Here is a 288,358-nt window from a genome sequence, read left to right as displayed (position 1 = left end):
TTGTTTTCTTTAGGATTATTAGGGCCCAAGCGAATTAACGTGCAGGGCCCTCTTGTTCTTCTAAGGATTATTAGGGCCCAAGCGAAAATTCGCGCAGGGCCCTCTTGTTCTTCTAAGGATTATTTTTTTTTTTTTTTTTTTTTCGTCTTCCGGGGCTTTTTGGGGGCATTAACATGCTCAAAAACTCTTGAAAATTGGCACACACATTGGAATCCGCGGCCATTAGGACACCGCAGAGGGTGGTACCCGGGCGTGGCAGGGGGGCTCGACAGCGCCCCCTTGAAAAAAGTCTGAAAATTTGGTCCATATATTAAACACGCTTGCACGTATTAGTATGAAACTCGGTACACATATAGACCTCATCGGGCCGAACAACTTTCGTACTCTAAGTTAAACGCCACGCCAACAGGAAGTCAGATATTAAGGGTTGTTTGAAAAACGCATGCTCTGGAATTTGATATACTCCTCCTAGACGATTAATCCGATTGCCACTAAACTCGGTCAGCATGAAGTCAAGACACTGATGATTAAAAATTGCCAGGGGATTTTTGATATCTCGAACGGTTTGTTATAACGTCTGCATACATATATTGATCTTTATGAAACTTCACGAGTGTGTTGGTTGTAGTAGTCTGATCACATGGATGTGACTATTGTGAGTCAAAGTTATAGCGCCACCAACTGGCAGCAGGAAGTGTATCACTTTTTGAAATGCTTTGAGATCACCCTCTTATTTTTACCTGATTTGCTTCAAACTTCATCAGTGTAATGTCAATATACAGCAGATGTAGACCTATGACAGGATTTTTGATATTTGAAATATTGTTGCCATGGCAACAGGTCAAACTGTAATAATATTCTTGAGTGTTTTTGAGGCTCTTAACATGCTTCAAATTGCATGAAACTCGACACACACATCAATATTGTCAACCAGTAGACATGGACAAAGCCATAGAAATGGGCGTGGTGGAGGGGCTCAGTAGCGCCACCTTTTGACAAAAGTGGGGGGGTTAGTTTTTCCTACAGTCACCAAACTCGGTACACATATTGATCTCATCAAGCCGGACAATTTTCTAATTTACATTCATTAGCTCCGACCAACAGGAAGTCGGCTATTTTTGTTTGAATGTTAATTTTTTGAAAAAACAGGCTATGAATTTTATACTACTACTCCTACAGGGTTTATCCAATTTACACCAAGCTTTTTTTAACTTGTTGCTAACACACTGAAGTTGTTTAATTGCAAATGGATTTTGAATATCTCAAACGGTTTGGCCGTGTCGAGGCAACGAATTTATGGCAAGAAAAGGGAAACAAAGTATTATAACTTCTGCATACATTAATTGATTTTGATTAAACTTCGGCTTAGTCTTCGTTGTACAAGGCTGATCACATGGATGTGACTATTGTGATTCAAAGCCATAGCGCCACCAACTGGAAGCAGAAAATGTGTCACTTTCAGCATGCTTTTGAGATCAACATCTTATTTTTACCCGATTTTCTTCAAACTTCTTTTGTATAATGTCAAAACATAGCAGATGTAGACCTTTGAAAAGAATTGTGATATCTCAAACACAATTACCTTGGCAACGCATCAAACTTTAATATTCATTTTGGACGCTTTTGAGACTCTTAGCATGCTTCAAATTGTTTGAAACTCCATACACAAATCAGGATTCTTAGCCAGTAGACATGGGCAAAGCCTTAGAAACAGACAGGAAGGAGGGGCTTAATAGCACCACCTTATAGTGCAGTAAATGTAGAGTGAATTTGACATAGTCCTTCGATGTTTAACCTTTTTAACTGCCTATTGCCCGCCATGCACAGTTGCCCTGAAGCCACCGGGGTGGCGGTGCCACCGGGCTTGGGCCCGCCATCGCTGCTCGCAGCTATATTTATTATTAGGGCCCAAGCGAAAATTCGCGCAGGGCCCTCTTGTTCTTCTAAGGATTATTATTATTATTATTATTATTTTTTTTTTTTTTTTTTCCGTCTTCCGGGGCTTTTTGGGGGCCTTAACATGCTCAAAAACTCTTGAAAATTGGCACACACATTGGAATCCGCGGCCATTAGGACGCCGGAGAGGGCTGGTACCCGGGCGTGGCAGGGGGGCTCGACAGCGCCCCCTTGAAAAAAGTCTGAAAATTTGGTCCATATATTAAACACGCTTGCACGTATTAGTATGAAACTCGGTACACATATAGACCTCATCGGGCCGAACAACTTTCGTGCTCTAAGTTAAACGCCACGCCAACAGGAAGTCAGATATTAAGGGTTGTTTGAAAAACGCATGCTCTGGAATTTGATATACTCCTCCTAGACGATTAATCCGATTGCCACTAAACTCGGTCAGCATGAAGTCAAGACACTGATGATTAAAAATTGCCAGGGGATTTTTGATATCTCGAACGGTTTGTTATAACGTCTGCATACATATATTGATCTTTATGAAACTTCACGAGTGTGTTGGTTGTAGTAGTCTGATCACATGGATGTGACTATTGTGAGTCAAAGTTATAGCGCCACCAACTGGCAGCAGGAAGTGTATCACTTTTTGAAATGCTTTGAGATCACCCTCTTATTTTTACCTGATTTGCTTCAAACTTCATCAGTGTAATGTCAATATACAGCAGATGTAGACCTATGACAGGATTTTTGATATTTGAAATATTGTTGCCATGGCAACAGGTCAAACTGTAATAATATTCTTGAGTGTTTTTGAGGCTCTTAACATGCTTCAAATTGCATGAAACTCGACACACACATCAATATTGTCAACCAGTAGACATGGACAAAGCCATAGAAATGGGCGTGGTGGAGGGGCTCAGTAGCGCCACCTTTTGACAAAAGTGGGGGGGTTAGTTTTTCCTACAGTCACCAAACTCGGTACACATATTGATCTCATCAAGCCGGACAATTTTCTAATTTACATTCATTAGCTCCGACCAACAGGAAGTCGGCTATTTTTGTTTGAATGTTAATTTTTTGAAAAAACAGGCTATGAATTTTATACTACTACTCCTACAGGGTTTATCCAATTTACACCAAGCTTTTTTTAACTTGTTGCTAACACACTGAAGTTGTTTAATTGCAAATGGATTTTGAATATCTCAAACGGTTTGGCCGTGTCGAGGCAACGAATTTATGGCAAGAAAAGGGAAACAAAGTATTATAACTTCTGCATACATTAATTGATTTTGATTAAACTTCGGCTTAGTCTTCGTTGTACAAGGCTGATCACATGGATGTGACTATTGTGATTCAAAGCCATAGCGCCACCAACTGGAAGCAGAAAATGTGTCACTTTCAGCATGCTTTTGAGATCAACATCTTATTTTTACCCGATTTTCTTCAAACTTCTTTTGTATAATGTCAAAACATAGCAGATGTAGACCTTTGAAAAGAATTGTGATATCTCAAACACAATTACCTTGGCAACGCATCAAACTTTAATATTCATTTTGGACGCTTTTGAGACTCTTAGCATGCTTCAAATTGTTTGAAACTCCATACACAAATCAGGATTCTTAGCCAGTAGACATGGGCAAAGCCTTAGAAACAGACAGGAAGGAGGGGCTTAATAGCACCACCTTATAGTGCAGTAAATGTAGAGTGAATTTGACATAGTCCTTCGATGTTTAACCTTTTTAACTGCCTATTGCCCGCCATGCACAGTTGCCCTGAAGCCACCGGGGTGGCGGTGCCACCGGGCTTGGGCCCGCCATCGCTGCTCGCAGCTATATTTATTATTAGGGCCCAAGCGAAAATTCGCGCAGGGCCCTCTTGTTCTTCTAAGGATTATTAGGGCCCAAGCGAAAATTCGCGCAGGGCCCTCTTGTTTTTCTAAGGATTATTAGGGCCCAAGCGAAAATTCGCGCAGGGCCCTCTTGTTCTTCTAAGGATTATTATTATTTTTTTTTTTTTTTTTTTTTTTTTTTTTTTTTCCGTCTTCCGGGGCTTTTTGGGGCCTTAACATGCTCAAAAACTCTTGAAAATTGGCACACACATTGGAATCCGCGGCCATTAGGACGCCGGAGAGGCTGGTACCCGGGCGTGGCAGGGGGGCTCGACAGCGCCCCCTTGAAAAAAGTCTGAAAATTTGGTCCATATATTAAACACGCTTGCACGTATTAGTATGAAACTCAGTACACATATAGACCTCATCGGGCCGAACAACTTTCGTGCTCTAAGTTAAACACCACGCCAACAGGAAGTCAGCTATTAAGGGTTGTTTGAAAAACGCATGCTCTGGAATTTGATATACTCCTCCTAGACGATTAATCCGATCACCACCAAACTCGGTCAGCATGAAGTCAAGACACTGATGATTAAAAATTGCCAGGGGATTTTTGATATCTCGAACGGTTTGGCCGTGGCGAGGCAACGAATTTATGGCGAGAAAAAGGAAACAGGAAATGTGTTATAACGTCTGCATACATATATTGATCTTTATGAAACTTCACGAGTGTGTTCGTTATAGGAGTCTGATCACATGGATGTGACTATTGTGAGTCAAAGTTATAGCGCCACCAACTGGCAGCAGGAAGTGTATCACTTTTTGAAATGTTTTGAGATCACCCTCTTATTTTTACCTGATTTGCTTCAAACTTCATCAGTGTAATGTCAATACACAGCAGATGTAGACCTATGACAGGATTTTTGATATTTGAAATATTGTTGCCATGGCAACAGGTCAAACTGTAATAATATTCTTGAGTGTTTTTGAGGCTCTTAACATGCTTCAAATTGCATGAAACTCGACACACACATCAATATTGTCAACCAGTAGACATGGACAAAGCCATAGAAATGGGCGTGGTGGAGGGGCTCAGTAGCGCCACCTTTTGACAAAAGTGGGGGGGTTAGTTTTTCCTACAGTCACCAAACTCGGTACACATATTGTTCTCATCAAGCCGGACAATTTTCTAATTTACATTCATTAGCTCCGACCAACAGGAAGTCAGCTATTTTGGTTTGAATGTTAATTTTTTGAAAAAACAGGCTATGAATTTTATACTACTGCTCCTACAGAGTTTATCCAATTTACACCAAACTTTTTTTAACTTGTTGCTAACACATTGAAGTTGTTTAATTGCAAACGGATTTTGGATATCTCAAACGGTTTGGCCGTGGCGAGGCAACGAATTTATGGCAAGAAAAGGGAAACAAAGTGTTATAACTTCTGCATACATTAATTGATTTTGATGAAACTTCGGCTTAGTCTTCGTTGTACAAGGCTGATCACATGGATGTGACTATTGTGATTCAAAGTAATAGCGCCACCAACTGGAAGCAGAAAATGTGTCACTTTTCAGCATACATTGAGATCACCCTCTTATTTTTACCTGATTTGCTTCAAAATTCATCAGAATAATGTTAAAACTTGGCACATGTAATCCTTTGAAAATGGGCAGGGAGGAGGGGCTCTATAGTGGCACCTTGTAGTGCAGTAAATGTGGAGTGAATTTGACATAGTCCTTTGATGTTTAACCGTTTTAAGTGCCTATTGCCCGCTGTGCACAGTTGCCCTGAAGCCACCGGGGTGGCGGTGCCACCGGGCTTGGCCATCGCCCGCAGCATAGGGCCCGCGAAAATTCGCGCAGGGCTTGTTTTTCTAAGGATTATTAGGGCAGCGAAAATTCGCGCAGGGCCCTCTTGTTCTTCTAAGGATTATTATTATTTTTTTTTTTTTTTTTTTTTTTTTTTTTCCGTCTTCCGGGGCTTTTTGGGGGCCTTAACATGCTCAAAAACTCTTGAAAATTGGCACACACATTGGAATCCGCGGCCATTAGGACGCCGGAGAGGCTGGTACCCGGGCGTGGCAGGGGGGCTCGACAGCGCCCCCTTGAAAAAAGTCTGAAAATTTGGTCCATATATTAAACACGCTTGCACGTATTAGTATGAAACTCAGTACACATATAGACCTCATCGGGCCGAACAACTTTCGTGCTCTAAGTTAAACACCACGCCAACAGGAAGTCAGCTATTAAGGGTTGTTTGAAAAACGCATGCTCTGGAATTTGATATACTCCTCCTAGACGATTAATCCGATCGCCACCAAACTCGGTCAGCATGAAGTCAAGACACTGATGATTAAAAATTGCCAGGGGATTTTTGATATCTCGAACGGTTTGGCCGTGGCGAGGCAACGAATTTATGGCGAGAAAAAGGAAACAGGAAATGTGTTATAACGTCTGCATACATATATTGATCTTTATGAAACTTCACGAGTGTGTTCGTTATAGGAGTCTGATCACATGGATGTGACTATTGTGAGTCAAAGTTATAGCGCCACCAACTGGCAGCAGGAAGTGTATCACTTTTTGAAATGTTTTGAGATCACCCTCTTATTTTTACCTGATTTGCTTCAAACTTCATCAGTGTAATGTCAATACACAGCAGATGTAGACCTATGACAGGATTTTTGATATTTGAAATATTGTTGCCATGGCAACAGGTCAAACTGTAATAATATTCTTGAGTGTTTTTGAGGCTCTTAACATGCTTCAAATTGCATGAAACTCGACACACACATCAATATTGTCAACCAGTAGACATGGACAAAGCCATAGAAATGGGCGTGGTGGAGGGGCTCAGTAGCGCCACCTTTTGACAAAAGTGGGGGGGTTAGTTTTTCCTACAATCACCAAACTCGGTACACATATTGTTCTCATCAAGCCGGACAATTTTCTAATTTACATTCATTAGCTCCGACCAACAGGAAGTCAGCTATTTTGGTTTGAATGTTAATTTTTTGAAAAAACAGGCTATGAATTTTATACTACTACTCCTACAGGGTTTATCCAATTTACACCAAGCTTTTTTTAACTTGTTGCTAACACATTGAAGTTGTTTAATTGCAAACGGATTTTGGATATCTCAAACGGTTTGGCCGTGGCGAGGCAACGAATTTATGGCAAGAAAAGGGAAACAAAGTGTTATAACTTCTGCATACATTAATTGATTTTGATGAAACTTCGGCTTAGTCTTCGTTGTACAAGGCTGATCACATGGATGTGACTATTGTGATTCAAAGTAATAGCGCCACCAACTGGAAGCAGAAAATGTGTCACTTTCAGCATACATTGAGATCACCCTCTTATTTTTACCTGATTTGCTTCAAAATTCATCAGAATAATGTTAAAACTTGGCACATGTAATCCTTTGAAAATGGGCAGGGAGGAGGGGCTCTATAGTGGCACCTTGTAGTGCAGTAAATGTGGAGTGAATTTGACATAGTCCTTTGATGTTTAACCGTTTTAAGTGCCTATTGCCCGCTGTGCACAGTTGCCCTGAAGCCACCGGGGTGGCGGTGCCACCGGGCTTGGGCCCGCCATCGCTGCTCGCAGCTATATTTATTATTATTATTTTTTTTTTTTTTTTTTTTTTTCCGTCTTCCGGGGCTTTTTGGGGGCCTTAACATGCTCAAAAACTCTTGAAAATTGGCACACACATTGGAATCCGCGGCCATTAGGACGCCGGAGAGGCTGGTACCCGGGCGTGGCAGGGGGGCTCGACAGCGCCCCCTTGAAAAAAGTCTGAAAATTTGGTCCATATATTAAACACGCTTGCACGTATTAGTATGAAACTCAGTACACATATAGACCTCATCGGGCCGAACAACTTTCGTGCTCTAAGTTAAACACCACGCCAACAGGAAGTCAGCTATTAAGGGTTGTTTGAAAAACGCATGCTCTGGAATTTGATATACTCCTCCTAGACGATTAATCCGATCGCCACCAAACTCGGTCAGCATGAAGTCAAGACACTGATGATTAAAAATTGCCAGGGGATTTTTGATATCTCGAACGGTTTGGCCGTGGCGAGGCAACGAATTTATGGCGAGAAAAAGGAAACAGGAAATGTGTTATAACGTCTGCATACATATATTGATCTTTATGAAACTTCACGAGTGTGTTCGTTATAGGAGTCTGATCACATGGATGTGACTATTGTGAGTCAAAGTTATAGCGCCACCAACTGGCAGCAGGAAGTGTATCACTTTTTGAAATGTTTTGAGATCACCCTCTTATTTTTACCTGATTTGCTTCAAACTTCATCAGTGTAATGTCAATACACAGCAGATGTAGACCTATGACAGGATTTTTGATATTTGAAATATTGTTGCCATGGCAACAGGTCAAACTGTAATAATATTCTTGAGTGTTTTTGAGGCTCTTAACATGCTTCAAATTGCATGAAACTCGACACACACATCAATATTGTCAACCAGTAGACATGGACAAAGCCATAGAAATGGGCGTGGTGGAGGGGCTCAGTAGCGCCACCTTTTGACAAAAGTGGGGGGGTTAGTTTTTCCTACAGTCACCAAACTCGGTACACATATTGTTCTCATCAAGCCGGACAATTTTCTAATTTACATTCATTAGCTCCGACCAACAGGAAGTCAGCTATTTTGGTTTGAATGTTAATTTTTTGAAAAACAGGCTATGAATTTTATACTACTGCTCCTACAGGGTTTATCCAATTTACACCAAACTTTTTTTAACTTGTTGCTAACACATTGAAGTTGTTTAATTGCAAACGGATTTTGGATATCTCAAATGGTTTGGCCGTGGCGAGGCAACGAATTTATGGCAAGAAAAGGGAAACAAAGTGTTATAACTCCTGCATACATTAATTGATTTTGATGAAACTTCGGCTTAGTCTTCGTTGTACAAGGCTGATCACATGGATGTGACTATTGTGATTCAAAGTCATAGCGCCACCAACTGGAAGCAGAAAATGTGTCACTTTCAGCATACATTGAGATCACCCTCTTATTTTTACCTGATTTGCTTCAAAATTCATCAGAATAATGTTAAAACTTGGCACATGTAATCCTTTGAAAATGGGCAGGGAGGAGGGGCTCTATAGTGGCACCTTGTAGTGCAGTAAATGTGGAGTGAATTTGACATAGTCCTTTGATGTTTAACCGTTTTAAGTGCCTATTGCCCGCTGTGCACAGTTGCCCTGAAGCCACCGGGGTGGCGGTGCCACCGGGCTTGGGCCCGCCATCGCTGCTCGCAGCTATATTTATTTATTATTTTTATTTTTTTTTATTTTTTTTTTCCGTCTTCCGGGGCTTTTTGGGGGCCTTAACATGCTCAAAAACTCTTGAAAATTGGCACACACATTGGAATCCGCGGCCATTAGGACACCGCAGAGGCTGGTACCCGGGCGTGGCAGAGGGACTCGACAGCGCCCCCTTGAAAAAAGTCTGAAAATTTGGTCCATATATTAAACACGCTTGCACGTATTAGTATGAAACTCAGTACACATATAGACCTCATCGGGCCGAACAACTTTCGTGCTCTAAGTTAAACACCACGCCAACAGGAAGTCAGCTATTAAGGGTTGTTTGAAAAACGCATGCTCTGGAATTTGATATACTCCTCCTAGACGATTAATCCGATCGCCACCAAACTCGGTCAGCATGAAGTCAAGACACTGATGATGAAAAATTGCCAGGGGATTTTTGATATCTCGAACGGTTTGGCCGTGGCGAGGCAACGAATTTATGGCGAGAAAAAGGAAACAGGAAATGTGTTATAACGTCTGCATACATATATTGATCTTTATGAAACTTCACGAGTGTGTTCGTTATAGGAGTCTGATCACATGGATGTGACTATTGTGAGTCAAAGTTATAGCGCCACCAACTGGCAGCAGGAAGTGTATCACTTTTTGAAATGTTTTGAGATCACCCTCTTATTTTTACCTGATTTGCTTCAAACTTCATCAGTGTAATGTCAATACACAGCAGATGTAGACCTATGACAGGATTTTTGATATTTGAAATATTGTTGCCATGGCAACAGGTCAAACTGTAATAATATTCTTGAGTGTTTTTGAGGCTCTTAACATGCTTCAAATTGCATGAAACTCGACACACACATCAATATTGTCAACCAGTAGACATGGACAAAGCCATAGAAATGGGCGTGGTGGAGGGGCTCAGTAGCGCCACCTTTTGACAAAAGTGGGGGGGTTAGTTTTTCCTACAGTCACCAAACTCGGTACACATATTGTTCTCATCAAGCCGGACAATTTTCTAATTTACATTCATTAGCTCCGACCAACAGGAAGTCAGCTATTTTGGTTTGAATGTTAATTTTTTGAAAAAAACAGGCTATGAATTTTATACTACTACTCCTACAGGGTTTATCCAATTTACACCAAGCTTTTTTTAACTTGTTGCTAACACATTGAAGTTGTTTAATTGCAAACGGATTTTGGATATCTCAAATGGTTTGGCCGTGGCGAGGCAACGAATTTATGGCAAGAAAAGGGAAACAAAGTGTTATAACTCCTGCATACATTAATTGATTTTGATGAAACTTCGGCTTAGTCTTCGTTGTACAAGGCTGATCACATGGATGTGACTATTGTGATTCAAAGTCATAGCGCCACCAACTGGAAGCAGAAAATGTGTCACTTTCAGCATACATTGAGATCACCCTCTTATTTTTACCTGATTTGCTTCAAAATTCATCAGAATAATGTTAAAACTTGGCACATGTAATCCTTTGAAAATGGGCAGGGAGGAGGGGCTCTATAGTGGCACCTTGTAGTGCAGTAAATGTGGAGTGAATTTGACATAGTCCTTTGATGTTTAACCGTTTTAAGTGCCTATTGCCCGCTGTGCACAGTTGCCCTGAAGCCACCGGGGTGGCGGTGCCACCGGGCTTGGGCCCGCCATCGCTGCTCGCAGCTATATTTATTATTTTTTTTTTTTTTTTTTTCCGTCTTCCGGGGCTTTTTGGGGCCTTAACATGCTCAAAAACTCTTGAAAATTGCACACACATTGGAATCCGCGGCCATTAGGACACCGCAGAGGCTGGTACCCGGGCGTGGCAGAGGGACTCGACAGCGCCCCCTTGAAAAAAGTCTGAAAATTTGGTCCATATATTAAACACGCTTGCACGTATTAGTATGAAACTCGGTACACATATAGACCTCATCGGGCTGAACAACTTTCGTGCTCTAAGTTAAACGCCACGCCAACAGGAAGTCAGCTATTAAGGGTTGTTTGAAAAACGCATGCTCTGGAATTTGATATACTCCTCCTAGACGATTAATCCGATCACCACCAAACTCGGTCAGCATGAAGTCAAGACACTGATGATGAAAAATTGCCAGGGGATTTTTGATATCTCGAACGGTTTGGCCGTGGCGAGGCAACGAATTTATGGCGAGAAAAGGGAAACAGGAAGTGTGTTATAACTTCTGCATACATTGAATGATGTTTATGAAACTTCAGCGGTGTGTTCGTTATAGGAGTCTGATCACATGGATGTGATTATTGTGAGTCAAAGTTATAGCGCCACCAACTGGCAGCAAGAAGTGTGTCTCTTTCAAAATGCATTGAGTTCACTCTGTTATGTTTACCTGATTTGCTTCAAACTTCATCAGTGTAATGTCAATACAGAGCAGATGTAGACCTGTGACAGGATTCTTGATATTTTAAATATTGTTGCCATGGCAACACTTAAAACTTTAATAATATTCTTGAGTGTTTTTGAGGCTCTTAACATCCTTCAAATTGCATGAAACTCGATACACACATCAATATTGTCAACCAGTAGACATGGACAAAGCCATAGAAATGGGCGTGGTGGAGGGGCTCAGTAGCGCCACCTTTTGACAAAAGTGGGGGGGTTAGTTTTTCCTACAGTCACCAAACTCGGTACACATATTGTTCTCTACAAGCCGGACAATTTTCTAATTTACATTCATTAGCGCCAACCAACAGGAAGTCAGCTATTTTGGTTTGAATGTTAATTTTTTGAAAAAACAGGCTTTGAATTTAATACTACTACTCCAACAGGGTTTATACAATTTACACCAAACTTTTTTTACTTGGTGCTAATACATTGAAGTTTTTTAATTGCAAACGGATTTTGGATATCTCAAATGGTTTGGCCGTAGCGAGGCAACGAATTAATAGCAAGAAAAGGTAAACAAAGTGTTATAACTTCTGCATACATTAATTGATTTTGATGAATCTTCGGCTATGTCTTCGTTCTACAAGGCTGATCACATAGATGTGACTATTGTGAGTCAAAGTTATAGCACCACCAACTGGCAGCAGGAAATGTGTTACTTTCAGCATGCTTTGAGATCACCATCTTATGTTTACCCTATTTGCTTCAAACTTCATTTAAATAATGTCAAAACATGTCAGATGTAGACCTTTGAAAAGAATTGTGATATCTCAAACACAGTTGCCTTGGCAACGCATCAAACTTTTATATTGGTTTTGAATGCTTTTGAGACTCTTAGCATGCTTCAAATTGTTTGAAACTCCACACACACATCAGAATTGTTAGCCAGTAGACATGGGCAAAGCCTTAGAAACAGGCAGGGAGGAGGGGCTCTATAGCGCTACCTTGTAGTGCAGTAAATGTGGAGTGAATTTGACAGTCCTTTTATGCTTAACTGTTTTAAATGCCCATTGCCCGCTGTGCACAGTTGCCCTGAAGCCACAGGGGTGGCGGTGCCACCGGGCTTTGGCCCGTCATCGCTGCTCGCAGCTATATTTATTTATTTTTATTTTTTTCAGACTATTCTGGCATTTTTGGGGCCCTTACCATGCTCAAAAACTCATGAAACTTTGCACATACATTGGAACCCGCGGCCAACAGGTCCGGACAGAAGCTGGTATCCGGGCGTGGCAGGAGGGCTTGACAGCGCCCCCTTGAACAGGGTCCGAAATTTTGGTCTATATATCAAACACGCTTGCAGTATAAAACTCAGTATACATATAGACATCATCGGGCCAAACAACTTTCGTACTCTAAGTTATACGTCACCTCAACAGGAAGTAAGCTATTACGGGTTGTTTGAAAAACACATGCTCTGGAATTTGATATACTCCTCCTAGGCGATTAATCCGATCACCACCAAACTCGGTCAGCATGAAGTCAAGACATTGATGATGAAAAATTGCCAGCGGATTTTTGATATCTCGAACGGTTTGGCTGTGGCGAGGCAACGAATTTATGGCAAGAAAAGGGAAACAGGAAATGTGTCATAACTTCTGCATACATTGATTGATCTTTATGAAACTTCACGAGTGTGTTGGTTGTAATAGTCCGATCACATGGATGTGACTATTGTGAGTCAAAGTTATACTGCCACCAACTGGCAGCAGGAAGTGTGTCACTTTCAAAATGCTTTGAGATCATCTTATTTTTATCCGATTTGCTTCAAACTTCACCACAATAATGTCAAAACATGGCAGATGTAGACTTTTGAAAAGAATTGTGATATCTCAAACATAGTTGCCTTGGCAACACGTCAAACTTTTATAATATTCTTGGGCATTTTTGAAGCCATTAACATGCTTCAAATTGGATGAAACTCGACACACATATCATTATTGTCATACAGTAGATATGGACAAAGCCTTAGAAATGGGCGGGGAGCAGGGGCTCTACAGCGCAAACTTTTGACAAAAGTGGGGGGTTTAGTTTAACCTACAGTCACCAAACTCGGTACACTTAATTGTTCTCATTAAACTGGACAACTTTCTCATTTACAGTCATTAGCTCTGACCAACAGGAAATCAGATATTTTGGTTTAAATGTGGATTTTTCAAACATTCTTTCGCACACACTTAAGCTCTCTTAGACGTAGGGTCTCAGTCCCCCTTCCCCCTCCCTCTCTGTGTGTGTGTGTGTGTGTGTGTGTGTGTGTGAGAGTGAAAGTGAGAGACAGAGAGAGTTTTACAGCCTTGATCAGTTATTTAACCCTTTTATTGCAGACTCACTGTGCTTAAGAGTTTATTCCCAACCCTTACTCAAACACATCTGAAGCAGCTAATCAGGCCAGTTCATTTGTAGGCCACTGACAACATATTATTACATTATTAGTTTGATAATTAGGGTTAATTCAAATATAAAAACACACTGCAAAAGCATGCTTTTGGTGCATAAGATTGGGGCACAAACAACAGCTCAGGGAGGTCAAAAACATGAAGTGTGAGGATTATTGACTAGCCTTATTCCTGACTAGCCTACTGCGTTTCAAATTACGGGTTCCACTTCCAGTTTGGTGAACTTCCATTAAAAAAAAACTGAAACTTATCGTTTCAAATCATATGGTTGCCCTACAATTAAAGCTTATCTGTAAGCTTGACTGAATCAGCTGTCAATTTCTTTCATGTTTTATTTTCAGACATCATAAGAATGACATAACGTTTGGTACTGTAATATGTTATAACAAAAATATCTATGGCAAGAGCTCTTTTCAGCAGCTGCTTTTTTTCCTCCAGAATATTTTATTTCGTCTCTTTGCATACTGCTGTAATAGAATGAAAAAGGACAGCATATACTGTACATTTGTGGTCTGTTCTCTCTATATAATTTACAATACATCCCATTAATAATTCACTGGAATGCACAAAGAATCTCCTCAAAGCCTCACGTCTCTTTCCAGGTTTGTTTCACAGGTAAATACAATTTATTAAAATGGAAATCACTTTGAAATAGTATCACACAATGCTGAAGTTCATGACCTTTTTTATTAAGGCAATGTATTACATAATGCATATATATATATATCACTATAGCATATGTTCAACCCATCCGTTATTGCTGTGGAAAAAATCACACCTTTACATGGCTTGTTGAAATTACGTTGTTGATGCTTTCACACTTTTAAATGTCCATTTATTGTTCATTGGTTGAAGGGTGAGTAGAATAATGTCATCTTATTGTACTCAGTTTAAAAAGATCATAGTGTCTATCACTGACTGTTTACAGTTTAACAGAAATTACTCCCATAATTCGTGCAAAGCGTCGTGGGGCGTTGGAATAAGGTGGATACAACATCAGCAATCACAGACATTCGCATTAAGGCTAAATTAGATTTCTCAGAGCACGGTGGAGTTTGCACAAATAACAGTATGTAATTTGCTCTAGAATTTTATTAGGGTTTGTCTGAGAAAAAACACAGACATGGCAGATTAGGATGATATTTTGTACTCATTGTTTGATTTAAATTAAATTACGATTGTATGTTTAGTAATTGAACCTGGATGAACTCAAAATGAAGGTACTATACTTCAGATCAGTAAAAAGATAAGAAAACTGTTAGTCTTTGTTTTTTTTTTTAAGTTCGAATGACAAAATAGCTGTGTTAGGCACTGATTAAAGTGGATTGATTCTATGTTTTCATTGTATGAGTTTTAATGAACTTTAAAACTTGGAAAATAAAACTGCATTGTTTAGGGTACAATGCAATATTTTGTGTGTAGTTATTTATTTGTAAATATTATGATATAATCAATGTTAAAATAATAGTTTGGTATAACACAACATTTACTTATAGTGCACAGCCTTAATATGGTTTGAAAGAAATATGTGTATAAATTTAATAAGGTAGTAGCAGTAGGAGTAAAAAAAAAAATCATGTATTTGTCATCTTAAAGGAGGCAAGCTGACAGGGAAATATATGTACGAAAATATTTGTTATTCTAAAACTTGATCTATAGTGGACAATTGTAGTGTAATAGCAGTCTTCTGGTAGTTGAAATGGTTAAAAGTTAATAATATGCTGTTTGGACCAAAAACACTAAAAAATGGCTGAAGTTTGAAGTAAAAGCTGCTGCAGTAAATGTGGTGTGATATTGACATAGTACTTTTATGTTTAACCGTTTTAAATGCCCATTGCCCGCAGTGCACAGTTGACCTGAAGCCACCGGGGTGGCGGTGCCACCGGGCTTTGGCCCGTCATCGCTGCTCGCAGCTATATTTATTATTAATTTTTTTTCCGTCTTCCGGGGCTTTTTGAGGGCCTTAACATGCTCAAAAACTCTTGAAAATTGGCACATACATTGGAATCCGCGGCCATCAGGGCCGGGCAGCAGCTGGTACCCGGGCGTGGCAGGGGGGCTCGACAGCGCCCCCCTTGAAAAAAGTCCGAAAACTTGGTCCATATATTAAACACGCCTGCACGTATTAGTATGAAACTCGTTACACGTATAGACCTCATCGGGCCGAACAACTTTCATGCTCCAAGTTAAACGCCACCCCCACAGGAAGTCAGCTATTATGGGTTGTTTGAAAAACGCATGCTCTGGAATTTGATATACTCCTCCTAGGCGATTATTCCGATCACCACCACACTCGGTCAGCATGAAGTCAAGACACTGATGATGAAAACTTGCCAGCGGATTTTTGATATCTCAAATGGTTTGGCCGTGGCGAGGCAATGAATTTATGGCGAGAAAAGGGAAACAGGAAATGTGTTATAATGTCTGCATACATTGATTGATGTTTATGAAACTTCAGCTGTGTGTTCGATATAGGAGTCTGATCACATGGATGTGACTAATGTGAGTCAAAGTTATAGCGCCACCAACTGGCAGCAAGAAGTGTGTCACTTTCAAAATGCATTGAGTTCACTCTGTTATTTTTACCTGATTTTCTTCAAACTTCATCAGTGTAATGTCAATACACAGCAGATGTAGACCTGTGACAGGATTTTTGATATTTTTAATATTGTTGCCATGGCAACACGTCAAACTTTAATAATATTCTTGAGTGTTTTTGAAGCTTTTAACATGCTTCAAATTGCATGAAACTCGACACACACATCAATATTGTCAATCAGTAGACATGGACAAAGCCATAGAAATGGGCGTGGTGGAGGGGCTCAGTAGTGCCACCTTTTGACAAAAGTTGGGGGGTTAGTTTTTCCTACAGTCACCAAACTCGGTACACATATTGTTCTCATCAAGCCGGACAATTTTCTAATTTACACTTGTTAGCTCCGACCAACAGGAAGTCAGCTATTTTGGTTTGAATGTTAATTTTTTGAAAAAACAAGCTATGAATTTTATACTACTACTCCTAAAGGGTTTATAGAATTTACACCAAAGATTTTTAACTTGGTGCTAATACATTGAAGTTGTTTAATTGTAAACAGATTTTGGATGTCTCAAACCGTTTGGCCGTTGCGAGGCAACGAATTTATGGTGAGAAAAGGGGAAACAAAGTGTTATAACTTCTGCATACATTAATTGATTTTGATTAATCTTTGGCTGTGTGTTCTTTGTACAAGGCTGATCAAATGGATGTGTCTATTGTGAGTCAAAGTTATAGCGCCACCAACTGGCAGCAGGAAATGTGTTACTTTCAGCATGCTTTGAGATCACCATCTTATTTTTACCCGATTTGCTTCAAATTTCATTTGAATAATGTCAAAACATGGCACAGAATCGTGATATCTCAAACACAGTTGTCCTGGCAAAGCATTAAAATTTAATATTCATTTTAGATGCTTTTGAGACTCTTTGCATGCTTCATGCATTACGAAATTCGGTACATATATGTACCGTCCCATTACCTACAAAAATGACTCTTGGGACCTAAGTCCTAAACGCAACAGGAAGTCAGCTATTTTGAATTTCCTGTGCAAATTATTATTCACGTCGGCACAAATGATGTTCGACTTCGCCAGTCGGAGATCACTAAAATTAACATTAAAGAGGTGTGTGAACTTGCAAGTACAATGTCAGGAGAATTAATTTATGATGAGATAGTTAGTAGATTACCATCACTCAATGGCTGGCTGTCTAAGTGGTGTCCGCAGAATAATATAGGTTTCATAGATAATTGGAAAAGTTTTTGGGGCAGACATGACCTGTTGAAAAGAGATGGTATTCATCCTTCCCGGGATGGTGCTGCTCTTCTCTCTAGTAATATGGCACATAGTCTTAGAGCTGAAACATGACAAACTACGGCCCAGGTCAGGAAGCAGACAGACTGGCTAAACCGACCGTCTGCTAGCTGCCTCACGTTACAGAAGTCAGATAAATCCCAACACATAGAAACTCTTACACCTAGATATTATCACATAGAGACTGTGTCTGTACCCCGAATTAATAAAAACAAAAAACTTCCAAACTCATTTAATGGAAAAAATTTAATTGATGTTCAACAAATAAAAAAATCGAGATAATAATGATAAACAAATGATAAAGCTTGGATTGTTAAATATTAGATCACTTTCTTCAAAAGCACTTATTGTAAATTATATTATCACAGACAATAATCTAGATTTGCTGTGTTTGACAGAAACCTGGCTAAAACCGTACAATTACACTACTTTAAATGAGTCCAGCACTCAAGGTTATGATTATCGACACAATCCTCGACAGAAAGGCAAAGGGGGAGGTGTTGCTGTAATTTATAGTAATATTTACAGTATTAATCAAAAGTCTTTCAAATATAATTCCTTCGAAGTGATGGTGCTTTACGTAACATTATGTAAGCTGACATTTGTGCTGGCTACTGTATACAGGCCACCAGGACACCATACAGACTTTATTAAAGAATTTGCTGATTTTCTATCAGAGTTAGTACTAGCTGCAGATAAAGTCCTTGTTGTTGGTGATTTTAATATCCATGTAGATAATAAAAAAGACTCATTGGGATTGGCATTTACAGACATTCTAAACTCTATTGGTGTTAGACAACACGTGTCGGGACCCACTCATTGTCGTAATCATACTTTAGATCTAATATTGTCACATGGAATCGATATTGATGCCGTTGAAATTCTGCAGCAGAGTGACGACATCTCAGATCATTATCTAGTCTCGTGTATATTACATTTGGTGAAAGCGGCTAAACTGCCTCCCCGCCATAAATATGGTAGAACCATCACTTCTACCACTAAAGATCGCTTTATAAATAATCTTCCTGATCAGTTTCATCGCCTTAGTATGCCAGACAGCTTAGAAGACCTCGATGTTGCAACAGAAACTATTGCCTCTGTCTTTTCCAGCACATTAGATTCAGTTGCTCCTTTGCGTTTAAAAAAGATTAAGGAAATTAATCCAATGCCATGGTACAGTGAGCAGACTCGGGCCCTAAAAACTGCAGCCAGAAAAATGGAGCGTAGCTGGAAGAAAACAAAACTAGTAGTATTTCGCATTTCATGGAGAGAGAAAATGATTGAGTACAGAAAGGCCTTAAAAACTGCTAGATCTGCCTATTTCTCAAAACTCTTAGAAGAAAATAAACACAACCCTAGGTATTTGTTTGATACAGTGGCTAAATTAACAAGAAATAAAGCTTCAACTTCTGATGTTTCCAAAGAGCACAACAGTAATGACTTTATGAACTTCTTTACTTGCAAGATTGATAATATTAGAGAGAAAATTATAACCATGCAACCGTCTACTACAGTATCGTGTCAGACCTTGCATTGTAGTGTCCCTGAGGAAAAATTCATTTCATTTACTGCTTTAGGAGAGGAAGAATTGTCTAAACTTGTTAAATCATCAAAATCAACAACATGTATGTTAGACCCTATACCAACTAAGCTATTGAAAGAGATGCTTCCAGAAGTCATAGATCCACTTCTTAATATTGTTAATTCACTGTTGTCATTAGGATACGTACCAAAAACTTTTAAGCTGGCTATTATTAAACCTATTATTAAAAAAACACAACTAGATCCTAAAGAATTAGTCAATTATAGGCCAATCTCAAATCTTACTTTTCTGTCAAAAATACTAGAAAAGGCAGTTTCATCGCAACTATGTTCCTTTTTAGAAAGAAATAATATCTGTGAGGATTTCCAGTCAGGATTTAGACCGTACCATAGTACTGAGACTGCTCTCGTCAGAGTTACTAATGACTTGCTCTTATCATCAGATCGTGGTTGTATCTCTCTATTAGTGTTACTGGATCTTAGTGCTGCATTTGACACTATTGATCACAATATTCTCTTAAATAGACATGAAAACTATGTTGGCATTACTGGAATTGCATTGGCGTGGTTCAAATCATACTTATCTGACCGTTATCAGTCTGTAGTAGTAAATGATGAGATGTCATATCAAGTTAAATATGGAGTACCGCAAGGCTCAGTACTAGGACTGTTGCTTTTCACTCTGTACATGCTACCCTTGGGAGATATCATTAGGAAGCATGGCGTTAGTTTTCACTGTTACGCTGATGATACTCAGCTCTATATTTCTTCGCGCCCTGACGAAACTTACCAATTCACAAAATTAACAGAATGTATAGCTGATATAAAAAACTGGATGACCAGTAATTTCCTACTACTAAATTCAGAAAAAACAGAGATTCTAATTTTTGGACCGAAAACTTCTTCACGTAATAACCTAGAATACTGTATAACACTTGATGGCTGCTCTGTTAAGTCTTCGTCGTCAGCTAGGAACCTGGGTGTGCTCCTTGATACCAATCTTTCATTTGAAGGCCATGTTAGTAGCATCTGTAAAAACGCATTCTTCCATCTTAAAAATATATCTAAACTACGACATATGCTCTCAATGAAGAATGCAGAACAGTTAGTTCATGCGTTCATGACCTCGAGGTTACATTACTGTAACGCTCTACTGGGTGGTTGTTCAGCTCGCTTGATAAATAAACTACAGCTCGTACAAAATGCAGCAGCTAGAGTTCTTACTAGAACTAGGAAGTATGACCATATTAGCCCAGTTCTGTCGTCACTGCATTGGCTTCCCGTTAAACATTGTATAGATTTTAAAATCTTGTTAATTACTTACAAAGCACTAAATGGTTTAGCCCCCCAGTACCTAAGCGAGCTCTTAATGCATTATAGTCCTTCACGTTTATTGCGATCTCAGAATTCAGGCCAGCTGATAATACCTAGAATATCAAAGTCAACCGCAGGTGGTAGATCCTTCTCCTATTTGGCACCTAAACTCTGGAACAATCATTGTTCGGGATGCAGACACACTCTGTCAGTTTAAATCTAGACTAAAAACACATCTCTTTAACCTGGCATACACATAACACATTATAAATTTATATTTTCAAATCCGTTAAAGGATTATTAGGCTGCATAAATTAGTTCAGCCGGAACCGTGAACACTTCCTATAACACCAGATGTACTCATTACATCAGAAAAAGAATGACATCAGAAAAAGAATGGCATCTACGCTAATATTAGTCTTTCTGTTTATCCCGAGGTTTACCGTAGTCAACCGGATTCGGGCCGTATCCAGATGAGACCGAGGACCGGCGCCTTGATACGACCACAACGCAGCCCTGAAGTATCAGCCGAGATCGAGTCGACTAGATCATCCATTGTGAAGGCCTCATCGACACGACAGCCAGTGCCACAGTTTCCTCAAAATTATAATCACGATTATTAACCCTCTGGAGTCTGAGGCTGATTTGGGGCCTGGAGAAGTTTTGACATGCTCTGACATTTGTGCTTTTTTCAGTTGTTCATAAACATATGTAGCGAAAATTAACTCAAAGGGGAAATATTAATAATTATTCATAACTCATTATGATTATTAATTATGATTAATTAGGAATATGCAAATCCGTTAATCAGATTAACTGGACGTAGCTACATTAAAATTAACATTACAATCAGTTAACCTGTTCGTCCAGTGAACGCTCAGTGTTGATTGTTTATTAATTCTAAGAAATGTCAATTTCCAAGTTATGGAAAAATAATATTTCTTATTGTACTGTACTACTCACGTAGTCCGGATCTATCACTTAAGAGGCAATTCATTAGCAGACGGAGTCAGAACCAAACGTGTATTGTGCACAATCTTTATTACCTAACTCACAAACACATAACTAAACTAACAAACACATAACATAACATACATAAAGGGTCACACACACACACACACACACGCAAGTCAGAATGAGTAATGATAGTGTTGAACCGGAAGAGATGCTGTTACTAGAGCTACATGAAATGTCAAAGGCAATCTGGAAAGGAATCATCAGTTTCTTCAGCAATAGCAAGGTAAGTCTTACAAATTAATACTAACTTGCTGTTTAGTGTTAAAATGTACGATACTTGCAAAATGCCCTTAGGCTGAGGAGCATCGGCTCTGCCATCTGAGGAGAGATCTTGGGTGATTCAGTCCGAAGTTGTTGCCAGTCTTTTCCATGTGGGATGAGGAGCACATGGCTCGTTTGTAGGCCGAGGCCTACAGGCCTTGCAGGCCTGGCCTAGGCCGGCCGCAAGGAGATCGATTCGGTCGTTCAGAAGCAAGGAGAAAAAGAAGAGGGAGTGGCACTGTTCGCTGGTTTTTAACCTCTGGTCAAAGTCACACCTCTCAGTTGTTGACCGGACCAATGAAGATGTTGTAATTCTGGGTGGCAACACCCCTCCTGTCAGGGCTTTTACAACCCAGAAAGGTTAACAAGCTGAGTTCTTGAATCAGAACTATTAAATATTCTTTTAATACCGATGTGTTGCACAGGTATGGATGTACCGCATACACAAACATTTAAATCTTCCCGCTACGAACGTATAGACACTAAACATGGCATGATTGAAGTTACCGTGCAGGTCATAACATTTAACAATCATCAAACATGTAAATACAATGAGTACAATACAACATCAGTAATAATGGATACCATTTCCTGAGAAGGAATCATTTATAGCACAGTCTGTCTATACATTAATGCCACAGAGTCTGTGTTCTGTGTGGAAAATGCAGGGAAGATGCAGATTTTCTGTGTCTCTACTCTGTTCTCCATGCGGCAACCACATTCCTCAGCGCAATAAACTTGTAACTGAAAACTTCCCGGGGATGGGGACAGACTCCAGAGTGAGCTTAAAACTATTGGTTAACTAACCAATAATTGTGTCTGATTTGCCTCAGTCATTACACATATAAATGACAAAAGTATCATTACACTGTATTCAGCACAAACTAGGCTACAATAATATGTGAGGAACATGTATGTACATGTTTGTGTTTTTGAAGGAATAATGTTTATGCGTGGTTACTGAAAAAAACAAAAAACTTAAGTCACTGAAATAAGGCCAAAATAAGTATATTAAATCTGTGTTCACAAGACTTTTGGGTATTGGAGGTTGTAGACTAGAGTTTTTGCTTCAAAATTATGTAAAACTTATGCTGCCTACTCCTTCATATAAAACAATATATTGATTTAGTTTTTGTAAGACACTTTTTGCCAAGAAACACAGTATGCATGGAGGCGTGAATCACCACTGAAAAATGGGCCATTCTCACCTGAGAAGACAAAAGAATTGGATAGTAATGAGCTGAAATGACTTGCATATTAATGAGGCATTTCAGTCAGGTAGGCTGTGAAAAAAACCTTCTGTGATGTCTCAAGCTCATCATGATATATGAAACATACAGAAAAATATTATTACAATATAAAGTAATGGTTTTATATTATACTTTAAAATATAATGTATTTCTGTGATGCAAAGAGTCTGAATATAGGCTTTTAGTTTAAAAGCATGCACATTTGGAGAAATATTGGATTCTCATATGCTTGTCAATTTTCTATACAGAGAAGTTATATTTATTTAATATTCATTGTCATTACTATGAGCGCTGGTGTTTTCAATTCATCCTTGAAGTCAGAGGGCGCTCTCTGTGCATTTTTAGTCCACAAATTCATCTAAAAGAAGAAGAGGCTATTCCATGAATGGAGTTTCCAATTCATACTGCAGCCGGAGGGCGCTAAAGAAACAAAAACTCATCTAAAATTCATCCGTAGAAGAAAAGAAAACAGGAACTAACTGCATGTCTTCTAGAGCTCCCTAACCATGACTTTTACATCCAGATAAACACTTTTCAAGACAATAAATACACGATTGAGACGATGAATGCATGTATTGCCTCTGAATTTGCGTCTGAATAGCGCTGGCTCCATGGGCGTGGCCGCATTAGCAGATAATGAGCTGAATCACGGACTTCTGACATGGCTCTCTTTTCATACAGATTACATAAACACAGAAGGTTTGTTTTCGATTTGACTTAAATGATTTAAAACCTGACATCTTAACGTTTTTTTAGACATAAGTTTAACTTTTCTGTGATTAGTATTCACTAAGTTACAGTTCATTTTCTGAGAACTATCAGATTGGACTTCGTTCAGAGGGAGAGGAGAAATCACGCATCATGTTAGTTTTCTTTATTTTACAAAAAGCACAACATTGTGTTTTTACTCTGAGTGTATACAAATAAAAGAAGACATTCTATAGTTTCAATTGATATATTACTTATGTCTCTATGACAAAAAATGACGGAGTATTTTAAGTCTGTTTTGCTGCAATGTGAAAAAAAACCTGCAAAACGCGCCGGCGCGTTTTCAGACCTCAGAGTGTTAATTACGTTTATTCTATCAAAAAGAGTAATGTAATTATGGCTATTTTGCAAGTTCTTTACCAACCTACAATTCACCCAAAAGGCCTGTAGGTGGCACAACGACTTAATTTAACCAACTATGATAACTTCGTTAGATGGTAAATCAATACAAAACATGGTTTTGGAGAGCGCTTTGTAATATGAATTCACATTAGATTTTAAAGCAACAAAATTCGTTTGCAATAAGACAAACCAGATTCAAATTGCCCGGCAAATTTGTAAAGCAAAGAACAATCATTTCTAGCTGATCAACATTATGAAAACTGGTAAAACCTTTAGGAACTTCAAAAGATAAAACAGCGAAACTCCTAATATTACTTCCAATATTTCCAAATTATGTTCATTTTCATAGAGTGGGCCAATATCGTGACGATTATTTAAAATCAATCGGGAGAAGCAGATATCGTTATCGTAATTAAAATACGATTAATCGTGCAGCCCTAATTTAATTTAATTTGACTTGACATTTGATATTCAACAGTATTCTTGACATTTATTCAACAGTGCTTTTGATCTGCCTGCATTGACACTATTCTTTAAAAGGAAAATTATATACCAATTATCAATGTAAAGCTGCTTGAAAATTGGCACACACATTGACACAATCTGCATTGTAAAAAGCGCATATAGACCTCATCGGGCCGAACAACTTTCGTGCTCTAAGTTAAACACCACGCCAACAGGAAGTCAGCTATTAAGGGTTGTTTGAAAAACGCATGCTCTGGAATTTGATATACTCCTCCTAGACGATTAATCCGATCGCCACCAAACTCGGTCAGCATGAAGTCAAGACACTGATGATGAAAAATTGCCAGGGGATTTTTGATATCTCGAACGGTTTGGCCGTGGCGAGGCAACGAATTTATGGCGAGAAAAAGGAAACAGGAAATGTGTTATAACGTCTGCATACATATATTGATCTTTATGAAACTTCACGAGTGTGTTCGTTATAGGAGTCTGATCACATGGATTGACTTGACAAAGTTATAGCGCCACCAACTGACAGGAAGTGTTCTTTTTGAAATGTTTTGAGAAATTGTTTGAAACTCAGTGTAATGTCACACACAGATGTAGACCTATCATTTTTGATATTTGAAATATTGTTAGCCAGTAGACATGGACAAAGCCTTAGAAACGGGCAGGGGGAGGAGGGGCTCAATAGCGCCACCTTATATTGCAGTAAATGTAGAGTGAATTTGACAGTCCTTTGATGTTTAACCATTTTAACTGCCTATTGCCCGCTGTGCACAGTTGCCCTGAAGCCACCGGGGTGGCGGTGCCACCGGCTTGGGCCCGCCATCGCTGCTCGCAGCTATATTTATTATTATTCTTTTCCAAACATATGGCATTTTTGAGGGCCTAAACATGCTCGAAAACTCACGAAACTTTGCACACGCGTCAGGACTGTCGAAAATCGACATCTGATATAGGTTTCAGAAATGGGTGGGTCAAAATTGCTCGATAGCGACACCTTTAAAACTTCAACGGTGTGCCTTGGGCTACATTCGATGTACATGTACGAAATTCAGTACATATATGTACCGTCCCATTACCTACAAAACTGACTCTTGGGACCTAAGTTCTAAACGCAACAGGAAGTCAGCTATTTTGAATTTCCTGTGCAATTTTTGTGCAGTTTTTGCCATTTTCAGGCCTCGTACTTTAACGAACTCCTCCTACAGTTTTAATCCGATCATCTTCAAATTTGGTTTGTATAATCATAAGGCTTGTGCGACGCTAAATTGCGAAGATCTTGCGTTTTCGTAAAAGGGCGTGTCCCTGCTAGAAACATTCTAAATCATGCTAGCAATACCTAGCTGCCTGCTAAAGCATGCTATTATCGTCATGAGACAGGAAGTTGTTGTAACTCAGGCATACAGTGTCTGATCTGCCCCAAACTTCACATGTGTGATAAGTGTCCTGGCCTAAAGATATCTAAATGCCAATATTCAGTTAGCCTTAGCACCACCTGCTGGCAACAGGAGATGGCATGCTTTACATTGTAATTCACTTCCTGAAACACATTTTAATATGCCAAGACGTGCCAAACATACTAGAAACTTGTTAAATCATGCAGCACTTGGCTGAGTGCTAATGTATGCGATTAACGTCACGAAACAGGAAGTTGTTGTAACTCAGGCATACAATTTCCGATCTGCTCCAAACTTCACATGTTCGATAATAGTTCTGACCTGAAGACATCAACATGGCAATATTCAGTTACGGTCAAAGCGCCACCTGTTGGCAGCAGGAAGTCTGGCACTTTGAAATGACTTTGCCATAATTATGCTGTATTTACTCGCTTACATGCATGTCGCCCACTGTTCACTGGTTTCCTGAGGCCAATGGGTGGCGGTGAGCCTGGGTGCGAGGGCCCTTTCATCGCTACTTGCAGCTTTAATTATTATTATTATTATTATTATTATTATTATTATTATTTTCATCTTATACCACACATATTGAAATTAAATGAAAGCATGCTTTTGGTGCATAAGATTGGTGCACAAACAACAGCTCAGGGAGGTCAAAAAACACGAAGAGAAGTGTTAGGATTATACAACATCAGCAATCACAGATATATGCATTAGACTGGATTAGATTTCTCAGATCACTGTGGAGTTTGCACAAATAACAGTATGTAATTTACTCTAGAATTTTTATAGAGGTTGTCTGAGAAAAAACAGACAGCTTGCAGCTTTTTTTTTTTTTTTTAAATATAGGCCTATACGCATTTATAACGTTTTAGATATTTATAAAAAAAGACTCATTTATAACATTAAATAGAACATTTTGACAGAACCTCAAGTAACTTACATGCTACTTTGAGTCTCTTTCACACTGGTGAGAAAAAAAGCTAGGTGGTATCGCCGGCACAACCACTGACTCCAGAGTGTTAAATAAACTACAAACAAAAAAATTATATATTTCTTTTGTCAGTGCATTCTTTCTTAGTTCACTCAGTCACATTCATGACTGAATGGCTCATTATACGGCTCATTAGGGGCAGGGTCTTGCTTCCTTCCTCAATCTTCTCAGGTGTGAATCACAGCATTATTCATGAAGATTCACACCTCTGAGCATACACCCTTCCTAAACAAAAAGTGACTAAAAGCAAAAACTCTAGACTACAACATACAGTTCCCAAGTCTTGTGAAAAAATACATGTTTGTGTTTTTGAAGGAATACTGTTTATACGTGGTTATTGAAAAAACAAAAAACTTAAGTCGCTGAAATAAGGCCAAAAAAAAAAAATATTCAATCTGTGTTCACAAGACTTCTGGGTATTGGAGGTTGTAGACTAGAGTTTTTGCTTCAAAATTCTGTAAATATTATCCTACCTACTCGTTCATATAAAACAATAGAGAGATTTAAATTTTCTAAGACACATTTTGTCAAGAAACAGTATGCGTGAAGGCGTGAATCATCATGAATAATGCTGTAATTCACACCTGAGAAGACAGAAGATACGCATAAGGACCTGTAATGACCTGCATAATAATGAGCTCTTTCAGTCAGGTAGGCTGTGAAAAAACCCTCTGTGATCATGCTGATAACAGGATTAATGTCCACTCTTGACAAAGACAAAAAAACAAAACAAAAAAACATGATTTTTGTGATCTCATGCATGCACGTATTATTGCACATGATGTGAAGAAAATTTTGTATAGGCCTATGTTAAATTACAGTACCAGTCAAAAGACTGGATGCATTTTTTTAAAAGAAGTCAAGTCTCTAACCAAATAATGGTTTTCTATTTTAATATACTTTAAAATATAATGTATTTCTGTGATGCAAAGCGTCTGAACATTCCTACCTCTATGGCATTTCATATAGGCTAATATATTTGTTATATTATATAGCCTAAATATTAATGTGCAGTTGACAAACTATACATCATTAAAAAGATCTAAGACTCAAGCTTCACATTTTGACTCTTAAAATCTTATATTGACCATAATTTCTTAATATGCTTAAAAGCATGCACATATGGAGAAATATTGATGGATTCTCGTATGTTTATATCAATTTTCTATACAGAGGAGTAATATTTATTCAACATTTATTGTCATCACTGTGAACGCTGGATACTGTGTTTTCAATTCATACTTGCAGACGGAGGGTGCTCTGTGCACCTTTAGTCCACAAGTATATCTCAGTAAAAGAAGAGGCATATCATGTGACCAGGAACGAACACAACACCAGTTTCACCAAGTAGAATAGGGAAGACGTAGGACATACAGCGTAAGCGTTTTGAAGAATGCGGAAAGCGGAAGTACTTTCAAGGCGATATTTTGTGTTTATAAAGCATATACAGTTTTATTTTTTTTCAAAAATGACTGATCGTTTCGCTAGATAAGACCCTTATTCCTCGTCTGGTATCGTTTAAAGCCCTTTGAAGCTGCACTGAAACTGTAATTTTGACCTTCAACCGTCTGGAGGCCATTGAAGTCCACTATAAGGAGAATAATCCTGGAATGTTTTGAATGTTTCAACTGACGAAAGAAAGACATGAATATCTTGGATGGCATGGGGGTGAGTAAATTATCAGGAAAAGTTTATTTAAAAGTGGACTAATCCTTTAAGAGTTGTCAGTGGTTCATAAGATCATTTAGGAAGTGTAAGTAAATGATTAATAAAATATTTAAATGTACATTTATGCATCTTATTATTTAGACATATAGTATTAGTTAGTATTAGTTACTTTAAATGCTTTATTAACACATATTCCTAGTGTCAAAACTACCTCAGTACTAACTTTAAAACATAAGAGAACAGCAGTGCAGATGATCACTAAACCTTTAAATCTCATTTATAAAGGCTTTACAAAGCATAAATAGTCCTCACTTTAGATGAGCTCACAAAAATATGTATAAATGAATGTTTAAATAGTTTATTAATCATTTACTTACACTTCCTAAATCCTATGAACCACTGACAACTCCTAAATAACTGGTTTGTAAATAATGTAATACTTAATTTAGAAATGATAAATTGATTATTAATAAATTATGAAAATACAATTATTAAACACATTATAGATATGCTTATAAATCAAGAGTAAAGCATTTATAGCTGTATTTTTTAAACTACTTACTAATGTCTATTAATGCTTTATAAGTGATGAATCAACTATTTCCTAATGCTTAACTAATGCTTCATAGCGTGCAGTTATTATAAAGTGTTACCCAGTTCTTTTTGGTTCTCGAATCATCTGATTGGCTGAGAGGTCTTTCCAGCCATGCAATATTCTACCAGTATTGCCATGGGAACTGCTTTACCGAATCACTCTGCTTTCAGCATTCTCACAGCAAGTGTCACGGCGAACGAGCAAACCCAACATATTTTTATAAATACTACTGTTATTTTGCAACGGAATGTAGTTTTAAGGTTTTTTTTTTTTTTTTAGGCAAGAATGTAGTTGTTTAGACCTGAAATATGGGAAATATTTAATCATAGCACCTATTTTACAATTTGTTTAGATGTTTTCGGAGATGCGAGCTCCAGGCTATCGGCGGCCATTCAGTGCTTGTGTAGCTGCCGAGAACAGCTTAATCTCGGCCAGTGCTTCGGGGATTTGCTGCTGACTCTTAAAGTGGTTAAACATGAGATAATTCATTTTGGGTACCTAAAACTGTCAATCTTTGGTCTTATTAATCTATTACTTGTTCCTGAGCAAATCGAATTGGGCCATGTTAAATTTAATAATTTAATATTAAGGCTATATTTAACTTGCATCCTGCAGAGCAGTGGCTATCAAACTTTTTAGAGTGTCATACCCCCTAAGGCATTTAACATCCTTCTGCGTAACCCTCCCTTTTCTATTACAAGGGACAACATGGACAATATTTGCCCCCTTAAATCGATTTGTCCAGTGCATTTTTTACCTTTATAAATACCTTTATAAAATAAATAATGTTTTTATGAGTGCATCATTGAGTCATTCATTCATTCAGTAATAAATCAAGTGGCTGTGTTTATGAACAGGTCATAGAATCATTGTCTCTCACGGTTCATTAACTCTCTGAGGTCTGAAAACGCGCCGGCGCGTTTTGCAGGTTTTTTTTTTCACCTTGCAGCAAAACAAACTTAAAATACTCCGTCATTTTTTGTCATAGAGACATAAGTAATATATCAATTGAAACTATAGAATATCTTCTTTTATTTGTATACACTCAGAGTAAAAACAAAATGTTGTGCTTTTTGTAAAATAAAGAAAACTAACATGATGCGTGATTTCTCCTCTCCCTCTGAACGAAGTCCAATCTGATAGTTCTCAGAAAATGAACTGTAACTTAGTGAATACTAATCACAGAAAAATTAAAACCTTCTGTGTTTATGTAATCTGTATGAAAAGAGAGCCATATCAGAAGTCCGTGATTCAGCTCATTATCCGCTAATGCGGCCACGCCCACGGAGCCAGCGCTATTCAGACGCACATTCAGAGGCAATACATGCATTCATCGTCTCAATCGTGTATTTATTGTCTAGAAAAGTGTTTATCTGGATGTAAAAGTCATGGTTAGCGAGCTCTAGAAGACATGCAGTTAGTTCCTGTTTTCTTTTCTTCTATAGATGAATTTTAGATGAGTTTTTGTTTCTTTAGCGCCCTCCGGCTGCAGTATGAATTGGAAACTCCATTCATGGAATAGCCTCTTCTTTTAGATGAATTTGTGGACTAAAAATGCACAGAGAGTGCCCTCTGACTTCAAGTATGAATTGAAAACACCAGCGCTCATAGTAATGACAATGAATATTAAATAAATATAACTCCTCTGTATAGAAAATTGACACAAGCATATGAGAATCCAATATTTCTCCAAATGTGCATGCTTTTAAACTAAAAGCTTATATTCAGACTCTTTGCATCACAGAAATACATTATATTTTAAAGTATAATATAAAACCATTACTTTATATTGTAATAATATTTTTCTGAATGTTTCATATATCATGATGAGCTTGAGACATCACAGAAGGTTTTTTTCACAGCCTACCTGACTGAAATGCCTCATTAATATGCAAGTCATTTCAGCTCATTACTATGCAATTCTTTTGTCTTCTCAGGTGAGAATGGCCCATTATTCAGTGGTGATTCACGCCTCCACGCATACTGTGTTTCTTGGCAAAAAGTGTCTTACAAAAACTAAATCAATATATTGTTTTATATGAAGGAGTAGGCAGCATAATTTTTACATAATTTTGAAGCAAAAACTCTAGTCTACAACCTCCAATACCCTAAAGTATTGTAAACACAGATTTACTATACTTTTTTTGGCCTTATTTCAGTGACTTAATTTTTTTGTTTTTTCAATAACCACGCATAAATGTTATTCCTTCAAAAACACAAACATGTACATACATGTTCCTCACATATAATTGTAGCCTAGTTTGTGCTGAATACAGTGTAATGACACTTTTCCATTAATATGTTTATGAACAACTGAAAAAAGCCGAAACTTCCCCAAATCAGCCTCAGACTCCAGAGGGTTAAAGCCACAGATTTGTTTGCGAAACACTGCCGTGTGCTGCAGTTCTGCTATAGCATTGCAAAATAGAGCAAAAATACTGACAATACTGTTTAAAATAAACATCACTCAATATTACCTTTTCGTTTTTTGAACTGTTGTATAAAATAAATGTCACATTTGCAATCGTGTGGATATTCGGGAAACATTGCATTCTTGCTTGTATAATAAATTATCAACATTAAAAACAAGAGCTCGCACAGGGTATTTTTTTCTATCGAAGAGAGTTTGAATCTTAAATCGATCACTATGTGTATATTTGTTCTTCATGCTACTAAGTGCTAAATCCGCACTTTCACAAAGGCACATTGTCGAAAATGGCAGCAATGTGGCACGATTTGTTAAGGCAGCAGACTCTGCACATAATCTGTTATAAGCACGCTGCTTGTAGGCTATGGATGTAGTCAGCTTGACCACAAAAGATGAGGTAATCTGAATGGATGTCATGTATATATGGCATTTTCCCTGCTAGAAATATATGCTCAGATTTAAGGTTATTTTAAGGTGGGGTAAAATTAAATGAACGGCATTTTGTTCATGTACCCCCCCCTGTCACCTTGCACCTTTGTACAGCATTGCTTTTGTTTAAGAACAGCTTTTCAAAGACAATTTTCAACAGGGTTCCTAAAACCACCAAGTTTTTTCTATGGTCAGTATAATGTGACAAGCTTTGCACACCTGGGTAAGGGGATTTTCTGCCATTCTTCTCTGCAAATTCTCTCAAGCTTTGTCAGGTTGGATGGGGATCTAAGGGCTCTGGCTCTATTTTTTCTTTTTTCTTTTTCATAAAGAATATTTCTGTATTTTTTGTAGTTGGTATTGCAAGTGATGAACAGTGCCTATTTTCCTCCAGGCTAAACATTCAAACCTTTGTTTCACCAGACCAGAGAATTTAGTTCTCACAATCTGACAATCCTTTAGGGGCTTTCGGGTGTCTTGCACTAAAATAAGGTTTCCATCTGACCACTAAGCCATAAAGCTCAGATCAGTGGAACCAGAGCTGCTACAGCTGCATGAGTAGCAGTGGCTGCCCATCATTTGGACTACATTATGGGTAGGACTACCAGCATTAGTGGTCACAATATGTCAAAACTACACTGTAATAGAGCATAGCTGCATTCACCTTTGGCTTTGGTATGATGAAATTCTGGTTAAAATCTGGTTACGATGACTTTCTCTGACAATCTAAGCTTTCAAAGGCAGACAAAATATATACGAGTTAACCTAGGGTGCAATGAATAAAAACAATCCAGATGTTTAATGTCCAGATGTTTGAATGTTTTATGTTTCCTCCCTCATGGAATGTGATAAAAGACTAAGCTATTCATTCCCAATTCAGCTCAGACAACACTGCAAGGTCAGTTAAGATTATATAATTGAAGTAGGGTGGATCCAAAACTTCTTGCCAATCCCTTTCATTCCTCTAGTAATATTCATGAAAGGTCTGACATGCAGCTTAGACAATAGTTTCCATTTGATTACTCAGAGTCCAGTGGCATTTTTCCCACATGCTATTTCTGACACAAGGTACATGTGGATCTCCTTGTGGTCTGACCACAACCCCCACTGGAAGAAGTGATATTGTGTTATATAATATTATGTAAGCTGTATTATAGTTAGTTCATAATAATAATATGCCTGCTGAAGAGGTGGATAGCAGAGATCAATGATGATTATGTTTTAGAGGTGAACAGCATAACACTCCCTTGATTACATGACACAGGAAATGAATTGTGAGGATCAGTTTACTGGATTACATATAGATAAATCATTTATGATAAATACTGCAATATTTCATAAAAAAAAAAAAAAAAAAAAAAAAAAAAAAAGATTTTGATTTCATGGTCATTTTCATTTATTTTCATTGTCTAGACTTAAGACTAGACTTGGGCATACACAAGCACAAGCCAGGCATACAACTTTAAAACATAGATGCCTGAATCAAAAACACTTACACTTACTTAGTGACATATAGTTAATGGCAATTGCGGCTATATATAGTTCTAGATCCATTCTATGCAGTTGTCCGATTTGATTCGGCCCTAAAACTTGCTCTGTGTAACGTTACTCCACTGAAGACAAGTCAGATTTGCGAACCCATGTGCACTTTATATACAAAAAATAAATCATAGTCATATCATAATCATAGTCATAGAATGCATTGTTTGTTATATTTATGAGAGTATAAATAGACACAAACTGCCAGCTTACTCCCCTCATGCAAATGAGTGCACTTTCAAACAAAGTAACCTTCCCACCTGAGAATTACACCTTTCTCATTGGTCAAGCCAAAACTCAAAGGTGTGACCTTTGTGGATCTTAAAACCCAACACAAGTTCCCTCCTCACTGGTAGTTGTTCTTCCTCATTCTACTGATTGCGGTTCACGTGAGACCTCAGGCCTCATTCACTTCAAGCCATGTGCAACTTCCTGGACCACAACAGGGTCAAATTAACAGCACAAGTTTGTCGTCATTTCTTCATTCAAGACAGAAGATATTGATTACAACTTCAACACCCTCAGACCGAACCATCAAGAATTTCTCCTGAGACTGCATATCTGGACGCTCTTCAACAGCTAAGGCAAGTATAATACATTTGAACAATAAACAGCGATTTAGTATTAAGTTATGAACCCCTTTGTTAACAAAGGTGCTTCATAGTGAGAAACTGATGGCTCTTGCAGCTTGTTAAATGTCTCTTTTCATAGCTCCATTCCCGTTATGCTACGGTTTAGCATCTGGTGATGTAAATATTGCTTACAGATGGCAAACTATGGTAAATATTGCTTACAGATGACAATTTCACCACCACACAGTGATACAGGAGGTGAGGACAGTCTCCACCATTTATCTGTAGAAGGATGTGAGGGCTGAAATGCCAAGGCCAGCATGCATCAATTTTCTCAAGAATAATAAAGCGTTGATGGGACTTCTTTATCTGTATTGTTACTCCAAGCGAGCTCATTACTAATATGCACTCCCAAGTAGCTGAAGACCACCTCAACTGCTACTCCTCCAATATCTAGAGGAGCAGGGATGTTGCCACCTTTCCTAAAGTCCACAATAATCCCTCTTTTGTTTTCTTCACATTAATGCAGAGGATTGTGTATATTACAGCTAATATACATTTTACTTGACAAGCAATAAAATACAAATATATTATACACTGTTTTGTTAGCTCACAATACAATACACAAAACACATTAAAAATATTCTGTCATTTAACTCTCTAACAGATGTTGTTTGTGTTGCAGTGACTGTCAAAGCAAGTTTCAAACATGCCCCAGTTAACTCCCTCGGGTCGGCGGTCACACCGGCGATACCACCGCGTTTTTTTTTTTTTACCAGTGTGAAAGAGACTCAAAATACTCCGTCAATGTTGCACATACAATTAAGAGCTATACACCATTTTAATCTGTGGAATATCTTCTTTTATTTGTGTTCACTCAGTGTAAAAACAAAATGTTGTGCTTTTTGCAAAATAAAGAAAACTAACATGATGCGTGATCTCTCGTCTCCCTCTGAACGAAGTCCAATCTGATAGTTCTCAGAAAATGAACTGTAACTTAGTGAATACTAATCACAAAAAAAAATGAGACTTATGTCTAAAAAAATGTTGTAATGTCAGGTTTTAAATTGTGTAAGTCAAATTGAAAACAAAAATTCTGTTTATGTAATCTGTATGAATGTCAGAAGTCCGTGATTCAGCTCATTATCCGCTTATGCGGCCACGCCCACGGAACGAGCGCTATTCTGAGGCAATACTTGTATGCATCGTCTCAATCGTGTATTTATTGTCTTGAAAAATGTTTATCTGGATGTTAAAGTCATGGTTAGCAACCTCTAGAAGACATGCCGTTAGTTCCTGGTTCCTGTTCTTCTTTAGATGAATTTGTGGACTAAAAATGCACAGAGCGCCCTCCGGCTGCAAGTATGAATTGAAAACACAGTATCCAGCGCTCACAGTGATGAATAATATTACTCCTCTGTACAGAAAATTGACATAAACATATGAGAATCCATCAATATTTCTCCAAATGTGCATGCTTTTAAGCTAAAAGCCTATATGAAATGCCATAGAGGTAACATAATTGTTCAGACACTTTGCATCATAGAAATACATTATATTTTAAAGTATATAATAGAATACCATTATTTTAAATTGTAATATTTCACAGTATTGCAGTTTTTTCTGTATGTTTAATATATACCATGATGAGCTTGAGACATGACCACAGAGGGTTTTTTCACAGCCTAATTGACTGAAAGGCCTCATTATTTATGCAGGTCATTAGAGCTCTTTATGCGATTCTTTTGTCTTCTCAGGTGTGAATCACCCATTATTCATGATGATTCACACCTCCACGCATACTGTGTTTCTTGACCAAAGATGTTTTAGATAATTTAAATCTCTCTATTGTTTTATATGAACAAGCAGGCAGCATAATTTTTACCTCATTTTGAAGCAAAAATTCTAGTCTACAACCTCTAATACCCAGAACTCTTGTGAACACAAATTTAATATATATTTTTTGGCTTTATTTCAGTGACTTAAGTTTTTTGTTTTTTCAATAACCACGCATAAACATTATTTCTTCAAAAACACAAACATGTACATACATGTTCTTCACATATTATTGTAGCCTAGTTTGTGCTGAATACAGTGTAATGACACTTTTTCCATTAATATGTTTATGAACAACTGAAAAAAGCACAAATGTCAGGGCATGTCAAAACTTCTCCAGGGCCTCAAAAATCCTCAGACCCCTGAGGGTTAACCTCCACATAAATCTAGAAACTTCATGTAACAAATGTAATGTGCCATCATTAAGAATTATAAGAAAAAAACCTTCTCATAAGATACTTTATTTGGCAATACCTCTTCATATGTAGCTTTAGAAACAAAATTACAACATCTGTTGACTCTTCTATATTGGTTTGCGCATCATATGTTTGACCACTGACAGGCTGTAGCACCTCGCATAGTTACTCTGTTAGAGAGTATTTAGTCAAGAGTAGGAGCTAAAATAGTTCAACAAAACAACAAACATAAACTTAGTTCCTCAAACTGCCCCTGACATGAGAATTAATTTCTGAAGTGGAAAATTGGAAAATGTAAGTAATCAGAAATGGTCACAGAAGACACCAGGTGTAAACCAGTGTAAACAGTCTCAGCTAACTACTTGTGACTAGATCACACACAACGTATTTCATCACTAGGCGTAAACAGTATCTTAAAGTTTATTGTGGTGTGAAGTGATGAAGTGACCAACAAATAAAAAAATAAATAAAATAAAATTAAAAAAAAAAGTTGCACCAACCTCAATGTGGTTTCAACAAAAAAATATGACATTTGAGAATTGGCATAAGCCTCACCCGTAGGGTCAGTATACAAACATATATGACAGTGAAATGCTGAGGGTCAGCCTGCACATGTCTGGCTGAGGATGTGAAGATAATAATCTTGATTCATTTCATGGTAAAATACTCACAGATGTGCTGACTCTGAAAATAAATTGTTGCATGATGTTTGGAAATAAATAAGCAAGACACAGTGACAGGCAATATGATGTCAACGCCTCCAGAGTGTTTATGCCATTCATTTGGTAATAAATGCGAGGTGTTAAGAGAATCTCTAGCGCCATCTGTTCCACTGGGAATGGTGATGTGAACAGTTACAGAATCTGCTTTCCTGAGTTTTGATTAGTTAAGCCGGGTGCAAACTGTGCGATTTATAATAGTCCTTTACAATTGTTGCTTGTCAGACTATACGAACATGATCCTCATGTCACACTGTGGGATCTCAGCTGTCATTTATGTGCAACAGTCAAGACGCATTAAAAACTTGTCCTGAGATTTACATCATAAATACATACACATTCGGTGACTGTGAGCTGCATTACACAATAGACTGAAATGGTTGCTAACAAAGAAATCTCTGGTGTTAATTTTTATCATGGCTTCTCTTGAAGCTCTGTCAAAAGAAACTTTCATGTCAGCTTCAGAGGCAGACAGTCGGATAGCTTTGGGACTTGAAAGATAAAAATGTAGCTCTTCAACCTGAGTACATTTCAGCAGTACTAAAGAACGTTAATTAGCAGACACTTGGGGTCTCACAACAGTCTGAAGCTCACCAAAGCTGCTGGGAAAACATCTGGATGCCTGGCTGTGGCCTATGGCAATCAGACAACATCCTCACAGACTTCAGCTGTGCTAATAGTACCTTTGAGTTGGGAGCACATTCCTGAATAATATATTTTCTGCAATAATATATATTCAAAAACAAATCTGCTTTACTCTTTTAAAAAACGTACACTAGTATGCAAATATCAATGAAATTGGTAATACTGTTATGTACTCATTGTGTGTATATAAATATAGCTCATTGTGAGACAGGTGAAAAATAAAACAATAAACTATAAAACTTCTGAACAATAAAAAAGAAAAAATGGCTGCAAAAAAAAAAAAAAAAATGCATGCAAAGACCCTGTCTAAGATGTTTTGCCACTTGCCTCTTTTCCATACTTTCACCAGACACTTGCAGACTCACACAGCAGTTGACATCGTAAACAGCTTTTTAACACCCTCTCAAGAGTATCATTACTGCTACAAGAGCATGTCTTGTCTGTAAGTGTTTTTTTTTTTTTTTTTTTTTTTTTGGAGTCAGCTCCCTGACATCTGTTTTCTTTTGTTGTCTGAACGAGAGGAAACATAAACCTGTGATCAGTGTTGTCACGATACCGAAATTTCAGTAGTCTGTACCAATACCAGTAAAATTTCACGATATTCAAAATTTCATCTGTAATGGTACCATAGCATTTTTTTTAACAGGTTAAAATAAATAAATTTATGTTTATTATTAACATTAATAGTACATTAATTTAGCTGCATGGAAAATATTTATTAAACAAAACAATCCATTCTATCCTAACTCTCCAAACTAATCCATGACCGTTACATTGGTATAAACAAAAACTCAAGGATATTTCCAGATGCAGACCCTTTATGTAATGCTGTGGACTTGCACCGACATCATTAGTTCATATGTTTTGGAGCTGCCCAAAGCTATCAATATACTGAAACAGTGTTTTTTTTTTTTAATTTTTTTATCAAGAATACTGCATAGGCTTATTGATTTAGATCCCTTGATGGTGGTTCTAGGAATTGTAGAGTCAAACATAGTTAACAGTGCAAAACATAGTATTTCTCAATCTACTAACATGAAGATTAATGTTATTAAATTTGAAACAAAAAGATGCACCAACACATAAATCTGATAAGGAATAATGAAATATTTGGTGCTAGGGAAAATTAGCTTCTCCATGAAAAAAGAGAAATATTACAAAATATTCAAAATTACAAATGTTTCATATGTTAATTATATTAATTTTAATGGTAAAGGTTAAATTGGTCACATTAGTACAAGTAATAAGTAAACTAAGAAAAGGAATAAATGAATACATAGAGTGTTGAGGTATCCATGAACTCATCATTTTATGAAAAAGGGTGTCCAGGGTCTTGCCTTAATAATATACGTGTCAATAACTTTTTAGTCAGTGTGCTAAGTGTTAGCTAATTTAGTCTGAAGTACTGCTCTAGTTCATTATATTGAAATCTCTATAAATATATTAAAGAGATAGTTCACTCAAACATGAAAATTCTGTCATTACTCACCGTCATGTTGTTCCAAACCTCCAAGACCTTCGTTCATCTTCAGAACACAAATTAAGGTCTTTTTGATGAAATCTGAGCGCTTTCTGTCCCTTCATAGACAATCAATCATGTCTATACAGAAAATTTGGACTAAACCTCCCAATATGGATTAGTTTTACAATATATTAATTAACTTTTTGATGTGTCAAAGTGTCAGTTGCGTAGCTGTCTATGTAGGGACAGAAAGCTCATTTTTGGGTGAACTATCCCTTTAAGATACAGCAAACATTAACATCATGATTGTCTGTAATGCTCTTTTGAAACAATGTGTGAAAAGCCCTATACAAATAAAATCAATTTGGCTGTACAACGGATGTCATTTGGGGAGCCCAAATGTTTGTGGTATACCACTTGAAAAAAGTTTGAGAACCACTCTTTTAAATCTAGTCAAATCTAATAGCATCTCACATGGTTATCTAGCACTTACTCCAATTATTACAAACTGGTTCTGAGAAATTAAAAAAATGGAAAGAAAGCACAGCTTCCTCTCTTGAGTCTTCCTCTTTGATTAGAGGATGTCACACAGAAAACTACTTTTCTGAAGAAAAGATCAGAATTTAAGACAGTGAATGACCTTCACAGAACAAAGAGCCTTCATGCAATCTTCTGTTTATAAACAAATTCCGCTTGTGCAGAATGGAAGCATTGTGAGGTGCATTGCACATGTTTTGACGGGTGGGACTAGACAAAAGGCAGAGGAAAATTTTTTGCAAGGGGGAGAGGGTGAGGAGGGCCGAGTGGTGGTAGGTGGTGGGGGGGTCAATGACTGTGGGCCTGACCAAAAGGGGAGGGCACAGCACACGTGAAAAAATATTTAAGGCCCTCTGTGTGAGCAGACATCTGATTCTGAACAGCAGAGAAGAGAGACCAGCCCAGAAAATTTTCTACACTTTATTCTAAAGAGTTCTTACATTTTTCTTGTGCCACTGTCATCTGACAAACATTCGACAGAGCAACACAGCCAAGCTTGATCAGCATCTCCCTCAAAGCAAGATTACTCAATCTTTCTCCGCACATAAGAATAACGAAAAGCATGAAGATAATGGCTACAGCATTGGCTCTTTTACTTGTAGTCCTGGGTCACACAATGGCTCAGAGTGGCCTCAAGAAGAACTTGGCAACACCCAAACAGGCAAAACCAGCACAATGCTGTGATGAGGTGCGCTCCTTGAAGGTCCAGGTGGCCAATTTGACCAGCATGTTGGAAGAAATTAACAAGAAGCAGGAGTCTGATCTTATGAAGATCGTGCGGCAGATGATGGAGCTGGAAAAGCTTAACCAGCAGCAAGAGGCCCGTGTCACAGAGGCTGAGAGCAAGTATTCAGAAATCTACAATCAGATTGAAATCATGCAGCTGCAGGCAGCCCAGTCTGCCCCACAGCAGAGCACTTCAGGTGAGTCTTGACACAGATAACTCAACATTTGCTTGAAAGCTTTTTTCAAGCACACACCATGTGTTATTCTACTCTCCGCAGGGTCACAGGTCACATATGCTGGCTGTTGACATACCTCAGAGCGTCAGTGATTGTCCACTAAAGTCATGGGATAATGTAGCCCACCTAGTTAGAAAGAGTTTAACAATGTTAAAGAAAGACTGATGTTAATAGGGCTTGGACAATTATTCTATTTATAAGTATGGTACCCTGTATGTTCGTTTCCCAGGCATTATTCATCATAAAAATAAACGTCTTTCCTAGCCTGTTTCCTAGACTGTTGTTGTACTATTCTCTTCGTTTAGACCAGCATTTAATTTAAATTACATTGGCAGCTATTCACAACTCTCCAACTCTTTGATCTCCACACTTTTGGGGAACGGAGGGTGATTTCTGAAATCTTTCTCTGAATGAATTCGCAGTCTTTCCTGTGAAACTGCATTTCCAAATTCTACTTTGGAAACAGACCTCTACTTTGGAATGAAGAATAACAGCTCAATTATCACGGTACACCATCCAGTAAGCATAAAGATTACAGAAAAGTGCAGTGTACTGTAATGTGAGACAAGAAAATCAGAGAGGAGAATAAAAACAAAGGTTTCTGTAGTTTCATCCAGACAGAATGCTCTAATGCGTTTACATGGAATTCTTTAGACACATATTTTTTCATTTGGAGAAACTTTTACATGGTTGTACCCAAAGAGCTCTGAAATGTCTGGACAGCAGTTGGAGGTAATTAGTAGATAATAATACAGGTTACCTTGTGCAGGAATGTCTGGGTTTACAACAGTAGCCAAGTCACAGCAGGTAATATGTGCTTTCTTACTTTGAACCCACAAGAACGAAGGAGCATTTTTTCCCTCAAAACAATTAGACTATTCATCTTTCAAACCAGAAAGAGATGTTAAATGAAGCATGTTGCAAAGCTGTAGTTTAATACCCAATTAGTTATTTGTCAGGCTGTGTTTCCTTTTCTTAGCAGCAACCGTGCACACAGTGAAGCTTTGTTAGGAATGTGCTAGTTTCACAGACCCACATAGTCTAAAGTCAGCAGGAGTGCACACTAATTTAAGTTTCTTCATTTGGTTTGAAGGTGGATCCTGATGGATCCCATTAGGTTTAAATAATTTGTTTTTCAAAAGCACCTGGTTTTTGATACCCTAAATCAAGTAATTTTCTCTCTCTTAGATGCAATCTACGATTGCGCATCTCTATACAACAAAAACTACAAAATTTCTGGAGAGTATAAATTACCAAAAGATGAATTCCTTGGAACACCTGAACTAAATGTAAGTCTGAACCTTAGTCTTCATACAAGCAGCAACTTCAGTTTAAAAGAAGATTTGTCATTAATCCCCAGATTGTTTCTTCAGGTATATTGTGACATGGAAAACAATGGTGGTGGCTGGACTGTCATTCAGAGACGCAAGATTGGTCTGACAAGCTTCAACCGTGACTGGAAGCAGTACAAGAATGGTTTTGGTACAATCCGTGGTGACTTCTGGCTCGGCAACGAACACATCTTCCGTCTGACCAGACAGCCCACAGTGATGAGAATAGAGATGGAGGCAAGTATGCACCAAGCACAACATTAGAATTAATGTGGAATAACACAAAGTAACACTTCATCATCTTTAAAGGTGATCCTCATTTAGGAATATTAATCCATGAATAATGCTTAAAGCATGACATTATATGACACATTCTGCAATTTTTTTTCATTTATATTCTGCTAGGACTGGGAGGGTGAGATACGCTACGCTGAATATGGCTTCTTCACACTGAGCAATGAGATGAACAGCTACAAGCTTTTAATCGCCAACTACAGCGGGAACGCTGGCGACTCTCTGCGTTACCACAATAATACCAACTTCAGCACTAAGAATAAAGACAATGACAAGTGTGTGGACAACTGCGCACAACTTCGCCAAGGTAAAAAGAAACACCACCAGACATGTTTCTGCTGTGCTAATGAAATTTATGACTTAACCTTAAAAGCTTTATTTCACAGGTGGATACTGGTACAACTGCTGCACTGACTCCAATCTTAATGGTGTGTTTCACCGCTATGGGTCACATACCAAGAATCCAGATGGCATCTCTTGGTATGGATGGCATGGACCAAACTACTCACTGAAACGGGTAGAAATGAAGATCCGTCCCCAGAGCTTTGTACCTTAAAGACTTGCCAAAACCAAACTTATGTTCCTGCTCACCACTAAACCTTGGATCAACATATTCTACAGCTTAAGCTGGCCAAACATTTCAGGAGGAATGCAAGTGTTTTAAGATATATGTGATAAACGATGTTTGACTGTAAATTGCATTTTATACAAGGTATTTATCTCTTAAATATTTTATTTTCTTTAGCCTTTTCTAGATGATTTTATGCACATGATTATTGAGTACAGCAAGACTAAGCAACAAGCTGATGTAAGCCATTCACAAAATATGTTCAATTTTGTAAAATTACAAACAATTTGACAGTTCAGAGAAATTATGGTAAGTTCACTGGTAGAGTAAAATGAACTCTGTAAAAAGTAAAATATTGGATGATTAATAAATTGTATTTAAAAAAAAAAAAAAAAAAAAATTCTTTACCTAAATTATGTGTCTGCATTGGCGCAAAATGAACTAAAACAGTCAAAATGGGTATGTGACAAACATGAAAGAAAAAAAAAAATGAAATACACAAAAACATTACGAAACAGCAGTGAGATTTCCTCCAACTAGGAATACTAAAAGTACTTGAATGGCCACCCTATACATGTGACTTTGTCAAGATCAGGTCACACAACTATAGTAGTCAACATTTGAAGTGGATCAAAAAAGTTAATCAAAGTTGTCCCAAGAACTATGTTGTCCTAAGAAGAAGGTTTTAGGACAACTTTGATGAAAGGTTTTGATCCACTTCAAATGTTGACTACTGTATTTCAGGGAAAATAAAATAGTGAGAGCACTTTAGTTATGCAGATAGCATGGCCATAAACCTTCAAAAGGCAAACACAAAAATAAATAAAGATAACATGCAAAAAGCTAATAAAGAGCAACTAGCAAAGGTAAATGGTCAAAAACCCATCAAAAAAACAAACACAGATATTAAACTAAAAACATAAATCTATTGATTCCTTGCAAAAATACCCAAAACCTGGGTCAACATGAGCACATTACGCATGATCATTTTAACTGGTGCAGAATCTCTGGGCATTTTGTGAGGTCCAGCTGAGGTTACACTTCCAGGAACTGCATGAACTTACATGACCTTTCAATGCATTGGAGAACTCCCTGTGCCCAACTGTTTGACACACTTCATTTCTCTAAGCCATTCTTCATGTCATATAAGACCTGGCAGGAAACCATGGCTTAACTTTTTAAATTGACTACATTAATTGAGTTCTTAATAAAACATTGATCTGTACTCTGTATATAATCTAGTTTTTTTTTTTTTTTTTTTTTTTTAAACAATTCTTTAAAGTTTTACATCTAAGGTGTTTGCCACTCAAGAGCCCCTTTAAGAAGCAGCCAAGCAGAAACTATGTGCTTGTAAAAAATGCATTTTGTTTAACAGAGAGCACCATTTAACACTTAAATGCAAAGCAAAATTGATCATCATCATGCACAGAAAAAAATGAAATGTATCAGAGCAATAAGTAAAAGGGCACTGACACTTATATAAAAATGATTTAATGGCACAAAAGTTAAAAAGGAACCATTAACTATTTGATTACCCTCATGTCATTGCAGACCCTTATGATGTATTTATTAATCTTGCAGGTATATTTATTAGGCAATAAAACACAGAAGTAATTTTCCAAAGACAATGTTGTGATTTATTCTACTATAATCACATTGTTTTCATTTGACAAGCAAAAAAACAAACAAACAAACAAAAACAAGACAGATCACAAGTCACAGAAAACAAATTAGACTTTTTCCTCTAATGTCCTCAGCATTGCTCAGCATCTTTGTTCTTTACCACACAAAAGAATATTATACTGACAAAACACAAACAAGTCCAAACAATACCAAGGACCCAAGAGACAGAACTCAATCAGCACCAGGACTGAGGACTGGCTCAATCTTCAAAGAGTATTTGAAATTCCATGAGAAACGCCTTATTACCAATTCAGAGATGCATTATTTTGACAAAGGTGGACTAAATTAAGTAAAAACATCAACAAACACTGGCATAAACAGAAATGACCATTCCTAATAACATCAGTTATAGCACTTATAAACACTACTCTATTAGGCATTATTGGTTAGACCTTTGATTAACCAATTTTTCAATGTAGATGGTACTCAACCAGAATGTTTTTTTGTCACCGCGGGTACCGTCGCAGTTTGCAGCGGGAAATTCATTTCTGCTCGACCGCTAAGTGGTGCTATAACCATAGATTTTCACATGTTATGGAGTGTACGTATCACAGCTCATTTTCGCAAGTAGCAGTCAACTGCGCAATGTGGCGATTAAAAAAAATACTATCAATAAGATTTGTAAAAATCACATTCACATAACCACATTTGGTAAATGTAAGCATTCGTTTAAGCATTTGCTGTTTAGAATGAATTCAAACAGTACTGTCGAAATTGTGTTTACTTTTTCATGGACTGCGTTTTTAAAATATTTCTTTATAGGCCTATGTATTATGTTATTTTCTTCCTGTAATGAAATAAAAAATAGAAACATGAATTATATAGACTACAAATAATACATCTTTGGGTATTAAGAGTGATAGTGTAGCTTTCCCTAATAGGCTACATGAATGAGTAGGCTTTGCATGCGAGTTTTAACAGTAGTGAAAATAAGCTGGTAGACAACGTTACACTTGCTGCAACTGTGCTTTAAGAGATCCGAGTTCGAGACCTGGCTCGAGATAGCCTTTTAAGCCAGTATATTTCGTTTGAAATGCACATTTACTGATCCGAAAATTATCTTTGTTATTAATTTTCTGTCATTTTTATTAGTATAAGGATGTCTTTATTTTTAATTGATACTTAATGATGACAACATTGTAAATATTTGCTCTTCATCGATGTCGGATGACAGTCTGTGTTTGACTGTTCTTGATGCTTAAGAAACAGCAGATTGGTCAAGGGTTTGGTTTTGCCAATGATTCATGAAACTGAGATGACTGACAATGATAACCAACAGATAAATGATAAAGCAATGAAAGAAAAACAACAAATTTCAACCAAAATCAGTGTTGGTTGAATATGTTTAGGCTGAATATGTTTAGGCTATTACATTTTTGTTGACTAAATTATTAAAAACAGTGCACAGTGGGAAATATGCATTTATAGAGGGTAAATGCAAAAGAACTATATCAAAGTTGTTTGAATATGCCACATTTACTGCAGCCACCTGGTACCACTATGACTGTGAACCACAACAGCCACATCCATGAGATCATTTAAATTTCGATAAATTTCATGTCATAGGATATCATAGGTCACTCTGAAACCCGCACAGAGAGAGAGAGAGAGTGAGAGGCAGAGTGAGATAAAATGCTTAGGAGACTGTTTTATCAGTAAGTCAAAGAAGTTGAAGATTCAACAACATTTTAAATAAAAAATAAAAATCTTTGCTGTGACAGAAATTAGTCTTTGATAATGTCTAAATATATGCATCCAAATAGAATACCCACTAAATGTAATTATACCTAAAATGGTGTTCTCAACAAACAAGTGTTGTCAACAACACAGTGTCAGGCCTGTATGGTAGAGTGGCCAGACAGAAGCCACTCCTCAGTAAAAGGCACATGACAGCCTGCCTGGAGAACTCTCAGACCACGAGAAACAAAATTCTCTGGTCTGACGAAACCAATATTGAACTCTTTGGCCTGAACAGCCAGCGTCATGTCTGGAGGAAACCAGGCACCGCTCATCACCTGGCCAATACCATCACTACAGTGAAGCATGGTGATGGCAGCATCATGCTGTGGGGATGTTTTTCAGCGCCAGGAACTGGGAGACTAATCAGGATCAAGGGAAAGATGAATGCAGCAATGTACAGAGTAATCCTTGATGAAAACCTGCTCCAGAGCTCCAGAGCTCCAGAGACTGTGGCAAAGTTTCATCTTCCAACAGGACAACGACCCTAAGCACACAGCCAAGATAACAAAGGAGTGGCTATGGGACAACAATGTCTTTGAGTGGCCCAGCAGAGCCTATACTTGAACTCAACTGAATATCTCTGAAGTAATCTGAAAATGGCTGTGCACCGATGCTCCCCATCCAACCTGATGGAACTTGAGAGTTCCTGCAAAGAATGGGAGAAACTGCCCAAAAAATAGGTGTGCCAAGCTTGTAGCATTATACTCAAAAAGACTTGAGGCTGTAATTGGTGACAAAGGTGCTTCAACAAAATATAGAGCAAAGGCTGTGAATGCTTATGTACATGTGATTTTTTTTTTTTTTTTTTGCTAAGATTTCAAACAAACTTCTTTCACATTGTCATTATGGGGTATTGTTTGAAGAATTTTGAAGAAATTATTGAATTTAATCCCTTCTGGAATAAGGCTGTAACATAACATAAAATTTAGAAAAAGTGAAGCACTATGAATACTTTCCGGATGCACTGTAATGTTCAGATTTGGATAATAATGTAGGAAGCAACATGTAAAGTACTTATAAAGGACAAAGCCATCTGAATGACTAGTCAGTTACAGTACCTCTTCTAACCAAATAAGCAGATGTTTTCAGTAATAATTTAACATACTGTTTATGTTTTGCTGCAATCAGGCTAATGTAGATCATAGCTTCTCAAAAAGATTAATCAAGTAAAAGAAAGGCATTGCTCTGAAATGAGCAAGGAAGGTGAACTAAGACATTGAGTGCAATCAGACTAAAGAAATCTCTGACCAGTGATCATCAAAAAGGAATCCACCATCATTAGAGAGTGAACTGTGCTGAAGAGGAATCAATGAGAGGTAGGAAGCAGCTGGGATGCATTGAAATTATCTGTGAGCACTGTGAGCCCTCTTAAATTAAAAGCAGCTCCATGAGAGGGAAAGACCAGATATAAAAAAAAAAAATAGATTTTGAAATAGATGAAAAAAGGAAGGAGCCCAATTGTAAGGCTAAAAAACAGATCTATGACTCTGTAATGTTGCAGTGTAAGGCTACGTCCACACGAAGCCGGAGCTTACCCTAAACCGATCTTTTTTTTTCCTCGTCTCAAAAAATATCTGTGTCCACACGAAACCATTGAAAGACTCAAAATGATGTAGTATACATGCCAGACCATTATGTGGCGCTGTAATTCTGCCGCAGAAATGCACTTAAAGCAGCAAAGAAGACTTGGAGCATGCGCATAAACCTTGCGCGCTGAATACAAACTTTAGCAAATCTTAGAAATAACACTTTATTTTGGTTCAGTAGCTTCTGCAGCAAGAACGTAAGCATGTAGAGTCTGCTATTGCTGTTTTTGGTGCTGTTTTGTGGTGTTAGCACGTCTGACTAGGGTCGACACGTGGGGTGATGACATCATCGTTTCAGAAAATATACGGATTGCCCCGTCCACACGATAACGTCAAGACGGCGTTTTCAAATTTTTCCACCCTGGGACCCGGTTTCAAAAAATACTGGTTTCACCTTTCGAAAACGCCGGATCTGTGTGGACGAAACGCCTATCCGATAAAATATTTGTGCGGTTTCACTGAAACACGTCTCCGTGTGGACGGGGCCTAAAATAAACATATAGGTGGAAACAATGATCTGTGTTATTAAACAGACATTGCTATGACACTAGGATGAGCTCAAAATAAACTGAAAATTAAGATAAAATTCTAATTAAGCAAAAAAGTACGAGAGACTGCTTTACTGGGAACACGGTCACCACTGCCAGACTTACCATTAGGCTGGACTGGGCTTCAACCTGTTTACATTCATTTGATTTGTTCACTTACATGCCAGTTAGAAGTTTAAAATTGCCCCAGTAAAGAGTTCTTGTTTTTATATTTATAGCATATGATAGTTTTCCATATTTTAAAAACTCTGTACGAACCCTGTTAAAGGTGAATTTTGCAGAAATTTTCAGTTACTCTTTGTAAACACAACATTCAAATTTGGCACCAACTTACAGGTGGAACACCAACAGAAGTGCACGCCCCAGCCCCTGACATGATATCAGTTGCCAGAAAACACATCACATAGATAGTGAGTCAAGAGTATATCAAATAATGTGTTTATCATGCAAAAATAGCTTCTTTTTTTTTATATAAATGAACAGTTACGCTAATAGTTAGTTGCTGATTTTTCAGTGAGTTTAACCATCTTCAGTCTAGCTTGCTAATAAACAATAATTGTATATTATTTACTACTAGCCTATATATTACTAGCTTGCTAATAAATAATAATTACCTGTCATCATAAAAACATAAAATCTGTTGAGTAACAGAGCAGTCAATAAAGCAAATTGTTTTGTTTTTTGAACCAAACTAACTGAAATGAAGCCTTCTAGGCATCTAGACTATCCTCAGATTTCAAGAGTGTCTGTTTCCTACCTGATTAGAGATTCTAAAATGAGCGGTGAAGGGCCTTTTTGAAACTCAAGTTCCTTGTAGTGCAGGGCCTTGGCATAAGCCCGACATTTAGCAGCTCTCTCCCCCAGCAGAACAATCCCATTGTCATCTCTCAAAGGAAGTGGGCCCTAACAAAATACAGAAAAGAAAGATTTTAGATATAGAAGAGAAGAACTGAATGGAGTAGCATATTAAACAGTCCAGAACAGAGCAGCTGGCCCCGAAAATGTTTATATAACAGACCCTCAATGAGTAAACTCTTCATTTCACAGCTCTCAAACTTTACTGCCCATTTGCTATGTCACCACTGAAGGGTGTGAGCTGTATTTGTTGTGCTGGAATAAAACTGAACAAATGTACCATTCATTCGGACTTCAACACAATGAGATCATTCTAAATATGGAAAGAAATGTAATTGTCCAAATGCGCAGGAGAAGAGCGCTCCTTTCAGACTTAATTGTGCTGTCAAAAAGAAATTATGTACTTTTATTAACATGAATGACCTCTCTGGATGCAGACACAGAACTGGAAAAAAAATTCAGTATATCTTGCATTTAGTTTCAAATTTCTTTTTTTTTTTCTTTTTGGAATGAATGAATGAAGAGTGAATGCATGTTCTTTTCAGGACAGAAGTGTCCAAACTTAGAGAGTTAGTTCACTCAAAAATGAAAATTATGTCATTTATTACTCACCCTCATGTCATTCTACACCCGTTAAGACCTTCGTTCATCTTCGGAACACAAATTAAGATATTTTTTGATGAAATTCGATGGCTCAGTGAGGCCTCTATTGCCAGCAAGTTAATTTACACTATCAGTGCCCAGAAGGGTACTAAAAACATATTTAAAACATTAATGTAAGTACAGTGGTTCTACCTTAATATTATAAAGCGACAAGAATACTTTTTGTAGTGATGGGCATTTCAAAACACTGCTTCGAATCTTTTGCTTCGAATCAGCAGTTCGGAGCGCCAAAGTCACGTGATTTCAGCAGTTTGGCAGTTTGACATGCGATTCGAACCACCGATTCGAAACAAAAGATTAGTTTTTTGAAAAGTCATTATTTTGTTTTTTTGGTGCACAAAAGTATTCTCGTTGCTTTATAACATTAAGGTAGAACCACTGTACTCACATGAACTGTTTTAAATATGTTTTTAGTACCTTTCTGGGCACTGAAAGTGTAAATTAACTTGCTGGCAACAGAGACCTCACTGAGCCATCGATTTCATCAAAAATATCTTAATTTGTGTTCCGAAGATAGAACGACATGAAGAACGACATGTAGAACAACATGAGCGTGAGTAATAAATGACATTATTTTCATTTTTGGGTAAACTAACCCTTTAAATGCTGTATTTATGCCTTATTTTCGGATGTTTTTAAAAGCCTTTACTCTCCTGGCTTGCAGGGTTAGTTATTAGATCAAACATACGATGTGGATCTGACATTATGCCTGCTGTCAAATGTCTAGAGACTATAGACTTATAGACTGACCTTATCGCTGTGCTCCATGAATTCTGCAAGATTGAGCAGTGTCTGTGTGACTTCAGCAATATCCTGAGAAGTCAGAGCAAGCTCAATACTGCGTATCAGTTCATCCTGCTGATCTTCACTGAGCTCTGACCAGCAAGATAAGAATGCAGCATTAAAAAGATCCCTACAGAGAGACAACATACACACAGGCTTTGATAATTGTGCAGTGTTATGTCCATACAATAGTTTGCGCATATTACTTCTGACCACAAAATCTATGTAGGGTTTTCCTGTGGTATTGTCCAAACAACATTTAGCAAAGATGATTGTGCTACTATTTGAATGAGATGGCACTTTGCTGTCACGTTGTCAGCCTATCACTGCAGGTATGATTACGGATTTAACTGGCCGTGTGTCATTTCACATGTTAGCCAGATAGCCCATTCCTGTTCCTGCCGAGAGAGATAATACTCCCAAAATTAAGGCTACTGAAAATGTTGACAATCACAGAAAAATTCTACAAAAATTATGAGTTTCTCAAATTGCACTTTAACAGAAAAACAGAGACTGAGGAGATAAGGTTTACCTAGCGAGTGGTATGTATGTTTGCGCCAGAGACCAGCAGGAGCGCAGTGCAGGTGAAGATGATTCTTTTAGCAAGACCACACTGAGACGTCTCAACCACTCCAGCCAGTCATCTTTGGACACCTTTCTGGCTGCACCCCAAGCCTGAACATAGCAGAAACAGGACTAATAAACAGACAAAAGAACCATGTGAGCTCTGTTCTAGTTAGCTGCATCAAAGCGTACTACATAGGGAGTTGCCTTCTGGAACTGCACATGTGACCGATTTGAAATGCTCTATATAGACAACAACTTCACCACATAAATAGTGGTACTCACAAAGTGCAGGGGAGATTTGCCCCATAAATAATTACAATAGTTTGATGTTAGCATGTTGTTAAGGTAATAGTACACAATTAAGATTTAAAATACACAGAACATACATACACCCACACCCACACACATTATATATATATATACAGTATATCTCTTCATACTTCATACCACAGTATAGCTCTTCATACTACACACACACACACACACACACACACACACGTATGTGTGTGTGTGTGTGTGTGTGTGTGTGTGTGTGCGTGTGTGTATATATATTTTGATTGGTTTGTTCAGGGCTGTTACATAGGCCGTAATAAGCTTGCTATGGTTGCAGTCAGTTGCCCCAGCTTCACCCCAATCTGGCGCTTTATCGCTGCAAATGTCTCCATTTACAACGTGATATTGCAGCATTGAGTACTGTAGCCAAGCACAGTCATTACTGTTGAAAATAATGGCCAAACAGAGGTTTTTAAGTTACTGGTTGGTTATGAGACTTAGTTCAATATTCCTCAAAACACTGAAAAAGTTGCTGTTTAGAGCCAGTTTAAGTCCTATGTTTAAGTCCTATGCTCACAAATCCTCTCATTAAAAAAATCATAGCGTAGCTGACATTTTACTAAAAGATTTATTGTGCACTTTAGTCAGATTTATTGATTAAAATGGGAGTTTTCGCAAGTGTGCCGACCTACAGCTTCAGTGATTAAGGAAGCGCTTGTTAATTGCTTACTTTGTGTAATTCATTCATAATTTGAAGAAAAGTTATTTTTCTTCATGAGATTTTGTGACTTTTCCTACTTCAGTACATAAAGTGCTGAACTTTGACAACTGATTTTTAAACCTGGTGATTTTATAATGTCTAGTCTAATTATAAATTCAAAAGTAAAACTGGTTTGAGAGTGGATATGGGTAATATGAGCCAATAAGTGCTCATCTGCAGCCATCTACTGGTTATAGTGGTATTTTTTTATTTTTAAATAAAAGTGTTTGTTTTTCATCAAATGTTGGATTTCCTACATCTTGAAACTATCAGTTTAAATGGGGAAAGTCTCTGAAGGATAACTAATTAATGTTTTTTGTCATCATATTAAAAATAATACATTTTAAGTACTGGAATGTCCAATTACATTTACAATTATATTGTGTTTCTTATTGAAATGTTCTCATTATGTTCAAGTCTGAACTGCAATAAATAAGACTGGTTCATTGGCAAATTAGGTAATTGTAAAAACTGCATTCAAATATAAACACTGCATTTACTTTGTTTTAGTGTTCATGAAAGGGTACCTTATTGATATGGTTGTGGGGGTACTTGAGGCTAAATATGTTGGGATCCACTGGTTTAGATTATTTAATTTGAGGCTAAAAAGGTTGGGATCCACTGGTTTAGATTATTTAATCTGTAAGTACTAAATAAGACCAAAAAAAAAAAAAAAAAAGGAATAAAATCAAATTTATGCTGGGTAAATAAACAAACCAAACCAAAATATCACATGTATGCGAATGTATGTGTGTGAGAGAAACATATGTATGTGGAAGGAACACACATACACTCTAAGACTCAAGAGTTTTAGATCGGTACGATTTTTTAAAAATGTTTTTAAAAAGTCTCTCACCCAGGCTGCATTTATTTTATCCAAAATACAGAAAAACAGTTATATTGTGAATTATTTTTACAATTTAAAAAAAAAAAAAAAAAAAAAAAATTAAAAATTCTATTTGAATATGTTTTAAAATGCTATTTATTCCTGTGTTGGCAAAGCTGAATTTTCAGCATCATTACTCCAGTCTTCAGTGTCACATGATCCTTCAGAAATCATTCTAATATGGTGATTTGCTGCACAAGAAATATTTATTATTATTATCAATGTTAAAAAAACAGTTATGTACTTTTTTTTCTTCTCAGTATTCTTTGATGAATAGAAAGTTCAAAAGAACATAATTTTATCTGAAATGGAAAGTTTTTTGTAACATTATACAGTACCGTTCAAAAGTTTGGGGTCAGCAACAATTATTTTTTCTCTGGAAATAAAGAAATAAGTACTTTTATTCAGAAAGGATGCATTACATCGATCAAAACTGACAGCAATGAAATTTAAAAGGTTATTTTAAATTGTAAAAATATTTCACAATATTACTGCTTTTGCTGTATTTTGGATCAAATAAATGCAGTCGAGTCCATCCATGGGTGAATGTTCAATATTTAGGCAACAGAAAACTAAATAATGAAGACAGTGGAAAGACCACTCAGGCAACACATGTAAATGATTATGACGTGTTCATGAATCACAGAGAACAGACAATCCCTTCAACCGTGCACCCCGAAAGACACATGAACAATCGCTGTCTGAAAAGGATGATCAAGTGTGGTGTTGAAGACATATGCACCTATGGTTCAAATAATACAAAATACAAAAAAGGAGCTCAGGGAATATATTGGGCATGACTTTAAGGGGACCCATTTACTCCTAGTGTAAACAGTTTCCCATTCTTCACAAACTTAGGAACAAGCTGAATTTACTTTATGAAAGATAGTGTGATTAAATTTCATTTCAAAATGTGATAAATGAGCGCTCATTTAACAAATACACCACACACAATATAATTATGTTTAAAAAAACAAAAATGTTGGGGATGAGGACATTAAAAACTAGATATTATATTCAGATTTCCAACACTAGAGATTTCCAAAGCTGATTTTATTGGGATCGGGATGTTGGACATTAAAAGACTGGTCTGCTTCAGTATCTACATACTTTTGTGAACGTTCCTGTAATACTAATCTATTATTGGCACAATGCAAATGTTAACCAAAAACACTCCAATATGTGAGTGTGAAGTTTCGAAGGCTACACCTCATTCTACATACCTTCTGCAGAGCAGTTGTGCTGACGTGCAGTTTCTTCATTGGTCCTGATTCAACCGGGCCACTAACCAGAGTGTCACTTTGATTACCACGTAATTGTCTATGCTGAAATATTAAAGGGTCCTCTTCCTCTTCCGCCAAAGTATAGCCCTGAGAAAGAGACACACAGGTTAGCAAAGCCAACTCAAATACACAAACACACACACACACACACACACACACACACACACACAAATCTACATTTGTGCTCAGCTTGAAAAAACCTAAATGCCTAAAACTATCCACAGACAGATGTTTTTTTTTAACAAAAGGTCTACTGTATGTAGTGTAGACCACTGATTTATGTGATCATTTACTAGAAGCATACATAAAAATAAATAAAAAAACTACATAAAAAATACATACATCCAAATTCCCTCATTCAAAAAAGTTCATAATCAAAAAAATATTTTCTACGACAAACTAAACATCCAAACAAACATTTTCGAGTTATACTGATTTTACACATCAAACATTTGAAACATATTAATAGCATCAAATCAGCATCTCTAATATCACATTTGTGCCTTTATGCTAGGGCTGGGCGATATATCGCATGCGATTGTCACGCGCATTTCGTCAGTAAAGCCGGTTCCCTGTTTACCGCTAAATCGCCATCACCTGCTTTCAAATGGAGCGGCATTTAATAAACAGAGCCGTAGTTCACTGATAAGCTACGCAATATCGCGTTCATTATCGAAGGCGATTCATCTGCGATAATGAACGCGATATTGCGTAGCTTATCAGTGATCTACGGCTCTGTCTATTAAATGCCGCTCCATTTAAAAGCAGGTGATGGCGATTTCGCGGTAATCAGGGAACCGGCTTTACTGACGAAATGCGTGTGACAATTGCATGCGATATATCGCCCAGCCCTACTTTATGCTTTAAAAAAATAACGGGACAACAACTATTTAGGTTTTGTTGGCAAAAGCAAGGAGAATTAATTATAATACAAGGCTGTTTAATGCTTGACTCTGATTGGCTGACGAAGATTCAATTATTTTCTTTGAAAGTAGAATAATTGCTTTTCCAAATAAAAGTAGTTCCAGGCAGATCCATATTAGAGTTCCATATCAGTTTGCCAAATTATTTCAGGTATTTCAAAAATCCTTGCAGCCTACAGCAGCAAAAGAATCAAAACCCAATCAAAGCAAATAAATATGAATCTGAACAATGTCTTAAAGTGTGGTAGCCATAGTATAAGCTGAATAATTGACTCCGTGCCATAGAATTATTATAAAATAATGCACATCTGAGGCATTTCCACCTCATGTGTGTATTATTTTTTTTAATAATTTAATGGCCTTTCTTCAATTATTCCTTACATAAAAAACTTCTTGAAAGAGGGGCAAGAACCTTTCTTTAACACCAGCATTATGTGCTGGTAATTCTATGTCGGTAGAAAATATCATGCATGTCAAAGACAAAGACAAGATTAGATATGGATGCCAAGAGGCCATGTGCTAGAACAGGAAGTCTGGGTTCACTAGCAAAGAATGAGTGGTGGTTTACACAGGGGGCCAAATTCAGGAAACAGAGCAGGCTTCTCCACCAGAACACAAGAGGTGGTTTGTTTCAGAAAAATCTCCCTAACAAGAACAGTCATCAGAGATCTAGTTTATGTAGAAAAAAAATGTGTAAGAAACATTATGTCTGCAGACATGGAGAGGGTAGGATACTGACCTTGACAATTCGACAGATGAGCACATCGTAGCGCTGGTGATTGATGCGATGTTTCAACATCACTTTATTTACCATAGGAATGAAGATCTGGTACTGTAAAAGAAATATGCAGACAAACTATTTTTCATACTAATACTAATTTTCACGTCAACAGCAAAAAAATAGTATGCTATTAAACACTACTTTATTTAAAAGTTAAATATTAATATAAATATTAACAAATGAAATTAAAACAATTACAAACCCTTCAAGTATTTCTCAATTAAGTAAACACTGCTTCATGTTTTTAAAGAAATTATTCAAGACAAGTAAACAGCCAGTAACAAAATTAAAAACAAAGGAAAAAAAAAAACAGGTACTACATGTGTAACAAATTAAGTCACTGTACTCAGTACCAGCATTGTAGAAAGATTTGTATTGTTACTTCTTTTTATTTTAGCATCAACTTGGTAGCAGTACTTCTCACATGAAGAGGAAGAAAAGCATACTGGAATTATTTTGATTACATACGGTATAAAAAATGCTTTTGAGTGTTGGAAGTGAATGAGCGCACATGTGTGTACATGTGACTAAAACCCATCAACTAGTAAGTACACAAATAAAGTGTTGTTCCTCTAACACAGGAAACTGAGGATTGTGGCCTGCAGTGATCAAAGGATTCAGAACTTGTGTCTGGTACTCATGATGGCCACATGTTGACTGGTAATTTTAAGAGCATTTTAAGAGGAACGGTTAAAACAATGACCTCATTCCTCTCTCTGATTGGAAACCTCTACGTGCATTAGTGAGATACTGGGAAATAATTAGAAAGCTACTTCAGAACATCAGTTATTGACATAAAACTATGAGAAATATGGCAAAAAAAGTTTTTTATTTACAAACGATGAGGACAGCATTACAGATCCACTCCCCAGACTTGAACTAGGCTTTGAGATTATACCTTTTTGCCAAGCTGAAAGACTAGTGAGGACAGCGTGTCCATGGAGGTGTTCCGCAGCTCTGGAGTAACGTCAAGAGTGCGTACAATGGGGTGAATAATTCTGGAGGCATAATCCGTGAAGTCCAAAGACTCAGTCAAGCGATCTAAAGTCTCCAAGGCAACCCTACACACCAAAAATAAAACAACCAAATGTACTGTAAACAAAAACATTTATTGACATTTAATCACATTGTGTTAATAAATTGTAAAATAACAAATGATAGACTGATATATCAGCCAGTATTTTGACATTTTAAAAATACTGGTGCCAGAAACCATGTTGTCGAAAGGGTTGATTAAAAATTTTACAGACAACCTTGTTCAACATTATTTTCATTAAAAAATAAAAAATAAAAAATAAAGTCAAATGACAAATGTATTGTACATTTTTTTCATTCATATTTTATTGAAGCAAATATGTACATCTCATTTACTTTTGTAAATTATATTATATGGCATTGGCATCTTAGTAGTTTTTAAAAAAACATTTGTATCAGTAAAGGAGACACAATCCAGTTAATTGTTTGAGGTTTTAAAAATGAGTTTCCAAATACAAAGATATAGAAAGCCCTAGCAACACACCCGCACTGTGGTACAGCCAACAAAATCAAGCACATTAATAAAATACAATACCTTTCTCTTCAAAATTCTTAAACTCAGCCCAGCACTTTGTCAGTAAAACAATATTGATCAAATGCAGATTCTTGTCTGTAAAAAATGTTTCACTGAGAGTAATGGCAGAGTAAAAGCTGGCCAAAGCCACTGTATTAATGTGATCCTGTATCCACATAGATTCTAGGGCTACCTGATTCGCATCCGTCCTTACCACTGCTGCAAAAACTCTCACTACCTCAAATGACCTATGCTCACTTTTCAAGTCAACATGAAATCAAAATTAAACCCATTTACTTTAATATATGTTCTTGATTTCATTGTTTATCAGTGCACATTATTTTCCAAAGAAGAAGAAAAAAATCTCTGAAACAAATTTTCTTTTTCAGCTGCTAATGTACACAAACAGCAAATTAACTATTTTTAATTCAAATATTTAATTCAGTTGTGGCTCCATTCTGGTAAGAAAGAGCTTTTTTTCTTTTTTTCTAACCATTGTGATGGCTGAACCTGTGGCCACACATGATATGGGTAAATCCACACTCATTCATTCACAATGTATACATTTCCCCTCGCTAACATTTCCTTATAAATTCATTCACATATTTATTGAGTAATTTTTCTCACTCTTCATCTATCTTTCAAGTTTATAATATAGTATTTAAGGTTTATGTTACATGTAATAAAAACACTACACAGATTTTGTTTGACACTTTTTTAATGCTTTATTAATTTTAGCACTTCATTTGTTGGATTGAAATTCACGCTTACTAGCTTGTGTATGCTATTCTTGTTTTCTTATATTAGTTTCTATTGAGTTTAAAGGTGCAATGTGTAAAATTTGGGAGGATCTATTGACAGAAATGCAATATAATATACATAATTATGTTTTCAGTGGTGCATTAAGACTTTACATAATTAACCGTTGTGTTTTTATTACCTTAGAATGAGCCATTTCTATCTCATACACCACGGGTCCCCCCTCTCCATGTCAAGTTGCCATTATGTGACGGCATGCCGCAGCGATCTTGACTGGCAAAAGGCAAAGGCTCGTGCAGCAGTACAGATTTATGGACTGAGGGTACTGCTCGCCGATATTGTAAATTTATTTGTTGATTTATAAAATTTTGCTTGCATGTTCTCCCGTCTTGTTTAAGTGAGCTCACCATTTGTCTTAAATACCTGTCTGCTGTCTCAGTTAAGAGGTCAGTTTGTTCTGTTCAATTCTCCTTAGTTTCTCTTGTATTGACTTAGAGTTTGTTTTGTTGACCTCAGTTATTCTAGTCTAGCTAGATTATTTGTCAGATCAAGTTGACTTATTTTTGTATTCTTTATTTGTGATTTTTCTTATTTTTTTGGGTAACATAAAAACCCTTTTTGATGGAAATCCCGTGTTTCTTTCGGGCTTTCTCATATATGGTGGCAGCAGTGGGATAAGCCAGTAGAGGACACAGTTTTTTTTTTTTTTCTTCTTCCCCTTACTTCTCCTGTTTAATTATATTTTTGAGGAGCCATAATTCGACCACCAAAGAAAGGAGCCTCTAAGATAGTTCCAGCTGAGCGAGAAGAAGAACAAGGTGAGGAGAGGCCTTTGGAGGAAGAAGCTCTTGATGGGGATAAGGAGATTGCAAGTTGGGAACCATCATTTTCTGATTTGACTATCCTGTTTCAAGCCCATATGGCGAAAATGTATGCCCGGGAGGCAGCAAGGAAGCAGGAGTATGGAGAGCAAGAGCGACGATTCAGAGCTCTTCAACATAAATTCAATTTACTACAGATGGAAGTTCAGGCTTGCACATCACTTACTCCTGAGCCACGTCTTACGAACTAAGACTCTTTCGACGGGCGGGGTGGAGATGCAGACCCTGAGACTTGACTTTCTCCTCCCCAGTTTACCTCCCACACAAGAGATGCTGACCCCACTGGAGATTATTCAGGACCATTATGGCATTGTGAACATCGACTAGAAAAGTTAACAGACTCTGATGATATAGAGCACTTTTTGATCTTTTGAGCGGATTGCCACAGCTTGCCGCTGGCCCAAAACTGACTGGACTTTTCATTTAATTCTGTCATTAACTGTCAAAGCAAGGGCTGCCTATGTCAGTATGGACTTGGATGATTGTATAGAGTATGATAAGGTCAAGGCAGCCATCCTCATGAAATACGTTATCAGCGCAGAGATATATAGACAGATTTTTTGCTCCTTAGATATCCATCCCTCTGAGAGTCCAAAAGAACTGTATATAAGACTTAAGGGACTCCAAGGCAAGTGGATCAGACCCAGGGAAAAAACTGTTGAGGAGGTGGGTGAGATGATAATTTTAGAAAAATCTTCGCATGCTCTCTCCTGAACTCCAGGTCTGGGTCCGGGAATGGGAGCCTAGGACGGCAGCAGAAGCTTCATCATTGGCTGATGCCTTTGTGGCTGCAAGAAGGAAGAATCAACCTTGGGGCTGGAATAGTGGAAGCGAGACCCGACGGGCACAGTTCCCTCAGTTCCATCAGAAACCGGTGGCTGGATCAGGTAAGTCTTCCAAGGGAAATTCTCTAGAAATTAAATCGCATAAAATTATAAGAGGATCAGTTGTTTGTTTCCAGTGCAGAAGGCCAGTCTGTCCACAAAATGCAGCTAAACTTACTAATTTATGCTATGTTCCTAGTTGCAGGGCAGCAAATGTGAACAAGCCAAATGTACTGCTACAGACAATGACAGTGACTGTAAATGGTAAAGAACTGAAGGCCCTAATCAATACTGGGAGTGACCAGACCCTGGTGAACAGGAAGCTTGTGGCTCCATCTTTAGGTAGGTCCTTTAATATGTTATCCATCTGCTGCATTCATGGGGAGGAAAAAATGGTGCTCAGTGCAGACCTATACATTGGGGTAGAAGGTCAAACCTACCTGTTAGAGGTAGCAGATAATATTCCTTATCCCATAGTTCTGGGTCATAATTTACCAGTACTCCTAGATCTAGTCCAGCACTCGCAACAGTGCAATGTGGTGGTAACAAGAGTAATGGCAAAGCAGCCAGAGGAACTGATATAGACTCTTTCGATATTGCATTTTATGAAGTAGACTTGGAGATAGGCACCCCAAAACCAAAAAAACTCGACGCCAAAAGAGACAAACAAAGCTTGAATATAATGCCTCCCGTTTGTCTGTAGAGAGTGTATGCAATCTAACTCCACAGGTCCAGCTGCCTACCAACATAATTCAATTGCAACAAAAAGATGCCAGTCTTGCTGTATGCTTGGAGAAATCAAACCACGAAAAAATCCAGGAGAGGAACTCACTAATGACAATGGTGAGCATTATTTATTTGAACAGAACATACTCTGCCACCAGATCGGCTTGGTGAAACAACTGGTGGCCCCGTAGGATACTTGGGAGGTTGTCCTTCACCTGAGCCATTTAATTCCCTGGGCTGGCCAACTAGGGAAAAAGAAAACCACAGCACAAATCAAAAGACACTTTTACTAGACTGGCCTGCAAGCGGATGTTGCCCAGTACTGTAAAAGCTGCCCTGATTATCAAGTTTGCATCAAGAGTGCCCCTCCAGCATCTTCCTGTAATCAGTACACCATTCGAAAGGCTGGGCATGGATATCGTTGGCCCGGTGGAAAGGAGCCATGCAGGTAACCGATTTCTACTGGAGAAAATGAGGGCATTGGCCCAAACTCACCTGACCCAGACAAGACAAGACCCAGAGGGAGCAAAAGGCATGGTATGACCAAAAAGCGCTTGTGATGCTGCAGAGCCAGGAGAATAAGCTGTTGGCCAAGTGCAAGGGCCTTTTTAAGATCAAGAACCAAATAGGCCCCACCACGTAGGAAGTGGCCATTCCAGGGCAAGATCAAGCTAGTCGAATACTTCACGTAAATCTTTTAAAAAAGTGGGTATCCCAACCTGAACAAGAGCACAAGTTATGATGATATGTAACATGAAGGAGTAAGAGGAATGGGAAGACCCAAACTTGCCTCAACCAATATCTAGGGGTATCAATCTGGAGCATCTGCCTGAAGATTAGCAATCCCAGGTGAGAGTTTGAACATTCTTTGAATATCCTGGTTTAACATTTTGATACAACATGATATGGTTTAAAACCTGATGCAGCTGTTAGACGTTTTTTTAAAGTTACAGAATACCTGAGACACGCCAAAAGGTCCTAAAAGAGGAGGTGAACTTGGTTCAATAATTCCTTATCTCAGTATCCTCTAAAAGCAAGTGGTGTCAGCCGGTGGTCCTATTACCGAAAAAGGATAGGAGTATCTGACTTTGTATTGACTTCCAGTACTTGAACTCTGTATCACAGTTTGACTCATATCCTACTCCCTGTATAGATGCCTTAATTGATCAACTGGGCAAAGCAAAATACCTGACAACCATTGATCTGTTTAAAGGGTACTGGCAGATACCACTGACCCCGCAGGCCCACCCTTTAACAGCATTCAGGACACCATGGGGGTATTCCATTTCTGGGTTTTACCCTTTGGCCTGCATGGGCCACCTTTCAAAGGCTTATCGATCAGGTATTATGTGGATTAACTTTTACTGCAGCTTAATTAGATGACTGTGTCATCTATAGTAACATCTAGGAAGAACATGTTCAACATTTTCATGAGGTTCTGCAGCGTCTACAAAAAGCAGGCCTCACAGTGAACCCTGCCAAGTGTGCCGTGGCCAGGAAGGAAACTGAATACCTGAGCTTTGTCATCAGCAACGGGGTAGTGCGACCTCAAGTCAAAAAGGGCCACCCCTTTGACAGATATGGTTGGAGTCCGATGTCCAAATCAGTGCCAGGGGTCAGAGGAAAGGATGGCAGCTTTCTGAGATATCCAAACTGCATTAAGAAAAAATGCTGAGCTGTACAGTCCCGATATTGCTCAAGAATTTATTGTCCAGGCAGATGCCTCTGAGAGGGGCATAGAGGCTGTGCTGCTACAAGGACCTCCAGGTGAGCGACAGCCAGTGGCTTTCATCAGCCGCAAACTTTTTCCATGTGAAGTTCGTTATTCTACAGTCGAGAAAGAATGTTTGGCAGTTAAGCAGAGTCTACCTTGAGATATTACCTACTGGGTAGGAAGTTTAAATTAGAAACGGACCATAAACCTCTCCAGTGGTTGGAAAGGATGAAAGATGGCAACGGGAGAATCACATGGTGGTATGTGACTATGCAGCCTTTCCGGTTTACAGTCCAGCATGTTCCCGGGAAGTACAATTTGACTGCCGACTACTTATCTCATTGTACCAAATGAGATTCCTGAAGGGAGGGGGTGTGTGATGGCTGAACCAGTGGCCACACATTAATAAGGGTAACTCCACATTCACAATGCATACATTTCTCCTCGTTTACATTTCCTTATACATTCCTTCACATATTTATCATGTCATTTTTAATACTCTTTATCTACCCTTCAAAGGTGCAATGTGTAAAATTTGTGAGGATCTATTTACAGAAATGCAATATACATAAATAACTACAGTTGCAGGAAAAAGTATGTGAACCAGTTGCAGATCTGTGAATAATGTGAACAATTTGAATAATTTTAATCTGAATAATTTTAACAAAATAAGAGAGATCATTCAAAATGCATGTTATTTTTTATTTAGTACTGTCCTGAGTAAGATATTTTACATAAAAGATGTTTATAAATAGTTCACAAGACAAAAAAAAATAGCTGAATTTATTAAAATAACCCCGTTCATAAGTATGTGAACCACTGATTCTTAATACTGTGTGTGGTTACCTGGATGATCTACGACTGCTTTTTTTTTTTGTGATTGTTGTTCATGAGTGACTTGTTTGTTTTGAACAGTTAAACTGAGCTCTGTTCTTCAGAAAAATCCTCAAGGTCCTGCAGATTCTTCAGTTTACAAGCATTTTTTGCATATTTGAACCCATTACAGCAGTGACTGAATGATTTTGAGATCCGTCTTTTCACACTGAGGACAATTGAGGGACTCGAACACAACTATTAAAAAAGGTTTAAACATTCACTGATGCTGCAGAAGGAAACACGATGCATTAAAGGTGCCATCGAATTGAAAACTGAATTTACCTCGGCATAGTTGAATAACAAGAGTTCAGTACATGGAAATGACATACAGTGAGTCTCAAACTCCATTGTTTCCTCCTCCTTATATAAATCTCATTTGTTTAAAAGACCTCCGAAGAACAGGTGAATCTTAACATAACTCCGACTGTTACGTAACAGTCGGGGTGTACGCCCCCAATATTTGCATATGCTAGCCCATGTTCCCAACATTATGAAAGGCATTACACAAGGGCAGCCAGTATTGCCAGTCTGGATGTGCACAGCCGAATCATCAGACTAGGTAAGTGAGCAATTAAAGGGGCAGCAGCCCTGAATCTGCGCATTTCTAATTATGCCCCAAAGTAGGCAGTTAAAAAAATTATTTAAAAAAATCTATGGGGTATTTTGAGCTGCAACTTCACAGACACATTCAGGGGACACCTTAGACTTATATTACATCTTGTAAAAAAACATTCAATGGCACATTTAAGAGATGGGGGGGTGAAAAAATTTGGAATTTGAAGATTAAGGTAAATTGTTTTTAATCTTTCTTCCGGGAAACATGCAAGTATCTTTTGTTGCTTCTGAAGGGCAGTACTAAATGAAAAACAATGATATTTAAACGAAATAAGAAAAATTTGGACATCTTCATCCTGTTCAAAAGTTTTCACCCCCCGGCTCTTAATGAATTGTGTTTCCTTCTGGAGCATCAGTGAATGTTTGAACCTTTTTTAATAGTTGTATTTGAGTCCCTCAATTGTCCTCAGTGTGAAAAGACAAATCTCAAAATCATTCAGTCACTGCTGGAAAGGATTCATATATGCAAAAGATGCTGGAAAACTGAAAAATGTTTGGGACCTGGAGAATTTTTCTGAAGAACAGAGCTCAGTTTAACTGTTCAGGACAAACAAGGGACTCATGAACAACCATCACAAAACATAAAAACAGTCATAGATCATCCAGGTGACCACACACAGTACTAGGTCATTTTAATAAATTCAGTTTTTTTGTCTTATGGATTATATGTAAATATATTTTATGTAAAATATCTTACTCAGGACAGTAGTAAATAAAAAATAACATGCATTTTGTATGATCTCTCTTATTTAGTTAAAATTTTTCACATTTTCAAAGATTCTGCAAGTGGTTCACATACTTTTTCTTGCAACTGTATAACGTGCTAAGTATACCAAGTATTTCAGCAACACACAGCTAATGTTTCATACCAAGTATTTCAGCAACACACAGCTAATGTTTACTTTCACTACTCCACTGGTTTAACGCATGTTTTAAAAGAAAAGTAATTTCTTATGAAGCTTGAAATGAGCAGAAGATTTTCATACTGACTTGCGGGCCTGCAGGGGGACATCAGGGGCATCGAACAGTTTAACTACAGGAGGCAGCAGTAGGTGGAGGTAGTCATCCAGGTTAGCTCCAAACAGCTGGATGGCCATGAGCAGCTAGGAGACATGAGAAAGAAGACTGCCTGACAACTGTGTAACTGGTGCATCAAGAAAAACAGTACATCTCTGGAAAAGAACTGTTAAATACATCAATGCCGTATATAGCAGTTGGCACACAGTAAACCATGATACAGTTGGTACTCAACCAGAATGTGTTTGTCACCGCGGGTACTGTCGCGGTTTGATGCAGGTAATTCATTTCTGCTCTTGATCACTAAGTGGTAGTATAACCATAGATTTTCACGTTATGGATTGTGCATAACTGCACCATGTGGAGATTAAAAAAAAAAAAAACTATCAATAAGATTAAAAAAAAAAAAAAATACATTCTTTTTAAAAATATTTCTTAATAGGCCTATGTATTATATGTTATTTTCTTATTGTAATAAATAATAAAAAAAAGTAAATTATCAACAAAATTATAGGCTACACATAATAAACGTATTAAAGGTGCAATATATAAGATTTTTGTAGTAAAATATCCAAAAACCACTAGGCCAGTGGGTCCGTGTACTTTTGCGTCCATTCGTTTTTCCTTTTTTTAAACCAGAAATGAAATATGGAAAATGCAGTTTCTTTGTTTTTTATTTTAACACTGATGAATAGAATTAGCAGATACAAGCTAATTTTGCAAGATTATTGCAAGATTATTATTTTGTGAAAAATAATATAAATGATACACAACTTGTTTTTTAATATGTAAAAATGCTAAATTTAATTTCCAGTGTTTTGCGTCATACACACAGACGCTAAAGTGCCCTCTAGTGCGTTTCACTCTGGCGTCAATAGAATGACTTACTTCAAGAGCCTGCCTAAATGAAAATGATTAATTTTCATTCGTTAAATTACTATTATTATTATTATTACATATATATTTTAACCTAAACATTAAATTTCTAACCCTTATAGCCTCTTGTTTAGTGCTCTAACATTATCGAGTTCCCGCTTGTGGTCTCAATCCCGTCGTTTTGTTTTTTACTCTGTTTTATATGAATACAGGCCAAAACGACATTTAAATTACTGTGACTTTTTCGTCTGCCTCTGTTAGGTGTTTTATATTGTTTTATATTGAGAAATTGTTTGGGATTAGGAGTCGCTTTATAGCTATATGCTCTTCAAATTAAAAAAATAGGCCTACCAACATATGTTATGATGACAAAATTATACCCCAATATGTGATTTTCATGAAGACAATATTCCCATGCCCTTTGCCTCAGTGGAGGTTTGACATGAAATATTTCTCAATTCTCATTGAAAGCAATGCGTTACGGCTGCGTCGCTGGACATTAACGCTTTATGTGTCTTAATCCTACTAAAACAACAACCAGGGAAAAACTGTTTTCTCACACATTTTTTTTGTAATTAACAACATTTGCTAAGAAAGTAAACAAAGTGGAAGGAAAATATTTTTACGTTAAGCGTTTATAATGGTTTTCTATAAGTGGAAAACGCTGAACGCTGAAAGCGCGTTGCTTTCATATTCGGCCTGACGTGCTTGTCTGCATATCTTTATTGGTCATTTAATATCAGTGTCTTAATGCATTAAGCGTTTTCTTCATAACTGTGTTTTATTTTCTAGAAAAATGTGTTATTAATTGTGTTCATAGTGGGCTGCTACGATGTAGTGAATTTGCTCCTCCAATATCACCTACATTAAGCCACATTAAGCACTTATTTTTCATGTTAAACACTTAGAATGTTCCGCTTCGCTGGACGTGTTTGCCGCCAGTATAGCATCTCTTGGACATGCGGCTGTATCGTACCCCTCGTGAGTGAGAATGGGGTGGAAATCAAGTCAAGTATTATCATGTTTCAGAGACATGGCTCTTGAAAGTGTGGGAGAAACAACAATTTTACAAAAGAAAACTTGTAAATTGACATTTCTTCGACTTTAATTTGTCCTTTTTTAATTTTGGTTTATAAAGATGCTAACGTCATAAACAAAAATCTGAAAAGAAGTCAATATTTATTTTATGCATTAGGGGTGTCCTCGACGGGTTTACATAGTCGAATCCGATTCGAATCAGATTGCCTATATTCGACTGATAGTCGAATCATAAATTGGGGGGGGGGGGGGGGGGGACTTTGAAAGGAAAGTTCAGCGCACGGCGCAGGGTTCGCACACTGAACTGTGCACGAGATGGAGCGGGACATGGAAAATGAAGTAAGGCCTGGCTATAGTCTACCCGCGGCTTAAGACAACTTTTATTTTCTTTCACACACAGCACGGAGAAGCATCTTTCTACTAAACCGACCAAACTGCCTGTCAAGTGATAGACGAAACTGACAATGATTTTATCTTTTTTAAACAAATGAAAGGCAATGTGGATAAACATTCACAGCCACAATGTATAGAAAACTCTCAAGGATATAGAAGAAAATGAATAAAAACATCTTGGATCAATAAACTTTAAAATATATATATATTAATAACTGCAGAAAGGCCACACTGCAGATAGATTTACATTTCATATGTCGGCAAATCAAATTACATCGGCTAAATTGTCTGTGTGAGCAAGCTTTAACTCTACAGCACAACATTGATGCACCACAAAAAAAATAAAATAATAATAATAATTAATTTAATTTTAAAAAAATACATTTTTTTTTATCAAACATTAATTTACAGAATTGAATTAAAACAGAATATACCGTTCTAATAAAAGAAAATAGCCTATTTAAAAAAATGAAATATGATCAAGACAAACTGCAAAATGCCTGAAGTGCAGGGGAACATATATTCAAAACACAAGCCAGAAATAGTTAAATTAGGTAACCCAGAGTGATCAATAAATAAATTAAAATTAAAGAAATTATTAAAATAACGAAAGTATAGCTAGAATTGTCAACTTGTCTTTTTAACTGCAGAGACAATAAATGCTAAACTGGAGTGGCAGTCTTTTTAGCTAAACATTAACAGAATCCAAAAATCAAATTACAAGCGGCTGAAGTAGTTTGAAATCACTTGTAGCTACCCTTCCTGATTGAGAGACAAAAATCCAGTCTTTCACGCGATCTGCCTGTGTCCGTTTGAGTCTTTTCAAACAGCACGCTATAGTCAGCTCATTGGCCGGCAGAAGCGCGCCGCAGTGTTTGACGTTGTTGAGTTCTAGGACATGAGCTGTTGGCACAACTTGCATCATACGTTTTTTGGATCATCTTTTACCATTTCAAAGGTCATCCAATTGTACACTTTATCCCAGGCATTGTTGAAGATTTAATCCCTGCCGTAAAGATGCTTATCTGCTGGTCATTTCATATTTATGTTTTAATTCCACTGTAGTTAAATTAAATTGTGGCTACCCTTTAGCCTGTTTTTTGTTTGTTTGTTTCTTCATTTTTTTTTTTTTTTTAATCATAAGAATTAATTAATAGCGTACAATAGTGTTGTCAAAAGTACCGGTACTTCGGTACCAAGTCGGTACTGAAATTTTGAAAATGTGACGATACCAGCATTTCTGTAGTACCGGTAGTACCGAGAATCAGGGTATATTCGGTACCCACTGATGGGGCTGTGCCAGTATTTACTTGAATATGACACGAGTGAAGCACAAAGCTTTGTTTACAGAAGAAATAATAGGTTAGCAATTACATTTTCTGTAAAGCTGCTTTGAAATGATATGTATCGTGAAAAGCGCTATACAAATAAATTTGAATTGAATTGAATTGAAATGTGACATCGCAGCCATGGAAACATTTTGGTTAATGCCGAATAAGAGAGGTGCGTGAGTCCATACATTTAGGCTTTGTATTCTGTTTTCCGAATCGCGATCTGGTCACCTGATTATCAGAGAATTTAACAATATTCCATTAGTTATTCCACTGAACATGGAATCTGTTTCTTTTCCCAAATCTTCACTCACGCAGGGGATTATAACGTTTCTTTCGTTCGCATTTAGGCCTATTATAGGCTATTCGCATTATTTACTGTGGTAAAGTAGAAAAACACCGTAGGACAGAAACCTTTTTGCTTGCACGTCAGTTTCTATTTAACAGAGTTTGTGCTTGTTATTAGACTTTATAAGGCGCGTCAAGTTTATTTGTATATATCGCGTTTCATACGCTGGTGATTTTTACTTTCGTTTTCTCTGGCAGCGCTATATCAAACATAGCCTGAATGTCTTGCCCCTGCGGAGGATAAAACTCGCTCTTCAGACCTTTTACAACAAGTGTCAGTTGTTTGTAACATCAGGAGATAACAAAGATATTATTAAAGAGAAATGGTCTCATTCCTGCTCGTGTCCCACATCCCTCTCAAAGCGCAAAGCGGCTATATCAAAGTAATAACGGGACTTTGGCTATATGACGCGTCTTTGTGTGGAAATAAAAAACGAATGCTTTTTGAAATAATATTTAACTTTCTTATTATTTAGGTTACAATTATTTACCGATATTTATTTCATAGTTTTACAGGCTGTAGTGTGTTGTTTCTCTGACGGAATAGCTAAAATAAACACGCACGTCTGTTACCCCTGTTGAAAAAACGAGCATATGCTGGTAAAGTAGGTTTTGAAGCTGGAATGCTGGTTTGAGCTGGTTTATGCTGGTCCAGGACCAGTTTAGGACTAGTATGGACCAGCAGGACCAGTTTAGGACCAGTTTAGGACCAGCATTGGACCAGCATACAGCTTCAAAACCTTACCAGCATATGCTGGTTTTTTCAACAGTACACAATGGATGTTTGAGCATTTAATTATTATTTTTTTTATTTTTATATATATTTCAAATTTATTTAATTGAGGTAGCCTATATATATATACACACACAAACATACACACACTCCAAATCATATTAAATGTTTTTAAAATAGGCTATATAAAATAGTAAAATAGTTCCAATAGATTTTACTGTGGTACCGAAATTGGTACCGAGAACCGTAAAATTTTCATGGTATCAGTACCGACTACTGGAATTTTGGTACCGTGACAACACTAGCGTACAATGTTCTGACCTTTTAAGTAGGCTACAAAGAAACATTTGAATAAAAAGTGATCAACAGGTTCTTAATTAATTTACAAAGGAACAATTTAATAAAAAAGTGATAATCGATTTCTTAATTTACAGAAAAGGTTTAATAAACAAATATGATCAATAATTTCTTAATTTATGGACATTTTTCTGCATGTTTTGCGCAGAGCTCTGTGTTGTATGGGAATAAATGTTTCAATGTGCATGCCTGACCTGTAAATAGTGAATTATTAAATGTAGTTTCAAGCACAAGAAGAATAGCTGGAACATTAAGCACTTATATGATAAATAATTAGCCGAGATTAAATATTATTATTATTATTATTATTATTATTACTACCAGTAATTTATTTCGTTATTTTATCTTCATTTAAAAATACAAATGTCACAGCAGCCTTACACAATGTTGCAAACCGTCCCTTTGTGCCACCTGGTGGTGATTTCACAACAAATGTCACTGAGTTGCATTTAATGCTGCAGCCTCGCAGAGGTGTTCCACACAGCGGTAATAGGCATTTTGGTTAACTACATACTGTATATAAATATATTATAGAAATTTGTATTAAATAAGTTACTGAAAAGTTTTTTTTTTTTTTTTTTTTTTTTTTTCACATTTTCGAAGAGTCAACTACATAGCAATGAACACAAAGAATTTGTTTAACCATGTAGTAAACCACTAATCTTAAATTTCTTTGTCTTTTATCCACGAATGAGGAATACAAGAAAGCAAACAAGTGGGTAAGTTCTACATCATGGACGTCACACAACTTGTTATAAGCTTGCCTCATTTTATCCTTCTCAGGAAATGTATAAAGTGACTGGACGTTACAAACCAGTACTTAAAAACAGCCTTAATTTACACATAAAATTTTTATAATTTTTTTCATATTGATATGAAATGTGACTCAAGAATACTTTTCTGATTGCAATCAATAAAACAAAACTGCAAATAGGTTTTACAAAAAAAGAGAAATTTCTGAGTAGCCCATCTTTAGAATAAACCATTTTTTTAGATCAAAATCTTGTCCCACACAAGGTCAAAATATTGACAGCGCAGCTCACATAACAACTGGTAGGCAGTTTAAGAGCTCCTTTAGGGTGACCTCAATGCTCCCAGTGACGCAGACGGTGGTTATGGGCTCTCCAGGCATGCAGAGAGACTCGTGGATGTTGGAATTACTGAATTACTAGAGTGGGATATGTGGGTTTGGCCTGGAGCTACACACATCTGTCAGGGGCTGAAGACTGGCAGAGAAAATGTCTCATGATTAAGGAGCTCTGGGAAGCTTTGATATTCCTGACTATTTTGAAGTGTGAAAGGGGATTAAGAATAACTATAGTCACCCGGTCATTATTAATGACAACTTATTGAATTAATGTTGATTTGAAATTAATTTTATTATGCAAGAAGAAAAAAATGTTGTCATAAAACTAGATGATGTACAGCACTAGGAAATCAGTTTTGTGCCCTTTATACTAAAATGTTTATGCATACAATGCCTCAGACTCAAGTATTCCAGAAAGACATGTAATATATATTCTCTGACAAATCATTTACATTATGTGTACATCTATATATATAAACTGTTAAAATAACTGTTTTCTATTTGAATATATTTTACAAAGTAATTTATTCCTGTGTTGGCAAAGCTGAATTTTCAGCATCATTAGTCCAGTCTTCAGTGTCACATGATCTTTCAGAAATCATTCTAATATGCCTAATTGCTGCTCAAGAAACATTTCTTATTATTAACAATGTTGAAAACAGTTGTGTACTTTTTTTTTTAGGATTTCTTGATGAATAGAAAGTTCAAAAGAACAGCATTTATTTGAAATAAAGCTTTTCTAACATTATACACTACTGTTCAAAAGTTTGGGGTCAGTAAGAATTTTTTTTTTTTTTTTGGAAAAGAAATTAAAGAAATTAATACTTTTCATCAAAAGTGACAGTAAAGACATTTATAATGTTACAAAAGATTATATTTCAAATAAACGCTGTTCTTTTGAACTTTCTATTCATCAAAGAATCCTGAAAAAAAAAATTGCACACATATTTTGTACAATTGTACATAATAAATGTTTCTTGAGCAGCAAATCAGCGTATTAGAATGATTTCTGAAGGATGTGACACTGAAGACTGGAATAATGATGCTGAAAATTCAGCTTTGCCAACACAAGAATAAATTAAATTTTTAAATATTTTCAAATAGAAAAGTTATTTTAAATTGTAATAATGTTTCACACTGTTACTGTTTTTACTGTATTTTTAATTAAATAAATGCAGCCTTGGCGAGCAGATGAAGCTTCTTTTAAAACCATTAAAAATCTTACCGATCCCAAACACCCACTGACATCCACTAAAAAGTCATTCAGTGTAACAATCTTGTCAGGGATATTTACAACAAACATGTATTTATGCCATATTAAAGATTAATTACTTTTACCACAAATGCTAATTACTTGTAATTTTACGTTTTTGAACTTTGCCACTATCCTATGTTTTGCCCATTTTAAGAATTTGATACTGATGTAAAATGCAATAAAATTTAGTATGCTCACCTATTTTATATATTTTAATACGCACAGGTCAGAATAAGTATGTTGTTTTAATTTTTACACAAATGTTACACTGAATGACAATGGAACATTATTTCACCCACATTTTGACATGTTATTTTTCAAAAACTTATTTGAAACCTTAAAAATAGACATTTTACTTGCATTTAATGTGCTTTCTATGTATATAAAATCACTTTTGAATTTCTATTGATGCGGACATCTAAATGTCTTTGACCCATATATTTTTATACTTCTTGATTCTGTAATTTTATTATATTATTTTTTCACAAAAAAATAAACAATTAAAAACATTAATTAAAAAAGTATGTTGTAACTAACAGACTATGCGGTAATCATATTTTCTAAAAATAAATAAATAAATAATTGCGCAAACAGTACACAGTGAATGAATATGACAGTGGAAAATTGGATATAGCACAACATAGTTTGAAATCAAGGTTTTAAAGTTTGACACTTGTGCATGTCCACTAACAGCAGAACTCACCTGTCCACATTGAATTCACATGAATAGACTGTCACACACAGATTACACACACTTTTGTACAATATGCACACTTCAAAGAATCTAACAGCTGGATTAGTTGAAGTTTGCATTAGTTGAAGTTTGAAATAAATGCATATTTACATAATGCCGATGGTATATGAGAAAGATATTATTAATAACAAAGGCAAACACTATACTATTTTTTTAATATACCGTTTAGTCTATGAATATTCACCAGTCTGTGAAAGCAAAAAGGACACATCCTAAACATTTCTGCAATACAGGTTATCAGATGACCTAAATACAGAATGGAACAGTACATTCAGGGAAGGTTTGTTGGTCGTCAGAGGAGCGCATAACAAGGTTTAGATGAGATCATCTGACACCCGAAGGCGAACTCAGCACATATTTAAATAATGTGAAACAGGTGCCACAGACAGCAGACATAAGGTGCTTTCACACATTAAATTAACAAATTACCATAAAATTACTGGATTGACTTTTCCGGTAAATACACAAATATATGGGGTAACACTTTACAATAAGGTTCATTAGTTAAACATTAGTTAATGTATTAACTAACATGAACTACCCATGAGCAATACATTTGTTACTGGATGTACTAATCTTTGTTAACGTCAGTTAATGAAAATACAGTTGTTTATTGTTTGCTCATGTTACTTCACAGTGCATTAACTAATGTTAACAAGATTTTAATAATGTATTAGTAAATATTGAAATTAACATTAACAAAGATTAAATATAGCTGCAAGCAGTAATTACGGGGCCAAGCACAAAAACGGCACAAGAAGCCAGCCAACATGGCCGTGAGCATCAGACCAACAGCAGCAGTGAGCAATTAGAAAAAAAAGTTATTAGCATTTTTGTCAAGTTTGTTATAACTTTTGAGCACGAGGTGGCGCTGGTCCGAAACTTCTCAGGCTGCTTCAGGGCATTGTCCTGATGACCCATACCAAATTAATGAATTTTGGTCAAACCCATCAGAAGTTATAAGCAAAAATAGCCATTTTTCATATCTCCACTCCAGTAGGTGGCGCTGCGCCGAAACACTGTATGATGCCTCAGGTCATGCTTGTGATGACACGTACCAAGTTTGGTCTGAATATGTCAAAGCATTGTAGAGATACAGCTTCAAGAGTAATTTTTGCATCATCTCTCAAATTCTTTGCTCCGGTATACGAAAACGGTTTGACTTATCAACTTGAAATCCATAACTTTTGGTCGGCATGGTCTGAAGATGATACGGTTCAATTTTGGTGAAAATCGGAGCAAAGGTCTAGGAGGAGTTTGAAAAAGTAGGTTTTTAAAGAAAAACAATATGGTGGACAGGAAGTTCAGCTGAATATGGCAAATTTGATATCTGTGTTCTCAGCATGACCCAAGGAATCTATTGAGACCAGTTTCATTACAATCGGTAGATATAATCAAAAGTTATTAGCATTTTTGTCAATTTTGTTATAACTTTTGACCACAAGGTGGTGCTGGTCCGAAACTTCTCAGGCTCCTTCAGGGCATTGTCCTGATGAACCATACCAAATTTATGAATTTTGGTCAAACCCATCAGAAGTTATAAGCAAAAACAGCCATTTTTCATATCTCCACTCCAGTAGGTGGCGCTGTGCTGAAACATTGTATGATGCCTCAGGTCATGCTTGTGATGACACGTACCAAGTTTGATCTGAATATGATAAAGCATTGCAGAGATACAGCTTCAAGAGTCATTTTTGCATCATGCCTCAAATTCATTGCTCTGGTATACGAAAACGGTTTGACTTATCGACTTGAAATCCATAACTTTTTGTCAGCATGGTCTGAAGATGATACGGTTCGATTTTGGTGAAAATCGGAGCAACGGTCTAGGAGGAGTTCGAAAAAGTAGGTTTTTAAAGAAAAACAATATGGCGGACAGGAAGTTCAGCCAACTATGGCAAATTTGATATCTATGTTCTTGGCATGACCCAACGAATCAACTGAGACCAGTTTCATTACAATGAGTTAAAATAGTCAAAAGTTATTAGCATTTTTGTAAATTTTGTTATAACTTTTGACCACAAGGTGGCGCTGTTCCGAAACTTCTTAGGCTCCTTCAGGACATTGTGCTGATGACCCATACCAAGTTTCATAATGATACGCTACTGCGTTCATAAAATACAGCATTTTAGCACAAAATTCAAAATGGCCGACAGCCAAAATGTCCGAAATGGGAAAATTGGATATTATTCGATTCGGCATGATGCCCCAAATCGAACAAGACCAAATTCATGATTTTTGGCCAAACCCATCAGAAGTTATAAGCAAAAACATAAATTTTGCGGAGATACAGCCTTATGTCTATTTTTACAAGCACTACGTACAATTCGTTCGCTTGTTTTACGAAAACTGTTTGAGTAATCAACTTGAATTCCATAACTTTTTGTCAGCATGGTCTGAAGATGATCTGGTTCAATTTTCATGAAAATCGGAGTAACGGCCTAGGAGGAGTTCGAAAAAGTAGGTTTTTCAGAAAATTCAAAATGGCGGAAAAATTTTCATGACGGAAAATGACGTCATATGGTGCAGTCGAATCAGCTTGAACCAAGGAATCAGAGGAAAAAAGAATTTTGTCTCTAGCCCTTATGGTTCAAAAGTTATTAGCATAAACATAAGTGCTACTTTGGACAGCTGGTGGCGCTAGAGGGATTGAGTTAGAGACTCCAAATTTGCTATGGACAAAGGTCATTCTGTCCTCTAACTGTGTGCCAAATTTCACAACTTTCCCGCAAGTGGTTCTATGGGCTGCCATAGACTTCAAGAGCGGAAGAAGAAGAAGAAGAAGAAGAATAAGCGTACGGAACGCCAACAATAACAATAGGTGCCTAAGCACCTTCGGTGCTTGGCCCCTAATAAATGCTGTATAAGTGCAGTTCATTATTAGTTCATGATAACTAATGTAGGTTAACTAATGAACCTTATTGTTAAGTGTTACCCAGTCATTTGTGATACGCTGATAAAGCAAGCTAGCACATTTACATAGAAAAACTATTTAAATTATTACTGTAAATGGTAATCTCGTTAGCTCCAGCAGAACTATTACTGACCCAAAGCAGATTTCTTACAAGACTTCTTTAGGCACAGCTTACTACACAGACACTCAGAGAGATGTTTGCTGTTTGATTACTGGGAAAGAAGAGCTTATAGATTTAGCTCTTAAACACATAAGAAATTAATCAATAAACAGTAAAGTAGCAATTAAGAATTCCTTTTGCTGTCAAACTGACATCACCATGACAAATGACAATTCTAAGATCTTAAGGCTTTAACATTTAATTCAATTTTAATATATCAACTTTAATAGTGCCAATGACATGTATGTTAACAGTCTATCACAGAGCTTGACAAGTTTATCTATGCTGGCTTACTGCAGCAAACCTGACAATTCCAAACTAACCAGGGCCAGTTAGAACTAGGAGTGGGAATCTTTCAGTACATCAGAACCTTCAGTTGATCTTACAATAGTGATCATTTAACCAGGCAACCGTTTTTAATGTCAATCAAACAAAATGGCATCAGGAGTCAGCTCGCTCACTGATGTACCAGATGATTTTTAAATAAAATGCAGTTAAACTTCAACTTCAAATTTTACCATGGATTAATAATAGGCTAATAATAATAATAATAATCATCATCATCATCGTAAGTGCCAAATTATTTTTCTACCGGTGGGTGCACACATTCCATACAATTAATTATACTTGGTATTAATTTTTCAAGAGTAGGCTACTGTCTTTTTCTGTGCGATGGTGCGCTTGATGACTTCATTACACAGAAGTTACGTGTGTCTCGTGAAGAGAGACACATGGACAGCAAATACATTAGCAACTAAACAAAAACACATATTTCCATGTTGTTCCATGTTCCAAAATGTAATTTATTGTTTGTATTATGACACGCCAGGACCTGATGTGAGATCAACCAATCAGACAGGTTCCTGAATCTCAAACAACTCAATCGACTTTTTGATTGGTTATAATGGAGAATATCTCGTGTTTTACCGCGAGTGCTCAGCCATTTCCAGAAATGAAAGTGCTATTAATGATTATTAATAATGATTATTATGCATTACGCACATAATTCTTAATAAATCGTTGTCTTTTTCACCCCGTGGCCAAATAATAGCCAAGAACCATGCAGTTAAGTTACATTCAACTTAATTATACACAAAACAATATAAAGAAAGAATCGTTAACAGAACTGGGAATTTGTTTCAGTGTCGGTAGACCAGATTTCTAAAATGAAGGATGCAGCACAAATCCGTGAGAACAGTTTACAAAACTGTGGGATCAGATTGCGAATTTGTGGGTATGGACTGAAAAATCGTAGATATGGTTTACAAATCTGAGCACACAGATTGGAAATTCATGGGTACGGTTTATTAATCCGTGGGAACGATTTGTTACACTGAGGGAATCTTTAAGAATCTGTGAGCATAGTTTATAAACTGAGGGGACTGATTTCAAAACTGTGGCGACAGATTTGTGGGGGGGGGGGCTCTGCCAGGCTCTGCAGGTTTTTATGTTGAAACACTAAATACAATGATAGAAGATGAGTAAATTGTGAAATTGAGTAAATTGTGAAATCTGCAAATCAAAATGTGCAACGGATGCTTTATGCAGATGCAAATGGGTAAATTATGTACACAATTTTTCTTTAAGTTAACCTTGGTTGCATTAATATTTATATTTATTGGACAAATTCTGTTAAATTTTAATGAAACTTTTTGATTTTATGAAAACTCAATCAAAACATCAATAATGCAATTCATAATTAATTTTCATGCTGTGTGCCATTAATTAGCGACAGCATCGAAATAGCACAAGAAGAGAAGAAACAGAGTAAAACACAAACTGTCATAACACTGGGCTGCTCAAGACAATTAAGACATTTTTTTTCACAGAGATATAACTTGTGTAATGCTGCCTTCACATGCTATCAGAATGATCCTAATATGAATTTCATAGTTGGAAATTGGACATGAACGCCCTCTCAAGTTTTATTTACTACTGGGAATCTCAGAGATAATTTTGACAACTGGGTTTCATGAACTTTATGTCATAAACTTTAAACATGGTGTAGGGGAGAACAATTGCTGCTCTGATGGGTATTCTTTACTAATTTTTCCAAAACGGCTACATCACCTTGTTTTGTCGTTAAAGAAGTACATATTTACGTTCATGAATTACCATTTATAGCATATTGTACTGTATGTTTTTTTTTTTTTTTTACCGAAAATAACATGTATTTGACGGAAAATCCAGAATTTCAAAACACGAATGGAGCGCTACATTCAAAATTTAATATCTTCAATACATTCCGTATTTTATGTCATATAATAAAACATGATAGTATCTTGAGCTTGTGCTAACCACAGACCTTATTTTAGCCATTTAACCAAAAACCCATTCAAAAAACCCATTTACTTCGGGACAGGTTTCCCTGTTTTGGCTTACTCTATACCCTACACACAAAAATGTCAAAATGGCAAGTATCCTCGTGAACAGTTGGTTACTGACTGACTGTTTCAACTCTAAAACTGTGATGCAAAGTGTGCATCACTTTGCTATATGACAAAACAATTGCTCCCATGAAAGTTAAAAATGAAAACTGTGCATAAATATGTATTAATGATAGAAAACTTATAAAATGTAATATATAATATGTAAAAATCATGTAGGCTTATATGCAGTTGTAACAATATGTGTATCAATCTAGAATCTTTTGAGAAAGAATTTCAATGCATTGGTGAATCGATTATTTCCCAAACCTAGTTTAAAGCATTGCTACTATTAACAATCATATGAGTGTATGCATTTACCTTAATGGTGACACTACGTCCAGTGCTGTTGTCATGCATGAAGACTCGCAGCATATGTGGGATGAGCTGTGGCAGGTAGAGTTTGAATTCTCCACCTAGAGCCACCACAATCTGCTCAATCAACAAAATAATGGTGTTCTGCATGGGGTTGTTTGGAGTCCAGTATTCCTATAGAAGAGAAAACACCATATCCCAGTGTTCCCTACATGAGTTTGTTTTTGCAGTGGGTGGCAACATCTTCCCCAATTTTTTTTGTTACGAAATATGTTTTTGTTTTTTAATAATAAAATACTATTTATACAAACAAATAAAACTCTAAAACTGTATTACTCAGTACAGACAGTATACACAGCACTGATTCTTGGTTATTTGCGGTTTAAAAAGCAAGTTCTTTATCTGAGTTATCGGAGTCAATTTAGCCAGTCCGTGATTCAAACTGATGACTCTGCTTTGATTCTGCCTCCAATCAGTTAAACTGGTTCATTAGAAAAATAATCAATTCACACATTGAGCTATATGTTAATTTTAACATTAATTTAACAAAGGCAACTTAATAGAAATTTGTGTTGACTGTCAATATATTACAGCATACAGTCAAACCAAAAATTATTCAGACACTAGATATAATTTTTTATATTTAATTTTTTTTTAAAAATTTGAAACCAAAAATGATTCAGACACTTTGACCTGACCATGTTTTGCTTAAGTGTTATCTGACATAATTAAGATTCATTTTTTCTGACACAGTTTAACTGAGATCTTGTCATATTTTATTACCATTTTTTTAAACTATAGTGAATAAACTATAATAATGAATGAAATGTTCAAGGTGTCTGAATAAATTTTGGTTTGACTGTATATTAATATTTATTATAATGTTATTTTGCATTACACACAATTAACAAATTCACAAACTAATTAAAATAAATAAATTACCAAATAACAGTAACAAATAAATTATTTTTGCGATGTGGCACTGCAAGTTCAACAGCGATGCTGAATAGCAGTGAAAAAAATGTGGAATTGGGAGTTATAATGATGTGAGTGGAAAGAGTGAATCAAGTACTTCACATAAGGCATCCAATATTCTCTACTTGTTGAGTACTAAGACAGGCACAAAAGGAAAAAGTGTCAAAGACTTTAGGGGCCTATTGACACTTAATGTGTTTTTACTGATCAGATAGCCATCCGCTAAAATGGTTTCATTTACAATTTTCCACATAAATGTGTCTTCACAAAAAGAATACAAATCTGATCTTCAATTCACATGACATATGCAAATTCAAGAGTTTTTAGTTTTAATACAACTGACACGTGTGTTGAGTGAGTGATCAGCAAATCAAGCACATGCAACAGAACTGCTCGCTCTCTCTCTGTCCTTACCAGCATGTAACATTAGTGATAGGTGCATCGCTTTATTTCTTTGCTACTGGCATATAGCAAAGACCGAACAACAAACTTTCCAGTGATGTCTGTGAGAAAGGTATGTGTCGACAGACTCGACACACTCGCATCTATGCCGCTGTGTGCTCAATCCACTTAGCATCCTTCACTTTTCAGCATGTACACAGCAGCTATACAGGTGTAAATATTGAATTTATTCTTCATATCTCTGTTTGTTCTGTTGTCTGTGTTTCTTTGTCTGGACACAACACTGTACTGTACACATGCTGTGTGGTATCGGTTTTTGGTATTGGAGCATTTACAAGAGCATAGTATCTGGCCTGATACCGATGGTGTCAGTGCATCCCTAGTATTAAGTGCATATTTCTGAGGCCTAATAGTTTGTTTCAGCGGGAAGATGTGTGAATGAATCTCTCACCCGGATTAGCGTGAAGATATCATCCATGTATGGCCGGATGTGGATCTTGACGAAGCACACAACCATCCCCATCTGCTGAAAAAGGAACTGAAGAAAAAAAAAAAATCAGAGATTAAAATTAGAGAAAGATGCACAGAGAAAAACATAACAGGATAGGTACAACCAAAACTTAATTGCTAAAAAATTCCAAAATCAGAAGTAGGCTACTGTACATGTTGATTTAATGTCAAGTTCAAGTTAAAGAAATATTCCAGGTGTGGATTTTTTTTCCTAAAAAAATTCAAATTAAATCAAATGATCAAATAATAAACACTTAAATTCTCAAAATCACAGCTCAAATTATAAATAAAATGTTAAATGCAATTTAATTTCCTCATTTAATTAAGCATCAACTATATGTTTTATCAAATAAAATGAAATACATTGTGTATGATATTTCATTATCGATCTATAACCCTGTCATAATTAAATAATACAAATATATATGATAAATCAAATGCTTAAATCGACATCCCAAATTGCAAATCAAAAGCTAAAACTGACAATGCAAATGATAAATTAAATTAAAATAAGATGTTCCCCTGAAATGTCAGTCAAGGGCTATGGGGCAAGCTTGGCAACATGACCAGTGCAATGAATTTTCAAAGTTATTTATTTGTCCTGTCCCAAGTTAGGAAGACCAACTCAAAATATTCCCACACAGACCATCGAGGCATACTTAATGAATCCTGTCAAAGCTGCAGAAATGTCGAAGTTGTTCTCTATAAATATAAAGTTACTAGTATCTTAATCTTGTTACTTATACCATTTAGCATATGCTCGCCGTCTATATGTCACGACAGACAGCACTCACTGTATGGACCTTAATGCCATTGGTGCTAGACACAAAGAGTCCATTGGGGCTAGACATAAAATCCACAGTTTGAGCATTTTTGCTGTCCCGATTTTTTAAAGACCCTAGAACTTCATGTATTGCATTAAACTAATGACCCTGTATGCTTTTGGGATGGGCAACCAAGGTAATTTCAGGGGTAGCCTAAGCTCATGAATCACGATTCATCAGATGGCAAATTCACCGTGTGCCACATGGAACATTTATCAGCTCAGCTCAAAACACACTGCAGAAAGAGCTTAGAGCGAATGCATTTACTCACTGACCAACTCAATCACACGACCACTAAAGAGCGCTGTGAGATCCAGTGAGAAGTGCTCGAGTTTGGTGCAGAGTTCTCCCATACAATCCACAAATCCAATGCCTCGTGATTTAAACTAGTTTAAAGCCAGATGAAACAGAGCTGACATTCTCAACAACAGTCACATGGAAAACAGAAGAAACATTAGGCCACTATACAGTTCACTATACAGTTAGAAAGCTTTTCCATCCACAAGTCACCAACATTTACCATGATTTATTGTAGTAACACTAACTGAAACCATGGGATTGTTGCAGAAATGTGGAATTTTCATATAGAATTTTATTCTGCTTCACATGCGAGAACAAACCTTTTCTGGAAGCTCAAACATGCTGCGTTTCATATGCATTCGTTTTTTATGAAGTCTTTATGAAGTTTTTGAAGCATCAAAGCGGTAGTTGCAAAGGCAGTCTATGGAAGGAAATCTGACAGCATTCTGTCATCAAAAATATCTTAATTTGTGTTCTGAAGATGAACAAAAGTCTTACGTGTTTGGAACAATATGAGGTAATATAAGTAATTAATGACAGAATTTTCATTTTGGGGTGAACTAACCCTTTAAAATCCTCTTCAGTTGAAGGAAACAGTCTGTAAGTGTGTTCATTTCAGGCTTAAAATGTTTCAGCTAGTTGTTAAGTGTGTCCCCAGCTTTAGCAGACAATACACCACAGTAACAGAAGAACACGTGTTGCAATGCACTGGCAAAGCATCAACGTGTTTTTGTACTTCTGTGTGATGCATTTCTGGATTTCATCTGATTTATGCTTTAACATTCAATTCTTTTTTTTTTTTTTTTTAAATAGAAAACACTACCTCATAAACAAAAGAAAGCTCAAAAGTGTCCAGAAAGCTCAACAGAAACTCAATGCACTGAAAAAGTTTAGCAATTTTCATTTACAGAATTGTACCTCTCTGATGCTGGCATCACACACTCTGATGACGTTGAGAAAGGTGGGCATAACTTGAGGCAGGAACTGCACACATTTCAGGCCAAGCGATTTGAAAATGAAGGTGACGGCCTGCACCACCATGGTGTGGTGATTGGACAGCGATGGGTCACGTAGGATACGCATCAAAGTCACTATGGCAACTGCTGGGTAAAACTCATCTAGTGGCAGGTTGCCCATGTTGACCAACATCTCACTGGTACTGTAGTCAGCTGTTGAGAATAACAATATCCAAAATGTTAGATGTGAAAGTCAGGGTGGTGGCTGCAGGGGGGTATGGGTTAGTGACAAAGGCCATTATATTTTGCATGAAGAATATTAAAGGTGCCCTAGAATTGAAAATTGAATTTACCTTGGCATAGTTGAATAACAAGAGTTCAGTACATGGAAATGACATACAGGGAGTCTCAAACACCATTGTTTCCTCCTTCTTATCTAAATCTCATTTGTTTAAAAGACCTCCGAAGAACAGGCAAATCTCAACATAACAGCGACTGTTACATAACAGTCGGGATCATTAATATGTACGCCTCCAATATTTGCATATGCCAGCCCATGTTCAAGGCATTAGACAAGGGCATGCAGTATTAACGTCTGGATCTGCGCACAGCTGAATCATCAGACTAGGTAAGCAAGCAAGGACAATAGCGAAAAATGGCAGATGGAGCAATAATAACTGACATGATCCATGATATGATATTTTTAGTAATATTTGTAAATTGTCTTTCTAAATATTTTGTTAGCATGTAGCTAATGTACTGTTAAATGTGGTTAAAGTTACTATCGTTTATTACTATATTCACGGAGCAGTCGCTATTTTCATTTTTAAACACTTGCAGTCTGTATAATGCACAAACACATCTTCATTTTTTATAAATCTCTCCAACAGTGTGTAATGTTAGCTTTAGCCACGGAGCACAGCCTCAAACTCAGAATCAAATGTAAACATCCAAATAAATACTATACTCACATGAACCGATGCATGCATGCAGCATGCATGACGAACATTTTGTAAAGATCCATTTGAGGGTTATATTAGCTGTGTGAACTTTATGCACTATTTTATAGTCGCGAGCTCGGGGGTGGGGAGAGTGAGGATTTAAAGGGGCCTCAGTCTGAATCGGCGCATATTTAATGATGCCCCAAAATAGGCAGTTAAAAAAATTAATAAAAAAAAATCTATGGGGTATTTTGAGCTGAAACTTCACAGACACATTCAAGGGACACCTTAGACTTATATTATATCTTGTGAAAAAACATTCTAGGGCACCTTTAAGCGTTTCATGTGTATAATAAAATATAAAATGTTTTGTGACAAATATAATATTAGTAATGAAAGTCTTCTACATAAGCTACTGACAAAAATTATTCAAGATCCTGACAGCCGTGTATAAACTTTCTTCCTGCCACCATTCACTGAGCTCACCTTCCTATTGCTCTGTTATTACAATAAGAAGGTCAGCAGGCAGTTCTCTGCCTATGAGAATATTTTTCTTGAAGTGAAACTGGAGAAAAAGTACAGACCCAGACAGAGCTGCCCCAGACGGTGACCTTTACTTTATTCTAATGCATCACTCGAGAGATATCCACACTTCCTGCTGCATGCTTCTTTATGAGGCCCTGCTGTTAAAACTATTTATTCTCTCTGCACAACAGGAGATGAAAGTCTGAGTTGGTGGACTGATACTAGGAGAACAACTAATGAGGCCAAACATTTGCCATGTGGAGCTGTAATACTAACAGCCCACTCAAATCTTCAATCTTTGCTCATGGAACCACAGAACATTTTTAAGCCAATCAGTCTCAAATGTCATGTGACTAGTACAGCTAAATGTATGTGACTCTAGAGCCAAAGTAAAATAGCATCAGAATGATGGAGAGAAACAAGCTGAAGAGAATTACTAAATTATTTTTGGCACATTATGCCAGAAATGCTGTTATAACTTGTATTGAGGGAATATTCCATTAAGGTTCTGGAATTGAGAAATAGTAAACATGTCATACACTGTGTTCAGAGAGAGAAGAAACGTCTTTATCTGATAGCTGAGAACTGTTTGTTCTGGTTTTTGGGCACATGCATATGAAATGAGGAAAAGAATGATATGAGTGGAAAACAACTTGTAATTTGATATATTTTAATCAGACCTTTAAAAGACTTTATTGTACTCAGAATTGCCACAAAAAAAAAAAAAAAAAATCTACAAAGACAGTCATCAATATAAGGATGAAATGTCCATACAAATCTGTGAGCACACTACCCAGCAATACTGGCTGTGTTTCTTGAAAGATAAATCTGTGTATGCAGAAATGCTCTGTTCGCTCTGGAGAATGTGTGTGCTGGATGGATGGCCTCTTCTATGCATCTGTGATTAATTGTGTTGATGTGAACTTGATGTGAACATTAGCGTGCTTAGAGCCCACTGTGTCTAGACGTGCATGCTCAAACAAGCTATGGGTGCATCTGATCACCTGAATCCTGGCTGGACTTGGACTCTGAGAGGCTAACAGCCGAAGCATCGCGAGACTGGTCAATCATACCGATATTCACCTTGTGTTTGTAGGGATCCAGAGCTCCAAGCAGACCTAACACACGTATAGCCTAACAAAAGGGAAAGCAGCACAACTTCAACTTAAAAATGGAAATGGCTTAATATTCTAGGGTACAAGTTAAAGCAAATTCCATGTTCTCTGGAAAGAAAACTGTTAAATATGTAAGAAAAAAAATATTATCTAACATAAATATAACAGATGACAAGTAGCTATTTTCAAGCACATCAAATTAAAGGTGCAATATGTAAGAATTCTGCAGTAAAATATCCAAAATCCATACCCGCGTTACCCTCGGTTTCCGGTTTTATATTGTAGAAACCATGGAAACACCAAAGACGATTTAATATTTACATGTTTTAATAGACAAAGGAACAACTGTTTTGATATATTTATAGACAGAAAACTAATTATTGTTATATTGCTCAACATGTTTAGTCTTATTGTTCAAATCTAATTTTCTTGATTTTTTGCGAGTACCATGCTTTACCATGCCCCAGAGAAAAACACTATTTTGTCAAGTAGCAAACATAGCAGATGCAGCTTTATTTTTAGTAACAGTAATACAGAATTTTCTCCATCATACAATGTGTTTTAAAATTAATTGCATGCCATTTATCAACAAGCCATCCAGCATTTAATGATATTCTAAAATCTAAAAATTTCTAGCTTTCTGCAGTGTGCAACAAGTGTCTCACAGCAGCCACCGAGCGAATGCACAGAGTAATGTTATAACATAATTTTTAACACACTCAAATGTATCTAATATGTTAAACAGAGCTGTGTTACCTCATACGCTTGACCCTAAAAACGGAAGCAGAAGCGGCAACTGTGGCAAATTGAAAGTTCCGCTGCTCGTGAGGTGTGTGTTGCGCAATCGCTCCAGCGGCCTCGTTCAGCTCCAACAACACTCGGTCCTGCTCTGCTTCATACTACAGTAACATTAATAATCGCATCCATGAACATGATTTCTTCCCGAGTCCTATCCCAATTGTTTTCCACCAGCTATGAGGTGAAGACCACATGTCCCAAGATTCCATGCTCAAACTTGGCGTCATCAAGCTTTTTGAAGAGGCCTCTAGGGACCTCTAGCGGACAGAAAATATTACATATTGCACCTTTAATGTATACTCTTGTATTACACAATTATCAATTATCACACAACAGTGTCATAATTCAAGATCTTTTCTAATCCAATTTATAGTAACAAATTAATGATTTACCAAAATTAATTTTTAGCTGTGCCCCATATTTTGCATACATCCCTGTTAAAGCATAAATACCCTCATTAAAAAAGTAAAGAGTCTAATTCAATTTTCTTAATTTTTATACAAACTATGTTGACTGCATTCATCAAGCTAAAAAAAATATTAATGGAAAAACATCAGTTTATCAAAAACTACAAATCAACATTTTGTCCCAAACTATCTAGCCCTAATGAGTAATTGTTTAATTTATGCTAAATGTGTAACCCTGTTATCCTTTCTTATTTGTTTTAGTTTTAATTTATTAAACAAATTTTCTTCCTTTTTATTTTAGTTTTCTTTCTTTTTTTAGCAATGATCAATGAATAGATCATTGCTAAAAAAAAAAAAAAAAAAAAAGAAAAAAAAAAAACTAAAATAACTAAACCTTGACCTGAGGTGGAATTTCCTACGTTGTACCTAAATTCATTGAACATTGCATTCAATGACAGGAATAGAAATCACTACCTCTCTCCTAATCCCCTGGTTCTGTTCTGTCTTCAGAAAGTTGAGTAGCACCTCTAGTAGAGATGGGTACTTCCTGTATGGCTCCACCACATACCCAGTACTGGCTACTTGTTGACCCAAAGTCCAAAGTGCCACCTGGTGGGACAGAAGACAATATTGTGTTATTATTCATTTTATTTATGATTACCAAATATCCATGATAGGTGTTTGGCTATATAGAATAAAGCAACTTCATCAATGATACGTCCAGTGGATGTATTTGTAATATGTGTGTGACTTGGGGAGAGTGATAGTATTTGTTGAGCATGTTATGTGTTGTGTACGTGCTCTCTCTCGCTCTCTCTCTCTCTCTCGCTCTCTCTCCCTCTCCCCTCTCCCTCCCTCTCCCCTCTCCCTCCCTCTCCCTCTCCCTCTCCCTCCCTCTCCCTCTCCCCTCTCCTCTCCCCTCTCCCTCCCTCTCCCTCTCCCTCCCCTCTCCCTCTCCCCTCCCTCCCTCCCTCTCCCCTCTCTCCCCTCTCCCTCTCCCCCTCTCCCTCTCTTTCTCAACAATTTTAGAACAAATGCATAAATATCAAGATAATAAATATCATCAAAAGAACTAAAAATATCCAAATATTTTTTAGTTACATTGGTCAGCTCTGTGTAGCAATATTAAAAGTGCACTCAATCTGTGTGTCCAAATATGTCTACTTCCCTACTACACAGTAGGTGAAAAGCAGTACGTATGTCTGGAATGAGTAGTATGTCCAAATTAATGAATTATTTATAAAACAGTGGGGGGAAAAGTACCAGAATAGCCTAATACTTTCGTCAAGATTCCTAAGTGCGCATCCAATAGACACTTTAATATCCCATGAGGGAACTGACACTGTAGATCACATGACAAAGCCACATGTTGGATGTAATACATCTTGATTTCATTCAACATTCATACTATATAGAACATTTAAGCTTGCAAAGCTTGGTCTTCGTCAAATGTAGTAGCTACTCAGACAGTATGGGATTTCGGATGCCGCAACAATTGTTTTGGGTTCACTAATATTGAGGTAATTTTGGACTTATGCTGACACGTAGTGGTGCGTATGCAACCATCCAAATCTTCCATCCAAAGCTGCGGATGTAAATTATGCACAAAATTAGAATATCACATTAAACATTTGCAAATAAAGCACCATTTCTATCCCATTTGTTCAAGAGAACAAAATCGTCACTTCCTGGGAAAATGGTGCAAAATATCTGCAATAAAAATTTTTAGTTGCTGCAATCAGTGAAGCCACTGTGGCTTTTTTCACCCACTACATCATAAATTACTTGTGCCTCAGAGTATATAGTTGAAACGCAATAAATGCTATCATGTTATCTTGCATTTAGATGCCTAGTGTTGGGAATGTAATCATGTGAGACACTTTTGGGAGGGAATTACACCAAATCATTTTGATGACAGACTTTTGCTCAGGCATTTCAGAATGATCAAACCAACATTTGAGATGTTGTGCAAGTCTTTAATGCACATTTTTCGAATTCTTGGTGTTCCATGCAGCATTTTTTTAATAAAATAGCTCAAAATGCACATAAAAATAGGTGAAAGAAAACAACTATTGTTAGATCGGTTATTGAGATGAAGTGAGCTGTATACAGCTGATCATCTGATCTCAATAAGCTTGTCTTCATGAGGTTACCTGCTACTTGCAAATTAAAACTTTTTTATTAATCTACTGGCAGGACTTTATCATGTGGGTATACATGATTTTAAACCTACTGAAACAAAAGCACTATACATTTCTTTCTTTTTTTTTTCAATATGGATATATTACTGAGTGCACTTTTAAACTGTTTTATTGATAAAACTATTTTTTAATATTGATCTAAAAAGACAAATTAAGCCCCAGACACAGTCAAAGAAGGTAAAGTATTTAGTTACATGAGCTTCTGTGAACCTTGAGCAACCTAAAACTAACCTAAATCATCCAAACTCTACAACACTCCTGATTGCTAAAGCAGAATCTCACAGCGTCACACCAAGAATGAAAGCCTTGTGTAAAGTTTTGTAAACGTTGAAGACATCTGACCGCACCTCATAACAGGACTATAAAACGTTTCAGACTCAAAGCGTCACTCTATACTGCCTCCAAATATTATTGAAGTATGCAAGTATGCCAGAATGTTTCCATTGTTGTTATGGAGAAGGGAAAGTGCCTTTAATTACCCACAATGCTTTGCAAAGGACAAAAACCAAACTGCTTCAGAGGCAAGAAAATAGATGTGCATTAACAGAAAATACTTTTTTTCTGTTAAGAACAGCATAAGCTTACCCCCAGATTGAGACAAAAAGCAAAGGATATTAAAGCTACACTGTAAACATCTTCTGTTCAAACCATGTCTTTACCCAAACACACTTTGATCAACCTATAATATCGTTTTACATTTTAGAGCTGTGAGGACGGATTTAGCTGTAAATTCCGTACATTTGTTTTTCATTACAACTGGCTGTCCTCCAAGCACCAGGCAACTATAGGTAGCACTGTTGCTCTTCTGTATGGACCAGGTTTTTAAGAAAACTGAGCAGGTATATAAATGTTGGTGGTCATATGTTAATGACCTAAAGGTTGTGACATTTAAACCATGATGACTCCTGGGTCATTTTTGCAGGTTAGCTTCAATAAATGGACAATAAATCCTTGACATACAGTATAACATTCCAAACATACAAAATCTATTTGCTGAATTTGGTCCAATCTCACTGAGGTTAATGAAACTGCCAAATCTTGGATCACACTACCAAATGAAAAAAGAAAATGCATAACAATGGGCTTTAAGTTTAACATGGGAATTAGCAAACCTGTCGCTTGGCTAATGAAGAGGAGTCCTGCAGCATGTCCATAATGATGGGGAACAGCTCATCCATCCATTTCCTCATCTCCAGTCCACTCACCTGGTACATATTTTTTTAAAAATATGGACAAGCTTAACATCATTTCAACTGAACAAAATAAATGAGCTTTCAGGGTTAAAAGACTATACAGTGGGTACGGAAAGTATTCAGAACCCCTTAAATTTTTCACTCTGTTATATTGCAGCCATTTGCTAAAATCATTTAAGTTATTTTTGTACACACAGCATCCCATATTGACAGAAAAACACAGAATTGTTAACATTTTTACAGATTTATTAAAAAAGAAAAACTGAAATATCACATGGTCCTAGGTATTCAGACCCTTTGCTGTGACACTCATATATTTAACTCAGGTGCTGTCCATTTCTTCTGATCATCCTTGAGATGGTTCTACACCTTCATTTGAGTCCAGCTATGTTTGATTATACTGATTGGACTTGATTAGGAAAGCCACACACCTGTCTATATAAGACCTTACAGCTCACAGTGCATGTCAGAGCAAATGAGAATCATGAGGTCAAAGGAACTGCCTGAAGAGTTCAGAGACAGAATTGTGGCATGGCACAGATCTGGCCAAGGTTACAAAAAAAATTCTGCTGCAATTAAGGCTCCTAAGAGCACAGTGACCTCCATAATCCTTAAATGGAAGATGTTTGGGATGACCAGAACTCTTCCTAGAGCTGGCCGTCCGGCCAAACTGAGCTATTGGGGGAGAAGGTACTTCGTGAGAGAGGTAAAGGAGAACCCAAAGATCACTGTGGCTGAGCTCCAGAGATGCAGTCGGGAGATGGGAGAAAGTTGTAGAAAGTCAACCATCACTGCAGCCCTCCACCAGTCGGGGCTTTATGGCAGAGTGGCCCGATGGAAGCCTCTCCTCGGTGCAAGACACATGAAAGCCGCATGGAGTTTGCCAAGATGGTGAGAAATAAGATTCTCTGGTCTGATGAGACCAAGATAGAACTTTTTGGCTTTAATTCTAAGCAGTATGTGTGGAGAAAACCAGGCACTGCTCATCACCTGTCCAATACAGTCCCAACAGTGAAGCATGGTGGTGGCAGCATCATGCTGTGGGGGTGTTTTTCAGCTGCAGGGACAGGACGACTGGTTGCAATCGAGGGAAAGATGAATGCAGAAAAGTACAGGGATATCCTGGACGAAAACCTTCTCCAGAGTGCTCAGGACCTCAGACTGGGCCGAAGGTTTACCTTCCAACAAGACAATGACCCTAAGCACACAGCTAAAATAATGAAGGAGTGGCTTCACAACAACTCCGTGACTGTTCTTGAATGGCCCAGCCCAGGCACGTGCACAGGTAGGGCTCAACCTGTGCAGAGCACATGCCCTTTTTGTCCTTACACTCCGAAGTGCCCTTTTTTTTTGGAGGTGTTTTATTTTATTTATTTTCTTGAATAAATCAATGAATTTTCTTGAAAAAAATCAATAAATTTACAAATATATTTAGCCTAATAAAGGTATTAAAAAGAGCTTGTGACAAAATCGTTTTGGTTCCGCTCAAACTGTCAGTCAAACCTCTTAACTCCGCCCCCTGAGTGCAGCGAACTGAAGTTCCACAGCAGAGCAGCTGAACGTCTTGCTACAGTAAATAAATATCTTGTTGTTTGAATAAGTAGGCTACAACGTTGTCTTTATGAAAGAAACATTAGTATGTCTATAAAGTTTCATATTTTATGCATTTGAGGCCTGAGACCGGCGGCGAAGAGAGAGAGAGGGGGCTAGCATTTGCCTTCTAAGTCATAGCCAATACCAATAGCCTACAAATAGCCTTAAATAGCCTGTGCATACAGTACAGTAGTATTACATCTTTTATAAATTGAGATTGTGGCCAAACGTATTTTACGACAGGAAAAATTGAGCGCTCATAACCTATTGATGACGACGTAACACGTAGCCTAATGTGATGCCATCGTTTTAAATGACGGACAAATTGCACATTTGCACATATTCGCTGGTCAAAAACCCGGCGTAACTGCATTTGAATTTGACAAAAAAGCGACTGAGTGATCCCCGTCGTCAGCTAGGTAAAATATATTTCTAAGGAATTTCTTCTTTGATTTATGATGGCTATCTGCATACACTTAATTCATTAACATTTAATCGTATTATATATGGTCACACAGTATGGTTAATGTTTACGATGTTAATATGTATTTGCTCGCTAGATAATGTTTTTAATCTAGTATTGTATACTCCCCGCTCTTCACATGTATAAACATAGTAAAACATGGTTTTACCTCAGTAATGTTGTAGGAACTAAAAAACATTACAGAATCATCAGGTCACTGTGCTTCTTTATATTTTATAATGCAGAATGTAATGTGTGTATATTAATGTGTTGAGAGGGACATCTCTGGATCACAGTGAAGTCAAACATCTTCAAACACATGGCTCACAGAAGATTGCTGTTGTAATTATTTTTAAAGAAGCCCTGAAACCCTGTGTGTGTGTGTGTGTGTGTGTGTGTGTGTGTGTGTGTGTGTGTGTGTGTGTGTGTGTGTGTGTGTGTGTGTGTGTGTGTGTATATATGTATATATATATATATATATATATATATATATATATGTATATGTATATATATATATCGTGCCCTTTTTTTTCAGTTTTAGCACATGCCCCTCAAAAGGTCTGTGCACGGCCCTGGCCCAGCCAGAGCCCTGACTTAAACCCAACTGAGCATCTCTGGAGAGACCTGACAGAACTGGAGAGGATCTACAAGGAGGAATGGCAGAGGATCCCCAAATCCAAGCAGTTTTTCTTTTTTAATAAATCTGCAAAAATGTCAACAATTCTGTGTTTTTCTGTCAATACTGGGTGCTGTGTGTACATTAATGAGGAAAAAAATGAACTTAAATGATTTTAACAAATGGCTGCAATATAACAAAGAGTGAAAAATTTAAGGGGGTCTGAATACTTTCCGTACCCACTGTATTTTGAGCATAATGAAATTTTGAATGTGAATCATCCAGGTGGCTCTAGTTCATTGTTTAACACCAACTGTAGTAATCACATCTAACATCACCATGTATATGTTTTTGAAAAAACGATTCTTTTACACTTATCCCGTTTCTCCAACCTCAGCTACTTCTTCTTACTCAGTGTCCACAAGCATTCGGTCTGTATGTTTGTCTTCTCAACTTCCTCTCCTTCACAGAGCTACAATGTCCATTCTCCTGAATGTTTCCTAAATATTGTTCAGCACTGAGTAGGAAGTAGACCTGTTTTTTTTTTGTTTTTTTTTTTGTTTTTTTTTAAAGTTACTTTAGATGATGTCAAAAGATCATGCTAGAAAATGTAATGATCCATTACCTGGTAGGGGTTGAATGACTTACGTGAATAAAGTCGAATAGACGTCGACTACTCACTGATGACATCATCAATAAACAAATAAGCCTGAACCTCAAGCTGAGACTGGAACGCGAGTTGCCTTGTGCACAGCTATGACACAGCGCTCCTACATTGCTCCTACATAACAGCTTATTTTTATCAGCTCTTTTGTATTTGGGTCATTTTATTTCTCACAGATTAAGTATTTATGACACTTTTTAAAGCGCAATCAGAGTTACACTTTCGGTCAAGCTCACATTTGCATTCGCAAACCTTTTGCAGATGAAAGTTGTAATAGCTACATCTGATTAATCAACTATAGGATGTGTTGGGTCGGGATATCAACATTTATTAAGATGCTGAATGCGCTGCATATCAGTGTTTAGTTTCATGCTCAAATGCAATGCCCGATATTGACTTATTGACTTGAGTTATTTGAGACAGTCATATTGCTTTTAGATGTTTCTTTTAAAAAATAAAAATACTGATGTTATAATAATGCAGCAGTGCTTTTTTCGTCATATTAATTCAATGGCATAATTCACATTGCTTCGAAAACGCACAGGCAATTTATGAGATCACTTAATAATGTGATTAAAATAACACACAGATCTGCCATAACATGGCATTATAATAATAACTTTATAGAAATCTACAGTAAATTCTGTCCTTGCCCGTGTTTCAGCATGCTGTTGTGAAAGTGCATCACAGCGCGAGCTCTCTCTTACTCTTACTCTTCCTCTCTCTCACTCTCGCTATAGCGCGTAACTTAAAGTTCACTGGCATTTGCATCCTTTTGTGCTAATACAAGTTGTAATGTTACGTATATATTATGTATCTAAGTTATCTGATTAATATCATAGGATGTGTCATAGAACGGGCTTCAGTTTATTGGCATAAAGTCACTCTTCACCTCAGGCAGCTATTCATTTTAGATGCTTCCTTATTAATAATATTGTTACATCATAATCAATCTAACACTGTTCTAATCACGTTTTCATGTTTTCATAGACAGGTTTTCATGTCATATTTTTATTTTTAACATTCATTTTCCTAACAGTCTTCAGATATTTTCATTATCTCCATGAATGCCCTACATGGCAGAGCATTAAAGTCGAGTAGTCTGTGTAACCTTATTACCTGGGCAAGTTCTCCAATGGTAGCTAATACACTGATAACGACTGCAGGGTTTGGATCAGGATCTTTCAGCTTCAAGATGAGGGCCTGTGTGAAGCACAAAATTGGAAAAATGCATTACAAACATTTAGTCACACTTCAAGAACATCACAATCTACATCTAGAAAAGAGACTGGCAAGATATTAGATATGGGAATCAAAATGAATTTAAAATTCACCTCAATAATTACGCTCAAGTTAATTGTAAATAAAAATGCTAAAATAAAAAAAAACATTATTTTAGCTACATATATATAAATATTTTTTTTTATTAAAGTACTATTAATAGCAACAAAACTGTTAGAAAAAAAAATCTTTAACTACACATTGTCACATGAACATGTCAGTAATTAATCCTTTACTAAGTCCCACTTCACAAAACATTACTGCCCAATCCTACATTATATGCCCACCATATTAAACACGTTTTTCTCTTGAAAAGTCTGGGTGAAAAAAAAAAAAAAAAAAAAACACAGGAAACACAGTGTGTTTATCTAGTTTTACAAATGTTTTAAAAACAAGTTAAAACATTATTTATAGGGCACTTTAAGAAAATAAATATTGATTCTTAAATTCACGCAGTGGATTAAACAGTGAAAGTCCTCATTCTGAAATGAACATGATTAAAATTAGGAACACTAACATTCCTCAAATCACAACTGTACAAATTATTATGGATATTTTCCATGTACAAACATATAAACTTCCTGTTACAAAAGTTTACAACACATTTGACACCAACCCGAAAAAACACATGCAGAGGACAAAAGGATGAGACTGTACCTTGAGAATGGGCTCCATGTATGGGCGGATGAGTCTAGGGGCATTAGACACCAAGTGACCCAACATTCGGGCACTTTGCTCTTTGTTTCGGCCCACACCGCTATGTTCCAGCTCGGTCAGGATCTGGACAGAGTTTTATTGCATTGGACAGTACCCAGTTTGACATTATTCAATTGTGTAACTACTGTATAGACACATTCATAACAGATGTGTGACAAAACAACAATTAATATTTGATCTAAACAAAGACTGTATTATATTATAATAAAAACAAATAAAACAAGAACTCTTCTAATGAGAGGGCAGTAATTGTAGCACAGTTAACATTAAAGGTTTTCAAGCAATAAAACATCTGTATAGGTTGCTAGTCAACAGTTAAGTGAATTTGTTGAGATGCCAGGGAAAACAGAGTCAGATAAGGCTGACTAGAGCTATGGTGCCACAAAACAGCTGCTATTTCAGCAGAAAAACATTTAATGACTGCCATCTGTTGGTAACTGAGATGAAGTAAAGTCAAAGCAAAGAATGGCTACAACTCTTCTTATCAATTCTGCAGTGTATAGCATGAGTACGTATACTGGGCACAGTATTAAGTTTATTATAACCTACTACATTTGGCCAAAAATGCAATATACAAAAGAACACTGTGTGAAGTACTGGATCCCATAATCTTTAACATCTCTATTTTAACTCTTTTTATTGTACTGCCACGACTGAAGACATTTTTACACAAAATTTAGATACAGTACTGCAGAAGTGTCTGTACTGAAGTACCTATAAACCCAAAGCTTACCCTACTAGGGTAAGCCTGGGATACTAGGATACCTCTGTGTTTAAGAAACAAAATGATATTAATTTGTATTTGTATTGTATATTTATATTAACATGTCTATGTTGTGGAAAACCCCTGAGCCATTACTTCTATGTTGATTAAAGAAGTATCTTCCGATGCGAACCATTCCATCTGAATCTGATCACGTGGATTCAAAATCCACCAGATAGCTCATGGTACTCTGGTTCTCAACTCTGGCCATCGAGGCCTGCTGTAGCTCAACACACAGCAGCTAGGCCATATCAGACTGCTCTTGGCCACTTCAAGTCTTAAATCAATTTTTAAATGTGCCTTGGTTTATATTTTACATTACATATAATGTATAATATATAATAATATGTATAATATACATTATATATAACTATTTAACATAGAATTAACAGTTTATACTCCATGTTTAATGTCATTATTTTGAGAAAACAATATAGTCTATTCACAACATAATATGAATAAAAAATAATAATTGACAAATATTTAATAAAAGGATTTGGAAAATCTATTAACTCCAATTCCATGCACTTTCTGCAGGTGTACATAAATATTACTCAATTGAGCAAGTTGAAAATGTAACTCAATTACAAAAACATGAGTAATGCAACTATTGTCTTATTTCATGCATATTTTCATCCAGTCTACAATCACAGATATGCAAGTACAAATTTGAACTAAACATTGTCTTTTCAAGTGAGTTATATTTAAATAACATTAAATTACAATTACAAATATCAGAGCATCAGATAATTGCTAATCAGTGCGATATCTAGAAAAAAAAAATTGAAAGATGACAACCCTTTAAATTGTGAGAAATAACATTGCAATTGTGGGAGGAAAAAAAGAAAACCACAACGGGGGTGGGTAAAACTGGCAAAACTTATCAAAGTATCCAAAAAAATGTTTGGATGTGCACACTTATTTTGAAATAAAAACAGACCTTTGGCATTCTGAAAATTATGATTTGGAAGGTCATGTTGAGTACATTGTAGGATACAGTATTCTGTCTGGTACGCTCTGCTGTATGCTTTGGCAAATGTAGATGGTCATCAGGGTATCCCATGTGTGCGGAAAACTTGCTTACAATGCACATTATTCATACTAAATACTCAGAACTGCAGAATTTAACTAAATGTTCACATTTTGCGACCCTTTATAATGTCGGTGTGACTCGAGATATCAAACCACTGTCCAGTTTAAAAAACCCTAAATGATTACTACAAATGAGTACAACCATATAAATGCAGCATTTAATGAAGATTGCATCATTGATCATTATTTTCCTGTTTATTACTGTGAAGAAACATAATGCTATATAAATAAAGGTGACTTGACAAATCCTTGCAGTGGCTGGTTGCAAAATCTGCTAAGCAACAAGCAGGCAAACTGTGAAAGTACAGCCATACTTGCAAAGGTAAAGTGTCACTCCTCTTTTTGACCCAATTATTAATCCAAATAAAGTAAAATAAAAAAATAAAACCTTTCAAAAACATTCAGCTATGTGATTATTTTATTCAGTCACAAGCATTCAATGTAAAATCTGATATTTACAATTCCTAAGCACAAGGGAACTGCTTAAACCTACACAACTGAATTTTAGTGTCCATTTGGGTTTTCAAACAGCAATAACCTGTTTTGAGGGCAGAGCCTACCTGGTGGCAGGAAATCTGTTATGGGAGATCTGAGTTTGAGTTATGTGGTTTTTGCACAGATAAACTGTAATTTTGTCAACTCCACGCTGACAAAAATGACAGTTCTGCACTGGCAGTCTATAAAAGCCACGCAAATAAAAGAATAAAAAAGGTCATTTTGAGTTCATATCTCACAATTCTGACTTTTTTTCTTGCAATTACAAGTTAATAATTCTAATTCTAGAAAAGAATTTTAGAAAAGAATTCTAAAATCAGAATTGCGAGATTTAAATTCCATATTCTGCCTATTCTACATCCCACAATTCAGTCTTATTTATAAAGTCCAAATTTAGAGATATGAAATCACAACTGTGATGAAAAAATGTCAGAATTGTGAGATAAAAAAAAAAGAAAAAAAAGAGGTTTAAATGTTTTCTATGTAAAAAGTTATAGGTAGGGATGCACCGATACCACTTTCTCCAGAATGTGTCTGATATTGATATTTTCTTTGTATTTCGATATTTTCTCTGATACTTGCCGATATGGAATGCAGATACCTGTATTTTCATTACATTTGTAATTTTTCGAATATAATTTAAATATATTTAAATATAATTATTTAAATAATTAATAAAATAATTAGAGAAACTAAAAGAATGAATCATGTTAGTTGGCTTAATTTATCAAAAAGATATTTCATTTAGTTATTTGCATGCTTAATTTGCCTGTTAAAATGTGTTGTACGAGCTACTGTTACTGTTCTGTTCATTCTATTGCTCTATCATATTTTATCTACAGCGCACTTTTAGAGCCGCTCTGTGCAGCGGCACAGTAATCTAATGTTTTCCTGTAATAATGTAGGGAACCACATGTTACACATAAATCATGTAACAGTTTGTGTTTTTCTGGTGGCTACTTATAAGATTTAGTTTTCCAACTGCCGTGTGTGCTGAGTGAGTGATCAGCAATCAAGCGTATGCAAAAGAAGTCTCTCTCTCCTTACTGTCAAGTAATGTTAGTAATAGGTGCATTTTTTTTTTACTTTCTTTGCTATTGACATATTTGACCAAACTACAAACTTTTCAGCGATGTCTGTGATAAAGGCATGTGTGCTCAACATGCTAGCGCTTCTACGCCACTGTACACTCAGTCCACTTTGCGTGCTTCACTTATCAGCTTGTGCACAGAAGCTATACAGTTGTAAATATTGAATTTATGCTTAATATTCTGTTAATTAGATACATTTACTGCATAGAGTCTAGACATCTTTAATCTCTGATATCTCCATATGTGTTTGTTCTGTTTCTTTGTCTGGACACAAACACTGCACTGTGCACACACTGCGTGCTAGCGGTTTTTGCTATTAGAGCATTTTAATGAGTACAAGAAAAAGCACACAAGCGCATCCCTAGTTATAGGTTTAAATATTACTTCATGCTGTAACTGTAAGGCTAATACATTATTGCCCAATATTATGGGTGTGACGAGATCTCGTCGAGGCGAAAAGTAGTCTTGTGATGTTGCTTATTTGCACTTTGAATATTGAGAGAGTGTGATTATGGTTGCACTTATTGTAAAGTGTTACCACAAAAATGAATAACAGTTTTCTCTTAATCTTATTAAGAACAAACAATAAGGTTTAATTTGTTAACATTAGTTAATGCACTGTGCACTATCATGAACTAACAACAACTGACTATTTTTATTAACTAACATAAACAAAGATTAATAAATACTGTAGCAAATATATTGCTCATTGTTAGTTGATGTTGGTTAATACATTAATGTTAATAAATGAGACCTTATTGTAAAGCGTTACCATTTTTACTTATACTGTTTTTATTTCTATGATCAGTTTGTGGAAAGGAGTTCAGTTAGGAGGTCAAAAGTTGTAGAAGCTCATAAATCATGTACAGTAAGGCCTAAAGAGACTGAAATCATACAGAAGAGAAGCCCATCAGTTGAGTTAGTGGCAAAACCTTTTACAGTACTTGAGTATTGTTGTCTTTTACTGCATATGATAATTCATACTCAGAAAGTAGAACTGAAATGACATTCATTAAGATGATTAGTTAAAACATTTCAAATGCACCTGCAGAATATTTTTTCTAGTCATGCATTTCACCATTGAGGATTTCTTAAAAATAGTGTGTAAAAATCTTGTCGTCTCGTTCTCGTGAACTCAATCTCGAGTCCCGTCTCGTGAGCTACCTGTCTCGTCACACCCCTACCCCCTATGACCTGCATATGCGAATATTATGCAGATCTACTGTTTATTTATGCTTTAACAGTGGAGTTATCATCACAGGTTTCATCAGTACAGTCTATCCATTTCATGGCTTGCAATCATAAACGTCTGCGTTTAGCTTCAAAGGGCATCTTTGATGACAGTATTCTTTAAAAATTATTTTTTTCCATTTCAATTCTGACATCCAAAGGCACAAGACCTTTGTCTCTTATTCTATGGATTTTGCCCGTTTTCCTCTATTTGTTACTATTGTTTTTCTGCCACCACAATGTGTGCACAACTGCAGTGACATAACTGTGATGTCTGCTATTCTGTCTGCTATATGACGGAATCAGTGGTTTACTTTTGAATGTGAAATGAGACAAAATAAGACATTTTATTGTTAACTTCACTTGTAATACACTGTGTAATACAATATTAACAATATCACTATTATTATTAGTAGTTATATCTTTAATTTTTTAATGCTGATGTTAACAAATCAGCTGTTGTTCCTACCATCTGTACAACTTAGTGGTTGCACCAGCACCAACACAACCATATGTTAGTCAGGAGCACTGAAATGTGTAAATATATAAGAGTAGCATGAGTAGTATGGTAGGATACCATTTCAAATAAAGCCATGTGCTGTGAAAACTGTAAATACCTGAATGAGCATCTTGCGAAGGAAGGGCATGACAAAGGCCGGGTTCATACTGCTAAGACGGCCGATAGTGCAGATCGCCAGTTCACGAATCTCAAACACTTCATCATTAAGGGCCACAAACAGAGCCTGGAGGTTCTCTGCTTGTGCCAAGTGGGCATCAAAGCGTTCGTCCAGAGAGGCCAGCACACAGTATCGAATATCAGGGTCTGAGAGAAAGCCACATATACAGTGCACAGTGTAAATGAGTACACCCCCTTTGAACTCACAATTCAGCAATTTCTCTTCATATAGACAAATTAAAAATCTGGTTGATCAATTACCAAATAAAGCATGTCAATATTAATCAGGAAAATAAGAGTTTCTTATTAAAAGGAATAAAACATATTGGAAAAATGACTACACCCTCTTTAAGTTATTAAAACTAAATTAAACACTTCTGGTGCAAAGGAATTTTTTTTTGATCAACTAGTGAGTATGTTGAAGTAAAAATTTAAAGCTGCAGTCCACGATTTTTCCTCTTTGTCGCCTGCAATTGCAGTCATATGCAGAATAGTTATCAGTGTGTGCGTTGTGCCTCGGCACAGCTCGTCAGTGCGGATGAATCTAATGTTTCTGTCAGTCACCGCACCGGTGTGGATACTGCACTTCAGAATCAAAGATTCTACGTCTTGAAAGTATGACCAATATAAGAATTTTCACTGGAAAATATCATCTGAACAAGTAAGTAACATGTCTGCCACTTTTGTTCTGACCAACCGAGGAAAAAAGCATTAGGCCTACAATAAAAATGATTAAATTTAAATTTAAATTTCTGTAGCCACTCCACAGTCCAAAGACTTTTGCTTTTTGACTATGGGTGAATCTCCAGTTGTCACTGATGATTGTCATTTGGACCTTTCTGGGTTACAATCCGCCATCAAAATTATAAGTTTAATTATTTCAGCTGCTGTGAGAAAAGGCTATAAATGATCCGCTACAAGTAGCATCCTGACATGATAAAACCGACTAGCCTGGACGGGACTCCTTCCTTTCTGTTTACAGACGTGACGATGCATAGACGAACTTCTGCATGCTTGAATTTCCCGCGGAAATCCACCAGGTCGCTCTTATTTTAAAACATTATTACAAGCTTACCGTTGTGAATCAAGCTAAGATAATGCGATTACTGAACACTGGCTGGTTATGTACTTGCTCAAAAATTGATTTTGAATAATTTTTAACCAAAAAAAGTCACGGACTGCAGCTTTAAGTAGGAGTCCTTTCTTCATTACATATAGCTGACAAAATCATTCTCAGATTCATGAATTGTAATAGTGATCATTAAGAAATAAGTATATCTTTATTTTTGGGGGGTTTACTATAAACAGAACAAAATATTCTATGCATTAAACTATACTCGCTAAAACTTATGTAATTCTATCTCTGAAGTAGAATCTCCACTATGCAAAACTTTTTAATTCAATTTATGGATGTATACAATTCCATTTGTATGAGAATAAACTTACTTGCACACAGAAATGTGTATATACATAATCTATAAGCTAACATACATTTAAACAGCTGTGTCTCCCACCTGGGTCAGTGATGCCAACCACCAGTAACTTGCTGAGAACATCAGCCACCACCTGCACAGCGGTTTGACTGACCACGTGTCCGTGGCCACTAATCAGGTGAATGGAGGGGGTGAGCAGACGTGAGCAGGTACGCGCTGCCTCCATGCGAATCTCCTTGTGCTCGCTGTTCAGGAAGTGGTCAGCACAGTGGCGCACAAACTGTGTCAAGGAGTGACCTAAAAATGAACCAAAGAGGAAAGAAAAAAAAACTGATATTTCCTAAAGAAAATGTAAGTGATACTAGCTTATGCAAAGCTAGTTGCAAAGCATTGCTATGCAGATGCTAAGGTATTCTGGGTAGGCTGGGCAATATATCAGTGATGATACTGCAATAATTTTGGGAATATTAGTGACTATGTCTAGATTATTTAACTTAATTTTGCAGTAAAGAATTTGTATACAATTTACAGCAATAACTGTTCTATCCAGATCATCAAATCATCATATTACATTTTTGAGATCAAATGCAAAAATATCAAGATATACTGTATATCAAACATTGTCAAAATTTGGAAAAATACTGATAAATATTTTTTTTAATAGCTATAAAAATTATAAAAAAAAAAAAAAATAAATAAAAAAAAGTGTGCACATTTGACAGGCAACAAAAAACTCAATGAGGGTGCTCAACTACTGCAAATAATAAAAATAAAGAAAAAGTTGGCAAGCCCCAGCTCCAAAAGTATAAAAGACTTATTTCATGTTCTCACAAATATGTGACGTTTCGATACATATGGTTCTTCATCAGAAACGTCACATATTTGTGAGAACATTAAATAAAAAGTCTTTTATACTTTTGTAGCTGGGGTGTGCCAACTTTTTCTTTATTTTTATAGCTATATCGCCCATCAATCATTCTGGGTGGTTACTTACAGGCTTGAATTAAAACAGCTCACCCTCAAGTCTCTGTGAGGCTGTGTCTGTTCCCCAAATTAGTAAATACAAAAAACTCCCAAACCCATTTAAGGTTAAAAATTCAAATGATGTTCAACAAATCTGATTACAGATCATAACCTAGATACGATGTGTTTGACAGAAACCTGGCTAACACCAGATGATTACATTACTTTAAATGAGTCAACCCCCCAAGATTACAGTTATAAACATGAGTCTAAACTGAAAGGCACAGGGGGAGATGCTGCAATAAATTTATAGTAATACTTTCAGTATTATTCAGAGGTCTAATTTCAAGTATAATTCTAGTATAATTTGAAGTGATGGTGTTTTACACAATCGAGCACAAACGAACTGCATCAGTCTGCAGTGATTTGAACAACATGGGGTGGAGAATGACGTCACGACCAAAAAAATAATGCTCAATATCTCTAACACCAAATCAGCACAAACGTTCATTTTTGCGGCACAAATCACAGATCATAAATCACAGATTGTGCTTCATGCAATAGTATAAGTGATAAATCCTGTTTGACATTTGTACCGGCTAAAATCAGATTTTACTGTATAAAAGCCACATTTCGAGTTTCTCAAAGTTGAAATATGCTCATTATTTCACTTTATTTGAGCATAAAGATAAAAACCTTTTAGTCAAATATAAGCTGTGTCTTTCTGGTTCGAAGATCATATCTACTGCGATAAACAGCAACTCCAATCTGTTGAAGAACCTCCAGAAACGTTATTCATTTAAGCCGTTAGTTGACTAATCACATTTATATTAATTTAATATCTTAAATACTGGAGTGAATAAATCATAATAAATATAGGCTATAGCGCACGCATAAAGCTTGCCAGAGAGAACCGGCAAAATGAATGATTATGAATGTGACCAAAACAGCAAGGAGACATTTTAATTGTTTATTAATAAAGTAATGTTTTCTGAATCAGTGTCGGCTGCAAAGATGAAGTTGACATTGCTGACTCTCATCATCTCCGCATAGCCTACTGGACCCGCTTAGAGAGAAAATGCACATTTCATTCGGATTTAGGCTACGTAATCAGAGTAGCCCATTTCTTTTCGTTTTTAGATATTTCAAGCTTTCTATAGATATATTTCTCATGTATGTGAGGCAAGCAGCCGCTGAGTTTCGGTTCATTTAGCCTATAAGTCGCGCTCCAGTTCACGCGCCAGTGATCCCGCACCTGCCATGATTATATTGTCTGCTATATTTGCTTCTTATTTATTAAATCCGGGCAATTGGTTGATGAAACATTGATTAAAATTAAGATACAATTTTTACAAAACTAAATTCACTTTAAAGAAAGGCTTTCTAGAAACAAAACTTAATGAAGTGTTTAAAATCATGTATGACCCACTCCATGACTCCCGATATATTGCGCATCTTATGATGCATCTTACTCATGCTGTTCACTTTTCATAATCAAGTAAATGAATTTAAAACATAACATAGGACTATTTAAACATATTCATGAAACTACATTTTCTTTATTGGCTACCAACACGTATTGTACAGTATACAGAGAAATTTCATAAGCAAGAGCGGATCATGAGTCACGAGTCGGATCAAAAATAATTTATTCTTAGACTTATATTTAATATTGAGGGCATTCAAGTTATTTGACATTTTTTTTTTTTTTTTTTAAAGTAACGCAATAGTTACTTTTCCTGGTAATTAGTACTTTTCTAATGATGTAACTTAGTTACTAACTCTGTTACTATTTGTGAGAAGTAACTAGTAACTATAATTAATTACTTTTTTAAAGTAACGTGCCCAACACTGCTCTCCACCCCACTTGGTCTAAATCACACGAAACCCGCGTCGTTGGTTTGTGCTCGATTTGTGCCAGTTTGTGCCGTTAAAATGAACACAGTATCTATTTCCCTCTTTAGTAATAACAAATATATTTCGGGAGCTGTGACGTCACTCTCCACCCTATGCCTATTGCTCCAAACGGGTGCCATTTGTTTGTGCTTGATTTGTGTCGTAAAAACAAACATTGTAACTAAGACCTTAAATTTAACTACAAAATGTTTTATGAATAGTTGTGTAACTCTCCACCCCATGTCGTTCAAATCTCTCCAGACCGGTGTCATTCATTTGTGCTGGTTTGTGCCATTAAAAGAAACTTTGTAAATGATTACCTTTTTAAAAAAAATAATGAAAAAACCCAATCTATATAATCTAAATCGCTCCAAAACTGGCACCGTACGTTTGTGCTTGATTTGTGCAAGTTTGTGTCATTAAAAGAATAACTTAAAATAATAATAATAATTATAATAATAATAATAATAATAATAATAATAATAATAATAATAATAATAGGCCTAATAAAAAAATAACAGGAAAAAAATAAATAAAAAAATCAAACATTTCCACCCCACGTCTTCTTAAATCGTTCCAAAATGGTGCTGTTCATTTGTGCTCAATTTGTGCTGTTAAAAAAAGACCCCTTCTTAAATGGACTTACAAATTTGTGCCAGATATTGTCACAACCACGTAGGCCTATGTTACCTGCCTACTTCTGTAACCAGTACTAGTGTGCTGTGCTGTGCTATTGGGACAGATATTTGATCAAATAATAATAATAATAAAATACTATATAATTGCATGGTAAATTTTCAAATATATTAAACAGCTAGTTTAACATGTTTCTGCGCCCCTCAAAAACATTAAACAATGCATAGTAGGAAAGTCTGCCTATATGCGGAAAAGATCTGCTGAGACTAAATAAAAAAGCATGTGTGCAGGACAATATACAGGTTAATTAAAAATTTGGTAGATACATCAGAGAAGTGAATTTTTATTAATTATTGTGCAATCAAGAAACTCACAGGAGCTGTCCAAGTGTCCATGTAAAGTAGCCTATAGTCAAAGGATAATTTCTTAAAATAACAATAATAATTATAATAATAATAATAAAACATGCACTGTACAAACTGAATTGCAATTGTTACATTAAATAGAACGAGTTAACAAATAAAATTAGTTTTGTTTATAAATGAATTCATATTCATATTTGATATTCATATTGATATTTTGAGTCCTTGTTTTTTCCCTTCTAGACTGAAACCAGTTAATTAGGCCAAGATGTTTAGATTACTTGATGTTTAGATTGACTGTTTTATTTTGATAATAATCAGCCTGCGAAGCCAAGTTTGCAATGCTATGAATATTATGAGTGGGTGTGCGTGAGGCGCCAACGTGATCGAATAGTGTTAAATAGCCAACTCCATCATTTTTGATCACACAGATAAAATTAAGACAATATTCGCAGCCACAAAGTGTTTACTTTTATTTGTGTGCGCTCACAATGAAAGCAGAACGTAAATAAAACTACAGGATGCGCTTTCTCATCTCGGTTTCCTGACTTGTGTAGCGCCGCACCTCACAACAAAAATAAACTCAGCAGCACAAACTTGTCGCACTGTGTTTTCTTTCATTTTGTTCATCTGTAAATTATTTAAGTCAAACAAATTTTGCGCATTTTTATTACTTTGATGGCTTGCCTGCATTACTGTCCCAGAGACTTGACCATAGGACTGATGTTTCTAAATCAAGCACAAAAGGGCACCGCTTTTAAGCAATTTGAATGTAAAAACCTTTTTCGTCAGGCCTACTCTATATATAAAATGTCATTGTTGCTTTTTTTTTTTTTACGGCACAAATTGAGCACAAACGGACAGCACCATCTTGAAACGATTTAAGACGACGTGGGGTGGATTATTTTTTTTTTTTTTAAGTCACCATTTAGGGATTCTTTTAACGGCACAAATCTGCACAAACGAATGATGCCAGTTTGAAGCGATTTAGATTACATGGGTTGGAGATTGGGCTTTCATTATTTTGTAGGTAATCACTTACAGAGTTTCTTTTAATGGCACAAACCGGCACAAATCGAGCACAAACGAACAATACCAGTTTGGAGCAATTTGGACGGCATGGGGTGGAGAGTGACGTCACAACTCCTGAATTATATTTGTTATTTCTATGGAGGGCGAATAAATAGAATGTTCATTTTAACGGCGTTCATGGTGATGTGAACGACATGGGGTGGAGAGTTACATAACTGTTCATAAAACATTTTGTTATTATATTTAAGAATATTATATTATAGAAAGAATATTATTATATTTATATTTTAGTTACAATGTTTGTGTTAACGGCACAAATCGAGCACAAACAAATGTCACAGGTTTAGAGAAATTTGCACTGCATGGGGTGGAGAGTGACGTAACAGCTCCCAAAAATATATCTATTACTAAAGAGGGGAAATAGATTGTGTTCATTTTAACGGCACAAATCGAGCACAAACCATAGACGCGGGTTTCGTGCGATTTAGACGAAGTGGGGTGGAGAGTGAGGTCACAGCTCCCGAATTATATTTGTTATATCTGTGGAAGGAAAACAGTTACAAAAACAGTGTTTGTTTTAACGGCACAAACCAGCACAAATCGAGCATAAACGAATGGCATCGGTGTACTGTCCTCAACATGTTTTTAGTGTTTTGACAGTCAGATAAACTCCCTTCCCTCACATGACTCTGAAGACAAGAAGTTTGTTTGCCCACAGGTTTAATGGTCTTGGGTATGGAGTGAAACTACAAATAAACAAATAAACATATTTCAATAATAATGTCCAGGAATTACCAACAACTACAGCATCATATCAACATCCACAATAATGTGTGCAAATAAACATAACATTTTGTAATGTAAATAATGAATACAGCGATATGACACTAAAGCACAATGTGGCTAATGCAATAGCCGGATGGAAAATGATTAATAATTATCTTAAACCCAACAATTCACATTTATATGCAAGTATAATGAACATCCATGTAAATCAAATAAATACTTACAAGCGATGCTGTTGCAAGGATAAAGATTACAAAGATATATGGCGATTAAAGAGAGCCATCGTAGTAAGGAGAAGGATTATCTTAGTGATAGGCCGTATGAAGACCTTTGGGCCTTCCTTTTTAAAGACTTTGACTTCCACCTTACGGACTTTTTTGTCCTTGCTTGGGAAGACTTGAGTAACAACTCCCATAGGCCATTCATTCATTTTTTGTTGTTCATCCTTCAAGAGCACAATGCTTCCTAGTTCAATGTCAAGCTTACTAGAGAGCCACTTTCTTTTTGGTTGCAAAAGAGTCAGGTACTGCTTTTTCCATTTATCCCAGAAGGTTTGTGCCAAGTGTTGTACCCGGCGCCACTGCCGGTTATGAAGGTCTTTGACCCAATCACCAGCTGGGGCAGGAGCAATTGTGACCTTTTGAGTTAGGAGTGCATTGGGTGTGAGTATGAATGGATCATCAGGGTCATTTGACACTGGCACAAGAGGTCGGGCATTGATTATAGCAGCAACTTCTGCCATTAGAGTGGAGAGTGCCTCATGTGTGAGTGCTGAAGGTCCAAGCTGTTGGAACATTGCATCTAGTATCCTTCTAGCAAGCCCAATCATCCTCTCCCCGGACCCACCCATATGAGATGCATGAGGTGGGTTAAACTGCCAGATACAGCCTTGATCCACGAGAAGTTTTTTGACAGAGGTATTGTCAAGATTCTAAGAAATATTAAGCTCCTTGCAAGCACCTACGATATTTGTTCCTCTGTCAGAGCGGATGAGCTTCACAGGGCCTCGAATGGCAATAAAACGCTGCAGGGCATTTATGAAGCTAGATGTATCTAAAGACTCAATAAGCTCAATGTGCACAGCTCTCACACTCATGCAGGTGAATATTACTGCTCTGTGCATGACCACCTCTGGTACGTCGTGCTGCCACACTCTATGGGCCGAAAACATCTAGTTAGGCCTGGGCGAAAAATCGATTGAATGAATTAATTCGAATTTTTTGTTGCGGGTGATTTAAAAAATAAGTAAATTGAGTTTTTGTGTAATAGCGCATTTTTGGCTCCCCGGAGCTTCCGTAGCGTTAGTTTCACATAGCAGTATGGCAAGCGACAACAACAACATCATAGCACACACGAAACAGCAACAGAAAGCGACAACATAGCTACCGGTGAGAGTGGGAAGTTTGTTCCCAAGAAAGGAATAAAATCATCTGTTGTTTGGAACTGGTATGGGTCTGCTGCGACAGACGTGGAGCAAGAGACCCCACGCTGCAACATTTGCCTAAAGCCCATCGCAGTCAAAGGCAGCAGCACCACAAACCTATTCCAACACCTGAAACAGAGACATCCAGCCGAATATGAAAAATGCCAGTCTCACCGAGACGAACAAAACCGCAGTGACCAACAAACCTTAGCTAAAAAACAGCTAACTGTAGCCGAATCCTTTGCACAAGGCACCGCATATGACAGGAAAGGGGCACGGTGGAGAACAATCACCGAAGCGGTCACTTTGCACATAGCCAAAGACATGGTACCCATATATACCGTGGAGAAGACGGGGTTTATTAATTTGATTAAAACCTTAGACCCTAGATATGAGCTACCCAGCCACAAGTACTTCAGTGAAGTCACCTTGCCCCAGCTGTACAACAACACAAGAGAGAAAGTCAGCAGAGAACTGGAGGAGCTGTCCTTTTATTCGGCAACAACCGACATGTGGTCCAGTCGGACTATGCAACCTTATATGAGTTTAACGGTGCATTTCATTAACAATGCGTGGGATTTGCGGAGTATTTCCCTCCAAACGTCATACTTTCCCGAGGACCACACAGGTGAACTTGTTGCCAAGGGACTGAGAGACGCTCTCGACTGCTGGAACCTGTCTGAGAATCGTCTATGCTGCATGACAACTGACAGCAGCACCAACATGATTAAAGCCCTGAGAGTGAACGGATGGCCAAACCTCCAGTGCTTTGGACACAAACTACACAACGCTATTGGTAAGTCTAACAATAAGTAAAATAAAATATAAAATTTTGACAGAGCACATATTATCCTCATCCAAACTGCAGTCAAGCTAGATGACGCTCGTCTTTTCGTAATACTACTACTACTACTACTGTAATTTAGCAGACGCTTTTTTCCAAAGCGACTTACATCTGAGAACAACACAAGCAAGAAATCAAATAGGAGGGTCCAGCATGGATAAGTGCTGGTTAGATTGCTGTGAGGAGTTTTTTTTTTCTTTCTTCTTCTTTTTTTTTTTTCAGTCAGCCAACCCTACATTTAGTCACGCTGACTCGACTACGAAAAGACGAGTGTCTGACTACTTGACTGCGGTTCATCCACCGTTTAAAAAGTTTAAAATATTTTTTTTTTAGTTAGGCCTAGCCAAAAAAAAAAAAAAAAAAAAACTCGGCAAAAACGTTTCAATATGGCATGTCCATTTGACCTGTATTTGATTCATAAAGACAGTCGAATGGATTATTTTATAAAATGGATTCAAATTTCTCCACAAACTGCACATATGCCTATAGTAAACAAAATTCTATTTGTGTATCTGCAGTGTCTGAGTTTTGGAATGACAAAGTTTTGAAATACAGAAGAAAAGAAATAATTTTTAGATGGATGTAGACTGATATTTATTAAAGTCCCCAATAGTGATGTATGTCTTTGTGTTTTATTCTTTATCATACAGAGAATGGTGTTAAGGATCCCCGCATAGATCGTGCCATTGGAGTTTGCAAGAAGATAGTCGCTGCTTTTTCCTACAGCTGGAAGAAAAGAAGAGAGCTGGGTGTAGCTCAGTCAGAGCTTGGCCTTCCCCCTCATCAGCTAACAACAGAATCCCCAACCAGATGGGGCTCCCGCCAAAAGATGATCGAGCGATTCCTGGAACAGGAGAAGGCTATAGCCCGTGTCCTGGGGTCTGATGTTAAAAGCCGCCATCTTGTGCCGTCTTGGCAAGACATCGAGGATTTGGAGTCAGTAAACAAGGCGGTTAAAGCACTCCAAGACTTTACAGATGCGCTATCAGGGAAAATGTATGTCAGTGTCTCATACATCAAGCCTGTTATCCATCTGTTCAAAACCAGTCTTTTGCAGCCTGAGGACAACGAGCTTACCAAAACAATAAAAAGGAACATACTGGGATACCTTGTTGACAAATACAGTGATCCTGTCAAGGATGAGCTCTTGGATATGGCCTCTCTGATGGATCCAAGGTTCCGGACATCCTACATCGACCCAGACAAAGTGGAGAACGTCAAAAGAAGAGCTGTCAGTGAACTTCTGTCTTTCCCCACTGACAAAAGCACACCACAGCCTGGTCCAGTTGTGCAGGTGGACCAGGAAGAGGCAAGGCCTCAGCCAGACCCCAAGAGGAAAAAGACCTTGGCAACCTTCTTCAAGAAGAGTGTTGTTGTGCCAACCTCTGACCAGTCGGAAGAAGCTAAAATAGAGACTGAACTGGCAACCTATCTGCTCTTGCCAGAGGCAGACCCTGACACTGATCCACTGCAGTGGTGGAAGAGCAAAAAATCCAACTTCTCAAGGCTCAGTCACCTGGCCAAGAAATACCTCAGTATCCCTGCAACAAGTGCCCCATCTGAGAGGCTTTTCAGTGTGGGGGGAGGAGTTGTCACATGCAGCAGAGCTTGCCTCAAGCCAGAGGCAGTGGACAGGCTGATTTTCCTTGCCAAAAATGTTTAAATGTTATTGACAGCAACTTAAGCACATATCTCATGTTCTGCACCTCAACCAAAATGTGATTTTTCTTTCCTGTTCATACATTCAGGGACACAAAGGGCACGGTTTATTTTTTTAAAGCAAAGTTTGCACTTTATCGATTTCAGTTAGAGTTGATGTATTATTTATTTTGCACATTTTGTACTCTGCTAAATTTTTGTTTACATTAGTATTTTACCCTAGTCTGGCTATCACCAGACCAAGCTTAATTTAAAATTGAACATTGGTCTGGGGAGTTTGCTATGTATTTCCTACTGCACAAGAGGCGTGATCAATGAGCATTATTCACGCAATTGGATAGTCCTTCAACCAATCAGATCAACGATCCGGGTGACGTACTTTGCAGAGCGATGCGAAAACTCCAGACAGGTTTACCGTGTGTCTCAATCAGCTCCCTAGTTCAGTAGTCAGGGCACTGATCAGGGAATCAGCCACATTCACTTTCATGATATACTGATTCACGACCTAGGGAAATAGGGAGCTGATTGAGACGCAGGGTTAGTTTGTTTTGTTTTGTAGCATTGATCCGCAGTTTGCAGAAGCAACAATGGCATCGAGCGATTTTTGCAGGTTGTGCAAAAAAACATGAAAATGATCGGTATTTACACCCACTCGAGCAATTTGTTTGCTAACTAAAGAAGTCATTCAGCATCGTCGAGAGTTTAAAAGGCGACTCTGATACTGTTCTGGTTCAGTGTAAATGAACGCGGAATATAGCCGCTCTAAACTACGTCATTGTCATGACAACCAAAAAGAATTCCAGTCAGCTCAGGCGGCGCGAGATTCAAGAAGCAGGGAGACGAAATATATAGAGCAAATAATAAAAATATTGTCTACCATCAAGGGGCATTGAAGTAAAAGAGTCCTGTACTCACATCGTGAAGCAAACCACCAAAATAACAGCAGAGAATCATTGTGTGTCATCAATCACCGTTTGTAATCTTCCTATGAAGAGACTGTCGGATCAACGCTCTGCTACATTTCTCTCAGATAAAGTAAATGCTTAACACAATTGGCGTCACTGTGATTGTGCATTGTTATTTTGGAGTGACGGTCGTGCGAGAGACTGGTAGATCAGATAGAGTTTGAAAGCTGCTTGCCGTCGCTTCTCTATCGTCATCGTGTTATACCCGCCAATAGCGAGCAAGGTGGATAAGCCAGTCTGTGATTGGTTCCCGCAAAAGTGTAACAGAAGCAATAGAAATGAATGCACGGGTTTCCAGACTGAGTTGCCGAGCGAAATCAAATCGCTGGCAGATCAGGCTGGGTTTACCCAGACTAATTTTACCCAAGACAGAGGTGTTGCCTCTTTGTGTTGTTATTTAAAATTCTATGCAAAGTGCAATTAAAGACAGAGTATTTTTTCTGTTTTTGGTTTGAAAAATGTAATTCTGCTAAGAGTAAGATGCAGTGCATGTTCATGCCATGTAGCCCTGTATGTTGTTGCATTGTTTGGGCTAGATACAATGGAAAATGTCACTGTTTAGTTTTCCTCAGATTTGAATGTATTGTTAATGCTTTAGAAAATGGTGCTACTCTCAAGGTAAATGTTTGTCTCCTTTTAGTCTAGACTACAAAGTGTGACTTAAAACACAGCTGGGACTTTGATTCCAAGAGGGTGTTCATTTATTTATTATTCATCCCAGAAATGGGGGTTACATTTGTCTTGCTTTTGATTAAATAAAAGCAAAATTTGCTTTAAGTTGTTTGCCGTTTGTATTGTTTATTGCTTTCCTTAATAAGTAGGGGGGAAAAAATCGGAAAAAAATCGTAAATCGAATAAAAAAAAATAAAATCTGAGATTTTATTTTTAGGCCATATCACCCAGCCCTACATCTAGTCCCACGTTTGTAAATGGGGGATCAGGGGATCTGTGGATACACGATCTGCTGGAAGGTCAGCCATTTTTTGAGTCTGTGGTTCCCTTCGTAGTCTTCGGCAAGTGACACATTCATGAATGACACTGCAAACACGTTTCTTCCCACCAACTATCCAATATCCAGCAGCACGCACTGCACCCTCTGTGTAATGTCGTCCCTGGTGTCGCAATTTCTCATGATGATGTTTAACTAAAAGTGTTGCAATGTGATGTTTTCCAGGGATGATAAGGGGCTTTTTTGCATCAAGCTCAATCTGTGCTTCTATTAATCGTTCTCCTACTCTTAGCAGGCCGTCTGCATCTATGAATGGGTCTAAGCCTTTAAGGAGGCTTTTTTTGGAGAGCTTGTCCCCTGTTTCCAAGCTCTTATACTCTTGGGCATATGTTTCCTGTTGGACTGCTTTGATGATCGTTTTTTCAGCACATAAGAGTTCTTCAACTGTTGGAGCACTGGAACAGTAATGCCAGCCCTTGCAGCTTGACGTTTCTGTTGTAGAACCTTTATGAAACTGACGAGATATATGAAGAAGACGTACAATGGCATGAGTGATAGACTTCCAAGTGGAAAATTTGGAGAAGCGTTGTGTTCCAAGACTCTTACTCATGTGGTCTTCAATGTGGAGACTTGGGGACGTACCTCTGTATCTGAAGAAGGATCCACAAGCTCATATGTGTTCTCTTCAGGTAGAGTCTGAGGGTTGTTTTTCAGAAATTTTGGTCCATGAAGCCAATTGGTGTCTTGGAGATGAGCAGCAGTGACAGACCTTGTTGCAATGTCTGCTGGGTTCTTATCTGTGTGCACATGCTTCCATTGATTTGGATGTGAAGACTTGCGAATCCGGAGGACACGATTACTGACATATACATAGAAGCGCCTGGTCTCATTACATATGTAGCCCAGCACTACTTTACTATCTGTAAAGTAAGTAGTGTCATCCAAAGGTATGTCAATTTCTGAAGTTATGAACTCTGCCAGTTCTACTGCCAGAACCGCAGCACACAACTCAAGACGGGGAACTGTTTGCTCTGGGCTGAGTTTTGCTTTACCCATGATGAAGCCGACATGGTTGATTCCACATGAATCTGTCACTCTGAGGTAGGCCACTGCAGCTATTGCTTTTATTGAAGCATCAGAGAAGACAAACAACTGCCTTCGTGTAGCTGTAGAAGGTGATATGTTTGTGTAGCATCTTGGAATCTGGAGCTTACTTAAATCCTTAAGTGAAAGTCGCCACATTTCCCATTTTTCTTCCATTTCTTTGGGAAGAGGAGAGTCCCAGTCATCATTCTGGTTATTAAGCTCTCTCATGATGAATTTGCCCTGGATCGTGACTGGAGCAACAAAGCCAAGGGGATCAAAGATGCTATTAATGGTGGATAGGACACCTCGACGAGTAAAGGGCTTTGAGTCAGTAGCTATTTCGAAAGTAAAGGTGTCATATTTCAGACTCCAAGTTCAATCCAAGAATAAATAACTGGCATTATCCTGAGGTGGAAAGGCCTTTAGAACCTCTTTACTGTTAGAAGCTATCTTGTGAAGTCGTAAGTTGGAACCAGCTAAAGTCCTTTGTTTGTTTTTGAGCAGGTCCACTGCTTCCTTGACTGTAGGAAGAGACTTCAAACCATCATCAACATAGAAGTCATGGTTCACAAAGTTCTTGACCTCAGGGTCACCATCTTTGATGGACTGCCGGAGACAATAGATGGCCACAGCAGGAGATGGACTGTTGCCAAACACATGAACCCGCATGTGATGTCTTCAGATGGGTCATTATTATGGAACCACAGGAACCTTAGGAAATTGCAGTCACCCTCTCTCACTAGGAAACAGTAGAACATTTGTTCAATGTCAGCTGTTATGGCCACAGCTTCCTTGCGAAATCGCATGAGCACCCCAAGAAGGGTGTTGTTCAGGTCTGGTCCAGTTAAAAGAACATCATTCAGCGAGACATTCTCATGACGGGCACTGGAATCAAAGACAACTCTTATATTCCCGGGTTTTTTAGGGTGATATACCCAAAGAGAGGCAAATACCAGCACTCTTCTCCTTCCATGAGAGGGGGATCTTCTTCAGCATGGTTGTTACTAAAAACTTTTCCCATAAAAGTAAAGAAGTGCTGTTTCATCTCTGGGTTTCTCTCAAGATTACGTCTCAAGGTTGACAACCTTTTCATGGCTTGACATCTGTTGTTAGGGAGTCTGCACCTTGGAGCTTTGAAAGGCAATGGCGCTACCCAGCTATTGCTTTCGTCTTTCTCCAGCTCTTGTTCCATAATGTAAAGAAACGACAGGTCATGGATAGATGGGCCCATTTTGTTATCACAGGTAACCTTAAACACTTCTTGACCAAACTGACCAACTTTGTGATTGTAAACAAGTTGCTACATAGAACACATTCCATTGTAATTTTTCCAAACATTACTGTTTCTCTCTTTCACATGAAAAACATTTGGACAGGGATCAAAGATGGATGGACGTTGTTCCTTTGTGTTAGTGAAGAATGTACTCACAGTATTAGACTTGTGAATGCCGTTCAGACAAACATTGCCAGCTATCACCCATCCTAGGTCAAGCTTTTGTGCATAAGGAGCGTTGTGAGGACCGTTTACCTGTCTGCGAACCTTATGGACTCTTATAATGTCACGACCCAGAAGAATCATGATAGGAGCATCTGGGTCCAACTCTGGTATGAATGGAGCTATAGGCTTCAGGTGAGAGTGATAGAGAGCAGCACTGGGTGTGGGAATCTCTGCACTGTTATCAGGAATGCTGTTACACTCTAGCAAACTTGGTAGGGAGAGGATTACCTTTCCATCTACAGACTCGATTTGGTAGCCAGATGCTTTTTGACCAATGGTCTCTGTCACTCCAGAACAAGTTCTAAGGGTATATGAAGAAGCTGGAGCGTTTTCTTTGAAGGCATCAAAGAATTCAGAAAGAGCTAACGACCTATTACTCTGCTCGTCAAGGATCACATAGACTTTCAGTGCTTTCTCAGGACGGTCTTTGGGGTAGACTTTCACCAAGCTGATTTTTGAACATGACTTATTGCTAAAGTCACCTTTGCAAACTTCAGTGCAATGAGCTTCCACTTCAGTCGGTGCCGTGGAAACTTCCTCCCCGCCATGCTGTGATGAGGCGGCTACTTCTTGAGCTTTTAGAGCTTTTAGAGCTGGGCCTGGATGCAGTGCAGAAATGTGTTTCTCACTTCCACACTCTGAACATTTAGTCACAAATCTGCAGTTCTTAGCTGTGTGTGTAGTGGCTAAGCAACACTTAAAACAGATTCTCTTTTCTTTCAAAAATGCAAAACGTTCCTCCAAAGGCTTCTCACGGAAGGAACGGCATTTCCTCAGTAAGTGAGGTCTTTTGTGAATAGGGCAAAGTCTCTCAGCATCCTCAGCTTTCCGTTCATCTTTATCTGTGTCAAAATGAACAAGGGAAGATACACTTATCTTGTTAACTGAGACTTCTCTTGATTTGCTTGGCTTCCAACCAGCCTTGTCTGGTTTATGAAGTGAATCTGTTTGAATAGAAAAGTTGAACCCTGGGTCATTCCTTATTCTAGCTTGCTGACTTATAAAGTCAACCAAGACCTCGAAGGGGGGAAATGTAACACCATACCTCTCTTTGTAACCAGAGCCATGTGACAGCCATTTTTCTTGTAGATTAAATGGCAGCTTTTGAACTATGGGATTGATACCCCTGGCTGTGTCCAGATATGACAGGCCTGGAAGGTAACCTTCAGCTTTGGCTGACTCTATCTCCATAAGATCACTCAACTCATGAAGCATTGAGTAGTCTTGGCTTGAAATTCTTGGAAAAGTTTCAATACACTTGAAAAGTGCTCTTTCGATAACCTCTGGAGCACCATAACACTCTTCCAATCTAGTCCATATCATGTCAAGACCCTTCAATGGCTGATTAATGTGTACGGACCTCATGCGTTTAGCATGCTCAGCTGATTCTTTTCCCAACCATTTGACTAACAAGTCAATTTCTTCACTAGGCGTCAAGTTCAAACCACTTACAGCATTTTGAAAGGACCGCTGCCAGGCTCTGAAGCTTTCTGGTTGGTCAATGAACTGTATTAAACCAGTGTTAACAAGTTCATGGCGAGCAAAATATCTGACAAAGTCTGAAATGTCTGTCTTGTCTTGTTGAGAAGGTTGAAGTGTTGGACTTGCCATTTGGAAAGGAGGTGTGCTGCTTTGGGCTAAACGTGTGTGCCTTCTGCGCTGGTTATCATCTTGAGTGTTACCAGAAGGATGATTCATGGCTGGTGAGAATTGTGATGGTTGAGCAGAATCTTTCCTTGGTTGCATATGATAAAATTCAGCATCGTCCGAGCAACTCTCTGCCTTGAAACATGTAGCAGGAATGGAATTTCTGACAGGTAACTCTGTGTGAGGCTGTATGGTTTCATCTGGAGGGAGAGGCTCTGCTTTTGATGCCGATTCTGTGACTGCATGTAGATTCATCTGTTCAACGTATTCACATGTCCACTGCATAACTGCAACAGGAGCCGTTACCAGTGGAGGATCATGTTTACTATGGACGCTGATGTCAACAGCTGCTTCTAGAGCTTCTGCCTCGGTTACGGCTGCAGCGGTTTCTCTCTTTAACACCATTTTATCCATTTTTGCCTCCAATTTGGCTTTCTCCACCTTTATTCTTTCCTCTTCATCTGCATACATTAAACGTGCTTTGGCTGCTTCAGCTTTTGCTCTGGCCATTGCAGCTGCAGCATTTGTAGAGGAGCTGCCTGATCGTGAACATGACAAATATGATCTGGTTTTGAGTGAAGGTGTGGACTCCATTGAGCACACAATACTCGTTCAATTTACTTGAAACTTCCCAAACTGCTGCTGTAACTTTTCCTGCAGCTGCTTTTTCACTGTACTGTCCTCAACATGTTTTTAGTGTTTTGACAGTCAGATAAACTCCCTTCCCTCACATGACTCTGAAGACAAGAAGTTTGTTTGCCCACAGGTTTAATGGTCTTGGGTATGGAGTGAAACTACAAATAAACAAATAAACATATTTCAATAATAATGTCCAGGAATTACCAACAACTACAGCATCATATCAACATCCACAATAATGTGTGCAAATAAACATATCATTTTGTAATGTAAATAATGAATACAGCAATATGACACTAAAGCACAATGTGGCTAATGCAATAGCTGGATGGAAAATTATTAATAATTATCTTAAACCCAACAATTCACATTAATATGCAAGTATAATGAACATCCATGTAAATCAAATAAATACTTACAAGCGATGCTGTTGCAAGGATAAAGATTACAAAGATATATGGCGATTAAAGAGAGCCATCGTTACCGCTGCCTGCATGGAGCATTCACTACTTCCTGATTCACGTGAAAACCAGAAAATCACAGAATTAAAGCAACGTCAAACTTGCGACTAGATGGAGCTCTAAACCATAAATGAGGTGAACAGGAAAATAAGTGCCATGGATAACATTAAGGAGTTGCAGACATTAAACAATTAAGTGTTATCAAATTAAACAAAATATGAAATCTGTAACATCAAACTTGTTCCAGCACAATCGGTTTGGATCGATATGAATGACATGGGGTGGAGAATGACGTCACACGACCAAAAAAAATAATGCTCAATATCTCAAACACCAAACCAGCACAAACATTCGTTTTTGCGGCACAAATCAGCACAAATGTAGCACAAACGAATGGCATAGTTTTGGGGATTATCCTGTTTTATGGGGTGCCAACTTCACAGAGGTTGATTAGACTGCACCGACACTTTTGGATGAGAACTGGACTGAGCCAGATGATGACATCACTGTTTTCTGCATAAGTGCTTTATAGATGAAATGAACAAATATAATAATTGATTATCTTTACAACAGAACTGAATCAACACTGAACTGACTTCAGCTGAATAATGACACTATTTTCTTTCAGAGCTGCTTTACAACCTAAACGAACTCTGTTTGCATCACTGAATAATTTTCCTATCACTGTAAAGCTGACTTGAAACAATATGTAATGTATAAAGTGCAATATAAATAAAGGTGACTTGACTATGATAGGTGATAGCCCAGGTTACTAGAAGCTTCCATGCCCTTGACCAATAGGTGCATTTTAAGACACTATTCATAAAAGTACATAATTAATAGTAGCTCTTTGCAAACCAGTATTTCTAAAACTAGTCAAATTAATTCATGAATAAACTAAAATAATGGCATTTTAACCGTCATCATCTAAAGTGTCTTGTACCTTCAAATTCAAAGCTGCCGAGAGTACGCAGTGCCAGGGTGATGCTGCCCACATCGCTAGCCTCAGGGATGTTGGTCAGGCTGGGTGATGCCAACTGGTATGCCAGGCCCTTGGGCATACCTGGGTGACGCAGTGGCTTATGCATGAGCACAAGTGAAAGCATCTTTAGCAGACCATCCTGAATGTCCTTCTTCAGCAGTGGGATCTGTCTGCTCAGGTCATACAGCACTGCAGTCAGTGCAGGACTAAAGAGAAGAGAGAAATGATGTCTGAATCTTCTGGCATGTACGATACAAGCAAAAGTTTTGTGCACAATTAACTGCATTTGTGTTTAATAAGTTTTATTAGTTATTGTCATTAGTTATCATTAGTTAATAATAACTGAGAAAAACTGAGAATAAAACACTATCTCAAAGTAGCTTGACTGGTACAGTACCTGAGACCAACAGCTAACATGGGCTCCAGAAGTTCTTTGACATCCTGTTGGATGCTAGGCCCCATAGCTCTGGACAGCATACTTATACAAGTGAATACAGTAGCATCCACCTGCATGGTCTTCTGCCTCCTAAAAGATTACAACACAGGACAGAGGGAGAAAAACAAAAGAAAATCAAATTCATAACACTCTAAACTCTTCATGTTTAGTGAAACAGTAACAAAACTAGTACACTAGGAGAGTTTTAAAATCTGATTGTGTATGTCACATTCAAAGTCATGAATTAACATATGAGCTGAATTTCATGTTGAACTCTAGTCATGTTGCCTTGCACTAATAAACATTGGACAGCAAACTTACTAACTTATTACTAAAATTTGTACTACTAGCAAACACACACGTTCGGCAAAAACACATTCTCCCCTCCTTCTCTATACTCTCGGAGGAAGAAGTTTCCGAACTCTTCTTTTCCAATCACCCTACTTCCAAGCTAGGATAACCCCACTGCTTAAGAAACCCACTCTAAATCCAGCACTTTTAGAAAACATTTAGAAAACAGACCGGTATCCCTTCTTCCATTCATTGCAAAAACACTTGAGAGAGTTGTGTTCAACCAACTGTCTACTAATCTCACACAGAACATCCTCCTGGACAACAACCAGTCTGGCTTCACGAGTGGCCACTCAACAGACTGCTCTGCTCTTAGTTACTGAAGCCCTGAGACTGGCACGAGCAGCTTCCAAATCATCAGTACTCATCTTGCTGGATCTGTCTGCTGCTTTTGACAAAGTTAACCATTAGATCCTCCTGTCAACCCTCATGACAAAGGGTATCACGGGAACCACACTCTAGTGGTTCAAATCTTACCTCTCAGGTAGATCCTTCAGGGTATCTTGGAGGGGTGAGGTGTCTATCCATGTCAACACTAGGATCTGTCACTCAGTAACACTTACTTTTTTCCTATTTGTCTTTCTCTGTTTATTTTTAAAAAATCCTTGCAATGTGCACTTTGCTGGAATAACTGGGACTTGACACGACACGCATACTGTTGCACTCATGTTGATTTGATTGATTCTATTGTTCTCATTTGTAAATCGCTTTGGAGAAAACTGTCTGCTAAATGATTAAATGGCTGAATGAGATTCTGTAAATTATAAATACACCCTGCAGCTGAACATAGTAAATGATGATAGCAAATTAGCAACAAAAAAAAAAAAAGCAAATAATAAATCAGAAGTGTCTTACTCATGGTTGTACGAACAGTTGTATTTAAACAAATAGTGGCTTCGTTACTTTTGTCTATGGTACAAGTTGTCAAGTGAAAATACATAAACACAAGAAAGAAACTATTCAATGGCCATTTTCATGGTATCAACAGACGCTATTATAAAAGTTAATAGTAATAATTTATTTAACATGGATCATAATCATACTCTTTAAACAATAAATACTAGAAGCTATATGGTTTGTCTGCTTAAAAATCACTGTATGCCCTCTCGTGGATTATTGCTTTAATTTTTAGGCCTCTGGATAGCATTTGGATCTGAGCTGTGCACTGTGAGTTTGGATCTGAACTGTGCATGAAAGTTTGGATTTGGATGGTTTCAGGTTCTTACTTGTGTGCAAAGTCTTTAGGTGGCAGTGCAGCTTTGATAATCTCCAGGATCTTGGTGAGGTAGGGCTGAATTTCGGTCCTTACAGCCACTACCAGCAGACCCAATGCTTGAAATGCTGCTGTTCGTTCCTTTTCTTTTTTCAGACAGCCCAGCAGGTGACCCATAGTGTCCTGTAAATACTGATCTGAGGGTTGAATTTAAAAAAAAGGGGGGGGGGGGGGATTGTATATATTATATATAATTATACACACATATATATATATATATATATATACACACACACACACACACACACACACACACATATTTATTTATTTTTTTTTTTTTTTTTTTTTTTTTTTTTTTTTAAAAGAGGACAATGCACATTAATTAACACAAGAAACAAGTCTCTTATGTAAATGTGCCAGATTTAGCCATTCTGGCTAATTTTCATCTGCAGTCCCTGGCAGGTTGATGGTAAACACACACACAAAAGCAAAAAAATACATACAAGACCAAAAAACAAACAAAGAACCACTATTTATGAATACATATTTGATTATCCAATAACCACCCTTTTATCATTTTAGAGAAAGAAGAAAGATATGTAATATTTCTTAGTTCTATGGGTATAGTATTCCAAGTATGTACTGCTCTATAAGAAAATACTGACTGCCCAAAAGCACTTCTTCTATGAGGTATTATACAGTCCCCTCTAGTAGTGGCTCTAGTAGATAAGTTAAAATTTTGTTTAATAAATTCATTAAGTGGAGGTGGGGCCATACCATGCAAAATTTTATACACAAGTAGGATATCTGCAAATTTAATCATATTTTCCCAACTTAAAAACCCATATTTAGTTAAAATTTTACAATGGTGATATGAATTAGACCTTTTGTCCAATATTTTCAAAGCCTGCTTATAGAGTCTTTCTAATGATTGCAGAGTAGTCCCACTTGTTTGTGTCCAACTGGTCAAACAGTAATTCATGTGTGATAAAATCATAACATTAATATATAACTTTGAAGCCTCAGTGGTTAAATTATTCCTAATATGTCTAAAATTTACCAAATTGAATTTAATTCTATTTCCAACTTTTTTAACTTGTTTTTTAAATGTGAGTTGTGAATCAAGTACTATACCTAAATATTTATACTCATGAACCACTGATAACCTTCTACCTGCTACTGTAACATCAGGGTCCGGATCTCTATTTGCAGACTTCGAAAAAAACATACATACAGTTTTACTAACATTTAGATGTAAACAAGAGTTATTTAACCATTTAGTAATTTTATCCATTTCTGCTGATAATTCTTCTGCAGCTTGCTTCTTACTTTTAGCATGCAAATATATGATTGTATCATCAGCATACATCTGGCAGTTTACAGTAGGTGAACAAACATCAGGCAAGTCATTAATGTACAAACTGAATAGCAAAGGACCTAATATGGAACCTTGAGGTACACCAACTGAATTAGTAAGCAATTGTGAAATTGTATTATCTACTCGAACACACTGTTGTCTATCGGTTAAATATGATCTTATCCATTTAATTACTTTTATTGAAAAATTATAATTTAATAATTTATTAATTAAAATCTCATGATTTACTGTGTCAAATGCATATATATACATACATAAAAATATATATACAGTCAATAAAAAAAAAAAGTGAAGCCAAACTAAATTATTATTGTAATATGCACAGTGGTGCACACAATGTATTTTAAATCTTAAGCTTTGATAAAATTTGTTATATACAGTCAAACCAAAAATTATTCTGACATTTTTGATATTTTACTAGTGGGTGCAGGACACTACAGTTCATTTATGTAAGTGAAGATAGCAAAATAAAGTAAACCGTGACATTTTATACCCAAAAATTCTTCATACAGTGGACTAACAGTAAAATTGTTAAAAATCTGGAACCAAAAATTATTCAGACACTTTGACCTGACCAAGTGTTATCTGACATAATTAAGATTGTTTTTTTCTGACACAGTTTAACTCTGAGATCTTGTCAAATTTTATTACAATTTTTTTAAACTATAGTGAATAAACTGTATTAATGAATGAAATGTTCAAGGTATCTGAACAAATTTTGGTTTGACTGTATATCACTTAATTAGAAAGACATTTAATTATTGAAATAAAAAACAAAACAGTTTTAGAAGATGATCACAAGTAGGAGGGTTACCAGTGAAAGTATGAGGCTGGAAGGCAGCGAGTCGAGGCAGAAGGTTTAGAATAGTCATCTGGATTAGTGGATTCTTACTGGTCCTGTATTTCAGCACCCAGCGGCACACCTGATTCAACAGCAAAGCCATAATGTCATGAATTTTGTGCATTCTTCCCCTATGGTTTTGAGGGATTTTTTTTTTTTTTCATCATGGTTTAGTTCACAAGCTCTAGTTCACAAGCTCACTACCAGTTTTGGATATCCTAGACAAATTTAGCCAACTATCTGGCTATGATGAATTTACAAAAAAGTTAACTTTTTTTTTTAACTATGAAGCTAAAAAACTTCCCCGATCTCTCTTACCCTTCAAGATTGCCTCTGATGGTTTCAGATATCTGGGCGTCTTTTTTACAAGTTAATATAAAAAAGGGGTGGGCCTCTCGTCTGTTTTATCCCTTGTAGGTCACATTAACTTGGTCAAAATGGTTATTCTGCCTAAATTTCTATACCTCTTTCAACACATACCTATTTGCATTAATAAATCTTTCTTTACTGACTTCGACAGTCTTTTGCGTTCATTTCTATGGGGGATTTCTTGCCTCAAGAAATCAATTCCACAACTTCCTAAAGCTAAGGGAGGCCTTGCACTTCCCAACTTTCAGCAGTATTACTGGGCCTGTAATATCAATAAGCTTCTCTTTTGGAACAGGGATATCTACTCTGATAATTGTCCTCCTTGGGTGCAAACGGAAACGTATGACAGGTAGATACAGGACATTTTCTACTGTACTGAGCTTGAAAAGTTAAGATGCTCACTCTCTGGTTCACTTAAATCTTTCTACAAGACCTGGGACCCCTTCTTAAATTACATTAAGGGTTTACCTTGGGCACCTGTAACTGGCAATGATACATTAGGATAGGATTTTTATTTTTCTCATTTTTTCTTCCTCTTCTTTTTTTTGGGGTGGGGTGGGGGGTGGGCTGGGTCATGTAAGGGATATATAATGGACGATGTCTTATAGTCTAATTTTTTTTATGATGTCCTATTCTGCACTGTCACTGAAAGCCAATAAAAAGATTGAGTATAAAATTTGGGCATTCTTTTTATTCATAATACTATTCAGAAATATAATTGCACCATAAAAATCTATTCTCAACTCAGCAACTGAAACAGATGTTATGGACCATTTAGACAATATGGGTCATTCCTGAATCATGTTAGCTTAAATGTGACAAATCAAAACATTTTTGAATACGTTTTAATTGGGGGAATATTTAAATACATGCCAATTTCCAAGTGAACTGGACAATCATCCTAAGAAAGGTTTGAAAAATATGTTTTTATGAAAATTCAGAAAATCTATATGACCATTTGATTTGAGGGTACTGACTCTAGCCCATACATTTCAGCAATTATTGGCTGTTAAGACCCTAAGATATCTTGTCTGTTTTTCATCTATCATTGTCTGTGTATACTGTCTTTCTCTGTGTATAGTCATGTTTGTGTTCCAGGTGGGCGTGGTTTCCATTTACTGTTCGGGAAACACTGATTGGTCCAGCTAAGCACCTGACCTGTACTTAAGGACTGGCCCAAATGCTCAGCCTTTGCCTCGTGCCTCGTTGACTTTGTGCCATCGCCATCGTTCTTCGCTTCCATTGACTTTTGATAATACTGTTCGTTTCGTCATCGTTTGTTTGAGTGTCGTGCCAGAGACTGTGAGTGTATAAGGGGATTATTTTTTGTTTATTGTTTTGGCTGTGTCTGCCCCTGACGTTGAAACCCTTTTTTTTTTATTGTAAATAAACTTTGTATTGATTTTGATATCTCTCTGGTATTGAGACTCGCTTCCTTTGTGTTACAGCTGACCCCTAGCGGTCGTAACATGGCACACATGTAAATTTGATTATTATAGAGCCACCTAGACTCAGCACATTCTTGCAGTCTCTTGCACTCATTATATAATTGGGTTTTTGTGTTTGCGCTCTGGAGAACGCCAGAGTTTTTGTTCAGTGCTGAGTTCTGCACACTCGCGAATCCTCTCATTAACAAAGACACAATGTAAGAGATTCATAAAGCAGTGTAGACAACTTTATTGATTTTAATAGAACTTTGTGAGATTGCGAGCCGAGATGAGTGACATCTATTTAGTGATTGTAAAGGGAGCCATCTTTGCACACTTTTTGAGGCTATAATTGATTGGTTAAAAGTTTTTTTTTTTTATGCTGCTAAGAGGACCGATGGCCAATTACACACTGCAAAAATTTCGGAATTGACATCTACATATAAATATGGGATTCACTCTTGAAATTGCAATTGACATAGTAATAACTAGCATGGTACAAAAATATGGCATGTGAAAATAGATATGCACAATGTCAATGCAGACTAATAGATTAATAGAAAAATATTTGCATCAATATATTTTATATTCTATTCCAATTTGTAAAAGTAATGACTTAAAACAATCTTACATTTCTTACTGTACATTGTTATTCTTGTTGTGGTGGAGCTGTTGCTTACACATTACATCTGCACTATACTAGAGCACCCTCACTAATTTCAGATGTGCAGATTCTTAATTGTCCATCACACTGTAAAATTAAAATGTGAAGTTGTAGAAAACTTTACACTAAAGCTTAAGTAAATGATCAATTGTCTACCTGACAGTATAATTATTATTAAAATGTGAATTTTTAATAAACTTGAATCTTAAGTAGGGCTGGGTATCGAATTCGATACTCTTTAGGTACGACCGAATTGCCTCGATACTATCGTATCGAGTATTGAAAACGGTCTTGTCATTCGGTACCAAATTTCGATACCTCCGAATGGAGCCAAGGAGAGGGGGCGGAGAAATGCTGTCGCTGTCTCGTTGAGCAATGCAATAATGATTCACTGCATTGTTATTCATATCTAAATATATAAAACTATGTGCGCGAGAGAGACCCTATATGCGAGAGAGCGAGTGAATGAAAAGGATGGGTGAGAGCAGGGTGCGATTTGTGAAAAAATCAGAGGAGGGGATGTTTTGAAATGTTTTTTTTTTTTTTTTTATGAAAATTTGTTAAAAACCACAGTGGAGCTATATACTATTTTTGGCAGCTGTTACAGAAACATTTTTACAAAAAAAAAAACAGATTTAACCTTGAGATTTGAAGTATTAGATAGCTTAGATATTTGCAACACTACAATGACACTAATAATTCTTAATTTCTGATAGAAATGCAAAATCAATCGGTAGTTATTAATAGAATAACAACATACAAACCTTTATATTCAATCGCGTTTGGTCCCATTTATATTTTGATCACAGTGCAGAAACTTTAGTCCAAAAGTGCGCACATTTGGAGAAATACACATTTACATTTACCATATTTCATTAGATAGAATAAACCGTGTCGTACGCAGGGATTCATAATTACGAGGTCAGAAAATGTTGTTTGCTAGTGGGGTACGGGGGCATGCTCCCCCAAGAAAATTTAGATTTCCCTGCTGTACATATGTGCATTTTTAAGACGTTTTAAGGCCAACAATAGCTTTAAAACCATGTCAACAAATACATGCATGCACAAATTTGAGGCAGCTTTAATCGCATGTGTAGTAATTTCATGACTTAACAGAACAACGATGGTCATTGCTCATAGTTTGTTTTGCTTTTTACTTGGCGATGTTTTAAAAAAAGATTTTTAGTTTTGGTATTTTATATGCTCTGTTGGTGGTTTGTGGAGTAGCATCACCCGGGGGGGATATTTTTTTATTCCCACCGGGGATAAAAATTATTCAGCAGAGGCAGGGATACATAAACCAGAAGGGGGGAAATCCCCCCTTGATTTTTTTTGTAACCTTGGCCAGATATGTGCCTTGCCACAATTCTGTCTCTGAGCTCTTCAGGCAGTTCCTTTGACCTCATGATTCTCATTTGCTCTGACATGCACTGTGAGCTGTAAGGTCTTATATAGACAGGTGTGTGGCTTTCCTAATCAAGTCCAATCAGTATAATCAAACACAGCTGGACTAAAATGAAGGTGTAGAACCATCTCAAGGATGATCAGAAGAAATGGACAGCACCTGAGTTAAATATATGAGTGTCACAGCAAAGGGTCTGTATACTTAGGACCATGTGATACTTAAGTTTTTCTTTTTTAATAAATCTATACAGGACATTTTCAACTGCTGTCTCCTTAAAAAGCAGACATGCTACATATATATAGGGTTGGGTATCGAAGTCAAGGTATCGGTATTGGTATCGGTATCGATATCGAACATTTTTGAACGATACCCAGCCCTAATCTTAAGTTCAGGAAATGTTTAATTGTCCATCTGAGTAGTAAAATTAGAATGTATGACTTTAAATCAAGATCATTTACAACAACTGTGAACAACTAATAAATTATGATTTTTGTTGCAAAACGTAAGATTTTCACGATGCATTAATCTCAATTTTAACAATGAAAAATAATATACAGACAACGATGCATGTGCAACAACAATAACATGCACAGTTGTAATCTACTGTCTTAACATAATATAACTATCATAATATGGTTGGTTTGGTTTCTATTAATATTGAAGGCTATATGCTTAATGTGTATCTCTGTTTGACACATTTTGTATTGGGGGGTCCCTACTTCATGTCTCTATTGCCTAAGGGGTCCTTGCCCTGAAAAACTTTGAGGACCCCTGCCTTCAAAGATAAATCTGTCAGGACTCATCCTTGACCGAGATCCTGTATTGCACTGTTATCACTGACTGATCTCTGGCTCTGATCTGCTCACCTTTTTGACCTCCTCTCTCTCACTGACAACTTGGACTTGGTCATTGATTCAGTTCGGAACATTACTTATGAAATAAAGTCTAAATGTCTTATTAAATAAAAACAAAAATAAGTTTTTTTCTGTTAGAAAAAATATATATTATCTTCAATGCATATGCAAATGTAGACTAAATTGTAGACTGACCCAAAATAAAGAAAACAAATAAAAAAGGCTGCAGTTTCTTCCTCTTCACGACAGTAATAAATACAATCACCTGGTCAAAACGCTCCTCCATCAGTTCTCTGCAGTACCGGCTCTCCACAAGCGTGCTTTTAGAGGGAACAGGTGCAGCTCCAAAACTTAGGAAGCCCTGTGGTGTGCTATATCCCAGCAGCCCCAGCAGAGCATTGGACTGCTGTGGCTGCACTGACTGAAAGCTGGTGAAGGGTGTGATATGCCGTGGTTTAGTGCTGAAACCCATCAACTCCTTACAGTACTTATCATGAACCATCTGCTGCTGCGTGATCTCCTCCATCTCTTCTCTCATACGCTTCAGGAATGAAAGAACAAAAAAATAAATACAATCAAATAGTAAAATAAAAGCACTGAAGCAACAAATGATGCCAACATGAGTAAAAGATCAAACAAATGAAAGATACAAAGAAACAAAAATAAAGCAAGCAAAAAAGTATTGAAAAAAAAAAAAAAAAGTTGAACAAACAGGCAAGAAACGAACATGCAAAAAAAGAAAAAAATGGAAATGGAAAATGGAAAAAAAGATCAACCAAATGAACAACCGAAAATGACAAAAGATAACAAAGATGACAAAAGATAACAAATTTAACAAAAGAGCACAAAAAAAGAACAAGTAAAAACAAGCTAAACAAGAGAAATAACAAACGAAAGAACCAAAATAACAAAGAAAAATAAAAACAAACAGGAAAAATATTTACTATAAACGGGCAAAACAATAAGAAAAAGAACAAAAGAACCAACAGAACAGAAAAAAGAAAAGAAAAGAAAAGAAAAGAAAAGAAAAGAAAAGAAAAGAAAAGAAAAGAAAAGAAAAGAAACAGTAACCAAGCTTCACTAAGGCAGTGTAATGTGAGGTAATCATGCATCATGCAGCCCATAGCATGTGCAGTTTCATACCTCTCCCTCCATACTGCTTATTCGCACTAGTTCATTGAGAATGAGTAGAGCTCCATGCACACGGTCATCCTTATTCATGCCTTTCTCTTTAGCCAGAGTTTCATCAAAACCCTTCTCGGCTTCCTCAAATGTTTGCTGTTAAGGACAACAAAATACACAGAATGTGAGAGTGCCCATATACCCATAACATAAATGCAAACACATTTGAGAACAGTTGAAGGTGTTGATTCTGACCTTGTACCACTGTGGCTTCTGCATCTCTTTGGTCTCTCTCTGGGTGGTGAGGATCAGACAGGCTCTGAGCGCAGATACTGCACCCTCACGAATGGCCTGTTTGGAGTCCCACACAGCATAGAAAATGTTATCAAAGAACGGTTGCACCTGCTGGAAAAAGAATGTAGGTGCGCTAACAGCGAGCTCTCGCAAAACCAGCACCTGAAACAAAAACACAGTGCCAAGTGTGGTCAGTTCACTGAGAAGAGCAACGCGATCACACAGACTGAAGTATTGTTCAATAACTTTAGAGAGATTATGATATAAAGTTTTTATAGCAGCATATCCGATACATTAATTAAAATAATCCTAGGAAAAATGCTACTTTTAGTCTCCTGTATCATATTTGATACAGCAATTTCTATGGCCTCTAAATTATCAACATGATCAAAACTACTGAAAAAGTGTTGTACACAATCTGCTACATGCCTTCTATTGTCTCTTCACAATACTGGACTGAAGCAACTTAAGTTTACCCGAGTATCTATAAAAGACTAAAATCATATTAAAAAAATAAGTATCAATTATGATACTTCTAAGGAATGTTTATTTGTACATCTCTAAATAAGCATTGTATTGCATTACCTTATATGTTTTGCCCCCCACAATAAAAACTACATAGCTTTGATAATAAAACTAAGCCTTTAAGTGTCATCTTACTAAGACATTATTGGGAGACATAGAGTGACAGCTGATATTCATGTAAGTAAACAATTTATGTAAGTGGTCTGCTATACTATTATTAAGATCTAATTGATTTATATTACAATCAGAATTCAATCTTACTTTTGGCAATATAAGTATATGTAACCACACCAAATCTCCAATTTTTGCTCAGTTTGGACCTCTGAAATAAAACTGAGGATTTTTTTTTTCTTCCTTGAGTGTGAGCTTTAACACTTTTTTGTTTGTTTTGTTTTATCTACAGGTTCAATAAACTGTTCCATTAAAAAAATAGATTTCTGGAAATTATTGTCAAGGTCTACAGTGCTACAGAGTTTCAAATAGTTTGTCTGCAATTCACAGTGACTATATAATATGATGCAGTTAAGTTTTTCTACGCACCGCTGCATGCCGTCTTCCTTCATTCCTGTCTGCTCCCAGCCATTCGAGAGCTCTCTTCACCTCAAACTCCACATACTCTGCAGTGAAGGTGTCTCCCGCCATGGACAGGTGACCCATGGCCTTAGAGGCCATCTCCATGACCACTGAGTCACTGGAGGGAAGCAGGTTGCGTAGGTAGTTTGCAAATCGGCTGATACGGGTGGCATTTCCCCCCTCCACACCAATCAAACTCACTGTAGAGACAGCCATTACACAATAACAACACTTCAAACCAAGCAATGAAATGATGACAAGTCACTCTCAAAGCAAAATTTGTTTTATCTGGCATAATGGAAACATAAGGTTACATATATTTACATGTTCCATTATTTTATTAAAAATAAAAATATAAAAGGAGACAGTGATTGTCATTTGATTCATACTCACCTATGGCAAGGATACCACCTTTTTTCTCATTCACATCTGAGCTGGAAACCAACTCAAATATGTGGTGGTTCAGCTCGTCATAGAAAGTGGTGGCTTCATCTTGGCTCAGCTTGAGTAAGAAGCAAAAAGATAGGACACTAAACATGACTTTTGCCAATATTTGTATACTTTAAAGGACATACTCACATTTGGCACAGTTACGTTTTACAGTGCCCAAGCACAATTGTACCCCCTTCCCCACATGCCTGCACTCACATTGCACTTAATGATCCGGGCCTGAGCATGCATACATCATTAAGATGAAACTTCATGTTTTGAAGAAAACAGGAAGTAGCTGCTGTTCCATGCTCTAGCAGTTAGTTAGCCATCACACTACACACGTACAGTGCCTCAGCCCACCTCTTCAAGCAGGCCAGGGCACGGTTCAGCATATTGCACTCAGGACCAGTATATCACACGAGTGATCACACTAGTCAAACAAACTGAACCTTGGGTGTGCTCGGGCACAGCTCAGATCACCTAGTGTGAGTACACCCTAAGCACACCTTAAATTTTTTCGTACACGATGTGCTCAATCAAATAACTGTATGATAATATTTACTAATAAAAGGCCACACATTAAGACAATTCAAAAACATTATATTACTGTCACAGAAAAAGCACTGAACAGGCATTTAAAAAGTTGGCTTTCACTATATTGTTTGTTGTATTTACATATCACTAGTCTACAGTACACAGAAAATGAGCTCATCATTTTATTTTATTTTTTATATAATTTGTAGTTCAAAGTAGCCAAAACTCTCATATTCTGTTGCACTCTGTCCAGCCGTTTTTGAATGCAAGAACTAGGGGAGGCAATCTTTTGGAATCTCACGATTCAATTAAAAATCCATTTTTGGGGTCACGATTCGATTAAAAAACGATTTTCAATTTTGAATCTAATTTCAATTCAATATATGCATAGATTTGATTTTAGATTTTATCCCAAACTTGTTTTTGAATTTTATTTAAATTTATGGTCCTTGAAGCCCTCATTATAAGAAAACCTGTGCCCCCAATTGATTGATATTAAATACAACTCATGGGTGTAATTAAAGTTTTGTTGAATTATTATTTTTCAATCTCATGTTATTGTGTTACTTCAATCATTTTATAATATCTAAATATTATAAATTATTTTATTTCCTGCCTTTTAATTTTGTTAGATATTGGTATATTGGTACTAGTTATATTGTTTATATTTGTTCCCCTGGTACAGTTTTGCCATGTCTGTTTATTATTCCATTGTTTTAAGGGGCTTGTCTTGCTTTTTTGGGATATCTGACAACCATTCACCTGGAGCTTGAATGAAGATAGGGAAAGAGTGAGTAGGAGAACAACAGTATGCAAACTGAACAGCAGCTACTGTTAGTAGAGTTATTTAATAAAGTAGTTTAGATTATAATAACTTGTAACCGCATTATTATTTTACTCTAGCCCAGCGGCTCAGCCATTCATCTTTTGCATCATTAAAATGGTTTATGTGAGGTGAGCATGAAGTTGAGAGACGTATAGAATCAAATGAAGTGATTATCAGCTGGTCGATCCAATCAGTGGTCAATCACTTAGAGTTAGAAAAATATAATATGTGCCATTACATTCTCATTATTTAGTTACTTAGCCTTTAGATTTAGATACACATTATGTGTGGTATCTGTCAGGACTTAGTAAGCAATAAAGCAAACAAGACAGGAGTAGTGACAAACACATCCACACTTCATATCCAGAACAGCACATGAGATCAATAACATAGTCCTTCAGCCACTTGGCTTACAGAAATCACATGATTTAGGCCTAACAGTATGAGTGTATATGTGTAGTTTGCAGTGTTCTCAGCCAGAGTTGTTGGTGTGCAAGGAAATGCAATGAGACAGGAAGCATTCCATGTCTTTCCATCACTAAGAATGTATGTACCCAGTTTTTTGGTAAATGTGAGAGGATCAATAAACTTTCTCTATCCCTTACGAACATGCAAGGGGTTCCGTACCCTCACTTTATCCCCCTCTTGGAAACAAGGAGTGCAAGCTCCCCACTTAGCATCAGTGTACTTTTACATTTTGTGTTGCAGCCAAAACATAATCCTTCAGCGCAAAGTCATGTCCGTTGACGGGTACACAGGAGAAAATGGCAAAATAAACAGCCTTGTGTGCATTTGCCTGCCATTGAAGAGCTGCATGTGGAGTGGCATGATATACCTGCAAGAAGTCAGTTACCACAGGTTTTCATGGCTGATGTTGCTGGATGGCCATTTGGACCATGTATTTGAGCACAGAGTTGAACCTCTTTACAGCATTAGGTGACGGGTAGTAGAGAGAGGAATGATGGTGATGAATGTTCCTTTCTTTCAGAAAAACAGAGAAAGCAGCAGACGTATCAGTAACTATAGTCAATGGACTGCCATGGTGGCTGAAGACTGAAGACAGAAACATAACCACAGAATCCGTGAGAGAATCATTCAAACTACAAGAGGATCTGCATACTGTAAGTGTTTTTGTGTTGTTTGTAGTTTGATTTTAGTGCTGTGTAGTTGCTAGAAAGTTTGTTTACTGTGTTCGCGTGGCAAATCGCATTTGTTCTCGTTTCGCTCTGAGTCAGTAAGGCGTGGCCAAAGCCAGCTTTAGTATTTAACCCTCTGGAGTCTGAGGCTGATTTGGGGCCTGGAGAAGTTTTGACATGCCCTGACATTTGTGCTTTTTTCAGTTGTTCATAAACATATAAATGACAAAAGTGTCATTACACTGTATTCAGCACAAACTAGGCTACACTAATATATGAGGAACATGCATGTACATGTTTGTGTTTTTGAAGGAATAATGTTTATGCGTGGTTACTGAAAAAACAAAAAACTTAAGTCACTGAAATAAGGCCAAAAAATGTATAGTAAATCTGTGTTTACAATACTTTAGGGTATTGGAGGTTGTAAACTAGATTTTTAGCTTCAAGATTATGTAAAAATGATGCTCCTTCATATAAAACAATATATTGATTTAGTTTTTGTAAGACACTTTTTGCCAAGAAACACAGTATGCGTGGAGGCGTGAATCACCACTGAATAATGGGCCATTCTCACCTGAGAAGACAAAAGAATTGGATAGTAATGAGCTGAAATGACTTGCATATTAATGAGGCATTTCAGTCAGGTAGGCTGTGAAAAAAACCTTCTGTGATGTCTCAAGCTCATCATGATATATGAAACATACAGAAAAATATTATTACAATATAAAGTAATGGTTTTATATTATACTTTAAAATATAATGTATTTCTGTGATGCAAAGAGTCTGAATATAGGCTTTCAGTTTAAAAGCATGCACATTTGGAGAAATATTGGATTCTCATATGCTTATGTCAATTTTCTATACAGAGGAGTTATATTTATTTAATATTCATTGTCATTACTATGAGCGCTGGTGTTTTCAATTCATCCTTGAAGTCGGAGGGCGCTCTCTGTGCAATTTTAGTCCACAAATTCATCTAAAAGAAGAAGAGGCTATTCCATGAATGGAGTTTCCAATTCATACTGCAGCCGGAGGGTGCTAAAGAAACAAAAACTCATCTAAAATTCATCTATAGAAGAAAAGAAAACAGGAACTAACTGCATGTCTTCTAGAGCTCGCTAACCATGACTTTTACATCCAGATAAACACTTTTTAAGACAATAAATACACGATTGAGACGATGAATGCATGTATTGCCTCTAAATTTGCGTCTGAATAGCGCTCCCTCCGTGGGCGTGGCCGCATTAGCGGATAATGAGCTGAATCATGGACTTCTGACATGGCTCTCTTTTCATACAGATTACATAAACACAGAAGGTTAGTTTTTAATTTGACTTACATGATTTAAAACCTGACATCTTAACGTTTTTTTAGACATAAGTTTAATTTTTCTGTGATTAGTATTCACTAAGTTACAGTTCATTTTCTGAGAACTATCAGATTGGACTTCGTTCAGAGGGAGAGGAGAAATCATGCATCATGTTAGTTTTCTTTATTTTACAAAAAGCACAACATTGTGTTTCTGAGTGTATACAAATAAAAGAAGATATTCTATAGTTTCAATTGATATATTACTTATGTCTCTATGACAAAAAATGACAGAGTATTTTAAGTCTGTTTTGCTGCAATGTGAAAAAAAAACCCTGCAAAACGCACCGGCGCGTTTTCAGACCTCAGAGTGTTAACACTCTGAGGTATCGCCGGCGATACCACCGCAGTTTTTTCTTACCAGTGTGAAAGAGACTCAAAATACTCCGTCAATTGTGTACACTCAGAGTAAAAACAAAATGTTGTGCTTTTTGTAAAATAAAGAAAACATGATGCGTGATCTCTCGTCTCCCTCTGAAGGAAGTCCAATCTGATAGTTCTCAGAAAATGAACTGTAACTTAGTGAATACTAATGACAAAAAATTAGACTTATGTCTAAAGAAACGTTGAAATGTCAGGTTTTAAATCGTGTAAGTCAAATCGAAAACAAAAATTCTCTGTTTATGTAATCTGTATGAAAAGAGAGCCATGTTAGAAGTCCGTGATTCAGCTCATTATCCGCTAATGCGGCCACTATGGAGATAGGATTGTAGCAATATTCCAAATAAATAGATTATGATCCACAAATAAATGTAAATGTATTCACAAAAAATAATCATATACACAAATGAATAAAATGAGATCCACAAATATTATGTTAGGAGTTTCAAAAAAATTAATTTAAATCACAAATAAATAAAATGAGATTTGCTAATAAAAAACATATTCACAAATATGTTTTTATGTCACAAGCACAACACTGCCTGCATTTATTTGTGAATCACCACCTGTGCATTTGTGAATTGCTTTCTGTGCATTTGTGGATCACCGCACGCATTTGTGGATCTCTTCCTGCGCATTTGTGAATCACCTCACGCATTTGTGGATTCTGAAACAATTCTAGCGTCAGGATCTCAGACAAATCCACAAATAGGTCGACTCCACCCACCGACTACTCAAGCCAATCAGATAACGGCCACGTGGCGCTGACCAATCGCAGCACACTCTCGCTACAACCAGTCACGTTTTGCTTTACAATCGGGGGCGGGAACAGACTCTGAAAGGAGCTCCTTGCTGCTAATGCTATTCCACCATGGGTGTTTCATTCGAATTGACCTGAAGTGCTGTTTGTGTGATTAATCTTTTAATTTGTTTTGTACATATTTTTGTGGGTGTAATTATATATAAGGTCTGCATTATTCGTTTTACAAAAAGAGTGCTCTTATTTTGACGGGTATTATGGTCTGAGTGTTACTGATCACTGCATTAATGAACAAGTGTGTTGTGCATATTACGGTTCATCAGAGTTTTCTTACGGATAGAAAGTTTAACAGTTTGTTAAGCAACCCTTAAGCTCTTACAGTGATTATGTGGAGTTAAAAACGGACATTTCAAGGTAGCTAATGTACAATAAAACTTCATGAAACTCATCAGTAAAGTTTCAGCCATCATTCAGATGGGGATGATTTTTGGAGATTATTATATTGCCATCAGGATCAGTGAATCGGGATAGAGGCTATGTACGAATAATGATCATTCACAGATCCCCAGCTACACCTCTACCTGACGCGAGCGACGCGGCACGGTGCGATGCAGTAGAAGGCATTAATCATTACATTACATAATTACTGTTCATGTAAATGCAGCTATACTGTCTACAAGCAGCATGGTGAGAAACGACAAGTCAGTGGCAGTAAACGCATGTCCCGCTCTATAATACCACACTTGCACAATATCATATTATACCAAATATGAATCAGCGATGTACCAGTACGGGCATCACTGCAGCTATGGTTTTGGATAAAACGAGATTGTAATGCTGAAAATTAAATTTTATGTATTTATTTTGGATGTTGTAGGCTAAATAACTTTTGCAATAAAAAACTATCATCAAGTCTGATTCATCTGAAATTTTTGGGCAATCAAGTGTTTGACTGCTGGACATTCATTCAGTAACCTGTCACATTTAAAAAAAGTTTTCTCTACAAACAATGGTAATGGTAAAACGTTTAATTAATGTTTAAAATATTATTTAAGGGCCTGTTCATGTTTAATAGCTGGTTTGCTGCTCGTCAATGTTTGATAAACTGAAATGCTGTTGCTATGTGACGACAGTTTAATCTATTTTGCAAACTCGCATGTTTATCACAAGGTTAAATCCAGTTAGATAAGTTAATAGAGCTATTCACTTAATTATAATTAAGTTATTATTATTGAGGCTTTCTGTTCAATCTTGAATAACATGATGATTTATAACACATTTGTGGATTTGTCTGAGATCCTGATGCTAGAACTGTTTCAGAATCCACAAATGCGTGAGGTGATTCACAAATGCACAGGAAGAGATCCACAAATGCGCAGAAAGCAATTCACAAATGCACAGGTGGTGATTCACAAATAAATGCAGGCAGAGTTGTGCTTGTGATATAAAAACATATTTGTGAATATGTTTTTTATTAGCAAATCTCATTTTATTTATTTGTGAATTAAATTCATTTTTTTGAAACTCCTAACATAATATTTGTGGATCTCATTCTATTCATTTGTGTATATGATTATTTTTTTGTGAATATCTTTACATTTATTTGTGGATCATAATCTATTTATTTGGAATATTGCTACAATCCTATCTCCATAGGCCGGAGAGAGCGCTATTCAGAGGCAAATACTGAGGCAATGCATGCATACATCATCTCAATCGTGCATTTATTGTCTTGAAAAGTGTTTTGAATAGCCATAGTTAGCGATCTCTGGCCTCTGTTAGTTCCTGGATGGTCACATGGTGTCTGTTCTTCTTTAGGAGGTATTTGTGAACTAAGGTGCACAGAGCGCCCTCCGGCTGCAAGTATGAATTGAAAACACAGTATCCAGCGCTCATAGTGATGACAGTAAATATTGAATAAATATTACTCCTCTGTATAGAAAATTGATATAAACATATCAGAATCCATCAATATTTATCCAAATGTGCATGCTTTTAAGCATATTAAGAAATTACGGTCAATATAAGAGTTTAAGAGTCAAAATGTGAAGCTTGAGTTTGTCAACTGCACATTAACATTTAGGCTATATGATATAACAAATATATTAGCCTATATGAAATGCCACAGAGGTAGGAATGTTCAGACGCTTTGCATCACAGAAATACATTATATTTTAAAGTATATTAAAATAGAAAACCATTATTTGGTTAGAGAATTGACTTCTTTTAAAAACATTATAATGGCAATGTGTTCAATATTTTGACTGGTACTGTAAAAGCATAGGCCTATACAAAATTTTCTTCACATGATGTGCAATAATGCGTGCATGCATGAGATCACAAAAATCACGTTTTTTTGTTAAAGAACACAGATTTAATATATATATTTTTTGGCTTTATTTCAGTGACTTAAGTTTTTGGTTTTTTCAATAACCACGCATAAACGTTATTCCTTCAAAAACACAAACATGTACATACATGTTCCTCACATATTATGGTAGCCTAGTTTGTGCTGAATACAGTGTAATGACACTTTTGTCATTAATATGTTTATGAACAACTGAAAAAAGCTTCTCCAGGGCCCCAAAAATCCTCAGACCCCTGAGGGTTAAACAGTTGTAATTTAGCATTCATTAGAGAGAATCATTCAAGCTACAAGAGGATCTGCATACTGTAAGTGTTTTTGTGTTGTTTCTAGTTTGATTTTAGTGCTGTGTATTTGCTATGAAGTTTGTTTACTGGCAAGTTTGGCAGCCCTTGTGTGAAGCCCTCCTCGTGTGAAGATCGAAGAGTGTAAAGACCAGCGACTCTACCTGTGCGACTCTACCTGTGCGACTCTACCTGTGCGACTCTACCTGTGCGACTCTACCTGTGCGACTCTACCTGTGCGACTCTACCTGTGCGACTCTACCTGTGCGACTCTACCTGTGCGACTCTACCTGTGCGACTCTACCTGTGCGACTCTACCGAGCAAGGACACCGACTAGGCACTTGAGTATTGCTCTTTTCTTTTTCCTTCTTTGCTTCCTCTTTATACAGTGTGTTCTTGTCTGTCTGTCTTTTGACCCGTTTTAGATATGTGCTTCCAAATTCCCACTATTACTAACACTCGTAAATCGCGTGCTACACGTTGGAGGCAGTACAACCATAACAACCTTTGTATTTTACCCATGTCATCTAGTTCATTATTTTCTATTTCTATTGGGCTCTGGAATTGTCAAAGCAGACTTCATTACAGCTATTGCTACTTATTCAGGTCTCCATCTCATGGCTCTGACTGAGACATGGATCAAAACCAGAGGACACTGCCACACCAGCAGCCCTCTCCACTAATTTCACTTTCTCTCACACCTCACGCCAGATTGGGAGGGGTGGTGGTAATGGTTTGCTTATGTCCAGTGAATGGAAGTTCAATCCTTTACCATCTCTCTGTGACAATGGCTCATTTGAATCACATGCAATTACCAACACCTACCCTACTAAAATCCATGTTGTAGTTGTTTATCGTCTCCCAGGTCAGCTAGGTAACTTCTTGAAGGAGTTGGATGTGTTACTCTCATCCTTCCCTGAGGATGGTACTCCTCTGCTAGTACTTGGAGATTTCAACATCCATCTAGACAAACCTCAGGCTGCTGACTTCCACACTCTGCTTGCCTCATTTGATCTCAAGCGAGTGGCTACCTCACCTACCCACAAATCAGGTAACCAATTGGACCTCATCTACACACACTGTGGCTCCACCGACAATACACTGGTTACTCCACTACACACCTCAGACCACTTTCTCATCACTTTTAATCTCAACCTGACCCCTAACTCAACACACACTCCATCACATGTTACTTTTCGGCGAAACCTACGCTCCCTCTCACCATCCCACCTATCCTCTTTGGTCTCCTCCACACTTCCTCCCCCTAACCAGTTCTCATCACTGGACACTAACAATGCTACTGACACTCTTTGCACCACTCTAACATCTTGCTTAGATGACTTCTGCCCCCTTTTAACCAGACCAGCCAGCGCCACCCCCTCTGCCCCCTGGCTCTCTGATGCTCTCTGTGAGCATCGGTCTAGACTCAGGGCTGCAGAGAGGAAGTGGCGCAAATCTAAAGATCCTACTGCCCTTAGCTTATATCAGTCACTCCTTTCTTCTTTCTCTACTAATGTCTCCAATGCTAAAACCACATTCTATCACACTAAAATTAACAATTCAACTGATTCCCGCACACTTTTCAAAACCTTCTCTTCTTTGCCCTCCTCCTCTCCCTCCCACGTCAGCTCTTACAGCTGATGACTTTGCCACATTTTTCAAACATAAAATAACAACCATCAGAGACCAATTCTCCACACTACACACTGACAATGACATCTTAACGGAAAACACGCAAATTCTCCCCTCCTTCCCCATGCTCTCTGAGGCAGATGTTTCAAAACTCATCCTTTCCAATCACCCTACTACCTGTCCACTAGACCCTATCCCCACTCATCTTCTTCAGGCCATCACCTCCTCAATTGTACCTGCACTCAATCATATTATCAATTCTTCCCTTTACACCGAAACATTTCCCACAGCTTTTAAGCAGGCTAGGACTACCCCACTGCTTAAAAAACCCACTCTGAATCCAGCACTTTTAGAAAACTACAGACCAGTATCCCTTCTTCCTTTCATTGCTAAGACACTTGAGAGAGTTGTGTTCAACATTGGCTAGCATTGGCTTCCTGTTAAACATCGTATAGATTTTAAAATCTTGCTAATTACTTACAAAGCACTAAATGGTTTAGCCCCCCAGTACCTAAGTGAGCTCTTAATACATTATAGTCCTTCACGTTTATTGCGATCTCAGAATTCAGGCCAGCTGATAATACCTAGAATATCAAAATCAACTGCAGGCGGTAGATCCTTCTCCTATTTGGCACCTAAACTCTGGAACAATCTTCCTAGCATTGTTTGGGATGCAGACACACTCTGTCAGTTTAAATCTAGACTAAAAACACATCTCTTTAACCTGGCATACACATAACACATTATCAATTTATATTTTCAAATCCGTTAAAGGATTATTAGGCTGCATAAATTAGGTCAGCCGGAACCGGGAACACTTCCTATAACACCAGATGTACTCGTTACATCTGAAAAAGAATGGCATCTATGCTAATATTAGTCTTTCTGTTTATCCTGAGGTTTACCGTAGACAACCGGATCTGGGCCGTATCCAGCTGAGACCAAGGATCTGCGCCTTGACACGACCACAACGCAGCCCTGAAGTATCAGCAGAGATCGAGTCAACTGGATCATCCATTGTGAAGGCCTCATCGACACGACAGCCAGTAGCACAGTTCCTCAACAGACCGTCCGTACCGGCGTGATGAATACGATCCTCAACTGGACACGACCACAACGCAGCCCTGAAGTATCAGCAGAGATCGAGTCAACTAGATCATCCATTGTGAAGGCCTCATCGACACGACAGCCAGTAGCACAGTTCCTCAACAAACCGCCCATACCGGCGTGATGAATACGATCCTCAACTGGATGGAACTGAAATAAATACTTTGATTGTTGCGATCCTATCAGATTTATGATAGCAACCTGATTGTAACAAAGCACTGTTCGCCAGAGGAGAACTGGCCCCCCGACTAAGCCTGGTTTCTCCCAAGGTTTTTTTTTTTCTCCATTTTAACACCTATTTGCCACTTGTTTGCCACCTGATGGAGTTTGGGTTCCTTGCCGCTATTGCCTTTGGCTTGCTTAGTTGGGGACACTCGACATTTGATATTCAATAGTATTCTTGACATTTATTCAACAGTGCTTCTGATCTGCCTGCATTGACACTATTATTTAAGAGCTGCTGTGCAGCCAAATTATGTACCAGCTATCAATGTAAAGCTGCTTTGACACAATCTGCATTGTAAAAAGCGCTATATAAATAAAGGTGACTTGACTTGACTTCAACCAACTGTCTACTTTCCTCACACAGAACAACCTCCTTGACAACCACCAGTCTGGTTTCAAGAGTGGCCACTCAACTGAGACTGCCTTGCTCTCAGTCACTGAAGCCCTGAGACTGGCATGAGCGACTTCAAAATCATCAGTACTCATCTTGATGGATATGTCTGCTGCTTTTGACACAGTTAACCACCAGATCCTCCTGTCAACACTCATGTCAAAGGGCATCTCGGGAACCGCACTCCAGTGGTTCGAGTCTTACCTCTCAGGTAGGTCCTTCAGGCTATCTTGGAGAGGTGAGGTGTCCAAGTCACATCATCTTGCTACTGGGGTACCTCAGGGCTCCGTGCTTGGACCACTTCTCTTCTCCATCTACATGTCATCAGTAAGTTCTGTCATTCAGAGGATCATGGTTTTTCCTATCACTGTTATGCTGATGACGCACAACTCTACCTCTCATTCCAGCCAGATGATCCGACGGTTGCTGGTCGCATCGCAGTCTGCCTGACAGCCATTTCTGCCTGGATGAAGGACCAGGCAGAAATGGCTGGTCCTTCATCTCAACCTTGCAAAAACAGAACTGCTTGTGGTCGGTGCCAACCCAACACTTCATCATAACCTTTCAATTCAACGCACGTCACTCCTCTCTTCATCAGTCTGCAATGGCTGCCAGTAGCTGCTCGCATCCAATTCAAGGCTCTGATGTTTGCCTACAGAATGACTGCTGGCTCTGCACCGCCATACCTTAACTCACTACTTCAGACTTATGCTTAAAGGCGCCTTGTAGTGCCATCACAAAGGGGCACAAAATCGCTCTCACAGACCTTCTCCGGGTCTGTTCCTGGATGGTGGAATGACCTGCCAAGCTCTATCCGAGCAGCTGAATCTTTAGCTATTTTCAAAAAAATGCTGAAGACGTATCTTTTTCGTAGGCACTTGACTCAGTAATAGTAGCACTTACCTTGATTTCTATTCTATTTCCATCTATTTGTGTATTTATAAAAAAAAAAATTCCTTGCTACAAGCACTTTCCTGACATAACTGTGACTTCACAGCACTTACATACTGTTGTTCTCATGTTGATTTGATTGATTCTACTATTCTCAAGTTTGTAAGTCGCTTTGGATAAAAGCGTCTGCTAAATGACTAAATGTAAATGTAATGAACGTGTGAGTAAAGGAGACCTCAGGCCATTTACTGCAATAGTCAGTTAAGGTTATAGCAAACGTGTAGTCGGATGCAGCAGTATCAAATGGCCTGACTATATCCACAGTCACTTTCTGCCATGGTCCATCCGGCAGTAGCACCGGCAGGAGAGGAGCAGGGTGTGACTGTGACTTACAGTAACAGTTTTGTCATTATGCTGACACACATACAGGGAACTGACAATATCATGAGCACCTCTCCCTGATGTCCTTTGTGTGCTATGGATACCAGCACAGATAAAAGAGCCGCCAGTGCAATCAGCCATGAGCCCCGAAAGACAAAGTTGTCCTTAACAGACAGTTGCCAGTGCAGTTTAAAGAATGGCAACAACTCATCATCCAGTCCCTTGGGTGAAGGAGGCCAACCATAAGAAATCTGTGTATGAAGTTTGGTTAGAGCAGAGAAGAAGCATATGCAGCACTAATATCAGCAGCAACAAACAAGCAACAAACTCCTCATCAACATCAACAGGAGCTGGAGCAACAGCATTATCTGCAGGAGAAGCAGGTAAGGGCAAACATGATAATCAGTAGGGGCATTTTGAATCGCCTGTACATGTGATTCATCAGGAACACTCTCCACTGAAACAGTATGACCTAAGAACAACAGACTTGTTTGCCGGAACCGACACTTGTATTTATTGAGCTACAAGCCAGCAGCTTCTAGTCATTGTAAGACCACTTGAAGTGCTTTGTCATGCATAGACATGTCATCGATGGATGATAATGTCGTCCAGGTCATTTTCAACCCCTAACAAGCCAGTCAGGATGATGGTGTCATCTTCTTAAATGCTGCAGGTGCTAAAGCCAATTCGTAAGGAACACAACAAAAACTGAACAGTCTGTCATGAGTAATAAAGGCTGTCAGGTCACGACTGTCCTAATGCAGCAACACGTGGTAGTAAGCATTAGTCAGGTTGATGGTAGAGAAAACATTATAACTTTTTAAGAGCAGAGAGTACAAAAAGTCTACAATCAAGGCTTTATTTGGATCTCTTATGTCAAGGCACGTCCTATTTTTACCTGACTTTTTCTGTGTAACAACAGTTGGTGACACCCACGCAGAGGCATTGATGCGTTCTATTACCCCAGCTGCTTGCAAGTAATTTAATTCCTCTGACACAGCACTAAACAGACAGGTGGCAGACAGCAAAGTTTTTGGTGCACAGGTGTGATGGTTTCATCCAGCTTTACACTGTGTGTATAGAGATTTTAGCACATCCAAACTCAGTTGACTCAGTAACAGTGCACTGAAAGACTGGCACAGCTGAAGCAAGCACAAGAAGGGCATTAGGAGGCAGAATCCTCACATGCAGTGCAGATACTATCCCTCCCCATGAGTGGTGTCCCTTTGTCCACAATGAAGAACCTAGCAGGAACAGAGAGGTCATTCACTGACAAATATCCAACCACCAAAATTAGGGCTTTTGTATGTCACCAGCCTGGCTGTGGATTGCGCTAGGGATTGAAATGGCATGCATAAGTGCTATAGGGCAGGATAGATACGGAAGACCCACTATCAACCACTAAGTCCACCGCATAAGACTGTGAGCCAGAAGTAGATAGAGTCACTGTGTTTGAAATGCTGGAAGAATGAGCTGAATATTTGGTGTACAGTACAGTAACTTCTGGTAATTCAATTTCACAGACCTCACTTGTATTTGATAGCGCTGTTCGGCACAGTTTAGCATAATATCCAATCTTGTTACTCTTCCTGCATGTTGCAGTTGCAGCCGGGCAGTTTGCAGCATTAGTTAAGTGTGGCCCCGATCCAATTCACAGCGAAAGCATGACTTCCCCACCTGAGCAGAAATAAGTGGTTCTTGTGATGGTTTCCCCATTGTTCTGCATTTTACTGTGTGCTGCACCATTTGTATGGGACGGGAAATTGAAATGGATTTAGCCTGATTGGCAGCAGATTCAATCGGCGTAACAGTTCTGTCCAGTTCTGTTCAACTCACATGAAACAACAAGCTTACGCAAAGCAACAAACTGGTCTCATGAGGCACCTGACAGTGATTACAGAAGGTGTGGCGCTCAGCTACTATGCTTTCAATGCATCCTCTGCATCCTTATACATTGTACCTGTGTTAGGAAATGAGTAGAAAATTCACTGTCAATCTGTGCCAAAGCAGTGAAGCAGTGAAGCAGTGAAGCAGTGAAGCAGTACAGCTCTCCATCTTTCGTCAGGTCAGACATCCCCTGTAGCATCAATAACCCATAGATAATTTTCACAAATACCGCAGCCATGTGCTGAACAGCATAACAGGCTCACTAGGGCAAGGCAGGAAAAAACTCGGGCAAGGCACATTAGCAACAGCCATCTTCATGACAAATGAAAAAAAACCTAATCCTCAACACCAATTTATGGTATGTGTCAGGAGTTAGTAAGCAATGAAGCACACGAGACTGGAGTAGCAAACTTCATCCATCTTGTTCACTCTATTACTTCTGTTCTCACACACGTTACATCATTACACACCAGTTCAGACTTGCTTTTTTACCACATTCTGCTTGTACAAAGATAACAAACAACAACAACAAACACATCTCTTAATCCAAAACTAGTGCCAGAGAAAGTACGTTACAACATTGTGTCAACATTTTTATATTCACAAGCAAACTTGCAGAATCAGATACTAGTAAAGGTTCCGGGGATATTCCCTATCACATAGCACATATATTGTCTTGAAAGAGCTCTCAAGTGCCCGCAGCAAGGCATTTTTAGCTGGCTAAAAACGCTTTGGTGAACACACAACCTTACTGCTCTTGAAGAGGAGTGGACTATGATAAAAAAGTGGAACTGGACTTTCTGGCACAGAGCGGCCCACAGTACAAGGGTAGGGTTGCCCGAGCCATAATCACATTAGAAAGGTCACATGTGATGTAGGCGGAAGTACCACAGTAGGGCGAAAAACTCCATCTCATTTTCTCCTCCAACTTCAAAATTATTCGACATCGTTGTTTTACCTTTTTTTTGTTATGGCCGTTTGACTTAGTCTTTGCACATTCACTCTGTAAACACTTGATCGGTACGTATATATATATATATATATATATATATATATATATATATATATATATATATATGTGTGTGTGTGACCCGTCACGGAAACCAGGGACACAAGTCGGCAGCACAACTCTCGAGCAAAATGAGAAAGAAGCATTTTTTTTTCAAAATTGGTGATTTTCGTTTTTTTGCAGAATCTGTTAGTTGAGATCATGAAGAAGCCTTTCCGTGTTTGAGATAGCAGTATTGGTATATTTAAAAGCGTACATTTTGAGGTTGAAATCAGCTTGTTTTTCGGAGATTCTAGCATGCAGTAGGGGCATGTCATTGTCTGTTTGTATTTCCATACTGGGAAGCGTGGCTACTTATTATGCAGCGCTCTGGCCGGCTCTAGCTGATATCAAAATTCAATGAAGAACCGTGGCCGTTACACCGAAAATGTTTTGAAGTACTTCTTCGACAAGCCGGATGCTTATGAACAAGCGCTCACTGATTCTGAAGACGATGAAAGCGGCATAATAAAGACATTATCTCTCTGGAGTCGGGTAACGCGCCGGCGCATTTTGCAGGATTTTTTTTTCACATTGCAGCAAAACAGACTTAAGATACTCTGTAATATATCAATTGAAACTATAGAATGTCTTCTTTTATTTGTGTACACTCAGAGTAAAAACAAAATGTTGCGCTTTTTGAAAAATAAAGAAAACTAACATGATGCGTGATCTCTTGTCTCCCTCTGAACGAAGTCCAATCTGATAGTTCTCAGAAAATGAACTGTAACTTAGTGAATACTAATCACAAAAAAATTATACTTATGTCTGAAAAAACATTGAAATGTCAAGTTTTAAATCGTGTAAGTCAAATCGAAAACAAACCTTCTGTGTTTATGTAATCTGCATGAAAAGAGAGCCATGTCAGACGCCCGTGATTCAGCTCATTATCCGCTAATGCGGCCACGCCCACGGAGGAGCGCTATTCAGACGCAAATTCAGTCAATACATGCAGACATCATCTCAATCGTGCATTTATTGTCTTGAAAAGTGTTTTGAATAGCCATAGTTAGCGATCTCTGGCCTCTGTTAGTTCGGTTAGTTCCTGGATTGCCTATTCTTCTTTAGCAGGCATTTGTGGACAAAAGCTGTACAGAGCGCCCTCCGGCTGATGGGCAGATTTTAAAGGAGTGTCTTGCAACATGTTATCTACAATGCACAAATTCAAATACAGTTTTGACAAAAGAAGTTTTATAAAAAGATAAAACTCACATATTTCAGCCTCTAAATCATTTTTTATAAAAGTCAAAAAAGATAATTTACTGACATTTACAATGCACATTATCCTTTATTATTAATTGTATGAGGTCCATGCAGCTTTACAGAGGGTATGGCTTATCTAAATGAGATGTAAATGAGCCCTATTGTTACTCCCAGCATGTGAGAACAGGTGAGAACTGCAACTTTAGAGGCGTTTTTCTCCCTATAGAGCTTTCTTGAGTGCCTACCTTCAAATGCCACAACTTCTCCAAATATTATCAGATTTCCATGTGTTACACGTCGTTGGAAAGCTTGGAGACTACACTTTCAGAATCTGTGAATAACTCAAAATGCCCCAGAACCGACTTGTGTTCCTACTTTCCGTTACTGGTCACACATTTTATATATATATATATATATATATATATATATATATATATATATATATATATATATATATATATATATATATATATATATATATTTTTTTTTTTTTTTTTTTTTTTTTTTTTTTATGACATCATTTCGCTAGATAAGAACCTTATTCCTCGTCTGGGATTGTGTAGAGCCCTTTGAAGCTGCATTGAAAGTGCAATTTGGAACTTCAACCCGTTAACTGTTGAAGTCCACTATATGGAAAAAAATCCTGGAATGTTTTCCTCAAAAACCTTAATTTCTTTTCGACTGAAGAAAGGAGGACATAAACATCTTGGATGACATGGGGGTGTGTAAATTATCAGGAAATTTGTGAAGTGAACTAATCCTTTAACACAGACTGTTTACAAATGCATAAAAAGGTAACAAGATTGTTTAAAAAAAAAAGTGAATATAGAAAAAAAAATTAAATTCTACTTTAAATATGAAACTAAAACCACCAATAGATGGCAACAAGGCTTAATGAACGAGTCATTGATTCATTCAGTCATTAATTTAACCAATTTGTTCAAAACAGCTGATTCAGAAACGAAGTGACTATCTTGAAAGGATAACTGAATCATTGACTCAGGCGATTTATTTAAAAAAAAAAAAAAACACTCAATATTGACAATATTATGTTTAAAATGTAGGCTTCATCACTTAATATTAGCTTAAACTTATCTGACGTTTTAATTTATTAATTCATTATTTGTTATTTATATACCATTGGATAAAGTACAAAATAGTGATGATCTTAAAAGGAGGACAAATGAGCATACGGCTCAAGGCTGTGCCGAACATGGTATTTTAAAATCAGACCACCTTATTTAACATTTTTATCTTAAACAGTTGGCAGATATTGCTGTATTCAGCCTCGTCATGTACATCTCTTTACATCTTACCTCACATTCTTAGAGCACTAAAAAGTGCCGCGCTGGAATTACTGCTTGGGCTCGACTTCTGTGAACAGTAAACCCCGCCTTCTTTGATGTGATTGGCCATCTCAAACATTTTGACATTGATGTGCGCTGTTGGGCTGCTGCACTGAGCAAGAGCACGCTAAATAGGTTAGTCCAGTGGTTCCCAACCTGTGGCAAAGAATATTGAACCCAAGAGGCGACACTCTGATACTTTTTGGACAACATCCACTAGATGGCGCTCCGGTAGCACGGCCGCCATTATGGGGCGAAAATACTAACTGGACCATAGAATCCTTCACATCTTGCGCACCCAAAATCAGTGAATTTCACTGCCAAATTAGAAGCGTAAAAGAACATTTTTCAAATGAAATCATCAGTAAATTTTATGGCACCTGCAGTGAATGTTGTATTGTCTTATATATGTTTTATTTTACCAGTTGTGGAATCCAACCATTCAACCATCTGAGGTAATGCAGTTAGCCTACTTTATTGAGAATTTCCATTTTATGCAACTTTACACATTTATTAATAGCAAATTAATAATGAATAAATTTAAGATCATCATGTTTGCAGCGAACAATATATTTCAGACCTAGTGGAGTAATAGTAATAATAATATCACTCCATAGGTCTGAATTGAAATATATATATATATATTGTACGTTTTAATGGATCACGCTACAAACATAACTTTCTTATAATACATGATGCATTGTTGTGTCAGTTATCCCATAATTCCCACTTTTGGACATTTTTGCTTTAACAGACATTAGACAACACTGCAAAATCAAGCTGTTATATTCATATATTTATTGTTCAACAGTTCCAATTTTTCTGGTGCATGTCCTTAATTTAATTCCATATGTTGGTATTAATTCAGTGTTTATAAGCCTAATGCTAATACTAGATCTTTTAAAGAATTGTAACCCAAACTGACTTTCTAGAGAGCAAAAAGGTTTTGTGAAAAAAGTGGAAGGCTTACACAAAGTCTGTAAAATAAACTGTAAAATAAAAGATCTGATGATTGTAGTGACACAATTAGCCATTTTGTCACTTGAGGTGTTGTAGGGTGGTTTCTGATGCATGAGATCCAAACAAGATAAATCGTCCTCCAAATACTGCTTTATCAGATTTATTCATCACACAGTTCATACAGGTCATTTTCTCTCACAGTTCCTCTGCCCAGTGCATATAAAATACCATCGGATGCCATCACAAATTTACCTCCAGACACGGTCAAAAAATGTTGTACTTCCCTCTAATTACTAGGGGTGTGACGAGATTTCTCGTCGAGGCGAAAAGTAGTCTCGTGATGTTGCCATGACAGAGTGTTAGGATGATTAGGAAAGAATATGCCACCGCTGCGTTTACATTACGCCTCCACTGTCCTTTTGCTTTGTGTTTAAATAAAAAAAAACATTTAATTAGGTTGGATAACGGTCGCCGCCGCTCCATATTTAAAAAGTACGCGCGATCGCTGAAAGTGAAAGTAAACGCGCGCGCATTCAAACGCGATTTCAATAGACCCCTTAATCGCCTACGTCACTGTGACGTCACCGCTCTAGCTGGAGGCAAAACATAAATAAGAACCATAGCGTGTGTCTCAATCAGCTCCCTAGTTCAGTAGTTAGGGCACTGATAAGGGAGTCGGCCACATTCATTTACACAGTATACTGATACACGATCTAGGAAGCTAGGGAGCTGATTGAGACGCAGGGATAGACTGTAAAAAAAAATATGGACGTAGTGTCCCTGACGTCACCCATAGAGTTCTGAACAGCAGTTTTGATGCGTAAATGAGGCCGCGGCCATCTCAGCTGCACGTGACCGCACATCACTCACGGATAACTGAAAATGGGCAAAGAGGCGGGACGAAGTTGGAGCCCATGCGACTTGTTGCTGAAACCACGCCCGCCCTAGCTATCTATCTTAGATACTATCTAAAATATTATTAAAGATAGCAATATCATTAGAAAGTACTAAAGGATTACTGTCAATCTACTGTGATTTTTTTACGATAACGTTATAGATGCTCCAACACCAATAGGCTAATTAATTTGTGTGGGGTGTGCAAATAACACAAATCAAATGGGATTTCATACCTTTATAATGAAATAGAGATCGCGAGATGAATCCAATCCGTGGCACTTGGGTATATATATATATATATATATATATATATATATATATATATATATATATATATATATATATATATATATATATATATACCAGATGTATATCTCTCAAATGTTCTCTCAAACTAATGAGCACGTATCCAAAGTATAATTTTTCAAAATAGTGCAGCAGTTTTAGTTATATCCAAGCAGTGCTGTCGGAGTTGTATATCCTCCTGGTATTGTCATTGTAGTAAATCTCAGGAACAAAACTTTTAGCCAATGCCACGACGATCCAACAACGTGTGTTCCGCATGCGAGCACATGTACACAGACTGACATCTGTCTTGAGTATGCAGCAAGCCATATATTGTATAAAATAATACAGAAAAAAGCACAAATACGACTGAGATGCCAAATTCAGCGGCTGAAATGAGCTGCTGAGGTAACATGACGGCTCACAGACAGCAGCGGCATACCTGTCACTCAAGTGACCACGCCCTAATTATGCAGAACTTTAAGGCTTAATGTAATTTAAACAGATGAGCTATAAAAAAACTCACCCCCCTCAGAGTTGTCATGAAGGGTAAAATTCGCAGTATAGACCAAAACCACAATATGAACCAGACTGTAAACATGTTTTTTTCTGCTGTAAACTTGGCTAATTTAACATGATGGTCAATGAGATTCTGCTCACTTCTGCAGCCTGTCCCTAACGGCCAGTCGATGAATTGCAGTTTAATTCACTTCCGTATTGGCTCCGTATTGGAGAAACAGGGGGAGGTTGCCGCTTGACTTTAAAATGTCGTCCTGTTGTGTTTTTGGCTGCCAGAATAGAAGGAACAGGACTTTTGGTTCAAAACTAAAGTTTTACCAGATCCCGGCTGACACTCATAGAAATCAAAAAGATAATTGTGGTTGAATGCAATACGGCATACAGACTGGACGGAGACGATCATAAATAATACTCGTGTTTGCAGTGCACACTTCATATCAGGTAAAATAATCGATGCATATGTAATGGTGTGTTGGTTTTATCTAGTACAAATCAGCAAGTTTCTGTTTTATAGGTGAAAAGTCGCCATCTTGATCAGCGCGCTAGTTTAAATGTTAAACAAACATACAGCCATAGATGTGTGTACCATCCTTTGAATGGTCTCTTAAAATAATTCACATTGCTAGCCATAATCATAGTTAGCCCAGCGTTAGGTTACCTTAGAGTCTAGACAATAAGCCTTGACAAAATTCCCTGAACCACCCGAAAGTAATTCATATGTTGTCTAGGAAATATCCAAAACTTAAGTTAATTTACAAAAATAGCTGTCACGGTCCCGCAGAGTCAGTGACTGTACATATTCGGACAGTTCTGAACCTTCTTCTGCATCTATGTTTAATAAATCCCTCCTAAAACATGCAAGCTTACGCTTGTCAACATTGAGTCCAGCGTCTCTTTTTGCCTCCAGCTAAGCCCCGCCCACCAGGAAACGTTGCAATGTTTACAAACTTTTAAAGGGTCTATACCCCGCATTTTGAAAGTGGCTCCCTGATGAATGGAAATATCTTCAAATATGAAAGCTATTTTAGGCTGGGCAGTGTAGTTGTAACCATCTCTTAGCTCTGTATCAAAGAAAAAGTTGGTCTTATTTGCACTTTGAATATTGAGAGAGTGCGATTATGGTTTCAACTTGTAAAGGGTTACCATAAAAATGAATAACAGTTTTCTCTTAATCTTATTAAGCACAAACAGTAAGGTTTCATTTGTTAACATTAGTTAATGCACTGTGAACTATCATGAACTAACAATGAATGACTATTTTTATTAGGCCTAACTAACATAAACAAAGATTAATAAATACTGTAGCAAATATATTGCTCATTGTTAGTTGATGTAGGTTAATATGTTAATGTTAATAAATGAGACCTTATTGTAAAGTGTTACCATTTTTATTTTTTATTTCTATGATCAGTTTGTGGAAAGGAGTTCGGTTAGGAGGTCAAAAGTTGCTCATAAATCATGTACAGTAAGGTCTGAAGAGACTGAAATCATACAGGAGGCTTCAATGTACTGTGAGTGTTTTATAGCGGATGCTCTCCAAACAAGCATGTTTTGGAGAAGTTTGAGAGGATTAGTGGTGTCCTCGTGTCGTAACGGAACATCCAAAGGGAGGGCCGGAGGGGGTTCTGGAGGTGGTCGAGTTGATGGTGATGGAGTGGTGAAGGGATGACGTTGGCTATTGTGCAGCGTTGGTGGTGGACAACCGATGGCACAGACCCAGAGCTCCCCAGAACCGACAGTCCACGTTAGAGTCGAAGGTGGGAGGAGCCCAGATGGTGTTTGGTGGACTGACGACATCTGGGGGACGACCGACGGAGGCTCGGCAGGTGGATTCCAGGGTGCAGACAGAGAGACGGCGGGCTCCCGTGACGTCGCTGGCTTGGGAAGCCTCGGCGACGTCGCGGCAATGACTGAAGGAGGTGGAACAGGAGATCCCGAAGGCTGAGGTGACGCCAGTGCGATGGAGGACAGAGGCGACCTTGAGGGGAAGGAGGAACCCCCTGTAGCTGAAGGGGTGGAGGGACAGAGAGGAACGGACGGCCCGCAAGTCCGCAGCGGAAGAGAAGGGACGACTGACCAAGGGGGAGCCGTCAGTCAGAGGGTCTCCGGTGGAACCGTAGGTGGGAGGAGCCTGGACGGAGCCGGCAGGTCGACGGGCCGAGATGGAGCAAAGAGGTTGAAGGTGGGAGGCGAAGCCACAGGATCCTCTTGCCTGGGCACTGCTGATGGATGTACGACCTGCGGCTCGATGTCACAGGGATTCCCCGGAGACGGCGCAGGGCTATGGACATCCATCAGTGATGGGACTGGAGGACTGGCTGAGCACAGTGGTGACGGCAGCGTGGGCAGAGAAACGGTAAGGAAGACAGAGTTCATAATATAGTCCATAGAAAAAAACGATGATGATGATGATACCGGGTGGGATAGGGTGGGAGTCAGATGTCGTGGGCTCATGCCCCTGGTCAGACGTCAGATGGAGTTCCACTTCCGGGGCGATGGTCACCTCTGTCCTCGTGGTTTCGGGATCTGGCTGACGCATTGTGGCCAGTGGAAACTCGAAACACGAGTACTTCGCGGTCCATGGAGGAGATATGGGTCTGGCTGTGCTCTGGACCAGGGATGGACACTCTCCAGACACCTGATGATGGCCTCTTTCCAGTTGAGTCCGGAGGTGTCTGGGAGGTCCATGGGATGATGGTAGTTCGCCCCGATCCAGAACAACGACTTCAGGGTCTCGTCGTCATAGGGGCAGGTGAGTGCAAGATGAAAAAAGTTTTGTGTGAACAAGCAAAAATCGTGGCTCTCCTGAGCCACATGCGCAATCTTATTTGCGCAATCCATTCTTTAGTCCGGTATTCTGTAACACGTGTGCTCCAAGGAAGACAAAGGCAGAAGATTCAAGTAACACAACAAAGTTGAATCTCAAAGACTGGCAGAATGGGCGACAGCAAACACATGTAATGTTAACAATACCAGACACTGAACAGAACACAGGCAGGAACTTAAATACACAATGAAAATGACAAAAAAAGCTGTGATGCTGGTTAGTGTCCATGGTGTTGGGTAACGTAGAACAAGGAAGCACATGACAACCAAAACAAACGAGACAAGACGGTGACTGTGACAGTACCATCTCACATTGCCGAGCGGCTCACCGGAAAAACTACCGGTGCTCCAGATGGCCAGTCTTCCCCTGCTCTTGACTAAATAAGTATTGTAGCTTTAATAAGAATTAATATATATTTAACTTATGCAGTGAATACTATGCAAGACTATGCTTTTATTTTACAATTGATTACTTTTTTTAATTTCTGTAGTATATCTTTCCAGAATGCTACTCTTGGACCTGCCTAAAAAGCTGGGGGGGGGGGGGGGTTCACTTGTGTCTCTATTCTATTGTAATTACTTGTGCTTAGGGATGCAAAAGGGCAGAACATTTCCAGTAATTCTGGAAATTATCTGGAAACATTTGGAAAATTATAAATACCAGAAATTCTCCACCACTTTGCATCCCTACTTGTGCTATTGCTTGTGATTCATTATTTATTTATAACTAGAGGTGTAACAGTACACAAAACTGACGGTTCGTTACACACCTCGGTTTTGAAGTCACAGTTTGGTACTGGTTCAGTACAGCATGGGAATAAAACTAAAGATAAAATTGCTTTCTTTTTTTATTATTATACTGTGCTTTTTTAACAAATGTGCCGCTGTGTTAATTCAATTATAATTAAAATTTTCTTAAGGAAAAAAAAAAAACTATCTTAGCTAATGCTGTAAACTATATAGGGAGCCCTTTCTTACACATACTTACTTCAAGTGAACCAACATGCTGTAGACACTACTAAATGCCTGAGGTATATGTATTGCTACATGAGATATTATTCTCAAGCTGTTTTATTGATATCTTTAAGCAGTTGAAACACTGGTTGAGAGATACATTTAAATATACAGATCATCGTCTCTTCTTTTTTTTTTCTTCTGCTCATTTTACTGGTAGCCAACAGCGTTGCATTACCATGCTCCCCCTTCTGGATTGGAGTGTAGATTGCAGAGTACATACAGTTCGGTTCAGAACGAACACATGTACCTTTACACCCCAATTTATTACCGATTGTTTTTAATAATGTTTGAACTTTACATTATTTAGGTTGCTGTTGGTTTTAGCTGTGTTACTGAAATTAGAATTGTGTAATTTCACTGGTATCTAAAATGTTGGTGTCGTATCTACAATTATTTATTAGAATATGAATGGGTCAAATACAATGAAAACAACTTTTTTTTCGGTGGGGCCAGTGAAAATTTAGGAAGGTAAAAAGTAAAAGTGTAAGCTGTAAAATCTAAATCATCCTACATAAGTTATGCTACTTTTCTGGGTGGATGAACTTCTCATTATTTGTTATTGGCAGTATTCCTGTTAGCGGATCTTGCAGTACATCCACAAAGGCATGTGGTCATGCACATGCAGTTATGCTTCCATTATACGTGTATTTACTGTAAACATGTTTCCTTTCTTGTTTGTTTAAACGCTGAAGGACAAGTTAAAATAATTATTTTATTACAGTCACAGATGTGGTACCTAGACATTAAATTTAGAAAAAGAAATACAGAATATTTCTTTGACTGTAGTAAAATCTAGGCTTTTGACTCTGCTGATGAAGTTTAATTATGTAAATACTTGGAGTGATCAAAGTAGTACAGTGTACCTCTCTTAGTTCTGTAGTGACATAGTGCTGGAGGTCTTTAGCAGCTTTGGCACGCGTGTCTTCATTGCGACTCTTAAGACCACTCACAAACTGCTGCAGAACTGTGGCAGTGCCAGACATGCTGGCAGCTAGGATGCAGATCTCCGTAGACTTGCCTGTAATTAAAACATGTCATATCAGAAACAGTTGTGTTACTATTACATATGTGCAGCACTGTAACATATATACACATATAAATATTTATTACTTAATAATTCAACACTATGACTCATACCTCAATGCTGCTATACTTTGTGTAAATTGCCTTATTTGTATTATTTAATTGTGCGTCTTACTCTGTATACCTTGATACTCAGTATACTCTGAGTATACCCTGTATACTCAGCACCATACCCATTTAATGAATAAATAGACAAATAGCTTACAATTAGAAGTTATTCAGACCCCCAAATTAAGTGTCCTGCTCAAGAATTGAACCTACAATATTACACTTCGGTAAAGTTGGTTTTATATTCACACATTCGGACTTCTGATAAATTCAGACTTTCCAATAAATGTGCAATAAATTAATGTTTGCGAATTTTAAGCAGCGACATGATATTGACAACCAACGATTGTCAACTTACATTTTTCACAGTCGATCACAATAGGCAAGTATTGTTTTAATGGCATATTTACTTGTGAATGTCCACTGAATGTCCAATGTAGTGTGATTAACAAGGCTATTGAATATGGATGTCCGAATGTGCGAATATAAAACCAACTTTACCCAAGTCAATATTACAGCTCCCAGCCCAGATGTTTAACCACAAAGACTACACAATCTCGACTGTATAACACGTCATATCATCATCATCATTAAAACATGTTCAGCATGAAAATAAGAGATATGCATGTAGAATAATATGTGATAATAGAAGAACACAATAAAAGGAGGCATAGCGTTTAGCCAGGTGCTAACCTACAATCATCGCTCAGCACCAGAGACTGTTAACCGTTTAAGCAATATCAAAAAACACATTAAAAAGTATTACATGTATTTAAAAATGCTATATTTCTTACTCGTGTAAAGGTTTTTCCACTAGATGTGTTGCACTCGTGAAACTGCAAAGACAGAAGGCGGGCACAAAAACTGAGTGACGTTGCTTCCGCCATGTCCAGTTGGTTTAATCAACCATTCGCTCAAACGGAAACAGGAAAAGTCATACAGGATGAATTTCAATTCACATACATGCACTACGTAGTAAAATTGCGTAAGATATTGGTAATGGCGTAAAAAAGCGATAAGGTAGTAAGACGGAACGCCAGTGTTTTGTAATAAAAGCAGTTCAAAACTGCGGTCAGGCCAGCCTCCACTTTGAAAAAATGTAATTCTAGCCCCACCGTTGTTTTGTGGTATGCGCATATACTAGGCATTACGGTAGCGTGTAAAAACTCGTCAAAAATAAAAACGATCTTTTTGGACGTGATTTCGCACACTTTTATTGTCAGTCTGTCTGTCAATAAATAATGCATTAATGAATAAATAACGTCATAAAACAAATAAATATAAAATAATACAAATACTAAATATAATGCCTGATAACATAAAAATAACTCTGAATGTTAAATAATATTAAATTTCAAAATGACTGTCTGATGTTGAATTACAAAATAAAAGCCCTCCAAAAACTTGTGTCTATCAATGCAGAAATGTATGAAAAGGAAACTTATATTCAAACAACAATTGTGCAATGCACACATTATTTTAAAATCATTCTGGTCTACTGACATTTGTCATGACAATCACTTCAAACATTACAATGCTCATGATGATAACTCTCTTTAAGTCTACAATAAGTAAATTCACTTCATTAGTTACTCTTTGATAGTGATGCCAAAGAAATATACAGAGCTGCAAAAACGGAAGTTCAAAGACAAAATTCTAAAGATGGCTGCGCGCTTGTTTCTCTGGCACATAACATAGTTCTATAATGAAACTCATTTAAAAATAAGTTTTAACATGCTACTATAATGCCTAGTACATGCATGCAGGTACCACAAAACAAAATTTCTGCTAATTCTTTTTTTGCGAATTGGAATGTGTGCAAAGAATTGTGAATGATTTGAGGACGCGAAGGAAACAAAACAGGTTGAATGAAGGACGCAAAACGAAGGCTGCCTTCAATGGATCATTTTAAATTGAGGCTCCCTTTGATGGAGCTTGAGATATCAGCTTAGATATGCAGCCTTACTATGACACAGCCTTCCAATTGACTTTTTTCCCTGCGGTTTTAAGATTTAACATATTGCATAAATTCTAATTGACTTAAAAACATGTATTGAAATATTTCATGTTCTACCAATGATAAAACAGTACTGGTGATTTTCAAGTAAGCAACATGCATAAACAGGAAAATACTCAAATAATTCTTTAAGAGAATACAAATACAACATCATCATAAACAAGATTGAACAAAGACCTAAGGAAGTAAGGGCTTAAACACACAAGGGAGCAATCAAGGGAAAACAGACATGGTGTGGTACTAATTAAAAAATTATAGAAACTAATGACCAGGAACACTTGAAAAATGGGAACAGGGAAAACGTAACCAAAACACAATGAATGAACTGTATTTTATGTATGGGAGTTTAAATAAGTTTCATAAGAAGTGCGTTTAAAGATACGTTAGGTAAATGTGAGTATGCAGGGTCCAAAGAGGAGATGGCAAGTTTAAAAGTTGAGAGCAAAGAGGAAACACACACACACACACACATAACGCATTTTTATAAACGTATATTTTTGCAACAATTATATTAACAGCAATAATAAGAAATTCCTGTTGTAAGAACAGCTAATGAGGTGGTGGATGCCGTGCTTCATTCCCGGTGAAGATAATGAGTAAATTACGTTGTCTTTCATTGCTCCCTTTGCCAAATGCATTCCAAATGGCTAAATTATGACATGTAAGAGTCCTGCTCCCTCCAAAGTCTCCATGCTCACTTCTGAGAATTCGCCTAGTTTAATGGAGATTGCAGGGACATTTAGTAATAACCTATTTTTATTAAGACAAGTAACACTTTTACTTGTTTTGAAAAAGGCGGTTGCTAATAATGGGACTACAGAGGTTGTCTGAGACTTTAAACGTATGTCATGACAACAGGAAATTCATCTACTCACTGTCAGAATAGGGGTGTGGGGGACAGAGTGGGGCACATTTAATTAGCTCCTCTGGTGGCCATTGTTGACTGCCCCTATGGTCACGGCACAAAGATAGAAATAAAACTGAATTTTGTATAAAAAAATAAATAAAAAAAACTTAGTTTTTATTATTAATTTTCTATATCTGTGGTGTCCATTGGCTTACATTATTGGAAGTTTAGTGTTGTGATTAATTTACATCAAAACAAAAGGTAACATGTATGCCTTCATCTCCGAAAACATTATTTTTATTTTATACTTCATAATAAACTCCTACTTATCAGATACTGGTTCTTATTGAATAGATACTAGTTCTTATTCATTAGATAGGCCTACAAGTACATATTTCCATGAGTAATAACTATTCTGTTGTTGCTTTCTTTTGTAACACATTTCACATTTTTGCCATTAAATTCTATGGGGATCTGTCATTCAGTAGGCATATCTAATGAAGTACCTACGAGAATATATAGGCCTACTAGTAGTTAAAATAAATAGCCTACTAGTAGCATGAAATTAGATTCTAGGCTTTAAGGATTAAATGCTAAAACGACTTCCCATAGAAAGACATCCAAAACATTACTCATAAGGAAATCACATGAGGTAAAACATTTTATAATTTGTTCAGTGTCTAATATTGTTCATTTAATATTTTATATTCGTTGTAATTGTCAGAAATGATTTGAGAATACACAAAGCTTGTCATGCCAATAGAGAGAGAGAGCGAGAGAGAGATAAGCCCATTTCTCGCGAGAGTTTTCTGTAAAGACGGTTAGTATAAACTCGATCGCGAAGTTTAGCTCTTTTGTTGAGATTAGCTGCTAAAAATGACACTGTTAAAGTGTCAGCATTGTATTGGAGAAGATAAAGCAGCAGAGGACACAGATCACGTGGAGGTTTGGTGTTATTCATATTATCATCAGCAGCTGTTTTACCTTAAAAGAGAGAGGTCTGAGTTTATGTGAGCTAACGTTAGCTGGCTAACGTTAGCACAGCTGACACGATTCATGTCTACTATTTACCCTTATCGTTAAAACATTAACGTTACATTAACATTATATAGCTCTTCTTTAGCCTGTTAAAGTAATGTTTTAATGAAAGAAAGTTTGCTTACCATAATGAATCTTTATCATAGTTATAGAACAGTTATAAAATTGTATAATAACCGTAGTTATTACCTTTAGGTAAAACCATGAGGCTCTTCAGTGTGATTGTATTTTCTACAAAACTTTTTATGTTATGAAAAATAAACGTCTAAAGATATAAACACATCAACAACCAATCACCATTGCTGCCATAGTCAAAATGTGACACATTATATAATGCTATAAATCTTGCTGCCAAAACACAATAATTACTAAAGCTATCGTCACTATACTAAATCCTTTTTTTTAAAGAGAAAACAAAAACATTAATTGGCATTGATTTCATTGTGAAAGGATTTTAAGAACATTTTCCCTCAAATGATCGTAATGTGGAAAAAACACCATAAAACACTACACATACACTACCGGTCAAAAGTTTTTGAACGGTAAGATTTGATTAAATGTTTTTTTTTAAATATAATATTTAGTATAAAGCTTTTGCAACATTATAAATGTCTATATGTGACTTTTGATCGATTTAATGCATCCTTGCTTAATAAAAGTATTAATTTCTTTAAACAAAAAAAAAAAACAAAAAAACTCTTAGGACCCCAAACTTTTGAACGGTAGTGATAATGTTACAAAAGCTTTCTATTTTAGATAAGTGCTGTTCTTTTGAACTTTTTATTCATCAAATAATCCTGAAAAAAATGTACACAACTGTTTTCAACATCGATAATAATTTGTTGTACTGCAGCAATTCTTTTAAAACATGCTATTTTAAAAGAATGAGAATCTAATTTTAATCTTAATTAAGAACAATGACAAAAACCTTTAAACGTAAATGCAGTAATTAAACCTTAGGCAATAAATGTGTTTAAAGGTGCCCTAGAATCAAAAATTGAATTTACCTTGGCATAGTTGAATAACAAGAGTTCAGTACATGGAAAAGACATACATTGAGTTAAAAACTCCATTGCTTCCTCCTTCTTATGTAAATCTCATTTGTTTAAAATACCTCCGAAAAACAGGCAAATCTCAACATAACAATGACTGTTACGTAACAGTCGGGATCATTAATATGTACGCCCCCAATATTTGCATATGCCAGCCCATGTTCAAGGCATTAGACAAGGGCAGCCAGTATTAACGTCTGGATCTGCACAGCTGAATCATCAGACTAGGTAAGCAAGCAAGAACAATAGTGAAAAATGGCAGATGGAGTGATAATAACTGACATGATCCATGATTACATGATATTTTTAGTGATATTTGTGAATTGTCTTTCTAAATGTTTCGTTAGCATGTTGCTAATGTACTGTTAAATGTGGTTAAAGTTACCATCGTTTCTTACTGTATTCACGGAAACAAGAGAGCCGTCGCTATTTTGATTTTTAAACACTTGCAGTCTGTATAATGCACAAACACAACTTCATCCTTTATAAATCTCTCCAACAGTGTGTAACGTTAGCCCGTTAGCCACGGAGCACCATCAAACTCATTCAGAATCAAATGTAAACATCCAAATAAATACTATGTGCGATTTAAAGGGGCCACGCGCTGAATCAGTGAATAGTTGATGATGCCCCAAAATAGGCAGTTAAAAAAATTAAAAAAATCTATGGGGTATTTTAAGCTGAAACTTCACAGACACATTCAGGGGACACCTTAGACTTATATTACATCTTGTAAAACCTGGTTCTAGGGCACCTTTAATTGGTGTGAATATTTCACAAAACAATAAAAATTGAAAGTGACAGAACAATAAAATCTTGATCTGGACATGTTCTTGTGAAATTAATTCAATGTGTTTTATTACCTGACACTTTGCATGCCAGAAAATCTTGCCACCGGGGTACATTCACCTACTGTGTCACCATGAACTGCTGGAAATGTCCGGGGATGTTGAAAACTTTCGAGCGGCTCTTAAATTGCAGCTGATTACTGAGGAGCAGGTCCAAAGGTGGCTGGAGGACTTCCAAAAGACCTCAGCTTTAACATGGAGGAAATCCAGGACATACCCTGATTCTGGACGCTACAACAAATACAGAGTAGGAACATCCTGTTATGTGACAGAGAAACGCTTTCAAGGCAACCTGATATAAAAATTGAGTCTGTTTACTTTCTTTAGACATTGTTATTGAATGGGATTCATCAGTGCAATAACTTTCTCTAAAATGAGTAACGTAAATGTAATAATGGTTACAGGAATAATAGCAAAGAAGGTTTGAAAAAAAAAACTGATTTCATGTTCAGTTGTAAAATTCAATGTAAGGTCATTCTCATAAAACTGCCTAAGTACTGTATTTTGTGTATACCAGGTGGATCTGAGATGCCAACACAAAACGTACAGTTCATCATCCAAGACGTCCAAAAATACCAACTGCCCTGCTACCATGTTTCTGATTCTCAAGAGATATATGTATGAAAGAAAGTCTAGGTGAGATAAAAATTAGACCAAGGTTTGTTATTTAGTCATTAGAAATTTAATTCTCAGTAGGTCATACAAACTATTTTGAAACTGCATTAAAACAAAATCCTTTATCTATCCTTCCACAGATCAGGAGATCCGCACATAGAAGAGGGCTATTTCCTTCATGTGAACTTGAGGAATGAACATAATCATAGACTGAACACTGCAGAGGTTATGAGGTGGAGAGATGTGTCTAATGACACCATTGAAAAGCTACAACAGCTCTACAAAAGTGGTCACTCTCCTTCATCTGCACTCAAAACCATCAAATACAACCTGCAGGAGGAGGAAGGTGATAACTACATTTATGCTATTGCAGATCGATCCATTTGCCCGGACCTTCAGTTCTGCTACAGGTCTGTCATTCAAGGGTGTTTGTTAAACTATATTAAAATCTATATTTAAATTGTTATGTAATGTTATTGTAGTGGAGTGAAGCTGTTTATGAGTTAGTAACAACCAATAATTTTCATTAAAATATCTTTAAAACTCTAGTTAAAAACGTGTTCCATAATCTTTGTAATATTTGCATTCATGTTTATTTCACACATTTTTGGAAAAAGTTTTACACAAAGTTTTGTTAATGACTCTAAAAATGTTGTGGTAAATAAAAAATAAAAAAAAATTATTTAAAATCCTAAATATTGTGATTTTTCTATAAGATTTTAACATTTGACAAACTTAATTATGTGATATTTTTAAGAAACTTGACATTGACACAGTCATGACAGCCTACAGATATCCTCCCTGTGATGCCATTTCCTCTTTTATGTCTTCATACATGTTGGTCACATCACACTGACTTTAATTTGGTGGACTAAATTTTCAATATATTAATTCATTTTTTTTTTATATATATATTTGGTAACACTTCACAACAAGGTCTCATTTGTTAACGTATTAATTAACGTAAACTAACAATGATCAATACATTTATTACAGTATTTATTAATCTTTGTTAATGTTAGTTAATAAAAATACTGATCATTGTTTGTTCATTAATTATTAATTAATGTAAACAAATACAAATATCGATTTTAATAATGTATTAGTAAATGTTAAAATGAACATTAACTAAGATTATATGCTGTAGAAGTATTGTTCATTCTTAGTTCATGTTAACTAAAGTAGTTAATGTTAACTAATGAAACCTTATTGTAAAGTGTTACCAAAAATTTTAATAAAACTTTTGTCAAACACCACTTTGACATTTATTTTATTCCCCCGCAAATTCAGCCATACTGAGCCATTCTTATTATTATATTTCACTACAGATTATACTACAAGCTTTTTCAAAAGTCATATGCTGAACCTGCAGGTAAGACGATTCTCTCTTTTATTAAAGTATTTTATTTTTGTTAAAAATTATAAAACAAATAGTTGCAGTCCCAGATACAAATCCAACTGTGCTAAAATACACTATATAGAAACAGTTGTTACAAGGGTGCATGCTGGGACTGATGTTGAACTCAAGTGTGAGGTTTTATTTACAAGAGATAAATAGGAAATAAACATAAAGACAATTCGGGATACAAGGTGGTAACGTTACAATATAGCAATAAGGTATAAGGCTGTATTGTGAATATATTCTTGTGATGGGTAACTGCCTTTAGCAATGACTACATTCACAATATAGCATGGCCTCTTATACCTTATTGCCTGATTGTAACATTTTTACAATATGTGTATAAATAGGATGGATACTTTAATTTGAAAAGTGCTACAAATATATTCAACATTTAAGCCTTTTTATTCAAATCGAATGATATTAAATCACATGCAGTTGCAGAAGATTTGTTAATAGCATTATTATTTAATTCCAACATTTTCCTTGTGAAATATGGGTGTCTGTTCAGAGAAGGACATTTCAGAAGAGCTTTTCAAACCATTAGAATTGGAACAGTCATGGGAGACAACAACAGTGACAGGTGAGTATGTACCTGTTGAAATGATACATAATGATGTAATGGTGCATAATGATGTACATAATGATTGAAATGATACTGTCTATAAAGATATATTATAGAAATGATTAACATTATTTTGCCCTTTCTTTAAAACAGGACAAACCACGTGCATTGAAGATGGAGTGTCTGTTGCTACTCTACCAGTCATCACTGCAGGTGAAGCAACTCATCTTTTGTCCCTTTGTTTACACAGTTCACATGTGTAGATATGAAACAGGTCAGCAATGTAAGAATCCATTTCTTAATCTGTCCATCATGTAATGTTAAATAACTCCATTGCTAGAGCAAGAAATTGTGGCAAAAAGTTATTTTTTGTCAGGTTTTCTGGAAGGAAGGACCCAAGAGCAAACAGATGCGTAGTCAACTTTACTGAGAAAGTTCAAACTAATAAAACAGCGTGAGCCTCCTGGCAAGAGTCAAAACAGGAGTCTGTGCGATTAGTCATCAAATTCAAATCGTGAGCAAGAGGGCAAGTCAGACAGTTGAGCAAGTCAGAAACGGAGATTAAACTGGAATAACTGGACAAACCAAACCGGTCGAGGCTGAGCGCAGGCGAGCTGAACCAATCCAATCTCCAGAACCAGGGGCATAACAAAGGTCAGCATCAGCATGGGCAGTCCGAGACCGCTGTGCTCTGGAGGAGACAGGCAAACACAGATCTAACTGGGCAGAGGAGAGCAAGACTGAAAACTGGTCTAATAGACTAGATCGACTGACAAGACTAACAGGCAGATACGTAAACACAGAACACACTGGCAAAGAAACACAGAAAAGGAAGGAAAATATAAAGCAGAGAAATCAAGAGACAAGTGAGAGCGGGTGAGAGATAACAAGCAGCCACGCTGATTACAGAAAACCATCAGTTGAGCATCATCGTGACCGCCATGTGGAAAAAGTGAAAAAAAAACAACAACAAAAAAAAAAAAACAGTCCTGACAATTTTGGACCCTTGCTGTAAAAATGAAAAGATTTGTTTAAATCACCGTACATTAAAGGCAATGCAACAAAAAAAAACTACCATGATGTATAAAATAGAGTTATGAGAATGTGGAGGTCAAAGGGCCTGTTTACACCTGGTCACCAGGTCTAAATACCCTCTGAAACACATTCGAGATGGATTTAAATCCAGTCCCTCAAACCACTTTAGGAGGTGGTCTGGGACGCATTCCAGTCAAAACTGAACAAGTCTAAATGCATCTGGTTGTTATGATATGATAGCGCTACTGCATCACGCATCACTGCAGATGAGCAGCTGAGAATTTCTTGAGCAAGCCGACGCACAAACTGCCGCATGTGAAACTGAAAGTAAGTTGCAGATGCTCAAAACACAATCATGTTCATTAAAAGTAATGAGACTACATGATCTTACCAGTGCTGATGTGCCAGTGCAGCTCTTATTTCTTACTTTCGGTGACGTCAAATCCATTAAATCTGCATATAGCAAGGGAATTGAAGATCGGATTTATAATATCCATTTTGCTGAGACGCATTTATGTGGCCAAGTGTAAATGGAATCGTTTGGATAAAACAGCTATCTGATCTGTAAAAACGCATGAAGTGACCAGGTGTAAACAGGCCAAAAATGTGCTTAGTGTGGTGTTATGACTCATTATGTGAGCTGTCTCAATATTTTCTGAGATCAAGATTTAATATGGAAGCAGATGTTTTCTTATTTGTATGTCTTTCTATTTAGAAGGAGAACATTTTACAGAAGACAATGAGCCAGGCCCAAGTAAGTTATTTTTAAAGCAGTTTACATTAATAAGACTAATCCCGTTAACAGACAACAAAGTCATTATCATTGTATCTATCTGTCAAGGCGCAGCTGAAGAGGTTGTTGGGTCTTTGGACGGACAGCTCGAGGATATTTTTAGGATGCTAAAAAAGAAGCTAAATGAGGATCCAAGTTATACACCACCTATAAGAGCTTTTGTGTCCAATTTCTTTCAAATAAAGACTGACAGTGCTCTGCAGTCATCACTTTTTTGTTTTGGTAAGGCCACTCAGACAATCAATCAGATCACTATACAACCAGCTGCAGGTCCACGGAGGAGAGGGGCTTTGGCTGGACGTAGAGCTGTTGGCAGACCCCCAAAGAGCTCAAGAAGAGAGCACCCGTACTGCAACAGCAAATCCAACAACATTCCCCAAACTCTCACATTCTGTTTGCAGGAAAATAACACCCTTGAGAAGACAGATTAACTGCCTGTCCCTGACACACTACCACCAGCTTTTGGTGTGTCTGGACATCCAAATACTGCGTAGAGGCTATTAAATAAATAAGCCTTATGAAGCTGGGCTTTACAGTGAACATCATGAAATCAAAATGTACGCCATTTACTTTATATTTTTGGTCTTCTTGTGCACAATTCAACAGTGCATGTTGTTTGTGTTTGTACATTTAATTACAATGTAATGACTTCTAATGTGTGGGTATGAAACACCCACTTTTCACCATGCAGGTTATTCACTATGGATAAAATCAAGTTCCACCCTACATTTTTTCCCTCATTGAATGTTGCACTCTGCAGTGTCATATTATGGAAGTAAATTGGGCTGCCAAAGCTGTTTCATGTCGACTTTACATTTATGCATTTGGCAGACACTTTTATCCAAAGCGACTTATTATGACTGCCATATTTTTAAAGGAGTCAAGACATCTAATGTTACTGTTACCTCTTATTTTAACAACCATATACAAAAAGAAAATGTGTTCCTGATATCTTCATTGACCAGACCAATGCAAATTGAATGATCATTATTGCTTTTATGTGTATACATGACCCAAGTTTTATTTTGATCCAGTACCGCATCAGTGTGTGGCCATTTAAATGTAGTTTTATTTTGGCAAAACATGACAAATGGTCCAATCTCATCACTTCCTCTTTATGCACATGGACAAAAATTAGTGTGCATAGTTTTGTCATTTCTAAATAATTTTATTTTGACAAAATATCACTTGTCAGTTATTTGTAAATTTATGGATTTTCCATCCCATGAATGGTATGGTTTATTAGCATAACTGTGATTTGTAGACAATGTACAAATGGCTTGTTATTATCCCTGCAAGGCACTACAAAAAGTGTAGTTATAGGTTTAATGCTAGCCTTTGTAAAGTACACAACAATAAACCTGTAAAATCACGATTAATACCAATATATCTGTGATTAAAATCCTTTAGATTGTTAAATTGCATTGCTGCATTAAATGTAGTCATCACAACAAAAGAATATTTTTGAAAATTCACCGAAGGTAGGACACCCTCTTGGGAACCTTTAACATTGTATGAATTGGAATGCACTAACCCTAATCTGGTGTTCTTTCTAAGGATATTGTTACAATTCACCAATAGAAAATTAAATGGATTTGTTGGTTGTCCACAAAAAAAGCTTGATTATCCAAGAGAGGTTATTTCAAATATAAATACATTTACACTGTTATAAACTGTTCCAACAATGCATTTTTTCTATTCACTGGAATTAATCTCACAAATCCCATAAAACACATCGTTGTCAAAGATGTATTTGCATCAAATACATTTATGTACATTTACACGAGTCAAAATCTTTAATGAAATATTTTATTTCATAGATGACAAACCCCAGCAGAATGAATAGGTTGTACAAAATAGCTTAGCACCTGAGAGTTAAAAAAAAACTTTTCATAGTATAGATGGAATACTAGAACACATTGAATTCCCCGGATTATTTTAAATGGTATATTTAAAACTGCTTTGCGATGCATGGTTGATGTCAAAATACAACTTCTCAGCCCAATCATATCTTTCCTGGGTCCTCCTTGAGGGTAACAGTCCTGTTGAACACCAGCTGAGGAGGAAGACGTGACAGATGAGGCAGTGTTTTTTTCTAGTGTATGTTAATCTCTTTGACAATTGAATGTTTCTGGAAATACCTTTTCTGATGTGCTGTCAGGGTCCACAGAGAAATAACCCACTCTCTCAAACTGAAACTTATCAAACACTTTGGCCTTGCCCACGGAACGATCCACTAAGGCACTTTCAATCACTGTTAAGGAATTCTAGTAATGACAAAATAAACAACTTTAAACTTCTTCTTCTTTTTTTTTTTTTTTTTTTTTAAAGGAAAAAAAAAATATCTGTAACGTACTAAGAAGCGTTACATGTACTTGCTATTGTAATAACTGTAAATTATGCCTAATAAGTATCGAATCCTTACCCAAACCCTATAGTAAATACATGTTAATTAATAATGTAACCAAAATGTCAATATTATTGTATTCATTTTCTGCAGTTCCAAGCTTTGCATTAATAAATCATTTGTTCAAAATCCCTAAATTGAAGTATTGCACTTTGGTGCATAGTTAATTTTAGTTTGTTGATGATAATGGTATTACTTTTCTAAGTGATCAAACTTTCTTTAAAACTTCTAGTTTATCCTACATAATGTATTGCCTTACAGGGTTAATGTCACTCAGGAATCCAACAGGAACTTCAGCTGGGTCCTCTGGATGTTTATGGAGAAACCTACAGACAGAAACATGAGAGTGAGGGTAAAACATTAAAAGTCTGTTTGTCAAAAAGACATGTGTGACAAAATAATAATAAAATGGTAACACTTTACAATAAGACTAATTTTAGTTAACATTAGTTAACATTAACTAATAATGTACTACTAATAATAAATAACTAATAATTTATTAATCTTTGTTAAATGTTAATTTCAACATTTACTAATACATTATTAAAATCAAGAGTTGTATTTGTTAACATTAATGAACAAACTATGAACAGCTGTATTTTTATTAACTAACGTTAACAAGTACAGTAACAAATGTATTGCTCATGGTTAGTTCATGTTAGTTAATACATTAACTAATGTTAACAAATTAACCTTATTGTAAAGTGCTAAAAATAAAAATCCTCTGGTTTGTCCATACACAAAGACACTTACAGGCTTTCATACAGGCGCACTTCACACTGCAGTGGCTCGCTCACCCAATGAATGAATGCTTTGGGTTTCTCTACAGAGTCTGAGCTGGTACACGTCACCTCTAGCTCACACACTTTACCACAGTTATCCTGACAAGAGAAAAGACATTTAACCCTAGAAAGCCTACTGTATCATATTTTAAATGCAAATATCTAAGGCCTTTAAATTATCAACATGATCAAAACTTTGCAGAGAAGCCTGTTGTATACAAACTTCTATATGCCTTTTGATCAACCAGTTTATTCTTTTTAGCAACTAAAAGATTCTTAACAAAAACATATGCAAACTTTAAGAAAAGTTTTAAAGGCCTCTGTAATGCGAACTGGATCATGCGAGCTAGTTGAGTGGTGTTTCACCTTAATGACACGCTGTACAGATATGACGTATCCTGCATGTCTCAAGCCTACCGGCTGATCTGGTGTCAGGCGCTTATAGCCCTTCTCCATCACCTACAGCAAACACACAAAACAGTGTCACCTCTGCTTATATGGGATGCTGGTTCAATTCCAAACAGATCCACATATGAAATCTTAAAAGCACCTCTCTAAAGTCACTCTGCTCAATAAAGATGGTCTTTGAGAAGGGAACCACATGTCTGCCCTTGGCTTCATTGGCTGGGAAGTCTGGGACTTGAAGCTCCTTCTGAATAGGGAAAAAAAAAACAGAAGTGATCCACTGCAGTTATGAGAGTACACTTGGACATCCATCTACATGTATATCATTAAACTTCATCATCACATGGCTCTCTGGAGTACTTGACTTTGATTGGTTAATCGCAGCATTAAGCAGTAAATATATTTTTTGGTTAACCTAAACTATAATTGATTGTTGTCCATAGCAACATGTCGGTATAACCTTTATGTTTCTCATATCACTCCGCAGTCTTTGCATCTGAAGACAACTAGAAACTATAGTAAATGTGATCTTAAAGGACTTGAGAAGTATTTTTATTAGAGCATAAAACTGTAAGAGACACAAAGAGCCGGATGACAGTAAAAAAAATAAAAATAAAAAACATTACGCATTGATGCTAAATATGTCAGCTAACTAGATCATAAAGTCATTTTTTTAACAAATATTTTAACATTGCAGTGTTTTTATTTGCAAGAGAGACTTTCTCTTTTGTAATGGATTTTTTTTTTTTTTTTTTACACAAGCTTTTAGCTAGTGTTTTAACATCTGTTTATTTATTATTTGGTTTATTTGGTAAGAAGCCACATAATAATCAGGATAATGTACCATTAGCCAGTCATCACTGCTAAATAACCCTCTTCAGTTTGCTCAAACTGTTTATTTTTATTGTGTGATAATGACAGACTGTATGAAAGTAGACTAATGCCATATGTTTTTGAAATAAAAAGCTTGTTGAATTGCACTACTTGAAAAAAATATGCATTGTATTAACCGTGCTTGTATTTTAATGCATTGTATTTTTTGGACTTGCAATATTATGGGCTGAAATTCAACATGGTTGAATATTTAAGCTGTGAATATTTCAATTTCACACACATTTCACACACATTTTCATTGTTAAAAAATGCAATAATCCATATTCACCTTTCAGAGTTCACTTCCAAAATATTCATATATTTGTTTAAAATACAGCCTATAATATTCAGCAGGCAATTTTCTGTACATTTTATTTCGTGTCCACAAATTCAGTGGTTCAAATTTCAACATTTCACATCCGGGAACTGCAGGAATAGCAGTATAATACCAAGCATAATCTCCATCTGCTGTTAGTCAACCTCAAGTGCGTGTTGATGAAGAGCAGAGCAACAGATAGAGCAAGAAATTCATTTAATTCATTAAAAAGGATTTACATTAACGGAGCAAGTGGTAAGTGTATGTGTGATGATTATCAGGGACAGTATATATTCAGAAAAGCTGATAAAGACACAAAAGTTGTGTTCACTGTCTTCACTGTTACTTTGCCTGTGTAGCCTACATGTAAGCAGCTTTCTCTACAGTGAACGAGATTATAACGTTATTCCCCGATGCTGATGTACAGCTCATACGTTAAATCTGAGGTAGACATATAACTCATTATATTGCGGATGTGCTGTAGTACTGAGGTTTCCCTTAATACGTCATACTCCAGGATTCCCCTGCCGTTGGGACATAGAGAATGCTTAATTTATCTTTATAGACTAAATACAGTGAAAGACCATCAAACACGCACATTGAGAATGTAGGCTTTGATGCTAAGCGTTTCCCAGTGAAATACTGGCTAAAAGTTGGCTTGACATTGGACGGTCCATATTCGCAAATTTAGGGACAGTCTCTAAAGTTACACATGACATTTCAATAGCTTATGAGGAGAATGACTTACAGTCATGAAACCAACTGTAAAGTGTTCATGTGGGTTTCAGGTATGATGCACACCTTTTAAAATCTTGATATTGAATAAAATAAACTAAATATGTAAATATCGTTAGGCTATATATTTCACAAAGCCTACTGTATGCTCAAATCACAATATACCATAATTTAAAGCTCTATAGTATTTGAAGAGAATGAACTACAGTCTGTAAAGAGTGCATGTAGAAAGTTGTGTAAAGTTGTGCATGCACACCTTTTAGACTGTTGATAATAAATATGAACTCATGCTGTAGTGAAAAATAGTATTACACATGATTTGACAAAAATCTACCATATAACAATTTAGATTGTTGATATTAAAATAAATATAAGCTCATGCAGTAGTAAAAAAACTTTTGTTTATTTTATTAAATCTAAAAAAATCTTAAAAGGTGTGCATCATGCTTGACACCTACACGAGCACATTACAGTTTATGACTGTTAGTCATTATGGTAGCACTTTATTTTACAGTACGTGTACTTTCCTGGTACATATGTAGTTATACTAGTAATAATAGTGATACCGTCATTATCTTCAAATGATACTGAAGATAGAAATGTGTACACCAATGTGGTATGTAACTTTAGAGACGGTCCATAAATTTGCAAATATGGACTGGGAAACGCTTAGCGTCAAACTTTACACGTTACGTCCATAGCCAACCTCCTTTGTTGTAGTATACTATATATTATAGTATAGGTGCGAGTTCGGTGGACTTTTATATCACTGTATTTAGTCTATAAAGATAAATTAAGCGTTCTATATGTCTCGACGACATTGTAATCCTGGAGTATGACATATTGCGGGAAACCCCAGTACTGCAGCACAGCCGCGATATAAAGTTAAAGAAAGTTATATGTCTACCATAGATTTAATGTTTAAACTGTACATCAGCATCAGGGAATAATGTTATAATCTTGTTCACTGTAGAGAAAGCTGCTTACATCTAGGCTACACAGGGAAAGTAACAGTAAATACTAGAGTTGTGACGTTCGCGAACGAACCGATTCTTTTGAACGGCTCATAAACATGAACGATGGGAGCCGAGTCGCGGCTGGAGGGGAGCCGTTCTTTCTGTCGTTCTTTTTTCCTATGCGTGTTTCACACAGATGCACACAAATGAGCTCCTCCGCGAGACAGAACAGTTATAGGGGGAGGGGCGCACCCAGCGCAGGCCAACCCTTAAGAAAAAGCCATAAAGTAAGGAACTGCTTTGTATTTATTTACATTGCATTTTGTGTTCATTTAAAACTTGTTCTTTTAAAAACATTAAAAATGTTCTTTTGTGATACTGTTCTTGTATTGAACTTTTTCACTAAAAGCTGTTTTGCACAGACATTCATTGCAGCCCACTTTGTTATTGTTCATTGACTTGAAGGGGCTGATGTCCTATTTGCAAAGTTTACAGTAGTAATAGTATGTAGTATGTAGACATTTCCATTTTATTTATTCTAATTTTATCTACTTTAAATATTTTTTGTTTTCTATCAAAATGTTGTGTGATAATGTTCTTGTGTGGAAATGTTTGTAGTAAAAGCTGTTTTGCACAGAAATTCATTGCAGCCAGCTTTGTTTTTGATGTTTATTTGTGAGTAGGTATTGTATGAATAACATAAGTCAACGTAGCTTTACACACACACACACACACAGACTTTGTACTAAAGGTAAATCCAAAATAGTGATGTCACTGTCTAAGCAGAGGGATTTGTGCAACCCTATGGAATATAGTCCACACATGACAAATGAGGTAATAATCAATATTTCAGAATAATTCAAACTCAGATATTGGTGTGTGATATCCGAGTTTTAATTATTTGACTACAAATCTCACCTCATCATTCCTCCCAGTGATTATTTCCAGGATAAACTGAGATGCCCCCAAGCTGGCTTCTTAAAACTGACTAAATATTTAAAAAGAGCCAAAAGAGCCGTTCTTTTGAACGGCTCTTTGAAAGGAACGGATCGCGAAGATCCGGATCCCCTCAAAGAGCCATAAATCCCATCACTAGTAAATACATTGAATTAAATGTAAACAACAAGCGCTTGCACCACCTGCTGGTGAGGTCGACTAACAGCAGATGGAGATTATGCTTTGTTCTCTACTGCTATTCCTGCAGTTCCCGGATGTGAAATGTTGAAATTTCAACCACTGAATTTGTGGACGTGAAATAAAATGGACCGAAAATTGCCTGCTGAATATTATAGGTTGTATTTTTAAACAGAATTAATATTTTGGAAGTGAAATCTGAAAGGTGAATATGGATTATTGCATTTTTAACAATGAAAATATGTGTGAAATGTTTTGAATTGAAATATTCACTGCTTAAATATACAACCATGTTGAATTTTAGCCCATAAAAATGCAAGCCATAAAAATACAATGCATTAAAATACAAGCACAGTTAATGCAATGCATTTTTTTTTTTTTCACGCAGTACAAATCAAGATGCTTTTTGTTTCAAAAACATATGGCATTATTTTACTTACATACGACTGGCTGTAATTAGCGAGAAAAGCTTGTGCGCCAGCTTGTCATTATTGCAAAATAAACTTAAGGGCACTTAACTTACAGGTTTTTTTTTTTTTTTGTAATAATGACTGGCTAGCTGTATATTATGCCTTATATGTAATGAACATTCATGCACTTATGCATGTGTGTACCTGTGCATTGCTTGGTAAATTGGTGATGGTAATTTTCAGTGGCTCAAGTATGGCCATGGCACGAGGGGCAATGTCATTAAGCACCTCCCTCACACACGCCTCCAACAGGTGTGGCTCCATGGTGGTCTGGGCAACAGTCACACCCACCTAAAACAAAACAACAGATGTCAACAGCAGGGTACAGTATCTATAGTGGTTAACCAATATATATCAGCAACAGATAAAAGGGCCAACAGCTGGCATTTTTTAATTATCAAAATTGGCTGATTATTTTTCAGTTTGGTCTTAGGTTAGATGCAAGACTTATTTGGAATTCCACAATGAAGCACAGACTCACACAACTAGAAGATTCTATATCAACTCTATAACAATTGTCATATTCCATCGATGTTTAGCAAACAAGCAGCAATGTCATTTAAACAAGTCTTTGAATACCCAATAAAGACTTAATTACACGGACCTTGCAAACATGTAAATTCAGATCAGTGGTTCTCAACCTTTTTAACTCTAAGGTTCCCCACAGTCCAAGACAATATTCAAAGGCCTTCCATATTTCTGGTATTTTTGCTGTAATGATTAAAGATGCTTTTTTCAGATATTTTTTTATTTACATAAACTAGGATACACTGGCAATACACTGATCAGCTACAACATTAAAACCACTGACAGGTGAAGTGAAAAACATTGACTATATCATTACAATGGCACCTGTTCAAGTGGTAGAATATATATATATATATATATATTAGGCAGCAGGTGAACAGTCAGTTCTTACATTTTATGTGGTGGAAGCAAAAATATGCAAGCAAAAAGATCTGAATGATTTTGACAAGGGCCAAATAGTGGTAGCTAGATGACTGGGTCAGAGCACTTCAAAACGGCAAGTCTTGTGGAGTGCTGTTTTATTTACAATGTGCATGTGTTGTCTACTATCATTAAATTATGTGATGGGATATACCAAATAAACTGCTTTGTGATACTATCGGTTAGCTGTAAAAACCAGTGAAGATAGTTTGCGGAAGTTTTAATTAATCTGTGATCCTCTGTGGAAAACTGTGAGAATTCTTTAGCACTTTTAATAACTTTAATATTAAACACATCGATACATGATACAAATTTACGATACATGATGTATTACGTAAGATGATTTTACTGATTTGCACATTATGTTTGGGTTTTTAATGAGGAGCAAAAGTGCACCACTGTAAAGGAAAGGAACAGAATGATACAATAATTTACACAAACACGTGACACATGCGCAAGAATAGCCCGTTTTCTCTTTTATAGTTTTCCAAATGTTTCTCCATTCTTATAACAAAAGTTTTATCAAGTGGTTACGTGCAAAGGGAACGTAAGAGCAAGGTCAAATATATACAGGTGCAAAGACGCGAGCACAGTATAATGTTCATTTAAAAAGACATGGCGTTTATTTTATTTCCCTTTTATGTCCCTTTTCTATCTCTCCATTTCGTGTATAATATATATATATATATACACACACACACACACACATATATATACATACATATTTTATAAACACACACATACATGTGTGTGTGTGCATTTTTGTGACATATCAGGACAAATTTGTATAATGACATGGGTATGCCATAGGTATTACAAGGAGAGGGTGGCTTATGAGGACATTACCCCATGTCCCCATTTTTCAAAAGGCTTATAAATCATACAAAATGAGTTTTTGTTTTTGAGAAAGTAAAAATGTGCACCGTTTTCTGTGATGGGTAGGTTTAGGGGTAGGGGTAGTGTAGGGCGATAGAAAATACGGTTTGTACAGTATAAAAACCATTACGCCTATGGAATGTCCCCACAATTCACAAAAACAAACGTGTGTGTGTGTGTGTGTGTGTGTGTGTGTGTGTGTGTGTGTGTGTGTGTGTCTCAATAGTGATAAAGCTTACCTATTCTATGCATTTTAAAAAATTGTATTACAAAATATTCTTTTGGTTCAGTCATTGTTAATGTTCTATTAAAGTTTAGCACTATTTTACACTAAATGAAAAGTTTTGTTCATATTACGCATTTTTAAAACTATTGGCAATTATCAGTAATTTTTTCCCAATTTTGTTATTGGTATCTGCAAAATCCACTATCGGTCAATATCTATTAGTGATCATTAGCTCCTGCTACCATTAAATCTTTCACATATCTTGATTTGAACTACTTATGATATAATACAATGCTGCCTCGTTTTTCTCTCACCCGGGCACAGAAATTGTTGATAGCTTGTGGAGGGAACCCACGTCTCCTGAGAGCTGTGAGGGTGAAAAGTCGTGGATCATCCCAATCTCTGAAATATACAACACAGGACACAATCATAATACAATAACTTCAAATTCAGAAATAAGTGACAAAAAAAATTGTATGTGTGTGTTACCTAACAACTCCTGTTTCCACCAGTTTGATGATCTTCCTCTTGGAAACAACAGTATATGTAAGGTTGAGGCGGCCATATTCCCACTGCACCGGGCAGTATAAATCCAGAGCATTACACAACCAGTAATATGATGATCGTCTGAGAGAGACACAAACCATCATGTAGTACATATTATGTACTGTACTGTAGTGTAGCCTCAGACATATGTTATGTTTTATAACTGTGTTATAATTCTGAGCGTGATTTCAACTTCTTAAAAAAAAAGTTGTGCCTAATTGCAAATTTATAAGGATAGTTGGAGCAATGAATGCTGATTCGTTAATACAGTGTTACAGTGTACTAAACTACATAATGTGGTAACAGCCATATTGTGAAAGCTATTTACTAGCTACTCTGTATATCACTGCATAACACGTCATGAGAGAGAGACTAGACAATAAATGTTTGCATGTAGAAACCAGATTCCAAAAAAGTTGGGACACAGTACAAATTGTGGATAAAAAAAGGAATGCAATAATTTACAAATCTCATAAACTTATATTTTATTCACAATTGAATATAGATAACATATCAAATGTTGAAAGTGAGACATTTTGAAATGTCATGCCAAATATTGACTCATTTTGGATTTCATGAGAGCTACACATTCCAAAAAAGTTGGGACAGGTAGCAATAAGAGGCCGGAAAAGTTAAATGTACATATAAGGAACAGCTGGAGGACCAATTTGCAATTTATTAGGTCAATCGGCAACATGACTGGGTATAAAAAGAGCCTCTCAGAGTGGCAGTGTTAGGTAAGAACGATGGAAGACCAGGGCGGGATGCAGTTAACAGTCTTTAATGAGTAAAGTAAATAGTCCTCACTGAGTAATTAGAACACAAATCACAGGCAAAAAACAGAGCCAGAACAGAAACAGCCAGACGACTGGATCAAAGAAAATCTGCATAAACTTCCACGAGGACAGAGGCAGGGACCCGAGATGCATTCAGCCAGTCAGAAATAGTGAAGACAGCAGTCAGGGTGAACAGCCAAGGACGAGCGCAGAACAAGTACTCTGCAAACAGGCACAGCTGGATAACACACAGTCCAATGGCAGTATAACTCACAGCAGAAATAATGACTTCACTTTCCACAGATAAGACAGGACAGGACAGGAGAACAGACGTTTCTCACGACAGGTCATTGAATAATCCGACAACAAGACAGGGCTAGGAAGAGGGAATAAGAAGCAAAGACAATCAAGAGGAAAAAGGGGACAGGTGAGGAGAAGGGAACGAAAGGGGAACCAGCTGAAAGAGATAATGAGTGGAGAAGTGGAAGTGTGTGCGTGAGTGTGTGACCAAAAGAGGGAGACAGAGAAAGAGGAGAAGAAGCCAGGATCATGACAGTACCCCTCTCTCAACGAGCGCCCCCTGGCGCTCCTGAGGCCAACTGGCGAGACCGGAGGAAATCATGGATGAGTGAAGGATCCAGGACGTCCCGGGAGGGAACCCAGCTTCTCTCCTCAGGACCATACCCCTCCCAGTCGACAAGATACTGACGGCCGCGTCCCCGACGGCGCATGTCGAGAATCCGGCGAACCCTGTAGATAGGGGTATCATCGACAAGACTAGGGACGCGGACCGGGCGAGAAGGGGGACGGATGACTGGTTTGATGCAAGAGACATGAAACACGGGATGAACCCGGCGTAAATTAGGCAGAAGGGGAAGCTTTACTGCGACAGGATTTATGACCTTTACAATGCGGAATGGTCCAACAAAGCGGGGAGACAATTTACGTGATACGGACTGGAGAGGTAAATTTGAAGTGGATAACCACACTCTCTGACCGCAAACGTAGCGAGAACTTCTAATTCTGCGCCTATTGGCCGTAACTGTCATGCGTCTTCTAGCTCGCCAGAGAGCAGATCGCACTCTCCTCCAGGTGCGTTTGCAACAGCTAATAAAAGCTTGCACTGACGGAACATTAGATTCAGAGTCTTGGGACTCAAATAACAGAGGTTGATAGCCGAGACAGCAATGGAAGGGCGAAAGACCGGTAGCAGAGGAGGGAAGCGAATTATGGGCGTATTCGGCCCAGGATAGCTGCTGTGACCAGGACGCGGGATTCTGATGGGTGAGACTGCGAAGCATACGGGCGACAATCTGATTTGTCCGTTCTGCTTGACCGTTCGTTTGGGGATGAAACCCGGACGAAAGGCTAACGGATGCCCCAATGAGGCGACTCCTTCCAGAATTGAGAAGAAAATTGAGGGCCTCTATCAGACACAATATCAGTTGGTAAACCATGTAGCTTAAAAACATGATCAACCATGATCTGGGCGGTCTCCTTGGCAGAGGGGAGTTTAGCGAGTGGAATAAAATGGGCCGACTAACGGTGTTACCCTCCAAGAGAGGAAGTCCGGTGATAAAGTCGAGAGCTAAGTGAGACCACGGTCGTGTAGGAACCGGTAACGGACGAAGTAGACCGGCCGGAGGGGAATTGCCAGCCTTAGTCTGCGCGCACGTATCGCAGGAGGCAATAAACCGTTGCATGTCTCGTTCCAAAGAAGACCACCAAAAGCGCTGACGGATAAAAGCGAGGGTGCCCCGGACACCGGGATGGGCAGTCAATTTAGAGGTGTGTCCCCATTGAAGGACAGCTCGACGCGCGGATACAGGAACAAAAAGGAGCCCCTTAGGACAGTTGCGCGGGACTATGACTCGAGAAAGAGAACGCTTAACCAGCTTCTCTATTCCCCAGACGGTCGTGCCAACAATATGACCCGGGGGAATAATCTCCTCGGGCTCAGAAGAAAAGTCAAAAAGACGAGATAGCGCGTCAGGCTTGACGTTTTTGGTACCCGGGCGATACGAGATGGAAAAATCGAAACAGGTAAAGAATAGAGCCCAGCGGGCTTGACGAGCGTTTAGTCTCTTGGCCTTGCGGATATATTCTAGATTTCGGTGATCTGTCCAGACAATAAAAGGAACGGGAGTTCCCTCAAGCCACTGTCGCCATTCGCCTAACGCTAGACGGATGGCGAGCAGTTCGCGGTTGCCCACGTCGTAATTGCGCTCAGCAGGAGAAAGACGGTGAGAGAAAAAAGCGCAGGGGTGTATCCTTCCGTCAGCGGCGGACCACTGGGAAAGAACAGCCCCGACCCCCACTTCAGAGGCATCGACCTCGACTATAAATTGTTTAGTGAAGTCAGGAGTAAGAAGGATAGGCGCGGTAGTAAAAAGAGACTTGAGAACGTCAAACGCTGTCTGATTCTGACCACCTAAACTGGAACTGGGCGTTTACCAATCCGAAAGGAAGAACCCGGTATTCAAAGTGCCCTAGGGGCGTGTTAAACGCGGTCTTCCATTCATCCCCCTCCTTTATGCGCACTAGGTGGTAGGCGTTGCGTAAATCGAGCTTTGTGAAAATCTTAGCTCCCTGCAAGACTTCGAAGGCAGATGACATCAGTGGTAAAGGATAACAATTCTTGACAGTGATATCATTTAAACCCCGATAGTCTATGCAGGGACAAAGAAAAAAGGTATCTCTCGAGCGCCTCCCGTTCGGGAGCGGATAACGAGTATAGTCTTCCCCGGGGGGGGCGTTGTACCTGGGAGAAGATCTATACTGCAGTCATATGAGCGATGAGGGGGGAGAGAAGTGGCCCGGGAACGGCTGAAGACCTCCCGCAAATCGTGATACTCCTCCGGAACTCCAGACAAATCACCTGGCTCTTCCTGAAAAACAGTTCCGGACGAGACAGGGGGCACAGAAGAAGACAGACAATCAACATGACAAGACACTTTCCAAGATAGAATAGAGCCCTCCGCCCAGTTAATCTGGGGGTTGTGGAGAACTAACCACGGGTGGCCTAAAACCACTGGAGAAAAAGGGGAATGAAAAATAAAAAAAAGAAATAGTCTCTCTATGATTTCCTGAAACAGTGAGAGTCAATGGAGAAGTCCTTCTCTGTACCCTAGGAAGGGAACTGCCATCTAGGGCGAACAGGGGGGTGGAGTCTTGTAAATCTAAGAGGGGAATACCTTGTTCCAAAGCCCAAGTCTCGTCAACGAAGTTCCCCTCCGCCCCCGAATCAAGCAATGTAGAGCAGGAAACTGACGATCCCGGCCAGCGGAGGTGTACGGGAAGGGAAGTGCAGGACTTAGACGGAGAGACCCATGATGTAGCGCTCACCAGCAACCCTCCGCCTACTGACGAGCGCTGGCTTTTACTGGGCACCTAGAGACAAAATTATCAGCGGCAGCACAGTACATGCAAAGGCGATTCATAATCCTGCGTTGGCGTTCCTGTGTGGATATACGAAGCCCCCCTAGCTGCATCGGCTCGGGATCAGCAGCAGATGACAGAGGTGGCTGGGTCGCCGTGGAAGCGGGAAGTAATGAAGCCTCCATTCTGCGAGCCCTTCGTCGCATGTCAAAGCGTCTTTCGATGCGGAGAGCCAGCTCGACAAGGGAATCGAAACTGTCAGGAACCTCTCGGACAAAGACCTCATCCTTAATCTCGGAGTTCAGGCCCTCGAGAAAGCGGGCGATGAGTGCCGGATCATTCCATCCACTCGTTGTGGCCAGGGTTCGGAACTCAATTGAAAAATCAGTGACTGACCTCTTTCCCTGGCGCAAGGTGGACAGGGCTAGGAAGAGGGAATAAGAAGCAAAGACAATCAAGAGGAAAAAGGGGACAGGTGAGGAGAAGGGAACGAAAGGGGAACAAGCTGAAAGAGATAATGAGCGGAGAAGTGGAAGTGTGTGCGTGAGTGTGTGACCACAAGAGGGAGACAGAGAAAGAGGAGAAGAAGCCAGGATCATGACAGGCAGTGTCTCTCAGAAGTCAAGATGGGCAAAGGGTCACCAATTCCCCCAATGCTGCAGCGAAAAATAGTGGAACAATATCAGAAAGGAGTTTCTCAGAGAAAAATTGCAAAGAGTTTGAAGTTATCACATACAGTGAGTGCATAATATCATCCAAAGATTCAGAGAATCTGAAACAATCTCTGTGCGTAAGGGTCAAGTCCGGAAAACCATACTGGATGCCTGTGATCTTTGGGCCCTTAGACGGCACTGCATCACATACAGGAATGCTACTGTAATGGAAATCACAACATGGGCTCAGAAACTTCCAGAAAACATTGTCGGTGAACACAATCCACCGTGCCATTCGCCGTTGCAGGCTAAAACTCCATAGGTCAAAAAAGAAGCCATATCTAAACATGATCCAGAAGCGCAGGCGTTTTCTCTGGGTCAAGGCTCATTTAAAATGGACTGTGGCAAAGTGGAAAACTGTTCTGTGGTCAGACGAATCAAAATTTGAAGTTCTTTTTGGAAAACTGGGACGCCATGTCATCCGGACTAAAGAGGACAAGGACAACCCAAGTTGTTATCAGCGCTCAGTTCAGAAGCCTGCATCTCTGATGGTATGGGGTTGCATGAGTGCGTGTGGCATGGGCAGCTTACACATCTGGAAAGGCACCATCAATGCTGAAAAGTATATCCAAGTTCTAGAACAACATATGCTCCCAACCAGACGTGGTCTCTTTCAGGGAAGACCTTGCATTTTCCAACATGACCACATACTGCATCAATTACAACATCATGGCTGCATAGAAGGATCCGGGTACTGAAATGGCCAGCCTGCAGTCGAGATCTTTCACCCATAGAAAACATTTGGCGCATCATAAAGAGGAAGATGCGACAAAGAAGACCTAAGACAGTTGAGCAACTAGAAGCCTGTATTAGACAAGAATGGGACAACATTCCTATTCCTAAACTTGAGCAACTTGTCTCCTCAGTCCCCAGACATTTGCAGACTGTTATGAAAAGAAGAGGGGATGCCACACAGTGGTAAACATGGCCTTGTCCCAACTTTTTTGAGATGTGTTGATGCCATGAAATTTAAAATCAACTTATTTTTCCCTTAAAATGATACATTTTCTCAGTTTAAACATTTGATATGTCATCTCTGTTGTAATCTGAATAAAATATTGAAATTTGAAACTTCCACATTATAGCATTCTGTTTTTATTCACAATTTGTACAGTGTCCCAACTTTTTTGGAATCGGGTTTGTACAAAATATCATAGAAATTGAGGCAAGCAGAATAATGAGACTGCACAATACATCTTATTCTTATGAAGCCCAACTCACATAATTACCACAACAACTTTCCACAAGTAACTTTGTTTAAAAAGGGGTGTCCAATCCTGCTCCTGGAGGACTAGGATTAAGGAGGATTAAACTCCAAAACCTGACTTGAATTAACCTAACAAATGAGATGGGGCTAAAACGGTTTCATAAAAGGTAATTGAAGTTCAGGCAGTCCCGCTAATTCGATACAGGTTTATCTAGTCAAGATAATTTCGTGTGCACTTTTTTTAAGCAGCCCTAGAGGTCGATCATGGATCAAATTGATCCACCATAGGAAACGGCATACATTTTGAGCTATTTTATGCGTTTGAGACATGGTGTTTTCCTCAGTGCATAACTTACTTTTCACAAGTTTATTCTCCATCTGTAAATGTTAGAAAGTCATGCAAATATTTCCATTTTGCTGCTAAACTTCACAGTGAACGAGCGCTGCTGCGCGCATGCGCGCTAAACATACAGAACGCAATAGAAGCGCAATCATTCTAAAATATAATTCCTTATGTATGATTTTAAACCTACAAGTAATTATTTTTATGATAGTAACTGTAAATGGACTATTGTAATGGGGTAAATCAATATACTGTAGGCCATTTACTGAGTTTAGATTCATCTTACCAATAAAAATTTAGTCTGTGCATATTTATTTTAATTGTTAATTTATTAATTTAATTTCTGCTCTTCTAATAACCATAAAGGTACTACAGCTGCCAAACAAGACCATAGAGAAATGTATTCATATATTTTAAAACAATCTAATTAAATATTGGGCACAAAACATTTAGCCAGTAAGAAAAGAAAACCTGTAGGTTACACACACACATTTTATATATATATATATATATATATATATATATATATATATATATATATATATATATATATATATATATATATATATATATATATATATATATATATAAAAGACCAGAGTATAGATTAAATATGGGCCTTGGAAAAGGCTAGCTGACTTTATTGTGCTTTGACTACAGTGGGTAGTTCCAGTGAGAACAACAACCACACACGTCACTTCTGCAGGCTGCATCTTACTCGGTCACTCTTTTCATAGCCTTTGCTGGCTGAAACACTTGCTTGGTATTTCTCCTGCTCTTTGTCTAGCAAAAAAAAAAAAAAAAAACACTCATTACTAAAGGAAAGCTTAAATATGAAGATCTGATCATTTCAGGGGCCTTGTCACAGGTCTATTGATTTTTAATTGAATTATAGTTACTTTTGCTATATTTTCACACTTAAAACAATGATTTGGTAATCCTCATGTACCACTGTCCTCTTTTGTGCTAAGACTTAAGTCTCCTGACAGTTCTCTCCCAAGTGGTTCCATTGTTGTCAGTATTAAGTCTGAGAATGATTCAGTGGGCTATATAACACTTAATTTTTAAGAAATTACTTCTCTTTAAATGTTTGGGGTGATCATACTTACCTTTTAATTAAAAAAAATGTTTAAAGTTAAAATGTTAATAAAGTCAAATAATTGTATGTGAGAAAGCTGTAATATCATTGCGTTCCTATTGGTCAGTGTTAGAAGAGCTCAGCTTAGCCTGACAGTAAGCCTGGCCCGGACCAGGCTAGTTTCTCAGCATAAGTTGTCAGAGTAACTGAGTTTGAACTAATTTAAGTTTGTTTTATGAAACAGAATTTTATGACAACAAGTCTGACTAACTAAAATAAACCTGGCTTGTTTGCCAATCTTGTTTTATGCACTTGCAGACCTGCCAACCTTGTAAAAAAATTTTGAGTACCAGTGTGACGGGATGGGAGACGTTTTTTTTGTTTTGTTTTTTTTTTCTTGGGGGGGGGGGGGGGGTCATTACACAAAGCACACACACACCCATCTTCTTTAATCTAATTTTGAATATTAAAAGTTTTTTTAATTTGACAATTAAAAATTTCACTACACCTGCTCAAAAACATTTGTTTTTTTAAATTCATGATTAATATTGCATTGCATAATGTGTGCTTGTACAAACTGACAACCACAAGTGAATCGCATTCATATATTTAATATGGACTAAAAAATTTTGTTTGCAATTTCAAGTAGGCTTAATTTACATACAACTAACCTGACAGTCGATTTGTTTATACAGGTTTTGTAATGAAAACTAGTCTAAAATTAAGAAACCCTTAGAAAACAGTAAACATTGAGTTTACATGTGATTCATTTAAAATACTTTATTATTACAATATCCAAATATGATACTAAATCCCACAGAAAAAAGGGTTTCTATTTGTAACATGCTGTCTTTGAATTATAAACAAGACAAACATTCGCTGAATAAAGGTTAGCCAATACAAACATATTTCTAGAAAACAAAAGAACAAATTTTAAACCAAGCACGGCAATTTTCATTTTACAATGATCTTCCCTCTCTGTGCGCACGCACGTTTGTGTTTATGAGAGAGCTCGCGCAGCTCCGAGACAACGGTACTTTTAATGCTAGTTTTCATAAAATAAGTAGGCTATGTAACATAATTAGGTACTTTAGTTATTATTAACACAATAACGCAACACATGTAGGCTACGTTTCTCAACACTGAGAATAAATAAATAAACGCCTGTTTCTCCAGACTCGCGCTTGTCAGTCAGTCACACATCACAAAATTTTCATAATCACTAAGCCATATAGCGATTTAAATTTTATTTAGATTTGTTGTTCAACATTACTTGAGCATTTTATACCCATTTACCTTAAGGAGTTAGAAGTACCATGACTAGTACTGTCTTCGCTTGAGAGTTCAGTCATTGAGACGGCGGGAGTGGAAGGAGGATCGAGCGGGATTTTGTGTTGCTGTCTCTTTTTATTGATAGGCCGTACGCATTTGTCAATCATCCCCTCTTGCTATTTGGGAAATGAGCCCAGCGCTCAGATTGGTCGAACTCTTTCTTTTGCTGGACTTGAGTACTTCGCGTGCAGAGGACTCACCGGGTTTTTTGCGTAGTATAGACAAATCCGGCGAAACACGGAAGTAAAGCAGCGCCGCCATTACTGCGTGCCTTGCTGCTAAGGAAGTAGCAGAAGTAGCGTGTTGGTCCCGTAGGCGGCTGTAGCAGATGTTAGCTATATAGTTTTTTTAGTACGTATGCTGTCCAGTGATGCCGGGCAGAGCGTGTTGTGTGGTTGGTTGTTTTAACAACAGCACAAAACTACAGGCCTGGAATAAAACCGTTTGTGTAATCCACGAAGCTTTGTTGCACATTGACTGCCCATGTTTACGGCCATACGGATTGCACAGAGTTCCTGGTCGAGCGGAGGACCAAGATGTGCGTCAAAAGTGGATGAAACACATAACCGAGATGGCTCATCGCATGCCAGATGATTAATAAAATAATCTTGAATACCTATAAGAACATGTATTTTATTGCTACAACTGGTCGTGGCTAAGGCCATCCTTAAAAATATTTTGGTTTGCCATAACAGCCAAAAAAAAAAAAAAAATGTCCGGTAGGTCGTAAAAAATGTAAAAAAAAAAAAAAAACTTTTTTATTGCATCACATTAAGTGTATTGTGATTGTCAAAACATTTTAGTAACTAAGCTGAATTTTATTAGGTTTAGTGACATGTTACAATGTTTACATGGTAGGCTACAATTTCTGGTAAGCTACACTTTTTTTTATTTTTTTTTATTCAATTATTATTATTTAATTATTATTGTGATTTGATTTAATATTGACTCATTTGGATAAATATTAGCTAGGCTACACAAGGTAGGCATTAATTTTTCTCAAGAAAAAAACAACTCACCTAACTTAATGCTGTAAACATACAGAGAGCCCTATCAGCTGGCAGTATTATTTAAAAATAACAATTTAAATATAATGCATTTTTTATTATAATAACAACTTTATTTAATGATATAAGTAAAAATATAATAAAGATGTAATACAGTGCACATATCAGCCAAAACAGGTTCTGTGTGAGGGGCTGCTAGCTGACAGCGTTCGGTCATTTCTGAGAGATTTACCTCAGACAAAGGTAAGTGTGAATACATAAATCCATTTTGAAAAACATGTTTACAAGAACATAACATTATACGTCGTTTGATGTTGTAATATTTTTTAATCTGTATTTCTAGCATGTCACATTTACAAGCACCAAAACGGTATTTATTGTTTGAATTTCGTAATAAAATTGACAGAATCTGAGAGCTGAGATTTTTTTCTATCATAAGTAACCTGCTCTGTCTAGTCTGTCGGTCTGTGTCCTCTTTACTTCGCGATTTTTCTGTGCGTGAGAAAATGGATGTGTGGCGTGAGAGCGTGTGAAAAGCGTCAATTGCGTGTGTCTCACATTTTATTGCATTTGTATTAGCTGTTTGAACAGTAAAAAAAAATCCGTGGGTCTTAACGCAATTACAATAGGCAAGTCGGTCGGACTAAAAGGGGAAAAAATAATGAATTGGGTCGGTCCTAAATTGACAGGGTCGGTCGGGTTTGGCAAACAAGAATATTTTTAAGGATGGCCTAATAATTATTTGAAACTGTGAAGCTTGTGAACATATTAGCAACACAGCTAGTAATGACAGCGTTCGGTTTTATTGTTGTCATCAATACACATCTTAATTACATTACATTACATTTTTACATTATTGCATTATGTTGTCAATAAATTACCTTTATCGGTAAGTTTTGGCCACTGCCTGACATCATCTACCCATGTTCCCTTTCACCAGACATTTTCGAGCAGGATGCGCTTTAATTGAAATGTCATTAGAGGGCACCGGCAAGTGTCACACCGTCACACTTCGCAGGCACGCAGTAATGGCGGCAGGCAAGATGGCGGCGCCCATAGAGTTCGCGGCGGATTTGTGTATAGAGTGACAAATCGTACCAGCGTACTTTAAGGTCAAAATGTGTACACGCTACACAAAATGCGTACATGTTGGCAGGTCTGCACTTGTTATATTGTTGAATGCAAAGGAATAGCCTGTTGTTTTATTTGTTTTCCAGTCCATGTCACCAACCACATATAAATTTATATATATATATATATATATATATATATATATAGGTCCTTTACAACTATATATTAAAGTTTATTGAAGGGTTAGTTCACCCAAAAATGACTCCGTAAGATCTTCTTTACTACTAGTTATAGCACAAAATAAATGTGAATGAACTTCAGAAGGTATGTTGGAAAAAAAAAAAAAAAAAAAAAGTACAACTTGCTGAAATAAATCATGTCTCATGTAATTGCTCAATCAAACTGTGAAAAAAACATCAGTAAAACAGTTTGTATACAAGGTCACGCAATGCTACATTTACCTCAGGAGAGCTATTTAATGTCCATAAACTTGTTAGTCAATTAGAAAAAATAACTAGAGAAGAGAATTTATGTATAAATATATTTAAAAATATATTCACTATTACATCTCATTGTATTTTTATTTTTATCTGTTAGTGATTAGTCTTAATGCATGTTTGAATAAAACCAACAAGTTATTTGTCATGACAGCGAATGTTTAGATATTTATATTTCAACAATTAATTGGAGTAGAAACAACTACATTAAATATAAAAACGGTCTTATGTGCAATTAAAATTTTTGTATATGTGGGAGCGGAGCGAGGCCGGTGAAGAGATTTTTAATGAACAACACCCGAAGGAGACAGTGGTCTCGAGTCTCACGGAGGAGCTCTGGAAGGATAAAAATGACAGTGGAAGGCGAGATATGACTAAGCCTGGAACACTTATGTTGTTGTTTTATTATGTTTGTATGCGACAGTCGGCCATGAGGCAGCTGTAGCTTGTTTTTGTTTTGTTGCTTACAGTTTATTTTCACATTAGAAGTATGTTACCATTTGCTGGTTCTCGCTGCCGCCTTCCCTGAACTATGAACTTTGCTACAGTATACAATTATTTGTTTGCTGATTATTACATTATTATACAAGTGTTGCTGAATCCCTCTTCATTGTTGCTTTTGTTGATACTGAATCAAATTAAAATCATAATCAAAGAGAAATTAAGTGTTTGTGAATTGGAAAAAAAAAAACAAATCATGAAATTTGTATTAATACACAGCCCTACCTGATACTCTGATAAAATGCATTAATGTTGAGTGACATACCTGGCCTGAAACTCTTTGGTGCACAGTGAGTGTGTGATGTGCTCAATGGAGTCACATAGACAGTGTGTGTAATCATACGTGGGGTATATGCACCTGTACACAAGATACAAGAAGAGAGTGGCATAAAAATAAGAAACAAAAACAACACCATGTGAGTGAAACAAAGAGTTTTACCATGCGTCTCCTGTCCTGTGATGTGGCGTGTATTTGATCCGGTATGCCACAGGGTCCATTTTGCCATCTTCCATAACCATCTTCATTCTGAGAGTGGCTTCCCCTTCTGCAAACATGCCCTTCCTCATCCTGTCAAACAAAACCAAAGACTCGCCCACAGGTCGCTCTCTCCAGGGGGAGGGAGGGATGTTGTGACCCTTGAGCTCCTCTCCATGCTGGTGGCACACATACGCATGACCCCTTACACACAAACAAACAAAAAGGAATAAATAGTCAATAATATAGACCGCATTCAGATCACACACACACACACACACACACACACACACACATATAAACACCACTGTGTTCTTCGATAATTATATATATTTTTTAAAAGGGTCATATTTTGAGGGGTCATATACTGAAGAATACAGTCTTTTAAAGTGTAAATTAGGATAGTTTATTTTACTATCAAAACCTAGATGCATTTCAGAGTAAGGCATGGCACCGTGTTCATTTGCACACAAGGTGGTCATGATCCGGTGTTTTCAGTGTCTCAGAGTAATAATAAATTTGGTTTATCAAAAAGTAATCCTAATCTCACAATATGTTCCAGAATTTTGTCATTATTTCTAAGCTTTGCTTTCTTATGTCTACTTGCTTTCTTATGTCACATTAACATTCTGGACTTCAACTGTGCTCCTAATTTTTCTTCTTTAATTAGGTGCAAAAGTTCTACAAGCATAGAGCCCTGAGACTTCAGGTTTGTAATCTCACCTGCGAATGAGATCAACAGCAAGATCGTAGAGAAGCTGGAAGTGATCAGAGGCGTGCGTGACATTGTATGGTCTGTATCCTGAATAGAGAAGAACATACATACATACATACATACATACATACATATGTACGTAAGTGAAAAACTCTCTTCAATCAAAAATCTGAATGTACCATTACATCTGAAACATTTTTGTAATATTTGCCACATAACACAAAGCCCTTTACTTAAAAAAATTTTTCTTTTAATTTAAATCATGCTCTGAAATGTGTTTAAATGCAATTCATAATGCATTGCAAGCACACTGCAGCAAAGTGTGTCAGCTTTCTCTTTTGAAGTAACTACTGTGACAGAGCAACCATTTGAAAAGAAAACAACATACACCACAAGTGAGATAAGGTACTTAACTTTCAAAAAAAAAAAATTCTTTTGGATCAGCCAAGTCAGATCTTAATACTCACCAAGCCACTCCACCATGTCTTTGATGGCAGTAAAGTACTTCTCCTCCTCTTTCTCTGGGTTTGTGTCATCATACCGCAGGAAACAGATGCCATTATTAGCCTTCACAGACACACAAAGTCAGACAGGAATTTCTTATACAGAGTTGTTCAAGTGTGTAATTGTGTTTAAGTGTATGTAAGTGTGTAAGTGTGTACCTTGGCATAACCAAAATTGAAATTGATTGCTTTGGCATGACCAATATGCAGAATACCATTAGGCTCAGGGGGGAAACGGGTACGGACCTACAACGAGGTGGAGTATAAGCGAGAATTTGATTCAGAGAGAAAATATTTAGGCAATATGAATTAACTAATTTAGTTCCTTGTCTTCTTATGCACACTTCAGTGGCACTAATTCAAAAGACAAAATGTGTTTATTTTCTTAATCCTTCATCAAAATGTAATAACCTGTGCAACCTCTGATGAGACCTAGACCACACAGGCTACTGGATGAAGTTAACCAATAGCTATTTAGTCATAGTTTTAACAAACTTGCATTCAGGTCATACCTGTCCTCCAGTGACTTCCAGGTGCTTCTTCAGCAAATTCATGGTGTTGGGAGTTACAACATAACCCTCCGTCTTGTAATTCTCCCCTAGAGAGAGAACAATAAGTCACATGATTCACTTTTAGCCATTAAAAAAAAAAAAAAATCCCCTGATGGTACTTTGGATTAAGTTTTGCATATTTAGGCTCTGTACAGAGTCTAAGGGTGCTTCTCAATATTCATATGGATGCTTCCTCTTTCCTCCATCCTCTAGCCTGTGACCAGGAAAACGATCAAAGTTAGCCATCTTGAAGGACATCTCAATTCTCTAATTGCACTGTAAAGAGATGAAGAACGAGGAGTGAGGAAGCTTCCAGAGGAGCTATGAGCGAGGATGCACAGATGTATCCTATACGGAAGGCAAAAACCTGACACACGTATAAATTCTCCTCCCCCTTCACTTCTGTCACAATTTTCATTTATGTTTTATCTTTGCAGTTTAAATAAACCATACATCTCAAGTATTTCAAAAGGGCTTTTTGATTCATAATTATTAGGAGTGTAATGATACATTTGTTATAGTGAGATATAAAAATGCGACAATATATATATCGCTGATGTAAACGATATGATTCGAGATACAGAGGTAGATTTATCCAAGACTCAGCTTACTGTATTTATAAGGTATAATTCACCCAAAAATGTAAATTCTGTCATCATGTATTCACCCTCATGTCCTTTTAAACCTATAAGATTTTCATTCAACTTTCAAACACAAATTAGGATCTTTTCCTGAGAGATTTCTGTTCCTCCATTTAAAGTCCATTCCTCTAAAATTTAAATGATCCAAAAAATATAATAATGTCAAAATCATTACTACATTAAAAATAATCAATTTAGTGGTCTAATCCAAATCCAAGTCTTCAGAAGAGACACTATGGCTTTATATGATGAACAGATTTACAACACGCATATACTGAAAATACGGACATTCAAATGCTTGCTTGACATGCAAAAGCATGTGAGTAAATGCAAAATGTACATTTTTGGATAAACTAACCATTTACAGTTTGGGAATAGTCATTTTGACATGCTTTCTTGCAATTAGAAATGATAATCTGAAGCGCATACAAACTGGAACGGTAGTCCTCAAAGTGAAAGCGCAAACATCATTTAAATCACCATATCACTTTTTAGGCTAATTTTAGTAGTATGATTATTCAAAGCATTTTAGATAGTTTATTCTTATATGTATAATGTATTAATAGCGGGAGATGCAGGACATAGCAAGCAATGGTCTGTGCATGCCAGGCTTGTCTGTGTAAGAGATCCAATGAATGCCTGCATTGAAAGCGCGAGTAAGCGCACAAAAAGAAAGTTTACTGAGTTTCAGTGACATTACTACATTATACAACTATATACAATGTTGAATATAATGTATAATAATGCAATGGGGGAATATTTGTGGATCCTGATAATAATAAAACAATAATAATAATAATAATAAAGAATCTATATTTTGGCTAAAAATATTGTGATAGTATCATGAGTTCGGTATCATGATTTGTATCGAATCGAGTGTATCATTATGTTTGTTTGTTTGTTTATGATTTAATGCCATGCGAGCTACCTTGGCTATATTCATCGTGAGAATGAGATTTATTTTTATTTATTTTTTAAAGAAAAAAATAAATAAATTAGGTTTTTAAAATTGATCTTAGATAAAAATTCTAAAACTAAAATCAGGCCTTACTTCATTAAAAATCTTTTCATAAAAGTCAACAGAAAAATAAAGAGTTCTAACAGATTTCAAACTTTCACAATCCATCAAAATATGCTTAAGTGATAGGATCTTCACCCATTAACAGAAACACATGGGATAGTTTGGAATGCCCTATTCGACAGCATGTGTAGATAATATGATCCCCGCGATTTTCAAAGTGGACACAATGTTTTGCACCAACTAGAGCAGTGGTTCTCAAACTTTTTAGCGTGGAGTACCCCCCTGAAGAGATTCCCATCCTTCTGCGTACCCCCTCTCTTCCACTTCGACTGCAGTCACACCTTTTCCATTAAGGGACAATATTTGCCCCCTAAATTGATTTTCCAGTGCATATTTTTACGTTTATGAATAACGTTTGTAATTTTTATATAATGTTTTAAATAAAAAATGTTTAATAGAGAAATATGCAATGATGGTAAAACGAAGTGATACTTTTAAATATTAAACTAAAACTGCCAGTAGGTGGCAGCAAGTCACTATTTTTATGAGTGAGTCATCGAGTCATTCATTCAGTAACGAAGCAAGTGGCTGTGAATGAATCATTGAATCATTGACTCTCACGATACGTTCAAAGCCGCATTCGTGTGTTGTAGTTCTGCTCTGGTTTTCGTTAGAATATTTTTTCGTTGCAAAATAGAGTAAATACTGACAGCACTGTGTTTAAAATGTACGTTTTGTTTTTTGACTTTTTGTATAATAATGCACGTTTGCAGTCATGTGTATATTTGGGTACAATTGCATTCTTCCTTGTTATCAACATTAAATAGGCCTACAAGAACTCACACAAGGTATGTTTTTGTATCGAAGAAAGTTTGAGTCTTAAATTGATATAAATCCACTATCTGTGTCTATATTTGTTCTTCATGCAAGTGCTAAATCCCCACTTTTACAAAGGTGCATTGTCGAGAACGGCAGTAATTTAGTGCGATTTAAGGCAGCAGATTCGGCACGCAATCTATCATATGCATGCTGCTTGTGTGGATGCAGTCATTTTAGACTGCAAAACATGAGGTAATTTGATTAAATGTAATTGATTTACGGCATTTTGCCAGTTAGAAATACATGCTCGGTTTAAATATTATTTTAAGGTATGGTAGAGTTAAATTAACTACTCCGCATTTTGTTCGCGTACCCCCTTTTGTCACCTCACGTACCCCCAGGGGTACGCGTACCCCAGTTTGAGAAACACTGAACTAGAGGATCGATTTTGTAAAGTTTGTTTGTTGTACATTTATCCCATTCAGCTTGCCATTTCTTACAAATGTAAATACTTATAATAGTTCTGAGGTCTGACAGTGGAACTGGGCATTTTTTTGTGCTCTGAAGATAAAGCTTCCTTAGCCGCCGCATCAGCTTATTCATTCCCTGTAATACCACAATGCCCTGGTACCGAACAAAAAATGACTTTAAAATTCTGTGCCTCCAAGGACTGCAAACTATTTAAAATTTCCACAGATGCTGGGTGTTCAGATTTGGAAGATGCCAGAGTCTGAAGACAAGATTTTGAGTCTGTCATTAATAGGAAATTTCGCTGCCGAGAAGTTGAGTGTATCATTACACACCTAATATTTATTATGAATTTCTTAAATAACCAAATTTCAACAGCATATGGGCAGATCCTTTGTGTGCAGCTGATTATGCTTTGAAGTAATGCTTGAGTGATCAAGAAAATACAAATAAGCTTTCCTTGGATTTCTTGTCCTCATTTTCTTTCCTTGCATCCTAAGAGGGATGGAGTTAGAAAGCAAGAAAAAGAAGTGAGGAAAGAATGCGAGGATGTACAAATAAGGAATGAGAAGCACCCTATGTAGCTGCCTGGACACAGACATGTCAACACTCTCACCTGGCTTATGAAACTTCAGCGCTTCTCCTCTCAGCTGCTCCATCAATGATTTCCTCTCCGTTTCTCCTTCACCTACAGAGAAAGACGGAAATATAAAATAGGCATTCAGGCATTATCCCTCCTTTAAAGGGATAGTTCATTCAAAAATGAAAAACAAAGAAAGAAAAAAAAAAAAAGGAAAAAAAAAAGATATTCTAAGAAATCATTTTGTTGTCCATACAATGCAGTCTATGGTCACCAAAACTTTGGTTACAGAAGAAAAGATTGTGCAGGTTTGGAATGATATGAGGGTAAATAAATTATTCAATTTTCATTTTTGGGTGAACTATCTCTTTAATGCAAGTTCATGTGATTATTTTTGTGCTGTTTTCAGGCAAATAAGAAAACAGCACAAATCAACAAGGCACATAACTGGAGGTATCTTTTTTGTCCATAGCACAAATGGATTACCAAAGCTTAAAAATTGAAGTTAGATGAATCAGTTGAATCAGTATAATTTGAATAAACCATACTATATGAAAAAAAGTGAGCATACTTTGACAAAAAGTTCTAGTTGAGCTAATTTTTTTCTCTAGATTTCTTCAGTACTTTAGTAACATTAAATTTTTTTTCAGGTACAGTAGATCTATTGGCCCTACTTTATATTAAGTGGCCTTAACTATGTACTTACATTTAAATGAATCATTTGATACAATGCACTTATTGTGTACATACATGTTTTTACATTGTACTTATTGTACTGCATGTAATTACATCTGTAATTAATTTCTGTAATTACATTTATAATTACACTGTTGACCCATCCCTTACACCTTACCCCTACCCTTAAACCAACCCATACCACCAAAGCTTTCCCTAACCTTACTCGTATCCCACCTCAATAGCAGTAAAAGTGTTTTGTAATTCAATATGAACCCAATAAGTACATTGTACTTTTTTTTTTTTTTAAGTACATAGTAGTTAAGGCCACCTAATATAAAGTGGGACTGGTCTATTTAATAGTACCACTAAAATACTGCAGTCTTCACTGTATGAATTAAATATACATTGATTCTTATGAAAGCTACTAAAGTTATTTAGTCAAGAGCAGCAAGTGATTTTCTATTTGTCTTTTGATGTTTGAGTAACATTATCAGCATAGACAGAAGAGTTATATTAGACACTGACATGACACTGCTGACATTGTGACATAACACATGGATCTAATATCCACTTTAAATTAAGCAAGCTATTTCCTGTGACTATGTGAAACCTACTAGCCACATTAGCCACTATAATAGGCAAGTAAATAGAAAAACAACAAGCAAAAATGAGAATACTATTTGTATTACAACCCAGTTTGTATGCTTACGATAGTAAATTAAAATATATATTACTGTGCAAACATTCATTTTGCTAGTCTGGGTAAACCCAGCCTGATCTGCCAGCGATTTGATTTCGCTCGGCAACTCAGTCTGGAAACCCGTGCATTCATTTCTATTGCTTCTGTTACACTTTTGCGGGAACCAATCACAGACTGGCTTATCCACCTTGCTCGCTATTGGCGGGTATAACACGATGACGATAGAGAAGCGACGGCAAGCAGCTTTCAAACTCTATCTGATCTACCAGTCTCCCGCACGACCGTCACTCCAAAATAACAATGCACAATCACAGTGACGCCGATTGTGTTAAGCATTTACCTTATCCGAGAGAAACGTAGTAGAGCGTTGATCCAACAGTCTCTTCATAGGAAGATTACAAACGGCGATCGATGACACACAATGATTCTCTGCTGTTATTTTGGTGGTTTGCTTCACGATGTGAGTACAGGACTCTTTTAGTTCAATGCCCCTTGATGGTAGACAATATTTTTATTATTTGCTCTATACATTTCGTCTCCCTGCTTCTTGAATCTCGCGCCACCTGAGCTGACTGGAATTCTTTTTGGTTGTCATGACAATGACGTAGTTTAGAGCGGCTATATTCCGCGTTCATTTACACTGAACCAGAACAGTATCAGAGTCGCCTTTTAAACTCTCGACGATGCTGAATGACTTCTTTAGTTAGCAAACAAATTGCTCGAGTGGGTGTAAATACCGATCACTTTCATGTTTTTTTGCACAACCTGCAAAAATCGCTCGATGCCATTGCTGCTTCTGCAAACCGCGGATCAATGCTACAAAACAAAACAAACTAACCCTGCGTCTCAATCAGCTCCCTATTTCCCTAGGTCGTGAATCAGTATATCATGAAAGTGAATGTGGCTGATTCCCTGATCAGTGCCCTGACTACTGAACTAGGGAGCTGATTGAGACACATGGTAAACCTGTCTGGAGTTTTCGCATCGCTCTGCAAAGTATGTCACCCGGATCGTTGATCTGATTGGTTGAAGGACTATCCAACTGCGTGAATAATGCTCATTGATCTAGTTTGATTTAGTTTGTCTCAGTTTCATCTGTTTCTTCATGTAATCACAGATGGATTCGATGATGGTGAGATCAGATCACTGTGTGGAGCACCGGCTGTTGTCAGACTCCTTGTGTATTCAAAAATCTCACTGGATTATTACAATTAATGGCAAAATGAATGTTGGAAATGTCAACGGATATTTCCTATTGACACACTACAGCAAAAGATATAAATAACTGGCTTAAAACCTTTTTTGGGGGGTGAAAATACTGACATGCCTAAGACTTTTGCACAGACTTTTGTACTCTGTGTGTGTGTGTATGTAAATATAGTAATATAGTAATGTAATTATATTTATTTATTTATTTATTTATTTATTTTTATATTTTTATATACAACAGTTCTGTCTGGTTCTCGAATCTGATTGGCTGATAGCCGTGCGATATTTCAGTGATAACAGCACTCCTACCTTTTCACCGTCATGGCGGCCGATCGTGGTACAACTACTTGTACAACTGTTGTTTTAATAGTTTTTTAGACGAGAATGTAGTTGTTTAGACCTGAAATACGTGACTCATATCTAATAATAGCGCCTATTTTACAATTTGTTTTGACGTTTTCGGAGATGCGAGCTCCAGGGTGTCAGTGGCCGTTCAGTGCTTCTGTAAGCGCCGAGAACAGCTTCATCTCGGCCAGTGCTTCGGGGATTTACCGCTGGCTCTTATAGTGGTTAAACATGAGACATAATTCAATTTGAGTACATTAAACGGGCAATCTGTGGTCTTATTAATCTATTATTTGTTCCAGAGCAAGTCGAATTGTGCCATGTTAAATTTGATAATAATTAACTTACATCCTTTATATAGCATAGCATATTGGCTACAACTAGACGGGACATATCAGACGAAGACTCTTCTCCGCTCTTCAAATACGTAAAACATTAAACTTTATAGACAGTGTTTTTTGAGTAAAGAAAACGCTTTACATGTTTTTTTTTTTACTAATATATATCTATATATCTATATCTCTATCTATATCTCTCTCTCTCTATTATATATATATATATATATATATATATATATATACCAGTTTGCATTATCAAGCAGTTGTTTTAGTTCAAACTGTTGTTGTACAGCTAAAATAACTAGAAGTGACTGATACTGGAAGCACATTCAAGCTGTGCAATCCTTCCCCTCCAACAACCTGCCACTTATGAGATCACAGCAATTAGCAAACATTTCACTCAGATATACATCACAACAGACAAGAAAAAATTAGGGATGCACAGAAATGAAAATTCTGGGCCAAAAAAACGAGGATTCTGGATGCATTTGGCCGAACAGTGGAACCGAAAATGACTTTTTTTAATTATTCATTTCTAGTTTTAATTTTTTTTTTTTTGTTTGTTTGTATAATTGTATTAATACTAGACTATTTAATTAAATTCAATAATTTTATTGAATCTGAATAAAAAAAAAAAATAAAAAAAATACAAGCCAACAAAATAATAGGCCTAACATTTTATTTAAAGTAAAACACCAAAAATTGGACAGAATATATATTAAAATAATATTAAATATTAATATATTATTCTTCATTCAGTTCTATGCAACAGAATAAGGTTTAACAGATTTATTTTATGACCAATAACCAAAATAAAGCATAGTCCTACAAAGCTATTATTAGCAGAGCATGTGAGCAGATCATAGCTTAGAGTAAATCAGTGAACGAGAGGGTAGCATTATTTAACCAGTGTTGCCCAGCACGGCTGTACCACACCATATTACAGCACATTATAGGGCTATTGCAAACAGAAACAAGTCTACTACAGAGAAATTTCATGTTGACACATTGTTTGAGCAGACTTTTCCAGTGAGCGTGAGCAGTACACAAGTGGAACGTTCTCTTGGCCCATGAACAACTGTGCAGGGAGTGGAACATCGAGCAGAGCAAACTGACTTACCTGCTTGGCCAGAGTCACTTCGCGACTCTTCGTTGTGCATCTTTGGAAGCGGTGCCGCTCACAAAATTGCAAAAAAAATGCTGTGCGAGAGTGAAACCTGAGTGCTGAAAACTGAGGGACGGTGTGCCATATATATTTGGCTCATATATCTTTTTTTTTTTTTTTTTTTTTTTTGGCAACTGAAATTTCGGTGCATCCCTAAAAAAAACTATAACAATTTCCGTTTCATGGTGACTTTAAGCAGTTTACATACCGCAAAATACACGATTATATCAAAATCGCTATCAATAGAAACTTCATATCATCAAGTGCATGAGAAAAATGTCTGATAGCTTTCTGCGTCCTACCGTTTACTTCAGAAACCTGCTCAATCTTCACATCTTTCTCTGCAGCTTTGGTTTTGGCTGCCTGTGATGAAAGAAAAGAGACGGCAACACATTTCACAGCTGCATAGTTGACATAACTACAGAATTATCTGTAATGCGTTTTACACCAACATAGTGCCAGTGCTGGTGTCAGAGATTGTGCCAAATATTGCTTGTTCTGTGCGTTTCCACAGAAGAAAAGGCTGTTAAAGCCGTTTGTCTCGTACAAAAACAACAATGAAACATATTATAATTATACATATTATAATTAATGGAGTTATCTACAAAGGAAGCACCTGATTAGATGCAATATGATGCAACACACATTCAGCTGGCAGACACCAATTCCTATTTTTGTCATTTTGCCTATTTTTGTCATTTTTGTGATGTAGTAATTTTGGACTGCTGCAATATAACCTGCCCACATAAATACAGTAACATAATTGTGGAAAATGTTATGAGAGAGAACCCTCTGCTGTGCACCAGATCCTCACAGCACTGTTTCAGTGGAAAAGGGGTGCCACAAAAAAACAGAGACCATAAAAAAAAATATACCTTGGGCTTTTTCTCCAGATCTGCCTCTGTTTTTGGACCCAGAAGGTGCAGTACCTAAGAAACCAACAGAAATATTCAGTGGATGTAAATTAACAATGATTTGGACAGATTAAAGCAAGGTAGTAAAACTGTCACACTTGCACAAACCTGCATATCTACTTCATTCTTGACAATCTTTCCATCAGCCCATTTGAGAGTGGCTCTAGCCTCACCTAAAGAGCACAAACAGAACCTATTCCTCACCAGCACAACACATGACTGTACTCATATGACATATGACATGCTGCCTCACCCATGATTATTCCCATGTTGAAGCGGTATCTCTCTGCCAGCAGCTGATCTTTGTGTTTCTTGATAATCAATTCCACCTGTGGAAGAGTTAATAGGTCAATGGCAGATAAGGATTCTTAAAGATCTAACTGAAAACTATGAAATCTAGCATAATTTTAGCATTTTTTTAAAAAAAGTGTTGTACTCAACTTTAATAAAAGGTAATATAAAACTTGCTTAAATAAAAAAAAAAAGAAATCACATATACTTTAGATGTACCACATACATTTTACATTAAAAACAGTTTAATATGCTAAACAAGAAAAAAATACAGATGGACAGAAGAAGAAAGCATCCTTTCATTAACCCTGGCAACAGCCAGTCTGACAGAATCATAAAGTAAAATAATATGCCATGAAATGCTGGGCATTATTGATTTTATTTACAGATTAAAGCCAGAACAAAAGTTTAAAACACTGTTTAAAAGCATCTCAGGTGTCACCTCATGAAGGAGAGAATAAGAGACTAAAAAATGAGTAAAGCTGAAATCTAGATATAAGACACCAACTTTGAAGAGGATAATAATTTTTAGATTTTTTTGGTCACTGTAATACACAGTTCCCATAATTACTTTTACTTTCAATTTATACTACTATTACTATTATTCCAAAATAGTAATCACAATTGAGTAGATGTGTCCAAACATTTGATTACCATTTTTGACCTCCTCCTATAATATCTAATCTATACTCACACCACAGAAAAACTTTTGTGAATATTTGTAAAGTGTCCTTACTGCATCCTCTATCTGCTCAGGTGTGATCACCACTCCCACCCCACAGGCAGTCTCAAACTCACGCCGATCTACATGATCCTGAGGGTGACTTTTCACAAAGTCCAACGCCGCTGAGCAAAATTATCAGCAAAAAATGTAAATAAGTGGTGTACAGCAAATTTGTGAACAGGCCTTGTTTATGAGAACTAATATCAATTACACTGATATACATATTCTTACTAAAGACAGAACATTATAGACACAGAAAAACAATAAGTGAGTTTTGACAGAACAATAAAGATATCAGATACCTGACAACTGCAGTTCCGTGGTTATTTTTCGTTCAATGATGTACTCTGTGAGGAAAGAAATTCGATTCGTGTCTTTAAGTCGTGTCACCATACTGTACAACAGAGTGCCTGTAGTCTTATCAATGCCAGCGGACCCCAGCATCCCTTGAGCCTGAGAAACAAAAACACAACAGTAACATAAGCAATATTACAAAACTTTTTCAAGCACTCCTCGTAAATATAATGAGTAAAAAATTGTCAGGTAAGTTCTCAAGAGGCTAATGACTTTGACAGCGCACAACAGCAATTATTAATTATACGTATTAATTAATTACGTACCAGTTCGATGGCCTTCTTGAGTGATGATGAAAGCGTTTCATTTTTCAATGTTTCCTTAGCTTTCTGCTCACTAAGGCCAATTGACATGAAAATAGACACCGCGTCCGCCATTTCCCTTCCTGCACACACGCCGGTTTACACTTCCTCCAGTGCTGGAGAAGGCGTTGCACGAACCTTGATTTCTCCAATCAGATTTGCTTTCGCGCATCCTTCCACCAATCATCGATGCGCCTTAGTTGCATCAGTCGAGCATTGCCGTGTGAAGTGCAACATATTATTAATGATTTATTTAAACGATGTAAATGTTCTGATCTAAGCCATATAAAGGACATCGGAATCTGTTTAGTATTCTATATATCTCACTTTCAGGGGAAATGTTTTTGTTTGTTCGACTGAAAATTATTGGAAGCTCGGTGGTGACGTTGAAGTTGAGCGACCCTTTTTTCTGCCGATTGTCCCTGCGTTCCATTCGGAAGGGCTCATCCCTATGCTCTAATCCCTTCAAAGGGTTTACCCTCTGGAGTGAGAGCTTCGAAGGGATGAAGGGTGTAGGGGTCAAAAATACTCCTTTTTTGGAACGCACTTCTGCGTCATCTTAACGAGACAATCAAGGAGGAGTAGATTGTGCAAGCTGCGCCCTTTGTTTAACGTTAGTTTATATATTTAGTTATTTTTGGTTTATCGCACCATAATGTGTATTGTGTCTATGTATTTTAAACATTTAAGTATGGACTGTTAAAGGGAGCTGTAAAGTATATTTGTTGAAGTACTATGTCGTTTTGACCATAAATGTACTAAATCTAACTCGTATAAATATTACAGTAGTATAGAAAAATACTATACATACATTTATAGTTAAAAGCGAACTCTGAGCCTCCTGTACCCATTCTGTGACGACAAACAACTTCCCTGTTTAAAGGATCATGGGGGCCCGAAGTGTCCATCAGTTGTACCCTTCGAAATCCTTCATTCCGAAGGGCCCTTTGAAGTGGCCGTTTTGAGCACTTCGGTTTGGAACGACCCTTCAATATGGCGGCAATGATTGTTTTCACTCCGAAGTGCCCTTCGGAGGGCGATATATCCTGTTTGGAACGCACCGAAAATCTAGGCAGGATTCATAAAAGTTGAGTTCATTTGTGTTGATCACTTCTGATTCACTTCTGTTGATAACAGAGCCTCTTTTCTTTTTTGCGATGATTCAAAAGCCCATGAAAAAAAAATTATATTGGGTTTTTGTCGTGGGAACCAGTGTGATGCTAACTTCCTCAACATCCAGGCAGGATTGTATGAAATTCTACAAAATCTTTACAGAATAGAAGTGAATATTTCCTTTCTATGGGTTCTAGCAAATGTGGGTAATGAGAAGGTAATGAGGAGGTAGATCATTTGGCAAAGAGATCTCTAAAACATCCAGAGATAGATGTGTAACACTGAGTAAAACTGAAGTGAAAGGAATAATAAAATCTGTTCTAAACAGGATGTGGCAAGAGAAATGCTTTCCTGTAGCTCAGTGGTTAGAGCATAGCACTAGCAATGCCAAGGTCATGGGTTCGATCCCAGGGGATTGTACATACTCAGATACAAAAAAAAATGTATAGTATAATGCAACGTAAGTCGCTTTGGATAAAAGTGTCTGCCAAATGCATAAATGTAAATGTAAGAGAAATGAGACTATGAGACAAAAGGCAGGCATCTATACAATATTCAAAATAAAGCCGGGGTAGAGAGAAACAGCTATGGAAGTGGAAAGGATGGCTCTAATATCATGTCTTTGAGTCTTTGAAAAGACACACATCCCTTAATTGATCACTGTTCATCATATAGGGAAAAGAGAATCTGAAAACTGAGCACAGTGTGGCCTGCCAGAAACATTTGAACATGTGTTGATTCATTGTACCAAATATGACAGAGAAAGAATTCAATTTATAGAATCATTAAGCCATGTAGGAATTAATGACCTGCCAGTAAGTATATTTGAAAAAAACACAAAAGGAGTCAAAGGTTTATAATATTTTAATGTGGTATAGAAATGTTTAATTAGGATAAGTTCCACAGTAGTTTATCCAGAGATAACTCCATGGAAGTTAGTTTGACCTGATTTAGACTGGTTTGTTTTAGAGGAAAAAAGGAAGGCAAATGAGGATATTCATTTGGAAAGAGTGTTCAATAATCGAATTGTGGAAAAATATGAGTATATCCAGATTTATACGGATGATGCTAAGAAACCAGAGTCAGAAGTAACAGGATTGGGGGTGGTGGTACCAGATAAAGGAATAGGAATCAATAGAAGAACGTCTAATAAGTTAGGGGCATATACTGTGGAAATGCTGGCAGTGTTAATTGCCTTACGATGGGTGGAAAAGATAGAACAGGGCCAAGTTTTGATATGCTCAGATTCGTCTTGTAGCGTCTGGACCAATCAGCCACACAATTATTCATTGTATTTAATGAATTACCCATAAACTCACTCTCACTAATCAAAGTTCTCTGAACTCATCCCCCTAAAACTGCAACCAGCATCCCAAATGTGGCCCACACAGGCCAACCTAGGTGTCCTGTTACAGATATATGGTACTTTTATGATCCGGAAGAATGCTGTAGAGACTAGTGACTCATTCTTCCTGAGAAGGACAATTAAACTCTCTTAATCCTATATATTCTCTATATAACCACTTGGGAAATGTATAAACACGTATCCAATTTTCCCATCTCATGACTTTCCTTTTATAGGCTTTATTCTATATATTAATTCTCTCTTTTGAACTATTTTGGTATTAATGTTCCATAGTTGCAAATGTATAGTTAACTGAGATCACATTGGCAGCATGTTTGGTATCTACGGACTCCAACTTTCATTTCCTATTTGGTAATTTATGTTACATGTTACTAACTCTGTGACATGTTAGTATTATAAGAATCTAGAAGTTTATTCTCTCATTCATCCAATCCAGTGTCTTATGCTAATATCTTGCTACAGAACAAAGACTCGTAAAACTTCCCTCTGAAAGGGAAACTCCTTATTGGCTCAAACACCTCAAGAGGGTGTGACATCTTCACCCCTTATATTCACTGATCACAAGATCAAACCCCCTTTCTCTTCCTGCTCTTCCTCCTCTTCTTCTCTTTTACTGACAAATGCTGATGTCAAGATGACGCTGTAAGAAGCTAGACGCTTCTAAGGAACCCCAAGCTTGTGCCAGGCTTCGGCCTAGACCTTCCATTCACCAAAGATCCTCTGAATCCAACTGGTTCTCTTTCATCAAGACAATATCAGAAAAGATTCAACGGGAGCCTCCACAAATTGCATCAGGACAGTTTTAATTCAACTTGGAGAGACATGCAAGTATCAAACTTAGTCTCATTATCGGATACATTGAGTATCCTTACCCCTTTTAAAGAAGGGCCTGTTAAAACTAAACTGATGGTTTGCTCAAGGCTGTTGATCTGCTGAATGTCCAACAATGCTGTAACTCCTTGCTTCCTGCTTTAGCTCTCTCTCTCTTTTGGTAAACTGTATGCATGTATGTGTGTGAATGTTAGAGTAGTTTAAGTGTTTAGTCTAGTTAATAAAGTCTTGTTCATGTCACATGTAAAGTTGTCTGTGTTTTGTGCTCATATACTGGAGTCCCTATTCATATCGACCCCGACTACAGGCTTTTAGTAGTACTTTACAATAAGATTGTTATTTCCCATAACCTGGAAATGAACATTTCTTAGAATTACTAAACAATTAACACTGTGTGTTCATTGGACAACGGGTTAATTGATGGTAATATTAATTTTATTACATTAAGTTAATTTTATTAACTGATCCAAATATTAATAATTAATTATAACTAGTTATGATTAATTATTCATATTTATTTTGAGCTAATTTGCTACAGTCTTCAGCTTTAACAACTATAAGGTCATTCTGTTCAAAAAGTCATCAAGATATTTTGTTTGAAATACAGTCAGTGACAAGAATAGTAAATCAAGGAAGACAAAGATAGGAAACATAGACATGCAATTTAAGTATTAGCAAAACAAAAAGTGTGATATGGGAGAAAATAAAGCAAAATTGGCAAGAAATGTGAGATAGAGAGGGGAAAGGGAGGCACTTATATCAAATCCAAAGGCATGTTAAAGAGACTGCGCGTGCTCGCCGAGTCTACAAGTCCGTAGGCCGTCCCATTCAGCATTTTAACGCTCTGAAGTGTGCTCAGCAGCGCCCCCTTTGTACACTTGAAGCGGTCTTCCGCGAAGCCCGCATAGATGCAGGCTCCGCACACTTTAACTACCCAGGAATCCTTGCGAAATGCCAATCAGACAACGGATGGGAGGAGATTTCGCTCAAGAGCAATTGATTACATGAAAAGAAAATATTTAAGTGTAGGTATCATTACAGTTTTTATGACCTAGGTGTACATTTTACCAGTTGTTACCTACAGTTTATACAAACATTATGGTCATCGACCAGTGGTTGATATCTCAAACATAATAATAGCACGTTGAATAATATGATCGTATTATGATTCATTAAATAAATAGAACCGAATGTCAGGGCTTTACTGAGTCATATGTAAAACTAGTATTTATATTTAAACCTGTAAATTCATCTGAAACTCACGCACATGTTTATCATGTGTTAAAATTGTAATCTTAGTTCAAATGGAACATTATGTATTATTACAACTGTATACATTATTTAAATAAGCATGTATATACTGTATTGTCTAATGCCCAGGTGGCATAAGCAAAAGCAGGCTGTGTAGTTGACATGGAGATAATATTTTGCAAAAGAAAAGAAACCAGTTCTCGATGCTAAATATTATCCCCGAACCTGCAGCTCCTGTCAAAAAAACAACCAGACCATTATTTCCAGCGTGTCGATCGAGTAAATACCTCTCCAATACCCCAAAAATAGTCACAATACTGGAATTTCTAACTTTGATATGATAAAAAACAATGTATATACTGTCATATAGATATTTTTAATATTTTTTTATTTATTATTAGTCAAAAATTTCTCCTGAAGATCACTTTATATGATAAAGCTTTTAAGCTTTTCTCATAAATAAACGTTGATCAGTTACCATTACAATTATCTCACAAATATTTGCTAACTCAATGTATTTGTTTTTACAATGGGGTAATTTTGTTGCAATATATTACACACAGCACAAGGAAGCTTGATTTCAAATGGTAAATTGAATTTAAAAAAGACAAGTAAACAGTAATAAAATAATAACAAATTAACAAATTACTAACTATAGCACAAATACAATAATACAATAAAGATAGAAATTAAATAGACTGCTTTCTATTTTCAGGTAGGTCTAACTGTAGTAATCAGGTAAGAAACTGAAAAAAAAAAAAACACAAAGTAGGCTAATCAAATGTAAAATAACATTGGATAATCTTCATTATAAAAATTAAATACAGATTAATCAATTAAAGTTACAGAAGTTAATCAGTCAAGAGCAGTAAGTGATTTTCTCTTTGTCTTTTGATTAACAATAACATAGAGAGCAGCACGTTTATTCGGCTACTGTCCCTTTAAGACCTGACGAACGCACAGACACATCCTTCCTGAACTGTTTTACATCAATACTCACCAAGATGGGCATTGTGATATTGTTTCTGAGTGTATTTGACCATTAATAAACCGCGAAAAGGAGGTTATTTTGGCACTTGTATGTCAAAATTATGTTTCTGCGCTTCGTGTGAATGAGAGGAGGCGCGTGCGTCTCAACTCGCTGTCAGAGAGGAGAGCATGGACGCGCAGCTGGTATCGGTGTATCGATACTGCAGAAAGGAGTACTGGTATCCTTTCTGATATTTCAGTATCGGTACATATCGAAATATCAATATTTTGACAACACTAAGCTATGTACACGGCTTTTTAAAAATGGCGGGTCCTGGTGTTTCCCATCAGCGTACACCTAACGTTACGTCACTGGTAGCTCCTAAATGCTGGGTTAGACCTTTTACATTCTGAAGTAGTCCAGGGGGGTATTCCAGAAAGCAGGTTATGTGACATACCTGGGTATGTTTAAGAGTAAGTAAGCGGATAACCTCAACTTTCGGTTCCAAAAACGGAGGTAACTTTTAGAGTATGTAAGTAACCATAGCAACTTGCTCTCTGAACATAACCTGCTCCGGAGCAGGTTATGTTCAAGGGTTAGTTAGCTTAAGAGGAATTTAGATGTGTGTTATATTATCAATATGGTTATATTAATGTATCTAAATTTGTTATATAGTTACAGTTATATACACAATGTTATATTATACAATATATAAATGTTTATTCAATTCTAATATATGAATTTTATTGTCATAGCACACATGGATCTACTTCTTAATCTTTATAACAGGACATTTTCTATGCTATAATTTCTATAATAAAATACATATCATATATGTGATATTTTATTAAATAATTAGCATCAAACAAACAATATTAAGATTAAAAATTATTGCACAACCACCCAATAGGTGGTGATGTGCACCAAGTAGGTTATGTAAATCGCCATTAAACAAAAGAAGAAGAATGAAGTAGAATGGCGCGCTTTTTCTTAGCGTCTGTTTCCATGGTGAATCATCGATTCGTCGCTCTGTTGAGAATGTCTTGTGTGTTAACCGGGAACATACTCTGGGTTGGCTGAACTTATTCCCGGATGCATTTTTGGAACCAGCATACCTCGAGTAAGCAAGGTTTGGGTTAATCAACCGAGAGTTCAGGGTATATGTGACAGTAAGTTAACCCTGCTTTCTGGAATACACCCCTGATTCGCCTCTCACAACATAACATGCTCAAAACACCCATGCACCAAAACAGCCCTACGTGTGGCACCTCTCAGCCTATCATGTAATAGCAGTGATGTCAGTCACAACGTTCCCTAGTCTGCCTTCTCTTAAAAAAATACATTTTTATCAAGCTAAAATCTACATATTACGGAGCCCCTAAAGGGACCTTTGCAAAAATAAAAAAATGACGGAGTTTCGCGTGCTCACGAGATACTTTCGCTCACGATACTTTGCTGCGCACGAGATACTTTCGCGTGCGCACGAGAAATGTATTGCGTGCGCACGAGATACTTTCGCGTGCGCACGAGAAACTTATGTCGTGCGCACGCGTTACAATTTCTGGTTTGTGTATACTATAACCTACTTCATTTGTGCGTCACTGCCTATGAAGAATGCCAGAGTATGGATGCACATAAACTAATAAAGATCATGCACTCAAAAAAATGATTCTTGCCACTATTTGAAATTAAGCAAAAAAATCTAATAAAACATATTTAAAAACTAATAAAAATACCTATTATTACTCCAAATTACTTTTATACAACATGAATGAAATGGATACAAGACCAACCTGATCAAATTACATAAACTATACTTAATGGACTATATGCACGGAGCGTTCTTTAGAACTTCCGCATTAATATAAGCCAGCTCGATAACTTCCGGTGAGATGTCATTTGCTGGTGTGTTGAGCATCAGTAGTGTAATACTTAGTTTATAATCAGAATATAGTCACTTAAAAAGTCAGGCATAGCATTAATTTAGTTATTCAAACGTAAGACAGCTTAGAAAATAAATAAATAAAGACGTACCTCAGTGTTCCTCCTCGGCTAAATTCAATTCGACCATTAGTTTTCACACTTTTATGTGAAAAAAAAAGCTTCAAAAATTAAATATTTATTGTGCACTTTAGTTAGATTAATTGAATAAAATGTGTGTTTTCACAAGTGTGCTGAAATCATTGATCTTGCGCTGCTCTGACTGACATCTGCTGTGCTCGCTTTCTGTGTAATTAATTCACAATAAAAGTTATTGTTTTTCATAAGATTTTGTGAGTATTTCATACTTCACATTGACAAAATGTTTTTTCAAACCTAGTTATTTTATAATGTTTAATATTTAGTCAAAAACGAAGTGAAAAACGTTTAGAGGAAATGGCTGATATGTACGCAAATAAATGCTACTTTGCCGCCACCTGCTGGTTAAAGTGCTAATTACTGTCTTTTTTATTTTTAAATAAGTGTTTTTTATCAAATGTTAAATTTCCTACATTTTTAAACGTTCGGTTTTACAATGCGGGACAATCTCAGAAGGATGAACAAATTATGTTATATTTTAACATAACGTTATTTATTGCTTCGTATTTATTGCAATCAATAAAACTGGTTTATTGGCAAATTAGGTAAATGTAATAACTGCATTAAAATATAAATACAACATTAAAAAGTCAACCATAGATGGTTTTGTGTCGATGTACAAGGACTTCAGAATGAACAGCTAACAGTTCACCGGAAGTGCCCGAGCTGGCTTAACGACAACCAGGAAGTAACCCGTGCATATAGTCCATTTGTTGCCATAAGGCGCAAATGCAAGTGTTGCGCATGCTCACTGAAGTCTGAGTTCAAAAAACAACATCTGAAGGCGCAATGGCGATCTACTGTCTGACTCAGCGAAAAGGAGGATTTGGATGAATAGATGTGGATGTTTTACAAGGTAAGATATGTTTATTAACGATTTAAACTTAAACAATAACCATTTTTATGTTTATTCTATCTTGTTTTCTTAGTTTTAGCGTGAAGGCGCATTTTTGCTAACGCGAATTGACCGTTATTAACTTTTATTTTAGGTCTTCTCATCTGTAAAAGGAGTAATATATGTAACTGTGATCATTTTAAGATAACGTTATGCTGTCGACTTGACGGTGCACCGTGCATCATATTCGCATTTAGATGGATTACGAGTTGTTATTATTATAATTATAGATTCGTCATTTCAGCGTTCTTTGCTAACGTTTTGCTTTGCAAATAAGCCAAAACGTTGCTCAAACACACTTCATTATTGTAACTTATACGTTATCTACGTTAATGAATACGTTATCTATATATTATATTGTCTTACAAGTATTTGTAAATTTGATCATTTCGAGATATGTATTCAACTGACTGTGTACTTTTACAAGTGTATATATATATATATAAATACCTGCTTTGTCATCTCGATGTGCATTTTACTTTGCTTGAAATATAGTTTTGAAATATACCAAAACATTGACAGAGTGTGTTTGTCATTCAACTGTATATAAACTAAAAAAAAAAAAAATCCTGTTAAAAGTCGTGTCCATGAAAGGGAACATGAATTCTTTTCAAGTCGTAATTTCATAAAAAATATATAAATAATAATAATAAAGTGTATGTCATCTTTACTATTTCAGAAACCTCATCAGTGGGACAATAACTCAATTATGGTATGTGTAATATTTTTCATATTTCTTGTATTAAAACTAAAATTTACTCGTTTCATTTCTTTGTAAAATTGTTGATGTCGATTTTCTGTTTTTTGACTTTCAGATATGTGAGTTTTGTGGAAACGTAAAGTGTGTGGAAGAAGCATCACAGAACTATCCAGTATGTTTAAGTAATTGAAACATTCTAAGATTAAATTTGGACATTTTGAGGAGAGATTCAGTCAACCTGTTCACAGTAAATTAAGTAAGTGTTTTTGTTATTTACATTTACATTAGATTTTTTTTGTAAATTACTATAGTTTCCTCTACAGTAGGCCTCCATCTCTTCCTTCTTCCTTTTTACTCTCAGATAAAAGCGGAATTAATGCGGATAACGACTGTGCCACTTCTGTCAATGTTCATAGCAGCTGGACAGATACACTGACAAAAGATATCACACACATTGCAGTTGCAGACAAGGTGTGGTAAATTGCGTTACCGTTCTTTGGAACTAATTACAAAGATTGAACTATAATCATTCACTGTTTTTAATATTGTGTCATATGTTTCAGTGCGAAGATATACACTTCAAATGAGACTGTGTCATAAAGAGTCTGTGTGTGTATCTCAATGGGGACATTACAACACTTCCAGTTCTCCAGAATTCTTCCAGAATTCCAGGTTTGTACTGTATATATTTTTCTGTAATGACCTACACATACAGTATATTGCTGTGTGCTGCCAATATTTCAGTGAAACTAAACAAGGTGTTATATATTTATTCATTTGTTCATTTACTTGCTTAGGACTGCAATCCTGAAGGAACTGAGGGAGGAATTTTGAGACCACTCTGGGCCCTTTTGTGACCCTTAAAGAAAGCGCTGAGGATGAGCCAGTGGATGTTGGCGTAGCAACAGAGGGTTTAAAACTACTACAACACTTAGGAGTTTTTCCTTTGGATGCTGTTTGCTGTTTGGATTGATCTACACAATCAAGCTATGCTCCGAGTCTCAAATTCACTTTTGAATTCTTCCAGAAGGTACTGATGAATTTAGATTTTAGGACATCACACAGATGTTTCGATCCACTGGAAGGACTTAGAAACTTTGAAACCTAAGAAACATTGAATTGAAGACTATGATCAATGACACTATGAACCAATGACACTAACTCAAATCAAGAGACTACATCTAATGCACCTTATGGCTTCCTCAAACTCTGATATTTTTAAAGGGTTAGTTCACCTAAAAATGAAATTTCTGTCATTAATTACTCACCCTCATGTCGTTCCACACCTGTAAGACCTTTGTTCATCTTTGGAACACAAATTAGGTTATTTTTGATTAAATCCGTGAGCTATCTGACCTCAGATAGACTGCAACACAACTACCACTTTCAAGGCCCAGAAAGGTAGTAAAGACATTGTTAAAATAGTCAATGTGACTGCAGTGGTTCAACCTTAATGTTATGAAGTGACAAGAATACTATTTGAGCGCAAAAAACAAAACAAAAAAACGACTTTCTTCCCTTTTATGTCATGCTCCTACGCAGCTGAGGTTGTACACAAATAATATCTTAATTTGTGTTCTGAAGATTAATGAACGTCTTAGGGGTTTGGAGCAAAATTAGGGTGAGTAATTAATGAAAGAAATTAAATTTTTGGGTGAACTAACCCTTTAACAGAGATGTTAGCCCTTGTGCTATTCCTTGTCCAGGAAGTTAACTTGTGAGTAGGACACTTGGGCTGCTGAATGTCTAAATGCTGAAATGTGACAGATAACAGAAAACCTGTTATATGTAAAGTCAAATATAATCCCTCAAATTGCTTTTCTTTTTTCCCCAAGTGTCCCAAGCAAAAGCACAAACTGACTACCATACTATGCAGAGAGATCCCAATGTTACCTTGAATATATGAAAATAATGCTTGATGTTGAAATTTGGTTCCTTGTTGATCTATGAACTTTTTGGCACACAGACTTAAACTAAAAAGTCAAACAAGGAGCCATAACCATTGTGTTAGTTTCGGAGAAAGCACAAAACTGCTGTAAACAGTTGTCTTAACTTGTGAAATACTGCATTATGTTCTATTTTTTGTCAGATTGGATGTTTCTTATTATTCCTGCAGCAATTGAGACAATAAATTTTTATGAATGTAACATGTGTTTGACCATTTATTTAATATAAATAAATTAATTTAAGGTAGTTATATAAAGCAAGTAAGAATAAGTTATATTAAAAGAATAAGTTTTATGTATTACACAAGCTTAAATTGCAGTTTATTAGTTAACATAACCTTTATTTAATTAATTCAAGTCAACCGAACATGATGGGGAAGCTTAAGTAAAAGTTAACTTTTTTACATTGGATTTATGTGATTAAAATGGATGGAAATTTTATATGCAATTGAATTACATAAGTTTTAATTTTTGGGGTTAAATATTTTTTTGAGTGTGAAAATTAAAGAGAAAATGAGAGTGGATGCACATGAACTAATACAGCTGTGTTTGCTCAAAATCTGGCTTTCTTAGACCAGATCGTCTAGGATGAATCCAGCTAATTATTCGTTTTAATTAAACACGTGCCTTCCTTATATCTAAAGTGCTTTATGTCAGTGGCTCTGCTCGCAATAAGCGCTGTTAGAATTGAATGGAGAAAATAAGCATGTCTCTGCCACCTGTAAGGATGCGTTAAATCCGACAAAGTGGTTTAATAAAGGGCCGTTTGATCTTGTGAAATGAAATTTTAGTACGCCTACATTTTACAGTTCCAGTACTTTTACATGGGAAAATATAAATATGGCCTACTGCCCTAACGAAATATAAAGTTCCATCATTTTTACTGTACCAATGTTTTTTCACGAACCATTAAACGTGGCATTATGACAGTGCTCACTGAGCCCATTTCCCAGCGCGATTCTTGGAAAGTCCTTGAAAAAATGACGCACTTCCCTAACGAAAGCCACATTTTGAGCACTTTTTATTGTATCAGCCTTATTTATTTATTTTTTTAACTTGGCAAAAAGAACAATGCACACAACTATTCATATCCTGGCCGTCACAGAGAATGCTTTAAAGCAGACAGACATAAGACCGTGATATAAACTGCCCTACGAAAGCCACATTTCAGCAAATAGATCGTTATTAATTTATGCACATCCATACTCGCATTTTCTGCATAATTTGAGCAAATAGATCTTTATTAATTCATACTCGCATTTTCTTTATAATTTTGAGCAAATAGATCTTTATTAGTTTATGCATATCCATACTCGCATTTTCTGCATATTTTTGAGCAAATAGATCGTTAATAATTCATGCGCGTCCATACCATCTTCTTCTTTATAATTTTGAGCAAATAGATCTATATTTAGCCTATTCATGCATACTCGCATTTTCTGCATAATTTTGAGCAAATAGATCGTTATTAATTTATGCACATCCATAGTCGCATTTTCTTCATAATTTTGAGCAAATAGATCATTATTAATTCATTCATAGGCTACTCGCATTTTCAATTTTGAGCAAATATATTTTTATTAATGTATGCATATCCATTCTAGCATTTTCTGCATAATTTTGAGCAAATAGATCTTTAATAATTCATGCGCATCCATACTATCTTCTTCTTTATAATTTTGAGCAAATAGATCATTATTAAAGAAGAAAATAGTATGGACACGCATTAGTTATTAAAGATCCATTTGCTCAAAAATATGCAGAAAATGCGAGTATGGATGTGCATAAATTAATAACGATCTATTTGCTGAAATGTGGCTTTCATAGGGCAGTTTATATCACGGCCTTATGTCTGTCTGCTTTAAAGCATTCTCTGTGACGGCCGGGATATGAATAGTTGTGTGCATTGTTCTTTTTGCCAAGTTAAAAAAAAAATAAATAAATAAGGCTGATACAGTAAAAAGTGCTCAAAATGTGGCTTTCGTTAGGGAAGTGCGTCATTTTTCAAGGACTTTCCAAGAATCGCGCTGGGAAATGGGCTCAGTGAGCACTGTCATAATGCCACGTTTAATGGTTCATGAAAAAACATTGGTACAGTAAAAATGATGAACCTTTATATTTCGTTAGGGCAGTAGGCCATATTTATATTTTCCCATGTAAAAGTACTGGAACTGTAAAATGTAGGCGTACTAAAATTTCATATTTCACAAGATCAAACGGCCCTTTATTAAACCACTTTGTCGGATTTAACGCATCCTTACAGGTGGCAGAGACATGCTTATTTTCTCCATTCAATTAACAGCGCTTATTGCGAGCAAGCCACTGCATAAAGCACTTATAAGGAAGGCACGTGTTTAATTAAAACGAATAATTAGCTGGATTCATCCAGAGATCTGGTCTAAGAAAGCCAGATTTTGAGCAAATACAGCTGTATTAGTTCATGTGCACTTTAGATATAAGGCATTCTTCAAGGCAGTGACGCACAAATGAAGTAGGTTATATTACACAAACCGGAAATTGTAACGCGTGCGCACGAAGTTTCTCGTGCGCACGCGAAAATCTCGTAGCAATACATTTCTCGTGCACACGCGGATCTCGTGAGCACGCATCTCGTAGCACGCGAAAGATCTCGTGCGCACGCGAAAGTTTCTCGTATTTTTTATTTTTGAAAGGTCCCTTTAGGGGCTCCATAACATATAGTTCCAACGAAAGTATTGTTTAGTGTAAAACATTCTGAAGATTGGCAACAGGCTGTCCATTAATTAAATGATTAGCTATTTCCCCACAAAAGGTGTTTAATGCATAGCAGCCTCTCATCCATTGACTTATATTCAAAAAACAGCCTCCGGTCTCCTTCCCTGCGTACCGCGGGGGGCGGAGCGTTAGCTTTAGCCGTTACGCTTTTTTGGCTAAAGGTTGCATGCTTGCCTTCCAGTGGCTTTGGCCAGACCCTCCCTCCTCCTCCTCCTCCCTCTCCCCCCCGTGCTTCCTGAAACAGTCATGAACGCGCATTTAAAATCATTCTTGTCGGTTATTGGCTGGGGGCACTGTTTATTGTTTCGTGGTCCAGGCTGCACCCATAGGCGTAATTTGCGGGTGGGACGGGTGGGACATGTCCCCACCACTTTTTGAAAGGGTCAATATTGTCCCCACCACTTTTTGAAACATCTCGCGGATATCTAATACAAAAGAAACACCTCTAGTTGATTATCAATTTGAGTTAATAATAGGCGATCTGGCGCTGGGATGTGTTGTTTTTGAAATCATGTTGAGTGCTTGTTGTCGCTGTTATCAGAGGCGCAACAGTGTTCTCTTGGCGCTCGTGCACATTGCGCAGTGTTCACACGGACAAGCGCTTCAATTTATCGCTTAACTGTTGCAGAGACTCTCTATTCGTTACGTTGAATCACAAAACAAAACACAAATAAATGTGTCCCTGCTCTTGATATACAATCACTGACGAACATCTTTGGTTTTAATGAGAGAAAAAAAAAAAAATCATACATGGTTGGATTCGAACCCAGAATCTCTTGCATCCCAGATAGCAACAGACTCCGGGGCGGATCCGCCTTCAAGTCGCCAGCTCCGCTGTACGCTCAGATTCAATTCGGCAACGCGCACAGGATATGCCCCGCCTCCGCACAGCGCACTGTCAGCTACAGACTCGTTACAGATGCTGGGCGGATTCACTGACCGGACGCGCCTTTTTTTCAACTGTCGTCGTCACTGAATCCTTCTCCTCACCGTGGAAAAGCTGGAGCCGGCAGGTCGGTGAAGACTAAACACGGTAAGAAAAGTTAAAATATGCTTTATTTGTTCAGCTGTATCCAGTAACATTACCGTTCATTGCTTTGTTTGATGTTTTTAAAAATGACTGTGGCCAAGTTAGCTCTTAGTGTCATTAGCGTTACTTAGATTTGAGTAAAAAATTAATTTGGCTAATAACCTTTTGAGTAAAACGCTATTTGGACAGAATTTCTTTATCTTTCTGGGAGGTGGGGTGATTTAATAAGCTGTCCGGGTTTAAGTCCAATCCTAAACGCAAATTTTCACTCCTTTCCAGTAAAATAGCAAGCGAGATAAGCTAATGTTAGGCCTAACGTTACCTGTTCTTTTCACTGAACTTCTAGTTGTTTGAGTCTATTTTTTTGTTTACATGAGGTGGAGAATACATGTAAAGTTGTTTCAGATAATTATTTCATATCCTATTAATTCATGATTAATAAATTGCCGTGTGTGTGTGTGTGTGTGTGTGTGTGTGTGTGTGTGTGTGTGTTCTGTTGCAGCTTACAGCTCATTCAAGTGCCGCCAGTGTGTTTTTGGAGTATTTCTTCTTTCTATTTCATCTTTCATCTGAGGAAAGTAAGATTAAAAACTGTTTTAAACTTGATTTAGCTAGTTCTTTTGTCAAATACTGATAATGGTCCACAACTACAGCTTTTAACATGTAATAAATGTGCCGTTTTAAAAGCTTTATACCTATAATTGATGGGTTAAAGTTTAAAAACCCACTTGTATCAGTAAACTTTAGTTGTAGTATACTAGTTTGAGTCTATTTTTGTTTACATTTGACAATTCTCCACCTCATGTAATGTTGTTTCAGATCACTATTTCATATATTAATTAATAATTAATAAGTTACAGTGTGTGTGTGTGTGTGTGTGTGTGTGTGTGTGTGTGTGTGTGTTCTGTTGCAGCTTACAGCTCATTCAAGTGCCTCCAGTGTGTTTTTGGAGTATTCTTCTTTCTATTTCATCTTTACCAAACGTCTGAGGAAAGTAAGATTAAAAACTGTTTTAAACTTGATTTAGTCAGCTATTTTGTCAAATACTGATAATGGTGCACAACTACAGCTTTTAACATGTAATAATTGTGCCATTTGAGAAAATTCATACCTATAATTGATGGGTTAAAGTTTAAAAACCCACTTGTATCAGTAAACTTTAGTTCTAGTATACTAGTTTGAGTCTATTTTTGTTTACATTTGACAATTCTCCACCTCATGTAATGTTGTTTCAGATCATTATTTCATATCATAGAGAGGAAATGTCATTGCTCCCTACGTAGGCCTCACCGAGCCATGAGATTCAATCAAAATATCTTAATTTGTGTTCTGAAGATGAACGAAGGCATTACGGGTGTAGAACGACATGAGGGTAAGTAATAAATGACATTATTTTCATTTTTGGGTGAACTAACCCTTCAACTATAAGAAATTGACAAGATTTTTGTTACATTTTCTATTTTATCCCATGCAACTGTTGGGGGCCATGACACAAAATGTGTCACAAGGAACATCCTTTCCCGCATTCAACCAGATGGAGTCCAAGAAGTTCCTCCTGTGTAAGTAAATGTAATAAGTATTGCCTGGCTAAAAAATTTAAGCACATTTATTTTTTTGCCAACACATAACTTTTTTTGTTGTTGTTCAAAATGTATGTAACGAACGAGTTCATATTGGGACTATTTTAGACTGGTTCTGGTCGGCAGCACTGTGGAGTAGCGCAGTATCTGTGTGACTCGTCATAGACATAAACAGAGAGAAGTAGCTCCGGCTATAATGTTCTTCCGCAAGATGCATGTAGTTCTGTTTATTAACCGCTAGAGCACCAAAAGTTACATAGTGTACCTATAAATGTCAGATAGTACACTTTTGTTTTTAAAGCAGTGGTTATGTGTATCCTTTTTAAAAAAAAACAAAAAAACAAAAAACTGGTAGCTTCAATGTGAATTAATTTTTTAAATGAAAATCTGCTTGTGTATTACAGGTGCTGTGAGAAAGAACCATGTATCACGTACCGCCACTGATGAAGACATTACAAAACACAATACGATGGTTCAGCCTGGCAGCTGATAGGGGAAGCTCCAGGAACCGTCCCACTGTGAGCACCCAACAGTAGAGTTTCAGAGTATCATTGGCTACGTTTACATGCACCGATTTTCATCAATCTGAATTAATTGAATCTGATTGCAGATCTGTTTACATTGTAATCTGATTCAAATATCCGCTTATATTTGTTTTATATACATTCCGATTAAAACTTTGACGTCATATCAATCACACTTGCGGTAAACCAGGTTGCGTCAACAGAGTCAGAGATATTGTCAAATGCAGCAAATCTTGGCAATATTAAGAGGATTTGGTATTTCCAATTAATGTAGGCCTGTTACATACTTCTAGTCTATTATTATTACTATTAGGTTAGGCTTCTTTCTTTTATTATTAAATTAATATTATAATAAATTTGCCCCACAATTTCATAGCGCATCGCCGCATAACTGACGTGCTCTGAGGATAATATAACTTATAAGATTAGGCTATTAGCTATCTTTGAAAATGATTTAAACTTTTTTTAGGTCTTATACAATGAATTATAGGCCTATAATTAAAGTTATTAAGAATGTCAATGAAAATTAAGCGCAGCTTTACTTCAAGCACTGACTTTAAAAAACAAACCACCTGTTTAACACGAAATACTATTATTCTCATTTGTTTCACTAGCCTATATGTACGGCCACAAGTGAAATAATGGAATAAATTTAGACAGTTACATAGGCTACCGTTATCAGCATTTTATGTTGAAATTTGTCTCTGAGAATATGCTGTGTTAATGCAGCGTCAGACAGCTCTGTCACTTTTTACTTTCACTTTTTGTGGTGAATACTGACCGAGTTTGAGGCTTTTTCATCAGCATAACTCTTGCGCAAAGTTTGGACGTTGCTTCTTGTGTGATATCCACTGGCTCCCCGTCTTGTCTTAAAACGGAAGATTTCCAATATTGTGACGAAGGGATACATACGCCACTGCCTGTTGACATACATCTTTACAACTAAAGACGTGAACGTTAACTTTAAATGCGTGTCAGCATTGCACTGTTGTGCCCCAGAGGCTTCTGAATACTATTGAGAAAGTAGTCGGATTCAAGTGTTTACATGGTTATTTTTTGCTGTTTGATCGGATTAGAAAAGGAATAAACCACCCCTTCCAATCCGATCGAAATTTCATTCAGATCGATTGAGGTGTTTACATGAACGTTTTTCAATCCGATTGAGCAGTCAATCCGATTACAAATGGATTATTTGGGTGCATGTAAACGTAGCCAATGTTAACTTCAGTATTTTGAAGTGTTCATTTAAAATCGCAACAGTTACAATAAAATAAAGAAGGTTCAAGTTTATTTTTAAATAAATGTTTTAATTGTTTTTATTTCTATTCAAAGAATCTAAAAAAAAAAAAAAATCCAGTTTCTACAAAAAAATGAAGCAGTACAACTGTTTACAACATTAATAACAAAAATGTTGCTCGAATATTTACTCTTAAGTGTTATTTTTCATTAAATAAATGTTTTTGGTACAATTTATGGTTGCATTTCATTTACTGTAATTCTATTCAATACCTATTAATGTACATAAATAATAAAACTATAAAAATAGTAATAGTAATTACATACTGTAAATATATTTACAAACTATTTTTATAGTTTTATTGTAACTGGCTAAAGTTTTGAATGATTTCATCATGTTTTATTAATATTAATAAAGGTAAACATTAAATATTCAAGCTTTTATAGAGCAATCCAGTCTGTCTGATGTTGGTCCATTAGATTTTAAATATTTCTGTGTAGCCAGTTTTGGCCAGAATACTATTTCGAGAGTGATCTGAAAGGTATCCAGACCAAATGAACCACAAAAACGGGTCCAGATCGGATCCGCGGCGGATCACCTGCTTCATAAACGGGTCCGTATTGGATCCGCGGCGGATCAGCTGCTTCATAAACGGGTCCAGATCGGATCCGCGGCGGATCAGCTGCTTCATAAACGGGTCCGTACTGGATCCGCGGCGGATCAGCTGCTTCATAAACGGGTCCAGATCGGATCCGCGGCGGATGAACTACTTTATCGGCGGACACGGGGCGGGTCTGTTCCGGATCTGAACTGGATCCGCAATCCTTATCTGTTCCGGATCCGCTGCGCTGTGCAAGTGGACTCCGTTCCGGACCCGTTTTGCGGATCCGTTCCGGAGCTTGTGATACCTCCGGGGCGGATCCGTTGCGGAGTCAGTTTGCTATCTGGGATGCTAAACGAAAATATTGCCTTCAGTCCATCAGGACAATCTGTTATCAATAGCGGATCCACGTATTTATTAACTAATATACATACTCTCGAGACATTGTATTATAGCAGATGTAAGGAAGAAACTATCATATTAATTTTAATATCATATTATTATTATTGTAATAATACAATTACAATAACCCCCCACCCCCCACATACACATTCCTGTCCCACCCACTTTTTAAAACAAAGTTACACCACTGCACCAGTTTGTTTTTATTGCCGTTTTCTGAGCTTATGGCGACTACAGAGACCGCGTTTTTTTACAGTGTGTTCAGGGGACAGGCAGCTAGCGGATAGTGAGGAGATGTTTGCTGTATGTGACAAAAAATGTTTTGGCCTAAAAACGCATGACATCACTTAGAGCACCTTTAAGATAATAGGGAAACATGATACTGGTCAGTGTGAAGTTTGTCAAGAAGAGGAGTCAGTAGAGCATAGTCTTGAGATGCAGGTATGAAGCACAAAGAGAGGTGATGAGGAACAAGCTGAGGGAGACGGGTTCAGAAAATCACATTAATATTGAGCACAAAACATAGGGCACAGACTAGAATTCTTATGAATTTCTTTAGAGAAACAGGGATTTTTGATAGGATATGAAGAATTATAGGGGCATTAAGGAAGGTTAATAGCATTATTTTTAGTATTATTATTATTAGCATGTTAGATAAAATAATTTGGAGATCGAGTATTTTGAGAAAATCTTTTCAGGTTGAGCGATCTAGCACAGAAAAGCAGGTATACCTGGGTACCAATGACTAGACAGACACATAAAGTGCAGTTCAATCATGGCACACAGTTTATTGTTCGGGGTACATTATATAATTAGAAAATAAGAAGTGAAACTAACAGTTCAGTAACTGAAGTACATAAAAGGACTATAAGTTCACTTATAACTATGACGTGAGGCCTGAATCCTTTTAGGGTGTACAGAGAAAGATCACATGATGAAAAGAGACAGAGCACAAGATGTTTCTAGAATCTCACAATGGCCACTTTAAGACAGAATGTCTTACCTATGGAACATCATTGTGCACATAAGATCTGATTATTGTAGAAATACACACACATATCCTTTTTAAACACATCCGTACTTTGTTGTGAAAAACATGATTTTGTTTAAATATGGTCCCTCAAAAATGATCTCTTCCAATCTTGGTTCTTCCTCTAGGGAGCGCTTAGCTAATTGAACAATATGTGCTGCAACAGCTTCTGCAACTGAACACTGTGTAAAACCCTAGAGGTGGTATATCCATTAATAAAAATTTGGCCCTTAGTGCATACAGGGGTGTGTAAGGAGTTAACACTGTTTGGCTCAATGGGCCATCTATCTTCTGGCTTTGGATAACCCCTCCCTCACTATTAGAGGTAGTTCCTTCCTCAGCTTAATCAGTATTTTGCTCCTCCCTGTTATTCAGTAAGGTGAATCCCCATTTGAGATTCTATTCTGAATTGGAGCTTGCCTGCTCTCCTGGAGGACAGTGCTTTCTTCTCGAAGCGTGTATCCACTGTGGTTGGTAATATGTCAGAACTCCTGTCCTCGTTTCGGCGATCACCGTAGCTGGTCCAAGATACTTCGGTTCTCCCACCTTTGTCAGTTTCAGGCTTTTGATCAGCATACTCTGTCCTGGAACAAAGGGGTAAGTAGGCTTTTCTAAGGGGAGAGGAAGACACAGAAAAGCATCAGCATATACAAAATTCAGTTTCTCGATGAGGGAAGTTACGTAGTCCTCCTGTATCAGCTCCAGATCGCTTCGCCTTTGACCCATGGGGTCAGGAAAGGCCTACCCATTAGTATTTCAAACAGCGATAATTTAGTAGTGGAAGATGGAGTCATTCTTATTTCTGTCAATACCATGGGTAGCAAATCTAGCCATTTCTTTCCGGTATCTATGAAGGCTTTTGTGAGGCTTCTCTTGAGGGTTTTGGTTAAGTTGTTCCACATTAGACAATGACTGACAATGTGGAAGGGTCTGTTGAAATGCCAATCAATCGACAATGCTTTGGCCAAGAGCTGTGATACAATTCAATGATACAATCATGATACCTTTACTATGGCCCTGGAAGAACAGGAGGAAGTCAATTCAATGATACAATCATGATCTGTCGCATTATCTACCATGTCAGCCATACTTAGAATGCCTAATAGCGCAGGGTTGATGGATGCTGTTGGCTTAATAGTGAGGTTTTTGGTAGCCAGCAGGATTGCCTCATAGCCTGAGCGTCGTTGCGCTGTCATATGCTGTGTTTGCATATTGTGTAAAATAGCTCCTACCTGATGAGAGATATAAAGGATCAGCGAATGCGACAAAACCATTCTTTCTGCCATCTGTACAACCAGAGCAGCCGCAGCTACATCACGAAGACATGCTGGCTGTCAGGGTTCTGCCCTGACAGCCTTGTCTGTTTTGTGTTTGTTTAATGTGTCCTTGTTTATGTTGTGTCTGAGCACATGGCTTTGTCTGTGTTTGTGTTTGCCATGTGCTCCTCTGTTCCCTCCTCCTTGTTTGTCACCACGCCCCCTGGTCTAGTCATTGTTTAGTGTTTTCACCTGTTCCCTATCCTCCCTGCTCCCTTTCTTGTTGAGTCCTCGTTTGTCTAAGTGTTGTCACCTGTTCCTCGTGTTCTTTGCCTCCTTTATATTGTGCACTCTTTCCCTCATGTCTTTGCCAGTTCGTTAAGCTTCGTGCCTGTATTCTAGTCTTTTGTTCACCTAAGCTCATAGCGTTTTGTGTAGAAGATTCTCGTGTCCATTTTGTCATCGTAGTCTTTCTTGTTTCAGACCATCTAACCACCTGTCTCGTCTAGCCCTGGTAGTGTCTCTGGTCTCCCCCTGTCCTGTCCAACACTCACTGAGGATCCCTGTGGCTGCTATATCTCTCCGCCAAGCAGCCAGACTGGTTCTGTGCCTGATCGTATCTGATGGTTCAAGCTACTTATGCTGGTTGATCCTGTCCGGCTCCCGCTACTGCTTTGGGCCTCATACTGCGTTCTTGCCAATGTTCACCGGCCTGCTTACTACCTGGGCTGTTCTCAGTGGCTGTTCCCTCAGCGTGCTCGTCTTTGTGTCTCACCCCCTTCCTACCGTTAGGACTGTGTTCACCTCCTCACCCTCTATATATTCCAAGTCTGTCAATAAACCTGTAAAACTCATCCTGCGTTTGAGTCCTCCCTCACAGATCCCTGACACTGGCATACCTGAAACTGTATTATCTAGTTTCTTAGATAGGTATGCTAATGGTCTATACGTGGAGCCATGCTATTGCAACAGGACGCCAAGAGCCACCCTTTCCGCCTCGCGGACATGCAAGTGGAAATCTCAGGAATAATCGGGAAGGCCCAACACGGGTGCCGTAGTTTCAAGCTTGTTTCAAGGCATTGAAATGTAGCTCTGCCTCTTCTGTCCATTTTAAAATAATACTTGGGGGAGCTTTGTGGTCAATCAGGTTTTGTAGATGCCTATCATGTATGGCACAATCAGGTATCCAGGATCTACAGTAGTTCACTAACCCCAGAAAGCTTTGAAGCTGCTGTACAGTTCGAGGGGACTTCATTTTTCTGATCATCTGGACCCTATCATATGAGATCGCTCTCAAACCTGGCATTATGATGTGTCCCAAGTATGTCACTTTAGACTGGACCCACTGAAGCTTGTCTCTCAAGGCCTTCAATCCAGATGGGCGAGCACATTGCAGATGATGATGGAGGCCTTTTCACAGTCCTCTTTTGTCTCCCTGGAAACCAGGATGTCATCTGTGTATTGAAGCACACAGACTGTAGAAGGTAAATCAGTCATTTTTAGTCATTATGTTCTTTGCACTGCTGCCGAGAAAACGGCAGGCGGATCAATGAAGCCCTGAGCAAGGCATGTCCACGTCAGCTGTTTACTCTGAAACGTAAAAGCTAAAATGGGCTGAGTATCTGGATGTACAGGTACGGAGAAGAATGCTGCGCAAAGATCAATAACCGTGAAATAATTGTGCATACACGGAATAGAGTTAACAGTTGGAACGTCAGGGACGATTGGTGCCAACGGTGTAATCAATTGATTTATAGCCCTTAAATCCTGGGTCAATTGCCATGTTTTTCCATCAGCCTTGACCACTGGATTCACAGGCGTGTTGTATGGTGAATGCATTGGTACGAGGACACCCTGCTGGACGAAATTATCAATTAATGGTTTGATACCAAGTTCCTTATCTTTAGACAAAGGATATTGTTTAATATAGACCGGTTTGTTAATCTTCAGTTTAGCTTTATAAGGTTCCATGTCTATGAAACCTGTGTCGTCCTTGTATTGTGACCACAATGATTGGTTAATCTTGTGATGTACCATCTGAGGTGTGTCAGGCTGTGGTGAGACAGGCTGTGGTTCACTGGGCTTCTCCCATGTAGGCAAAGGATTCACTGAGACCTGCAAACTGGACTGGAAGGAAAACACAACTTGTTTATCAGTAAATTTAATATCCATGTTCAATTTATGCATATCATACCCCAATAAATTAATTAGAGTTCCTGTTATAACTGTAAATTTATGAAAAAATGGTTTAAATCCAGGAGCTCTTACTTCTACAAGAGGTGTTACGGGACATGCAATGTCAGTTCCTGATATACCCACAGAGTTAACTACTTGATTAGAGATTGGACCCTCATAATGTGCGGAGGTCATTGATGTCACATCTGCTCCAGAATCCAAAAGGAACGTTTGTGGCTGACCATGCACCATCAATGTAATATAAGGTAAATCTTCACTATGATTTGAAAAAGTTAGGGTCATCATTGATAAGTCGGAACTGACTCTGGCTGGGGAACTCTGGCTCCCCTATTGTTGGTTATTATGCTCGGTAGTGGGATACGTGGCTACTGGTGGTTTATTTCTCTGTTGCTGTGGCTTCACCCATTGCTTCCTCCTTTGGTGACCTTTTAATTTCCTACAATCACGGCGTATATGACCTTCTCGCCTACAGTAATAGCAGACTACTGCTGAGTTTCTTTGCTGGGTCAAGGGTGGTTTTACTTCTGCCTTTTGGTCATGCACTTTCCCTTGAGGTGTCTGTTTTGCACCGATGCGTTTGACTAAGAAAGCTCTCAGTTCCTTAAAAAAGGTATTACGGTTTTCAGGCTCTTCCCAGTAATAAACATGGGGCGAGGCAGCTGTGCCGGAGCCTGTTGGTTTATCATTTTCACGTTTCAACGATTAACAATGCCTCAGTGACATCTCCTTCCAACATTCTTAACAGAACTGCTCTGTAATCTGCCCCTGTAAGGTGAGCATATTTTGTATGCATTTGCAGAACAGTCACAAATTTACCAGGCTTTTACATATTGACTCCATGTCAGACATTTTTAGTGGTTTCACAGATATCGCATTTCCAGCTCTTAGCCACATCATTGCATTCAGGCTTGATGCCTCATTTTTTATTTTTATTACAACTTTCGAAATATTTTGTTATTTTGCCATTTCATTAGGTAGTGGTCTAAAGACTGAACCCCACATCTTCCATTTCAGTGTTAGTAATTGATTTCAGTGTTAGTAGTGTACACAAATTTTTCTGTACTCAATTGCCCAACTGTAACGGAGCGGGACTCAAGGTAAGATCCAAATGCAGCTTTATTAAAAGGTGAGCGTGGTCATACAGGCAGGGGTCAGATAACAGCAAACAGGCACAGCAAGGAACAGGCAGAATCATAGTCAGGAACAAGCAGAGGGTCAGGGCTGGCAGATATCAATCACAGGTCAGTATACAAGGCAAAGGTCAGGACAGGCGGCACAGGATCGTAGACGGGAAACAGACAGGTAGACAAGATATAAACGCTTGGAATTGTACACAGAGGCAACAAGACTTCGCCGTGAGGTGGTGTGTGTATGAGTCTTTTGTAGTCCAGGTAATGTGTGGCAGCTGGGTGTGGTGATTAGTGTGGAGTGATTGTGAAGTGAGTGCAGGTGATAAGCAATGGAGGATCATGGGAAATGTAGTCCGGGATGTGACAGGAACAGACGTGATCATGACATAACGCCCCCCTCCCGGAAGGCGCGTCCTCGCGGCATAAAAGGAACAGCTAGGGAGGGGGGGTGGGTGCATTGGAGACTGGCATGTCGACAGGAACGAGGTCCCCAATGCAGATCCAGGAACCCGGGCAGCCATGGAGGGTCAGGAGCCTCAGGCGGCCACGGCGGGTCAGGTGGTTCAGGCGGCCACGGCGGGTCAGGTGGTTTAGGCAACCACGGCAGGGCAGGTCAGGTCTGGAATGCCCCCTACCTCCGTGGGCACCGAAGGGGCGGCCATCTTGCCCGTGGGCACTGGCAAAGCAGCCATCTTGTCCATCGCATCCAGGGCGCTTGAGTGCGTTGCAACCAATGAATTTGAGTGCGTTGCAACAGGCGACCTTGAGGGCGTTGCAACCAGCGAGCTCACGTGCGAAGCGTCCAGCAGGCTTGAGAGCGAAGCTTCCGGCAGGCTTGAGAGCGTAGCGTCCGGCAGGCTTGAGAGCGAAGCGTCCGGCAGGCTTGAGAGCGAAGCGTCCGGCAGGCTTGAGAGCGAAGCGTCCGGCAGGCTTGAGAGCGAAGCGTCCGGCAGATGCTTCGGAATGCCAGCCGCTCGAGCTGAAGTCAGCGGAGGATCAGCCACACTGGAACGTAGTCCTCTCTGCTCCCTGACTGATCTAGAGACGTGACGTGGCTCTGGGCGATCAGCGGCGACGTGACATTGCTCTGGGCGATCAGCAAAGGCGTGACGTTGCTCTGGGCGATCAGCGGAGATGTGACGTTGCTCTGGGCGATCAGCGAAGGCACGAACTGTTGCTGTTGTGATGGTAGCCGCCATTTCGTGCGTGTTCCTTGGTGCGGCGGCCATTACGTGATTTACCATGGTGTCGGAATCCTCCGCGACACCCACAGTAAAACGTGAACCATCAGTTAACAGGGCAAAGTCCAGGAATTCCACGAACAACCCTCGGGGACCATTGGTAAGCAAATAGTCCTTTAATGGTTCATTTAATCCATAACAAAAAAAGTCCATGAGGGCACAGTCCGGCAGATCAGATAGGTAGGCAATATCCAAAAATTTCTGAATATGAGCCTCGAGGGTACAATCACCTTGACGCAGGCTGACGAGACACCATGCTGGATCCATGCTGAGGCTGGACATGCTCAGAAAAGCTGCTGGATCTTGATGTGGCCAAGTCTTCTGTAACGGAGCGGGACTCAAGGTAAGATCCAAATGCAGCTTTATTAAAAGGTGAGCGTGGTCGTACAGGCAGGGGTCAGATAACAGCAAACAGGCACAGCAAGGAACAGGCAGAATCGTAGTCAGGAACAAGCAGAGGGTCAGGGCTGGCAGATATCAATCACAGGTCAGTATACAAAGCAAAGGTCAGGACAGGCAGCACAGGATCGTAGACGGGAAACAGACAGGCAGACAAGATATAAACGCTTGGAATTGTACACAGAGACAACAAGACTTCGCTGTGAGGTGGTGTGTGTATGAGTCTTTTATAGTCCAGGTAATGTGTGGCAGCTGGGTGTGGTGATTAGTGTGGAGTGATTGTGAAGTGAGTGCAGGTGATAAGCAATGGAGGATCATGGGAAATGTAGTCCGGGATGTGACAGGAACAGATGTGATCGTGACACCAACCTCAATTGTCGTACATGTGTCGTATTGTGACGTGGGTGATGGTCCTATGTTAGGCTCACACAAGACTTTTCATCCTGATCGTCTCTATATCAACTTCTTTTGTTTAGGTGTTTTCAGCTAATTTTGGGCTCTCGCCAAATTAGTCCAGCTGTCGCCAAACTGAATTCGGGTCGCCCCTAGAACCCTTCTTTTATGTCACAATATATCAACATGCAATAACAATTGAAATTATTTTCATCAATATCAAATATTAAAAGATTTTTTTTTTTTTCACGAACTAGTTTACGCTGCCGTGATCCGAAGTACAGTGTGATCAGTACTGCACTTCCAACCACCCTAGTTAATAGCTAATCAAAGCTACTGTTGCCAGCCGTAGTGTCACAACAATGGAACCGACATTCCACTAACATCTGGTGATTAAACCCAATCCTCACGTTAATAGTTTATTAAAACTACTGTTGCCAGCTGTAGTGTAACAACAATGGAAAATAAATTCCACTAACAATTGGTGATTCAACCCAATCACTCTTACGCTAATAGTTTAATTAAAACTACTGTTGCCAGCCGTAGTGTAACAACAATGGATATCCCACATGGAAAGAATCTATATGTGGATATATGCGCATATATGAAACCTATATGCAGTGTATATGCACATATATGCTGCATATATGCACCTATATGATAATATATATATGCTGCATATATGCGTATATATGCTGCATATATGCGTATATATGCCACATATAGGCAAAATTGAGGTGCATATATGTGCATATACAGGAAATACAGGTCTCCTGTATTGCTTCTTCATATCCACATATAAGCCCTATACATACAAGATATGTCTTCTATATAGCTAATGGCAGGATCTGGTCATTTTGTAGCTCATATCTCATTTTTGACTGTCATACATGATGCCTAGCTCATATTTTCTATTATCAAGGCAAAAACTAAGAATTAACGAAAAAAATTATGCAAGAACTTATGTATGTGCGAACACGTGAAATTGGTATCACATGTAATTGGCATGTTATGGAATTTAACTACACTCTAAAAAAGATTGGTTCTTCAGCGGTTCTTTGGGGTGGTTAAGGTGCTATATAGCACCACTACCTTATAAAGAACCTGTAAAGCCCCTGTATGGTTCTTCAGCAGTTCCTTGCTGTGGTTAAGGTGCTATATAGCACCACTGCCATAAAAAGAACCCGTTAAGCCTCTGTATAGTTCTTTAAAGGTTCTCTAACTCTCTTATTCTCTTAGTTTAGGTGGGGAAAGCATTAAAAACAACATTAAATTACAGTATATTTTCTAAACATAACCTGGTTCTCAACCTTTTTGTCCCCAAGCCCTCTGTAAAAGTGAATGTTGTAAGTTGGATTGCTATAACTATTTGAGTCTAATTAGTTCTTCTTTCTGCGAATTGCTCTCAATATTGTACACTCAACTACTCAAATATCTCACTTTCAGCCAAAGGATAATTTCTCTTTAAGGACCCCGTGACAGACGTTTTTTTTTCTGACGTCATGACCGCCATTAATTTCCCCTGGACTCGGATGAATTAAGGTAGGTTGGAAATGTTTTAATTAATATACTCGATAATGCAAAGGTTGAACATGTGTTTTAGCTGTTTATGAGTTAATTAACATTGTTTGTGAACATGAATACTAACGAAATCGTATCTATACGAATTTTTTAATTTGCGCGGCCTGCAGTATAACGTTACTGCAGGCCGCGCAAATTCAAAAATTCGGTTAGTTACGATTTCAACTTTTCTATTCTATACAAGATGTTGAATTTACTCGTTTTATTCTAAAGAAATGTATTCAGTTTGGACCATGTAAGTATGTCTCTAAATAATTTTTAAAAGAAACGTCTCTACCGTGTATGTAGCGTGTACTATTTGAAATGCTGCGGGCAGGAAGTGCGTGGGGAGCGGGAGAGACGCTCGAGTCGAGGCTGAGGGGATCCTCGCATTACAATTATTGAGTTTAGGTTTTTAAATTAATGTTTGTCAGTTCTTTTATTTGTCTTTTTCACGTTAGCTCTAATTTATTGATCTATTTGTTCGACCAAAATGACGAAGAAAGTCTGTGAGTAAAGACATACTTAAGGCTTATTTCATTTGACTAGCGCGAGGTGTTTTTTTTATCCTGTTTTTTTTAGTAGAATGAAATGGTTGCGTATTTACCAAGCGGCAACCTCCCCCTTTCTCTCGTGAAGCCAATACGGAAGTAACTTAAACTGCGATTCATCGACTGGCCGCTAGGGACAGGCTCCAAAAGAGAGCAGAATCTCATAGAGTCCCATGTTAAATTGGCCAAGTTTATAGCAGAAAAAAACATGTTTACAAGTTGGTTCAAATTGTGGTTTTGGTCTATACTGCCATTTTTGCCCTTCATGACAACTCTGAGGGGGGTGAATTTTTTTATAACTTATCCGTTTAAATTATATTAAGCCTTAAAGTTCTGCATAATTAAGGGCGTGGTCACTTGAGTGACAGGTAGATTGCGCTGCTTTCTGTGAGCCGTCATGTTACCTCAGCTGCCGCTGAATTTGGCATCTCAGCCGTTTTTGTGCTTTTTTTTCTCTATTATTTTATACAATTATAAAATATGGCTTGCTGCATAATATTCGAGACTGATGTGTGTCTGTGTAGATGTGTATGCATGGGGAAGAGTCACAGAACACACGTTGTTGGATCGTGGCATTGGCTGAAAGTTTTGATTGTGAGATTTACTACAATGACAATACCAGGAGGATATACAACTCTGACAGCACTGCTTGGATATTATAACTAAAGCTGCTGCACTATTTTGAAAATAATATACTTTGGACACAGGCACATTTGTTTGTTAGATACGATCGTATACAGTTTTACAACATAAAGGCTGCTCAGATTGCATCCTTTCTTGAAGAACGATGACAGAGAGCAGATCATTCAGAAGAAATGTGAAATGTTTTTTTGTTTTGCAATGGACACTCATATTTTACCCAGGTGCCACAGATCGGATTCATCTTGCGATCTCTATTTCATTATAAAGGTATGAAGTCCCATTTTGATTTTCCATGTTGTTATTTGCACACCCAACACTACTGGTGTTGGAGGATCTATATCTTAAAGAAACACCGTAGATTGACAGTAACGTTAAACCTTTAGAACGTTCTGATGATAAAACTTATCTTCATTAATATTTTAGTATCTAAGATAGATAGATAGCTCCTTTGCTGCTAACATGGTCACGTCGAGCTAGGCGGGCGTGGTTTCAGCAACCAGTCACATCAGCTCAAACCACCTCCCCACCTCTTTGCCCATTTTCAGTTATCCGGGAGTGACGTGCGGTGACGCGCAGCTAAGATGGCCACGGCCTCATTTACACGTCAAAACTGCTGTTCAGAACTCTATGGGTGACGTCACGGACACTACGTCCATATTTTTTTACAGTCTATGGTATTTACACAACTAATTAATTACTTGCACTGTCTGCAGCAAACAAGTTTTTTTCATTTATAAACACTGATTCCCCTCCCCCTTTTAGGATCTAAAACTCTTCAATGTTTGACGACTAAGGACACTTTGCAATAACTTTACATGGTAAGTAATTTCTATAAAAACGGCTATAATTGTTAATAGATAATATGAATTACCAATGTTGGACATGTTTGAATAAAATCCATCTAATGCTGTCTATTGACTTGAATGTTATCCTCATTAACAAACTTTAGACTAAGAATTATCCATTCCAAAACATTCATCAACTCCCTCTTATGCCATCTCAAATGCATGTGACTTTTTTTTCTTGTTGTTTTGTATTAATTTTGTATTTTTTTTTTTTTTATTCTCACAGTGACAGTAACCATTGACATTACATTAATCACAGAAGATCACAGTTCCAGCTAAAAATATTTACTGTTCTACTGAAGAAATAAAAAAAAGTCAACTTGGATGGCCTGATGGTAAGTAAATTAACAGCTAGCTTTCATTTTTCGGTGAAATATCCCTTTAATCAAGAATGATTAAATATATTGGGGTATAAAGCTAATTTATTAATTGATGCATGTTTTATTTTCAGACTTATAATTATGTATTATAAATTCATAATTTTAAATGAAACCAATGACTGATTCAGATGCATTTCTTAATTGCAAATCTGTAGTATTTTAGCACTGACGAAGGCCTGTGTGCTGAAACGCATTGGAAAAATAAAGAATTGATTTTTTTTAGCTCCTTTTTTTAATTTTTTTTGGATCCCTCAACGCCACAAGTGTTGCTGGTATTGTCCATAAATATATTAATTGCAAATTTGGCCAGTCATTAATACGAATTATTTTTATATTTTCTTGTCCTTTGCTATTGCATATCTGCAAAAAATTGATTCCCTATTACAGATTATTTTGCTTTTTTTTTTTAAATAAGAAAAATAATAACAATTGCTTTATCACAGACTGAAAACATTCACCTGAGAAGTGTGTCCTGAAGGCCCTTATCTTTTTCCTGATAGAAAGTCCTGAAGACCTCATCAAGGAGTACTTTCTGAGTTGAACGTAAGAATATTCTATTTTGGTTTATTTTCAGAAAAATAAGTCTAAATTTGTGTATTTTGTAGTTATGCTAGCAAAAGGTGACCAAATTTTTTATTTTTTTTTATGTTCACTATTTTAGGATAACCCGACAGATGATTGAGGAGCAGCTCACCATGGCGATGTTCATTATTTGGAAGGAGGGGGAGAACTTCATGAACCATCTGCTGACATTGAGGGAGTTAAAGATTTGAATCAACTTACTTAAGTTACATCAGCTTGTGCCCTGCTTCTAGGTATGATATACATCATCAACCTGGCTTGTCCGAAACCCCTTTGATTTACTTTGTATGTGTATGTTAGAGCTGCACAATTTATCGTAAAAAGATCGCAATCTCGATTCAAACACCCATCCTACTTTATTAATGACAGCAATTCGCCTGCGTCTATTAAACCTTTGACAAAAATCCTACCGGAACATTTGGTGTTCATGCTGCCACTGATCCAGAGACAGCAGTTTTGAACCACACTGTAGTTATTCAAGGATTTGGTTATTTGATTTCTTTTACAAATATTAAAATTATCACAGAAGTAATAAGATAAAAGTTTACAGTTAGGATATAATCACTGGACATTAGATAGCGATCAAAATAGAGCAAATCGAAACTAACTTGGTGCTTCAAATAACTGTTGTATATAAATGACCTTGTTAAGCCACTAGGTGGCAACCAGTGACGTTGTCATTGAATCATTCATTCAATAGATTCGTTAAGGTTAAACCCTGATTCATCTAGTAGTGAAACAAGTATTTATTAATGAGCTATTAATATATTCAAAACCATTTTTTAAAAATAATTCATTAAAATTAAACATTTTCCAGCAATTAGAGTCCAGCAATTAATATTTTGCTAGAACTAGTAAATTAAATGTTATTTTTAGTTGTCTATTTAGAATCGTGGGAGAATTGCGATCTCTATTTGCAACCAAAAAATCATGATTCTCATTTCATCCAGAATCCTGCAGCTCGTCTCGTACAAATGTGTAGTTGTATGAATATCCAGTTGTGTTGTTTGAGAATTGCTTTGATTTGTGCAAGGGTAATCACCTTTAAAGGATTAGTTTACCCAAAAATGAAAATTCTGTCATTAATTACTCACCCTCATCATTGGAGGGACAGGAACCTCTCAGACTTCATCAAAAATATCTTAATTTGTTTTGAGTTCAGAAAAAGCATACGCATAAAATACGAAGTATACTTTGGGCTTTACACACAGTAATGAATGTTTAAAAAACAAAACAAAAAAGTATTGGGTAAAATCATCCCCCATGTTATGTTAACCTAATGTTGTTATTTTGTTTAAAGGCCTACAGTTAGAAGCAGCTATTCTCCTCTTGCCTGCACTGTTCAAGGTGGACCTGGGGTTGCTGTTTGACATTGAGGTGAGCCATGAACAGTTGACTACAGTGTGTGAAGCACAATCTAATCAAAGCACGACACTTATTGCACATTTTGCTATACAAATGATAATACACAAATTATTCTCTCAATGTGAAGAGAAAATTACATTCATTTTCAGTTAATGGTATAATGGTCAAAAGTATTTGAGCAGTTGTATATGACAGTAGTTGAAATTAATTTAGCTTATAAGGTTTGCCTTTCAAATAAATATGTGAAGATGGTTAATGCTATTATCCCCTCTTCTCTAGGGCCATGCTCAGACCAGCCCTCCTATCATCCCAACACCTAAGATAGTGCCTAAAGCCTGCGGGAGGATCATCTCATGCAGTATGACCACATTTTGTTCACGTTGGATGGCCAGTTAATCACAGAGTAGAGTGAGGACATCTCGATGGCACTGGACCTCCTCCTATGTGTATATTTTGCATTTGGAATCGAATCCAATCCAGTATCCTAAAGGACTGAAAAAGACACTGACCTTTTTGAAGTGTGTTGTTTTGAAATTGAAGGATGCAGACGGACTTCCTGTCACTGTAAATTGAGTGTACAACTCAATCTGTGAGTAGAATTTCGGAGTCAATATTCTCTCTTGCTCCCTTTCTTATGGTTTTAGTTCCAGTTTCTATATTGTTTTTGAAATCATGAAGAATTTACAAAAATGTTAGTTTCTATATTTTGGACTTTTATTTATGTTGCCTAGCAGGTTTTTTGTCTTATTTTTGTTCTTGTACTATATTTTTTGTTTTGTACTATTTGATTGATCTTAAGTAAATAAATAATGTACATTTCTACATTTTGGACTTTTATTTATGTTGCCTAGCAGCTATGGATTTTAATTTTACTATTATAGGTGAACATATAGGTGTATATATATGTGCATATATGTACCTATATAGGTACATGTATGCACATATATATGTACATATATGTGTACATATAATATAGGAAAACGGCCAATTTTATATATGTCACATATATTAAAAACCTATATCAAAACCTATATTGAAACATATATGTTTATATAGTTTTTTTCCATGTGGGATATTCCACTAGCTACTAGTGATTACAAAAAAACCTCTCGTATTTCCACGAGATGTTATAATAGGATCCTACAGGGGTAAGTGCATACTTCCTTCAAGAAATATCCAAAAACACTTACCCCCTTTTCCGTAGGTCCTCCGATCCCCGGTGCGCTTTTCTCTTTTCCCAGTTCACAGGGAGAATATCCCCCCCGTTTCGCGGACGAGCCCCCAGACTGTTAGATAAAATAATTTGGAGATCAAGTATTTTGAGAATTTTTTCAGGTTGAGCGATCTAGCATAGAAAAGCAGGTATACCTGGGTACCAATGACTAGACAGACGCATAAAGTGCAGTTCAATCATGGCACACAGTTTATTGTTCGGGGTACATTATATAATTAGAAAATAAGAAGTGAAACTAACAGTTCAGTAACTGAAGTACATAAAAGGACTATAAGTTCACTTTTAACTATGACGTGAGGCCTGAATCCTTTTAGGGTGTACAGAGAAAGATCACATTATGAAAAGAGACAGAGCACAAGATGTTTCTAGAATCTCACATAGTAGTTGTAGTATTATATAGCAGGTCAGGGAAGAAATGTATGTGTATGTGTGGGGAGGGGGGTGATTTAGTCTGTAAACCTATTTTCTGATCAACACTCCGGAGCAGAAGGGTGTGGTAATGCACCAAAATGCTGGATGCCAACTACTGTAAAAAAAGAAAAAAAAAGAAGAAGCCATAAAACATCTAAAGAAGAAGAAGATGCTAACTGTACTATGTACAAATTTATTCAGATGGTTCAAAAGATCCAGAATCCAATAAGACAGGAATAGCAATAGTTATACCACAACAAGAAGTAATTAATACAAAAAGAACACCAGACTGCTTATCTGTATTTACTACAGAATTGATTGCTATTGTCATAGTGTTACAATGGTTGGAAGAGACTCAGATTAAGAAAGCAGTGTTATGCTCAGATTCACTAGCAGCTATAAGAAGTATTCAATCAGATCAATCAAATTGCAGACAAGATATTATTATAAAAATAATGCAACTGCTATATAGAATACTTGCTCATGTCATGACAGGGTTGTTTCATTTTTATGGGTCCCAGCACATGTTGGAATAGATGGAAACGAAATGGCAGATAAACATGCTAAAAGATCATTGAATAAAAATGATGTTAAAATTGATGTAAAAATCAGTAAAGCAGAAGCAAAGACAATTATAAAGCAAGCTGTTATTAAATCTTGGCAACATAAATTGGATATGGAGAAGACAGGAAGGCATCTGTATAAAATCCAAAATAAAGTAGGATTACAAAATAATGAGACTGGAAGTGACTTTAAAAGAAGAGAAGAAGTAATAATAACACGATTAAGATTAGGACATTCATCTTTAAATGGAAACTTGCATAAAATCAGGAAGCACCTCTCTGGGTTATGTAGATCTTGTGGTGAAATTGAAACAGTGGAGCATATTTTATTACAGTGTAGAGCATATAGTAAAGAGAGACAAATGCTGGAAACAAAGATACAAACAGAAGCTGCAAATAATATGACATTAGAACTAATATTAGGCAATAGAAAATTCAGAAGAATGATAATAAGATATATAATAGATACGGGAAACTTAAGGAGAATATAAGTTTTTTTGTTTGTTTGTTTGTTTTTAATCCTTCTAATTGTCACTCCACACTCCAGTACAGTTGGTGGCGGTAATGCACCAAAAGTTGGCTTGCCCACCGCCAATAAACGTCACAAGAACATGCACAAGAAGAAGAAGATGCTAACTTCCGGGTTCCAAACGTTGTTTCTTCTTTTTTTTTCTCTCTTTACAAAAATATGTAATCACTGCAGTAGTTCTGAAATATTTGGTGTCTGAGATTTTTGGTGATACTGGGTGGAGCTTACGTGAATATTCATGAGTTTCCTTTTTTTGTGTTAAAGCGCCACCGAAAATATTAGCGCACACACCTCGGATCACAGAAACTGTTTTCGGTAACGTAACGTTAATTGCATTTCAGCATCGAAATTAAGCTTTTTTCTCTTTTTTTCCCCCTAAATAACTGTTCATGTATATTCAATATTTTGTACATTGTGTCATGTGATCTGATTTAATGATTACAGCCACTGATTTGCCAGTGGCCTATCGTTAGGATACGCTAAATAATAAGAATAAACGGGTCAGCAGCCATCTAGTTTGTTTGTTTGTGTTTTTTATTTATATATGCTATTATTTTAATTGTATAGGTTAGGTTTTGCTTTGATGTCGTTTGTTAACTTGTATAAATGTATCTGTGGTGGCATGATAAAGGTTGTGATTACTTTGTGCCATTCCCTATTGCTTTCTCAGTTGGTAGCCTGCTTAACTCAACCAGACATTAGCAACATTTTCCGCCACATGGACTGCAGTCATTTGTTAACTTCGGTAAAGTTGGTTTTATTTTCGCACATTCGGACTTCTGATAAATTCAGACTTTCCAATAAATGTGCAATAAATTAATGTTTGCGAATTTTAAGCAGCGACATGATATTGACAACCAACGATTGTCAACTTACAACATTTTTCACAGTCGATCAAAATAGGCAAGTATTGTTTTAATGGCATATTTACTTGTGAATGTCCACTGAATTTCCAATGTAGTGTGATTAACAAGGCTATTGAATACGGATGGCCGAATGTGCGAATATAAAACCAACTTTACCGAAGTCATTTGGTACTGGAGTAGCTTATACTTATTTCTATTAAAAATAATTATTTTTGTTACTTCTGTTGAATACAGCATGCACGATTATATTAAGTATAGTGGCATATTTTTCATATGTGTATCTTTGTACGCTACAAACTTCAGTTATTTTTCTCCTGTGCAAATTTATATTTGTGTGTATTTTCATAACATGTTTTAATTTATTTTATTCTTTCTTTGAATTATTATTGTTATTTATTTTATTATTATTTTATTTATGTATTTATTTATTTTTATCACAGGTGCTGACTTGATTTGTCTTGATGGAGTAAGGAACAAAGCTACATAATGTCCCAGCATGCTCTACTCTCTGCGGGCTGTAAGGCATGGCGGTCAATCACATGTCCACGGTCAGAGCTTCGTCTGGATCTCACTCTGGGATGTGGTCAGACCTTCCGGTAAACTATATGCTACTGTTTCATTGCTCTCTTCAACAGAGTCACGTTCTATGCTTTTGTAGCATTTTATTTACTCCTTGTAGTCCATTTATTAGACATTAGTCATTTGTTAGTCATTGTTTCTCATATACCCAAGTCATTTTTTTAATTTTACACCCTCTCTGAACCTTTTTGTTTTTTTTAAATACATTTACTATTTAAATACTATTTAAAAATACAGTAAGCAGTGTACAATGTATAACACCCAGTAAGCAAAGTACTCAATGCAAAGTATTTCATTGTAAACAATGCCTTAAAATTATACAAGCTGACTTTTGATCATGTTTCTTTAAGCATATGAAGCATTTGTTCTTGATTGTCTAGATGGCGCGAGACTGCAGATGGTCACTGGACGGGAGTAATGCGGGGGAAAGTGTGGACGCTAACTCAAACAGAGGATATGTTATGGTACTATGTTTACAATCATCAAAAAAATCCTGGAACAGAAAACAGACAGAAACAAAAAGTGGAAGAGAAGGAGCAGTTATTGGTGAAGATGTCAAAAAGAATGATTGACATAAAGCAGGAAGAAGTGGGAATGTGCACAGTTATGTCAGAAACTGACAACAAAGAGGAGGATCTTCTGAGGGACTATTTCCAATTAGATGTTAAATTAGGGGATCTCTACAGGAACTGGGGCACCGTGGATCCACACTTTAAACATACAGCAAACATCTTTACAGGTATATGTCTTAAAGGAATAGCTCATCCAAAAATGAAAATTCTGTTATAATTTTCTCATGATTTTCCCTTGAAAACAAATGCAATGTGCTGAATTTTCATGATGCTTTTTTACATATACTGAAAGCATCAGTGACATCTGCAAATCTGTAATATTTCATAATATTACTGTTTTTACTGTGTTTTTTATCAAATAAATTGAGCCTTGGTGAGCCTGAGAAAGTGCAGTAAGACTTTACAATAAGATTACATTAGTTAACAACTTTAGTTAACATGAATTAAGAATAAACAGTAACACTTTACAATAAGGTTCATTAGTTAAACATTAGTTAATGTATAAACTACCATGAACTAACCATGAGCAATACATTTGTTACTGTATTTACTAATCTTCGTTAATGTTAGTTGATGAAAATAGTTCATTGTTTGTTCATGTTAAGTTCACAGTGCATTAACTAATGTTAACAAGATTTTAATGTATTAGTAAATGTTTAAATTAACATTAACATAGATTAATAAATGCTGTAGAAGTGCAGTTCATTATTAGTTTAATTAATGTAGTTAACCAATGTTAACTAATGAACCTTACTGTAAAGTGTTACCGAATAAACAATACTTCTGCAGCCTTTAATCCTAGTAAATGTTTATTTCAGCATTTAGTAATACATTATTAAAATCAAAAGTTGTATTAACATTAATGCACTGTGAACTAACAATGAACGACTATTTTTATTAACTAATATTAACAAAGGTTAATAAATGCTGCAACAAATGTATTGCTCATTGTTAGTTCATGTTAGTTAATACATTAACTAATAGTGACGAATGAGACCTTACTGTAAAGTGTTTCCGAAATTGCTTTCATAAACATTAAAAATATCTAAATTTATTCCAGTCTTTTGACCAGTAGTTTACGTTGCTTAATAAATGCTGATTTATTTTACAAGAAGCAGGTTGCTTCATAGACCAGACATGTTAAGATCATATGACCAGCCAAATGCTACACACATTTACAAAACAAACTTTGTCTCAATATAGATCCATGAAGACTGACATATTAGCAAGTGCAGCATAAACTAAAATCTAAGAACTAACAATGCGGAAGGAAGGTGTCTAATACAAAATTCCATTTTACTGTGTGTGTATGAGACTCTGTCTGTTTGAATATCTCAGGAGTGCGTTTGTTGCGTCAAGATCCTGTGGAGTGTCTTTTCTCATTCATCTGTAGCTCTAATAATCACATCTCACGGATTCAGGGTATGGTTGACAGACTGTGTCAGACACTCGGGACTCTCCTCTGCAAGCTTGATGATGTGGCCTATCATGATTTCCCCCCTCTGCAAGATCTTACAGGTAGACCCCCCCCCCCTCCCCCCGATCCTTTTTTTTCTTTCTTTCTTTCTTTTTTTTTGGTCAGTGATCAAATAAGACAATTATGGCTATTACTAATAAACTTAAATCAATATGAAATACAAAAGTAGCTATAAATAATGTTTAGTATAAAATGTTTGACTGTTAGTTTCTATATGAAGTAGTTTTTGTTTTTTACGTTGTTGGGTGCTTTCATATTGTCTACATAACACCACTCGCCTCTTAGACAGCAAATACAGCTATGATACAGATATGCAGCTAAAGTTAACGATGGTGTCTGCAGAGGAGCTAATGAACTATCATTTAAACAGCTGACAAAATGGAATTAAATCCTTAATTAAGCTAAATTCAATTTAACCAATTAAACATTTAATTCATTTAAACTGAACTCATCCATGGCGACTCTGCTACTTTTACATATAGCTATACAAAAATGTATATGCATTTGAGTGTAAAATTTAATGGGTTTTTTTTTTTTGTAATTTAATTCAAAAAGTAAAACTTTCATATATTCCACATTCATTAGACGTAAACTGAAATATATCAAGCCTTTTTCTGTAGTCTAAGCCATAATCATTTTGATGATTATGGCTTATGCGGGGTTCAGACTACACAATATTTTTGTCCGTTACATTAGTCACTGTGTCAGATTATAAGATTTTGACTCCTAAAATCTTGTTGTGTTGTGGACAAGAAACATGTCAGACTACACGTTGCTACCCAATCATTCAACCCTTGCTGTCCTTAACCACCATGCTGTCTGAGAAGGCGGGACTATCGACTGACAGAAGGTGCCATGAGCGTAAACAAACAATGGCTAGCAGTGTTTTGCTCTGTCTTGTCCAAAAGTACACACATATCTGGATTGCATGGATATTTGGATTTCCTCCAAAGAGAACTGAGGTGACATGTTTAATTTACTTTTGGTCACTCTGTCGCGGTAGTCCCTTGAGGAAACCCTTGTCACTTGTTGTCATCCACTATGACACACTACATGAGCTGAAACGATCGAATCTTGCTTCCCGACGCCCATTGTCTTTAACGAATCCCCACGACACTACTTCAAGTAGATTGTGGCAAATTTGGCTAAAATCATGTAGTCTGAACTGGGCATTAGGCTATAGCTCATGAAAATAAAAAATCCAGTATCTCAAGTTATTAGAATATTTCCTAAGATAAATCAAAAAAGGATTTACAATACAAAAAAAAATTAAAGTTTGAAAACTTGGTCAGGGCTCATTTAGCACGAATTACTGCATCAATGCAGCATGGCATTGAGGTGATCAGCCTGTGGTACTGCTGAGGTGTTGTTGAAGCCTAGGTTGCTTTGATAGTGGCCGTCAGCTCATAAATTCTCTATGGGGTTCGAGTTGTCTGGCCAATCGACCCAGTAATATCATGGCGAGCAAACCAGTTAGTAGTAGTTTTGGCACCATGGGTAGGTGCTAAGTCCTGCTGGAAAAAGAAATCGGCATCACTATAAAGCTTGTCATCAGACGTAAGCATGAAGTACTCTAAAATCTCCTGGTAGATGACTTTTTTTTTTTTACTTTGGACTTGATGAAACACAGTGGACCAACACAAGCAGATGACATGGCACCCCAAATCATCACTGACTGTGGAAACTACACATTGGACTTCAAGCAAGTTGGATTCTGTGCGTCTCCACTCTTCCGCCAGACTCTGACCTTGATTTTCAAATGAAATGCAACATTTACTTTCATCTGAAAAAAGGACTTTGGTCCACTGAGCTACAGTCCATTTATTTTTCTCCTTAGCTCAGGTAAGACGCTTCTGACGTTGTCTCTGGTTCAGGATTGGGTTTGTACGAGGAATGTGGCAGTTGTAGCCCATTTCCCGAAGAATCTTTGTGTGGTGGCTCTTGATGCACTGACTCTTGCTTCAGTCCATTCTTAGTGAAGCTCTCCCAAGTTTCTGAATCGGCCATCCCTGTTGCTTGTGCACCTTTTCCTGCCACACTTTTTCCTTAGTCAACTTTCCATGAATATGCTTTGATTTACACGGCTCTGTGAACAGCCAGCCTTTTCAGCGATGACCTTTTGTGGCTTACCCTCTATTGTGGAGGGTGTTGATGATGGCTTTCTGGACAACTGTCAGAAATTCAAACTGACCTATGGTCTACTTTAGACATCTGTCTGAGGAAAAATGGCCAAATGCAGTTACAGTGTTTTTACCAGCCATTGCTTACTCAGACCAGTTTAGCTCAATTAAAGCTTTTTTGATTGACTTAGTTCATAAAATGCAAGTAAATGTAATCCATATGAATTGAGTGTTTTAATCCAAGTTTTCTTGAGTATCCTTTTACCATATTTGATGTGCTCTGTGTATCTGATTAATGTGTATTTATACTATGGGGCTGTTGAATGCTTGGATCTGATTGGTTGATGAATGTTCTAAGGTGTGTAATTATTTTCACAGCTAAAGTAGTTCTAAGCAGGTCTTGACCATATCATACCATATTGCAGTTCCATATCACTTTGCCAGATAATTTGGTATTTCAATAGGTCCTTACAGCCTACAACCACAAAAGAAACAAAACCCACAACGACACCGACCAAGCAAATAAATATAGTAAACAATAGGATAAAAATGACATTATTGTTATGGTTTTTGACACAAAATACATTTTTATTGTGTCCTGAAAGCGCATACTCTCTCCCACTCTCTCTCTCTCTGTCCCTCTCTTTCAAACGTACACGCATACAGTATAGAACAGACACACACTCGCACAGAAACGTGTTGTCGATGCTGCCCTAAAGAATTAATCGGTAAAATAGTTTATCAACTTAAGATACATGACATTTATCACCAGCAAGGTAAAAACTGTGCGGTTCTTGAGGTAGATAAACTTAGTTTCGCTATTAGTAGAGACACTGCTTCAGTGAGAGATACACAGACTCTGGTAGGCTAATTCACATATGCTTATCTCTCTCTCTCTCTCTCTCTCTCTCTCTCTCTCTCAATTCAATTCAATTCAATTCAATTCAATTCAATTCAATTGGGCTTTATTGGCATGACTGTGTTATGATACAATGTTGCCAAAGCAATAAACATGTAATAGGTTATACAGGTATAGATTGATAATTAAATAAAATAAAAGGAAGAAGATAAAAAAGAAATATATATACATGCATGGCTATATTGTATATGTTATCATATAATTTAACAAGTGGTTAAAAAACAAAAAAAACAAACAAAAAAAAAAAACATGGTAAATAAATACAGAGAGCAGTAATGAGATTGAAAAGAAAAAGAAAAAAAAAAAAAAAATGAAAGGAGAGGGTTTATTCTTTGTCCCTCATAATATGACAGGAGGACACATACTCTGCTGCCAGGTGGACACACTTCTCTTTCTCTCCTAAAATATAACAAAGTTTCTCAATGTGGCTTGCTTGTTGGAATTCAGGTATAATTTGACCAATTTGGGTGAAATATGTTTCTTTAATATTATTATATTTGCTGCACTGTGTAAGGAAATGTAGTTCATCTTCCACGACTCCATCGGAGCAGTTTGAACAGAGTCTGAGTTCTTTGGCTCTCCAGCTCTGTTTGTGTCGGCCCGTCTCTATATACAGGCTGTGGTCGCTCAGACGATACTTCGCCAGGAGCTTTCTCTGACGATATTCTTTAATTTTTATTAAGTAAGGTGCCAATTGATACTCTGTCTTTATTTTGTGAAAGTATTTTAATTTGTTTATTTGTGCTGCTTTGATCTGCCAATCATGGGTGTATTTTTCCTGGGTTCTTTGACCTATTTCTTTAATTTTTGAGAGTTTGAATTGAATTTTTGAATTTAGTTGGTGTGTTTCTACTAAATAGTGCAAGGGGTCATTCTCTGGGTGTCCTGCCCTGTATGAAAGAGCACAGTGATGGTAGGCATCTGCCTGTGAGTCTGACAGATGAAACCAGAACTTCGCTGCTCTCTTCTGGATTTCAGATAAGAGAGGGAATCTGCCCAGTTCTGCCCTGCAACCCAGACTAGGGGCATTTCTGTGGAGACCCAGGATATTTTTGCAGAATTCGAGGTGGAAAATTTCAATAGGATTTTTGTCCCACGATTCATAGTTTAATTTAAATTTGGGGCCCCAGATTTCACAGCCGTACAAAAGAATGGGCTTGATGATGGCATCAAAAATTTTCATCCACAGTTTTATGGGTGGGTTGAATTTGAACAATGATTTTCTTATATTGTAATAAGCCCTGCGTGCCTTATCGGTCAGAACTTTCATTGCCATTTCAAATTGTCCAGAAGCTGAGATTGTGAGACCCAAATAATTATAATATGTGACATGATTGAGAAGTGTTCCCCCGATTGTAAAATTATATTTTTTGTCAGTAAGGCGAGGTTTTTTTTGGAAGATCATGATTTTGGATTTGTCCATGTTAATTGGTAAGGCCCAGTCGCTACTGTACTGCTCTAGAATTGAGAGGCTTTCATGCAGTCCTTCTTCATGAGGTGACAGCAGCAGAAGGTCGTCGGCGTACAGGAGGCATTTGATTTCTCTGCCCTCGAGGGTCAGACCAGGACAGGAGGACTTCTCAAGTGCTGATGCCAACTCATTGATATATATATTAAAGAGAGTCGGGCTGAGGCTGCAGCCTTGATGGACCCCTTTATTTTGACTGAAATAATCAGTTCGTTTGTCATTGATCTTGACACAGCATTTGTTCCCGTTGTAAATGTCCTTTATGATATCATATGTCCTTCCTCCTATTTCACTTTGGATAAGTTTTAGAAAAAGCCCATCATGCCATAAAGAATCAAAGGCTTTTTTAAAATCAATGAAGCAGCCGAATATTTTTCCTTGTTTTTTTTGATGAACATATTTTTGAATTAGTGTGTGAAGTGTGTAAATGTGATTTGATGTTCTCTGATTGGGCATAAATCCAATTTGACAATTCTTTAAAATTTTGTGTTCTTGAATGAACTGAACTAATCTGTCATTAATAATGGAACAGAATAGTTTTCTGAGGTTACTGCTCACTGTGATGCCTCTGTAATTATTTGGGTTGTACTTCTCACCTTGTTTAAAAATTGGAGTTATCAAATTTTCTTTCCATATTTCAGGAAATTTTCCTGATTTTAATAACAGGTTGAACAATTTTAGAATGGCATCTTTCAGTTTGGGGCTGCTGTGTTTCAGCATCTCATTAGATATTCCATCCACGCCACAGGATTTTTTGTTTTTTAGGGATTTCATCTTGTCTGTCAGTTCATTTAATGCTATGGGCTGGTCTAAATTATTTAGCTGGTCTTTTATAGTGCGTTCCAGGTTATGTAGTTGGGAGGTCAGATGTTTTTGGCTAAGGGTTGGTTGGTTTGGTGAATAAAGATTTCCAAAATGTTCGGTCCAGATTTTAGGGTCATAGATGGGAAAGTGTTTGGCTTTTTTGGATTTGTCTAAATTGTTCCATAATTCCCAAAAACAATTTTGATCTACTGCCTCCTCAATCTTGTTTAGTTTTATTTTCGTGTGATCAGCTTTTTTCTGTATTAATAATGACTTGTACATTTTAAGGGTTTCTTGATATGTGGCTCGTATTTGTTGGTTTGCTGGGTCTCTGTGTTTTTTGTTTGATAATGAACGTAATTCTTTTCTTACTTTTTGGCATTCTTTATCAAACCAACCAGCATTAGCCATTTCTTTTTTGCTTCTATAATTCTTTCTTTTTCTCAGGGCTTTTTGGCCACTGTAGAGAAGATTTTTGTTAACTGTTCAGTTGCTAAATTGGTTGTCGTCTTCTCTTCACTAAAAGAAGTCAATAGAAATGAGTCTATCATGTTCTGAACATTAGTGCTTTGGAGCGCAGCTTCATACTGGGCAGGACTGTCTTTACGCCATATAAATTTGGGGGGGAGTGGATACTGTTTAACCTTCTGATCTGAAGATGGCAGAAGATTCACTGACCTGTTCAGACTGAGGACCGTGTGACTGTGGTCTGATAACGGTAGCTGTGGCATCACTGTGAAATAATTGATTTTATTTTGGTCTATATCTGTGATGGCGTAATCTACCGTGCTGCTGCCTAAATGTGAGCAGTAGGTAAATCGACCCAGAGAATCACCCTTTGTTCTGCCGTTAACTATATAAAGACCCAGGCTTTTGCAGAGTTGCAGGACTTGTTTTCCATGTCTGTTTATTGTGTTGTCATAATTCTGACGTGTTTTAGTATATCGTTTTTGTTGATGATTAAGTGGACCGTTTATATATTTGTCTCCATCAGAGCTGATGTAGTCCACTTCCTTCCCCGTTCTAGCATTCAGATCCCCCATTAACAGAACTGATCCTAGAGACTGAAAGTAAATGATCTCTGACTGTAGGGTTGAGAAGATGTCATCATTATAATAAGGTGACTCATATGGGGGGATATATGTGGCACACAGGTACAGGTCCTCATCTAAACACTAAAGCTCTTTTTTAAGTTTTATCCAAATATGTGTTTTCCCTTTTTTCACAGGTTGAATATAATGCCACAGATGGTCTTTGAACCAAACTATGATTCCTCCTGAATCTCTTCCATTTTTAACATTAGGCTTTTTGATTGAGGGTATTCGTAGCTCTCTGTAGTTTAAAGGAGTGCGGGTTTTGGAGTCTAAACGACTCCATGTCTCAAGTAAAATAATTATATCTGAACTATATACAGTATTGACAAAATCAGGGTTAGTCATTTTCTCTCCAAAAGCTGAAGAGAACATCCCTTGAATATTATAACATGTTATTTTAAACGATGACATTGAAAAATATTGTATTTACCGGAACAATGTATGAATTTATGACCAAATCATGTTTTAAAATATAGATTAATCAATTAAAAAAGTAATATAAAAGGTATATAGAAATATAGTGAGTGAATTAATTTTACAAATGTTACATTTAAAAATAAACTAATAAAAAGAAATAATGAAATCATTAAGAAATAATGATCATACTTGACTACAGACATACTGTGATTCCTTAAGCTAACAGGTTGTCACATATCATTTTTAGCATGTGTTTTATCTGGACCAGGTCACTGGTGTCTGTTCTACCTCGTCCGGCCACTACAGCGGCGTAGCTGTCTGTCTGACTGACCCTCTCTTCGCGGTCAGGATGTGTTTTCTGGGGGCTTTTCAGGGCTGACTCCTTGATGGTTTTTGCAAACAGTCTCATGCCCTCTTGATGGATGTGGATGTGGTCGTACAGATGCTTGTGGGTGATGCGCTGATGGTCGGCTATGTGGACATTCGGCATTGGAGCGCAGACTCTAGCTATCTCCGCATTGATTGTGCTGATGATCCTGTGTGGCACGTCTCTGCGAGGTAGAAGGGTTGAGATGATGACCTTGGCTCTGGGGTAGATCCTGCTGGCTGTTTTCACCACGATGGACAGGGCTTTAGTGACGTCCACCCTTCTAGCACTGAGGTCGTTTGTTGCGGTGTGAAGAATGATGTGTGACGGTACACCCAGAACACCCTCTTGCAGCAGTCTCAGAGCAGAGTGTGAGGTGGGACACCAGAACTTTTTCACAGATCTCCCCGGAAACAGTCGTCTGGGGTCAAGATGGTGGCCGTTGGAGTCACAGAGGATGACGATGTTGTCTTTACTCTTCTGTTCTCTGCTGGTGCTCATGGGTGATGTTGTTGTTGTTGTTCGTGGTGGGTGACTCTGTGTGGTGTTGCTGTTCTCTTTCCTCTTGAGGCTCTGAGGGGCTTGAGGAGACTGACGAGTTGCAGGAGTGAAGGAGCTCTGAGGTTGTGTGCTGACTCTCTTCTGATGTTGAGTTGAGTTTGGGACTCTTTCAGGAGAGGAGGTGCTGTGTGTTTGTGTGCTGACACACTGCTGATGTTGTTTTGTGTGTAGCTGGTTCCTGGTCTCCTCCAGCAGTCTCTCCATAGTGTGGCTGTGTTGTTCTCTTACAACCAGTTCCTCTCTCACCCTCCTCAGCTCCTGGCGCAGCTCTTGATTGTCCTCCTCTAGTTGTCTGACAGCGGAGCAGAGCTGTTGAAGTTGTTGAATGCTGTGGTGGCTGTTCAGGTTCAGGAGCTGGTGGAGGTTGTTGGTAGTTTCCTCTTTAAACAGGAAGAAGTCCTGCTCCAGCTCAGCGATGTTGTCTTTCAAGGCCTTTATCTTGGGAGATGCAGGAGTGCTGATGTGTCTGTCTGTTATAGGAGTTCTTGAACTGGGGTTTATGTTGGTACCTATTGTGTTGCAGAGTCCATCCTCTGTGTTTCTCTTTACTTCAGGATCTTTCTTAATCTTCTGAACTTCCAGTTTAAGGTTTTTAAAGTTCCTCTGGAATTCATTAAGGCTGGTTTCTGGTCCCTGGGCCATGACTGTACCATTATGATAAAGGTTCACAGTCAGCTTTGTGTCATTTTCTCCTTCTAGAGTGAGTTGTCTGCCTTTGCTGATGCCTCCTTTTCTTCTGCATGTCATGGCAGAGCAGAGGATGGTGTGCCAGACTGATGGGTGTTCAGTGAAGAAGAGCAGGTTACACCGGACTCTGTTGTCTTCTGGTCCAGTGTAGTCAGACAGCAGTATCTCTGGGTTCTCTCTCAGGATAATTTCTTTCATCTTTTTCTTATCTTTGGCAGATTTAACTTCTGTTGGATATATTACCTCCAACTCCTCTTCATTTTTGAAAAATGCCTCTGCTTTAGGTAGGCCCATGTTGTTCTCAACTGAATTAACTGCCACGGAATGTTAGCTTGGCTAGCAGTTAGCTTGATATGTTGAGTTTATATCCAGTTTTAGGTGATGACAGAAAAATAAATCTTTTTAGAGGTCTTACCTTTAAAATCTTCTGCCTCTATTGTTCACAATTAAGTATCCAATTAATTAATTACAGTTTGAGTCATAAAAATCATACATTCTCTGGCAAAATTATGCTGATATCAGGAGCTGATATTTTTGCTGCCAACTGCCATCGTAACCACGGTAACTCTCCGGTAACTCTCTCTCTCTCTCTCTCTCTCTCTCCACTGCGTTAATAACTGTATCAACTGTATTAGTATGCTATCAAGGCTCAAGCCTCCGTTACTAATTCTGAAATGACGTTTTGGAATTGGCAACGGAGGCTTGGGATGAGATGCGTAAGAAATTAATCCCACACACGAGTGTTTTAAGGACAAAAACCTGACATGATGTCTTTAAATACAACATCTGAATGGTGTCTTGTGGTGTGGTAACTGTAGTATAAGCGGAATAATTGACTCCATTATTTGAAAATGCACACCCGGTTTTTTTTCTAATAATTCAACGGTCCGGAGTCAATTATTCCTCACATGTATATGAATAAAGGCCTAAATTAAATCTGTTCATGAACCTGGGTGAACTATTCCTTTAAATGAGAATGATCAGAGTTATATGAGAGATGTGAAAATAGCACATTTATGTAAGAAATGGGTTGCCTGTGACAACAGTTGGTTATACAGTTTAGCATCCTTTTACAAAATATATTTGGCTGCTGAATGCCAGTATTGGCCATCACAATCATGTATTCCAGACAGACAGGTAATAAGAGTAAGTGCGTTTAAAAACTAGAATCATTGACACACCATAATGCAAAATTATACAAGCACTGAAAAAGATAATGCTCAATTTTTTAATGTTTGTTTGTATATATATGTGACAGACCCTAGTGTGGAGATGCGTTTGCGTGACTTGGGTTTTGGCTACCGTGCTCGTTTCCTGCAGCAGAGCTCACAAACCATTGTGAACTCTCATGGCCCTGACTGGCTGCATTTGCTCCGCAGCGCCCCCTACCTGCAGACCAGAGATGCACTGAGAACTCTTCCTGGAGTTGGTCTCAAAGTAATTATTTAAGTCATCATTTTTGCATAAAAATACCAACACTAGCCTCACAATTGTAACGCAAGTATACATTGCATTTTCAGCTTTGCTCAAAGGGTTGTAATACTATGAACTTCCATTTTCTATGGAGGATTTTCTCTTTCAGGTCAATCACTCTCATGGCAGTTTAAATCTGAAGTTAGGTAAATTGTCAGTGCTTAAAGGATTAGCCCACTTTTAAATAAACTTTTGCTGATAATTTACTCACCCCCATGTCATCCAAGATGTCCATGTCTTTCTTTCTTCAGTCAAAAAGAAATTAAGGTTTTTGATGAAAAGATTCCAGGATTTTTCTCCATATAATGGACTTCAATGAGCACCAAATGGTTCAAGGTCCAAATGACAGTTTCAGTGCAGCTTCAAATAGCTTTAAACGATACCAGACGATGAATAAGGGTCTTATCTAGCGAAACGATTGGTCATTTAAAAAATAAAAATAAAAAATTAAGTTTTATAAGCACAAATGCTCGCCTTGCTCTGTTCTGCGATGCGCGTTCGTGACGTCACATAATACGCAATTACGTTGAAAAGGTCATGCTTGACGTAGGTGGAAGCACCAAAGTTGTTAAGGTAAAACAATAGGGGTGTGACGAGACCAGTATCTCACGAGACGAGACGAGACTCGAGATTGAGTTCACGAGACGAGACAAGATGGCGAAATACATGACTAGAAAAAATATTCTGCAGGTGTATTTGAAATGTTTTAACTAATCATTTTGTAATGAATGTCATTTCAGTTCTACTTTCTGAGACTGAATTATCATATGCAGTAAAAGACAACAATACTCAAGTAATGTAAAAGGTTTTGCCACTAACTCAACTGACTGGCTTCTCTTCAGATCTTACTGTACATGAATTATGAGCTTCTACAGCTTTTGACCTCCTAACTGAACTCCTCTCCACAATCTGATCACAGAAATAAAAACAGTATAAATAAAAATGGTAACACTATACAATAAGGTCTCATTTATTAACATTAATGTATTAACCAACATCAACTAACAACAAGCAATATATTTGCTACAGTATTTATTAATCTTTGTTGATAAAAATAGTCATTCATTGTTAGTTCATGATAGCTCACAGTGCATTAACTAATGTTAACAAATGAAACCTTATTGTTTGTACTAGTAAATACAACTGTTATTTATTTTTATGGTAACACTTTACAATAAGTGCAACCATAATCGCACTCTCTCAATATTCAAAGATCAAATAAGACCAAATTTTTCTTTGATACAGAGCTGAGAGATGGTTACAACTACACTGCCCAGCCTAAAATAGCTTTCATACTGAGAGATATCTGTATTCATCAGTGAGCCGCTTTCAAAATGCGGGGTATTGAAATCACGTTTGAATGCGCGCGCGCGTTTACTTTCACTTTTAAACGGTCGCGTGTACTCTGTAAATATGGAGCGGCGGCGACCGTTATCCAACTGAATTAAATGTTTTTTTTTTATTTAAATACAAAGCAAAACGACAGTGGAGGCATAATGTAAACGTAGCGGTGGCATATTCTTTCCTAATCATCCTAACACTCTGTCATGGCAACATCACGAGACTACTTTTCGCCTCGACGAGAAATCTCGTCACAGTTTAGTCTCGCGAGATCTCGTGCCACGAGATCTCGTCACACCCCTATAAAACAACTAATGGTTCTTCCATCCTGTGTTGTCAGTGCCATCAGACTGTCATACCCTTCCCCATCAGAACAAAATCACCTCTAAAGCAGGTCGCACGAGCTCAATTTTGACTCGACTCCTGATAGAAGAGCTGCACAATGGGAGTGTTTTATGTCAACAGGGAAACGTTACATTTGCCTATGCTTTAATATTTCACACTGAGGTTAGTGTACATGGAAAAATGGTCAGTATGTCAGTATGTACATTAACGACGATTTATGAGAAATATAATATACGTTTAATGTTAAACAATGTACATGGCCCTCTGTGGCGTGGCAGGATTTTGAACAAGTCGTAGCTGGGCGCCGCGGACAGGTGCCGAATGTCGCCGCCGGTGTTGTACGCTAACAGAAAACAATGCGTTCGAATTTTAAAGACGTGGCACGGCACTGCTTCGCGTCCGGTGTGTGTCCCCCTTAAAACGCTGTTGCTCAGTAACAGTGGAAATCCATTCTGTCCAGTAATGCAGCGAGATGAAAACAGGGACTCACCGACTGATTCTAATGACGGGATTGAAATGGTCCAGTCGTGGCAGCATTGAGATTCTTCCTCTGTTGGCAATGGTTGGCATTTGCCACATGTGCACCACCATGTCTCATTAGATCTTCGTCTGCCCGATGCTTGAGAGGTGCGTGTGGCTGCAGAAGTCTCTTCCTCTGTGTATTCCGGTTCAAAAAGGTAGGGCAGGGCGAAAAACTCATCTTCTCCTCGAAGTTCAAAATCGTCCGACATTGTTGTTTTACCTTTTTTTGTAAACTGCGTTTGACTTAGTATTTGCACGTTCAACTTGTAAACACTGACTCTGTACTTCCGCCTACGTCAAGAGTGACCTTTTCAACGTAATTGCGTATTATGTGACGTCACGAACGCGCATCGCAGAACAGAGCAAGGCCAGCATTTGTGCTTATAAAACTTAAACTTTTTTTTTTTTAAATGACCAATTGTTTCGCTAGATAAGACCCTTATTCCTCGTCTGATATCGTTTAAAGCCCTTTGAAGCTGCACTGAAACCATTTGGTGCCCATTGAAGTCCATTATATGGAGAAAAATCCTGCAATGTTTTCATTAAAAACCTTAATTTCTTTTCGACTGAAGTAAATTATCAGCAAAAGTTTATTTAAAAGTGAACTAATCCTTTAAAGGTACTTGAATAATATTAATATATTCAATTTAATGGAACAAACTTTTGATTAACTTCATTGGTAGCACAGGAAAGTGCATCAAGTACAGTATGTACAATGGGACACATGCTTGCAATACAATGCAACACATTTGCATAGAGTATGCCTCTAGTATATGCTCCTTTATTGTCTCTGCTGGTGTACTTCCCTTTACACAAGGGCTTTTATTTTATTTCAGCCTAACTGATTGCTCTAGCTGTTAAATGCATAGATTTATCATATCTGTGAACAACATCTGTAAAATATGTTTGATTGTTATTAGGTGGCTGACTGTGTATGTCTGATGTCACTGGACAAGTTTGAGGCTCTTCCTGTGGACACACATGTGTGGCAGATCGCCAAACGTGACTACAATTTTGCTGCCGGTAACAGCCAGAAGACTTTGACTGATAGAGTCTACAAAGAGATTGGTTAGTATCCAGATAATATATTTTGCTGGCAACCACCCACAACAGTCTAGCAGCTTGTGTCTTTGAGTTTTGGATGAACAAACTCCACTTGCATTTTCTCAAAATTCTACTTTTAAAGTGAAGCAAATGAGGTATATTTTTGATCCTCTTTTGTAGGTGACTTCTTTAGAAAACTCTGGGGTCCATATGCCGGCTGGGCACAGTCTGTGAGTAATAATCTACAACATTCATTGGATAATAATAAAAAATTTTCATGATGATGATGTCTTTGTGTCGTTTTGTGTCTCAGGTACTTTTCTGTGCTGATCTAAAGAAGTTTCAGAAGCTGAGAGAAGAGATTCCTGTAATGAAAGATGAGAAAACTGAGCTGAAGAACAAGATGAAAAAGAGAAGGCATGAGGGATATACACAAGAACAGAAAAGAGAAAAAGGCAATAAGCATCAGAGGTCATAAGATCAAATGATAGTGTGGATAACATTCATCAATTATCTACTTGTGAGTTTGATATCTACAGTGAGTCTGAATCCAGAGTGGATACATCTTTTGAATTTCTACAATATATATCAGAATTTCAAACAGCTTAATTTTATTGGTAATTTCAAGGAAGGAACAATATTTTCCACTGTGTATTATAATTGTGCAGTTAAACACTCTGACGGGTTTGTTGTTGTTCCAGAGTTTGTGAGAATAAAGAATAAATAATCAGAATAAAACTGCATTTGAGAAACATAAATACAAAGTCAATAAAATGCATATCATAGATACAAATCTTATTTAACTTTTAATACACAGATAAAAGATACATTTTAATAACTTTATTATTTGTCTGAATTTTTCTATTTTGTTGGAGCAATAGCTTCATGGGCAGAGCTCCAATATGTTGCAATAACATGCCCCCCCCCCATAATGTATATAAAAAATGAGATGTAAATAAATGTTTAATATTGATAAATAGTACATTTTTAAAGTAGTTTAGTTCAATGAGATGGAATGGACTTCAGTCAGATGGAAGACTATCCTCTGAAGCATTTGCAAAAGAAAAAAACAAAACAAACAAACACCCAAAGGACTGTCAGACTGAGAAACAAGATTCTCTGGTCTTATGAACCTAAATTCCAAGCATTATGTCTGGCAGAAACCAAGCACTGCACCCATCTGCACAGTACATTCCCAACAGTGAAACATGGTGGTATCATGCTGTTTGGGGTGATTTTCAGGGCAGGGACTTTCCTTAATGGAAACCTGGCCTAGAGCCCTCAGGACCTCAGAGTGGGCGGAAGGTTTACCTTCCAACAGGACAGTGCAAGATTAGCATAGGGACAACTCTGGAGAGACCTGAAAAGCTTGTTGCATCATATCTAAAAAGACCTGTAATCAATGCTGAAGGTGCTTCTGAGTTAAGTACTAAGTTAAGGGTCTGAACAGGGGCACTTGAAGATAACCAGAGGCCCCTGGGCTACAGAATTATGGTAGGCCACCCTACCCCAAATAAAAAATGTTTAGCTTCCTGCCAGTTATTTATGTCAAAATTTATCTTTTTGCTACACTAGTTGAAATATGGGTCAAATATATGAATATGCAAATTCACTCTATGCCAGTAGGTATAGCGGTTACATAAAGCAGAGCTGCGCTTATTATACTTTATTATGTAATATGTAGAAAATGGCATCAAAACTTTCATGGCCAAAATACAAGTTTACAGATATGATATAGACACCATAAATTAAAACAATCGCTTTGAATAAATGTGGGCTATTTGGTAATGGCAAACTGCTCTAAAAATGCGGACACGTAACATGCCAACAGCACTGCATTTTTACTTCGACACTCAGATTATATCTATGTGAAAGTTTCTGAAACAGCGTTCAGTGTGAAGCGTCTCTCTCGCACTGCGTGATGTTACAGAAAACAAGTTCAGTCTTGTTCTGTTTACACAGCAGGGCTTTGATGAAAAAGCAGTTGCGAGTCCTGAAAATGTATGGGTGGTGTGTGAGTTTGTTTATAGAATGTGGTTATCACTGCTGTAATCTCCCATATATACAAATTATTATTTGAAAAATACAATTTTTGTCCAGCCAGTAGGCCCCTCCCCAGTGTAGGCCCTGAGCTTCAGCCCGTGAAAGCCTGTGCATTAATGTGCCCCTGGGTCTGAATACGTATGTGTGGCATGCTTCACGTTTTCTGGTCCAGGAAAGCAAAAAGAGGGAAAAGAGCTGCTGTGCAACACTTTAAGTTTTTATTGAACAAAAGCTACTCAGAAAAAAAAAACTTCCACCTTTATGGACATACACTGATTTTGGAAATGCTCAGGCTCTCCACAGTACCAACAAATCGACCCAGGCTTTTCATCTCCCAATCTTGCTCTCTGTCTGCAACAAATGCTAAACCACGCCCCCATGCCAAAGACTGCAATGCGATTTTTTTTTAAAGGTGAAGTATCGTTTCTGCGACACTAGTGTCACCTAGCGAAATTACAAAACTAAAGCATTATTTTCAAACAACCTGGCAAATTGGTCTGTGGGGCATCAGCCGAGGATTTTTTTACTTCGACAATAAGTACAATCAATGAGGACTGTTATATAATGAGGACTATATTATATAAATTGGAGAGAGTTTGTCATCTGAAGTATTTGTGAGATATTGTTAAATTGTAGAGCCTCTTACTGTATTATCAACACAAGGAAGACACAGGTGTAATAAAAGGAATTTTATTAATAAATATATAAACCAGAGTAACTAGTAGAGTAACTAACAACTACTAAATGAATACATGAATGGATAAGTAAGTAAAGTGCATAAGACTGATAAATGCAAATGATTGAGTTAAATGTTACACATTATCTTATGGAAAGATAAGCTGTTGTTTCTCTGCACTAATAAAGTAAAGAACTTTATTCTGAATAATGAACTGAATGATTATTTGTAATTAAAGGTGCAATATGTTATATTTTTTCAGTAAAATATCCAAAAACCACTAGGCCAGTGTTATATATTTTGTTCACTTGAGTCCTTACAATATCCCAAATGTTTCCAACTATTTGTTAATCGTGAGAAAATTGCAATTTTAACCAAGGCTCCGGGACGTGTGAGTAGTCGCCCGTCAATTGTGTCATACCAGCCTTAACCCTTGGTCTGCCTCGGTTTCCGGTTTTATTTTGTAGAAACCATGGAAACACCAAGGACGCTTTAAAATATTTACATGTTTTAATAGACAAGGGAACATCTGTTTTGATATATTTATAGACAGAAAACGAATTGTTGTTATATAGCTCAACACGTTTAGTCTTATTGTTTAAATCAGTTTTCTTGATTTTATGCGAGTACCATGCTTTACCATGCCTCAGAGAAAAGCACTATTTTGTCAAGTAGATAACATAGCATAATCAGATGCAGCTTTATTTTTAGAAACATTAATACATAATGTTCTCCATCATACAATACATTTTAAAATGAATAATGCAATTGTGTTCAAATGCTGAATAAAGGAAAATGAGGAGACAAGTAGCTCAAGTTTAGCAATAGGAATGTTGTCCCATTCTTGTCTAATACAGGCTTCTAGTTGCTCAACTGTCTTAGGTCTTCTTTGTCGCATCTTCCTCTTTATGATGCGCCGAATGTTTTCTATGGGTGAAAGATCTGGACTGCAGGCTGGCCCTTTCAGTACCCAGATCCTTCTTCTACGCAGCCATGATGTTGTAATTGATGCAGTATGTGGTCTGGCATTGTCATGTTGGAAAATGCGAGGTCTTCCCTAAAAGAGACGACGTCTGGATGGGAGCATATGTTGTTCTAGAACTTGGATATACCTTTCAGCATTGATGGTGCCTTTCCAGATGTGTAAGCTGCCCATGCCACACACACTCATGCAACCCCATACCATCAGAGATGCAGGCTTCTGAACTGAGCGCTGATAACAGCTTGGGTTGTCCTTGTCCTCTTTAGTCCGGATGACATGGCGTCTTCAAATTTTGATTTGTCTGACCACAGAACAGTTTTCCACTTTGCCACAGTCCATTTTAAATGAGCCTTGGCCCAGAGAAAATGCCTGCGCTTCTAGATCATGTTTAGATATGGCTTCTTTTTTGACCTATAGAGTTTTAGCTGGGAACGGCGAATGGCACGGTGGATTGTGTTCAATTCGACAATGTTTTCTGGAAGTATTCCTGAGCCCATGTTGTGATTTCCATTACAGTAGCATTCCTGTATGTGATGCAGTGCCGTCTAAGGGCCCGAAGATCACGGGCATCCAGTATGGTTTTTCGGCCTTGACCCTTACGCACAGAGATTGTTCCAGATTCTCTGAATCTTTGGATGATATTATGCACTGTAGATGATGATAACTTCAAACTCTTTGCCATTTTTCTCTGAGAAACTCCTTTCTGATATTGCTCCACTATTTTTCACCACAGCATTGGGGGAATTGGTGATCCTCTGCCCATCTTGACATCTGAGAGACCGAATTGACCTAATAAGTTGCAAATTGGTCCTTCCTTATATGTACATTTAACTTTTCCGGCCTCTTGTTGTTACCTGTCCCAACTTTTTTGGAATGTGTAGCTCTCATGAAATCTAAAATGAGCCAATATTTGGCATGACATTTCAAAATGTCTCTTTCAACATTTGACATGTTATCTATATTATATTGTGAATAAAATATAAGTTTATGAGATTTGTAAATTATTGCATTCCTTTTTTATTCACAATTTGTACAATGTCCCAACTTTTTTGGAATCGGGTTTGTACAAGATTTTTCCGCTGGTTAGTACAGTTATTCCATCCCATCGCGCAAAGTCACATTATTTTTTTGATGTACATCGAATTTATTCAGTAAATGTGTTTCCATCGTAGTTTATGCACGTTTTCTTATCAGATAGAAAATTTATCCAACTTGAACGAGTGCATTAGTTTTTTATGCACATTTTTAGAATTTATGCACATCTTGGCGTTTCCATCCAGCAGTTTTTGATGCGATATCCCAAAATGTGCATAAAAATAGGTGGATGGAAACTGCTATACTGCTAACTGCTATGATAGCTATACTGGTCGCAAGTTCTGTTGTTACCAACACAATTAAACAAAACTTGCAATCATAGTTGGCTAACAATGCTTTTGGGAAACGCACCCCTGGATAAGGTAAACCATCTTTCTTTTGTGCCAGTTTTCCCAAAGCAAAATTGGATTGGATCACCCTGATCCAGATACACACTTTTTCAGATTACCAACTCTGGATTACCAGTGCTCCAATAGGGTTACATTTCACAATGCATGCTGCCAGCTATGTAAAGAACAACAGGTAGAATAGTCAATGTGGGGTCATCCTTTTTTGAAGAGAGAGAGAAAAAACCCCATCCCCTTGTTTTTTCAATTTCCTTTAAACAATCGGACCCCTTCGTAAAAACTTAAGGGACATGGTAATTGAAAAAAAAAAATATTTTAATGCTTTTGCATTCTCTCAAAAGTTTTGGGTTTTCCCAAGAAACTTTGCATCATGGCAATCTGTGAGAGAATACCCAGATGCAGAATGAGCGTAAGTGATATTTGACAATACACAGAACAAGGAGGTTGAGACATGAACAGTCCAAACAGAAGGGCAGGGCACACGTCAGGTGAACAGGCAGGTTGAGAATGACTGCTGAGACCAGCCTCGGGTGAAGATAGAAAGAGGCAGCACCAGATGGGATAACAATGATGAAGATGAGGCAGTAGCTCAAGGAACCAGAGGCTTGACATTTGGAGATGTAACTGAAGCTGCACCAGGCTAGGGAGTATCAGCAGCCAGGGAGGATAAAGGAATGGGCAGGGCAGGAACCAACATGAAACTCACAACACACAAGACAAGACTCAACAATATGACAAGACAAAAACAGATAAATATGAAAATGAGCAAAATAAAGACAGATAAAGATACTAGAGAAAACAAAATGAGAGAAAGTGAAACTAGAAATAAATAACGAGTTCACAAACAAAAGAAAAAAGCAACCTTTCAGGGAACTTGAGGAGAAAAAAACTAAAAGTCTTGAATGCAACAAAATAGAAATAAAAAAACAAAAAATAAGACTGGATGACCAGAGCAAAAGTAAAATTCTAAAATCAGACTAGAGTTTAAAAAGAGCTACATAGAAATATCAGAAGGATCAAATGCACAACTTGAACAGACAGGCAGTAACTACACATAGTGCTGTCAAACAAAACACACAAAGCAACTGTCACGATCACGTCTGTTCCTGTCACATCCCGGACTACATTTCCCATGATCCTCCATTGTTTATCACCTGCACTCACTTCACAATCACTCCACACTAATCACCACACCCAACTGCCACACATTACCTGGACTATAAAAGACTCATACACACACCACCTCACGGCGAAGTCTTGTTGCCTCTGTGTACAATTCCAAGCGTTTATATCTTGTCTGCCTGTCTGTTTCCCGTCTACGATCCTGTGCCGCCTGTCCTGACCTTTGCTTTGTATACTGACCTGTGATTGATATCTGCCAGCCCTGACCCTCTGCTTGTTCCTGACTACGATTCTGCCTGTTCCTTGCTGTACCTGTTTGCTGTTATCTGACCCCTGCCTGTACGACCATGCTCACCTTTTAATAAAGCTGCATTTGGATCTTACCTTGAGTCCCGCTCCGTTACAGAAGACTTCGCCAAAACAACGATCCAGCAGCTTTGCCGGAGAGCATCTACACGGTATGGACATTACGCAATTGCTATTGTGGAGTTCGCAGGGCACGCGATCATTAGAGGAATATGTGCAGGAATATCTAGACATTGCTTACCTCTCTGATCTTCCAGACTGTGCTCTGATTGATTTCTTCTGTGATGGCGTCAACCAACCTCTCCAGAGTCAACTAAGACGAGAGGGACCGCGTGTGTCACTCAGCAGCTTTATGGACTATGCATAGTTGTCTGTTGGGTCTCTGTTTACTGTGGGGGTTGCGGAGGAATGCGACACCATGGTAGATCACGTAATGGCCGCCGCGCCACGGAACACGCACCAGATGGCGGCTACCATCGCAACAGCAACACGTCATGTCTCCGCTGATCACCCAGAGCCTCGTCACGTCTTTGTTGATCGTCCAGAGCCAAGTCAAGTCCCCGCTGAACGTCCAGAATCACGTCACGTCGCTGGTCCTGTCCGAGAGCGGAGAGGATTGCGTTCCAGCATGAATGATCCTCCACTGACTACAGCACGAGCAGCTGGCATTCCGAAACCCACGCCGACTGCTTCGCTCTCAAGCCAGTCGGCCGCTTTGCACCCAAGCCAGCCGGCCGCTTCGCTCTCAAGCCCGGTGGCCGCTTCGCACTCAAGCCCAGTGGCCGCTTCGCACTCAAGCCAGTCGGCCGCTTCGCTCTCAAGCCAGTCGGCCGCTTCGCTCTCAAGCCAGTCGGCCGCTTCGCTCTCAAGCCCGCCGGACGCTTCGCTCTCAAGTTCGCCGGTTGCAACGCTCTCAAGTTCGCCGGTTGCTATGGACTTATGTTCGCCGGTTGCTATGGACTCAAGCGCCCTGGACGCGATGGACAAGATGGCTGCTTTGCCAGTGCCCACGGGCAAGATGGCCGCCCCTGCGGTGCTCAAGGATGTAGGGGGCGTTCCAGCCACTGAGTCCGCTCCAGAACCCGCTTCAGCCAGTGAATCTGCTCCAGAACACCGATTTTTAGTTCCTACAGTTTGCGCCTTTCTGGTTCACCACTTTCATTCACGCAACTTGAAGATCCCTACTATACGTAAACGGCTCGCTGGTATCCAATTTCATGCCAGACTTCACGATCCTGTTTTTCCTAGTTTTTTCTCATTTCCTTCTATACGGCTATTACTTAAAGGCTTTACGAAAGCAGCGCATAGAATTCCCGACCAACGCCTCCCTATTACTATGCCTTTATTAGAAAGGTTAGTCGATTACCTGCGTCACGGCTCCAACGCGTTTTTCCAACACGTTCATCAAACAGCTGTGGCAACTCGGATTAGTCTACAAACACGGTGAGTTATGTCATCCTTTCCCAGTGTTATATCGTGTTCCATCTGTCACATGTTTAGCATAGCCCTCTCTGTCAGCAACGAGGGATTTACATGTCCTAAATGTAGGGAAATAGTTAGGCTGACAGAGAGAATCTCAGAATTAGAGACATGCATCCAAACTTTAATCGAGGATAGTAAGAATGCAGGAGCTTCAGATACTGTTTTGGATGCGACTAGCTTAGTGAACTCTGTACATTGTTCGGTTCCGGCTGTAGAGCCCGCGCAGCAGGGCACTTGGGTAACGGTGAGGCGGCCTAGTCGCGGAAAACACCACTCTTCCGTTCCATTAAGAACATCAAACAGGTTCTCCCCACTCAGTGACGCACCCACTGAGAATCCTGTTGAAAGTGCCCTAGTAATTGGCGATTCTATTACACGGAACGTGAAAATAGAGACACCAGCCACCATAGTCACATGTTTGCCGGGAGCCAGAGCACCTGACATCAAAGCAAATTTAAAAGTGCTGGCTAATGCTAATCGTAAATACTCTAAAATTATTATTCACGTCGGCACAAATGATGTTCGACTTCGCCAGTCAGAGATCACTAAAATTAACATTAAAGAGGTGTATGAACTCGCAAGTACAATGTTAGGAGAAGTAATTTGCTCTGGTCCCCTTCCTGTTCGTCAGAGTGATGAGATAGTTAGTAGATTATCATCACTCAATGGCTGGCTGTCTAAGTGGTGTCCGCAGAATAATATAGGTTTCATAGATAATTGGAAAAGTTTTTGGGGCAGACCTGACCTGTTGAAAAGAGATGGTATTCATCCTTCCCGGGATGGTGCTGCTCTTCTCTCTAGTAATATGGTACATAGTCTTAGAGCTGAAACATGACAAACTACGGCCCAGGTCAGGAAGCAGACAGACTGGCTAAACCGACCGTCTGCTAGCTGCATCACGTTACAGAAGTCAGATAAATCCCAACACATAGAAACTCTTACACCTAGATATTATCACATAGAGACTGTGTCTGTACCCCAAATTAATAAAAACAAAAAACTTCCAAACCCATTTAATGGAAAAAATTTAATTGATGTTCAACAAATAAAAAATCGAGATAATAATGATAAACAAATGATAAAGCTTGGATTGTTAAATATTAGATCACTTTCTTCAAAAGCACTTATTGTAAATGATATTATCACAGACAATAATCTAGATGTGCTGTGTTTGACAGAAACCTGGCTAAAACCAGACAATTACACTACTTTAAATGAGTCCAGCCCTCAAGGTTATGATTAACATTACGTAACATTATGTAAGCTGACATTTGTGCTGGCTACTGTATACAGGCCACCAGGACACCATACAGACTTTATTAAAGAATTTGCTGATTTTCTATCAGAGTTAGTACTAGCTGCAGATAAAGTCCTTGTTGTTGGTGATTTTAATATCCATGTAGATAATAAAAAAGACTCATTGGGATTGGCATTTACAGACATTATAAACTCTATTGGTGTTAGACAACACGTGTCGGGACCCACTCATTGTCGTAATCATACTTTAGATCTAATATTGTCACATGGAATCGATATTGATGCCGCTGAAATTCTGCAGCAGAGTGACGACATCTCAGATCATTATCTAGTCTCGTTGTAGTACAAACAATGTTCGTTAGTGTAGGAAGGAAGGGGACAGGGTCGGCGGTTAACTGCTGACTGAGCTTTATTTCAAAATTCAGAAATGTCAAACAAAAACTGTGCAAGGCACAAAACAAAACAATCCCCAAAGGGCTTCACTCCAGTCACGGCATATACAATCCACAAAGGGCTTCACTCCTGGTCACGGCATATACAATCCACAAAGGGCTTCACTCCTGGTCACGGCATATACAATCCACAAAGGGCTTCACTCCAAGTTGTCGTGCACCAGCGGCTCAGTCAGCAGTCCCCCTCTCTCTCACCGACTCCTGCTTCTCGCGGCGTTTTAACCTGTCTCCGCGCCAATTACTGAAACGAGAAACAGGTGTTCGTGATTTGCATTTAACTCGCTCACTCACCAAAGATCTCCCGATGCTCTCTCCCGCTGCAGACCTCGCTGAACCACGCCCCCCTCGCCACATACCCCCACCGCCCGACTCAGGCCGGGGAGCCGTCCGGCCTGCAGCCCCCCCCCCCCCCCCCCCCTCCTGGAGAGGAAATCGGCCACAGCCATCTGAACACCCGGCCTGTGGACCACCTTGAACTTAAAAGGCTGTAATGCCAGATACCAACAAGTGATCCGCGCATTGGTATCCTTCATGCGGTGGAGCCACTGCAGGGGAGCGTGGTCCGAACAGAGAGTGAATTCCCGTCCCAGGAGATAATAGCGGAGGGTGAGGACGGCCCACCTAATAGCCAAACACTCTTTCTCAACGGTGCTGTACTTAGCTTCCCTCTTTGAGAGCTTGCGGCTAATGTACAGCACCGGCCGTTCCTCTCCCTCTATCTCCTGGGACAGGACAGCACCCAGCCCTCTGTCCGACGCGTCAGTCTGCAACAGAAAAGGGAGAGAAAAATCAGGAGAGTGACGCAATGGCCCGCCACATAGAGCAGCCTTTACCTGGGTGAAGGCCTGCTGGCACTGCTCCGTCCACTGGACCGTATCTGGCGCATCCTTTTTAGTTAGATCAGTCAACGAGCTGGTGAGGGCCGAATAATTAGGAACAAACCTCCTGTAATATCCCGCCAGCCCGAGGAACTGTCTAACCTCCTTTTTGGTCTTGGGGCGTGGACAGGTCGCAATCGCTGCCGTCTTATCAATTTGGGGACGCACCTGTCCATGCCCCAAGTGGAAGCCCAGATACCTTACTTCCACGCGCCCAATCGCACACTTCTTCGGGTTGGCCGTGAGCCCGGCCCCCCTCAGCGATCTCAGGACGGCCCTCAAATGCTGCATATACCGCTGCCAGTCATTACTGAAGATGATAATATCGTCCAGATAGGCAGCAGCATATGCACCATGGGGCCGCAAAATTTTATCCATGAGACGCTGAAAGGTAGCCGGTGCCCCGAACAGCCCGAACGGAAGGGTAACGAATTGGTGTAATCCGAACGGCGTTGTGAAAGCTGTCTTTTCTTTGGATAATGGCGACAAGGGGATCTGCCAATACCCTTTCGTTAAGTCCAGTGTCGAATAAAATCGAGCCGTACCTAGCCGGTCAAGCAACTCGTCCACCCGAGGCATTGGATACGCGTCGAACTTCGACACTGCGTTCACCTTGCGGTAGTCCACACAGAACCGAACTGAGCCGTCCGTCTTGGGAACCAAAACTATCGGGCTCGCCCAGTTACTGCTGGACTCTTCTATTACTCCCATTTCAAGCATAGTCTCTAATTCTGCCTGAACTACATTTTTCTTGTGTTCAGGCAATCTATACGGCCGGCTGCGAACCACCAAGCCCGGCTCTGTCTCGATGTGGTGCTGAATGAGGTTTGTACGGCCCGGTAGGGGAGAAAACACATCTGCAAATTCTGCTTGTAACTTGGATAAATCAGTGAGCTGTGAGGGCGAGAGGTGATCTCCCCCCGGGGCCAGAGCGAGGGACTGTTTTCTGATATTCGCCTCTGGCCCGAGATTATCCTCTCCGCTAATCACCGTCGCCAGCATCACTGACTCCGCCTCATTCCATTTTTTAAGGAGATTGAGGTGGTAAATCTGACATGCTCCTCTCCTATCGGAACGCACAACCTCATAATCGAGCTCACCGACTTGCCGTGTCACCACAAATGGTCCTTGCCACTTTGCAAGTAATTTTGAGCTTGAAGTGGGAAGCAATACAAGCACTTTATCTCCCGGTGCAAATTTGCGTAAGTTAGCTCGTCTGTCATACAGTTGGCTCTGTCTGTGCTTGTAACAAATTCTCCATAGACAGCCGCCCCAATGTGTGGAGTTTTGCTCTCAAGTCCAGCACATACTGAATTTCATTTTTGGCCTGAGATGGACCGTCCTCCCAAGTCTCTCTTAGGACGTCTAACACCCCACGGGGCTGGCGTCCAAAGAGAAGCTCGAAGGGGGAAAACCCCGTGGAGGCTTGCGGGACCTCTCGCACTGCAAATAACAGAGGTTCCAACCACTTATCCCAATTTTTGGCGTCCTCTTGAACGAATTTACGAATCATGGATTTAAGCGTGCGATTAAACCGTTCGACCAGCCCGTCCGTTTGTGGGTGAAAGACGCTGGTACGCACGGATTTAATGCCCAACAATTCGTAAAGTTCGCGTAACGTGCGTGACATAAACGCCGTGCCTTGATCAGTGAGGATTTCTTTCGGAATCCCCACTCGGGAGATTAAACTAAACAGTGCATCCGCAACACTCTTAGCGGAAATGTTGCGGAGTGGCACTGCTTCAGGATATCGCGTTGCATAATCCACAATGACTAATGCAAAGCGATGCCCTCTTGCTGATCGCTCTAATGGCCCGATGAGGTCCATACCAATTCTGTCGAAGGGGACCTGCATTAATGGGAGGGGGCGCAACGGCGCTTTTGGGGTGGCCGGTGGTTAACCAACTGACATTCTCGACAAGACGCGCACCACCTGCGCACATTCTCGTGAATGCCCGGCCAAAAGAATCGGGTCATGAGACGATTTAGTGTTGCCGTTTGTCCTAGATGCCCAGCCATCGGCTTAGAATGAGCCGCGTGGAAAAGCATTTCCCTGCGGCTCTTTGGAACTAATAATTGGGTCGTATCTTCTTTTGTTTGAGTGTCTTGGGTCACTCGATACAACCTATCTTTTATGATCGCAAAATACGGATAAGAAAGTGGGCGTCCAGGCTGGAGAGGCTGACCATCGATAGTGCTGACCTTTTCAAACGCGTTTTTTAGCGTCTCATCATGAGACTGCTCCAGGGGAAAGTCATCGCGATTTGAAAGAATAAGTCTTCCAATTTCGCTCTGTTCCCCTGAAGCTGAACTCACTGGTCCCTGATCAGTCTCTCCTGCCTGTACTGGCACCTCCTTATCCCGCGATTTTTTTCTCCCAAGAGGCATCCGAGCATAAACACCCCAATAATTTGTTAAATGCAGGCCAATTTGTACCCAAAATTATCGGATGCCGGAGGTGCGGATTAACTGCCACCTCCACGCTATGCTTTTGACCCCTAAATTGAATAATGACGGGCACTAACGGATATTCCACCACATCCCCGTGCACACACCTCACCTTAACCAAGCGGCCTGCATCCAATGCCCCGGACGAAATCAGGCTTTGATGCACCGAGGTTTGGTTACATCCTGAGTCCACCAAAGCCTGATAAGTACCCCCCTTGACACTCACAGGTATTTGGTACTCGCCAGCTTGACCGGGGGCAGCCTGCGGATCGTCCGGGACCCGGATCAATGTCCCAACCTCCATCACTGGACACCTGTCCACAAAGTGCTCCGGGTCCCCGCAACGCCAACAGGCCGGCCCAGACCTGCCCGCCGCTCTTGTGGCAGGGAGCGTGTTAAATGGTTGACGCGGAGAGAGGGGAGAAGCAGGAGCGGAGTCTGGCCCGGCGGCAGGGAGTCCCGCCCCCCTGGGCGGGGCTCTTGGTCCATAATACGGGCCCTGTTCCGTTCCACCCCGCCCCCGGGGTGGAACACGTGGCGGGCCGGGCGGACGAGACCTGGGTAGAGGGACAGGTTTAGAGAGAGAGGGGGAATTAAAAGAAGGAGAGAGAGAGGCAGATGGTAGGGGTTCGCCGACCCCTTGGCACGCCACCATGTGGTCCTCCGCCAATTCGATGGCTGAGTCCAGCGACGTGGGGCGGTGGCACTGGACCCACTCTGCGTTTTTTTTGGGGAGCCGAGTGATGAACTGCTCCAGTACCACGCGATCGATAACCAGGTCCATGTCGCTTCCCTCAGCCAATAGCCATTTGCGGCACGAGTCCCGGAGCTGTTGGGCCAACACGAAGGGCCGGCCGGACTCGCCCAGGTCCAGAGAACGGAAGTGTTGACGATGCTGCTCGGGGGTCCAGCCGACCCGCTGGACGATGGCCCGCCAAAGATCGTCAAAGACCAGGAGGTTCTCTGCTGGCAGCTGCTGCGCCGCCACCTGCGACTCCCCCGAGAGGGAGTCGCAGGGACACTTCCGCAAATGTCGAAGGGGAGGACAAAGATTGCATGGCAGCGGCCACCCAGCTTCCTTCCCGGGTTTCGGCACCAGTGTAGTACAAACAATGTTCGTTAGTGTAGGAAGGAAGGGGACAGGGTCGGCGGTTAACTGCTGACTGAGCTTTATTTCAAAATTCAGAAATGTCAAACAAAAACTGTGCAAGGCACAAAACAAAACAATCCCCAAAGGGCTTCACTCCAGTCACGGCATATACAATCCACAAAGGGCTTCACTCCTGGTCACGGCATATACAATCCACACAGGGCTTCACTCCAAGTTGTCGTGCACCAGCGGCTCAGTCAGCAGTCCCCCTCTCTCTCACCGACTCCTGCTTCTCGCGGCGTTTTAACCTGTCTCCGCGCCAATTACTGAAACGAGAAACAGGTGTTCGTGATTTGCATTTAACTCGCTCACTCACCAAAGATCTCCCGATGCTCTCTCCCGCTGCAGACCTCGCTGAACCACGCCCCCCTCGCCGAACCACGCCCCCCTCGCCACACTCGTGTATATTACATTTGGTGAAAGCGGCTAAACTGCCTCCCCGCCATAAATATGGTAGAACCATCACTTCTACCACTAAAGATCGCTTTATAAATAATCTTCCTGATCAGTTTCATCGCCTTAGTATACCAGACAGCTTAGAAGACCTCGATGTTGCAACAGAACTATTGCCTCTGTCTTTTCCAGCACATTAGATTCAGTTGCTCCTTTGCGTTTAAAAAAGATTAAGGAAATTAATCCAATGCCATGGTACAGTGAGCAGACTCGGGCCCTAAAAACTGCAGCCAGAAAAATGGAGCGTAGCTGGAAGAAAACAAAACTAGAAGTATTTCGCATTTCATGGAGAGAGAAAATTATTGAGTGCAGAAAGGCCTTAAAAACTGCTAGATCTGCCTATTTCTCAAAACTCTTAGAAGAAAATAAACACAACCCTAGGTATTTGTTTGATACAGTGGCTAAATTAACAAGAAATTAAGCTTCAACTTCTGATGTTTCCAAAGAGCACAACAGTAATGACTTTATGAACTTCTTTACTTGCAAGATTGATAATATTAGAGAGAAAATTATAACCATGCAACCGTCTACTACAGTATCGTGTCAGACCTTGCATTGTAGTGTCCCTGAGGAAAAATTAATTTCATTTACTGCTTTAGGAGAGGAAGAATTGTCTAAACTTGTTAAATCATCAAAATCAACAACATGTATGTTAGACCCTATACCAACTAAGCTATTGAAAGAGATGCTTCCAGAAGTCATAGATCCACTTCTTAATATTGTTAATTCATCGTCGTCATTAGGATACGTAACAAAAACTTTTAAGCTGGCTATTATTAAACCTATTATTAAAAAACCACAACTAGATCCTAAAGAATTAGTCAATTATAGGCCAATCTCAAAACTTACTTTTCTGTCAAAAATACTAGAAAAGGCAGTTTCATCGCAACTATGTTCCTTTTTAGAAAGAAATAATATCTGGGAGGATTTCCAGTCAGGATTTAGACCGTACCATAGTACTGAGACTGCTCTCGTCAGAGTTACTAATGACTTCCTCTTATCATCAGATCGTGGTTGTATCTCTCTATTAGTGTTACTGGATCTTAGTGCTGCATTTGACACTATTGATCACAATATTCTCTTAAATAGACATGAAAACTATGTTGGCATTAGTGGAATTGCATTGGCATGGTTCAAATCATACTTATCTGACCGTTATCAGTCTGTAGTAGTAAATGATGAGATGTCATATCGATCACAAGTTAAATATGGAGTACCGCAAGGCTCAGTACTAGGACCGTTGCTTTTCACTCTGTACATGCTACCCTTGGGAGATATCATTAGGAAGCATGGCGTTAGTTTTCACTGTTACGCTGATGATACTCAGCTCTATATTTCTTCGCGCCCTGACGAAACTTACCAATTCACAAAATTAACAGAATGTATAGCTGATATAAAAAACTGGATGACCAGTAATTTCCTACTACTAAATTTAGAAAAAACAGAGATTCTGATTTTCGGACCGAAAACTTCTTCACGTAATAACCTAGAATACTGTATAACACTGGATGGCTGCTCTGTTAAGTCTTCGTCGTCAGCTAGGAACCTGGGTGTGCTCTTTGATACCAATCTTTCATTTGAAGGCCATGTTAGTAGCATCTGTAAAAACGCATTCTTCCATCTTAAAAATATATCTAAACTACGACATATGCTCTCAATGAAGAATGCAGAACAGTTAGTTCATGCGTTCATGACCTCGAGGTTAGATTACTGTAACGCTCTACTGGGTGGTTGTTCCGCTCGCTTGATAAATAAACTACAGCTCGTACAAAATGCAGCAGCTAGAGTTCTTACTAGAACTTGGAAGTATGACCATATTAGCCCAGTTCTGTCGTCACTGCATTGGCTTCCTGTTAAACATCGTATAGATTTAAAAATCTTGTTAATTACTTACAAAGCACTAAATGGTTTAGCCCCCCCAGTACCTAAGCGAGCTCTTAATGCATTATAGTCCTTCACGTTTATTGCGATCTCAGAATTCAGGCCAGCTGATAATACCTAGAATATCAAAATCAACCGCAGGTGGTAGATCCTTCTCCTATTTGGCACCTAAACTGTGGAACAATCTTCCTAGCATTGTTCGGGATGCAGACACACTCTGTCAGTTTAAATCTAGACTAAAAACGCATCTCTTTAACCTGACATACACATAACACATTATCAATTTATATTTTCAAATCCGTTAAAGGATTATTAGGCTGCATAAATTAGTTCAGCCGGAACCGTGAACACTTCCTATAACACCAGATGTACTCGTTACATCAGAAAAAGAATGGCATCTACGCTAATATTAGTCTTTCTGTTTATCCCGAGGTTTACCGTAGTCAACCGGATTCGGGCCGTATCCAGATGAGACTGAGGACCGGCGCCTTGATACGACCACAACGCAGCCCTGAAGTATCAGCCGAGATCGAGTCTATTAGATCATCCATTGTGAAGGCCTCATCGACACGACAGCCAGTGCCACAGTTTCCTCAAAATTATAATCACGATTATTAATTATGTTTATTCTATCAAAAAGAGTAATGTAATTATGGCTATTTTGCAAGTTCTTTACCAACCTACAATTCACCCAAAAGGCCTGTAGGTGGCACAACGACTTGATTTAACCAACTATGATAACTTCGTTAGATGGTAAATCAATACAAAACATGGTTTTGGTGAGCGCTTTGTAATATGAATTCACATTAGATTTTAAAGCAACAAAATTCGTTTGCAATAAGACAAACCAGATTCAAATTGCCCGGCAAATTTGTAAAGCAAAGAACAATCATTTCTAGCTGATCAACATTATGAAAACTGGTAAAACCTTTAGGAACTTCAAAAGATAAAACAGCGAAACTCCTAATATTACTTCCAATATTTCCAAATTATGTTCATTTTCATAGAGTGGGCCAATATCATGACGATTATTTAAAATCAATCGGGAGAAGCAGATATCGTTATCGTGATTAAAATACGATTAATCGTGCAGCCCTAATTTAATTTAATTTGACTTGACATTTGATATTCAACAGTATTCTTGACATTTATTCAACAGTGCTTTTGATCTGCCTGCATTGACACTATTCTTTAAAAGGAAAATTATATACCAATTATCAATGTAAAGCTGCTTTGACACAATCTGCATTGTAAAAAGCGCTATATAAATAAGGGTGACTTGACTTGACTTGACTCATTTTCTGCTTATATTAACCTTCTCTTAGAAGCCATGTTTCTTACAGCTTTTTATGTTTTTTTCCGTCCAGGCGAATTCACTACAGAATCCAATAAATTTGATCCTACTCGAGACTTGACGTTCTCTGATTTAAGCTTTTCACCCAATTACTATTCCATTTTACTGAAGCATTCGAAGACCGACGTCTTAAGCTCCGGTCTAACTATAACCATATCAAGGATTAACAATAATTACTACCCCTTCAAATCCATGGTTCGTTATCTCAAAGCTCGTCCCTGCACTTCGTACAATTCTGCACTTTTTATACTTCCCAACGGGTCTCCTATATCAAGAGACTGGTTTAGAACCCATCTAGCAACTGTTCTACAGAATTGCAAGCTACCAACTCATCTGTATACCGGATATTCATTTAGGATCGGCGCTGCTACTACGGCAGCCGAACGAGGGATTCCTCCATCCTCAATCAAACTCCTGGGCAGATGGTCTTCAGCATATGAATCCTACATTAGATGTGATGCTCAAACCATCAGAAATGCTCAGCAAGCTCTCTCAAGTAAAATCAAAGGTACGTTCCTTAGGCAAACTACTGGTGGTGGTGTTTTCATATGATTCAATATCACTCACTATGATTTCCATATACTCACTCATGATCAAACCACTAAATCTATGGAACATGGTCCACATACGCAGTCTCTAGTGTCTCAGACTAACATGCCTAATTCTGATCATCAGCATCAAAACACATTCACATTACCAATGTACAATTATGATGAATCTAGGATTGCCAAGTTATTTGTTAAAGAATCAGGTAAGGTTACAGCATTTCTAAAAATCCTATAATTAAATCAACTATGGTAAGTGTACTGTCAAGACACACTCTTAATGGTGGCAGTTCTGTCTTACTATCTGCATCTATATCGCTTTTCAGGGCATCTACTCTGTCTTCTCCTCACTTTTGCTTATCGTGGCTATCATACACGACCTACGTGGCTCGTTGACACGCTGGGCTCTTGGGCTTCTCCCACTGTATTCTATGTCTTTGTTACAATTTAAAGCCTACGCGGCTTTCATGCTCGGCCTAACGTGGCAAGGTTACGGCCTACGTGGCTTCATGCTCGGCCTAACGTGGCAAGGTTACGGCCTACGCGGCCTTTCATGCTCGGCCTAACGTGGCAAGGTTACGGCCTACGCGGCCTTTCATGCTCGGCCTAACGTGACAAGGTTACGGCCTACGCAGCATTTCATGCTCGGCCTAACATGGTAAGGTTACGGCCTACTCTGAATCTTCACATCATTAGAGCTAAGGCATAATGATTTTTCTCTTTAATGATTCAACATTATCAATGTCTGTGCATTCATCATCTCTTTCTCTTTGGTAATATCTAGGAACGCCATCAACGGAATCCTCCAACTGGTGCGTATTTCCTTTCATACACAGTTCTTTTGGGGTAGGCTCCGCCCCTGCCTTTATCTAAAGGCAGGACCAGCAAACGCCTGCTACCCTCTAGATTGTGCATTTGGACGGGGCCTACGCCAAAGAACTTAATCATTCATCATTGATTATTCATTTTCATACTGTCTAATAAATCTCATTCATCGTATTTCTTTGCTTCCCGAGTCTTTCTGGTAGAAATGGGAGCGTTTAGCGGAAGTTCTACCCGGAAGACTCTAATGCACATCATTGCTCATTATCTAACCAATTACTACACGTCACTGAGTATATAAGTTCCGGTCCCACCTACTATTATGTTCGCAGATACCTACGTCGGCATTCACCTCCTCCTCCCCACCACCACCACCAGGTCGGTCCCTGTCCATACATCGGGGGTAGGCTCCGCCCCTGCCTTCATCTAAAGGCAGGACCAGCAAACGCCTGCTACCCTCCGGATTGTGCATTTGGACGGGGCCTACGCCAAAGAACTTAATCATTCATCATTGATTATTCATTTTCATACTGTCTAATAAATCTCATTCATCGTATTTCTTTGCTTCCCGAGTCTTTCTGGTAGAAATACAGATTCCTCATCATAGTTCAGTGCTATTGTAGCGGGTCTCGGCTAGGTCTCCGCTGGCAGATATATAGATAATCCTCTGATAGGAGTGCTCTGGAAATATTACAAATATCACACAGAAATCAGTGATGCAGGACAACAGTTGCTCATTCTCCATTCACTCTGATTATGAGCTCATCTTGCTCTGCGCAACGCTAAATGCCCCAGTGTGACGCTACTTGCAGCTACTGCCACCCTGTGTCCATTTTATGAACTACCTGTCATTATGTGCTTTTCCCATGATCTCTCATTAGTGTTCAATTATATAAATCAGAATGAAATAAAATACTATTGCAACAAAAGGAAAAGAAACAAAAAGTAATAATCTCAACAAAACTTATTTTGTGAGTGTCACATCCACCCCGACAAACAAGAATGGCTCCAGACATTTGTTACAACAACAAAAAAAACCTTTTTTTTTTTCTCTAATAAACGTGTGTGGTGACTGGCATGTAATATGTTTATGGCATGTACATTTGTGGTGCGTAAGGTGTAGGCAGGATAAACTGTCTGGTTATGTGTGGCATGAATGGTAGGGGAGGCGAGGTAATCTGTGAGGAAATAGAATCTACATGGGTCTGTATTGAAGGTTGGCCTAATGACTCATAAGTGAACACCGGTCTCGGCCTTCTCTCTCTGGTTGACCTCCTAACCTCTCTATGTGTTTCTTCTGCAGGCCAAGTCATCATAGGGGAATAACTCTTTCCTCCCGTACTTGTTCAGCATGTTCATTTCGCTCATCTTCTCCAGGCTGAGGTAGGTAAGTGACATCAGATTGTTCACTTGTCTGTGATTCCTCTCCCATTAATTCCACTTCTCTATCCGTTGAGCTTTGTTTATCCTCTTTTTCAGGAGTGTCTTGTTCGGGCTCACTTTCAGGTAAGTTTGTCTCACCCGTGTGGGTATTGTCTCTTTCAGGTGTCTCTCGTCCATCTGGTAAGTATGCGTCCATCAATTCGGTTTCCCTCGTCAGTAATGTACCTGGACATTCTTTGTGGGTCATGGTCGGTTTCTTTGGAGTCAGACCAGGCACTGTTGTAGGAGATGACTTTGACACCGGACTTTGTTCTCTTGCTGAGGACACTGATCTGTCATGTCCAACTCGATCATTTCCCATCCTGACTACAGGTGTTCTCAGCCAATAACCTCCTGTCCACTCATCCTCATCATCAGTGTCTGATATTCCATCCTTGTCAGCAGAGTTTACCCTCTGTTGAGGCTGCTTTTGCCTCTGACGGGGTGTTACAACCAAGTCAGCTGGCTGTACTGGGTTCTCAACAGGTAAGTCATTCACTAACAGTAGCAAGTTTCTGTGTATGGTTCTGTTCCTTGCATTTGGGTCTCCTTCAGGATGAATGACATATACCGGATTATCTGAGATCTGCTCTCTCACCACATAGATCCTCTTCTCCCAGTATGAGCGTAGCTTCCCGGGTCCACCTCGCTCACCCATGTTTCGAACCAGTACTCGATCTCCTGGTTTGAGGACCACGCCCCTCACCTTTTGATCATAGTAGGACTTGTTCATTGCACTTGATGACAGGCTGGATTTGTTTGCAATCTTGTACGCTTCCATCATCCTTTTTGACCATTTATCCACATATTCTTTATGTGTCACAGGTTCGGTGTTTCCCAACAATCCAAACAAGAGATCCACGGGGAGACGGGGGTGTTGCCCATACAGCAGGTAATGAGGTGAGGATCCGGTGGACTCGTGGCGAGTACAGTTATATGCGTGTATCATTTGTGGCAAATGTTCTTTCCATCTCTCCTTTTCTCTGTCTGTCAGTGTCCGTAACATTTGCAGCAGTGTGCGGTTGAACCGCTCAGCGGGATTACATTGCGGGTGGTATGGGGATGTCCGTGAGTGTCCGACCCCTGACAGGCGTCCAAGGGTGCGGAAAAGGTTGTTCTCGAACTCGCGCCCTTGATCATGGTGGAGACGATTTGGGTAACCCAGACGAGGTATGTAGTCGTTGTATATCCGTTCAGCTGCAGTTCGTCCCGATTTATTTTTGGTTGGGTAAGCCTGAGCAAATCTGGTGAAATGGTCTATCACTACCAGAATGTATTCATAGCCCCCTTTGTTTTTCTCCAGATGTAAGTAGTCTATGCAAACCAGATCAAGAGGGGAAGCAGAAGTCAGGCCACCCATCGGCGCGCGTATGTGTGTGGTGGGTTTCTTTTGTTTTATACAACTGCATTTTCTTGTGACATACTCCTCTATGCATCTCTTCATCTGTGGCCAATAGAAACGTTCTCTGGCGAGATGGAGCACACGTTCTGTGCCAACGTGCCCCATGTTGTCGTGGAGATGTTTTAGAGCAACTGACCGGTACTTGGTGGGTAGGACTAACTGTTTTCTCTCTTGTGTTTGGCGGTACAGGACTCCATTCTCCAAATGTAGTTGACTCCACTCATGAAGGAGCTTGCGAGTGAGCCTACTCACTGACCTTCTGACCTCATCGGTGAGAACATTATTTGCCTCTTTTAATGTCATTATTTCCCCTATTCCAGGGTCCTCTCGTTGGGCTTTTGCCAGCTCTTCATGGCTTATTTTGGGCAAGAGTGAATGAGGCTGTGGTATCACATCAGCAGAGGAGGTGTAAAGTGCAGCTATCCATGCTACATCTTTCTTTTGGGCTGCTCTACTCCCTTCCCAAGTCGCATGCAGCACATCCTGAGACAGCTCCTCTGTGCATTTCGCCACATAGTTGTCAATATCAAGTGGGATGCGTGAGAGCGTGTCGGCATCTATGTTGTTTTTTCCAGGTCTGTATTTAATATTGAAGTGGAACTCTGACAATTCTCCGACCCAGCGATGTCCAACTGCATTGAGTTTCGCAGTGCTCATGACGTAAGTCAGCGGATTGTTATCAGTGTAGATGGTGAAATGTGGAGCATAGAAGAGATAGTCTCTAAATTTCTCACACACTGCCCACTTCAGAGCAAGGAACTCGAGTTTTCCGCTGTGGAGTCGGTAGTTCCTTTTAGCAGGTGTCAGAGTTCGTGATCCAAATCCGATGACTCGCATTTTTCCACACTGTCGCTGATAGAGGATTGCGCCGAGCCCTTTCTCCGAAGCATCCGTGTGTAGGACGAATGGCTCCTCGAAGTTGGGGTATGCGAGGACTGGGGGGTTGGTCAGCATACTGACGAGCCTTTCCAAGGTACATTGGTGATCAGCCTTCCATATGATGGGTGTTTTGGACGGGAGTTGTGGACCCTTGGACTTGCTGTGGCGTGGAAGGGGTTGGGGCATGGAGGACTTAACTTGGAGCAGCTCATACAATGGCTTTGCTATTTTAGCAAAGTCCTGTATGTAGGAGCGGTAATAACTCCGGAAGCCAAGAACCCGTCGGAGGTCACCAACTGTTTGGGGCGTTTTGGTTTTTAAAGCCATCACTGCCTCTAGGTCTTTGGGGTCAATTCGAACTCCCTCGGCTGACACCAAGCGTCCAACATAGCGAACCTCCTTCTGAAACATCTCGCACTTTTCTGCCCGTAGTTTCACCCCATGATGCTGCAGTGCTTGGAGGACCTTGCGAATCACCTCCACATGGTCACTGAAAGATCTGGAGTAACAAAGTAGGTCATCCAGGTATGGGATGCAGTACTCGTCTCTCAGAGAGCCTAACATCTCCTCCATGCTTCTTTGAAAAGCTGCAGGTGCGTTAGAAAGTCAGAACGGGATCCTTACCCATTCGTAAAGCCCCCAGGGAGTGATGAAGGCAGTGAGATGGCGCGACCCTTCTGCCATAAACCCCTGGTGGTAAGCTTTACCTTGGTCCAGTATGCTGAACATTGAGTACCCACCTAGCGTGTCTATCAAATCCTGTATTCACGGCAGTGGATGTCTGTCAGGTACGGTTTTTTGATTTAGGAGACGATAGTCTATGCAGAGACGAAGAGTGCCATCCTTTTTCCGCACACATACAACCGGGGCAGAATAAGCAGACTTAGATTTCACTATCCAACCCTTTACAAGAAGATCCTGAATGTAATCTTTTGCTTCTTTAAACAGTGGTTTGGGAATGGATGTGTACGCTCTCTGCACAGGAACATCGTCTTTGAGGTTGATCACCAGTTGCAGATTTGGGATACAGCCAAGGTCATTTCCATCCCTAGCAAAAGCGTTTGACTCCTCATGAAGCATCTTTCTAGCAACCTCTTGCTGTTCTTCCTCCAGATGGCTGAGGTTTACAGGTGGGTCCCACAAAGGTAGATCTGAGTTGCTGACCTGACTGGTGGTTACCTGACTGGCAGTTGCTGCCAGCTGTGATTTGTCCAGGGTATCTGCCTCCACAACATTTTCAACACACTGCAGGATCCCTAGAGCTGTTTTACGCTGTATTGTGATGTCATGATTGGTGTTATTACCAATTGGAATGGTGACGTGGGGCTTTATCGGGTTCTGGATTTCAACCAAACCTGGCCCTGCATCCCACTGTCCAGACGGTAGGCTGTCTTCATCCATCTCAAACAACACCAATCGGGTAGAGGCATCCATGTTTGACGGAACCCGGCACCTCACCCACAACACTTGACCAGCTGGGAGCACGATATCCTTGGCACCTGTTCTTAAGCATCCCTGCTGCATAACTGGCTTTGCTGTCTGAATAAAGTTGACAAGAGCTTCAGCTGTTTCTTTGGGAACAGATATGGCATTGCTAAGAAGGCTAGCAAGTACTGTCACTAGTCTCTCTAGTTGCCCACAAATTAGCACTTCTAAAACATTAAAGCCAATCAAAGGTTTATCCATGGGGTAGCTGCTGATGAGGAATGGGACACTCATAGACAGGTTGGGGTCCAAATTCCCTGGTAAGTTCACTGTAATAGCTACCCACCCATCATAGGGAATGAGACTACCATTTGCAGCACTAACCTTCAGTTCCTCCTCCCCTAAGATCTCAGAAACTGAGTGAATACTGAGGTCAGGTAGGTACTTTTCTTTCCAGGCACGACTGACTATACTGACTTGGGAACCCGAGTCGAGCAAAGAAGTGACTGCTAAGCCATTTAAATAGCTCTGAACTAGGGCCTTTTTTCCAATCAGGCTAGCAACAGCTCTAGCTTTAGCTACACGTGGTGACTGGGGAGGGAGCTGAGCTACTTGGTTACAGTGACTTAATGTGTTTGTCGTTACTGGGGTTGAAGGTGAGGAGGGGCATGTTTTGTCATTGTTGACTTCACTTTCAGGTTGGGACTTATTTCCAGACCCGGCCACTAGATGTCCCTCTCCAGTGCCCGATTGGAGTTTCCCTGTCTCTTTGATCGCTTTAGACAGCCTGCTGCGTGGTGTCCTTCCTCCCCACATGTGAAACAGTGTTTACAGTCTTGTCTGTCTTGTTCCACGCAGCTTGGACAACCATAGGGTTTTCCACGTCTAAAGTGTGTCCTATTTTGACTGTACTGGCGCCCATTGTGAGTTAGCTGTTGTTGGTTTTGTTTTTGCATGGTCTCAACCAGTCTGGTGAGCTCCTCTACTTTGGTCTCTCAGAGGATCTGGTTTTGTTTGCTTTGACTTGGACCCTACACTCTCTGACTTTGTGCTAGGTGTCTTTACCACATCCGACTCAAGCTGTGCACTGTGCGCATTTGTTACAGTCTGTTGGCGGGACGAGCCAAGTCTTTTCATTCTCTCGTTTTCTTCACTAGTGATTTTCATCACATGACGCAGAATCATCTCATCAGTGACCCCACTGTTTGTCAACAAAGGTTTGAGCTCTCTGCGTATGTCAGTGTGTTTGTGTCCAAAGCCTTGATACACAGTATGTAGGAAAACATCTTGCACTGTAGCTGCAGAGTATTTAATGGTAGTGTCAGCCAGTTTTGATGTCAATAGGATACGTTGTTTTAAGCCTATCAAACGATAGAGAAATTGTTGTGGTGTCTCGTTCTCATCCTGTTTCGTACACATCAACTCTTGGAATAATTCTGTGCTGTTTTTTTCTCTTAGGTGAGTTTGGAGAATTCCCTTAAGTTCAGCCACTGCCATGTCGTCTTTGTTTATCAGCATCTCTTTGAATATGCCTGGTCTTATGATTTTGAGCACACCACGAACAATCTCTGAGTCTGAGAATCCTTCTTTGATTCCATCATCTATTTGCTTACAGACATTATTGTAGCTGATATCTGAGGATTGATCACCGATCTGGCCGCCTTGCACTTTGAACTCCCTCCGTGAAAGGTAACTGAGTTCCCTTAAGGACACCATCCCCTCGCGAGCTGACTGAGAGGCTTGCTCACCCAGTGGGTTTCTGTCTAGTTGCTTTGACAGGACTGAGGATGAGGGCATATGTGTCTGTGACGGCGACGCATGTGCTGGCATACACGTCTGTGACGGCGACGCATGTGCTGGCATACACTGTATGAGTTTCTTGCTAAGCTCCTCATAGCTAGCGAGCGCTTTAAGCAAATCAGCGTTCGACGTGTCATGTACATTTAACATTGTAACCTCAACTGAGCCTGAATCTGGTTCGGCATTACCACTAGGCAATGTAGTACTGACTAGAGTCGGTGTGTGTCAACTCTGCGGGTGAGTGTCTGTGGTGATTTCAGGGGGTGTTCGGATAGTAACAGAACCCTCAGCAAAATCAACAAGATCGTCAAACTTATCACCACTCTGCCCAGTATGTAACTCAGAATCACCTTTACATTAAGAAATGACATAACATCATGACATTTTACTATATCATCAATAGTATCTTTTAACATCAGCAACTGAACCATTCCCTCGTCCTCTGTTTCAAGTAACTGCTTACTGTACATGAACGAGTTGATGTGATCGTAGCATTCCTCCTGATCTCTCTCCACAAGTTCTGACTGGTCCATGTCCGACACTGGATTCACCGCTCCGGCGACCCGAAGAAGCTCTTCAGCTGTCAAGGTGAGTAGGCTCTTCCTAATGTCCCACACTAGGCTCTTCCTCCCACCACTCGACATGATGGCTCCTCGTCTCCCTCACGGCTGGCAACACAGTTCGGTGATGGTGCAGTCGACTCTGGATCACAGGCCTCCACTCGTCCACGATCGCAGTCCCCACGGCTGGACAGGCTAGTTGCTGGTCAGCGTTGTCGTCACTCTGCTCCTGATCCAATAGGTGGCGCCGAAGAATCCCAGACGAGCCCCCAAGAATCTGTAGCGGGTCTCGGCTAGGTCTCCGCTGGCAGATATATATAGATAATCCTCTGATAGGAGTGCTCTGGAAATATTACAAATATCACACAGAAATCAGTGATGCAGGACAACAGTTGCTCATTCTCCATTCACTCGGATTATGAGCTCATCTTGCTCTGCGCAACACTAAATGCCCCAGTGTGACGCTACTTGCAGCTACTGCCACCCTGTGTCCATTTTATGAACTACCTGTCATTATGTGCTTTTCCCATGATCTCTCATTAGTGTTAAATTATATAAATCAGAATGAAATAAAATACTATTGCAACAAAAGGAAAAGAAACAAAAAGTAATAATCTCAACAAAACTTATTTTGTGAGTGTCACACTATCATTTTGGCTTTGCAGCATACTAAAACTTCTCAACAATGGAATTTCCTAATAATAACAGACTCAAAATCCTGTCTTCAAACCGGCATCTTCCAAACATGAACACCCAGCATTTGTGGAAATTGTGAATGGATTGCAGTCCTTGAAGGCACAGAATTTTATTATCCTTTTTTGTTGGGTATCAGGGCATTGTGGAATTCCAGGGAATGAGATTCTGCAGCCAAGGAGGGTTCATCTTTAGAGCTCAAAAATGCCCATGAATGTCCTCAATGCCCTTTTTGCCAGAGTCCTTTATTGCGGAAGAATATTTTGATGGACTGTAATGTCTTAAACTCAGTTAGGACTCTTTACTTTTCAGTTGACTCTTATGAAAGTTTCTTTAATGAAGTGAGACCAGTTTAAGTTTTAGAATTTTTATCAAAGATAAACTTTACAAACCTCTTTTATAAGAGGTTCTTTTATAAGTTTGTTTATTTATTTAGATTTTATATCTTTAATTTTTCTCACCATGAAAATAGCCATGTAGTTGGCATGGCATTAAACTATCCACTATAGTGTCACGGAAACACTAGTGGAATTTATATTTAGTGGACTTATAATTGTCATGCTTATGGTGAAGATATATTTATATCGTCACTATTGGTTATTTTACCATGGTTGGAACACTATTTTAATCAACTTCCAGATATCAAACTCTCTATTTTATTAGTCTGATTAAGAAATCTGTAAGCAAGCAGTATACTTGATTTAGTGGTCTCTAAGCATGTGTCCCTTTTACAACACCAAATATTCATAGTTCACACTGGAAAACATCTCGGCTACTGTTGTAACCCTTGTTCCCTGATTGAAGTAACGGAGACATTGTCAACTGACATTAGGAGTCTCACAATCACCTCTGAGTTTTAGAAAAACAGCCAATGAAAATTCCATGCCTAGCCACTCCTCTGTACATACGGGTAAATAAGATGGTTGCATGCATCCACTCATTAGGTTTGTGCTGAGGAGCCGAGATGGTGTCCTGGCCATTCAGCGGGTAGTTCAAGGTTGTGGCAGGAGGGACATAACGTCTCTGTTTTCTCCAGCATGGAACGAGGGTTATGACACTAACCAAGGTGTTCCCTTTCTGTCTGTCATGTTCGATGTTTTAACTAACATTAGGGGTCCTATGGAAAGTGCCATAACCACTGAACTGAGTTACGAGTGTTGGCAAAGCAGATGCTGGCAAGCTGTAGCGTGCCTGTTGGTTACTGCCCTTGCTAAGTTGTAATCTTTCCAACGTCCCATGTAAGCCGAGTAGTCCTTCATGCCTGTCGGGATGGAATGGACAGAGCTTAACATGGAGAAGGTTGTTAGCTGCTGTTCCTCTATGTTCTTTAAAGAAAAGAGTCCTTCAGCTCTCTTTCCATATATTTTTTACAGCCATAACCAGTGGTTAATGCTGGGGAAGCATGCCTTCCAGGTGGAGAGGGATGCTACAGAGGCCACATCCTACCCATAAAGAGGTACATTTGGAAAAACACATATGGACTGACCCACGGGGCAGTGCTACATATGGAAAAATCTCTGGGGTAGGTCCTGCCTGGAAAGGGATGGAGCTACTACAAACACAGAGAGTGGGCAGATGAAGATCTACCAAGGGAAAGATATGGGTTTACTGACAGGGAAACATTCACATATAGAATCTTGTGTAGGTATTAGGTGTCGCCCAGCCCGCAGCACTGCGGATGTCTGCTAAAGAGATGCCTTGTGCTACAGCCCAAGAGGAGGCAACACTCCTAGTGGTCTTCCTACGGGGGAATGGCTAGGCATGCAAATTCCATTCGCCAATTTCACTGGCCATTTTCCTAAAACTCAGAGGTGATTGGGGTTCCCAAGTGAGACCCCTATTGTCAGTCGACATAATGTCAAACGTGACTCACAGAAAGGGAACAGGTTATTACTAGCAATTATGTAAAGCTATTACTGTGCATTATTTTTTTTTTTTTATATTTGATCATGTTTGTAAATATGTGTGTGTACAGTATGTGTATTTGTGCAGTGTTTGTGAAATTCACTCATTTTTAGTTTGTTCTGAGTTGGTTAGATCAATCTCTATATGATTAACAAAGAGAAAAGGCATGGAAATTGCACTGAAGACCTTCAACATTCCCATTAAACAAGCACAAAAATACATCTGTTTATACCAGGTCACCCATTCGGAAACACAAACAGTGACGCTAAAAAAGGAAAGATTGGATTGAGTCAGTGGCTTATGTAAGTATGACCCTTGTCATGCTGCAGTGTTTTTTTTTCTCTGAGGGGCTTACAGCATCTCAAAGTAACTTGCATCACAATAAAAAAATTTTATGAAAGGACCAGTTATCAGACAAAGGTATTTTCAGAACTGATGTGGCAAATCTATTTGTTTCCCACCCTCAAACATGTCTGTATATGCAGAGATGGGCAACAATACATCAAGATGTATTTTAAAATAAAATACCAAATACCTTAATTTTAAGTGTATCAAAATAAACTACAAAATACAGCAGCCACACCATGTATCAAAATAAACTACTGTATTTTTGTATTTTAAAAATACTAAAAAATACTTTTACAAGGGAGCATGACATTTCTTCACAAACCTTCCATCAATTGGCCTATTTGATCTATCACTTCACCATTACACTGAGTCAGTTGATTAAGTAAACAGTGTTTGAAAGCAACAGCTTTTCTATGCCATGCAATAAATCTGCAACCAGTTAAAGGCACAAATATGTAGGATTTTTAGATTCAAATATCCAAAAACCACTAGAACAATGTTATATATTTGTTGACTTGTGTATTTATATTATCCCAAATGTTTCCAAGAATGTTTAAATACAGAGAAATAAGCAATTTTAACCAGGACACAGACTGTGTCCATGTGTCGCCTAAGGAATGACATCATTACCCTCGATTTCCGGTTTTATTTTGTTAAAACCATGGAAACATCAAAGACACTTTAGTATATTATGTGTTTTATTAGACAGGGGAGCAACTGTTTGGATACATTCATCGACAGAAAACTCATGTTATATAGCTTAACACGTTAAGGGCCAGATTTACTAAACAGAGCAAATTAGCGTGAGAGCGCAATTCCACAAATGTGTCGATGGGACTGACAATTTTTGTGCATGATCTACTGCTGACATGCAAATTAAAGAATTTACATAATGACTAACGCAGTCTTCCAAGAGCAGTGCAAATTAGCGTTGGGTCGCAAATAAAACAGCTGTTGCCTGATGCTGATGCTCTCATCAGGTGTGGGTCAACACAGGCACAACTTAACATGTAATCTGACAAACACGTACACTTATATAATATCGTTTGCCAAGCCATGTTGACCTATAGGCCAACATAGCTTGGCAAACGATATGTTCGGATAACGTCTTACTCTGGCATTTCAAAGAAATTAATAATCTTCCTTCTACCATGTGCTCTCTGTTTTCTGTGGTATCTCCTCCTAGCAGCGACAATTGCAGCCATGTCACAAAATGGGTTAAGACATGCGTTTTTAGGGTATTAAATAATGGTGTAAATACCAGTAAATTGACAAGCGAAAATATTAGTGAATCGCATTGCGTGATTCATTTAAATACTCCCATAAATTTTTAATCTGAAAGGGAAACTCCTACAAATGCATATGCACTAAGGTCAGCCACAAAAACAACTCAGTTCACGTCTTTTCAGCGGAAGCAGCGACTGTGGCCTAATAAAGGATCCAATGCTGTCGAGACGTGTGTCTCACTCGTCTCTCATTAGGAAACACTCCAGCGGCCTCGTTGCTGCTCCCACAGCACTCGGCCATGCTCTGCTTACAGTAACATTAATAATCTCGTCCATGAACATGATTTCTGCCTGAGTCCCATCCCGATTCTTTTCCACCAGCTATAGACGTGAAGACAACACCTCCCATGATTCCGTGAAATCAAGGTGTCATTGAGCTACTCCTTTGTTTTGAATGAGCGATCTCTAGCGGCAAAAATGTACATATTGTGGCTTTAACAGATCAAATATTCACATATCCCTGTGATCTCCCAGATGAAGCTTAGTTTTAAAGTAACCAACAGTATAATGATTGTAAATGACTCATAATTGTATCCTAATTTAGTTACTTGGTGTTTGGTAATGAAGGGCCTACTTTGCATCAGCGACACTGACTGAATGACAAACAAGTCATTCATAAGAAGACATCTGATGGCACCTGTATTTATAGCAACTAGTTTCTAACTAATTAATCATTTGATTGTTAATCATAAATAAGGGGAGCTGCTGCTCAGTATAATTGTTTTCAAGAACATTACGTAAATTGGTATACTATTTAGCCAAGGCTACCAAAACGAACACCAAATCTTAACATGAACTGTTACAAATTATAGAAATTTATTCAAAAAATTGATGGAAAGATGGCAGTCTGCATGTTTCTTGACCACCTTCTTCCATATGGTTCAATTTTCTGTTCTGATCGCAACAAGTCTCTGCAAACTATTGAGTAGGCACCAATCAGAGGCCGCAATTTCATGATGTCATCATGTCATTCTTACAAAGTATTTTACAGTATTTTAAAAATACAAAAATACAAAACACTAAAGTATTTTGATACAAAATACGAAGCCATTTTCATCAACCCTATCAAATACAAATTACAAAATACTATTTTGAATTTGAAATGCGTATTTGAAATACATCTATCATAAATACTGCTCATCCCTGTGTATATGTCTACACTGTGTTCCAAATTATTATGCAAGTGACATATCAGTAAGATTTTAGTATAATAAACATTCAGATTTTAGTTGGGAAGGAAGAAATATCTTTCTGAAGATGAAAAGCATGAAATAGTGTAATGTTGTGAAAAAGGCATTAAAACAACTAATATTGTGTGAAAACTGAATGGAGATTATCGAATTATCATAAGATCTGTGAGTGATTTAGAGCACAGCAGAACTCGGTCAGATAAAGGCTTATTAATGAAAGTTCCTGTCAAAAAACGTAATTGCATTAAAAGGGCAGCTATAAAAAAGCCAGTGTTGAGCAGCAAACAGGTATTTGAAGCTGCCGGTGTCTCTGGAGTCTCAAGAAGCTCTCCATGCAGGCTGGCAGTTGTGCGTAAAGATGCATTTTAGCCACCACTAACCAAAGCTCACAAAGAGAAACATTTACAGTGGGTAAATGTTTGCACCATTGCACCATTTCATGCTTTTCATCTTCAGAAAGATCTTTCTTCCTCTCCATATTGCATGAGAACTGTGACTTGCTTAATAATGTGGAACGACCTCTAAGTAGGGTTTCCATTTACCTAAGTAGACCTGGCAAATTATTTTGTCTGAGATTGATACCAGTTATCTAAAAAGACATGGATAAATAAACAAACAAACATTTTCTTAGAAAAA

At 38.1% G+C, this 288,358-nt stretch overlaps 5 protein-coding genes and 3 long non-coding RNA genes across 13 annotated transcripts; 6 read left to right on the top strand and 2 right to left on the bottom strand.

The window, feature by feature from the left end:
- Positions 1–40,258: 40,258 nt before the first annotated feature.
- Positions 40,259–44,270, top strand: angptl7 (angiopoietin-like 7). Its single transcript, XM_048210666.1, has 5 exons — positions 40,259–40,813; positions 42,041–42,141; positions 42,226–42,420; positions 42,589–42,784; positions 42,864–44,270. The coding sequence occupies exons 1-5, from the start codon at positions 40,453–40,455 to the stop codon at positions 43,031–43,033; spliced, it is 1,023 nt and encodes a 340-aa protein (XP_048066623.1). The 5' UTR covers positions 40,259–40,452; the 3' UTR covers positions 43,034–44,270.
- Positions 44,271–48,286: 4,016 nt separating this feature from the next.
- On the bottom strand, positions 48,287–158,637 carry mtor (mechanistic target of rapamycin kinase). Of its 2 annotated transcripts, none has more exons than XM_048210663.1 (28): positions 158,493–158,637; positions 157,431–157,585; positions 132,259–132,367; positions 131,833–132,065; positions 130,729–130,929; positions 130,495–130,629; positions 129,617–129,892; positions 124,606–124,714; positions 122,427–122,610; positions 120,811–120,939; positions 120,375–120,619; positions 102,667–102,882; positions 101,094–101,299; positions 95,746–95,868; positions 94,927–95,010; positions 90,391–90,483; positions 87,552–87,686; positions 85,762–85,891; positions 83,254–83,504; positions 81,153–81,239; positions 79,331–79,498; positions 65,311–65,423; positions 57,275–57,437; positions 56,335–56,427; positions 54,613–54,759; positions 51,436–51,578; positions 50,871–51,033; positions 48,287–49,505 (listed from the first exon to the last, which is right to left on the bottom strand). In XM_048210663.1, exons 2-28 carry the CDS (start codon positions 157,548–157,550, stop codon positions 49,356–49,358), a joined length of 4,206 nt encoding a protein of 1,401 aa, XP_048066620.1. In that variant the 5' UTR covers positions 157,551–157,585; positions 158,493–158,637; the 3' UTR covers positions 48,287–49,355. The 2 variants fall into 2 exon arrangements, with proteins under 2 accessions (XP_048066620.1, XP_048066621.1); XM_048210664.1 differs by lacking the exon at positions 158,493–158,637 and adding an exon at positions 134,493–134,638 and having other exon boundaries at positions 157,431–157,552.
- Positions 158,638–161,349: 2,712 nt separating this feature from the next.
- Positions 161,350–169,292, top strand: si:dkey-75a21.2 (uncharacterized protein LOC794385 homolog). The gene is made up of 9 exons (XM_048210662.1): positions 161,350–161,507; positions 163,535–163,747; positions 164,018–164,136; positions 164,256–164,525; positions 165,444–165,487; positions 166,026–166,097; positions 166,233–166,292; positions 167,830–167,868; positions 167,956–169,292. Exons 1-9 carry the CDS (start codon positions 161,439–161,441, stop codon positions 168,336–168,338), a joined length of 1,269 nt encoding a protein of 422 aa, XP_048066619.1. The 5' UTR covers positions 161,350–161,438; the 3' UTR covers positions 168,339–169,292.
- A 410-nt stretch (positions 169,293–169,702) lies between these two features.
- Positions 169,703–203,402, bottom strand: qars1 (glutaminyl-tRNA synthetase 1). The gene is made up of 23 exons (XM_048210661.1): positions 203,242–203,402; positions 202,924–203,074; positions 202,634–202,743; positions 201,860–201,935; positions 201,715–201,779; positions 201,568–201,621; positions 200,995–201,055; positions 196,294–196,365; positions 192,690–192,775; positions 192,337–192,423; positions 192,142–192,241; positions 191,683–191,761; positions 190,924–191,163; positions 190,750–190,842; positions 178,525–178,662; positions 178,350–178,437; positions 176,130–176,276; positions 171,647–171,748; positions 171,463–171,555; positions 171,068–171,195; positions 170,574–170,640; positions 170,049–170,174; positions 169,703–169,963 (listed from the first exon to the last, which is right to left on the bottom strand). The coding sequence occupies exons 1-23, from the start codon at positions 203,350–203,352 to the stop codon at positions 169,913–169,915; spliced, it is 2,325 nt and encodes a 774-aa protein (XP_048066618.1). The 5' UTR covers positions 203,353–203,402; the 3' UTR covers positions 169,703–169,912.
- Positions 203,403–211,593: 8,191 nt separating this feature from the next.
- Positions 211,594–215,064, top strand: LOC125280759. Its single transcript, XR_007187740.1, has 6 exons — positions 211,594–211,743; positions 212,462–212,494; positions 212,598–212,738; positions 212,844–212,953; positions 213,046–213,154; positions 213,280–215,064. It is a non-coding gene; the product is annotated as an uncharacterized LOC125280759 (long non-coding RNA).
- Positions 215,065–218,089: 3,025 nt separating this feature from the next.
- LOC125280731 lies at positions 218,090–221,749 on the top strand. 2 transcript variants are annotated; one of them, XR_007187709.1, is made up of 6 exons: positions 218,090–218,215; positions 218,715–218,790; positions 219,126–219,206; positions 219,448–219,584; positions 219,721–219,771; positions 220,197–221,749. It is a non-coding gene; the product is annotated as an uncharacterized LOC125280731 (long non-coding RNA). The 2 variants fall into 2 exon arrangements; XR_007187708.1 differs by lacking the exon at positions 219,126–219,206 and having other exon boundaries at positions 219,496–219,584; positions 220,197–221,747.
- Positions 221,750–231,093: 9,344 nt separating this feature from the next.
- LOC125279234 lies at positions 231,094–236,542 on the top strand. Of its 2 annotated transcripts, none has more exons than XR_007187355.1 (7): positions 231,094–231,743; positions 233,717–233,772; positions 234,026–234,134; positions 234,623–234,722; positions 234,841–234,994; positions 236,062–236,138; positions 236,406–236,542. It is a non-coding gene; the product is annotated as an uncharacterized LOC125279234 (long non-coding RNA). The 2 variants fall into 2 exon arrangements; XR_007187356.1 differs by lacking the exon at positions 231,094–231,743 and adding an exon at positions 233,572–233,628.
- Positions 236,543–238,926: 2,384 nt separating this feature from the next.
- Positions 238,927–256,257, top strand: ogg1 (8-oxoguanine DNA glycosylase). 3 transcript variants are annotated; one of them, XM_048210658.1, is made up of 8 exons: positions 238,927–239,178; positions 240,170–240,325; positions 240,689–241,047; positions 242,219–242,398; positions 252,053–252,231; positions 255,396–255,543; positions 255,700–255,749; positions 255,833–256,257. In XM_048210658.1, exons 2-8 carry the CDS (start codon positions 240,216–240,218, stop codon positions 255,995–255,997), a joined length of 1,191 nt encoding a protein of 396 aa, XP_048066615.1. In that variant the 5' UTR covers positions 238,927–239,178; positions 240,170–240,215; the 3' UTR covers positions 255,998–256,257. The 3 variants fall into 3 exon arrangements, with proteins under 3 accessions (XP_048066615.1, XP_048066616.1, XP_048066617.1); XM_048210659.1 differs by lacking the exon at positions 242,219–242,398; XM_048210660.1 differs by lacking the exon at positions 252,053–252,231 and having other exon boundaries at positions 242,274–242,398.
- Positions 256,258–288,358: the final 32,101 nt, after the last annotated feature.

The sequence above is a fragment of the Megalobrama amblycephala genome, linkage group LG12 (assembly GCF_018812025.1).
Source record: "Megalobrama amblycephala isolate DHTTF-2021 linkage group LG12, ASM1881202v1, whole genome shotgun sequence".
In the NCBI taxonomy this organism is placed as follows: Eukaryota; Metazoa; Chordata; class Actinopteri; order Cypriniformes; family Xenocyprididae; genus Megalobrama; species Megalobrama amblycephala.
Note: the sequence above shows the minus strand (reverse complement) of the source record. Positions and strands in the feature narration are given on the sequence as shown.

Bases quoted from the DNA above. Each gene is read 5' to 3' on its own strand.
- angptl7 (XM_048210666.1), top strand. From the start codon at position 40,453: ATGAAGATAATGGCTACAGCATTGGCTCTTTTACTTGTAGTCCTGGGT. The intron at 42,142-42,225 runs GTAAGTCTGAAC...TTGTTTCTTCAG, and splicing joins TTGGAACACCTGAACTAAAT to GTATATTGTGACATGGAAAA. The intron at 42,785-42,863 runs GTAAAAAGAAAC...TTTATTTCACAG, and splicing joins CTGCGCACAACTTCGCCAAG to GTGGATACTGGTACAACTGC.
- mtor (XM_048210663.1), bottom strand. From the start codon at position 157,550: ATGTCTGGCACTGCCACAGTTCTGCAGCAGTTTGTGAGTGGTCTTAAG. The intron at 83,505-85,761 runs GTGATCAGATGC...TATTCTCAACAG, and splicing joins CAAGTCCAGCCAGGATTCAG to CTGACTACAGTACCAGTGAG. The intron at 49,506-50,870 runs GTCAGTCTATAA...GTATTTTGTTAG, and splicing joins TCATGGAGCACAGCGATAAG to GGCCCACTTCCTTTGAGAGA.
- si:dkey-75a21.2 (XM_048210662.1), top strand. From the start codon at position 161,439: ATGACACTGTTAAAGTGTCAGCATTGTATTGGAGAAGATAAAGCAGCA. The intron at 163,748-164,017 runs GTAGGAACATCC...TGTGTATACCAG, and splicing joins GACGCTACAACAAATACAGA to GTGGATCTGAGATGCCAACA. The intron at 166,293-167,829 runs GTGAAGCAACTC...CTTTCTATTTAG, and splicing joins TCTACCAGTCATCACTGCAG to AAGGAGAACATTTTACAGAA.
- qars1 (XM_048210661.1), bottom strand. From the start codon at position 203,352: ATGGCGGACGCGGTGTCTATTTTCATGTCAATTGGCCTTAGTGAGCAG. The intron at 192,242-192,336 runs GTACACACTTAC...GTGTCTGTGAAG, and splicing joins TCAATTTTGGTTATGCCAAG to GCTAATAATGGCATCTGTTT. The intron at 178,663-190,749 runs GTATGTCACTCA...TGTCTCTCTCAG, and splicing joins ACCAAAGAGTTTCAGGCCAG to ACGATCATCATATTACTGGT.
- ogg1 (XM_048210658.1), top strand. From the start codon at position 240,216: ATGTCCCAGCATGCTCTACTCTCTGCGGGCTGTAAGGCATGGCGGTCA. The intron at 241,048-242,218 runs GTATATGTCTTA...TGAATATCTCAG, and splicing joins TACAGCAAACATCTTTACAG to GAGTGCGTTTGTTGCGTCAA. The intron at 255,544-255,699 runs GTTAGTATCCAG...CCTCTTTTGTAG, and splicing joins TAGAGTCTACAAAGAGATTG to GTGACTTCTTTAGAAAACTC.